This window comes from Struthio camelus, chromosome 15 (genome assembly GCF_040807025.1).
Source record: "Struthio camelus isolate bStrCam1 chromosome 15, bStrCam1.hap1, whole genome shotgun sequence".
In the NCBI taxonomy this organism is placed as follows: Eukaryota; Metazoa; Chordata; class Aves; order Struthioniformes; family Struthionidae; genus Struthio; species Struthio camelus.
Window position 1 is genome coordinate 19,645,994 of NC_090956.1, and position 263,290 is coordinate 19,909,283.

Consider the following 263,290-nt stretch of genomic DNA (forward strand, 5'->3'; position numbering starts at 1 on the left):
ACCATCTCCACAGGCAGCAGACACTGAGGACCCCAATTCCAGTCCTTTGTCAGTACCACATCACACAGAGACTACTAGCTGGTGAAGTACATGGGGTGTGGAGGCTGGGGTCACAGGCTATGGCTGTGACAATGATGATGTTACCCAGGAGGGCAGCCATGTAGATCCTGAGGAACAGCAAGAACTGCAAGAGCTGCAGCTCCCACGTGTGTGAATGCCAGGAGGAGGAACTCTGTGAAGGAACTGCCGCTGGACATCTGGGCACTGAGGATTGTCGAGGCACTGATAAATTAGGATAGGCATCACCAGGCAAAACCCATTCCATTTCTCATAGCCCCCCCCCCCATTTCCTCTCTTCATCTTAGGAGGCCATTTGTTCAGGTTGCTTGCTTGAAATCTGGTTTGTGCTCACCTGTGTGCCGTGAGGGACAGGACTCACTGCCCACAGGTTCCAGAAGAGGTTGTCCTGCTCTACAGTAATGGCTACAGGGAGGTGGCAAACAGTCCCGTGTAAGGGGGGAAAGGAGAAAGAGGTTCCTGAGGATAGGTGCCCTGAGTTGAGTGAAGGGGATTTGGTCTAGTGATTGTGACTAACCAATAAATCCCTACAATGGAAGAAGGCTCAAAGAGCGATGTGCCCGTGGAACTCAGGGAAGAATGTAGGGAGTGACTGACCATAGCTGTTGAAAAGAAAGCTTTATTTATTTCAGCACAAAGCAGACTGGAAGGTGACCTTTGTTTTAGATAGATAGACAGCTATATCAGTTGAGTGGATCAACTTGTATGAATGTTTTTCCCTGAGTTAACTGTAAGAGTATGACTGTCACTCTGAGCTAACCAGAGCAGCATGGGGAAAGGATATACATGGCTCAACCCAACAGAGTATAAAAACTGAGCAACTAACAAAAGAATTTTGAGGAGAGTGAGGGCTTGAGCTGGTTTCAATCCACATATTCTCAGCAACTGGGGATGCTCAGCATCATGATGGTGAGCATATTACAGACACTAGTAATGGGAATCACATCCGTATTGTGATCCAACTGTATATTGCAATAGCTATATAATGCTAAGCGCAACTTATACTTGTATTGTGATTTCTAAATATTGCTGTACCACTCCACTAAATCAAAATCCTGTGTAATATCACATATTTTCAAGTAAGTAAATTTGATATTAAACATTGCCCTCTCCGTGCACACAGAAGAACTGGTCAGAGGGTATTGGAAGCTGATAGTGATTCAGAGGGAATACTCTTCACTCATTACTTTCAGACCAATTAGCATCCATGCCAGTTGTATATGTAATACAGGATTTCCTGGAAGGATTCATCTCCATCAGATTTACCCTCTTCAGCAGAGCTGCTGGTGCCCTTATCAGGGCAGCCATATGACAGGTCATACCCTTATCAGCTCATACCCTTAGAAAAGAAATAGGTGTGCAAAGGCAGGGGTGACCTGACCCTTTCTTCAGGTCTTCATTCCAATGAGATAGACACTGCCTTCATATCAACTTAGCACCTGCACTATCTCTACAGTCACTGTACAGGGAACAAGGGATGACTGCCTCTGAGGCAGCATACTACCAGGAATGAAGTCCAGCCATAATGTCCAATCCCCCTGCCCAAAGAAGAGTCAGCTACAGCCGGTTGCCCAGGATCATGTCCAGTCAGATTTTGACTCTCTCCGAGGATGGAGACTCCGCTACCTCTGTGGGCAACCTGTTCCCATGTTACTGTAAAAAAGTGGAATTTTTTGGATTTCAGTTTCTGCCCATTGCTTCCAGTCTTTCCAGTGGGCATCACTGAGAAGAATCTGGCTCCACTTCTCTTGACCTTCTTGCCATATACTTATACACGTTGATACGATCCCCTCTGCACACACACACACAGGTCTTCTCTTCTTGATGCTGAACAGCTCCAGCTCTCTCCGCTTCACCTCATATGTGAAATGCTCCAACCTCTTAAACATGTGTCCTTGACTCTCTTGTGCTTGTACCAACACAGCCCAGGATGCTATTGGCTTTCTTTGCCACAAGGGTGCATTGCTGGCTCACGTGCCATGGCACATGTTGTTCACCAAGACTTACAGGTCCTCTTCCGCAAAGCTACTCTCCAGCTAGCAAGTCACCAGCCAGTACTGGTTGATGCATGGGGTTATTCCTCCCTAGATGCAGGACTTTGCACTTCTTTGTTGAACTTCATGAGGTTCCTCTCTGCCCATTTCTCCAGCCTGTCAAGGTCCCTCTGAATGGCAGCACAACCATCTGGTTTGTCAACCACTTCTCTCAATTGTGTATAATCTGCAAACTTGGTGAGGGTGCATCCTGTCCTATCATCTAGGTCACTAATGAAAACAGTAAACGTTAAACAGTATTGCCATAGTATCAGCCCCCGGGGTACATCATAGCCTCCAGTTGGACTTCATGCCACTGATCACAAACCTTTGAGCCTGGCAGTTCAGCCAATTTTCAGTCTACCTCACTGTCCATTTATCTAGCCTGTACTTCATCTGCTCGCTATGAGTATCTTATGGGAGATGTGTTGAAAGCCATGCTTAAGTCAAGATAAACAACATCCACTGCCCTCCTCTCATCCACTGCACCAGCCGTCTCATCATAGAAGGCTATCAGGTAGGTGAAACATCATTTCCCCTTTGTGAATCCATGCTGGCTACTCCCGATCACCTTCTTGTCCTTCATAGGTTTGGAAATTGTTTCCAGTGGGATTTGCTCCATTGCATTCCCAAGGATTGAGGCAAGGCTGACCAGTGTGTAGTTCCCCAGAGCCTCCTTCTTCCCTTTCTTGAAAATAAAGTCACATTTGTTTTCTTCCAGGCCTCAGGAGCCTTCCCTGATTGCCATGAACTTTCAAAGATTTATCAAGAGTGGCTTTGCAATGATACTAGCCAGCTTTCTCAGCACTCATGGGTGCATCTAAGAGGCCCCTTTCAAGCAGCAGTGGCAGTTAAAGTCCTTGTGTAGACCCAAGACAGTCTGTTGACAGTGACCAATCTGATACTCAGCAGTGAGGTGTTCTTGTCTCTCTCAGGTGATCACCAGCTGGCAACTTCAGCTGGCTCCCACACAGCTGACCTGCTCACAGTTTCACCAAGCTTTGCACAGAAGTGTATTTTTTTCAGTAAAGGAAGGCAAAAAGGGAAAAACAGCTCCCTCTAAAGCCTATGCTGTCAGCTTGGTGGGTTGTTTTTTCAGTTTTTTCTGTTTTTTTCCTGTTTTTTTGTTTGGTTGGTTTTTTCTCCCCCTCCTATTTTCTAATGGGAGCTGAGGAGGGTGTTAGACAAGCAGAAACAGAAGACTAGAGGAAGAGTCAAGAGGAAAAAGTTCAATACGATATTGACAACCTGGGGGCCAACAGGCAGGGAATTCAGTAAGGCATTGCCTGCAGCACCCCAAGCTGGGGTGACAGCTGCCCTAAGGGCAGGCACTGTTGCCTGGGCTCAGGTCAGGGCTGCAGAGAGTTTGGCTGCAGGGCAAGGAAGGAACTCTAATTCAACCTCCCTTGTTTGCTTCATTTGCAGAGGGATAGGCTGGAACAGCTGTCTTGGCCTTCTGAGCTGGTATAACTCAAGTAAACAGGCTCATGGCAGAGGCCCACAGTTTGACCTTCAATATGTTGCTATGTTGTTGTTAGGGATGCAGATTTTGTTAAATAAAGCATAACTGGGTGTTATGAGAAAAAAATCTGTAACTGGCAGAAAGAGCAAACCTAAACTTATACAAGAATATTTGTCCACCAACTCACTACACCAAACAACAAGCAATAGCTTGGAGCAGTCCACCAAAGATCAAACAATCTGGCAGATGCTCTCCACTTCATAAAACCCATCCACCTCAGCTCAAAGTAGGTGGCATGACTCTAGCTTTGGGTACCACTAAGCATGGAGGATGTCCAGGGATGCCTTGGCCCAAGCTCATATGGCTGGAACCAACATGCTCAGCACCCTACTCCTCCCAGCCACTGACAATCACAGCTCCTGTCAGCCAGGAGAGAGGAAGTAGAGATAAGCTTCCTTCCTTCAAGATTGGACTTGATCAATAGAGATTTTGCAAATGCTGAATAGGTCTGCTTCGAAAGTTGTTTCTGGGTTTAGGCATTCAAGTTCTCACTTCAGTCACAACTGAACAGCCAAGACCTAGCTTCAGAGTTCAAACTTACCATCCAGAAACCGTCCCAGGGCCTGAGCACTGTCTTGTGTCAGGGCCAGCTCCGCCATAAGGTTTAGGAAGCTGGAAACTGAGCATGGTAACACACTAGCAGTGCAGGGCCTTCATCATCTTGGGGCTCCGTGCGCAGTACCCAAGTGATAGGAGCAGCGCAGGTCCAGAGGTGGTAGCCATGTTCAACTAAGAGTCCAGATCATCAAGCAAATTTGTGGTCAGGAGGCAGGTCTGAGGGTAAGCCAGGAAGTCAATCCACAGGTCAGTCAGGATCAGGTCTAGTGGGAGTAATCGGTGTCAGAAGCAATCCACAATCTCCAGGCAGGTCAACGATGACAAGGCACATCTGAGGTCAAGCCAAGAAATCAGCCTGCAGGTCAGCATCCAGATCAAAGGGTCCACATGGCATGGGCATGGCTGAGCTAGGGACCAGCACTCCTACAGCACACTCAAAGAGAGACTGAAGGCCCATACCTGAGCTTAAATGGGGCTTGCAGGACCATGGGCAGGCTGTGTGGGTGGAGGCTCCAGGTGAGGGCTGGTCAGGGTCATTAAGGCCTGTTAGTGTCCTCAGGGCCCTGACAGTCTGTTCTGTGGAGGTCAGATACACAGATATCACATGGCATTTTGCCTGTAGCGAATTACCTACCAAGCACTACCCACTAGTAGTTCAGTTCAGTTCCCCTACTGAGGAGAAACACTGATTTCTAGCAAGTCAAGCCCTGCACTACACCTCAGGTGTCAGGAAGCTGATGAATACTGTGGGGCTGAGCAATACCACTGGACTGAGGGGAGATGCCCTGGAGTTTGTACCCAAGTTTACAGGAAGGAGCAAAACTAGAACTGATGATTTCTCTTGTGAAACCTGCAAAATAGTATCTGGAGGGATTGCAGCAGAAAAGAGGAATGAAAAAAAGAGGAGCCCCTATCATCTTCCAACTTGTAGCTCTCAGATATTCTCTGCATGTTGATGGTGGTATCTGAAATGAAGACAGAGAGAAGCTGACTGTGAGAAGTCACAGACTAGGAGGAGCTGGTAGTTATAGAGTATGCCTAATGCTGCCTGCCAGCCTTGCATCTGTCAGTCTCTCACTCAGCACTACACTGTTGGAGGTGCCCAATTGTCAAAGGAAAAGAGAGGATCCAGTGCCTGGAGACTCCTGTCATGAAATGTGGCTGAGTTTTGAGCCTCTTGATGGGAATGGAAAACATCTGATTTTCAGTATAGTAAGAGAGTGCAATTAAGCTTGAGCTAGGCAAGCAAGAGGTAAGTGATCAAATTGGGCCCGTTCAGGTTCTTGGAACTAAACTCAGTGAAGATGTGCTGGCTTCTGATAGCATGTGGGGCCAGATGTTCAACACAGTTGAATGTCCACGATCCCAAGGGCTCTCACGGGAGCTACCAGTGCTCCCTTCTGGCCATAGTTGCAAAACATCTTCTGATCCCTGCCTGCTTTGGCAGCTCTTGCAATTTGAGGTGGCCCTGAGCTAGTGCTGTCAGGAGTGGCTATGTCCAGCTGAAAACTGGGTCATGCACTGGGATGTCACTCCTGTGGCTGCTGTAAAAGCTGGCAGGGACACATTGCCTGAGGCTTTACTTGAAAGGCAGCTGAAGAAACCGGGGTGGGAGGAGATTCTGCAAGGAGGAAGAGAATGAGCTGGGAATCTCTGGTGGAGAAAGTTGCGATGCTGCAGTGGCTTGGCAGAGATTTGCTTTGTAGTCTTGACTGGCAACATCTGTGAAAGGATTCTTTTTTGCTTGGTTGGAGCTGTACAGAGTCCCTCCATCCAGACAGTGGGGGAAGGAGGAGAAGGGCCAAAGGACAGGGAAGAAAAATCCCATGTGCACGTGGACTATGCAGTGCGTCTCCCTAAGCCTTGGCCTGACATTTATAAACTCTTGGGAACCCTGCCCTGCTTTGCTCCTACCCTAAGTAGAGCCTTTTTAGATAGGAAGTTTTTAGGACAGGGCTGTCTCCCTCTTTCCCTGCCTGAGGACCCCTTTGCAGTTCCATCAGAGATGGGAAACCCAAGAATTTTGCCCTGTTCCTACACCAAACTTGCAGCCTTCACTGACTGCTATTCTGCTGCTGTTCTCAGTGTCTCCCCTTGCTCGTTTACCCCATGAGCTACTGTCACCTAGCTGACTACTGCATATATTTGTCCAGTGTCATCCTCCCTCAACAAAGAGACATATCCAGAAGAGGAGGTGTCATGGCTGACACCTTACATTCATTACACACTGTGCAGCTGAGGGACCCAAAGGCTTTGACCAGAGCCTGATTGGGGGGGGAAACACGGAGATAGGTTTGTGATATTTCAGTTCAAATGGTTTCTGTGGTCTTTGTTCAGCCCCCAGGCTTTAACCCATTCTTTCACAGCTCGCTGGGTTAAGGTGTGCACCCTGATGGCCAGTGCTTGCCCAAAGTTAAACTAGTGGGATCACAATGACAGAAACTGCCAGATATTGCAAGCAGTGGAAGTGGAAAAGCAGTTGGCCAGCTCCAACCTGGCACTAAACTAATAAGAGGGTAATGGGAGAAAGTATCAGCCAAAAGGTGTGAAAAGGGAATATTGGGAATCCCATAGGTGAAGAATGACAAAAGATGGTGAAAGTAGGCGGGGGGACTGGCATTCTGGGGTCACTGACACTGGATATAAAGTCAGCAGAACTGGGAGAAATGGGGAGATAAGTGACTGGGGGATTGTTTATCTATCTGGGAGGGGGGAAAGTAGGGGAAAGGAAATATAAGGTTGATGCAAGAAGTAACCCAATGAGAGCTGAAAGCAACTCAACCCCCAGGGTTTTCTGGAGCCACTTACTCTCTTCCAGTCTGCAGTCTTGGCAGCTTTTGCACAAGTTGCATGCAGTTCATTGTGATGGAAACAACTCTCTTCCGAGCCCTGAAGTTTCCTGACTGTTTCCACGTTTGTACCAGCTGCTTAGAGCACCAGTCTGTTAGCAATGGCAGTATTTCTTTGCAGGGGCAAACTGTTTCTTGTTACACCTAGTGTGGAGAAGTTATCAACTGGGGATGGAAACTATAGGATGTCTTTCAATTTATGCAACAGTACAGAATTGTGAAAAACCATCATACAATATATTTGCCTGTTCTTTCCTCCTCATCTTCAGCAGTTGTATCTTCAGTGTTACTAACAACTGTTCAGACTACTGAAAGCGCCAGAGTGGAGAAAAATCATCCTTGGTACACAAGCCCAAGTCTCCACCATTACGTAACTAGGCAGTGTTGTGGAGATACTGTCCTCTTAGACTGTTGCTGTCTGTGTTGCCGTATGGGCTGAGGTAACCTTTGTACCTCCTCGGGATGACTGAAGGGGAATGAGTGAGACCTGGCCAAGGATGGGGGGAAGGCAGTGAAGAGCAGAGAAGAGAAGTTGGCACATCCCAGGAAGGAAGTGCAGCCCCAGCCTGAGGGATAGGTGCTGAGAGTGCAGCCATCCCCAAGGAGAACGGTCTGGTGGCCCAGGACCTTCCTGCAGGGACTCAGCCTCACAGCCCAGGAACTATAAAAGGGCGGAGGCCTGGCACTGCCAACAGGAGCTGTCTTGCTGCACAAGTGGAGTCAGAGCTGCTAACCACCACCTGCTTCAGGGATCCTGCCTGCTTCGGGAACCCCAACTCTCCAGGGGCCTCTGTCCTGGCTAGCTGGGCATTGGCACACACAGGGCTGGTGTAAGCAGGATTGTGCGTGTGTGTGACACTGTCCATTGTGTCTGAGTGTTTTCCCCTAAATTCTGTACATTTTGCTCCCCTACTTTGATCAGCTACTTCTAGTAAAACTAAACTGAATATAGCTTTTATGAGGCTATTTACCCCTCAGAGTAACATCAGCAGGAAGATGTAATAGATCCAAGTCCTGACTGCTAGCAGCCAATGAAAATACTAGACTCTTTTGCTTGCTCTTTTGGGCTCACTACTGTCTCGGGATTTACTTTTTGCATAGTTAAAGATCAAAGCAATCTAAAGATTTTCTTTCTTCAGTAGTTGATGCCTGCCTTTGAGAACACGAGCATGGCACATAGACTGCAAGGAAAGAGCTTTTCAGAGAGCAATCCCACGTTTAGGATATTACAAAGGAAGTTAGATGCACTCAGGCCTGGGAAGGAGTTTCCCAGTGACGCTTGTAGCTTTGTAAGCCTCGTGCTTCTTAGAGGTGAGGGAACTGGGCCATTGCAGCCTCACTGCTCTCTAGCTAGAGCTACTCCAGTTCTCTGGGCCCTATTTGCCCTCTCTTCCCCTCCAGACCCAGAACGCGTATGAGCCTTCCTCCTCATGCTTGTCTGTGGTCTTGCCCTGACAACACAAGGCAAAATGTGCTAATTAAGTGAGTGCCCCAAATCATTTAAGTTAGAGAATGCCTCATTAAAATGAAAGACAAGTTAACATTAAAATCCCTCTCCATTTAAACCAAAGGGAAGTTCTCCCAGGGAGTTACAGTTGTATAGGTGTTAGCAAGCACAAGAATTAATATCAGTTCTGTAGACTGCCATGTTATGTATCTTTAGGGAGAAGAGAGTTTTTGCTCTCTGAGCAAGGCTATCCCAGTTAAAAGTGGATGAAGAGGGGGCCGAATTCCAAAAAGAGGAAGGCCACCACATTTCCTTGAGGAAGTCACACAGCGTGCCCAGTCATCACATTTTGCTTCCAGGTAAAACTGCTCCCTGGGGATAAACTTGCAGCGGTACAAAGCTTTGCTTCAGTGGCCTTTGGTAAGCTTTAGCAGTAGCCCAGAAGAGTTTAGGAGTAGGAGATGCTGATGACCGTCCAGGATTATGGCTGGCTCTGGGAGCAGGACAGCTGTGTCCAAGGTCAGTACATTGGGCCACCCACCAGTGAATCCTATTTCCAGGACAGGAATCACAGGAATTTGGCCAGGGAGAAGATATTGAAGGGGAAAGCAGAAGCAGCAGCATGCCTGTACCTTTCCATTCAGCCATACAGGCACCAAATTGAGCTAGCAAGTTGTGCTTTTTCATCTGCTGTGTTTAACAGCTGCTGGGAGCTGACTGTGAGCCTTTGTGGTTTCATTTGGTGAGCAATGACATTCCCCACTCTATGGACACGTCTGAACATGCTGCCGCTCTGAGCGGCCTTTTGGTACAACTGCCAGTGCAGACCTACCACCTTCAGATAGTCCTTCCTCTTCAGGCTGAGAGAGATGGGGATGACTGTATCAGGTATGCTGTGCTTAGGATGTGCACAGGGGAGGTGAAGCTGACAGTTCTCTTCTTGCAGGCACAATGCTGGGACTAAAGTGGAGAAGCAGAGAAAGGCAATGCACTTTCTTAAGGCAACACATCATGAGACACCAGCCTTTCCACGACTACAAAGACCAGCCTGCAATGCTACAGGTAGCACACTGAGAAGACTCTGAACCCTGTGTACATCTCAGGTAGCCCTGTAATGTATTGCTGTCATTCTGATTAACGGGCCATAAGCTTTGCACTGAATTTGCAAGTCCTCAGACCCATCAGCCTTGCTCTGTCTGTACTTTTCTCGATCTGTCTGTAGTATTGTTTTACTTGGTTTAGGTACAACAGCAATTTCTCCAACTGATCAGGTGGCTATGGCTAATTCGTTTTACTTTTGTTTATCTTTGTGTAGTACAATGACAGTTTTATGTAGATACCAGTAACAAACAGTTTTCTGTGTAGAATGAGATATTTATGACTAGCTCAATGATGTAGCTAGAGAAATATAGATCCAGTATAATAGCAGAGGCCTTGAAAAGTAGAGGCACAGGACGCTGTGTACAGGAGTACAGGCATGGGATGATGAGAGATGTGACTCATGCTTCACACTGGAAATCCCACAGCTATAAACAACTAAGAGGCAGTTTAAAAAAAAAGCAGACCTGGATAAAACTGGTTTCAAGGGTAACAAAAGAATGAAGAAATAGCATCTGACATGACTAAACAGCACTATATATAGTAAATTCAGATGTAACAGGAGCTGTAGACAAATAAAGAGAGAAAGGTGTGAATGCACGTTATGTTAGCAAACATAAAAATTAACCTGAGTAGATCCTGGGAGAGGAAGAAGAAATCATCCAAACTTACTCCTCCTGGTGAAGAACTTCACGGAGGCTGACAGCTTGCTGTACCACCCCTACCACCACCAGAATGAAACCACCAACCTTAGGACTGAGAGGAGCAGTGCAAAGATGAGCATAACATCCAGTAAAGGGATATACATGCACTTTTTAGTTTCTGACACTTTGAACTGTAATATTCTCTCTTTTCCTGTAACAATTAGATTTTGGCTAATAATGATTCAACTCTTAAGATTTTACTTATACTAACAATAAATTCTTGGCTTTACTTGTATACTAGGTCTTGCCCATAGACAAGATTTTGAGCATAATGTAAAAAACTGGTGAGCTGTGTCTGGTGATGGACAGTCATGAGGGAGGCAGGGTACGCATCAGGCCTGCAAGCATACCACCACTGGGCTGTGAGCCCCACTTTTGCCTCTCTGGAAAGCAGCTTCCTTTCCTGAGCAAAGCCCTGCTGGTTCCTTCCTGGTGCCAATTTGATGGGGAGTTTTCTTCTCCCTCTCACCACTTTTGCTTCCCTCCTATCATTCTTGCCCACTTTGGAATTAACCGAGAGTTGATAAACACTAGTTTTGTCAAATTTCTGTACTGGAGCAGTCCACAGGTACATGCTGGTACTTTTGGTCTTAATTCAGATCCAATTTTGTGCTAGAGGTCAGACAGAATTCATTAGGAGAAAGAAATGGAGGTGATCACTGCTGTGCTGATGTTTTTTGATTACAGAGGGTTGGTTTGGGGCTTTCGAAATGCACTGACAGCACCACTGACATACCTCTGCTTTTCCCTGTTCCCTGCTTGCATGCCTGAGAAAGATCACTGCTTACAAAAGGTGCTGAACTAGCCATTCTGGAAAGCAAAGCCTGGGGGTTCTGTTATATGTATTGGGAAAGCTTCGTCTTCTTCAGTGTCCTTCTTTGCTCTGCTGGCCTGAAGAGGTCTGACAAAAGATGTCAAATTGGACGGACCCATGGCTGCTAGAGGAGATGCAACCTTTTTACTTGTTACGGCTGTCTTCCCTAGAATTTTGGCTTTGCACTGAAAACTTGGTTCCCTACTTCCCTTTGGAAGAACCACAAAAACCCTCAAAAAACTCCAAAACACTGTTACTTCCCACCTGAATACTGTACACACAAACATCTTCATTTGTCATGGGGAGATTTGCCCTACTCAGCCCTACAACTGAAGCAGAAAGTACTTTCAGTATGGACTTATACCCATTTATCTGAGACTAATATAAACCGTGAAACATAAAAGATTACAATTCAGTTGTCACCCCTGTTATCCCTTTAAGTAAAGGAGGCCTGAAAATCAGTGTAATCTACCTTTCATTCTAGTGGGTGCAACGTTTTGGGAAAGCTTGGGAACTTTCACTCTCCTTCCTAATTGGATTCTTCATTTTGGGAATAGGCAATTTCAGGAAGACCACACTGTCAGCAGTGGGTCACATGTTGGGATGGAGGCAAGGGGTGTTCAGCAGGCTGCTGCCCAAGAGTTCCACTTCTACTACCCTCTATTGGCCAAGAAATGGAAGGTCATAGAAGTCTCTAAAACAGCTGGTAGAAAAGGGCCTTCTAGACTGTCTGGAAGAAGCTAGCTGGGGGAATGGGGGGTGAACGCACACGTGTATGGGCATGCACTCTGCTTTAGGCAGCTCCTGCAGGTAGACACGACACACTTCCCTTTGGGCAAACTATTTCATAATCCACGTGGCATTTAAACTGGCATTCCTGTTATTATAAGGCATATATTCCTGCTGTAGGATCTCATCAGGCTAGACGAAAAGATACAGAGCTGGGGGGGCAGGGAAGGGTGGTAGATCACCAGTGATTTGCCTACAATGAGTTTTACTGCTAACGAAACTCCCATATGAGTAGCAACAGGAACAAAATTAACTAGGTAGAAAGTAAACGAAGGAAGAGATGAAGCGATGCAGAATAAAGAGTCATTTATAGAACAGATAAAGTAGCTGCAGTTATCGCCTTGTTCGTTGAAGAAGGTAATCAGCATTTAACCATCAGTGGTGATCCTCAGGATCTTCTTTCAGGGGTGGAAAAATTTCTCCTGTCTCTAAAATTCTGTCCCCCTAGTGGAACCAAAGAGAGCATGGTGAGCATTTTCTCATACACCAAACGTATTCCTTTACGCAGTATATTCTTTCAATTAAGCTCTAACTATCCCCACTTTCAGACAAAAACTTACTTCAAGTTATTCAGAACACTCTTAGCACCCACTTTCATTCACTCAACATTTCTAAAGATGCTGAAATAACAGTCAAATTATGTGAAATCTGGACTTCCTTTATGCTTTTTTCCTTTCTTTTCAGCCACAGCATGGAAGACAAATGTTTTAAAGAGAATATTGCTTTAAGAAGAGGAATTTCAAGATTGCATAACCATATTCAGCAAGGTATGACTTTGTTTCAAAAACAGTCTCGAAACCCCAAATCCTGTGGTACCTGAAGAGCGACATAATCCCTCAAAATCAATCTGATGTCTGATTTCTGCTTGTTAAAGGTTCAGGCACTGTTTTGGCCTACTGAGCTGACATAAGCAGAGTAATTAGGCTGATGTCAGAGGCCCACAGTTTGACCTTCAGTATGTTGCTACGTAGTTGTTAAGGATGTAACTGTTGTTAGATTAAAGCACAATCAGACAGGTGTTACAGACAAAAAAAGTGTAACTGGTAGAAATAGCAGAACTAGGCTTATACAACAATATTTGTCCACCAACTCACTACACCAATCAATGAGAAACATCTCAGAGAGATCCATCAGCAATTATGATCAGACAACCTGGCAGATACTCTCCGCCTCGTAAAACTCATCCACCTCAGTGGTCAGTGGCATGACTCTAGTTGTGGAGATTGCTGAGCACGGAGGGCCTCCCGAGGATGCCTGGGACCAAGCTCACACAGTTGGAACCAACGCTCTTATCCTACTCCTCCTGACTACTGCCAACTGCTACTCAGCATGGAGAGGTAGAGATAGCCACTTTTCTGTAACTCTGTATTGTTTTATACATTAATAATCACGCTTCCACAGAGACTTTAAACATCCAAACTCCTTCACACAGATCCTATTATTGCACAGTAATTAATTCATGTATTTAGTCTGTCCTGACCTAAACCACAGCAGGCACACAAGCTGGGCTTGCCCCATTTCAGAGCTGAAGGATGCAGCCACGGGTTTCACCAGCGCTTCACAGCATTATAGCCACAGCACTTCAGCTCCCTATCGGGCACAAGCAGCAAACTGAGAACCAAATAGAAAGTTTCAGATTTCAATAAGCTCTTTAGCTAGTGTCCTCTGAATATACTTCTCCAGAGACAGAACCTTCTCCATGCACTATGGCAGATCCCATAAAGGAAGTGAATGTTTGTGTTCTCTGCCAGGATCGCCCTGTGCCATCAGCCAGGTCCTGGTTGAAAGTTAGTGCTTACAAAAGGAAGGTGCCACTGAAACAAGGATTGACTGTCTACTCCAAGGGGGAGATGAAGAGGGCTCGGAAGTCCTGTAATCATTATGTAGTGCTGTTTCAGGACAACCCGCCCACAGGATTGAACACATCCTTTTAGATATAATCCCTGTAAATCTACTGCACAAACCTGTGCTTTTTCTCCCCAAGTTACCCCCCTTTTCTGCCTGTATTTATGATGCTGGAAGATAAATATTAACAAACTTACTGGGAATATCCGTGGATTTGATTCAACAATACCATATGGTGTTTTCTGAAGGTGGCCGGCAGAAGGGAGGGAGGAAGATATAGGGAGGGAGGAAGAAAAAGGAACATTACTCAGATGATGTCTCCAAAACATGCAGCATGGCCCTTCTGAAATACAAGCTCTACAGAGTAAAGGTCGCATTAGGCCTGCTTCTTCCCACTGGATAAATAAATACCTAAGGCTAACCAAATCATAACTCTTAAGCAAGACATGACTATAGAAAGGGAAGGTCTCTCCCATCATCAATTTACTGTCCATTTCCCTTCCACCCATGAATATTGCAGTCTGGCTGTCGACAGGCTCACCATTTCTCCAGGAAAGGAACAACCACCACTAACAGCTCTCTGGCCCACCAGGAGGCAGTACAGTGAAAACCCATCAGAGATCACAAAATATTTCCATAGCACCCAAAAAAAGGACAAAGAAGTGATGAACAGACTGCGAGAAGTCAGCGTACCCAGCAGCAAACGCTTAACCGATCTGTCCATGAAACCCCCTGCGAGGTTTGAGACCTGCCTGCATGACCGCCCGGGCCGCACTCTGCGCGGCCGGACACCTCCTCCTGCCCGGGCCGGGCTCCTGGAGGTGAGGACGCCTCTTGGGCGCGAGCGGGCTGGTTTAGCAGCAGCAGGGGAGCCCAGCCCCGGGCCGACCCCGCCGCGCAGCCCGCACCTACCATAACGTGGTACTTGACATAGTAGAGGATGATCCAGGCAGGGACCAGGACCCGCGTCACGCCGAAGGCGGTGGCTTGGTACGCCCTGAAAACCTGCGGGCGACAGGGACACGCGTCCGCTCCGGCCCAGGCCCGGGCCCAGGCCCAGCCCCGCCTCGGGGCGCCGGGCCCGGGGAGCCCCCGGCGCTGCAGGCCGGCGCTCCCGCCGCTCACCTGGAGCCGCCACAGACCGCCGGGCTGCAGGAAGCGCTCCCAGAAGGCGGCCACGGGCCCGAGCTTCCGCTGCGGCAGGACGGGCTCCCGCTCGCTGAGCTCCTGGTCGCGCAGCCAGCGGCGCCGCAGGGCGCGAAGCTGCTGCAGCCGCAGCTTCTCGTCGGCGCTGAAGCCACCCATGGCGCCGACCGCCACCGGGCGCCGTGTCCTTGGCGACGTCGCGCGGCGATGACGCGCGAGGGAGGGGCGCCCGGGGAGGGGCGGGCGGCGGGCTGGCGCCAGAAGCGCCGCGAGGGGGCGCGGCGGGCCAGCTGGACGGGGTGCCCCGCCCCCTCCCTCCCGGCCCCGCCCCCAGGGCCCGCCGGGCGGGGGGAGGCGGGAGGCCGGCGGGGGGAGGCCCGAGTCCCTCCCTCCCTCCCCCCCCCGGAGTTCCTTCTCTCCAGGGACTGGCGGTGGCTAAAACTACCCCGTGCTCTGGGAGGACAAATAAGGGTGTTTTTTTTTTTGATCCCCCCTATCAACATACTGGTTCAGAAAACAGTCTCTTTGTTTGGGCTTGGTCTCCCGCCGGCGCTCGCCTGCCAAACGTTGGCTTTCCTTCCCTAGGAGGGGACGCTGGTGGGCGCAGGGCCTGTGTTCAGAGCGTAGCGCTGTTTCTTCTGGGATGTTATTAGACTACCCACTGTAACTGGTACGCTTTTTGTATGCTTTTTGCGAAGGGATGTTAGAGAGGTGGGCTCCGGGACCCCGAGGTTCCTCCTGCGCAGCCGCTGGAGCCCAGCTTGGTGCGCGCAGGGACCTGGAGGTCTCCTCGTGCCACCTCAGCGGGCACGGCTGCTGCTCTCCTGTTTGCAGGTTCAGCCAGCAGCGAGGCAAGACGTGTGTCCTAAAGACACGCACAGAGGACGCTGACACACCCACTTGTACAGACTGCCACAGACCAGCTGCTGCCTTTAACACCACCCACACACAACACTACCAGAACTCACATAAAATGTAAGTACAGAAAGCTGAGTCCCCTTCCTCCTCTCCAGCTAGTAAAGACTGACGTTTCACTCGTGAAGGCCCTCATGCGCTCACCGTCTAGTTCACAAACACGCACACATTCACAGATCCCTCAAATATCAGCATGGCCTCTCTGTCTGTCTGATATCCCTGCCCAGATCCTGAGTCCCCTTGTCCCCTGTACGGGGGTCCTACTCACCAGCTAGTCCAGCTTGATGTTCACTAGCAAACAGATGCATGCACACATTCATCTCGCAAGCACCCCCACACTCATAGATGCCTCCCCCAGCAGCTGGTGCCCAGGTGCACATGTGCTGTGACCCATGAACCAGCTCTAGCCACTGATGCAGAGACCCTCAGTCCGCTCACTCCAGCACCCCCCAGTACCTGGTACACAGGACACACCGTGGCTCCTGGTCCTACTCCAGTAGCAGATGCTGAGCCCCTCTTTTGCTCCAGCTGCTGGCACTGAGACTCCCACTCACTCCAGTTGCTGACACCACAGGCACGGGGGTCACTATTGCCTGAGGTCTGACTCCAGTTGCTGGCTCCAAATTCACTCATGCCAGTCCCCCCAGTAGCTGCCACTCCTGACACATGGCCCCTTAACCCTATGGTCCCAGCCACTACTGATGCTAGAACGTGGGTCCCTTCACCTAAGGTCTGACTCCATCTGCCAATTCAAATTCATTCACTCTTGTCTCTCTAGTTGCCAGCACCTAGTCCTTACAGCACTTACACACGGAACAGAGAATGAGAAAATGCAGAAAGAGAGTTAAGAAAGAGTTGAATAAGAAGAGAGGATAGACTGCTGTGATCAGGCAGTGATTGGTCAGACAAGTGTACTCACTGGCAGCTGCTTACACTGCTTCTAACCTTGGCCTCTTCAGCAACCTACTTGGAGGAATCTCATGGGGTAGGGCCCTAGAAGGAAGAGGGGTCCAAGAAAGCTGGTTAATATTCAAGCATCACCTCCTCCAGGCTCAAGAGCAGTGCATCCCTCTGAGGAAGAAGCCCAGCAAAGCGGGCAGGAGACCTGCATGGATGAGCAAGGAACTCCTGGCCAAACTCCAACAGAAGAAGGAAGTACACAGAATGTGGAAAAGGGGACAGGCCACTTGGGAGGAATACAGGGCTGTTGTCAGAGTGTGCAGGGAAGCGACAAGGAAGGCTAAGGCCCAGTTGGAATTAAATCTGGCAAGGGATGTCCAGGACAACAAGAAGGGCTTCTTCAAATACATCAATAGCAAAAGGAAGACTAGGGAAAATGTCGGCCCACTGCTGAACGGGGCGGGTGCCCTGCTGACGAAGGATACAGAGAAGGCAGAGTTATTGAATGCTGCCTTTGCTTCAGTCTTCGCTGCTAAGGCCAGTCCTCAGGAATTCCAGACCCTGGGGACAAGAGAGGAAGTCTGGAGAAAGGAAGACTCTCCCTTGGTGGAGGAGGATCAGGTTAGAGATCTTTTGTCCAAACTGGACATCCCTAAATCCATGGGCCCCGATGGGATGCACCCACGAGTGCTGAGGGAGCTGGCGGATGTTATCGCTAGGCCACCCTCCATCCTCTTGGAAAGGTCCTGGAGATCAGGAGAGGTGCCTGAGGACTGGAAGAAAGCCAATGTCACCCCAGTCTTCCAAAAGGGCAAGAAGGAGGAGCCAGGGAACTACAGGCCTGTCAGCCTCACCTCCATCCCTGGAAAGGTGATGGAACAGCTCCTCCTGAAGGTCATCACTAAGCATGTGGAAGACAAGAAGGTGATCAGGAGTAGTCAGCATGGCTTCACCAAAGGGAAATCATGCTTGACCAAGCTGATAGCCTTCTCTGATGGGATGACTGTCTGGGTAGCTGAGGGGAGAGCAGTGGGTGTTGTCTCCCTGGACTTCAGCCAGGCTTTGGACACTGTCTCCCATCACATCCTCCTAGGTAAACTCAGGAAGTGTGGGTTGGCTGAGTGGCCAGTGAGGTGGCTTGAGAACTGGCTAGATGGCAGAGTTCAGAGGGTTGTGGCCAGTAGTGCGGAGTCAAGTTGGAGGCCTATAGCTAGTGGTGTCCCCCAGGGGTCAGTGCTGGGTCCAGTCTTGTTCAATGTAGTCCTCAATGACGTGGAGGAAGGCACAGAGGTGCACCCTCAGCAAGTTTGCTGATGATACTAAACTGGGGGGAGTGGCTGACACACCAGAAGACTGTGCTGCCATTCAGAGGGACCTGGACAGGCTGGAGAGGTGGGCGGAGAGGAACCTCCTGAAGTTCAACAAAGGCAAGTGCAAGGTCCTGCACCTAGGCAGGAATAATCCCATGCACCAGTACAGGCTGGGGACTGACCTGTTGGAAAGTAGCTCTGCCGAGAAGGACCTGGGAGTGCTGGTGGACAACAAGTTAAACATGAGCCAGCAGTGTGCCCTTGTGGCCAAGAAGGCCAATGGGATCCTAGGGTGCATTAGGCAGAGTGTTGCCAGCAGGTCGAGGGAGGTGATCCTGCCCCTCTATTCAGCCCTGGTGAGGCCTCCCCTGGAGTACTGTGTCCAGTTCTGGGCTCCCCAGTACAAGAGAGACATGGCACTCCTGGAGAGAGTCCAGCGGAGGGCTACCAAGATGATTAGAGGGCTGGAGCATCTCTCCTAGGAAGAAAGACTGCAAGAGCTGGGCCTGTTCAGCCTGGAGAAGAGAAGATTGAGAGGGGATCTCATCAACGTGTACAAGTATCTGAAGGGGGAGTGTCAAGAGGATGAGGCCAGCCTCTTCTCCGTGGTGCCCAGCAACAGGACAAGAGGCAATGGGCAGAAACTGAACCACAGGAAGTTCCATCTGAACCTGAGAAAAAACTTCTTCACTGTGAGGGTGACAGAGCATTGGAACAGGTTGCCCAGAGGGGTGGTGGAGTCTCCTTCGCTGGAGATATTCAAAACCCGTCTGGATGTGATCCTGGGCAATATGCTCTAGGTGACCCTGCTTGAGCAGGGAGGTTGGACTAGATGATCTCCAGAGGTCCCTTCCAACCTAAACGATTCTGTGATTCTGTGATTCTGTGATTTACATTCTCCCACTTAAAGGTAACATTAGAAGGAGCTGCACCACTTCTTCTCTCTCCATAGAGCCTAAATAGTCCTCCTATGTCACCCCCGCCATGGGCTGCAAATGCTGGGGAAAGAGCCCGTCTCCGCTGGGTGTCTTCTGTGCGGAGGGCAAGGGGCTGCAATCTCACCTCTCATTGCTGCCAGACAACTATTACCCCTTTGAGGCAATACAACATCTGCATAGTGAGGTGCTTAAGATCAGCGATGCCTCTGTAACAGTATCAGACGTATAGACAAGTCCAGTTATTTGGCTTTGATAGCAGCATCTCACCCAGAAGAAGATCACAGGACATCAGTAGCAGGCTGGTCTTATTCCATAGGACTGAGTGATCCGCATCAGTGATCTATCAGGGATAGCTCGGTGTTGACTGCCGACTACATTAAGTTTATTTCTTAGTTACTTAGTTACTTGGAATTGACCTTATTTCAGTACTGTTTGTAATGTTAGTCCATATTGCATAGTTTTTTCACAAATCTTAGGGCACTTTTTTTTTTTGGCAGTACCCTTCCCATCAACCTTCATGTACAGTGAACCACGATTTAGTCCTTACTGTGACTATTTAGGTAAATGTTGTGTCTACCCCTCCCATAGATTTCCCAGTCTAACCCAAACACTCTTTCTCATTCGTACAGATGGATTGTAAACCAGACATTGGCATCCAAGGTGAGTACGTACAGCACGTACCTCCCAAATTGCCCATTGTATTACCTAATTTTATACACACTCTTCCCCCCTGTATATGAATGTAGGAGTCATGCATTTGTCCAACCTTCTTCCCCCAACCAGTCACTTACAATCACAAATAGCAGATTACACACTTACTGGAAAAAAGACAAAGCAGAGGAGAAAAAGTTACTGAAATTAACAATTCTCTCATTCAGTTCAGTTATTTCCCTTTAAGTTCCGGTTGTTCAGAGGATTACCATGTAAAACAGATCAAAAGGACCTAACAAGGCCATTAGTTATTATAGTCCCGATTACTAGATTTTTATACATGGTTACATGTTAATCCTCCCTCAGTATGAGGTTCCAAGGCTATTTGGAGAAGGTTAGTGTGGGCAGGGGTATCTGTTATTCTTGCTATAGTACCAAAGTCAAATTGCCTGCATTTTGCAGGGAGCTGAATAAATCTTTCTGGTCAGGTCTGCTGGAGGATGCTTTCTATCCCTGTTTCCCAAGCCAGCGTGCAGTGGTGCTTACCCTGGCTCTGACGTTGCAGAGAGGTTCTAGAGTTAACTGGTCTTGGATGTAATAAAGTTATTTACAAATAACTACTAAAACCAAACAGAAGCTGTCAAATCAAAGGTATTGTACTTCACAGAGAAGTAATAAAAACCCAGAAATCAGATGAATGTAAAGTTTTCAGTCTGTGATCTTTGGAAGTGTTTTCATGGAGCACTGGCAGCCCATCATCAATACCATCAGCCCTTCCTCTGGCCTATTCACTTATTTTCCACTTTGCAACTATTGTACTCTCCAGATGAGTGTAGTTTGTTATTACTGAGAGGTGGAAAATCATGATTTCCTTTGCAGGGTGAACACCCACAAGCCAAGGAAGTTACAAGAACATCTCAGAAGTAGACTCCTTGCATGAAAAGGAGGAAGGTTCTGAAGCTGGTGATCACAAAATTGTTTACAACAAACCGTATTCTTCACTGTGTTTGCATTCAAAATCTGCAGAGGAAGAAGAACCTCAGTCTGAATAGAGTAAAATACACGTGGTTGAGCCTACAGGATGAAACCGATGTCCTCTGATTCTGCTGCTGCGCTTTTTTAGATTTGGGCTCTGACAGGACCAATAAGGAGTTTGAATTAGTGTATTGCCTTAATTTTTCTTTTTAGAAAAATTGTTAAAAATCACTTTTGGAAACATGCCTATGCAGCAGTCCCTGGACACAAATGTCAGACACATAGGTCACGAGATCTCCACACTGCTATCTTTGTCCAACAGATAGGTGGCTGTTCGGGAGGCAGTGGGGGAAGTCTGACCACGTCATCAAAGCCAGAGGCCATCAGTGCTGAGACAAGGCCTCTTGGGTGGCAGCTCCTGTTGTGTATGGCCAAGAGCCAGTCCCACCTATGGATGCTCTGTCCTACACTCATGCTGTCTGTGGAAGTTGTACAGCAAAGTGGCGAGGGGAGGTTAGCTGAAAGTCACTTCCTGCTGAGTTATTTCTCACTTCATAGTTGCGCTAATGGTTGCCTTGACGCAAGAGAGGGGACAATACAGGCGTGGGAATGGGCAGGAGAGGACTGCTTGAACTGGCTGGCACAACACTCATACCAGAGACCTAATCACAGCTCTACTAGACAGCCCATCACAGTCCACAGTGGTGTCCTTACAGAAGGACAGAGCAGCAAAATTTGCCTGGCAGCCAAAGAGAGAGCTAAAGCAAAACAAAAAGGAAACAAGATAGTCATTATCTTTGGAGACTAAAAGTGGGTCTATGTGATTATCTACCTGAGAGGACTGGAAAATCCTAAGCAGCTGACTCTGGGGCAGGACCAAGTGGCCACACTGCCTGAACCGCCAGGCAAGGAGGAACGGACCGCACTTATCTTCCAGTTCTTTTGAAGCTATGGAGCAGAGGCAAAGGGTCTAAACCACAGCAAGTGGGAGTTAGGTTAGACTGCAAGAAAAATGGAGAGTGTAAGAAGAGCCAAGGGCTAGCCTCAGATAGGAAGAGGAGGAGCAGAATATCTGTCACTGAAGCCTGCAAATACAGGTTAGAGCAGCTTATGGCAAGGGGGATCAAATGCCGGGACACTGCATTCTTTCCAGCCCTATTTAATGACTTGGAGACCCTCAGAGCTGGAATCTGGGCTTCTCTGAGCATTTGGGAGAGCTGGATGCCACTGAAGACCTCCATGGTGCTGGAAAGCAGCCCAAATTATCCAGTTATAACCCAAATATCCAATTATAGCCCAAATTATCCCTTTACTGATCTCAGCCCATCCACATGGCAGCCCGGAGTGTCACATGCCACAGGGCCCTGCCTTTTGTCAAAGAGAAAACGGAAGCACTCAGGTTATCTCAACAAATGCCTGACCCAAGGCCTCACAATAAACATCTCTATCTCCATTTGGGTCACAAGTTGCCTCTAGCAGACAGCGATGGGTCAGGTGGAAGAGGAAACTCTCGCCTCTAACACTGAAGCTTAGAGTGTCGAGTGCTTGCCCCAACACTGGCAGATATATTCTGGGCTCTCCTCAGCCTGAGATGGGAGAAGAGAGTTAAATTCAGAAACTGCCTGTGCTCAAAGGGTGCCCACAGTCCTGGGAAGAGGGGAGGGATAGGGGATAGGATTCCCTCTACTTGTGCTGTAAAGCCAAGAATGCAAGACCAGTGGGCCAGGGACAGAAACTAAATGAGAGCTTCCAGTCTCTGGGAAACAGGAGAAGGGGGTTCAGTTCTCCAGAGGATCATCCTGAAATCCTGTTTCTTACCTCCTGGGCAGGTGTCTAACCACTACAGTGTTAGGTTATGTGAGTAAAAGTCTTACCTCCACAAACACAAAGGAGCACAGAGGAACACTGACAGGTGAGGGAACCCCAATAATCTAGTTAGAGACAATAGAGCACCCTGAGCTGGGCCTTCCCAGGGTGATCACAGGAGAGCCATCAGCCCCCTTGTCCTTGTGTGACAGCCATCGAAGGAGTCAACAAGAGAGGCTCTCCCTGGATCATCTTATTGATTGGGGGGTGAGATGGGCATTGGCCATGGGACTATGGGACACATTATGGAGTGCTAGGAAAAAGCATTTCGGGATTGTACAAGGCTTATAGTCGGGTGTTTAGGGAAAGGAACAAAGATGGGGAAAGAGAGAGATCAAAGTTGAACTGAGGAGGAACAAGTATGGGAAAACAGAGTGAAAAGGGAATAAAAGGGATCAGGTGTGTGTAAACAGGTGGCTGGTCAGCATGCTTTCCTAGCCATGCCTTGCACCTGATCACTGCAGCCAGTTCTGTCTCATTAAAATCTGTTTCTATTTTCCTGGGTGACGGACACTCTGTTATTACCCCAGATCAAATACCTGTATACATTCACATGACTTTTAACAGAGCTCTCTTCCCTGTGACCCCTAATCACTGCCAGAATGCAAAGTAAAAACAGTGGTAATAACTGCAAAGTGCTGTCACCCAAATAGAGCTGGAAGCCAGAAGAAACCAATAATTTGCAAAGAACCTGTGGAAGTAAGCAGCTTCTCATCACTTAGCACATGCTGTTTAAGGATTAAATAGCCAAAATCATATTCCTAATTTTTGCATTAAAGTACACCTCAGCAGAATATAAGAATAAGTGGAACTGGTACAGACGTAGAAGACCTTTGGCAAATGTGTATATATGTATATATGTATGTCTAAAACTACATGCATATTTAAATGGAAAGAATTTCAAATTTGAGAAAGAACATCAAATGATTTTTGGTTGCTGTCCTCTCTTCTTGGTCTTTGAGAAAAAGAGGAGTGCCTCAGGAGTCCCAGAGAATCCTGAAGATCTATGGCCAGTAAAATGTCTAGAGACTTTTGGCTGCTCTCACCATTGATGTCAGTCCTTCAAAAAGATGAGATCTCTCTTAGAGCTGCAGTGGAATGGGCCATCTTGTCTGTTAAATCAGCTGAGATATTGCTTGGTTTTGAAGGAGAGGCTCATGGCTGTAAAGCATCTGCAAGATTAACTCTCATCTGTAATAATAACATGGCTGACATGCTGAGGTTCTTACAGGTAGTACTACCTCTTTCAGAGCAGGAACGTTACACTGAAGGCTCTGCAGGATTCGTCTCAGCAGCCAATAACAAAGAGAACTACTTCTGGCTACCAGTCTTCAGAGAAGGTAAGGGGTGCCTCGTGAGGTGCTGTCTTTAGTGTCTGGTGAAAAGGTAGTTTTCTCTCGCTATCCTGTGCAATCCTACATTTTGCAGAAGATGATATTTGCCTGAAAAGTTCAACAACAGCCATCTTTGGTGAGTCTTCTCCCTTTTAGGGTAGAACTTCAGGAAATTTTGGAGGTAGTATTTCTGTGATCAGGCAGTATTTCTGTGAACTCTGGTAGATGAGTGATATGCTGCTTAATGGGTTTCTTGGTTAATTCTACTTTGCAGGTGATCATTCTGTGTTGAGGAGAAAACATTTGTCCATCCCTTCTGCTTTTGGCTTTTGAGGTTTAGAAGAACTCTTCAGATTTCCTTGCTTATATACCTTAGACCAGTCAATGTGTGATGATAGGCTTATGCCACTGTCGTTCAGTTTTTCAAAGCCAAACCTCATCTCAAGGAGTACTTTTGTTACAGGAACAGGTGTAAATTCAAGTTTATCCAAAAGTGATTTTTCATACTTACTCTTGTATAAGTATTTGCGTGAGTCCATTTTCCACAAGAAACTCAACAATCTCACGACTGCTTAAAAGCTTGCATCCTCCTGACTGTTCTTTCTTTGCCACTCATTGAGCAAGCAGGGTCCTTAGAGGGAAAGTCCCAACTCTCCATATTTCCTTTTGCCAAAAGACACTCAAGGGAAAAAAACAATTAAAAAGTACATATGTCACTATCATTTGGAGTGCACAAAGTAGCTAGTGTATTTTTCCAAACATGACGACTAAATCCTGTCTTTTTTCGTTGATGGTCATGGCTCCTGACTGTCATTTGTCAAAATCAGAATCTGGCTTGACTCTGGTCTTGTGTAGACCGTGTACACTAAGGGAGTGCTAAGGGAGTTAAATGGAATTTATTCTTTAGCAGTGGAAAAAGGCTCTGAACTGTGCATGTTTTGCAGAAGTTTCAGCATGGAGGGATTGCAGCCTTGATGACTAATATTTCCCTTTGATTTGCTTTTCAGTGTAAGAATGAGATTTGCAAAACTCTCAGATTACCGTTTATTTCAGTAGTAGTTAAGCTTGCATGTAATTCTCCAAATCCCAGTAAATATCAATGTGTCTTTGAAATCTCTATCCCTCTGTGACCTCCAGAAATGAGTTCCTGCTAATCAGACGGAAGAAAACATTGTTTCAAGGCACTGTCATTGGATAACAACAGTGGGGAACTTTCTCTTTTTATGGCAGTAGGCATTAGTTTTCAGTCAAGTTTGAATTTTTCCTAAAAGTAAATACTTTCACATAAATTTTTTGCTTAAAAATAAAAGAAATCAAGCTAATGATTACATAAAACAAAATTAATGGCAGAAACCTGCGTATGAGTCATCTATATTACCAATGTGAAAATCTTCAGTATTTATGCCCATCAGCTGCTCTAGCACCCTAAAGCAGGACCTGTTGTTTCAAACACAGATTCTTCACAGCAGTCAGAGGATTTTTAAAGGGAAATTTTGAATCTCTTGTTAGAAACCTGCCTAGAAAGTCCTCTAGGAAGCTGCTTCATGCTGTGGAACCTCAGCAGCACGGTCAGGCTACACTCTTCCCAGCTATATGGCTCCTTTGTGCCTTGTGCATGGCAGTGCTCTCCCAGCCACCTCCACACCTCTGCTTTTGCCCAGCCCTGGGAGCAGCACCGCAAGCGGGGCCCATCAAGAACACACTTGGCCAAATCAGGTGCCAGAGTAGGCCAGCAGCCCAGCTCATAGTACTTGCAGCAGATCTCCTTGGGACAGCCAAGAAGTGGCCTGGGCTCAGTCCCCCTCGCCATGGCCCTGCAGCCCCTTACAGCCTGGTGGGGACCTTCCATGGTCCCCCTGGACCTGTCTTGCACCACCCTGCTCACACTGGCGTGGTCTGTCCCCTGCCACAGCATCACTGGCACTTTCTCTCTGGGAGCAGCAGGTCCTGCCCAGCTTGCACCCTGTGGTGGCTCGGCCTCGTGCTGCTGCCTGGCTATGTCTGTGCCCAGCCTGGCTCCAGCTCTGCAGCCCCAGCAGCACCACCTAGCAACTCCTTGCAGGGCCCACCACCAATGCCAAGTCCCTGTGGGGACCAGAAACTTGGCACAGGCCCATCAGGGCCCATGTGGAAGTGCCCATTCCTGGAAGGATGGCATGCCATGAAAGGGCTGGCCAGGACCCCTCACTCCCAGGGGTACCCCATCCCGCACTGGGTGGGGGATCTGGCAGAATTTTCCCTCACACCCCAGCACCCTTTCCCAGGTAGGCCTGGTCCTGCCCAGCCCCTCTGCACTGCCCTGGATCCTCCTGCTGGTGCAACGTGTGGGCCTCGGGCATTAAACACAAATGCGTGCCCACACGCACACCCACATGCACACTGTATATCTGATCTGTATGCACAGATCACATGATCAGGACTTGGTCGATGGTCTCTGTCTTTCTCACTCTCCTCAGCCGTGCAGGGAGCGGCGTGGTCAGCTAGAACCCGCCAGCCCCATGCGCGAGGACACAGTGACTCACGGCCAGAGGAACAGTGTGGGAATTTGACCCATGTTGCTCTAAGCAAGGAGGTGAGTACTGCACCTCACACCAGGCTGCTCTTTTAGCCCCATACAGCCAACTTCATGGCCCCACCAGCCCGACCAGGGCTGTTGGAGCCTTGGAGCTGCAGTGCAGCGTCAGTGAAGGCTTGGCAGGGTGCCTCTGGGCTGGGGGAGGGTTGCTGGGGACACCATTGCCTTTGGAGTGGCCTGGCAGCATGCTGAGGCTACAGCTGGGGTCCCACAGGGGCCTGTGTGGGGCCTTGGGGTGTCTCATGGCTGTGTTCCTAGGCTGCACTCCGTGATGCCAGTGATGACTGGCTCTCACAGCCCCATATGTCCTCTGCAGCACACTGCAGGGTAACAGATCTCCTAAGGCAGGAAGGTGGCAAGATGCCTTTTCTATGGGCAGCACCCTGCGCTCACCTTGCTGGAGCGCAGGTGGTACGTGTACCTGTGTAAAAGGAGCAAATACTGGTTTGCTGCATGGGCTGAGGGTTTGCTCACTGTGGCAAGAGTGGAGACAAACCTGAGTAACCTGGTCTGACCTGCTAGCTGACCTCACTTTGAGTGGGAGGTTGGACATGAAACCTCCTGAATTATGAACTTGGACTAGCTTTAAAAAGAACAAATATACAGGAAGGGAGAAAAAGGAGCTTTTTTTGTTATGGTTCATGCAATTTATTCTCAGTGCTTACCCGTGGATGAGGTGAATTGTTCCCTGGAACTGGTTCTCTCTCTCTCCATGAGCTGTGAATTTAGATACTCAAATGAAAAGGTTTCCCTTTTGTTGGTAGGTATGGATCACATGAATCCTGCCTCTAATTTTGGATGAGATGGTATGACGTCTGTGACCATAAGAACAGAATTAACCTCTGCTGCTGCCCCTCTTTCTGCAGAGCAGAGGAAGATTCCACTTTTAATAATGGTGACTCAACAAAGTGTCTAACACTGATACATGCTTGCTGCATTTGGTACAATAGACAGCTGCCCACCGTCTTCTCATAAACTGTTCACATATCAGCAATGCTGGATTCTCACAGCAGTTGCTTCTTGCCCATCCAAAGGACGACACAGTGAATAGGCTCATTCAAACCTTCCCCTCTCTGGGCAGGTTCCACCTTTGGTGGCCAACAAACAGTAAAATATCACAGTCCTCAGGCCACTCAGTTTTATTATCAATATGATGTGCCGTTACCATCACTCAGTGTTCATGCTTGGAAGTCTCTGCAGCTCCTGAGGTCCTAGACCAGCACATCAGCAGAGTGCCCAAACCTTAACTACAAGATTGCCACAGAGAACAGGCAGTCCTCTCTTTTTCTCTCACGGGATGGTATGTATGCCTACCATCCTCTGGAACTGCATTTCTTGGCTGCCCTTTTCAGAGCTTCTTTCACCTCTGTGTTTCTCAAGCTGTATATAAAGGGGTTGGTCAGGGGCTCACAACAGTGTGGAAGAGGGATAACATTTTGTTATGGTGTCTGATGGAGCTTAGGTTTGGTGACAGATACACAAGGGGTACATACTCATAGAAAATTGTCACCGCAGTGAGGTGAGAGGAACAGGTGGAAAATGCCTTTTTCAGCTCTGTGGTAGAAGGGATTTTCAGGATGGTCACGATGACATGAATGAGGCCATCTCATAAACATATATAAGTATCTGAAGGGGGAGTGTCAAGAGGATGAGGCCAGCCTCTTCTCCGTGGTGCCCAGCAACAGGACAAGAGGCAATGGGCAGAAACTGAACCACAGGAAGTTCCACCTGAACCTGAGAAAAAACTTCTTCACTGTGAGGGTGACAGAGCATTGGAACAGGTTGCCCAGAGAGGTAGTGGAGTCTCCTTCCCTGGAGATATTCAAAACCCGTCTGGATGTGATCCTGGGCAATATGCTCTAGGTGACCCTGCTGGAGCAGGGAGGTTGGACTAGATGTTCTCCAGAGGTCCCTTCCAACCTAAACGATTCTGTGATTCTGTAATGTAGGATATCATAGTTAATGCAGTAGGAGGCAGCATCAATATAGCAGCCACAGAGCTGATGATTAACCCTAACCAGTAGTTTTTAAACCACAGAATAGGTTTGTTATCTATGATGATTCACAGAACAAGTGGTTGAATTCTTTGGAACGCTTTCAGAGAAACAAGGTGGAGGTCTAAATATAGGTCCCTAAACCCATACCAGACACCCTTGGGCATCCTTCCTGAACTCCAGCCTCAGCTCTACAAAAGCACAGGTCTCTTGTTTGTCCCATATCATAGCTGGCAGTCTCAAGTCAATGACTTCGATTCCTTAAGTGAATCTAAACTGGCATTAGGCACCTGACTCACTTCCTCACCCTTCAGCCTGATGTTAGTTGCAAGGTGATGGTAGAAGAAACCACGGCTTTAGTAAGAGATGTACAATCAAAAAAAAAAAAAGAAACACACAGAACAGAACACTAAGACTAATGCATTTTAGAGATGCTCATTTGTTCTGAAGGGAGACTGCAGTGACTGTGCATTTATATTATGGGCCTTCATTTAGTTAATCCTCATCAAGGTGCCATTTGCCACAGCCAGGAGATCCTCAGGGTGCTGGCAGATATACACACTCCTTCTGGCATCCAGGCAGAAGACAGTTTTTCCTCGAAAATGCTAGATGCCTATGTGTGAGCAACTAAATCCATCCAAAGTGCCTAAAAGAAAGGGTCATAAATCTCACCCAGATTGGTTCCACCACCTTTGGGAGCTGTCCTCAGGTTGAGTTCCCAAGGCTAGTGTCTCTGGCTTGCTATGTACAGTGCTGTATGGAGGAGTTGAATTCTGTGCTCTTCCCCCCCCCCCCCCAACAGTGAGAAAGGTAAGTCACTCCAGAAGACAGCCAAAGTAGGAGCTGACATCTACATGGTTGAACTATCAGGATGTATGGGATGGAGTGTGACCACGATCTGAAGAAGCCAATGCTGAAATAGCCAAAAGGCAAAGGAAATAGTAGGTTATTTCTTATTACGGAGGGAAAGCTCCCTGCAAGATGATCATGACTTTGAGGAGACAGAAATAACGTCTTCCTCATTTTCTGTGTTTCGTAGAACTGTCAACTGTTATTGGCTGATGTATCCTGTTAGCAGCAGTGGATATAAGATGAAAAGCCATGCTGAAAGAAGGAAGAACACCTTGGGAAAAACCTTGAAAAGGGAAATGTTTTCCAAGCAGCTTGACTTACTGTAATTCCTCCTGAGGATATTCAGAGAAATGGGAGAAAGAAGTGTTGCACTGACCTTCAAGGAAGGGATGAAAGGAACTGTGGTTCTATCAGCTTAATTTCAGGTCCTGAGGAGATGCTAGAAAAAAATCAGAGACAGAAGCAGCTAGCAAATACTGAGGAGGAATAATGTGATGAACCACAGCCAGCAAGGATTTGTCCTGTCAAAGCTCTTCCAGAGAGGAAAGCAAGTGTTGGAAAAATGGAGGAACAGAGATAGGCTTCCCTTCTCCTTATCTTTGACCTCAACAGTGTAGATGCCTACCTTCAATCATGTTGTTTCAACTCCCTTGATAGTCGGTAGTGAGAAACAGACGTAATTCATCTGTAAGGCATAATTCATCCTGCCTTGAAGCTGATATTTAGAAGAATAACACAGTCTGTCTTCAGTAAAATGAACTGTATTCAGGAAATCTCTCTTTTCACTCATTTGTGAAAATGGGAATGTACAGTACCAGCTGAGACATGGGCATCTGCAGTTTGGGAAAATGAATCCTGACTCATTAGTTGAAATAACTAACTTAAAAGGTGGATTTCAGTTGCAGCTCTGGGCATTGCATTTAGGGGATTGATTCTGTTCTGTAGCCCTGTACCCACAGTGCCTGCTGAGATGCCTCAGGGTACCTGAAAGCTCTGTACAAGCAGTGACTGGAGGCCAGGGAGGATTTGTGTAGGTGTTAGAAGTGGCTGTAGATGCTGATGTTTGTGTAAAAGATTTCTCTCTCCCTTCATTCAAATGGCTACCTCACTGGACTCCTGCACAGATCAGGGACTGCATTCCTTTATCCCCACATCTGCTCCTGGTGCCTCACAAGATGCCCTAGACAATCCTGCCTGGCCTCCAGCTGTCACTCCAAAGGACATAGGTTACCCACTGGCCCTGGGTCATATCTACCAGCCCACTGCAGATGGCTCAAGCCTGCAAATTAGCAATACTCACAGAAATGATTGTGTGTGTGTGTATGTATGTGCATGCATGTATGCCTTTATGTGTGAACATCAGTGATAAAATTCTCCATACACATCTCCTCAGCTAATCTAAATTGTTCCACAATATGACTCAGAAAATAAGGCAGCTTTAAAACTTTATGGTTTGGAATATGTTTCTACCTTCCAGAGAGATTCTCCAAAGTCCCTGCACAACCTTCCCTCATGCAGCTGTTTTCCTTTTAGGAATAGCCTGTCAGGCACTGTCCCTCCCACAGTACTAGGTAACTTGCAGTGACCACTGTAACTGGCACAAAATTATCTGCTTCCTGAAATATGCATTAGGTCATCTGGGGCCGAGCTCAGCTCTTTTACACTGCAGACATTACCTGCTATATCTGCTAATTGCCATATTCCAATACTGCTGATGCTGTCATCCGGGGGGTGGGGAAGAGTGTTTTGTTCTCTTTTCTTTCTTTCTGCTTACTTTATTGATTTTAGATATTTCTTCTTCCAGGATTCATCTCAGTGAGGTGGAGATGTTCCACAGCTGGGGACAAGTGTATGGCCCTATCAGAAGGGACAGATTAGTTCCCCAGCTAGTGTAAATATCACTTTTGATTCACAGGCACGAGGTCACTTTCATCAGTGGTGGAATCTACATGCTCTGAAAAAATGAGAACTTCTTCTCATTTCATTCCTCGTGCCTCCAATATAGGGAATGATACAAATCCCCAGCTGAGGGCCATGTTAGTGGTAATGTAATGGCAAGAGTAGGAAATTCTTTTTGGACAAAAATTCAATCTCTCTCCACTCCACCTTGCTTCAGCTGCCTGTATGCTTTTTGACTCTTTCTCCAAGAAGTCCTTTAGGAAGCCTCCTCCCCAGTTGCCCCTTTATTTAGCGGGTGAATTGAACCACTTGATTATCCCCTTGCCACGCTCCCCTCTCAGTGATCCTAGTGCAACCAAAGTTTCCATTTCTCTCCATGTGAGTGTTCTAGGGCAAAAACATTCCCCATCCACCTGCACCACAAATATCCCATGACACCCACATTACCGCCTTCCCCATCCTCTCCATCACCATGCACAATTAAAGACAAGTATGACCATATCATAAATGACACCAATTTTTCTGCACCTAGTAAAGGACCAGTATCATCACTTCCATCACCTTTAAGAAATCCTGTCCCAGTTTCTTTTCTTTTCTTTTTTCCCCAGAAGACACAGACCTCACCTTATCCTTGAATTGCTGTAGATGGGTAAATATTAAAGCACTTCTGTACTCAAGAGTTGGGGCACATCTGACTACATGACATTTCTCAGTCTGAGCTAGTCCCCCAGGACTCCTAGACTGTTCAGTGTTGAGTTAGGCCATACACTGAATCTTGTCTGGGGTATGAATCAGCTCATTCTAAGGTCAATACCTGAAACAGCTCAGATGCTCCCTAAAAGCAACTACATTTATTGAATATGAGGGGAACCAGCAATAGTTAGGTCAGATACAGAATTCCACTTTCATTTACCCATGTGTTAGCTGAGATGAATCCTATTTTGAGGTTCCCTGCATAAGAAGTGACAAATGAGAATAGTTTGAGGATGATGCTTACCTCTTCAGTAAAGAGGACTGGGCTCCTCAGCTGAAGACCCTGTCTCTCCTCTGTCTTCAGAAGCTGTTTTCTACATCTATACAGCTTTCTCTGGAGGAGAGAGAAAATAGAGCAAGCGATGGTTCTGCATGAATTACTGTTCTTCCTTTTTTGTTTTAGACAGCCCAAAGGGCTCTTCACTTCTGTAGCCTTCATTGTTCCCAGTTGCCTGAGTGTCCTCTCACCTAGAAATGAGCCTAGAGAGCGATTCCTGTGTTTGCTCTCAACACAGCATACAAACCTGGCCTCCTGCATGCAGACTGCTATCCCCAGAGGACATTTACCTCCTTTCATCCTCCAGATAAAGCATAATTGCTCTACCTGGCTCAGGTCTAATCCAGCTCTCCTTTAGGCTTTCCATGTGGAAACCTAGGCATCCTCTCTAAACTTAGTTCTTGACTCACCCTGCTGGTACAGATCTCAGAGACGAGATAAACTCCAGAGGGTGACCTGAGGGCCCCAGAGGGCACTAATTAGCCTTAATGATCCTAACCAAACTCACCCGGGAACTCTACCCACACCCTTTGCCCATGGCTCCGTTTAAGCTCATTTGGAGGGTGGGTCTTTAGTCCCAACCTGAGCTATATCACAGGAGTGATATATATATCACTGTATATCACTGTAGCTCAGGCACAGCTATGCCCATACCTGGCTATGGATCCCATTGATCTGGACCCTGATCCACACACTGACTTCCCAACTTGACCACAGACCTGCCTGGTGATCACTGGACTGGACCTCACCCTGGTTATAGTCATTGGGCCTGATTCTGACCTGCGAACTGGATTCTGTAACCTCAGACCTGCCTCATCACCATGAACTTGCTGGATGATCTGGACTCAGCTGAACCTGGCTACCATCTCCAGTCCTGCTTGCCTTGCTTGGGTACTGTGGGGCTAGAGACCCTGGCCAGCAAGGCCCTTACCCTGTCAGTTGTGTTATCGTGCTCAGGTTCCTGTCTCTTAGAGGGTAGCTGGTCCTCTTTACTCCTCTGACAATCTGCACTCCTCCACATATCTGCATTTTTATGTGGCCTTTCCATAAGGAGCTGTACCCTCCTCTTCCAATTCTTTTTCTCTAGGATACTTTTTGCTATGACCATACCATGCTATCTATCTAACCCTAAAGTTAAGTGTGGTTAGTGTACTCCCTTGCCCAAAGTCTTCCCTATAAATGACTTCTCTCAAGACATGCTCCAGGTAGGTTCAGACATGCTACTGGTAGGTTTAGAGATGAAATGTGCTTCTGGCCCAAGTGTTCACTCACAGCATCCAATAAGAGGTGCTTGCAGCCAAGTGCTCTTCGGCACCAACGCTGGCCCTGGCATGCGTATTCCAGACCCACAGCAATTGCACTTCCATCCTTCCTCTCTCTACTGAAATTAACACCATGCCTACTGGCATGATCGCTAATGAAACATGCTTTTGGATTGCCTGTTCATGCACCAGAACCACTAAAAAATGCTTACTTATAATCTCTGCTGGGATCCTATCTTGGTGCTGGCATGCCTATTCCAGCCCCACAGCACCTTCACCTCTGCACTTCCTCTTTCCACCCGAACTGACACCATGCCTACTAGTTGGTTCACAGGTGAAATACACTTCTGGGCCAAGCTTTCGCTCATGACAACCACTAACAAGTGCTCACAGCCAAGTTATCTTTTTTTCTTAGAAAATGGAACAGATCCAGACCAATGCAAAAATGCTGCAATTCAAACCCCAGAGAGGGAAGGTGGAGCAAAGGCATCCTTGCACAACCCCTGGACAGGCCGAGAAACCCTGCAAAAGGAGGGGACAGTGGAGCCCCAGGAGGGAGCACAGGGGTCAGAGTCACCCTTCAGCTGAGCTCGGCAACCCTGGATTAAGCACATCAGGCTCTGCCCTGAGCAGGGCTCTGAAGAGGAAGACCTTTAGGCAGGAGTCTCCCTTGCCCTGCCAGCCGTGGACAGAAACGCAGGAAACACGTGGGGCCAGAGCATGAGCAGGAGTGACAGGAAATCTCCACTCTCCCTCTGGCCCTTCCCTGTCCTCTGCCTTTGTGCCCAGCTCCCCTCCAACCCCCTCCCTTCCTGTGCTCATTCCAGGCTCAGAGAGAAGGTAGAGGAGGGACTTCAGACCCTGCATCCATCCCAGGGAGCCCAGCTGTTGGACAGCCCCCACCCCAGCTCTAGCCAGCACTGTCTTCACACCACCAGAAGAGCTCAGCTCCCCAGGGTCCCCCTCCATTGAAGTCCTGAAGTTCACTGGCAGTTTGCGCAGCCAGGCTCAGAAGAGGAGCACACTCGCACAGAGGACAGGTGGAAAGAGGATTTAAGAGGTATGCTGCACAGCATGTGGGGGATGAAGCTCAGGGCTCAGGCAGATGAGTGCTGACCAGCACCGTGTTCTCCTGTGACCAGCCCCTTTTGTCCCCGTTGGCCTCCAGCCACTCTCCTGGTGCCTGATGGCCTCCTCTTCACTGGCCCAGGCCTCGACCCTCTCCTGCTGGCTCTTGGTGATGGCCTGGGAGACCTTCTCGGCAGATGCAGGCCAGGCTGGGCACGTGCTGTCCCCCCAGGGCTTGGTGCAAGGGCACACGGGAGGCCTTCTCGACCTCTGGCTCCTGGCACAGGTTTTCCTTTGGCCGATGCCCGTAGCTCTGTCCCGCTGCCGATCTCCTGCTGGAGAAGCCAGACTCCAGCTTCTGCGTAACCTTCCTGCAGCTCCAGCCTGGTGCCTCAGCAGAGGCTGTCTGGGAAGAGCCACCGCTGGCCCCGGCCCGCTCCCTGCCTTGCTGGGCACCAGGGCTTTCTGGCTGGGAGCAGTCCCCAGGCAAGCTGCCCTCCGCCCTTTGCCAGGCACTGCTCTCTGGGATTGTGACACTAGGTCAGGAGAAGTGCCAAGCCGGACCTTGCAGTATTTTTTGACACATGCCAGCTGATCTGGTCCTGCGGGAAGGGGGTCTGCCTGTGGGTCCAAGAAGCACAGGTGGGCAGGGTGGATTCTGCAGGAGAAGCTGGATGTGGAGCTCTGCTTGATGCTTTTTGGGGGCTGATCGTGGTGCCTGGGGGGCAAACCAGCCCAGCAATTTTGCAAGCCCCACTTGTGCTGGAGCCTCTTTGCCCAGATGTGGAGCTCCAGGGCCTCCTGGACCTCCATGGGCAGCAACAGGGCCTCCGGCATTTAGATGTAAATGGTGACAATGCCAGAGTGCAGCAGCATGGGGGACATCAGCCAGCCAGCAGACACCACATGGGGTGTGCGCAGGCCCTGCAGGGATGCCAGGTACCAGTGCTCCATGGGCAGATCCTAATTGTGGAGATCGTCCAGCTGCTCAAAGGAGATAACGATGCTGTCCAGCTTTAGGACATCCTCCCCAGCTCCATGGAGTTAGGGAAACAATAGCTGGGAGAGGAGACGCAGCTTTTCCTCGAATCGCCCTACCAAGGTGGGGACGATTCCCAGCCTGGTCTCTATCTCTTTGCCAGGGCACTGATCTCAGTTGCCCCAGTAGCCAGGAGCAGGAGGAAGCTGGGGCTGAGGCAGAGGAGCCAGCTGCTGCCCCAGAGGAGGGAGAACCAGCTGTGCAGAGCCAGCCCAACAGCACCCAGTGCAGCAGGGAGATGGGGACCAAGGCTGAAGAGCAGATGGAGCCTGTAGGAGCTGCCCTTGTCTCCACACACAGCTCTTTGTGGCTGCTGTCCCCTCAGGCCTGGGGACAGTGCCAGGATGGGGACCATGAGGTCACTGCCATGTCAGCACTTTGAGGCCTTCCAGCGCAGCAGAAACACCCAGCAGAGGGGACAGCTGTGGGTGGGGGAGGCAGGTGAAGGGCACCCACCCAGGACATGCTAGAAAGCATCTGCTAGACCGATGGGAGTGGAGGATGGACAGGGGCTAAGGCTACCAAGAAGGACACTGCGGACAGGGGCACAACACCCCCAACACATCCCATGGGGCTCCAGAATAAGCAACTGTAGACCAGGCTGGGCTGGGCCTCCTTGAACTCGGCCCCATCTCCAGCTCCCCGCTTTACTGGCGGAGTAGCCAGCAGCGCCACCCGGGGCCGCAGCAGGGCCATGCCGTGCCCAGGGCTCCGCTCGCTGCTGGGACCCCTTGGAGGCAAGGAGGCTGCCCTGCAGCTGGTGGACAGCCCCACGGCGAGGGAAGAGCAAGGGAAGGGGCTGAGCTGCAGCGGGGAAATGCAAGGAGCCCCTTCCCCAGGGAGAGGGCCCGAGGGGGCGGGCAGGGAGTCGGGGCTGGCGGGGGGGCTTGGCAGCCTCACACTGATGCCTGGGCACTGCTGGTTTGCTGCAATTGCAGGAAATGTCCCCTCGGGTCCCTTCCTGGGTTCCCCGTGGGCCATCCAGTCCCCTCCCCTGTGCTCAAGGCCCCCCAGGGGCACCAGCTGCTGCTAGCAGCTCCCCAAGGACTCCCAGGGCCTTCCCCGGCACCCGCCGGGACCAGGGAGGCCAGTGCTGGGCAAGGGGGCGTTGGGAGTTGATGGGGTGGGAAGAAATTTGGGCAGTGGTGGGCGATGGAGAGGGGCTTGGGAAGGGGTGAGGGGGGTGCACAGGGATGGGTCGGAGGCGCGAAGCTCGGGCGCGAGGCGCAGCCGGACTGGTGCAGGGGGAGGTGTGCCCAAAGGCTCCCAAAGGGGAAGGGTGCGAGCACGTGAACCCCTGTGTGTGTCAGGGGCTGTCGGGGGGGGGGGGGGCAAGAGGGGTGCGTGTGTCAGTGTGCAAGGGGCTTGCGGACGCCAGCACGTCTGACTTGTGTTCTGTGGGGGGCTGCGAGGTGTGCGTGCGGCGATGTGCTCTGTGTGCCGGCGGGGTGCACACGTACTGCATGTGTTGGCAGGGGAGCGGGTGCCGGGAGATGCGCACGTATGGCTGGCGGGGGTGCGTGTGTGTGAGTGTGTGTGTGTGAGTGTGAGTGTGTGAGTGTGAGTGTGAGTGTGAGTGTCCCCGCCGGGACGGGGGCAGGGGCGGGGCGAGTGACGGGGCTGCCGGGGGCGGCGGGCTCTGCCCGAGCAGCAGCGGCAGCGGCGGCAGCGGCAGCGGCGGCAGCAGCGGCAGCGGCAGCGGCGGGGCGAGCGGCGGCGCGGACCGGGGCCAGGTAGGCTGCCGCCGGCAAGGGCAGGGCGCTGCCGCCCGGACGCCTGGGTCCCGCCGGTGCCGCGGCGCTCCCGCACCAGGGTGCCGGTGCCCGCGGGGGCGGGCGGCTGGCGAGGCGCGGCGCCAGGCTGAGCCGCTGCCTTGCTCGGCGAGGGCACGGCCGGGCGGCGAGGGGAGCCGGCGCCGGGCTGGCTGCGGGGGGCGGCAGCACCCCGGGGCGCGGGCGGCCGCGCCTGCTGCAGGACGGGGCGCCCGGGCTGACCGAGCCGCCGGGTGCCGGGGGGGGGCGGATCTGGGCGGGCTGGCGGGGCGCCGGCAGGGCGCAGGGTGCTGTCTCCGAGGCTGAGCCCCCGCATTTGCCAGGCAAAGGGGACTCGTGTTAGTAGCTCTTGCCCGACAGCAGAGCAAACGTGGCCTCGTGTTAGTAGCTCTGCTGTACAAATGGGGAAACTGAGGCAGTCAGTGCTGGGCACGGCAAAGGCGACCGCAGAGCGAGCCTGGGAGTCCTGCCTCCCAAGCCCTCTGAAAGAGGGAACTCGCACCACCTGCTCCGTGTTGCTTCTCTCCCTCCATCTGCTGTCCAGCCCGGCAGGATTTGGGCTCCTACCTCCCCATCCCTGCTGTTTCTGTCCCCTTCCCTGCCTTCTCCTGCCCTTCTTTCCCTTGGCACAGGAGCTGGTTGTGCTGATTCCCAGGCGTTCGTGGCACTGCAGAGAGCCGGACGGTGCCACCTGGCATGACCCACTGCCTGCCCCCACCGAGGGTCCATGCTGGTCGCTTCCTTACTCCCTTACTCCCACCGGGTGGGCGCTGGGGACTGTGCCCCTTGCTTTTTCTTTACTGAACCACTGGTAGAAAGGTTGGGTCTCTTGAGTTCCTGTTCCAGCTTTGCCACGCATCTGGTTCTCAGCCCTGGGAACGTTACCTCCCCATCACACCTCCTTTGCCCCTGCTGACCCTGCGTAGCAGATGCAGGAGAGGAATCCTGTTGCCCACAGTTTCCCTTTTCTCTGTTCATAGCTTCTGTCCACTCCCTTTCAGTGCTAGTCAGGGCTGTTCAGGACCAAGTGAGACTTAGGAGCATCTTCATAAACCTGTTCTCAAAATGGCAGGGCGTGAAATGCTTGTAAAATGCTTCCAAGGGACAGCAGAGTGGTGGATGGTAGGAGGCAGCTTCCTGAGCAGATGCTAAACCACAACTGGTAGACATTGCGCTCTGGCGACTCCTTGCAAGTCACTTAGCACCTCAGCACCCCAGTATAGGTGTCACGATTGGCATACGTCACTTAAGAGACCAGAAGGGGCAGCCCTGCTTTCACTCCATGCCTGTTACCATCCCTGCCCTGTCTCTGCAGGCAGCACTGTGGGACTGCAGGAAGCTGTGGATCTGGCCCAGAACTAACCCAGCAGAGAAAAAGATTTCTTTCTCTGCTGCATCAGTGAGCCACTTGATCTGACCAATTACAAACCCAGCCCTTCATGCCCTCTTTCTCAGTTCCTGTCTTTAAAGGGGACTGAAGGACTACTCAGCCTTCCTAAGCCATGGGCCACCAGGGAGAACCTCCCAGAAGAGCACACAGAGGTACAGCAGTGGCATGGCTACATGGCCAGGCACTTAACCAGCCTGCCACTGTGTCCTTCCTGGCATTGTGCTCCTGGGTACTGGTTGTGCATGGAAAGCACTCGCCAAACTCACTGAGTTCCCTGTCTTACCCACTTAAGAAATGAGCTTGGAGGGGAGGGTCAAATGATGATACTGTCGGCTCCCTGATAGCCAGAAACAGTTTTTCCAAAGTAAAGCATGAGGTGCTCACATGCACATCAAGGGATGTTAACTCTGGAGCGTAACCAGGACATGCGATGTGCCAGTACTTGGAAGTGATTTTACTGCTGGTTGCAGCAGGGAAGGGAGGCTTGCAGGGTTGCCTCCTTGGGGTGCGTGTTGATTTGCAGGAAGGATATAGAGGTATTCCCTGCCTTTTTCTTCTCTTTAGATCAGCCCTTGAGGAAGGCTGGCTTGTGGCTGGGCTGCCTTGCAAGGGAGGTAGGGAAGGAAGGGTGTTTGGTAATGAAAAGGAAGGGGATGAAGGGTGGGGACAGCCAGTTGTGCTGCCAGATGACGCAGGTACTGTCTGGGTGGACGGTAAGACAAAGTTGGTTTCTGGCTGAGCTGTCAGCTGTGCTCCAGCTTTGCTAGTACCTTTCTCAGACCTGTGGAAGGATCTCCGTGCCACAGCTGTGCACAGGGTATAATCCCGAGCACGGCCTAAACCAATGCAAGCAAATAGACCTAAGAATAAAACACCAGGAGCAACCTCAACTGCTCTCTCCTGCATACAGGGAAGCTCCCTGGTCCCAGGGGAGTCAGGCTGCATGAGAAGAGCCCCAGAATCTGGACCAGACTCTGGGTCCGGTTTCCAACAGGCCTCCATTAATCTGTTTCTCCCACTCTCGCCCAGGGCCACTGTGAGCTCCTCTACTTCTTGTATGCTTTCACGCTGCATGGGGCTGCTCTGGTCTTGCAGTGGCCATGGAAAGGCTTTCAGTTATACTGAGCGTTGACGCTGCTATTTTAATTGGCTTTGTTCATGCACTAAGACAGAGCTGAGATCACACCTAGCAAAAATAAATGGCCTCCACTTCAGTGCTGGCCCTCCCAGCTTTCCAAGGGAGTCTCCTCATCGCTTTGCCACCCAGCACGTGAGCCATTTCATATTCATGGAGTTCGAGGTTTCCCTAAAGCAGTAGAGTCTGAGCTGGACGTAAAGGTTCTGCACTGCACCTGCCACAAGGCAAATCCACATTCAGAGTGACTTTGAGGCTCTCTCTGCGAAATACCCTTTGCTTTCCCTACTTTGGGATCACTAAGTGCCTACGGGAGCAATCTAAATGTCAGTGAATGAAGTGCAGGTGCCTTCTAGGTCCCAGAGAGCTGAGTCCAGCTCCCAGATAACAGCACAAGCTCTCCACTGCCTGGACAGGGGCGAGACTGCTGTACCAAGCAGGGTATTTGACTGGAACCAACCACTGGATAGTGCATGACAGATCAACCAAAAGACTTTATGTGGATGCCTCTGCAGATGCTTGCAGAGGTACAGGCACAGTCTTAGAGCAGCATGAGCTGTGGTAGTGTTGAACAGGGCTTGCTGTGGTTGCAGGCAGCTCTGCACACATCCCCATATCTGCATGGATACCAAGAATGCCTGCAGCCAGGGACCCATGCGAACATGCCCCTTGGCACTGCTTCTGATTCAGGCACTCATGCTGCCAGTGCTCCCTAGGGAGCACTTGCTAATTCCCAGCCTGAAGGAGAAGACACAAGCTAGAGCTTGTTTCTTGTAGAGGTTTTTTTTCCATCTCCATACGCCTGGTGGGCCAGCCATGGAACGCGCTTTGATAAGCACAGCACGTCCATACAAACACTGCGGAGAGGAATGAACCCAAGTCATGTGTTTAGCAAAGGGAAGCTGCTCCTTTAGATATCTGTGATTTCCCCCCAGCTCCAGAAGTGAAAAAAACATGCAGACAGATTTCTGTGCCTGTGGCAGAGAAACTATGTTACATCCATAAATACATGCATAGCATGAGCTTATGTACAACTCAAAGTGGCTTCTCCCATGAGCTCTCAGGGCTCATCATGCAAACCTAGCCACGGTGCCAAAGGTCTCCCGTCTACAGGCAAAAGTCTTGTCCGCTACGCTGGTCTGTCTATGCAGAGAAATGCTGTGTGTTTGGCATTCACCCTTCTTGTTGGTTCTGGGGCAAAAGGAGTTTCTCTGCCCTGTGAATGTAGCTTTCCAATGAGCAGCTGGAGTCTGCACCTAGGACCTGAGGCATGAACTGCCTGAACAGAGGTCTCCAAGTGAGCCAGTCCCTTGGATTAGGTGGACGTCTTGCTAACTGCTTTGCTGCCTGTCCTTCAAGCTTGCCTAGCATCCCCTTCCCTCCTCCACACACCCTTAGTCAGATCTCTCTCTTCCTCCCTCACCCCTCATCTGAGAGCTACTATTTCCACACACAGAGGCACCTTCTACTTTCAGTTCAAGTGCTTATTCTGGGGGAAGGGGAATGATACGAAAAGCCTGAGCCCTGGGGCAGGCTGCCCCATGAGACAGAGAGGGAATATGTGTCTCCCTTGTCATCTGGATTACTCTGAAACCAAAGCAGGAACTGTCCTGTTGGGGCTGCCCTCCTTGGGAAGTCCCAGACTAGGCACAACATGGAGTTGTATAGTGGCTGCTACTGCCAGAGGCATTTCCAGCCCTGCATCTAGTGTGCTGTGTTTATTCTAGGAGCAGGTAATGAGAGGGCTGGGAGCAGGTGAGGGTTACAACCCTGTGTATCTGTATGAGGGAAGCCAATGTCTCAACTTGTCCAGCTGGTTGGTTTAGGGCTAGAGCCCACTGCTGAGAAGGAACCTCACCCTCCCTGTCCCCACCACCAGCTGGACCAGCTGGGAGACCCTGGCTCCTTCTCCACAAAGGCAAGCTCTGCTCCCGCCATGAGGATAGACACCAGCCTCTCCTCTCCCCCAAACTTCAACTTGCAGCACGGTCGGTCCAAGAAGGCACCCAGACCTGGGCTGCAGAATCGTTCCACAGCCAGAAGAGGGGAGCAGGGGATCCCTAACCCCCAAGCTAACTCTACCCTATGTCTCCTACAGGCCAGCAGCATTAGCAGGAACTTGCTGAAAAGTGCATGGGTTACAGAGCTGAAAGCAGGGCTCTGGCTGTCTACAGTCAGCTGATGAGCATATCAGCCAGTCTAATAGGCTGAGCAGTGTTTCTACAGTCTCTCACATCTTTGCCTGTATTGCCCCAGGCTCCATCTCACCACGGCCACACAGCGCAGAATGACAGAGCACGAGGACTTCGCCAGCTTGGCTGGATACTGGAACTCCTCCAACAGTTACCAGTTCAGCCCTGCCAGCGTCATCGTCCCTGTGGTCTTCTCCCTCATCTTCCTCTTGGGCACAGTGGGCAATAGCCTGGTGCTAGCAGTGCTGCTGCGCAATGGGCAAATGGGCCACAACACTACCAACCTCTTCATCCTCAACCTCAGTCTGGCTGACTTCTTCTTCATTGTCTTCTGCGTGCCCTTCCAGGCCACCATCTACTCCCTCGAGGGCTGGGTCTTTGGCTCCTTCATCTGCAAGGCTGTCCACTTCTTCATCTACCTCACCATGTATGCCAGCAGCTTCACACTGGCTGCCGTCTCGGTGGACAGGTAACAGTCTAAAGACACCCTGAGGCTGGGGATGGAGGGAAGGCATTTAGTCTGAGGACCTGGTTGGAAGGAGAGCGTGGGAAGATGGTGGCCCATCACCATTAGGCAGATGGTTCAAACCCCAACGGTGTGGTCCAAGCCAAAGGCAGTCTAGGGACCAGTCGTGTTTCCCTTTCCCTAACAACGCCACCGAGCAGCACTTCCAGCTCTCCTGAGCGCAAAGCACATGCTGATCCTGCCTGTACTTTCCCCAGGGAAGACCCGACTGGTGGTAAAGGTGCCTCAGACCTGACTTCAGGTCCCCACTATGCCACAGAGTCCCAATGGGAGAGCCACCTAGCTCTGTGTTAGAGATAGCACAGAGAGGATAATAGTTATCCTCAAGCCACTGTTGTGGAGAAGCATCATGTGATGGCAGCATGGCAAACATAGTACTGTAAGAAAAGCCACATGAATATCCAAAAGAAACTCATGCCTGCAGCAAACAAAGTTCTCATTTCTCTGGGGCTGCTGGCCCAGGACACAACCTATCCTCTGACAACCCCTCTTCAGGCCCCAGCTCTCCTCAGCCCTACAGCACCCTATGCAGAACAATGTCCATGCTCAGCCTGCAGCTCCTGGTATTTCCCTGAGCAGCTTTCACCTTAGTGTGGTCATGGGGGCCAAGCCTAGCCCTGCCACAATTTAAGCAGTGACCCTGATTCCAGTCACAGGAACATGCAGCAGAGAAATACATTTCTGAAAGGTTTAGGCCAACCACACTTTACTACCAGAATTTGCACCCTGTCTTTACTGCAATCCTGCTTCAGGTTCAGACTTGACTAGCATGTGCCTTCACTTATACCACATGCTGGCTCAAAAGCTGGGTTCAGGCAGCCTAGTAGCCAAAAATTTGGCCACCAGATTTGCAGGGACAGGCCCTTGGGGGATCATGTTGTCCACCCTGGTCCCAAGGCATGACCAGTGCCTTCATTCCCAAGGACAATCATTCCCAAGGACACTGCCTTGTTCTACATTAGTATAATACTAATGTGTCAACCGCTCTGCTCCTGTAGTAACGGTGCAGGACAAGGAAGAGCTCTGCGCTGGGGTAAATGCCCAGCCTTACCTACCATACATGGGAACATCTCCTGGCCTATCCTGCTTGTTGCAGTTGCTTCCAAGGGTACCAAGACAAGGCAGGGCCAAACAGCCCTCTGGGATGAGGTAGTTCACGGTGCTGCCAGCCCCTACCAGCAGAAAGAAGCTTTAGTATCAGTACTTCCCAGTCCCGGTAAGGGGAAAAGTTTGGGCTGGGTTAAACCTCCACCCTGCAGGAAGCATGGTGCTCTTCTCCCAGCACCCTTCCATTTCATCCTGCTCCCAGGTGCCACCTGCAAAAACAGGCACCTGTTGTCAAACAACAATCTGATACCCCAGCAGTTCACCCACTCTGAGATGCTAGCACCCTGGGGGGGAGGGGTGAAGCCCCCAAAATCTCCCAATCTACTCACCTGCTGGTGGGAACACAACCTGGCTGTCAGCACAAGGACGACCTGAGATTTCCCATGCTCCCTGAAAGCTGGCCTCCCTGCCCCTGCCACCTTGTCTGTTCCTTCACCATGCTGGTCTCTCCTCAGTCAATCTAGAGACAAGCCCTGGCAGACTCTTGACCGAGCGGCTGGCTCAGACTGCTACTGAAGACTCTGAGGTGTAAGCCTCTTGCTTCCCTGCACCCAGCTGGCATGAGCACAGCGTCTCAAAAGCACTCCCCAAAGGAAATCTTGGCATGGCATTAGTGCCTATGTTCTTTTCCTTTCTGGTGGCACATGTGCGCTGTACTGCAGTGCTCCACCCAAGAGGTGGCTGCATTTTAGTGCAACATGAAATGATTCTCACAGAGCCGCTGGGAGCTTTTAGGAGCAAACAACACAATTTTGTCACACGCATGACCCTTTACACCAGCTGCCTGTCTTATCCACCTGCTCTGTGTGCCTTACAGTGCATAAAATCAGCATAATTCTGTGGATGCTGGCAGGCTGCGACTGCAGCAGAGACAGACTCCTGTCTGGGCTGACAGCTCCTCTCCATCCCCTACCCACAAGCACCAAACCTTCTTCTATCCTTGCTGTCATGCACTCCACAGCTCCTGCAGGAACGTCAAGACAAATACAGGAATTCACATCTGCTGCTTGTCCCTTCTGCCTGATGTGTGTGACAGAGTGGAACACGAGAGCAGTTCTACCAGCTTTGTCCCACAGCGTTGCCTGGAGGTGTGGGAGCAGGGCTGGCCAAAACGCCATTTCTGACCGCTGTTGCTGGGGGAGAGCAGACAGGCTGCTGTGGGCTGGTCTGAGAAACTTTGTCAAAAGGCAAGGACCCGCCTGGCCCCTCCGGTGCCCAGGTTGGGGCTGCCACCATCCCAGCTCCCATGAGCTAATCCCCTCCATGCCAGCCTGATCTGAAACCTGGGGAAGGCTGGTGACGTGCCCTCAGAGTACAGGAGTCTTCACTATGCCCATCACCCCATGAGACTTCCCCAGGCCTTGAAACCTCTGTTCAGACCTTCTTCTACTGGATAAGTTGGGCTGTAGCCCAAGTGACAGTGATCTGCATGGTCTACACAGCCTCATCTCTCTGGCTCTAGCTTAGGGTCATAACCCACCCTGTCATATATGGAGGAGTCAGCCAGTCTGGGGCTGGGGAGAGGAGAAGCATCCTCACTAGAAAAACTGGTTTACCCAGGACTGTATCTCAAAGAGGGCCTCACACCCTCAAAGAGGGTGTGAGATAACATGCAGGGCCATTGCTCAGGGACCTTCATGAAAATGAAGGAAACCCTCGGGCCACAGAAAAGCAGGAGTCCCTAGTGTTTGTGTGGCCACACAGAGCCTGGCCGCAATTTCAGTGCTGGTTGCATTGATCTCCCCTCCAGGTACCTGGCTATCCGCTATCCGCTGCGCTCCCGGGAGCTGCGGACCCCCTACAATGCAGTGGCAGCCATGGCTGTGATCTGGGGCCTCTCCGTGGTCTTTGCTGGGCCCTACCTAAGCTATTATGACCTGATTGAGTGGGAGTCCAGCTACATCTGCATGCCTGGCTGGGAGGAATGGAGACGCAAGGTCATGGACACCAGCACATTTGTCTTCGGCTATGTCATCCCAGTAATGGTCATCAGCCTCTCCTACACCAGGACCATCAAGTACCTGTGGACAGCAGTGGACCCTCTGGAGGACATGTCAGAGTCTAAGAAGGCCAAGCGGAAGGTAACCAAGATGATTATCATAGTAACCATCCTTTTCTGCCTGTGCTGGCTGCCCTACCACGTGGTCATCCTTCGCTACCTCTATGGAGACTTCCCCTTCAACCAGGCCACCTATGCCTTCCGCCTGCTTTCCCACTGCATGGCCTATGCCAACTCCTGCTTAAACCCCATTGTCTATGCCCTGGTCTCCAAGCACTTCCGCAAGGGCTTCAAAAAAGTCTTCAGCTGCCTCCTGAGGAAGAAACCCCGCAACAAGGTCCATGTGGTGCATGCTGCCAACATTGTGCCGTGTTTTGAGGCAGGTTCCACTGAAGTGTCCCAGATGCACGAAGAGAACAACAGGTGCGAGCTGAACCCAGCCTCCCTGGCACTCCCCTCCAGTTCCTCCAAGCCCCTTCACATTTCTTAATAGCCAAGCTCCACGCTACCTGCTAGCTGGGCTGTGTCACCAGCCTCAGGCTACCCTTTCACACAAGAGGATGCTGGGAAAGACAAGCCAGAAGGCCTGGCATATCCTGCTCTTGGCCTTGCTATTTCTTCTTATTTCACAGACCAATCATTCTCCTAAGCCATCTCCCCACAGTATGCTGCATGCAAGGGCAGGGATGGACCCAGACTTGCTTCTGCTCCTCAGCCTACCTGGACTTCAAGGACTAAAGCTCCTTGGGACCCCACTGACTTAGCTCCTCTCTTGGCTGCCATCCCGCCAACTCCTTTGCTCAGTGTCCCCTGTTGGACCCACCACTCTGGACACATTGGTTTGCTGTCACACAGTGCCTCCCACTGCCTCAACTCACCAGCCTGGCCCCCACAGCAGGAGTGGCAAAGGAGGCAGGCAGCGCAGGCCTGACAGGTGAAGGTGGTGCTGAAAGTGGCTGGCACAACCTGCAGATGCTTACAGTGACGGCTTTGGCACAGGCTGCACCGCTGTCCCAACAGCAGGTTCCTCCCCTGGGGTGTGGGGTAGTCTGTGGGCTATCTGCATGCATGGGATGGTGCTGTACATACCAAAGAGGTATCTTTCTAACCCAGAGCAAATAAACACGCTTCCCTAACCCAGGCAATAGTGGTGCCTACAGTGGTCATCTGGGGTGGTGGATGGGCTGCACCATACTTCAATGGGGCCTTTTTCCTAGCTGGTGTAATCAGCAGAGCATCATGAAAATCAGCAAGAAGTCAAGTCTTCAGAGGCAAATGCTGACTGGTGTCACCGCTCCCTTTCAGCGGCCACATTCAATGATTGATATGATCACTAGGTCCCTTCACCAAGTCTCAGGCCAGGCTCAGGCAGGGGGAGGTTCAGAGGAAGGATCATTGGATGGGGCCGCTCCACTGTGTGTGAGAGGACAATATCGCCCAGGGCTCCTGTCTGCAACAACATGGTAGCACCCTCACCCTGGGGAACCATATGCACAAAGAGGGCTGTCTGCCAGTGCCTAGAGATGCACAGGCCTTCCATCACCCCACTTGCATGCCTGTCCATGCCAGATCAGTCACTCCAATGCACAGCTGCTGATTTTCTCCCAAGATAAATGACCTTGACGCTCCACAATTAGGAACCTACTGCCAACACAGGCGAAGGAGCTTTACCTGACCATCACTCTCTGGAGGTACCACAGGCAGGCAAGGAGCTAGTGGGTGGGGTAAGGGGGGGAAGGGTAGTTTGGTTGTGGTTCCCCCAGCCTGCATGGCAGAGGATGCAGAAAGCTCGCTCTCTCTGCAGTGAAGCAGATGTTCTCCGGGGCATGCTGAAGCACAACACACTCCAGTACCAGGGTCTTGCACACAGGCAGATGTAACTGAGAGTAACTCACCACTCCTTCCCTGCTATGCTCAAAACTAGTCCAACACATTCTACTGCTAATTCAAGGGCTCAATGTCATGGAGCTGGGCAGCCACTGGGGTAATATATACCTTCCTCCCAGCCCTCGCCTTAGGACTGGGGCCTGTATGGAGCAAAACATGACAGGGCTAGTCATGCTAAATTCTCTGCACACCTGTCCAGACCCATTGGCTCAGCTCTGTCCCTTGTCCAGCATTGCTACCAGCTTCATCACAGGACAGCTTGGAAGTCCCAGGTATGGTTTCTCGCCCCACTCAGGCACAGTGCTGTAGGAACCCAGAAGAGAGACAGTCCTTGTCCCAAAGAGCCTACAGTCCAGCCAGAACTGGGCAGCAAGCACCAAGGGGAGCCACACCACAGGGCTGCAGTTGCTGGCTGGCAGACCAGGGTACACAGGCCAGTGGCTTGCCTGGCAAGAGTAGGCTGGGACAGTGCAGAGCACTTCCAGCAGAAGAGTTCCCCTTAGACTGCTCTGGCCCATCCCCATCCTGACTCTCAGGAGGTTTCCCAGACATATATCCTAGATCTCCTACACCCAATTCAAGTTCTTACCTTCCTCTGTCCTCTGTGACCAACATCTTCTTCTTCCACTCTTCCCCCCTTCTCCACATCAGGGGAGCCTTTTAAGGCCTCTCTAGTAAGACAACGAGTGCAACCAGGAGATGCACAGTGACTTACTCCCCTTCTTTCATTAGAGTTGCTAGTGGATTAATAATCTGGAGAACAAATTTCCAAACTGTTTCAAGCTGTCTAGATATGGGACCCTCAGGATTTGCTCATGGCTGCTGTAATAAATTCACCTAATGGCCAGTACCATAAACAAACTACATTTTCGTTTGGTTCCTACTAGGGAAGAAATCTCCAGTCACCTCCGCCAGGCTTTGCTTAATAACAAACAGCTCCCTCTGGCCCAGAAATACTTGGACAGTACTCATAACACAGGAGAAAATCAGTAGCCACTCAGGGGGTTACATCTACCTCAGCAGTCACACCAGCCCTGGTCCGTGAACAACAAATTCAGCTCAGGAGCAAACTGGGCAGAGGAAACCTTGGGCTCACGTGAAGGGGAACCACACACTGCAGAAGACTCGTTTTTTCACTTCCTCTGCGCTCTGGCTAATAAAACAGAATCTGCCCTTTCCATTTTGGGCAGCTGTCTCCTTTTGGTGTGAGCAATTGTAAAGGCCCTTGGCAGATGATGGGGGCTCTTCGGGGCTCCTGATAGGCTTTTTATGCAATCCCACCTTGTGTTTCTTGCACTGGATAGCAGCCTAACTCACCCACAGCGGGCAACTTCTCATTTGGCTGATCACCAGGGACTGTCATCTCTAGTTCAGACCCTGCAGTCGTGAACATGTATGAGTTTTCCAGGAGAGAACCCAAGAGCAGTCCCTCTGCATCCCATCCTTCATTAGTGTTAGTGAAGTCCCTTCTGCTCATTTCTGCAGCTAATCATGAAGCTTTCCGCTGCTCTGTCTCATCAGGAACCACCCTCTCTGCCTTACCTCCATCATTAAGGAATTAGGTTTGATTTTTCTCTGCTGGAATCAGGTTTATAGCTATGGCCTTTAGCAATGTTACTGCTAGAGCTTTCTCACCGGAACTCTTCCCTTTGGCAGAGGTGAATCTACTGACCAAAAGCCACCAGCCAAGAACTTATCAAACTGGAGTGCATCTATCAGTGCTTATTAGCCCTGTTTGTGAACTCCAGGCATAGGCAATGGGACAGGAAAGCCAGGTGATAACTGGTGGCTGCATTTGACACTTCTCATGCTCCTAGGTATGGAAAATGACTTTAGTTTTGCCCTTTCACATTATTTCCCTTTGAACATGGACAGATGTCAGTTCTGGGATCTGGTTCAGGAGAGAGGACACAGTCTGAGCAATGGCTGTATCATTCCCACGGTAGAAGGGTTTTCTGGGAGAAGATGACTGTACAGCTCTTCCAAAAAGTCCATCTGGGCTCATTCTCCTGTGGGATTCATTCCCCTATTTTTGCTATCCTCGCTCCGCCTCACACATTGCCCCTGGAGAAAATCAGCTGCTTTAGCTCCTCTACCCTGTGCTGAGCAGCAACAGCTGCTTTTCCTCTGGACTAAATCCTATCTGCATTTATCTTTCCCCAACACTCCTTCCCAGGCACGGTCTATCACTGGAGCATCTATTAAGGCAAACTCAATGAAGTGCTTTATCCATCTAAAAAAAAGCTGTAGCTGTACATTGTAGAAGCTCCTTTTTTCTCTCAGGGCTCTGGGGGAATGTCCTGAAGGATGCTCTCATGGTTGGTACATCTTCTGGAGGAGCAGATTCAAGACACCTAACACAGCTCCAAGCACAGGGAGTCCCAGCAGGAGTTGAATACAGTGCTGAGCTCTAAATGCTGTGGTCAGACAGTGCCTCTTGGTGTCCATGGCACCAACCACCCAGCACCCATTGCTGCCCTTGACTAGATCTGAGCTTACAACCTTTGACTCAAGGAACTTAGACCTGGGCTTCCAGCTCCAGGACCAAATCCCCAAGCGCACCCCAGCTCTTCTCAGACCACAGCACGCAGCGAGCCTGGGCTCAAGCTCCCTGTCATGGGCCTATCAGGGTGCACTGGGTGGCAGGGGAAGGACACTTGAATGGGAGCCTTGGCCCAGCAGAGCCAAAGAGGGGCAACGTGTCAACTCCCCGTCAGCAGGATGGGTGCCGCTGCTACACCAGCACCCGCCTTCTGCCTACTTTACGCAGCACCAATGAATTCAGTGCCTGTTCTCAGAGCAACTGCAGCAAGGCGAGCCCTGTAATTACCAGACTGCTTAGGGGGGCACTTATTTATTGGCTCAGCAATTACAGCCAAATCAGATGCTGACCTAGAAAGAAGAAATTAATGTTTTCTTCATTGCTTGCCTCACCCTGAGTTTCTTGCTACACAGGCTATTTGTGAAAACAAGAGCCCAGGTAGGGAGCGTGGACAGGGTGGGCAAGCAGGGTGCTGCCTCACAGGACAGCATTGCCCAGGCTGGCAGCACCAGCAAGGACATCAGCCCAAGGGTTTTACCTCCACCGTACCAGGAACAGGGGGTAAAGAGAGCTGCAAGACCAGAGATGGCAGGAGTGGCAGAGAACCTCTCCTAAACTGCTGGTTTTAACCTGGGGAAAGGTAACCCCCACAGCAGATATTACCTAGTGCCACTTTCTCTAAACCTTTTTACTGAAGACAGCCAAGATGGGATCAGATGCATAGGGGATTACAGCTGGCTGGGCAAGGCTGGCTCACTGCCCTCCCTTCCCATCCCAGCAGCGGCAAGGACACAACCTCCACCCAGAGCCAGAGGTGAAGCCTCAGAGTGAGTCAGGGTAAACTTTACAAGGATTTAATCCCTGCCAGACCCTGCCATGGCCCAAAATACTTTCCTCTCTCCAGAACACCATGCAAACTGTTCTCTGCACGAGCAAGGGGCCTATTCCAAGTCTGTGCATGCAAAATTGCTAGTGAGCTTCACGTGGGGCTGGCCAGCAAGTAGGTCAAGATGTCTGGGTGCCCACTACTGTGGAGAAACCATGGGGCTGCAGGGCCCAGGGAGCTGGGTGCTGGCTACTACAGAGACCTGTGTTGTGTGCATATGTGAATCACTAGCAAGTCTCAAATCGGACTAGCCAGCAAGTAGGAGAGGGGAGAGCTATAAAAGCTCGATCCTTCCCCGATCACCAAGCTGTAGAATCAGAATCAGGCTATTTGTGTTGTGTGCTTGTGAGGGTACTGGCAGAGATGTCACCTTCCTGCCTGTACTAGTCTGTGGCCAGGTGTCTGAAAAGTGCTTGCATGACTGCACAATGTCTGTGCATGTTTGTGCTCATTCCTGTGCATATTGCTCTTGTTTTACCCACTATGAAGTTATTTTCTACTTGTTTTCTGGCCAGTGTTTTTAAGGAATGGAACACGTGCAGGAGCTATGGAAGGTCTCAGGGACTTTACTCTTGCTTGCAGAGAGGTTTTGCCCCTAGAATAAAATCCCTTCTCAAGTCTCTCAGCTGCCTCTGTGGCACAGCTAGTGGACAGAAGCACAGAAGATTAGCAGTTTTAATTTGCTGAGAAATAGTTTCTCAGCTCTGCAAAATCTGTTCAGCGCAGCCACCACCACCTCCAGTTAGGGAACCTCAGCCAAGGGCAGCTTCTGCTATCTGCAGTACCTACATTAGCTTTTCCAGCAGAGCTGCAGAGAGAAGGTCCCAGGCACCTTTCCCAGTTTCCACCCTGCTCCTGAACAAAATATGTTGCATTTGTAGCTGGCAGCTTCCCTACTGCAGGTATTTAGGGCTACTTTCTACCCAAGGACTTTCTGCAGTTCACGTCCCTGCTTGCAAGTCGCTTCAGCAGATTTGACAGCTCCCCCACACTCGTTACTGCTGTTGGTTCTCCTCGGACTGCAGGACAAGGTAGGTATTTTAACAGCTTCTTCCTTCACACCTTCCCTTCCCTTTGGAGGAAGGAGCAAACCAAATTCACCTGCTTGCTCTTCCCCACAGCTGTGCCTGCAAGGAACCAGCATGGGTTAGCCCACCTTCTCTGTAACACTACCTGTACCTTTGCACAGGTAGGTAACTCACAGAGGTGTGCAGGCTACCCTCCATGTCCAGCTACCCCTGTCAGCAGGTCCCAGACTTCACTGGATCTCAGCTCTTGGAGCTGAGCCTCCTGCTCTGACCCTGGTGCCTCAGCTAGGAGAGAGATCACTGGCTTTCAGCAGGTTTTGGACCATGGCCTATCATTTTGTTTGATTGTCCTGCATCATTCCCACTTTAGCACAGGGAGAGTTACATCTCTGGCACACAAGTAGTCTGATAGGATTTGCCCTCCCAAAGAAGCGTACTACTTCACTTTGTTCAGAATCCCAGTTCTATTCCCAGCAGAAAAGGACACACAGAAAGGTAGCCATATCAATATATGCAGAAATCAGGTGGGTGCTGGTGATTTCCTACTGCTGGTCTTGCAGCAATAACTCAATGCATACTGCTTCTTGAACTGCAGCAACAAGATCAGCAGCACCTTCAGATGGAGAAATAAATGGAAGAACATATTAATAGCCATTAGAGACAAAAAGGAACAGAAATTGGTCAGAAAGGAGATTAAATCAGGAGAGCAACAAGCTTTTCAGGATCTGAAGAGGATGTTCCTAATGGTGGAGAACATTTTGTACAGTCAATGAGTCATTTTACACTTGGCTGTTTGGTCTGACTGGTTTTCATTTATTTTTATTTTTATTTTTATTTCTGAAGATGATGGAGAGCAAGATCAGGCAGAACAGGTGAAGTGAACAGAACGCAAAGAAGCGCCTCTATTTTGGGACTCCTGATACAATTCAAACCAGACACCCTCCCAAAGCTGTGGAAAAGTGTTAGTGAAGGTCTGGAACACAGTGCAGCCCCTGGGCATGGTGTCCTGGAGAAAAACATGGGAGAACACAAGGAGCCCAACACCTCGCACCAATGTAAGGACACCTTGTCAGATTGTCAAATGGCAATAGCAACAAGAGTCAAAACCTGTTCAGTAGAAAACAAATTAACTATAACTGAGCTTGTCTGGCTTCCTCATTAGCTAGCATAGTGCAGAGCTGTATGTAGAGTCACAGAAAAAAGGCTGCAGAGAGGTCCCACAGTCCATGCCCAGGCCACAGACGGCTATTCCTAAAACCTTCTCACACGGAGCTCCTCCAGCTTCTTCATAAAAATTTTTCTTACTGTCTAATCTTTCCCTCAATAAATTGAAACTATGGACTCCCTCTCACTGACTGAAGATGGAGAAAAGGTATTGCATTGACTTTGCAGCAGTGACTGCCCTATATGAAGTCCTTGGCTTCAAGGGACGAGAGATGGAGAGAATCACAGAACCACAGAATCGTTTAGGTTGGAAGGGACCTCTGGAGATCATCTAGTCCAACCTCCCTGCTCAAGCAGGGACCTCTAGAGCATATAGAAGCAGAAGAAGCATGGTTCAATCAATCTTCCCTCATAAATCACATTTTCTAGGCCTCTGCTTGTTCTACCCATCCCTGCCTTGACATGAGGTTTTACTGATACCCAAAGAGGTATCTCACATGCTTTGCCTATAATTCCCTTCTTTCTGTGTCTCAGGGAAGCATCTGCCTTTTCACATATGGGTGACTTCCTTAGCTCATGTGTTCAGCCAACATCTTCCACAAAATTTTCCACATCTCATCCAAACATCATCACATGAGGTCATCTGATCCATGATCTCATGCGCATGGAGGTCTCAAATCCACAGCACAAGTATGTCACCCACTTCCAAATGCATACAATAAACCAGGGACAAAACAGCTTCCATCACTGACATTTCAGATCTCCTGTACTCTGTGCTAGGGTGAATATGACAGCCTTCATAAACAGTGCAGTCGGGGTGACACACACCATGCCTGGGCAGTTTGGTGACAAGTTACCTGGCTTGGATTAAGACAACCCTCAGCTCAGAGGATAGCACGGTCCAGTTGTTCCTCTGTAAAGAACATGCTGCCCCTTTTGAAAGGGGCACCTTTCACCTCCTGGTGATCTTCTTCTGATGCTACTGACTTCAGGCTTATCATTCTTGCAGGTCAGCAGCTACTTCAGCTAACAGACAAAAGCACCAAGGCAGGGGGGAGCTGCAGGAATTGCCTGAGGCCCATCAAGAATCAAGGCTACACCTTGATCTGCTTGGCAGCCTGGCTAGCTCTCCCCCTCTGTGGCAGACATCTAGAGCGAATCGGGAGTTAGAGTTTGGCAAGGTCTTTTAAGGTTAAAAAAAATAAAAAATAAAATAAAATATAATATAATATAATATAATATAATATAATATAATATTGAAAGAAAATAAATGCAACTGGGGGAAAAAGCAACTGCATTTTATACAGACACATTCAATTAAAAGTAAAAAAGAAAAAACAACCACATTAATAGCACACTACTCCCAGCAGAAACCTTCAGGTAACACAGAGTTCAACAGACAAAGCTAGGCCACAGCCACTCAGTCTCACGGCAGCAGGCGACTGAGGCAAGTCCCTCCGCACAACAGTGTGTTCCAGTAAGGCTATGGCAAAGAAAGTCCACACACACACACACTTTCAGTTCAGGTGACAAGGTCACACAGACAGTCGTGCATAACTCAGTGTGGCTGAATTGCTACCACCACCAAAGCAAGCCACAGCTAAAGGTGGGACTCCCCACAGCAGAGTGACTCTTTCAAGTACCAGATACATCTGCAGCTGACCCAAGGCCACATCGACAAAGAACCCCTTGCGGTAGAGGCAGTAGAAAAGAGTACCCGCGCTTCATCCCCTTTCAGTCCCAGAGTATGTCTGCCAATTGATATGGAGGTTAAAATGTAATTAAGAAGCAGATTGTGTTTCTTCCCTCCCAGCCCAGAGGGGAGGAGCGCAGCAGGGCTCAGTGGGTTCGGGATGGTATGCTATTAACACAAACAAGCAGGGAGCCCCTGAAGAAGAGTACCGGCACTATTCAGCACATCAGTCATTTCTGGGAGATCTTTGCTCCCCGCAGTGAGTTTTACAGGTCTCCAAGGGAACCGAGGCTTGCTCTCAGGCCAAGGAGGGATGCCAGTAGCAGGGGAAAAGGCTGGATGTGGATCAGGAAGCATTTACACATCCTGCCCTAAGAGCCATGAGCCCTTCACTGCAAGCCATGCAGGGAGTTTTCAGGCTCAAGGCCAACAGACCCAATTCCCAGCTACTTCATTATGTGAGCAAGGGCTAGTGCCCATTCAGAGGCTCAAGACCGGTGTCATGATCGGCACGAGCCACTGAGAGCCCTGCTGTCCGAGACCCAGTGGGAGCAGAAGGGAAGGAACGCCTGGCCCCATGAGTCATCTGGAAGTCATCTGTCTCAGAGCACCAAGTTCACAGTGCAGTAGATCAGTCCTCCAACCCTGTGCCTCAGTTAAGTCCTAACCTTTGGGTGGGTGCCCTCCTCAGTGGCAGTGTGATGCTGCAGAAAAGGTCCCTGGCCGTGTCTGGCACAGTTATTATCTGGGGCAGGATATTCCATGGGCTCCTGACAGGCTCCGAGGCATGCAGCTTCCTGGAAGGCAGCAGTAGCAGCTATAAGAGCTAGGAAAGAGATTGCATTTGTCAAATTTTTACAGATGTCTTAAAACTGTAAATAACTTGATAAACCTAATTTCTGCCTGACCTGCAGAGAGAGTGAACAATTTTCTTGGGCTTCTTTGTCACCTGAATTTATGCTGCTGGACAGAACAAATTCATCTCCATCCAATAGCATGTACTACAGTAATGCCTAGACATTTGGTGAGACAGATGAACACAGACAGATGAGCACAGCACCTGTTTCATGCCCAGCTTCAGCAATGAGCAGTGGCAGAGCCAGGAGTCGCCCTGCTCTGCGAGGGGAGTGAAAGGAGCTCTCTCCCGCTTGCCCCAGGCCAGGTGCAGAAGTCGTGCACTAGTGAACATGCTCAGGCATTCATGCTCATGGCCTCCCTCTGGCTATAACAGATCAGCACATGGTGCACCAGGAGTTTGGAGAAGGGCCTTGAACCCGGTGCCCACCACACAAGGGAGGGCACAGCAGTGGGCACAGACACCCCAACTGACCAGGCCCCAGTGAAGGCAGGCAGGATGGAAGAGCAGGGGAGACATGTAGCCAAAGCCTCAGCATCCACGTAGTGAGTTGGGAACAAGCAGGGTACAGCAAGCCCAGCTCCTGCCCAAGGCAACCTGCTCTACCAGCAGGAGCTCCTGTGCCTGGAGGTGGTGAGATGGTGAGATCTCAGATGGCCCTGGCCCTGGGCTTGGCCCTGGCTGGACGTACCCAGAAAAGCACCCACATCAAAGGCAGAGGAACAAGTTTTAGTTGTCCTGGGGACACAATCAGCACAGCACTGTCTCCAGGGGTTTCTTCCTGGGAATTGGTTGCCCTCTGGGCCACAGCGGGCTGGCAGGAAATCTCCACTTTTGCTCTGCATTGTGATGGTTTGAGCAGACTAACACATTGTATTTTTCTCTTATATGAAAGACAGTTTGCTCTCCCTGCCTGGTACTGAATTGCTCATAATTACCTTAATTATACCTCTCTCTCTCCTAACATCAGACAAAGACCAGTACTAATTCAAGCATATTGGCATAGACATGAACCATTATTTAGCTGGGTGGCAAGTCCTTGTGCAGGGATCTGGTAGCACTCTTAATAAATGCAAAAGTGTCACAGTAAAGAAGGAGATGCAAATCTGAGCAAATTCAGCTGGGGTCAAGAGACACACGAGCAGGCAAACATCTCCACTGAGCATGGAGCATGTCTTCTGCAGGGGCTGGGATGCGTTCATGGGGGCTCCATCTCCCATACTTGCTTCTTCATCCTCCCAATATACCGGCTACACAAAGGTCATGATTAGGCAGCCTGCAGCATAAACTGGCATTAATATACTCCAATCTATGCTTTAGAACAGGAGTCACTACACTTCCAGATGCCTTCAGAGTAGTGAGTACCAATCCAGGCAGAAATAAGTGGCTCCATCTGCTCTTACACCAAGTCCATCCCTCCCTGCTGACCGAGGTCATTCAACTTTCAGAGGGCAGTAACTGCAGTTGGATGAATAAGGCATCAGTCAATGGGAAAAGAAGTTCTGCTGGGAGGTTACCAGGTTGTCATTCTGTTTGAGACATCTCTGGATAGACATGCAATTTCTTTACAAAACTATACTCAGTGGATGAGTTGAGTTTAGCTTCAGGGCTCACATGACTGCCATGCAGTCCTGTGTTAAAGTCATATCTTTTCTTCCCACGTAGACAGAAAGGGTCAGTGGAAATAGACTGTTCCCAGATCACCAAGTCATGAACCAAGGCGAAGGAACACAACACCAGGCTTAGAGGGGACCTGTGAACAGATGCAAAAATCCACTCAAGAGAGTCTGCTACCAGCTTCCCTCTTGGATGGATGGACAGAGGGGCTGCAGTGGCTGCAAAGCAGGAATTACTGCCCCATGGGCGCACTGAGATAGCAGCAGTCTCTGAGGCGTCTGTGGCATAGCACAAGACAGGCATTAAAGGCTAGAGAACAGTGGAAAAGAGCTAATATTCTCCTCAGCAGAGGAAAATTCTTCAAGTCAAAAAAGAAGCGAAAGGCTCTGGAAGAATCACTGTTCATTAAATGTCTGTAACAACTGTGCAGCCAAGCACATCGAGGAACTGCCTAGGTTTAGCAGGAAACCATGCTCTGGCAGAGCTGATTTTACGTTACTTGCAAACTGACTCCCACCTCCCAGCCTATTTGAGGACCAGTTTGTCCTCTCCCCAATTCCCACGCCTGCTATCCAGGCCTCCAGAGAGGGGGAGAACCCCACTTTCCAGGGGCTGGCCTCCTCCAGAGAGGGGTCTGGAGTGGGAGATCTGCTGGGTGCAGTGCCTAGGGGCTGCTTGCACCTGGAGGCAACAGCCAGGACCCTTGCTCTGCTGCTGGGGAGCTGGCCCTGCCACACACCAATGGGGAGGATAGGACTCTGCTTCTTGTCATTGGACCTTGCCACTGTTACAAAGGGAGGCACTTCACAACTGCAATTATTCTGTTTTATAAACCAGACTGGGGCAGCACCAGGCACATGGGAAAAGGGAAGGCTCCCTGCATCAGTGTTTGCAGATAAATGCCCCTGGCCCATTGGCATCCCAGGGTCCTGGCATCCCTCCTTACATGTTCCTTTTCCTATCTCCCAGGAGGCCCATAAGCACACATGGGTGACTGTGGCATGACGTTACTGCCAGAAGAACTGCAGCCAGCAGCTCCCTGAGCCAGTCCAAAGGCATTGGAGCAAGCCAAGTCCTGGCACTGAGAGATTAGGAGGCTGAGAGACCAACATGAGGATTCACGGCTCCCAGGGCAGCCAGCTGCAGGGGAGAGAACTGCAGACTCCTGCCAGAGCTGGAGTCGCAAATCTTTGTCCCTGATGCACCTTGCTCAGCCCAGCCTCCTCTCTCCCTCCCCATGGTCAGCACCCCTGCCATGGCTCCTGCATTGCCAGTGCACTACAACACCTGCTTCCCAGTTCCTTGCCTGCAGGACAACCTGCTTGGTGCCCTGCTCTGCAGCTCACTGAAATCTTCAGTCACTGGTTTTAACTTTGTCTCCAGTAACATCAAGACAATCTTGTGAGGGCTGGGTCTCATCTTTCCCATTTCTTCTGCCACTGCCTGGGATTCTGCGCAGAAGGAGCCAAGAGCCTCAAAGGGTGAACGTCATCAACCCACACACACTCTTCTTCCCCACGGTAGCCACAGCTTAATGTGGGATGTGCCACTTCTTGGGAAATCGGCAATGGTTAAGCTCAGGGCTCATCCTGGGGCCTGCAGTCACAACTATCCCTGCAAGGCTGAGTCCAAACAGCTTTCTCAGCCCTACAACCCTGATATCCATTTTTTCGGGACTGCGGCTACCTGAAAGTTCAGATCAGCTTGTGCTACTGCATCAATAAAAGGATCCAGGTGAAGTCCATGACATAGTTTCCATTTTGCTGTGCTGGATTCTGGATCAGACCCTCCCAGAGGAAGGTGCATGTTTCAAGGGACATTTAAATGCGAATTGTTTAGTGCCATCTGACAGACTGATGCATTATAATCAATTTACGCCAAGAGCTTTGATACACGTGAAATACTTTCCATTAGGGAGTATTCTTCTTTAATAAAATTACTTCATCCTGTGCTTAAGCCACATTTTCTCATCAATTGCTCTTGTCCAAAAACCAGAAATGGAAGACACTTGACAATGATGGAGAGACCTCATAGATTAGAGCAGCAGAATCTGAGGAGAATATGCAGCACAGGAATACATAAGCACAAACCCCTGCCCTCAGAGCAGACTGGGCTGAAGACTCTCCCACTGCATCTCCTGCAGCTCATCATTGCCTGTCAGTGCTTTGACCTTTCTGCAAACTGCAGAAGGGTATCCAGGTTTGAGGGCCCAGGCTGACCTTAAATGGAGAACCTGAGCACTGGGCCTGTAGGAGGCCTAGGTGAGGCTGGCCAGGGCAACCACAGCCCATTAATGCACCCAGGACCTGGCAGCTGGTGCTTGCTGAGAGCCTCGTAGGAATCTAGGATGAGGACATGGGTGGACACCCGGTGCTGGTGTGCCAGCTTGGGAACAAGCAAACCAACATGCAGGGAGGGCTTCTGCAAGCAAGACTGGAAAGAGACTGCTCAGCATCTGGTCCTCACCCAGTCCCAGGGACAATGAACGCTAAAAACACCCAGGAGCAGCTCTCAGGGCAATCACTTATCCCAGGAGAAAACAGGGGTGATGTTGCAGCTCTCCAGCATCTCATCTCCACTTGCATGGGAGGGACTTTGCTGGCAGAAGCATGTCTTCTGAGATGTCTTTTCCTCAGATTAACTCAAAGCAGAGTGAACAGAAGAGTCTTGAGTAGTTTTTAATAAATGCAACTAGAAATCTCCCCATCTTGCCAACACACAAAACAGCTGCTGCATCACAGGAAATTTCTACCCGGAGAGGTGACACTAACGTGCTCTTCCTGCCAGCAGTCAAACGTCCCTGAATTTTCTAAGAGCCAGTAAAGACAGTTTCCTAACTTGAAGCACTGGATGCACCATGAGAAAACTATATATCGCACTTCAGCTTGACAGATCAAGAGTCGTAGAATATCTGGCAATTGTGCTGGCTGATGGACCCGTGAGCTGAGGATATTTTTTTTACAATCCAGCAGGAAAAAAGTTAAATGTAGTTAGAGATATAAAAACAAGTCATGCATAGGAGCAAAAATGAAAGCAGTTAAGAAAGAACCTCTTCCCAACCAATATATAATAAATAACAAAAGGAAAAAGTAAAGGCAATGAATATAACTTACAAGCTAGACGCTAGGAAGCACAGAAAATTACTGGTAAGGGAAGGAAGGAGATTTCTATAACCAGCAGAAGTACCTCAGGGAGCTGCAATGCAAGTGTAGACAGGACAGAAGAGTTAATGAATACTTCTGTTCCCTCTTGGCAACTGCAAGTACTGTGTTCATATCCCAGTGTACTGAAATACTCTCCAGCAGTAATGAAAGATGGCAATAAATAGAAACCCCAGAAACAGACAGATTTAAATCAGCAGACCCAGAAATCTTGCATCAAAGTTACCAAGGCACTCCCAGGCCAGCTAATACTGGCTTTCAGTAACCCCTCAAGTTCTTGGGAAGCTCTAAAGACTGGCATAGAGATTCGCAAAAGGAAACAGGACAACACAGGTAACTAACTATACAGCTGTCAATTTGAAGTCACCTCAGGAAAATAATGGGAAAGCTGAAGTAGAGTTCATTAATTAATATGTCACATGATGGCAGGACAGAGCTTTTACAGATGTCTTCTTGCATCAAATATCCAGTTGCATTGAAAAATATCAAGTGACTTTGATGAGAGCTATTTTCTATAACATCACTTGATTGGCACTGTCTACCAGACCATCCCTGAATGCTTGATTAACACACCAGAACAATATACAATCAGAATAATGCACACTAAGTGGGTCAAAACTCTGTTAAAATGACTGTGCCACAGACGGTAGCTAGAAATGGAGGATCATTGCTGAGTGAGTACTGCTAGTGAGGTGAGAGCCTTCATCAACCAGCTTGCTTGGTAGGCTGGGAAAAGGCAAGCCTTTGGCATTTCAGCCTTGCTGAATATCACCTCATTATGCTAGGCAGAGAAGCCCCATTTCCAGCCTGGGGTCTCAGACCCATCTAGAAATGGACTAGTTGGAACACACTGGACACACTCAGACCAGAGCCGAGGAGTGCATGTCTTTTACCAGGCAGGATTCTAGTCATAAGAATTGATTGGCAGCAAATCTTCTACTCCAACAGAGGAAATGTTCACACTCAGGTCAAAGGCTAAGAGAAAAGCTCAAGGTCAGCCCCAGTGATGGGACCTGCAGGAGCTGGTGTAATGCAGTCTGCAGAAGAGCAGGGCCCACTGTCTGACCACCCAGGGTCTCTGGAGCTTAGGGCTAGAAACACCCTCTGCCTGGCAGATCCCCTGAGAGTGAGTGGCTCCCCTGGCCTCTCATCCACGGTTGTGAGTGAGACTTCCCCCAGGCCTTCTCAAAGCCAGCACACTGCTCACATTCCCTCCCTGTCTCCTTCTCCTGTGGCCTGCCTCCCTATGTGGGATCAGAGCCCCAGATCTCTGAATCCAGCACAGGGCTCATCATGCTGATAAGCTGAGCTGCATCACCGAGTGCACAGAGCCTGGGGAACTAATTAAGAAAGGAGAAATTGCTCTCACTTGTCTTGCACTTCATTATGCCCAGCAATCACAGCTACTGAAAATACAGCCCACTCTCCTGGGAGTGCCCAGCAAGACAAAGTCCCTTTCCCAAAGTTTAACAGGGAAGAAGGATGACACAAGGGTGATGCGAGGAGACTGGCTAGCAGCAGGTCGGCAGCAAGGGGAGAGAAAAATGAGCATCGTCCTCCCAGTCAGCTTGGAGGCTCATCTTGCCCACACAGCTCTGCTCACGAGAGGAGCAGGAGGAACCACGCAGGATGTCAGTGCCTCCAGAGTTGTGCCTGAGGTTTGCAGGACCTGCGGGATCCCACCATAGCCAGGCTCCATCATGCCAGGCTTGCAGGGGATGCATGCATAGCATGGCTCTCCCACAACCCCCATTTGTCCTCTCGTGCTGCAGATGTGCCTAGCAGGGCCATCAGCTTCCCTGCTCTCACCACAGCCTTGGTGAGATCCAACGGGGAGATCCAGCAAGATGTTGAGTGATCTTGGTGTCCGAAAGCCATGGAGCACCTCCCACTCTGGGCCCAGTGTTTTGCAGTTCATGTTTCCTCTTGAATTACAAATCATTTTAGCAGCCAGGTGTATGTGAGCCACAATCCTTCCATTTTTACCAGCTGCTTAACCTAGTTCTTGCTTACGTCCATTTGCACCTATCTAGCCACTCAGCAAATAATTACATCATTTTGCCTCTCATCCAGTCAAGCTTTCAACCTTCCCATCTATCTCTCCCTCTGCTTGTCAACCCACTCAGCCCTCCGGCCAGCTATGTAGATTAATTTATCTAGCCACCATCTCTTCTGCTGCTGCTGCCCCTCATCCCAGCTCTTACAAACAGCAGCCCGACAAGGAGACACAAATGTGTTCCCGTCACTGGCAGTGAATCAGCACACAGGAATATGTTCCAGGTGAATTACAGACCCTGCTGATAAGAAGCTGAGAGATAAAACACTCATTTGCCTGAGCTGACTGTAAAAACACTTCTCTTCTGACACCGTGATTGGAACGGTGGTGGAATTTGGCTGTAATTACACTGTAGGAGAGAGAAGCAGGGACACATTGTACGTCCTGCGGTTCACAACACTCAGGACAAGCAATTCTACCTTCTGGAAAGATTAACAGCAAACAGAGCCCAGTCTGTCTCCCAACTCAAATATGCTGCATGGGCATCTATGTTCTCCTATGCACCTATGTAGTCCTAGGGTGAGGCACATATGTAATGAATGGCTGAAGCACACAGTCCATATGCACCTGTACACATCTTGGACAGAGAAAGGGAACTTCTCACAACTATGCAACACACACTTATCCATGAGAGCTTGTGTGAAATGGTTGCTCTGTGCAGCAAGAGCTTTATTGACGCGGCAGACGTTTTCCTTGTCCCAGATAGGACAAAATTTCCTCGCAAATCTTACCCCAGACATGAAGCACCAACTTCAGCTGGACCCCCCATCCTCCCTCCTTCAGCCATAGTGACGGTGTGCTCAGCAGCCCAGCCCCAGCCTGCAGTAAGGACAGGGGTCTCTGCAACCCCAGGGACATGCAGCAAAGTTCCCTCCAGCAAGAGCAGCACAGGCAAAGCCTCTTGCTTGTGCCAATAATTTCCCAGGGGAAAAGATCTCTCCAGAGCAAATGGGAGGCAGGGGGAGGCCAAGCAAACTCCATTCTCACTATGCAGCCAAGGCCAACCAGCAGGTTATTCCCTCCTGTTGTACAAATCTGGGGAGCAAGTGGATGTCTCTAGGTGATGATGGCCCATCACATTTCGGGAACAGTGCAGTTGAGGGACCTGCAGCAGAGGCCATGGCTGCCACAGTGAGTGTCCATCTGGGAGTACATTGCCAGGACCAACCAACGAGGCACACTGAGTGAGCCCCTCACTCAGGAAAGGTGCTGGGCATCTGGGTTTGAAGCATTCCTATCCCCATGTCCTCACCACAGGCCTTGGCTGAGGGAAAGGAGTATTTGTCCATGGCTACTTGTGGGCTGGTGCATCTCCCTCTTTTTCAACCCCCTCCAGACACAGGAAGACCCTAGAAGACTGCCAAAGCTTTTGAGGACTCAGCACGATATCTGCCCCCTGCCAAATGCCAGTAACTCCCTCATGACTATGCCACAGATCGAGGATGCAGCGCAGCACTGGGCTCAGCACTATCCAGGCTGAGCTCCTACCAATTTCTGTATAGTGCCAGGATTAAGTGTTTAGAGGAACAAAACCAATGCACATGTCAGCCCCACACCGCCCTCCTTCCGATTTCAACAGGACCTCAACATAGGACCACTGCCGATGCTCTCTGAGAGGACTGTGTACTGGCCCCTTCCCAGCTTCCGTTCCCAGGAACCCACCTGCATCTTTGTTCACAGCCCTACCACAATGCCTCCATCCACTGACCGCTCTACAAGCAACAGTCAGGGATGATCTCCTGGAAATAAGCATCACACCAAGGTTTACCTGTCTATCACTTCATCCCAGGAATGAGACTTGGGGCTCTGAAAATAGGGGACACTAAAAGGAATAGCAGGGCAGCTCTGCTACAGCAAACACCTTGATACCCGGAATAGAAGCTGCCAAGTCACCTTCAGAAGCAGGAGGTTCTCTGTAGCCCAGCACATCTGTGCAGGGACATCTGTGCCATCTCTTCCCTCCTGCTGATCAGGATCAGGAAGATAGGATCAGATAGGCATGAAACACCACTCAGTTGTGACCCCACGGAGCAAAAACCTGACTGTCACATCAGCTCATCTGCTGTCACATCAAATAACGCAAGTGTTGTCATGCCTGGGGCATATGAGAAAAACCCTATCTCACCCCACAAGCAACAGGGCTTTCCATGAGGATAGGGCAGACTCTGTCCCAGGCACTTTGGGAGAAGGTCCCCCGCCAGCAGGACTGCCAGCACTCTGCTCTGTGGCAAGTAGGGAGAGAACCAGTATGCCTCTTCTCCTCCACACCAGACTGGCCCACGTTGCCTCCAGACAGGGAGGCATTGTCCTGCTCGCACCTCCACGGAGCTGTTGGCAGGGCTGTTCTGAGCCCAAACTCAGCTTCTGATCCCATGCTGCCTTCCTGAGACAGCAGCACATCTGACAACCTGAGCTGAAAGCCTTTTTGACTCCGTTAACTAAGGGTATGACAGTCGCCACTAGCCCTTGTGAACTGGAGTCAAATCTTCAGCAGAACTTGCAAGATCTGAGGACTGCTGAACTTGGATCTAAACCCACATCTTTGAGTCATGCGACTTGTCCAGCCCCATCCCTGCTCCATCTGAATAGCTCGCCCTGGCAAAAAAATTTGCTGCATCGTTTTTTGTTGCGCAAAATGAAAAGCGCTTCTCGGTATTAGATTTTCCTGTCTGTGAGCAGCATCCCCTCAGGACTACTGTACTTGTCAGTAACATGCACAAGATCTTTACAAGGAATATATTTTTATAGCCTCAGGGCAGTTAAGCTCCATAGTCTGAATTTCAAACTTGGTTTTGCACCTTTTAATGAGAAATGGCATGGAGTAAAGGCAGCAAACATTGTCAAGAGAGGAGAAAATAAATTATAACAGTTCCCGTGGGTGCTGCTCTCTTGACCCACAGGGGAACGGACAAGGGACTGAGCAGGCTGACCAGCTGAAGCAGGGCCTCTAACATGAACCCACCAGGCAAGGCTGGGCTGACTAGCCATGTTATGCCTCTCATAATCGAAACATGCACTAGACACGGCCTTTCCATGGGAGCTGCTTTAGGACTGCTAGGAAAGCAGAGGGCCAGGGCCCAGAGAAGATCTCTGCATGGGTACCTCACCCCTGGTGTGGTGGAGACCCCAGAAACGGAAAACCTGTTAGCAACACAGGGCAAACATCACCCCCATGGCAAGGTGGGGTTCAAAAGTCACTGCATTTGGTAGAGGCAGGTGGAGAAAGCAGCAGAGAGCGACCCCACGCCTCTGCACGCCTTTGGGATGGCTGGGCTTGTCGCACGGAAGGAGGTGGTACCAGCCAGGCCCCTGCTCACACCAGCTCACAGAGAAAAACGTGACCTCCTGATGCACCAGCATCACCTGGTTGCTCCCCACCAGGCTCCCTACCCGCTAGCCCCCATTGGCCCCCATGCCAACCCCATCCTCGTGGGCAGCACCAACAAGCCCGCCCGGACGACGGCACCTGGAGCTGTGGACAGAGGGTGAGGAGTCCTCCCCCCGCCAACCTGCTCTCAGAGACCAAGGTCTACAGCCCCTGCGCCAGCTAAGCAAGGCTGGGACGGAAAGCGGCTGTCAGCAGGGCTTGTTGGAGCTGCAATCGCTTTCCCTCAAGGTGTGAAGAGACGGCGCAGTCTCTGCAGCCCAGCTCAGAGCTCTCCCCCTGCTCGTGTGCCCAGGCTGATGAATATTTCCTCTTATGACGCTGCTAATTGCAATCCATTCTTGTGCTGCCGGATATGTCGCACCGGTCCCTGCTGTGCTGGGCTCGAGGATTACAGAGGTGAAGTGTGGCAGCAATCATTCACTCTGCACCCGTGAGCTGCAGGGAGCAAGTCCTGACCTGCTGCCTTTTTTTGCCTGTCCCCAGCTCCCCCTGCTCAGCGCTCTCAGGGACTGCTCTTGGGCACTTAGGCTCTGAAGGGGCATTTTTGAAGTCACAGAGCACACCGCGGCCAAGGTTTCAAGCAAAGGGGCTATGAGCAGGTCCCAGCCAGGTGACTTCGGGCACCACAGAGGGGATGACGAGAGCAGTAATGGCATGTGCAAGGACACTCAAACCTCCACACTGGGTTGACCCTTCTCAACATGTTTTCTTACTGCTCCCCATCCGCCTCATCACTTTCTGGTTTGGGAAACAGGAGGGGTCTCTCAGGCAACAAGGTAAGCTAAATAGCTTCCTCCTTTAGCAGCCCAAATCCTCCACGGTCTCTCTAGAGTGGGCTCGTCAGGGAGCCGAGCGCCCTGGGGCCAGCGGGTAGCCAGTGCCCCAACACCAGGAGAAGGGCCACCTGCAACCTTTGGTGGCAGTGCTGTGCCACCCACACACCACCTCCACTCTCTCCTTCCCCAGGCCCTGACCCAGACCCATGAGGCTTCCCCAGGTGGTCCCAGGGGCCATCCCATCCACATCCCTGCCACGAATGCAGACCCAGGAATGCCTACCCACTCGTGCTAGGTGGTTGTGAGAGGCCCCTGTCCCCCCCCACCCCAACCTGCGCCAATAAATCCTTGCCAGCTTGCAGATAAAGGGCACTCCAAAAGGCAGATTTCCTGGGGAGCCTGGCTGCGAGGGGGAGCTGGCACCTTGCATGCCAGGCTGGGGAAAAGGAGAGCTCTGCGGCCAGTGCCCCTTCCCTCAGCTGGCTCCCAGGGCTGGAGGCCCTTGCACAGGGCTCAGACCCAGGACAAGGTTACGTAGACCCCACAGTTGTCAAGAGGAGGAGGATGTGTGGCTAAAGGACATTTTTGTCATCATAACAGCAAGGCACGCTCATCTGAAACACCAAACTCAGCAGCGAACAGAAGAGAGGAAAGCAATTTCAGCTGGATTTGTCATAGCTCAGCCCCTTCCTGCCAACAGAAGACGACTTGGATGTAACCCAGGAGAACATAAGTGCAGCTATGGCCCCCTTATGTAGGGGTGACACTTGACAAGAAAAGGGGAAAACAAATAGGATGCAAACAGAGAAAGGGAAATTGAGTGAGACCAGTGCTGAGATGTCCTCAGTACCTCCACGGGCAGGCTGTTTGGCAGCCAGCAAGACAAGGAGCATGTGCTTGCACCCCTGCCCTACAGACTGCTTTCTGCTTTGCTCTGTGGACATTGTAGGTCTGTTGCATCTCAGCTCTTCCAATCCTGCAGTCTGAGCAGGGGAAACTGAGGCAGGAACAGCTGGCAGCCAGGCAGAGCCAAAGGGGCCAGATCCCAGCTCAGCCAGAGTGGACTGGGACTGCTCCCACACCCGGGGAGCAGGCTGGTGGCCTCTCCTGGTCACATCAACTTCCCAACCTTTCCCACTTTCTGCCAGGGCAGAAACAATCCCAGATCATCACAAGACCCTGCAGTCAGTGGTGTTAAAATCTTCTGGCAGCCTGGGTTCAGGCCCTGGGGCCACCCGCAGCTGCTGTCTGGGCCACAACTCCACAGGCCTGGCATGGCCCCAAAGCTTGCTTGTTCCTCACACTGAGGCACCAAAGGGGACCGCAGCCACATGGCAAAGGCACGTGCCACGTGGCCACTCTGTTTCCATCATCCCCTCACTGGGCCCTGAGCTCACCCACAGGCAGCTCCCGCCTGTGCCACAGTGGCAGGGTCGGAGGGGTCAGGCACAGGTGCCCACTGTGGTGCCACCACAGGCCTGAGCCAGGAGGCCTCCATCACAAGCTAGGCTGGGCCATCAGGCCCTGCAGCCTTTGCTCATCCCAGGAGAGGGTGGGAGGGTTGAGGATCCACCTCTGCACAGGGCTGGCACTAGCACACTGGGAAGCAGAGCCCCAAGAGCCACCAGCACCCTGGGAGACGCTCAGCTGCAGAAGCCCTCAGAGGAAGGCTTTCTTCCCCGCACCAAGAAAGCCCTGTGGTTCAGAGAGCAGTCTAGCTTCCCAGCCCAGTGCTATGTGCTGTTCGGGGCCAAGGCAGGGGCCAGGATGCCCCAGGGAACTAGCTCTGCCCTGGGCGCAGGGATTGTGCTCCTGCTGCTGCTGCGACTGTGACTCCCCAAACCAACGCAAGGTGATAAAATCCAACCTGCTCACCGCTACATTCCCTCCCACCCTATCATCCTGGGCCAGCAGCATCAATGCCTTGGAGCAGAGTGCAGAGCTGTGTATGCCCCAAAGCCCCTCTGCCCTCAGGGACTTGGAATATATATTAGGTGTCCACAGCCACAACCGCACCATCTTTCCTGGTCTCAAGAGCAAAGCAGGCCTGGGCATGCCTGTGGGGTAGGTTGGAAAATACTCTACTGAGTCTGAATGGCAGCATGCTCAAAACACAGCAAAGTACAAAAAGGACCAGGCTGTGCCACTGCCCTGCTACCTGCAGGCCATCCCTCGTTACCCAAGAATGGGTGGAGCTCCCAAGTTGAGGGCCACTCTGCAGTAGCTGCATTGCCCGATTGCCTGCCCATGGAAGGACTTGGGCGGGGGGGGGGGGGAGCCCTGGCTCGATTCTGCTCTCCCTTGTGGAAAGGGCCACTCCTGCCCCAGGAGAAACATGACCCAGCCCTCAAGAGGGTATACTCACACAGGGAAAGTGATGGGGAAGGGTCTGGAAGTGCCTCAGCAGGTACAAACATGCCCAGGCCCTTGGCACTGTTCTGGGGAAGGGAAGGGGTACTTCAGCTTGAGTGTGGACAGAGCGCAGAGACGATTTTTACCCGTGTGTTCACCCCTGTGCAAAATCCTTCCCCTCCTCTTTACAATGGCACATCCCTTTTCAAAACCACCAGGTTCCCAGAAGGAAAGTGGGCATAGACAACCTGGTAATGGAGTCCTAAACCCACCTCTGCCTCATGGCTGGACAGAGCCCAGGGTCAGCAGACAGAATGACGCTTCCTACTAGCCTCCCTCTGCTGTGCCTCCAAATCAGACTCTACCTTCACCTTGAGTGCCAAGAGCTGTCCATCTGCCTCCAGATCTCCTCTGCAACTTCAGCAGTTGCTCTTCCTCTTCTCTGCATGAAGACAAATGTGAACCTCCCTGCACAGAACACACAATGCCAGCCCAAACTAATAGGTTCACTTGGGTCAAGCCACTCCATAACCCCCACAAGAAACAATACACTAAGGCAGACTTTTCTGCTACAAACCACAGATCATCCTCAGCCACCCCACCCAGAGCAGAGCCTTTTCCAGGCTCGCACCCACAGATAACTAAAACATGTTGTGGGGCATCCTCATGTTAAGAACTCTTCCAGGATGGAAGAACGAGAGGCCAAGGTATGTTGCTTTTCAGGGTCTTTTGATCCAGTCCTTCCATTACAGGTTTAATTTCCAGCAGGACTAAACGCAAAGTGTAACACTGTCCCTGGCTGTGAACATCCAATAAAGGAATAAAGTATAACCACAGCTTCTAGGAACTTGTAGTTCCTGTAGAGATATTTGGAGCGTGTCAGGGAGCCAGTTTCCCTTATCTGCTGCACCAACTTTAGAAACAGGTTTGCCTCACCCTGCCCAGGGGACACATAAGTCTGCGGAGATGAAACTGCTCTGCGCCAGGGAACAGCAGCACCCTCTTCCCTCTGGTCTTTGCAGAGGATGCCTAGAGCACCAAAGAGAAAGCTTGCTCTTTATCCCGAAGATTAGCAATGCCTCCCACTTGAAAAGCATCGCCCCCCTACCCAGCCTCCTTACAGTCCTGGGTGGAGCCAGATTCAAACTGGTGTAGTCCCTGCTTTAGGGTTATACTCTGCACCCCCTTTGGGGTAGGGTATGTACAGAGCAAGAAAGGCCCACTTCTGTCCCGAGAGCCTTGATTCCAGCAGAAGGCACTCAGAAACACAGCCAGGTACCTACTTGTGAGTGAGAGCCACGGTACATGCCCTTCCTTGTCAGCTGCCCCTTACAATAGTCTTCTGTAATGTCAAACCATGTTTTCACCATAGCTGGAAGACAGGATGAGGTGATGGGTGTTAGGTACCATTCCAAGCAAGTCCTGGCAGTGGTAACACCTGAGTAGTTCGGCCTCAGCACACACAAATACTTTCAAGTTTCATCCCCAACTCCAGTAGAAAAAGGATTATATCTTAAAGCATTTAGCCTTAGTTGAGCTCGGCAAGGAGACATTCCTGTCTGCTCTGTGCTGATGTTGGGACAACTATCCCTGCATGCACTCATAGAAGGGATAGCATGGGATTCTGCTCGCTCTCTGTCAGGATCCGTGGACAATGCAGGAATAGCTGCTCAGACTGAGATAGGCTAGAGGCACTCATAAAATAAACTTTCTTATTGCTCTTAGTCCATGGTTCTGCTCCGTCATTAGCTTGCTGCAGTGCGCACGTGCAAGCTGCCCAACAGAAGTGTAAACCATCTTAGTTCAATCAAATCTAGTTTATTTTTCCGAGACTATGTAGAAGTTGACCACCAGAGGCCTACGGGTCAGTGTCTTCTGTGGTTCCAGCACTAGCAGCATCCCGGCAGCAGAAACAAGCGCTAGATTCCTCATAAAGGCAGGTAGCCAAAGGATCCAGCAGCAGATTTCTACCCGCTTCAGAAAAACTGAGGATGAGCCAGAGGTTCCCTGGGCAAGAAGGAGAACTAAGGGTGCCACGAGAAGTTTTGCTCGTGAAAGCTATAGCTTCCCAAGAGGGAGCTACATAGAAAAGAGTAAGAGCCCAGCCCAGGACAAGGCAGATGGTCTGGAAGACAGTGAAGATAGCCTAGCCTTCACTCACATACCTCTTGTGTTGCTAAACACTTGCCAAAGTTCGTGGCCCAGAGCGCATTTGAGTCAAAATTTATGAAGGGAGGGGTGAGCTGCCAGTACCCACTCACTGGTGCCAACAACGCTATTGCATTAGCCCATCCAGGCCTCTCTACCTTTCACCTTTCATTGCTAACACATTTCTGAGTCAGCCTGATATTCACTTGTAGGAACTGTTACTGCCTGCAACCTGCGATATAAGCAATACTCTGGCCCCAGTACTAACCCCACTGGGCTCGGAAAGTAAAGAACTCCTAGGACCTTGTGACCTTTTCCTCTGCCCTCAGAGGCTAAGTGGGAAGAAGAGAGCCTGTTATATCTTTTAATCAGGGAACAGTTGTTTTACCTTTCAAATCACTGGGTACCAGCCAGGGCTAAGTGCCTCTTCTTCTTCTAGGTCAAATCCTACCTACCCTGCGTTATCCTGTTCTTCTATCACATTAGCCAAGGCAACGTCATGTAGCAGCTCTCATTGCCACAGAACAGTTCTCACAACACAGCCATTGTACATCAGTCAGAGCAGGAATCAGGACAGCTGTTCCATCTTGCACACTCCTGCCCTCCAGAACTGAAGGAAACTATTTTCATCAGAAGGAAACGACACACACTAGGTTGCACGTTACGTCCTTGACAGCAGGAAGATGGGTTGGAGAGGATGTAGCAATACCGATTAGATACACTAGTGTGAATTCAAAGAGGAGCCTCCACCCACACACAAGCAGGGTTAAAAAGAAGCTCAGACAGCTCCAGAACACAGCAGAGAGGTGATTAACTATCCAAATACTCTAATCTGAGAAGTTGTTAATGGTGAACAGTTCCATACATGTCTAATTGCTCTCCAAGCAGAGAAAGGTCAGGAACAGAGCAGGGGCTGCTAAATGCATATACAAGGTCACGACCACAGCCAGTTACAGGGCTAATTGGCCAGACTCATTACCAAGTCTGCTATTGCATTAGCCCATCCAGGCCTCTCTACCTTTCACTACTAACGAACGCATTTATTGATCAGCTTGATATTCATTTGTAGGAACTGTTACTGCCTGCAACCTGCAACACAAGCATGCCTTGGACTAAGCATAGCACCAGCTGTCAAGTCCACAGACAAGGAGGCTGCAACAGTAACAAGGCTGGCACTACCCCAGTCAGGACCTCAGGGGCCTCACAAAAAGGCAGAAAGGGAGATCACTGGCAAGATAGGTCATGTGTGTCCAGAGCAGAGATCTATGCAGCAAAATCAAAGCAACATATCTACCTCTCTGTTTTGAGCAAAGAGCCTTGGATAGTACTTTGAACATACCAGGAGCCTGCATGCAGTCAAGACAGGCTCTGAAGGCCCCAACGTCTTGTAGGGGCCTACAAACTATATGCTCAGGCTGCACAAACCAACCCCGTCCTTTGAAGAGTTGCAAAGCTCTGCCCTCAGAGACCATTAGTCCCTTCTCTTCTCTTCACCCTACCCAAGCAGTAATCCAGCATGCCCAAAATCAGACCTAAGCACAGCCATTCACTTGTAAAAGACCACAGAGTCTTTGACACTCTTTATTCTCAGCACTGACACCTCACAGGAGCATGGCAGGTCTGAGGATCTTTATTTCACAGCTATCACTGGCTAGAGGGATGAGTTACATACTGTAGCATCCACAGATAGGCAGCAAATCATAGGAACAACTTGGTACTCACTTTAGGTTTAATGACAGGATGTGAGAGTGTGAACCCCAGCTCTGCTCAAGGTACTGGGGCAGCTCCACACGCTGACAGTGAAAACAAGATATTAAACCTGGAAAAAAAACAAGTGGCCCAACTAGGGCTTAGGAAAAAAATATTAACATAGATGATCACATTGTTGCCAGGGAAAAAAAGAGTTCAAACAGCAGCAAGTAAGAATAACCCCAAAGGGGAATCAATAACCTGGGCAGGGACAGAACAGACAGGAAAGGGAGAAGCTTAGGCCTAGTCAAAACTTCAGCTGGACCAAGTCACAACAACATATCTCACTACATGGAGCAGCATGCCCTGCACATTTTATGAAGGTTGAAATTAGTCTGTCTTCATCCCTTCCCAGCCAGCTCATAGCCCAGCAGTTAGTTACTGCACTATGTACAAATACAGTTAGTGAGTGGTCCACAGCCCTACGTCATCCCTCTCAACAGAATAATGTAGATCATCAGGGGCTTGCAAAGCACTGACCACAACTCCCATGTGTGAAGACAGACAGGCAGAAGCTCTTGCCAACCACACAGCACTGCTTGGTGTTCTGCTCATGCAGCAGTCTCAAACAAGGCCACTGAAGGTGTGTCTCCAGAAACACTGGACCTACCCTATGGTGGGACATAGGGCAGTGAACCACAGCACTCCTCCGGCTGACCTGGACTTCGCTGACACACGGGAAACAGATAGGGAGACAGTGGTAGTGCTGAAAGGGCTTGGGGCCCTCCACAGAGAACTAGTACGGTCTGTAGTTCCAGTAACTGGAGAAAACTGAGATCTGGAAAGCAAGAGGAGAAACAGTTAAGTTCCTGGATCCTCCAGACCATAGAAGAAAGAGCATATAACGAGCATGCTAAGATTGAGCTTTACAGCATTTCCCAGCACTGCATTTCAGAAGGGCAGATTTGCTGCTGTCATCCCTGGAGCTTGGAGCACAGTTACTTGCTCAAGGTGGCAACCCGGTCAGCTGCAAAGCTGGAACTGAACTTTGGTCTACCGCAACTTGATTTACTAAACAGGTCTCTATGCCTCTCCTCCAGGACCCTGGCATTTCCTAACATCCAGGTAATGACTGAGAACACAAAAGCTTCTACATGCTCCTCTCCATCTAGTCACTAGGTCGGCAAACACATCTGCCATGCTACTACATCTATCCCAGAGGGCTGTCTGCTGGCCAGTGCCAACCAGCTGCTTGGCTCCAGAGTACTGGAATGTATTCATCACTTGTTTTCTGTGCAATTTATGTATATACACTGAATAAAAATCTGATGTGGTGTTAGGAGCTCTGAAGTCCTCTTAACACCTGGAGTCCTTTAAAAACAAAACCTCTTCTCTAAGGCCATTACCTTGTCCTTTAGCTGCTGGCAAAGCTGCAGTGAAACTGTGAAGAAGACAAGGGCATCATTCAACCACGGGACAACACATTCCACTTTATGAACGTGGCTGACTTCATACCTCTGGCTGCCAAACTCACTGTGGAGAAATAAGAGCACAGCTTCACACACAACAACTTAACTCTCCTCTTTCGTCATGAGATCACCATGACTTCTACTACATTTAAAACAACACCTGGCAAAGTTACAGAATGAAAACTCTCAGTCTACTTTTGATCAGACTCAGAGTTGAGCAAAAATTGAACAAACTTCAGGTAGGAACATTACCGCTTTCCAGGGAGGAACAACGCAGGAAACGCAGGTGGCAATGACAACAGGTTAATGCTCTTTTTGGCTGACAAGTTCAGTCTCTTGCCAACCTCACCGCAGTCTGTGCGCGGCCTGTATCCTGAAAAACTGTATCTCTGGGCCTCTCTGGTCGAGTCATTAAAGAAATGATGTTATGGGTACACATGCATTCACAGACACATCCACAGCAAGTAGCTCAGTCCTGCTTTTCCACTTAACAGATGCTCTCTTTGGGCCCTATCAAAGCTGCTCTCAGCCATTTCAATCTTATCCTCAGCATCCTCCTATGCATGTTACGCAGCCCTTGTAGCGACAGTACTTACAACATGGCTCCAGGATTGTGCAGAACAGACCCTCCAGCAGGCTTGAAGTTCTAAAGGAGAAGGCAAAGGTCATTAGGAGTTTGACATAGTCAATAAACTACTTAGAAAGAGAACAGTTACATTACAGTTACATTAGTCTGACATCAGGAAACACCTGTATTATGCCTGCCTGCGTAAGACTAATTAACACATGGAATCTATGACATCTGACTCCTTGCTTCTTCAGAAAGAAAATTCTACACAGTGGCCGGGTCTAACTTAGCTCTAAATTTTAGCACTACAGAAGTAAATTCACACTGATCTGAAGATCCAAAAGAAAAACAGAAGATGGATTTTAGGAGAAACATCCTTAAGGAGGGATTGTATTTCATAAACCTTAAAGAGTTTGACATCCCTTATAAACAGAATTAAACTGACCCATTATGTAACATGCTTGATGTACAAACGTGAAGCAGAAGAGTAAATATCAAAACTCCATTGACAGACTCCAAGACGCTACTTTGATTGAAATTGGATTAATACAACTACATCCTTCCAAAATTATGAGAAATCATCAATATATATTGCAAGATAAAGCATTACTTGGCAAAAAAAAATATAGTTACTGGCTTTCTCCAGAGTACTGACACTTCCTACTTGACTAAGCGGCCATGCACCAAACTAGATTTAGATACAGCGTTTCAGCTGCAGTAGATCTAAATATAGGCACTTAAGAGCAGCCACAGTCATTTCTGCATTAACTTATGCTTATAAGCAGTATACTATCTAACAGTGCAATCTCTTCCTCAGGGAGGAGGGGAGGGAAAGGTGAATAAAGGAGGCTGAAGAGATAGTAGGCATCACCTTGGTTGTGCTGGGCTGCAGCACATGGAGTTGGTAGACAGTCAGGCACAGCTTATTCAGGTTAATATAGAAATTCACAAGGATATCTGGAGGCAGAGCAGGGCTGAACATTTTCTGGAGAGAAGGTAAGTTTCTTTATCAGTGAGAGGACCATTATTTCTAAAGCTAGGAAATCATTACCTTTTTCTAAGTGATACTGAAGTTACCCCATAGTGAGAGAGACATTAGGAAAGCAAAGAGACCAAGCAGGGAGATTAGCATGCATGTAATGGCTGTTCCTTTTGCTGCACCTGATCAGACGGTGCAGGTATGAGCGCTGGTGACAGAAGAGGATGGAGCAACACTCATTGATTTCTCTCATCAGCACTCACAAGGACAAATGAGCCCAGGCAAGCTTTCTGGGCAGAGACCAGAACCTCTCTCAGAACTGAAGTCCTTATGCCCAAGTCATCTGCTCTCCCATAGGGAGATATAAAGCAGCCAAAAAAGCCACTGAGCTCAGGGTTTTCACCTACTGCTTTCTCTCTTTTGGCCTCACTAAAGGGGCACTTCTAAACCCCAATCCCACTGGAACGCAGCACAATATCCCGGCAATTGGGTGCTGCCAGGTTGTATGCAGAACTAGACCACCACATACTTACTGTGAGACCACTGGAGGCAATCTCTGGGAGAGTCAGAGTGGCTGGAGTGGTCAGCCGATTCCGGGCTCTCGTGAGCTGTAACATCACAGCATCCATAAGCTATAAGATAACGTAAAGCACACTACTGAGCGGTGATCCCTACATAGGCATGCTGCAGAGTGCTACCGCCTTTTACAGACATTAAAACCAGAACAAGCCAAGTGAAGGAGGATCCATATAAATACTGAGCCACTGCAGACCAAAGATCTCTTCACCCATGGTTTGGCTGGACCTGCAATCTGCTTGACCAGTGCATGTAAGCTAGGGGCACGTCCTACTAGTTGTAATTCCTTATCTCCTCATCAAAAACATATCCATTACACTGACATCTCTTGGAGGTTCTCTCTCTCTCCCAGAAGTTCCTCTGTGGCAACAAGTCACCGGAAGTGCAGACACCACCCCTCAGGAGCTCCTGGCTGCTCCTACAGTGTGCCAGCATGGAGTCTGTCATATTCTATCATTCTGAATCCCAACCAAAGTTTGTTTTACTTCAAATTTTTCCTCAGAGAGAGGGTATTTGCATTCAAGAGAGTTCTATATCACAGTAGAGCAAAGTCTTTGTGTCTACACATCCTTTGCACAAGGAACCAGATGGGCAGGGAGTGAGACCTCTTGTTTCAAAAAGAAGAACTCCTAAGTGCAGTTAAACTGTTACCACCACCAGAGACGTTTGCGAGAAAGGCCAGGACTGTTCAATACCAGTGAATATAGAGGTAATAGTCATTCATTACATGAATGAGCAGAGAGGATGAAAGCAGTTAACGACATCATAGAAGCACTGACAAATACATCAAATGATCTTCTGAACAGCAGGCATTGAAGAAAGAACAACTTGCAATCTAGTTCTCCGCCTCCCCACATCACAGAGGAAATGACTATAGAATGGGCCCTCATATTCATAACCACCTATGAGCTAGGGTACTGGAGAAAAGAACCAGCTTATCGTGGGCCCAATCCTGCCAAAAACACGACAGTCCAAAGACTCTAGTCAGGCAAAATTCCTTTTCCAGAAAGCAGTGGGAAGCAACACATGTCTGTTACAGAGCTCATGACTGCTAAGATGAAGGCATTTTGTGTTAAGATCAACTTCTCCCTCCTCCCTTCCACCCAAAGTAAAAAGGAAATAGTTTTACTTACATATCTCCTTCTTGTTGACAGCCTTTGCCTGTGTGGAAACTAAATACGCTTAGCTTTCTTACGTTCAATACTGTGGCGAGTTCTAATAAATGAATCCAAACTCTGTGAGCATTTCCAAGCAGAGGGCTGGGCTCTCTGCCACACAGCAGCTGGTCTGCACCAGACAGCATCACCATTACTGGCAAGTGAGAAGGCACTTTCAAATCATCAGCAAATCATAAACAGTAACCATAATCTCTTGTTTGCTGATGAGTGCCTCATTTCTTCTGTTCCCAAATGCACTGACTAACTGGCAAGAGCATGACTTATATAACAGTTTCATCTAGGAAAGATCAGAGGAAATGCTCTCAGAACACCACCATTGTGCAACAGGCCACTAACTGCTCAGCTAGTCACTCAGTGATTTACAGCCATGTTTCTGATGCCATACTGGTATGGTTTCATATCAAATATGAAGCAACTTGGATACTCCTTGACAAAGGTACATATGCCTAGGCTGGCAGTTACATTTCCAATGGAGACTCAAGATAGTAACATGCACTCGCAGTGTTTTTAAAAAAAAAAAAAAAAGAGGAAGAAAATAGGCATGTTCCTTCCCAACTTGAGGGCACTTTCTTCTCACCTTGAGGACCTCTGAGCCCGTTTTGAACTGGTAGTTTACGTCTCTATTCATAAGCAGGTAAATTGCTTGGTTAACATGGTTTCTAGCATCCTGGATCTGCAAAAGTACAAAACACAGACCTATTAAAGAAGCGCTCACTACAATATATACTAGAAAGTAGAGGTTGCCCTGACCATCTCCTTAACCCAAAGGAAATGGTGACTACTCAAATGATGTTAAGGCTATCTTCTTCTGAATACCAGACGCTTGCTGTTCAGATTCATTATTGCTCTCTTTGCTGAAGGACTGAAGATAAACACTCATACCTACAACCTGGATTATCCATAAAAATAGCACTGCTACCCTGAAGGAACAGAGATGCCAAGCACTCCCATCCTGAGAGCGCTCCAATTGTGACTGTTCGGTTACGGATTCTCACTGCTGACAGCATATGGCAGTCAGGTCTAGCAATATGAATAAGGATCTCTTCCTTCGGTTTGAGCTCTGGTAGTTCTTATGACATATGTTATATTAATAGCAGCAAAGACTAAAAAACATTAATTTCTATCATAGTGTCTCTGGCAGCATTTCAGAGCCTCTTCAAAATATAACTGTAGGGGTTGAGAACTACCACAAGCCCTGAGAAGCTGCCATTGCACAGCTTGCGTAGAATTTGACCAGACTCGGGACACAGCTAGCAGGAGTCCCTCTCAATCAGGAGAGCCTGAAGCTAGGAGTCCATTACCAATGCAAGATTTATGGGTGCATCCCAATGCTTTTGTGGGAACCAGAGGAAGAACGAAACGGCCCTGGGAGAAGGTGACTTATGTTACCCAGCTCCAGGGAAGAGCAACAAAACTGGAGGGGGGGGGGGAAAAAAGGCATAAAGAGGTAAGACACAGGGAGCAATAAATGGAAAGAGCAGCAGGCAAGTCTATACGAGAGTGCCTCCTAGGAGATGGATAACACCGCTTGGGATATTTGCGGTTTGATACATTTATACTCCTCCTAACCAATGCCAGTTCCCAGCTCAACCTTGTAGAGGCCTCGCTGGCACGGATCGGAGCGCTAGTTCTTTCTCACTCTGAGCTCAGGAATCACAGAAGAGCCCTACCCTTAGAGGGCACAGGAGGCTACAGAAAGGAAAGAGATGACAAAATCCACTGACAGGCTGCACAGAAACTCTGCAGGTACTCACAGTATGGCATCTCTCAACACCATCATCTCCAGTCTTTGCACCTCCCAAATGCTTTTGGGCAAACTATATAGAACCTGGCAATGATACCAAACTCAGCAATGCCAATCTTGTCATTGCAAGGACTCGCTTCTTCATTTCTATTCCTCCTTGATTTTGCTCTGTTTTCTAATCTAGTTCCTCAAAATTTTCCCCACCTGCACTACAATTTCTTATCTATGACTTTAACTTTCTTTGCACAGAAACTCAAGACTCCTCTAACTGGCATCGCTCACTAAAGCGAGACTTGCAATGCTTCATTTTGAAAGGCTCCTTCTTACCCAGACAAGACAAAGTAAATGCTGCTACACAGAGGTCTTTAGGCATGCACATTCCACATGTAAACGACATTAAAATACAAAATGCTTCCAAGTAAATAAAGGAAGATACTTTGCACAAAAGCTGATAGAAGGCCATCCACAGAGCAGGAGTACAAAACAGGATTCACTGCTGAGCATTATCACAAAATCTCCCTTGCCTTGCTGCAAGGCATAAACAAACTCAATTCAGCTCTGCTCTTAACTGGTTGAAAGTCAAAAACAAGGCACAGTTCAATTTGATGTTAGCATCTAGAGTAGATAATTCTCTAGTTTTCCCACATGCTTACCAGGTAAGAGCTTTCACTCTGCTGCTAATAGAGCCATTGCAAATTGCACTCAAAAACCAAGTGCTCTGATGACCTGCACTGGAAAAATCCAAGCTATGGCATAGTGAAGTACATAAAATACATCTTTCTCCAACCTGCCCAGCTATGGCAGAGTAACCACGAGAAACTAGGCCTTCAAGTTCAGGCACTGGATGCCCTGAAATCAGGCATCTCCCAGCAAAGAGATGGGAAGAGAGTCATTGTTCTGGCTAGTCACATTCTTTTCACTCCTTAACAGAAGGAATTCAGCTAAGCTACAGGAGCACAAGGCAGTGAGATTTGCTCTCAGCAATAAGAAATGCTTCTATAAGAGAATGAAAGCAAGTTACTGAGCCAGCTCAAAGCCCCAGAGCTACTCTTTGCCCTGCTAGCCTTGGTTTTACAACCAGTCACAAAGGCCAGTACTGTGCAGGCACCTAGGCATTCCTCCTAAAGTATTATGACTACTGCAAAGAAAGCCTTCAGCTTGCCAATGCCTCTCTACTAGCACCATAACTCCAATTTACTTTCATCTGTTTTCTCCCTCACTTTTCACCACTGGAGCTAGATAATGTGGGAGGGAGAGCACCTTCCCCCTCTGACAGTAAGGGGCTACACATGCAAGCACAGACTCTGCACAAGGACGGTCACCTAAAGCTAACAGTACCTGCTGCAGTTTCCACTGTTTGTCCTCCCGAAATGCAAAGTGTACGAGCTGATTATTTCTGGGCATTTTCAAATTAATGTCCTTGAAGAAAGAAACAAACGTGAGAGCAAGCCACCCCAAACACAGAACACGGGATCTGCCATTCCCACCCCATTCTGTCTCACAGATTGCCTTCGCAAGCTACTGAAAGCAGTCCTGGCACAGCCAGAGCCTCAGTCCTTTTCCAGCAAGAGGTTAATACAGAGGACAAGTGAAAAGGCATTTAGTGAACTGGGACCCAGGTACAACGCACCAGCTCAACTCAGAAGGCCCCAAAGGAAATCTGACATTGCACAATATAGGCAATATAGGCAAAGAATCCCTGTAAAAGTTCACTTCCTCCCCCACCATAGAGATTTTAGAATTATTAGCACTAGCAGTCATCATCATATCAACATACAGCAGTCAGAGACAGTTCTTTCTTGCAGGCAAAGAGGTAAAATTTTTGCAAATTGAGCAAGTCGATGGGGTTTACACAGGGTGGACTATGGACTGTGACTTATCTAGCTCTTGCTCCCTAACTAGGAAAGGCAATGTCCCAGCAGAGCAGCACGCACAGGGAAAGACAGAAACCAGCTCTGCAACGAAATTTTACCAGGTCCAGAATTCAGCCACTGCAATCCTAAATCTAGGCAGCATGGCAGCAGCTCACAGACTGCCCTCATCCAAACAACTCAAGCTGGGGGCATCTCACATCAAGTGCACAGGTCAGCCAGTACCACAGCTATCGTAAAAGCATCCATGGCATTGGCGCAGCTTAGGGAGCAGTAGCCAAGATAAGCTAATCACCATCAGAAAGGCGGACTCAAGCTGTTGGATCTTGACAAGTTCCAACAGTTGCTGAAACGTTAAATATTTAAGGCCTACCTTAAATAATAAGGATAAGCATAATAAGGAAGAGCACTCCCTCATCCCTCGATGCTAGTACAAAGCAAGAGACATGGCAAGTACTCACTGCTTGACACAAGGCATCTCCCTGCAGCGTTAACACACCTTTCACCTGGTCTGTGCTGGAATGACAAGAAAGATCTGGGCAACAGAGGTCACAGGAGGCAAGAGGCACCGACAGAAACTGTCAACACAACACCACCCCTCCCCACCCCGTGCAGCCAGCCAAGTTCCCAGGTTAAAACACTGGAGCAGAAGAAAAACCATCCCCATTACTGGGCAGGAGTTTGGTTGGGGGATGCAGATGAACTCTCCAGAGAGGGTCTCAGGTTCCGTCACAGAACACGCTTTCTCTGCACACACTTTCAAATCCCCAGTTCTTGGCTTCTTTTTACAGCTGCTGTCATATTCTTTATGAGCCACCTAACCGCCCTGCCTACAACATTAAGCTCTGTTCTGAGCCCAGCTTATTGCATGTATCACCTATCAACAATTTGGTTGCTGTTAAAAACAGCTCCAACAGGAGCAAACACAAGATACGGATTGATTACTGACACAGGAGTGCTTCGTGCTTCATATATAAGTGGAAAGAATCAGTGCCCCCTGCTTAAGTGCTCCCCATGCTGTTTCCAAGGACTAAGTTCCCCTATTTGGCAGCAAGCCTACGAACTCTGCCAGAGTGCACCTCTTCAGACAGAGACCTATACTGAAGGTCAGAAAAATGAACAGCTACTTTGGATGCAACTTCAGAAGAACTGCACTTCAGCAGCACCTTTTGCACAGGTGTTAGTTTGCTCTATAACAAGTAGATTAATCATTGCAGTTTAAGCAGATTAAGACAAAGGTTAAGGTTTGTCGAAGGTCAGAGTCAGAAACTGAGCCAAGGCCAGAATTCAGGTCTTTTAACTCAATCCAGCAGCCCGGGGAATTAGTCCGATTCCCCTTGGCAAGAACTGCACTGACAGTGGTGCCTCGATGCAACACATGAGCATATGGTCAGGAAATAATGACTGCATCATAGATTTCAGTAGGAAACTGCACAGGTCTGCCGAAGGCAGCCCCTGGAACACAGCAATAACCTGTAAGTTAATCTTCCATGAGAGTTTGGATCTTTTGTTTTTGGAGGAGTTTTTCCTCTTTGTTTTTTAAAGGTCAAATCTTGTATTGAAGAAAACCCCTCTGCTCTGGAAAAGCCATAGAGACCTTCAGTGAAGATGCTCAAGTAATAGTTTTCTTTGGTATAACAGGAAGTTTCCAGGGCAGTCACAGGCATTTTGTGGAGTAGAGGATAGCAGAACCAGCTTTCTAGCGCTCCCTCATCTCGTCAGTGGCTCACCTCTGGCAAGAAAAGCCAAACACGGCCCCCCCCTCCCCCCCCACCCAAGAGCGCTGGCAGACCAGAAGCAACCCACTGACAGGGGCAACCACTTACCCCAAAGTGCTCAGCACAAAGTTCTCCTGCTTGATCGTTCCTTCCGAGCCACTCACCGGCAGCGCAAACCTGTGAGAAGCCTCCTGCCCGACAGAGAGGACATAGTAAGTGCTGGAGTTTCCAGACCCGGGACAAAGACCACACAGGATCAGAAGAAAAAAGGCTAGTGAGCAGTCTAAGACAGCACAGTCATCTCTGCAAGTCTCCGGAGATCTGCCCAGCAAAAGGAGAGCAGGACAAAGACCTCCCCTCCTTCTCATCTGGGGCAAGCTTAGCACAGTAGGAGGCTCCGTTTGCTTCCTCACAAACATGTAGGGAAGCAGCAGGAAATTCACTGTTGCAGCTCAGGCCCCTACAACCAGACAACGATGTTAGCGATTCCTCCGGCTTGCGTGTGGGCACTGAACTTTGCACAGCAGGAAATTCCCTTTACACAGCCCAGTCCGTACGTGGCCTTCAGGCTGCCGGTGCCCTGCCCCGCTCGCAGTGCAACAACTGGCCTGGAACTACAGCGCAAAAGCAATTGGTCTTGTATACACGAGATAACCAGCCAGGGGGTCTGATTTTCTATACTAGCTGGCAACTATCCTCTTAATCACGTTTCATCTCGAGAACTGACCAATTCTTCAAAACAGATACTACAGATTAGCCTCACCTACTACTGAGCCACATTCTGAATCAGAGCTACTGCACTCCTACATTCTTTGGTACCCACCCCTCATCTTACACGTTTGTGTGCCTGCTTTTGAATCACCTGCTAACTCCCACTGTAACTTCCCAGGGTTAGGGGTACAGGACTGTTGAAAACTACTCTAACAGGAGAACGCACCTTATTCTCATGCATGTTATTCTTTGACCACTACATATGGCTGCATGGTTGCCAGTGCCAGCACAGAGAGAGCAGGACCTGACAGCCTACACCTGGGCTGGCTACAGATGCCTCAGGCCCATATCACAGTTCACTGTGCATTTCATTACTCTGAAAGGGGCAGGTACTCGCAGAGAAGTGGATATATTAAGGAAAAGATGGCTCTGAATGAAGAGGGCACATGCTGCTAACCACTGTACAAGTGCTGCCCGGTCAGCTAAAGGTTATCAGGCTCCTTTCTACCATCACACAACAGGGGTTTAGGAAGCTCCCGATTCTCTCTTCCAGAGATGTTCACACCTCAGGCAAACACGTGGCAGACGTGTCTGGCAGCCTCCACATGCCTTTCCAAAGCAGCTCTCTCACCAAAGAGGGCCAAGAACAGAGCAATCTAGGAGAAATCTACTTTATAACCGAGTCCCGAGAACCAGAGGGCAAGCAAACAGCGAGGACTGCACTGGACATGCACAATGACCTGCTGCCCCTTCTGTGCTCTCTCAACCAAGAATTTTTGCTCCAGTCTACCACCATTCCTCACGTACAAGAGCAAAGACAAACAAACTCACGAGACAAAAATAAATCAAGCAAATTACCCTTACCTTCAAAATATCCTGCAACTGTTTCAAGACAGCGTGAACCTCTTCTTGTAAAAGCCACTTAAATTCTTCTTCCTACATTATGAAAAGATAGTAATAGAAGCATTTGAAGTCCAGAGACTCAAGTGTTTGGAGATTTGAAGTCCAAACACTCAAACTAAGCATACTGCTAGGCACAAGTGGTTTACATCATTTGCTAAAAGGAAAAGAAAGCTTTTCTTCCATCTGATTTGCCTTGCTCTCCACTTTTCATCCACAGCTAAGTGAATTGCCCTTATTCCTCTTTCGACTTTGTTCAGTGAAACAGCATTCATACAAAGCATTGTATCAACAACTAGAGCGTTAAGAGGTAATAAACGGCACAGGATGAAAGTTTCATACCAAAGCCCAGATCCTGCCTTGTCAAAAGCTGGGACACCTTTTTAAGCTGCCCTCATATTTCTGCACTTTACCAAACAACAACAGTCTAAAAATAAAGAAAGTTAAATTAAAAAGGGAGGAACAAAAAAAAAAAAAAAAGCTGAGGATTCCCAATCGTTTGAGTAAACTCTGTAACAAACAAGTTCAGATCTGATGACAACACCTCAGACCTCAGCCAGTTGTCTGCTACAGAAAAGCCTGTATAAAGCAGATCCTCAGTACACAGCTAACCATTACTGTTAAAACCACAAGACCCCGGTCAGAATATCCCACGAGAAGTGGGGAAAGTAGTAAGGAAGGGACAACGAAGAGATTGAGACTTGCTGCCTTGTGAGAGATGAGGAATTTCCCATATGGAAACTACCGGAAAAGAATGCATTGCACATCCAGTGCACAGACAAATCAGAAAGGTTTTGGTCAATTCAGAAATTTAAGCCAGGTTAATGAAATCCCAGGCCCTTTGTTTCTCTGCTAGACAGTTCCTGTTTACCATGAAAAACAATAAATTACTATAGACTGATGTAGCAACAGCTGTTTATGCAAGAAGTGCTATCTGAACAAAGAGTAGGACAAGAGTAGATCTGTTTCAACACGTGTTCCTCCAGAAGAATTACATGCACACAATGAACCTGGGTTGGGTTCTGCTTTCTTTTGTACCAGTGTGGGTGCAGGACAACTCATATTCACCATTTATTCCCCTTTGAGGCTTCTGGGCATCACAGTGACATATTGAACTCCTTTTTCTTGTTCTCTGTAATATTCCACGGTGGCACTCACTCTCCTTGATGTTCCCAAAGGGATAGAAATCATGTGTTTAGAGAGTAGGCCTTTAGCACCTCCACCACCATACCGTGGCCACACAGGATGCTTTAGGTTGCGTTATCCTACTTCAAATTGTCACTGGCGCCTTTCATTCCCTCTAGTGAGGGCAAAAGATTTTCCCTAAGTATTCACTCCACAGTAAGTGAGTTCATTCATCACTCACTTCTGAGGACTACACGTGACGAATGCTAGTCATACCATTCCAGAACACTTCGGTTTTATAAAGATCTGGTTTTCTGTTTTTTTACATATTGCTTTCTGCCTAGTCTACATGCATACCTGAACATTTCCCTCTCCGGTTATGGAATTTTTACTACTTCCTCCAACTCACCTCCGTGGCTATGTCTGCAACGTCAGCTGATCAGTGTTTTGTTTACGGCTCATCAAAAAACCAAAGTTGCTTTGCCACATCTGCCATTAGCTATGCCTGACGCGCCATGAAGCGGCGCGCTGAACTGACTAGAGCAAGATTGAGGTCCTACAAACACATTTCATTATTTACCCACATGCACTTTGACCATCCGCAGTGCTGACCTTGCCCAGGACTCGCTCAACGACTGCGCAAGGAACAGCAAGCAGGAGGAGAGCCCACCCTCACGGAGTCACAGAGCGGCTGAGGTTAGACGGCATCTTTAGTCCAACCCCCCCTGCCTAGGCACCTAGTCCAACCCCTCTGCCCAAGCAGGGTCTCCTAAAGGAGGCTGCCCAGGATGCTGTCCAGGCAGCTTTTGAATACCTCCAAGGATGAGGACTCCACAACTTCTCAGTGCTCAGTCACCCACAGAGCAAAGGATTTTTTCCTCAGGTTCAGACACAGCTCCCCGCGTCTCAGTTTGTGCCTACTGCCTCTCGTCCTGTCTCTGGGGAATCACCCTCGTGATTCTTGGGGAGAGAATACCAGAACTGGGGCCAGGGAGGGTCAGCAAATGGTTAAAACGGAAAACACGCTATTGCTGGAATCCGGAGGAGAAACAAGGTGCCTTAGGTGGCCTCGGGAAGCAGCAGCAGTTGCAGCCAGGCTCGGCTGCGACGCGGGGCCACCGGAGGGAACATGAAACCCCTCAGAGCCCACACCAAACAAACGGCCAAACAGCGGAAAACGCGCGAGGGTGAAGCCTCCCAGCCCTCAGCCCCGCTCCCGCTCGGAGCGGCAGGGAGCAAACGCCGAGACGTGCAAAAAGAAGACAGCGGCGGCTGCCCAGGGCTGAGGCCGCCACCGCCGGCACCGCCTCCCCGGTGGGCTGCGGGGCCAGGCAGCCGCCGGCCCGCCCCAGCCGGCAGGGACGGGCACCGCCGCGGCCAGCCGAGCCAGGGCCCCCCCTGGGCCGCCCCCCCGCCGCGGCGCGGCGCGGTCCCCCGGCGGCGGGCGGGGAGCGGCGCCGCAGCCCCCGCCGGGGCCGGCACTCACCAGCACCGCCCGCTCCGCCGCGCTCGCCATCGCCGCAGCCCCAACCGCCATCGCCGCAGCCCCCGCCGCTATTGGCTACCGGCGCGGCCCGCGCTCCGCCTGGCTGCGCCGCAAGCGGAGCGACTGATTGGCTGAGGCTGTGGCACCGCCCCGCCCCCGCCGAGGAGGAGGCGGCCGCAAAGATGGCGTCAATACAGGCGGCGCCACCTCACCGGGGCGGCGAGGAGGTGGAGGAGGGCTCGCCGCGGGGCGGCGGCTGCCACGGCCGGGCCGCGGGTTCGGCCCTTCCGGGCTCGCAGCCTGAGAGCAGCGGCATGGCTAGAGGCTGGGGAGCAGAGCCCGGATCAGCTACTCAGTTTAAAAAACAAAAAAAAGTTCCCCTCACCAAATATTAAAAAAAACCCCAAACGCCATCCCGAGTGTGTTCAGCACGGCCGCCCCCTCCAGCTCCGGTGCAGCGCAGGGAAGGCCCCGGGGCCTGGGGTGCCGTCGGCGCTCTGGCCCCCCGCTCCACCCCTGCCCCAGCCCTGGCTCTAAGCACACGGCGCGGCTGCGAGCAAAGCCCGCCCGCGTTTGGGCTGAAGGGCTTCCTACTCGCCAGCTCAGCTGAGGAAAAGCATCTGCTAGAAGGAAAGGAAAGGGAAAGAGAAGTCAGGTTGGTTCTAGAGGTTTGGAAGTGATTTTCCAGGCCACAAATAGCCTCGGCAATTGCAAATGTGTTCAAGAACGCAGTTTAACAGCGTGGGCTGCACCACAGGTACTAGCTCTTTTCACGGGGTGGGGGCACGATGTGGTGGGAAACTTCGCTTTTGGATTATGCTGGGGCCTCACCCCTTGCCGCACCTGCGACAGAGGCGCACGCGGGGGTCTTGCTTCGCGCGGGCGCGAGCCCAGCTCCCGCCTTTCGAGCAGCACACCAAGCTCTCCACTGCCAAATTTCAATTCCTGGAAGGTGTTTCTTAGCTTTTTTTCCAACATTGTCTGCTCAAATAACTAAAGCCAGCCCAGCCATGGAAAGAATAGCTAGCGCACCTGAGCAACCAGGGAATCTTGGTGCTTGGCCCTGCTGAGTTCGCGGTTTGGGGTGAGGGAGGGAGTCTTAGGGAGCTGATACAGCTTCCACAGAGAGAAATTTTAAAAGATTGCTGTAGGCTAGCGCTGGAAGAGCACGGTGGGCCAGGGAAATGGAAGTGACAGGGGGAGCCTTGGTGACTGGAGGGGGAGAAAATGTCACCTCTTTTGAGAGTTTTAAAAAGCAGATGAAAACAACCAGTTCAGGTAACTAAGAGCATCTCAGAGAACTAGGGAGGGGAAAGGTTGTTGATTTTCACAGTCAGCCTTTTACAGTCTTTACTTCCACAGAAACCCTGTTAAATTCCATTTCATTTAACTGCCAGCTATTTTCTGGTATAACGTTTAATTTTAAGCAGTGCAGGAAACCATCTGTTTTAAAAGGAAATGATGGCATTGGAGAGCTTGCTTCCCACCCCCCGCCTTGGCCCAACAGCTATGACAGCCCAGTGCTTTGCCAAAGATAACTTGTTTACTAGTCTTACCAAGTCAAAGCAAGCACTGACCTGCCGCCATTGGAATACTTAACAGTTCATTGCCGCTGCTAACAGTACTAGCTAATCTTTGCACTGCAGATGCAAAGATTATTGTAATTTTTTTCTTTGATTTGCACTAGTCAAACCCATAGCTGACTGCACACGGGTTAAGATGCGCTCGAACTACACATACGAATCCTCAAGAATGGTTAAAGACTTTGAAGTCTAATCAGTTGCTTCTTCTCAAAGATTTTAAACTTGAAATGAACACCCTCACAGAAGTCTTGTCTTTTTGCTAGGCGGTGACGAGTTCTATGGCATCATACGTTTCTCTTCCCACCACCCCAGCAATACTACATTGTCTAAAATAAGTGAAAAAGTCAGTACCTGAGGAGCGTCAGACTCGCAGCTTCACTGAGGGCACTCCTGGGAGATGTTTCTTCTCTGCTCGGTAGCGCCGGCCTTCATGATCATCACTTGGCATAGCGCCAGCCGCTCCATGCCCCATCACTAAGTGCTCTGCGTTTGCATGTTACCGTTTCTCCCAAGATTGGCTGCACCTTTGCTCTGAAGTTCAACACAATCAAGTATCAGGGACAGAAGAGCCGTAAAAAGTCTATGAAATCCACGAAGCTGGGGGGTCCCTTTTCACATTAGATTTACTAAGCTAACAGTACTGTCTTCTTTACCATGTCAGCAAGGTGGGTCCTTGAAGTGAATGCATTACTCATTCACAGAGCAGGTGAAGCAGGAGCTTTCCACATTGCCAGCCTCTGCCGTGAACTGAAGCACAGCTCAGCCTCAGTGGCCTCGGTCCATCTCTTTCAGCGTTGCTTTTAGTCACAGTGTTAAAATGTATTTTCTTTCTTTACCTGTCATTCATTTTAACTAAGCATACCATTACTCAACAGCTCTCAGCACTAGCCCCTTACATGAAAGTTTCAGTATATTTAAGTTACCATGAACCATCTACTGCTATTTGACAGCAAATATTGCCTGGATCTTCAAAAAGCAGTATTCTAGGGCTTGCAAACTCTTCAGTTAAGGGCTCTCGTCTTCACCATGTTGGAAAACCCCACTCACTTCTGAGTCTGTATAAGGGTTGGTGCTCAAAAAATCCGTACGCTAGAAGAAAGGGTAGTCCACAGAGGGTAACTGGTCGGCCAGGCTCCCGACAGTTAGACAATGAAGCAGGTCGTATTTCTAATCGCTAGAAAGTTCATGAACCAATGCATCTCAGCCTTCTTCACTTTAAAACTAAGCTTCTGTCCTCCCCTCGGTCTGAATGCAGACGGCCCTCTGTGCCTGGAAGCTGGAGTTTATCCAAACTAATCCTTTGCCTCACTTGTAAGATCAGGCTTCTTCTACCACCAAGATGTTCTGTGAGGTGTTCTGCTGTTTTTCAACTCTCGTTTTTGAACGTGTGAGCCATGCACGTATTTTTTCAACGCTACAACACAGGTTGGAGGGGCTTTAGGAACTGCCACAAGAACATTGTGTTACCAAGAAAGGTTTTATTTTTTCTTGCCAGTAGCTTTGTTAATTGCACAAAAATCTTTTTGTTTTGCCATTTAAACATTTTCACACATCCTATTCTGAATGACAAACGTTAATTAAAAACAAGGCAAAAAAATAAAAATTCACAACCTTAATTAACTATAGGATCTATCATTGAGGAAAAAAGAAACTGCTTTTCTTACAAGCTTTTCACAAGTGTCACATTTTCTCTTTAAAAAGGAGGGAGTCAAAAAAAAGCAAATTGCTAAAACAGAAATCCTCATAAAAAGGAACTTTACAGAATTGTCAACAATATTAAGACAACATTGACTAGCCAGTTTTATTAGAGCATCTCTCAATCCACAGCTTTCCCCCCTTCCCTCCCCCAGATCTCAGGCCTAGGAACAGAATAAGATCCATGTTCAGAGGCTACAGAAATAAATACAAGAATCCAAGTGAGACTGACACTTCAGTCAATCTCCATCTGAAACGGTCCAGTTTTCACCATTTCCACCCCTCCTCCTCTCTTTGGATCCACTGCAGAGCTCTCAGTCTCCTTTTGCTCCCTGGTGTATCTTTAACTGTACAGTCCGCCAGGCAGCACCACACCCTCCAGCCGATCTACACCCACCTACCTAGCCAGAAAGCTGCAGCCAGACTTTTACAGGATAAATTACAGTGTTTAACTAGTCTGCGCCTGCCCCTCCCACATACACAATGGTCTCCATTTTGAGAACTACGGTGTTTCTGGAAAACAAAACCTGCAGTGGCAAGATGACTGCGGAGTGGTTCTGCCCCTCACAAATATGATTCTTTGAATTCACTACAAAATATGTCATGAGACTTGAGAGCTCCTCTTTTACACCTATCGTTGTCAGAGGCACCACAGAGTATAACAGAGGGAGACCCTTGATTAGACTGGCTCAGACCCATTCACCTTCAATCTATCCCAAGTGGCCTCTGCAGGGACAGTTCAGGGACTGCTGACGCAGCACAGTTCCACTCCTTCAACTGGATCTGAGACAGTATTTCCCTCCCCCCAGCCCCCACTTTCCTCCTCAAATACATCTTACACTATAAAACCTGTGTCCCTAAATGCACAGTTTCCCCCAGATGCCCTCACTGCGCAATCGCAATCACAATCACGTTAAGTGATTTCTTAACTGCAGTGTATTTAACCAAGGATTTCTGAAGCTAATTGCTGAGTTCTGCTGGATGGGGGAAGCGTAAGTATGTCAAAAGCAGGCTAATGGCTGGTTATCCTGGGTAGTTACATGTGCCTTTAATATGAATATCTACATGCAGAATGACAGTTGTACTGCCAAAGAAACATGTCTGTATAACTAATATTGTTCACATATACCACTGACAAACAGGCAAAGTGATGTGCAACAGATCTATTACTAGATGTTCACCACAGGACATAATGCATAATACAATATTAGCCCACAAATAATAGTGATCAGCGGAGGTGAAATATTCAACACAAAGTAACATTTACAGCATTAGGAATTAGATGTCATGTTCCATAACGAGTATCTGATACTTTCTCTGCTTCTTAGTGAGGTGCCCCTGAGCCATAACCTCATGTTGCCCAAAGCAGGATTGGCAAGAAATCCTGAGCCACAGGAAAGTTTCCCTAAACAGCCATTAAGTGCCTAGAAACATAAAACGGCAGGAGGGGCAGACCTCAAGGATTTAAAGGAACATGGTCTACTTGGAATTTGCCTTCTTTTCGTTCAGAATCCCAACCCACGGGAGGAGATTGTGTCACTAAGAAGTGATTTTGGCCAAGAAAGCTTCTTAGTGGCGTTTTACTAACTCTCAAATCTAAAATGCAAGAACCTTCCTAAAAGGCTAATACTGAGAAAATTAAAAACCCCGTGCTGTATGCATTTTTAGAGAGACAGGCATCCTTTGGACTCTGGGTCACTCTGTCAACACTGACAGCTTCTCTGCTCTTAAGCATTGGCATCTGCAGCTCAATTCCCACATTCCTTGGCTAGAGCTCAGCAGAAGTCTTAGGCTCCCATTTTCTTTACTAGTCTTTCTACGAGTTGGTATCTGGCCACAAGCAGAGTCAGAAGTACAGGGAAAACTCTCATGTTGCGCTAGTGTTGCAGCCAGAGTAGTAGCACTACAGACACGTATGGATAATCTGACATGTACAAAGATCACCAATCAGTACACAAAATACCCCTCTGAGGTAGGTAACTATCACCCACCTTTAAAGATGGGGAAACAGGCTAAGAGTTAAAATGACCATGCAAAGGCCAGAGAGATAGCCTGGAATGGAGCTCGAGACCCTCAAACTCTTGGCTCTACAGTCATTCCCCTCACCCCTTTCAGACTCATCACTCTGCTTGTGACACTGCTACAGTCCAAGAAGCCTTTGTAAATAGTAACTGCTAGGGTATATTAAAAAGAAAAAAAGAAAAAAAAAGCAAGACATAAATCAACATAAACTAAGGCCAAGAGCAACCCTAAGGTTTGTTCCTTCACCAAGCAAAATACCTCTGGCCCAGTTTTAAGCTGTACGCTTTTCTTACAGTTTTCTAGGCAAACGTTAATCTCCAATACTGTTTGTGGGATGGGTAGCCGTGATTAACCCGTTAGGAGGCTACATTTACACTGGCGTTCTCTCATTTCCACTAAGGTCTGTGTTCCCTAAGCTAAAGTTGTCTGTACAGGGGGAGGCATGGATGCAATCGGTTCTTTCTAACAGTATGAGGAATTTCTCCAACAAGGTGCCAGGAAGGTGGAGGTTTAAAAATGAAACAGAATCAAGACAGCGTTGCATGCAACCCCATTACCTTCTGGAACTGCCCTTCTCCTCCATGGGAGGTGCTTTGTTCTCTAACAGTGGGTGATGAACAGGAATGCTCCTCACCTTAATTGGGACCAAGGCCTTTACTAATATTCACAGGTAGATGGGACATATGTCACCTGTCCCCTTGATGCAGAGAGTCCAACACACACATTATTTCACAGCAAAGGAGAAAAGGGATCATTAGAAACAGCATCTTGGACAAGCATACAAAGAGGAAAACAAAAGCAGCCAAGCAGCAGATTTCTGGCAGAGTTGCCTCAGAGCTTCTGAACGAGCCGCCACTGTCCTGTTCCATGACTGTCAGTGCATGGCATGGATTTTCTAATCAGACTGCAACAATCCGAGCCCCCTCCTCCCCCACTTTGCCTCCAGGGGAAGGCTCACTGCAGCAGCTGCCTTCGCGGCAGATCTCAAAGTCTGTGTATAAAAGGAAATGGAGAGACAGAGATGGACTGGTCCAGAGTTAAAACCCAGTATCATAATAATATTAATCAATAATCATAGTATTAACAGTAAGAATGGTGCAGCCTAGTGGATGTAGGCCCTGTACACTGCAGACATATCGTTGTCCGATTGGTCCAATGCTTTTGCTCGTTTATAGACCTAGAGAAGACAAATTGGAAAAGGATCAGTGACTAGTGCTCTGAGTAATCAGAACAGCACAGATCAGAACATGCTGGGTCTTGTTTAGGCCACCTGTGTTTACCGAAGGTGACGTTAAGGGCTTACACAGTCACATCAAATCCACTTCCCTCCTACCCAAAATGTATTTCAGTCCCTATTCCCATGTCTCAGAGACCATGCTGCTCTTAAATTTTGTCTCTTGTTGGAAAACGGCTCTAACTCTGCCTCTTGAAGAAATACTGAATAACATACACCTCAACACTGAGCAACTCTCACCTCGTTGGCTGCAGCTGCCATGGGAGTTGGGTGGTTGACAGAATCGCCCAACGCAATAGCTAATCTAAGATCCTTCTGGATGTATTTCAGGTAGAAATCAGGTTTAAAGTTTCCTTGCAAGATATCTGTTAGAGAGAAGGGAGTGCAAAAAATAAGCATGATGAAAGTAAATCAAGCCTAACACACAGGCAAAACACCACTAAACTTCCCTTTCCCGTGCTGATCACCAGGAACACTGCTTTCAGTTCTTCTGTTTCTCTGCTGTCTATCTTCATCCAGCCACAGTAGATAATGTGACCATCACCCATGGGCAAAGTGAGCTCAGATTTCTAAGGAGCTTGCTCTCCATTTCCCTTATGCCTCCCTGCATCTATTCCCAAATTGCTTCCCTGCCCCACTGAAGTTGGCACTGTGAACTCACGTCCTCAGCTCACTGCAGGCAATGCAGAGCTCGGGGTGTTATTCTCAGAAGCCCTGGCTGTAAAGGGGGAGGAAGGGAACTCAGCAATTTGTTTCCAGAATGCTTAAAATACCCAGAATCCCAGGCTGATGAAAATGGGATGGTTACCTTCTCCCTTCTACCATTAACTGAACTGCTCCTAGGTTGTGGCAAATGTGTCCTACAATAAAACAATGTAAGAGAACTTTACTTTGGCACTTCTGGTCCAGGAAGATGCTGGCAAGTTGTCCCTGATTGAGGATATCCAGAAGGGTCTGTTGGGACTGACCAGTCACTTGAGCCAGAGTCAGTCCTTCTGCTATCGTAGCCATGAAACTGCCTTGGACCATGTTCACAATAAGCATCATCTTCGCAGCATTGCCTACTTCACCTGGGAGCGAAACATACCATTGGGCATTTCTCCAGAAGAAATACAGCAGCCTTGCTCCCCCCATCCCACACAGGATTACCGCTACTAGACTCTGCATATTGCTCCCAAGCACTTGGCAGCTCTCCCTTCGCCCAAAAGACTTCAGAAACCTTAACTCATTTTCCAAGCACTTAAACGAAGGGAGAAACCACAACAAAATATGATTCAGAATAAAAAGCTTCATGAGCCGAAAAGCTTCAATGAGCCAATATTTTAAAAAGAAAACATGGGCTGGAGGCTCTGAGGTTGGCCAAACTCCAGAAGTGCAGGTCAGTTTACCATACTGCCTATGAAGACAGGAGACAGCCAGCCTCTCCTACCAGTGGCCTACAAGGGTGATATGTGCACCTCTCAAACTCCTTTCTGGAGATCCCGGTCCTTGTACTGACTAAGAAACTGCTATCAGGCCCCTGGTGTTTCAATTACCTAGAAAAAAAGAGGTCTTCCCCATTGCTTGGAAACAGCTACTGCAGTCCTCATATAAACCCCTGTCACCAGCTGCCAGGATCACAAGCATCCCATCGTTAGACAACTGCTGATTTCCTGAGACTGGTGCTTCCAAAAAGCGACCACCCCGGGACACTATCACCTGGAAAAAGAATATCTCCATTTAGTGTGCATAAACAGCAAGCACGCATGCTAAGCAGGCAGCACAGCAAGCAAGAACATTGCTTAGGGCATTCCTAACCCTAGGGACAGAATTTTAAAGCAGAGCAAATAGTTTAGATGTACAAACAGGAGAGCGAAGCACTGTAAAATACCTAATACATGATGCACTGCATCCAGACCAAAAGCTGCTCTCACTCTCAGGAACACTAGTACTTCTCTGCCCCCATCATTACTGTGCGTATTTTCAGCAGCTGAGCCTACACGCTTTTGCCATTGCACCCTGTAATAGCCCAGGAACAACGCTAAAGGTGTACGTGAAGCACACGAATCTCAGATTTACTTTTGTGTTTCCTTGATCCTCTTCTCCAAAGATAAAAGGCCTTTGACACATCTCCTCAGCCAGAGGTTTACTAACAGGCATGACTCTGCACTCTCCAAATTCTTAAGTTATATGCCTCTGCATCACCAAGCTGTCTGCTTAAGGCTTCACCAAAATTAACAGCCCTCCTTGCTCCCCCACAACACATATTGCTTTTAGGGCAGAGAAAAGCAATCAAGATGTCAAAGAAGAAATCAAAGATCCCCCCTCTCAGAAGTACTCAAAGCACTTCTCTTTTACAGAAATCTTCTCTATGGAGAAATCTTCTTTTATAAAAATACTTCTACAGAATGAAACAGGAACACACTCTCTTTTCCCACACCTAGAAGATTTGAAATAAACTGATAAAATGCATATTCTGTTTAAGACAGTTACTCATCCCCACGGTACTTCCTCCTCTAATTTGCTACAGAGTACTAATATGGCTATATACTTCTTAAGGGAATAAAGTTTCACTGGCTGCTTGCATTAGTGCCAGATAATAGCAGCTCTGACAAGTCTACAGGCTTTGGTGTTATCACCAGAATATATATCATCCAATTTTGTTCACTGGACAAGATTTGACAATTTCTTTTGTCCCGTTTGCCCAGGACTTGAGTCCCCCCCCTAAAAGAAGCTTGAACATCTTACGAGACATCTGTATTAATCAACAGATAATTGTCCAGAACAATAAGAACTGCAACACTGCTGTTGAATCACAAATGTTAGAAGTTTGGTCCAATATTATTACCTGGGCCAACTCTGTGACTGTATCTGCATCCACGGTGGACATATCCACGTAACACTTCCCTGGACGAATCCCCTGCAACACTCCACTCGGACCAAGTACCAGCTGTGGGGAACAGAAGAGCGGTAAAGCAATAGGGTGTCTGCAAAGAAACTCCAATCCTGCAGGACAGCAGTTCAAGCAAGCCTGAGACTGCAGTAGTAGACTCCTAGAGGGATATCAAAACTGACCCCTCAAGTATTATTTCAAATGAGTAAGATATTTTCGGGGGGGGGGAAACAGGGGGGGATTTACTTTTACATCACTGCACTGCTCAGCATCCAGGATGACTCAGGCTACCATGGTCAGCAGGAATAAGAATTGGCATTCAGTAACTGTGTGTTGCAGTCTATCTAGTGGAGGAAAAATAAGAGCTAATCCTTACATCCTTTGCTGCCTTTGGATCTGATACACAGGCAAAGGTGATGTCACAGGTGGAGACAACTTCAGCAGGGGTTCTTCCCAGCCGTGCCCCCTCCTGGATGAACAAATCACACTGCAAAATTCATAAATTCAAACGTAAGGAAAACGAAGTACAGAGCAAATGGGTTTTCTAGTGTTTTGCTAGACTTTTGAAGATACCTACAAAACCCTTCTCATGCTGGTCTCATCGTGACCCAGGACGTTTTGAAATGAACTTTTTAACTACTGCAACGTGAACAGCACAATGCATGGCTTGGTGAAGCTGTGGCCAAACAGCACATCTCACCAACTCACTCCTGGAATCAGCTCCTCAAAGCCTGGCCTTTTTGTCATACTCCACGGCATGATGACTTGGCTATTTACATTAGCAGTTTTCCTACGGACGCTATACACTGTACTCAACAAAGACATACGGTTGTAACTTTTCTGACAGCTCTCTGATCTCATACAAAAGGGAAACAAAATGGGGGCTGTTCTCCTAAGAGTGACCTTTTTAGGACAGACTACAGATCCAGGCAGTCAACCGTGGCCATCAACAAACACTTAGGAAAGAATATTAGGACAAGGCAAGCCTCGTTTTTGCCTTGTGAACAAGGTAATACCTGTGTTTCCCCAGTATCCTCTCCCAGGCACCAGTGAATGGTGACTCGGGGCCTTCCTGAGCTAGAGGTGGTGTCTACGTGTTTATAAAGGTATGGTCTGACCATAGCTAAAGCGCATGCTTACCTTCTCAGCAGTCCGGTTCCAGACAGTGACAGTGTGACCCATTTTCAGTAAGTTGGAGACAATGCCACTTCCCATCAGGCCAAGTCCCAGAAATCCTATCCTGAGGGGAAGAGATAAGCATCAGTGCAAGAAAGGGAACATGCAACAGAAAGCAGTTGATGTTCGCCTCTCACGGTCCTGAAACAATGAAGAGCAAATCCTGGAACTTCACAAGCAAAAAAATATGTTCTACTGCAGCCATAGCTAGAATAAGAGAACTTTTAAGCCACTTATTTCAAATGGGTGGATACCAGGCTTTAAGAGCAAGCTGGTATTTATTTTGCCTATGAAACATCCATAAAAATTTCCTGAAGAAAGTGTTCTAGTCTGCTTTAGAAGACTAGAGATTGAAGGGGGTTTTTTTCTAAATTAAAATTGCTGCTTTTGTGCTTTCTTTTGTCAGCCGTTGTATTATTGAAGAGAAAAAGGGAACATTTGGAGATCAGCAGATGCTTCTCAAATTTATCTTCTGATTTTTATACTGAGTCATGGTACAATGATCGTCTATACTGTTGAATGATACATTACTATTTTTATTTTAGTAAAGCCCAGCAAAGACGACTGGGCTAAGCACCACGCACAGACCAAAGACCTAGTCCCTGCACCAGAGACTTCATTTTGGACAGATGCAGCAATAAAGGAAATAATAGGCCAGTACAGGTCAGCATGAGCAACAATAATCTCAGATATCAGCTGCTCAACAGTTGGCAAAGGTTTTGTGTTGTTGTTGTTGTTGTTTTTTAAAAAAAACAAAAAGACAGCACACTAACAAGTTCCTTCCCTATAATTACCCTGCAAGAGGAATTGCTTTGCAGTCATGGCTGCAGGGATCCTTTTATACATCATACAACTTCACAGCAAAAAAAAAAAAAAAAAAAAAAAAGATTCTAGCAGGAAATGCTAAAGTGCTCAGTTACACACCCAAGTTCACAATGAAAGTTGCCTTGCAATCTCTCATAGTTAATTCTTCAGAATTACCCACGCTACAGATGCACTGTGGCTTTAGCAAGCCACCTGAACTCCAACTTGCAGCTAGTTATGCTCTATTTTGTTAAAGCAAACTAGACAGGTCAGAGCAAGTCACTATAGCTCCTCAAACAAGGTCCTCCTATTTTCAAGTCTCTCCAACAGAAGAGATGTTCTTTCTACCCCAACCCACCTCTGAAACACACTTTTCTGAGAGACTGTTTTACCTGAATAGCTTCATTGCTATTTTGGTTCCCCTTGAGTACAGCTGAGAACTTGCATGCCGAGAGAACGACCCTAACGGCAAACAGCAGGCTATGGCCTGAGCTGAATTTGAACAGAGCGGAAGTTACAGAGTGAAACAGGAAGCTTAACTGAGGCTTCTCTCACTCTAGAAAGGAGAAGGGGGACGTTAGAAGAAACCAGAAGGCTCACATGCTACGTAGCAAAGCTCCTGTGCTGGGAGAACACGCCTCCCTCTTCCTCTTGTCTTCTACATGCTCAAGATAGCAATTAAACAACCCCAGTCAACTGCCAGACACCAGTGGAGAAAGATACCCTCCTTTATCTCTCTGCTTCATATGGCACTCAGAAATACTGCTTCTTTATGTTCTGCAACATGCCCTACAGGAACAGGGCAGCTGCAGGAAAGCCCTGAACTGCAAATGCATCCAGGCCAGACTTCATGCTGAATTTTTCTACAGTACAGCACCTGCTTGTTTCTATCTGCCTCCCTCCCCCCGATCCAAATAGGAGTTTCACACAAGGACATAGGAGATCAGCAGTTAGAGAGAAACATTAGGTTTATTTATTCGCAGTGACAAGCTGGATAATGGCTGCATGTGTGAGATGGGAAGGAGGAAAAGGAAGGAAAATGGCTGAAGTGCGTTGGAGATCTTACTTTTTGTCTGTAGGCGTGATACTGCCATTGACTGCTGTGCTGTCTGCTGCCTGGATGGAGGTGGATCCTGTTTCCTGAAAAAAACAATCATATAGTTCTGGAGGAACTGCAAGTCCTTACAACAATAATAAAAATCCATCAAAGCCAAGATTTGCCTTACCTCTTCGCAAACCTTCAGCTTCTTTGTGATAGCTTGATAGCAGACAGCTGGCTGTACGGAGAGGAGAAAACATTCAGGGGAAGGATGGCGCTGACTTGCTCGGCTGAGCAAACAGACCATACCCTTGCTACATAGGAAATGGGCAGCTCACCCACATACCACCATCTGCAAAGCAGGAAAACTCTCAGGCTTTCCTCAATGGGTGAAAATAAAATCAAAATCCTATTGCAAGGTACCAAGCTCTTCCCTTCCCACCCCAGCACTTCAGCCTGTCTTTTGATGCAGCTACTACAAACTCCTCTCTGCAGCTCATATAGCAGAATACTCTAGAGGCAAGGAGCCAGGGCATCCCTAGTCTCACGTCTGGCCCAAAGAAAATAGAAAACTCTAAAGCCTACCACAGAGCACTTTGCCTCATACCTATGCTCAGTATGTCAATGCAGTTGTGAAAGCTAAGCCTTTTTGTTAGAATGAGAAGGCACAGGGCTTTCAACAACAGGTATGATAAAGGCTGCTCCTCCCCTGTGTTTCTTGCTGTGAGCTCATTTAGATTAAGATTGGCAGCCCCATCAGAATTTACAGTTAGCTGCTCTTTCTGGCTTTGCCCAGATCCCCTGCTAGATACAAATCCTATTTCACTTATTTTCATCTCTTTTCCTCCTCATCTTCACTGGCTGAAGCTAAAATCCTACAAGTTTACTGACTCTTGTGATATACATTGACTATCTTTTACATGGAACTTTTCTGGCCCTGTGAAATTCTCCCACCAGATTCAATTGATTAACAAGTTCATCCAGAGGAGAAACTGGAAGGACAACTGCCCAAGACAACCAGAACAACAGGATTTTTAAATATGAAAGTATCTTTTCTTACCTCTCATGTTTAATCTATGGAATTCACTACAACAGGTCTGTCAAATCCTGGTGCTAGATAATCTTTAATGACTTAAACTATTTATTGTCCTCAATGCTAAATTATTCCAAACCTCAAGGTTAGGAGCTAAACGAACTACAAGACTGCATGTGAGAGAATGTCTTTGCCTCTAGCCCCAGGAGCACAGAATTGCTCAACTGGTTACGCATACTCCTTGTACGGTCGTAGTTCTTAGCCCCAGCGAAGGGAAGGGTGCCAGGCTAGACAGACCAGCAGTATGATCCTGTCTGCCAAATCCTCACCTTCTCTGTCTGGCTCAGCAGGAAGTGATGGAAGTGTGGATCATTGTCCTTTACGGGCTACAAAGAGAAAAGTACAGGCTCAGAAACATTCCCAGAGAATCACAGACCATCCACAGCCCAATTCCTTTGCTCTCACAAGCATTTAAGCTGGAAATATTTAGTATATGACAGCTACATAAAGTAGCCTGTTTCAACTAAGCAGTTTACATTGTGTTTTGTTCTCAAAATCAAAGTCGTTCAAGTCAAATCCCCCATTTTCAGGCATCTACAGGAAAACCAAAGACTATGAGCAAGATTAAGAAGGGGAGGAAGAGATGTGTCTCCCTCTCATCAAGCTGTGCACTGGTTCAGCCACTCAACTGCATCACTGGAATCTCATATCCTACTTTCTCCTTCTCCCAAGGGAAGGAAAACACTTCATTTTCCAGCATCCAAGGAATTCTGGGAGTTGGCTGGAGGTTAATCCTAATACCGTCAGATGTCGGGCAAACCCACATTCACAGCAACAAAGGACTAGAGTCCAGGTACCTCATCTCTCAGATGAGTATCCCAAGCATTAGCCTGGAGTCACACTACTCTGACTTATTGATTAATGTTTCTTTTTATATACAAAAGGAATGGTTTCCAACAGCTAGTTACGAAGAAAATCAAACTAAACCTCCCAGCACCACACCGTCCAGCAACTGAGAGACCGTTGCCGTCCTCTCCTCCAATTTTGGGAAGCTAGTCCCAAAAATACTTTTCAAACAAACAAAAAAAATGCAAAAACAAGTGCAGAAAGTTAGAGGTGAATCTACAAATAGTTCCACAATGACTGAAATCTCACTTCCAAGCATACTTGCTAGTTGCCCAGGATATTGTCCTTGTTACAGTACAAAATCACATAGCATCTTATTTTATTCCTAAAGGGGGAAGAGAAGCTCCACCATTTTAGAGCCCAGACGTAAGGTTCTAAGCAAGCTATCCCAGATGATATCTGTTTCTACACCATTCCTAGTTCCCAGATCACCTCTGCTCTAAAGCCAACCTAGAGTTTCTCACCTCACTGACACTTGGCGGCCATTTAAACCCAGCCACTGTTCCAGTCATCACTCTCTTCACTGTACTTGACTCTGGAATTGTGAGGTCCTGAGGAGAGACAGGGAGGATCAGAAAGAGCTTATAATCTGGCTCAGTGGTTGGCCACAACACGTTGATCGTAACAGCACACATACAGAGTTTTGAGAAGCACTACAAATGCCTTCCACTTCACACGCCATTCCATGAAGAGGTCATATTTAAGCACACAGTGCATTATCAGCACAGGTGAGGTGAAGAAAACATGAACCTGCAACAAAGGAATTCAACCATAGGCATGGCTTCTGGAAAATCCATTCTTCACGTGCAAGAGGAATCACTACATTTGTGTAATCATGCAATGAGCAGAGAAGCAAATGAACATGCTTGATCCAGCATTTCCCTCTGGTGGCTACAAAAAGCTAAACCAAGGGGTCAAGAACATCACCACAATCAGACAGATGTCTCAACTTTACTAATCCTCCACCGTCATTAGAGATATATATATATGCATATATGAAATAGTGACCTGTTAGAGGGAAAACCTTCAAAGCATGAATCCGATACAGTCACATCTGCTCAAGTTAGCAGAATGCATGAAATAGGGACTGAGATGAGGACTGCCCCCCATTCACTCAAAAGAGATACTTTGTAACTCCATGATGATATGATACTTAATGAATCATTATTTTATTGTTGAGCAGATTAGAATTTATTTCCCCAAGATACACAAGTTGAAACATAGGTCTTTACCACTATCTGAAGGGACTGTGCAGGATTTTTACATAGTAGGTGTTATCTTCCTGAAGTGAGGGTTCAGAAATGGAAGCACGTTCTCTCCCCTCCAAAATTACTTCCTGCAAATGCACAATATACCGCTGCGTCCACACAAAGCCACACGAGAAGAGCACTATTTGCCAAAAAGGTAAGAGTGCGACTGTTGAAAGTGACCCAGATTGATGCCACTGTTTCATCTGTTGACAGAGCAATCTAGACATCAGTCTCCAACCTTAAAATGCTATTTCAGTCTAGGGGAAAGCTTGCATGCTAGAATTCGCTCTGTAGAGCCCATGATGCTGTTTGAACGGGGAAAACGTGGATGAAATCTGCTCTGATATATACAAAGTCACACTGGTCCTTGGAATATATTCACGTAAGCTTAAAAATGAGGTATCTGAATGATCCTGTATGCCTGCCATGCATTTCTAGATTTGGCACAGCTCAGCAACAACTGGATCCTTGACTTCTGTGCATCCTTATTACTCAGAAAGCCAGAACTTAGATTGTGATGGAAAAAAACATCAGCACCCGACACTGTAGTAACTTAGGACAAGGACATTAAAGTTTTCTACCCTTAGGGCTAAGAATTTGAGTAAATTGTGAGAATCAGGCAAGCAGAAGAAAAGATTTTAAAAATATTTTCACAGGCCGAGTGATAATATCATGGTAGTACTACCATAATTTCATGACAATTTCTTTAATTGTCAGTATATTACCCTTCCAGAAGCTGTAAGATTATCTTCATACATTAGCCTGCTTATTTTCACAGTCTGTGGTCAGACTTTTATCACCTAGCTCACGCTCACCACCTCTTTACGATAAGCTGTTCGAATCCACTCCACTTGCAATTTGCCAGTAAAATAATTTCTACTGCCACAATTAGCTCACTCCAACCTCTCTGATGCTGCAAGGTAGCTAATGCAGTAAAACTAAGCATTTTAGCACCATCGGAATTCTCCCAGCCATTAGTTTTGATCAATTTCAGAATGAAGTTAGCTCAAAGACACAAAAGCATCTTGCATCAGAAAAAAGGCCCAGTGGCTTATTGTAACAGATAGATTCGATAGTACAACATACTTAACAGCAGCACACTTGGAAAGGGGAAAATAAGTTGCTAGGAAAGTGTTTTCCTGCATCAGTCAAGTCACAAGGCTCAAAATTATCAGTAAGAATCCACAAGTAGGCATCCATTCCTCCCCTCCCCCCAACAGGAGAAACTGATGGGCTCTGCTGCATGGCCTGATTTAATAGAAGCTGGTTGTAAAAAAATAAAAAGAAGCAGATGAGACAGAAACCTCAGAATTAGTACCCCATTGCTAAACATCTTCTGCCAGCAGTTCCTTCATATCTAATATCTGGGACGATTAGCTTCCTTTTACTACCAAGGCATCAAGAAAAAGGTTGCTGTTCAACCAGTTAAGGCCAATCCATTCATGATTTTGGAGATCAAAGACTACCATCTTGAGTTGCATCCTGAAGTGCACTGAAAGCAAAGATTGTGAAGCATACACATAATGTGATCCCCTCGAAGCACTGCTGAGCAAGCAAGCTGCCACATCGTGTATCAGCTGAAGTCTCCCAACGGTCTTCAGACGTAGTCTCTGATGGAGCACGTGCATTGTAATAATCCACTGAAATAATGATCCATTCAGAAAAGAAAGATCTGGACCACTGCAGTGAGGGCCATAATCAAAATAAAATGCTGGAATTCTAGATGAGGGTAGACAAAGTATTGCTGGCTGCTGTTGCTGCCAAGACATCCAGAAATAACGGGAATAAAATTATAACGCTCAGATGCTAGACTTTTAACATGGATGATGAAAATATAACCAATAGCACAGAAGCTGAAATAAATACAGTTAATTCTTCTGGTGGATTACCCAGGCTACAAGAATTTCTTCTTTTAGCCTCAGCCCTTAAGAACACTCCACCCTCAGTAAGTATTGAGGGTGAAGTTAAACGAATGTAAATCACTTAACCAAACAAAGCAGATGAGATGAGATGGGAGAAGTCAGGAATCAGATGAAGGCCCACATCTCCTCACTAATCCTTCCCACACAAACTTAACTTGAGGGATGGCAAGATGGAAGGTGGAGTCTCATGAGACAGCTCTCAAAGCTCTTTCAAAGATACAAACAGAGCTACTCAGAACGACTAGCTTAAAAATCCACAGGAAGAATCAACAATATGCTTGGCAAAGGTATCTGACAGCCAACACGTCTAGAAGAAACAACATGGAACAGCTTAAAAAAAATGGATACTGAACTGCACTCTTCCTGCTGGCCTGTTAGCCAAGGTGCCAGTTATCCCTAGAGTCCATCTGTAAAGTCCACAGGGCACTGGCGGACATGCACAACACAAACCTTCTCATCCTTGGGTGGACGCCCCCGCTTTCGGGGGCTCTGATCCTGGGCTCTTTTCAAAGGTGATTTTGATCCTCTCTCTGACGATACAGAAGAGACCCTCTTTTTTCCTTCCCCTGTGCCCTTCTTCAACTTCCCTTCAGACAAACTGGCTTTTCGCTTCTCTTCACCAGCAGTTTGCTTGCCTCTTTCTTCACTGGAATTACGCCGATTCTTCTCTTCATTGGAGTTATGGGAAGACGCCTGAGAGATTACAGAACAGAAGATGGTAAGGAAGGAAGAGAAGAGCCTGAATGATTTTCATGCAAAACCAAGGATGCGAAGAAGCCTGTGCTGATTACTATCAGGCAAACCAACAGCACAGTAACATGAAAACGACAGATATCTGTTAGCCCTTTGAAGTCGGTGAATGAAGTTCCTGGTTAGCTCTCCTGCAAAAACACATCAGTTTAAGTAACTGATTAACAGAACAGGCCACTTGAAGACTCACTAGGAGCGTGCACACTTGCATGCACTTCCAGTATACTAAAGATAAGATTAGGAGATACCAAATTCTAGCCCAAGACTTAAGACTGATTTATCAAATCATCATAAGCAGATCAATTAGCCGCTTCAGTTTCTCCATGAATATAACAACAATTTTTTTTTCTACCGAACAAGACTGAACGGGGAGGAAGGAGAGGATAGGAAAAAAAAACAGAATAAAAATCAAACCCCACCCCCCACCCCGAACTTGCCAGAAACAATCAACTCATTTCAGATAAAAATATGTTTGACTGTTATTCATGCCAAGACTTGTTTTGATGCACACAGTAAAGAAGAACCCGCTCACCTGGTCCTTGCCTTTGGTTTTTCTAAGAAACTCCTCTACAGCATCCACAGCTTGCTGGAAGCGCTTACCCTTGTTAATCTTTATCATTTCCTCTTTGTGAAGGTGATAAGGCTTCAGCTGCTCCACTTTGATCCAAGCACTAGAAACCAGAAAAAAGTTAAGTTATATTCTCTAAACAGCAATTTCCTCAATCATCCATTTCTACAAATACAGAGATGATACAGTTTTTTCCCCAGAGCAACAGATAATAGCAGCCCAAACTCACTTGCTTTCTATAACCTGAAGGGCTGTGATATCTGCATTCACTGAGAACTTTCTTCTGGCACTTTCACTTGGCTTCTCCCATAACTTTCATACCCTCTTGCATTAGCATTGCTCCTCTCTAAGCATTATTCATATGATCTGTCAGCAAGCCAGCTTTTGGATGTGATCACAGGCACTTGTTCAGAGCAAAGGCACCAGAATGACTGCTTTTGTATCATCAGGAAGAACACCCACCATCAAATGCCTCCACATAAAGCGGCTACCAATGTGAATCTGTTCCTAAGGTTGTTGCAAGGAGAGGTCACTTAATACTAACCAATCAACCCCTCGTTCAAGCACATTCTGTATACACAAGTATCTGCAAAAACAGGAAGAACGGATACAAAATTAGATACCTCACAATACAGCTGGCCACAAACAAAGGGAGCGCAAACACCATACCTCACTGCAGAGTATGCTTCTGATGTACCTTGATATTTGGGATGAAAGCAACAGTTTCGCTTTTGAGGAAAAGAACATTTTTCTTCATTGTTGATACTTGATTTAAGATAAACTGGTAACACTGTATTTCATGATTTAGCAGTAGCAGAGAATTCACTTGAGTCATATGAGGAAACTCAAATGACCTCACTGTTTCCACTGCTGCTTCATAGGACTTCTCGACTTTTACTAAATACATAAGCTCACAAGTACAGGGTGACAACTTCACTTTCTGTCAGGTTGGTAAGCTCTTCTACCACTCTTTCACTGCGGCTCAGGGGAATGCCTTTGCTTTTACAATTCCCTGTGGCTCTCACAGAGTTTAGACTACCTTCATCTCTTACCAAATTCAAGCCCAGACTTATCTGTCACACTGTTAAAAAGCTATTTCCACCCTACTATTGAAAACAGTCCTGTATAAGCTTTAAAAGAGATTTTCTGAGCTAGAACGGCCAACAGTGCTTCTTAGCATAGAGCAGCACAGAACACAGCATAAACCAGTTGAACTGTTTTTCTCTGACCCCAAAACATCCCTATTTTACAAACACAGAATGGCCATGATTATGCATTTTGAAGATTTTCCAGTGCTGTCTAGCTCCTGCAAGCAGGTAAAGTGGTTTCGTAGCTGCCTTTTCAGGCTTCTGTTTGTAAGAATCACACCATAACAACTAAACTAAACATAAAAGTGAAGATAAAAAACAATCAACACCTTTTCTGGATCTTGGTTGCCTCTCTTCACAAAGTAACAAAGCTCAGTAAACCCTTTAAAATTCCACCGAGTAGTTTCTCTTTACTGGCATTAGCCGTTGCTGGCAGTCAAAAATCAGTTTGGTGAAGAAAGACCGACACTTTTTCAAGTCCCTTACAGATAGACAAGACCTCCTGCTAGTACAGCCTCTGGCAATACCGGCACCCCTTTCCATACTGCCAGTATAATCTACTCCACAATTCAACTATACCCTAAAGCAGAATCCAGTACTCTTTCGTTCAGTTTACATCTTCTTCATGCTAACTGACTTAGCATTTCTACAATGATTCAAACTGGTACTTCTCAGACTACAACTTACAGTCCACTAGCTATGCAGAGACTCTCTTCTAGCTGCCCAGAGATTATAATGATACATATTTTAAAATCCACTTAGACTGCAAAGCCCAGCTGCGTGGCACTCAATGACAAAGCATGCTGAGCTGCTAGACAACATCAGCTCACAAAAAGCCTTTCCATTTTATATATATATATATATAATGTGTGTATATATATATATATACACACACATATACAGGAAACAAGATTTTGGGTACATTATAAAAAAAAAAAAGCACATTAAATGTATTTCTGAGGCTTGTATTTCTAAATAAAAATAACATTCTTTCTACCAAGGCATTCTCTTAGGTTTTTCTCAGCCTGCACGTCCTATCCCTCCTCACTGCACATGTCTGTTAGTTCCCTTTCCCATTACTTTTCCTTTAGGATAGTGAAAGGCTGAAGCACAAAGCTTTCTTGCTCCTGACTTCTAAGGTGCATTTTGGCACTTAGGATCACTAAGGAAAAAGAGTTAACAGATCTCAGAGACAAAATAACAAGTGAAAACAGACCCTCAAACGCTGCCTCAGAAAAGATAAATAAATATATATATGCATGAATGCATGCATCCCTCAGCCTTCTCCTTTCCAATTTATCCTTTGCAGGTCGTCTACTTGAACGACTTTCTGCAGGACAGAAACATGTCTTTTGACACGAGATGTCCATAAAACATTTTCATGTAATGTTTCAAGCACCAGAAAATTGAAGAACATCTCAAAGTCATTCATGTTCATACTGAAGATCTCTCTGTTAAGTAATAATCTCATAGCCAAAGGCCAATGTTTAGATAAGAGGTCTCAAGGATGTAACATACAAACAGGAACTACTATTTCTCTCCTGACTGAGCAATGAATTAATGCCCTAGAAAAGCACTGGTGATATTACGTTACTGAAGAGGTTGTATTTAAGATGAAATTGTATCAATATTGCTGCACACCATCATCTAATATCCATAAAGAAGGGGTGAAATGAAAAGTGAAAAGATAAAAAGCACTATAAAAAGGATATGTTTTAGTAATGGTTTTGTTTGTTCATTTCCCCTTACCCTCTTTTCTTCTCTCCAAAATGACAGCCTTATAAAACCACTGTAAAATCTCACTGTAAAATCCATGTTCTATTCATGAACAATAAAGACTCAGAGAAGAAATGCAACTAGAGATGTCAGGTTCAAATCCATGACACGAGCTTAGCATAGGTAAGATGACCCCAACAAATACTTTCTAGTCACTCTTTCACTCTAAAGATACCAATTCCTAATGATAAATTGGAGGAACAAAAGTGACAGAACCTCCACATAAACTCTTTTTTTGCAAGCTTTACAGTTAGGGCTGCAAAATGATGGCACTGTATCTCCAAATTTCTCTGAGCTACTAAACTCCAGAAAAGTTTTCATAACGTTTACGTTGTACCATTCCGGATGTCAACGCTAAAGGCTAACACAAACCAATTTTGAAAGTCAAAAACAAACAGCTTAGCTATTTACAAGCTCAGAACGTATGAGCACACAGCATAGAAAACAACTGCAGAAAGCTAGGTGAGCTTCCTGACAAGGTGATCAGTGGCGTAAAGTCTAGCTGAAGGCCTGTAGCTAGCAGCGTACCCCATGGGTCAATACTGGGTCCAGTCTTGTTCAACTTATTCATCAGTGACATGGATGAAGGCACAAAGTGCACCCTCAGCAAGTTTGCTGATGATACAAAACTGGGAGGAGCGGCTGGTTCACCAGAGGGCTGTGCTGCCATTCAGAGGGACCTCAACAGGCTGCAGAGATGGGCAGAGGGGAACCTCCTCAAGTTCAACAAAAGGCAAGTGCAGGCTCCTGCACCTGGGGACGAATAACCCCAGGCACTAGGACAACCCGGGGGCTGACCTGCTGGAAAGCAGCTCTGCGGAGAAGGACCTGGGGGGTCCTGGTGGACAACCAGTTGACCATGAGCCAGCAGTGGGCCCTTGGGGCAAAGAAGGCCAGCAGTATCCTGGGCTGCATTAGGCAGAGCATTGCCAGGAGGTTGAAGGAAGTGATCCTTCCCCTCTGCTTGGCCCTGGTGAGGCCACACCTGGAGTGCTGTGTCGAGGTCTGGGCTCTACAGTACGAGACACAAAGCTACCGGAGTGAGTCTGGCAAAGGGCTACTGAGGCTATTAAGGGACCAGAGCATCTCATATGAGGAAAGGCAGAGAAAGCTGGGACTGTTCATCTTGGAGAAGACTGAGGAGAATCTTATCAATGTGTATAAATATCTGGAGGGAGGGTGTAAAGAATATGGAGCCAGACTTTTCTCAGTGGTGCCCAGGGACAGGACGAAAGGCAACGGGCACAAACTGAAATACAGGAAGTTCCATCTGAATATAAGGAAAAACTCTTCTGTGAGGGTGACTGAGCGCTGGAATAAGTTGCTCAGAGAGGTTGTGGAGTCTCCATCCTCGGAGCTATTCAAAAGCTGTCTGGACAGGGTCCTGGGCAACGTGCTCTAGGAAACCCTGCTTGAGCAGGAGGGCTGAACTAGATGATCTTTAAATACATCCCTTCCAACCTCAACCGTTCTGTGATTCTGCTATGAAAAGGGACACAAATTTTCATCAGTAGAACAACTCAAATGGCTGAATTCTGGAACTCGCTATGTAAATGTCTTAATGAAAAAGAGCACAAAAACCATTACAGTACATTAGAGTAACAGTCTGCGCAGCTGAGAGGAGAAGGTACTTAGCAAAAGAAAATAAGCAGCAGGGAAACACTGACAGAAGTATTAGATTTTTCAAATTTAGGCAGTAAGAAATTTTATAGGGTACTTACACTTCCAGAGATAACAGCAAGGGGTGAAAAAGCGCTGACTATAGGAATTTTTAGCTATGGCACTGTTCCTACAGAGTTATAGCAACGTTCTAGTTAGCTGTAATATACAACAGCCTACCTTAGCAACATGGAGTTCTACATGGGACAATTTGCCCAACAGAGAAATGCCAGCAACATAAGCTAACACTCTCTGTCTGCTTAGCTTATACCCTCTGGCTCCTCAGACTGTCAGAGTATCATATCCAAAGCCTGGCAAACTAAGTGTTTTATGATCTTAGGATCTCAAAGAACGTGCTATAAGGACTACACATGGAAGTTTCTCTCTCTTGTAAGCCAGGGAGAACAGTGGCAGAAAAAGAGGGGAGGTGTTAGCATTCCAACAGGATATGGAGGATCAGAAAGCAAGACTGCTGCACTAAAAATCACTGTCTGATGGAAATAGGCTGCAGATGATTATTCTTATCTTGAATTGCAAACTTCCTCTGATTTTTCCTTAATATATCAAGTCAGGAAGTGACCCCTGACCTCACTGCATTTAGTGGGACTATTTAGTTTTGTACTGATGTGGAAAAAAGGTACTATGAGCAAGAATTGGCTGCTCCAGCTTGCTATTAAGACTTTGATACCTACAACTTGCACGACCATTTGGCTGTTATAGTATATCTAATGAGTTAAGTGAATACAGTGAACATGTATGTGTGCATATGTACATGCATGCACATATACATATCAAATTCAGCCCTGCTGACTGTAGAACTCTAATATGTCACTGAAACAAAGTAGAGCAATGACACATTCATAACACAATACTATAATTTATTAGTTTTGACAATGCCATAACAAACTCCCAAATGAGCAATGAAATGTTAGAATATTGGATGAAGCATACTAAGAATTTCTGTAAGACTTGTAGGCCATGGGCTTGCCAGTCTAGCAATTCTAATTACCAAGAGTAATGAATTTCTCCCAGAACCACAGAACAGCTGGGGTTGGAAGGGACCTCTGGAGATCATCTGGTCCAACCCCTCTGCTGAAGCAGGTTCAGCTAAAGTAGGTTGCCCAGGACCACGGATATAAATGGATAAATGTAAATAATGTAGTGGGACAGTTAGTTTTTACATTGCTGCACTTTGCTATTGGAAAGATGTACAAAAATTTCCCACAAGACTGTAATCACAGAATCACAGAACGGTTGAGGTTGGAAAGGACCTCTGGAGATCATCTAGTCCAACCCCCCTGCTCAAGAAGGGTCCTCTAGAACATATTTCCCAGGATCGCGTCCAGACGGGTTTTGAATATCTCCAGCGAAGGAGACTCCACAACCTCTCTGGGCAACCTGTTGCAGCGCTCAGTCACCCTATCAGGAAAGGAGCAATGTTGGAAACAAATCTAAAAAGCAATCTCAAAAAGTGCATTTAGAAAGACTGAGAAGAGATCAAAGTTCCTCTGCTATTCAGAAAGACTAAATCAAAACTGTTGTTTATATGCCAGTAACTGATGTTGTTACATGCTCGCTAGCTCCGTGGGCAGGATGCATCAACTTTTCTTGATTTTGGATGAAGAATCACTTTAACACGATTTTCTCTGAGAACAGCCACAGAACTCACAAGAACACCTAAACCAACTAGAAAAATCTCTTTGCAGAATAAGTTAGTAACAGAATGCATTATATGAGCGTATTATCACAATCTGGGAAATCACTTAGAAAAGGATATGGATAGTGTATCACTACTATGATAATCAAGGCACTTTCACTATGGTAAAATGCAGTATTCCACGGTGAAAAGACAAAAACCTTTTTCCACGTATACAAAATAGTTATCTTCCAGAAAAAACTATTACTTTAAAAGCGGTAGAAGCAAATAACTCTACCAACAAGATAAATATAAGGAGTATAGGGCTCAGCAGAAACTTTGCCAAGAGCCAAGTCTTACAGCATGGTCTGAATGCTCTCATAATCTCACATTTACATCTTTGGCCAAAGCTACTTACATTAACTGGAAGGTTTTATTCCTTAGTCACTGCAGCATCACGCTGGGCCAGTAAGTAGTACTACTCAATTCACACACAAGGTCACTGGTGAGGAAAAATGAGCATTCTCTTTTGAGCTGTATCCTAAGCCATTCAGGATTTCAAAAATAATAACCAGAGCCTACCTACATATTATGCCACCTACACATGCCAAAAAACACTGCCACCCTCCCTCACTAGTGTATTTTCAGTCATCCATCCACTCTGCTCAGGTGCATGAAGTCGCATTGCACACCAGTTTACACTTCTAAGAAGCTTCCCCCTTAATCTTTGTTGTGGCACACTGGAGCCACGTAAATCAGGAAGAAACATCTTTTAACTAGCTTGAAATAGTGGCCTTTCTGATTAAAGCTGTCATCTAGGACTTTTCAGGGAAAAAAAAAAGAAAAGAAAGAAAAAGAAAAAAAAAAAGCCTGTCAAGAGCCTGCGATTGCTTTCCCACTGACAAATTAGCTGGCAAACATTCACTGAAGTTTATTAGAAGGCTTCTACCTGCCGACCATCGTTGCCTTAATCTTATACAGGCTGGACAGTAGCCAAATGGCTCACGTCCAGATTGTTGCCTGTTAAACTTTGACAGAGTAAGACAATAACAGAAGAGCTACAAAAAAAGGATCAGTGGTATAGTAATGTCATCCTACAATGTGAGAGAGGCAGAAAGAGGGAAGTACAAGTAAACAGGAGTGGCTTGCACTAAAAGTCCAGTATGAGTCAGTGTACTCATCACACCACAGATTACATTCAGTGATCAGAGCTTAGCATCCTCCTGTTTATTTTGTTCATTTTATAGAGTAGGGATAGTTGGTGATTAGGTATTTCCACTTACTGCTTATAAACACCTAAAACAAAAGTTTTTGTAAAACCTATTAGCTTATTTGCACAAAATAAATAAAAGGATTTTCCCTTCAGGCTCAGATTTGAAATGAAATACTTTAAGTTTGTCCTGACGTGGTTCTCTGACGATGAACAAAGACAAGGATTTTCTCTAGCAGCTCTAACGAGCACACTCCTAAGGGTTCAAGTCAGGATAGAACACATGTAGGATTCTCTCTCTTCCATCTATAAATACTGTTCTGTAAAAAGACCAAAGGGGACAATTTTTTATTTCTATTCAATTTTCAGGTAGGATATGCCAGTCAAAACAACCGGATTTCTAAATCATGTGATTATCCAATAGGAAATGATTAATTAAATTTCACAAGCTGAAAGGGGGGATTTTGGCTATGATAGTCTGCCAGTTGATTGGATTTTCCCTAGCCTGAGCTCTAGAATCATGTAATAAACCACCAATTATTCTGCAGCACTGACCTCTTCACCTGTAATCAGGCTGCTAATCTCAGCTAGAGCACCCTAGACATATAACCACTATTTCCAAGCTTGTCTTAATACAACTTACCACAAACATCTTTATATATATGCTCCAAAAAATATGAAATATAAGATGAAGAAGAGTCAGGAGAGGAATAGTCAGTCTTCTCAAGTTCTAGGACCTGATTAGCTCCCAAATGACTATGGATAATAAAAAAAAGCCATCTCCCTTCCCCCCCCCCCCCAAAAAAAAAAAAAACCACAACAATCTTCACCCGCCTTACACTACTAGAAACCCAGCAAACCTTTCTACCAGTATGCAGTATCCTCTCCCTCTCAAACAAGTTTAGATCTCAGTTCTGAATGGAAAATTGAATGTTAAATATGAAACAAAAATAGCCTGTCAGTTGAAAAAAATTCCTGAGGAAACATCCATTAAATAGTATCGATTCGTGTTAGTTTCTTTCAAAAAGAGAATTTTTCTAATCTCTTGCAAATGTTTATAATTTTCCCCCTCATTACATGACCAAATACAAAATAGCAGCAAATAAATAGAAAAACTGAAAAGCCAGCAAAATAACTTTCAGTTTCACAAAATACCTATGTTTTCTGGGTTTTTTTTTCTTCAGTTTGCAAATATCTGAGTCTAAAACAAATACGATTTTGCATGCGTGTTTGTAATCAATAAATTTTCCGTTGCAAAAAGGTAGCCTGCAATAGTTTTGGCTCTCCTATGCTGCAAAGTCCTCCCAAAGCACCACAAGAATGTTTTCAGTCATCAGGCATGACAATATGTTCTTATTATGAATGACAAGTATAAAGCTGTTTTATCCTTACAGCAGAAAAACAAGTGGATGCTCTTAGTGTACCTTTCTCAAACATAGTTACATGCTAAATCTAACCCAGTCACATCACACCTACTCCCATAAAAATGGCAAGCTACCAAGAACTTTCCTTCATGGCAGCAGCTAAAATCCTAACATGCTTGACTACGTAAGTCTTTGCAGTCTTCACACACCCACATGAGCGGCTATAACACGCAATAATAGTCACATTCTTTTTGCACGTAGATCAAAGACCATCTTTCGCAAAGCTAAACTCTGTGATGGCAAAAAATTCTTCCATGAAAGTTCCACGTTATATGGGCCAATATTTTCACCAGATGAAAACAAGCAGGTACATACTGATCTTCTGTTCCAAAAAACTTCACAAAGAAGCACTTTTTTCCACGAGGTTTCTTCAGATCTTTAGGTGGATTAACGATCTGAAGGTGATTAAGAGAGAAAGTTACAAAGTGACTGTTTCAAACACACAAAATTTATACTTTGTGATTTTCTTACTATATGTTTCACAGCTCTTGTAGGCTGGTGGGTTTTTTTTTTTTTTTTGTAAGCTTGACTAGGAAGAGAACTTGAACTCGTGACAAGTCTTCCAAGTACAAAATTACCCAAACACCACTGATACATCACTATCTTCTTAGTGAGGTTTTTGCCTCCCTATCCCCAATAGGTAAAAGAGCAATCTTTTTGAATTTAGAAAGCCAAATGGTATTTGTTAAAGTTTGTTCCACTTCAGTTATTTTAAAATTTACACTTAAGGCTTTGTCTTTACCCCCAAAATAGACTTGTTTTGTATAAAGCTTAAAATATTAGTTAAGAGAAAAGCAGTCATTCTGTTACTCAGGGGACAGCTGAGAGACTGCAGGGGAGCTCGAATTTAACTTGACCCGATAACCCATGTGAAACCAAATATTTATGGTTGTCAGTCCCATGGACAACACTTTCCCCTGTAGCATGCTGATATCTCAGCAGGCACAGTTCTCATACCTACACCAAAAATAAAAACGCAGTACTTTCAGGGAAGGAGAAATGATACAAATGGTATATATAATTTAACCCTTAAAAAAGAAAAAACAAAACAAAAACACCCAAAAAACACTTTTTTGGCCTTTCATCAGAGGAAAAAAAACAAACCAAAACAGAAGAGAACATTTAACTGCTCTTCTGCCTCCCCTCCTGAATTATTGCTCAAAAAAAATTAGCTCTAAAACAGTATTTCTAGATACCAGACTCTCCATTTCTAATATTTAAAAATATGTATAACCAATTTATTATAGGAAGAGAGAAACCTGTCTTGCAGAAAGTGACAGAGATTAAATTGCTAAATCTGGGGATCACAATCCGTTCTGGAGCTGTATAAATTGCTGGTCTCTGTTGCTTTTCAGTTCATCTGAACTAAAAGCTGTTAGTAACAGGCTGAACTTCTAGATCAAATAAAGCCCTTCATGAATTGCTTGGTTCATAGTTTAATCTGTGGGTTTTGTATTAAAAAAACTACCCATATTCATTTTCAACTGAAATTCATTTGGTGAAACTTTCTGGGGGGGGGGAAATTGGGGAACACTCACCTTTCCTGGCCATGGAGGATACCGACCCAGCTTCCCCCTATGAAAGAATGAAAAGATTAGGCGCTAGAACCCGGGAAAAAACAACTACCCCATGTCTACCTTTTACCATTACAACATTTTCCATATTAAGAGAGCACAATTTACAGTCAAAACCTACCGTGAAAGACAAGACAAGCACTTGACACACACCAGTATTACTGCTGAATACCTGCACCTAAACTAAGCCTCTATGTAATCTGTATAAACTCACTGGATTATCAGAATTTAAGCCAAAGAAACATCAGCAGCATAGCTACTGCCTGGAAGACTTAGTGCTATAGCTCTTACTGCTCTTGTAAGATTGAATATTCCCTCACAAGGAACTGAGCTAAAGTACTGATGCAGGCAATCAAACCAAAGTTTAAGTCGGTAACTTAGATCCTTCAGAACAGTCTAGTAAGCAGAGCAGCCACTGATGTCCAGCTCAGGCAGATGAGATTCTTAGAAGTTCTTACAGGAAAGCATTTAGGGCAGAACCCACTGAATTATCATTAGTTTTATTGTTACTTTCTTCAGATGCTCACCACCACAATGAGATGTACTAAAGACAGAAAATCACCATAAGAAAGATAGAAACATTTATTTCCTACACTTGCAGATGTTTCCATTATAAAAAAAAACTACACAAAACTTTTCCTTTACAGGAGAGGAAAAAAACAATTAGTTTCAGCCCAAAGCATGGTGGCTTTATCATTATCTTATCCTTGTCATTTACAGAGGCTGCAGTACTCTCACAAAAGCCTATCAGTTATTGCCTTACAAGAGACTGGCAGAGAATCTCTGGAGCCTGTCAGCTACTGAACTAAAAATTCTCAGCAAGCAGCATTTCAGCCACTCCCGAGATTACAACTGTACACAGTAGATTCAGTGGTGATAGGCAGGAACACTGCCAAGAGCTTTAACCATGACCATAGCTTATACCCGACACTTCTATTCTTGTACTGAACAGGACTTTCAGAGCCTTTCATCTGTTGCTGTCTTACTGTTATAGTTCTTCTAAGATGGGTCTAGGGATAGTACCTGTCTAGGTTGTCACGTGCAAAACTAAAGCAGGATAATCTGCATTCCAACACTGAGAGCCGTGCACTCCCCAAATGCTCAATTGAAACAAATTTTGCTAAAAGGAACCAACCTTTACTTACTTTTCTATATAAATTAGACAACTTCACATCACTGTCAATTTTTCGGATGAGAAACTGCAGTTGTCACAGCCTGGAGCACGTACTTCTTTTTATCTGGGATATAAATATAAATGCATACACTTGCGTGTTGGGGATTAGCTATTTGTTGCAAATCCCAGCAGGATACCCTAGCCTATCAAGTACAGTAGAGCCTGTGCACTCAAGAATCAGTGTCTACAGGCCTCGTCAGAATCCCCTCAGTTCTCCTGATCTGGAAATTGGGGGGGGGGGGGGGGGGGGGGAAATTCACAGCTTTCTGATTACTTGAGGGTAAAACTGGAGAGACATGGGGAAGTGGCGGTTTCTGTGAGCTTCAACGGGAACATCCTAACCTGTAAAAAAGTCACTTTCCCACATTGTTGTGTTGCTTCATTAAAGCATTCCCAAAGAACATCACCAGTGCTCTCACTAACCACCTATTTGCTTGCTTCCCTTTTCGCCTCCCTTGGGAGAGGACCGTATTTCCAGCCAAGCCCCGAGCGATCACTCCTCTGTCCCGCTCCCCGCACCCTCTTCCGTCTTCCTCCCCTCCCCCGTCAGCCTTCGGTGCCGATCCGCCCAAGAGCCGAGCCTTTCTCCCGCGGCCCGCTCCAGCCCAGCCCGGGGACCCCCCGCTCCCCTCCCGCCGCCGCCCACCCCGGGCCGCCCTGCTCGCCCCCGGGGCACGGCGGCGGCGAGATCCCCCTCCCCGGGCCGCCGCCCGCCCTGCTCAGCCCAGCCCCTCTTTCCCCGCAGCTGCACCTCGGAGCCCGCCCCGAGGCGGGGACAGCGGGCGCCCCGCGGCTGAGGGGTGACAGCGCTGCCCCCGGACTGCCTCAGCTCCCGCTGCGCCGCGCTCCGCCGGGCCGGGCCGGGCACAGCCCCGTCGCCACCGCCACCGCCCCCTCCGCCCGGCTGCGCTCCGCCGCCACGGGCGGAGCCTCAGCCGCACTGCCCCGCGCGCTGCGAGAGGTGCCTGCCCCTCCGTGCCCCGCCGCCGCCGCCCGCTCCCCGCGCCCTGCCCTGCCCGGCCCCGCCGCCGCCCGGCCTGCTCCGCCACTCACCACACCAAGTCTCCGAGCCTCAGACTCACGGCCGCCATCTTACCGACACAGCCACCAGCCGCACCGCGCAAAGCCTGCCGGGACAGGACGGCACCCTCCGCCGAGGCCAGCGAGGCGGGGCGGGGCGAGCCGGCCGGGATAGGGCAGTCCTCGTCACGTGGGCCGGGCGGGCTGTCAGCGGGCCGCTCCCCCCAGGTGTGACTGCGGCTGCGGCGCTGATTGGGTGCGGGGCGCGCGGCGTGGGGATGCGGCCCGGCTTCGGCCCCTGCACGTGATGCGGGAGCGCGGAGCGGTTCCGCCCTGGAGTCGCCGGCCGCGGGGGGGGCGGGGCCTCCCCGCCCGCCGGCCGCCCGGCCGCAGCCCTCGGCCTGGCCGGGTGCCCTCGGCGCAGCCGCCCCTCGCCCCTCTCCCCCCCGTCCGCCTCGTTCCTCTACATGCGGTATCGGACGGGCATGTTTTGAAACAACTGTTACAGTGTGCGAGATGAAACGCGGTTAGGAGGACAGTCGCCCGCCAGTGTAACCAGCCAGGAGGGCCGGTTTTCCTTTGGGAGTTAGCGCGTGTATACAAGACCGATTGCTTTTGCGCTGTAGTTCCAGGCCAGTTGTTGCACTGCGAGCGGGGCAGGGCACCGGCAGCCTGAAGGCCACGTACGGACTGGGCTGTGTAAAGGGAATTTCCTGCTGTGCAGGAAAGTTGAGCGATCCCTCCGGCTCGCGTGTGGGCACTAACATCGTTGTCTGGTTGTAGGGGCCTGAGCTGCAACAGTGAATTTCCTGCTGCTTCCCTACACGTTTGTGAGGAAGCAAACGGAGCCTCCTACTGTGCTAAGCTTGCCCCAGATGAGAAGGAGGGGAGGTCTTTGTCCTGCTCTCCTTTTGCTGGGCAGATCTCCGGAGACTTGCAGAGATGACTGTGCTGTCTTAGACTGCTCACTAGCCTTTTTTCTTCTGATCCTGTGTGGTCTTTGTTCCGGGTCTGGAAACTCCAGCACTTACTATGTCCTCTCTGTCGGGCAGGAGGCTTCTCACAGGTTTGCGCTGCCGGTGAGTGGCCCGGAAGGAACGATCAAGCAGGAGAACTTTGTGCTGAGCACTTTGGGGTAAGTGGTTGCCCCTGTCAGTGGGTTGCTTCTGGTCTGCCAGCGCTCTTGGGTGGGTGGGGGGGGGGGGGCGTGTTTGGCTTTTCTTGCCAGAGGTGAGCCACTGACGAGATGAGGGAGCGCTAGAAAGCTGGTTCTGCTATCCTCTACTCCACAAAATGCCTGTGACTGCCCTGGAAACTTCCTGTTGTACCAAAGAAAACTATTGCTACCAGAGACAACTTACTGCCATGATGCCCGGACTCTTCTCTTCAGTGTCTGTGGATACTGGAAGTCATTTGTCAACTGTGCTTGTATCTGCAGTGACCCGTGTGGCTGACTAGCAGAACTGGGAGGTGATGGATTTCAGAACATGTTTTGCACTCTCTGCTGCTGAAGGAGTCAGGAGATGCTGTCTCTAGCTGCCTGTTTTAAAGTATTGCCTTAGCTTTTCCTGATGACTTGACGTCTTTTGCTGTTATCCTTCCTTTCTGTTCTCCTAACTAAGCTCATTTCACAATTTTTCAACTGTCTATAGGTCCTCTTCTTCTCCGTGCCCCCACAGAAACCTGCAAACAGGTGCTTGAAAGGCTAGAGTTTGGGACTTCCTCAGTGTCCCTGTGCTTCACAGCCATGCATGAGTTACCTGCTCTGTGCCCTGTAGTAGCTGCTTTACCTTCTCTGCTGTGTCTCCCACAGCGGGGCAGACTGAAGGAAGTATCTCATTCTAAACCAGTGTTATCAGCTTACTTAATCAGATCTGTCCTCCATATTACCCCTCTCTCCTTTTCGAGTTGCACTATATTAAGAGAAAACTCCATGTTTTAAGAGAAGTAACAGCCTCTTAAAACTTGGGTGTGTGACTTGATTTGTTTTGTCATCTAACCCCCCACCAACCTCTTTTTCTCCCAAACACTGATTGTGGTTGACAGCGGACAGAAGCTAGTTTCTATGCCCGAACGTCTTTAATAGAGGCCTCTAAGGCATTAGCAGAATGGAGCAGTTTCTTTCTGTACAAGATATGGCATTTAGAAAAAAAGCTCTTGACACGATGGGTTTAATTTACCAGTCTGTGGCCATAATCCAGGGGCAGCTTTAGCCAGACCTGTGCAGTTTCCTACTGAAATTTGTAATGCAGTCACTGATTCTTGACCATACACTCATGTGTTGCATCATGGCACTGCTGTCAGAGCCGTTCTTGCCAGGGAAGTTTGTCTGGTTCTGGTGGATGGAGTTAAAAGACCTGAATTCGAGGCTTGGTTCAGTTTCTGACTCTGACCTTGGGCAAATCTTAACCTTTGTCTTACTCTCCCTGCATCAGCTATGATGAATCTACTTGAGTGATTACTCCATGTTTTTGAAAGTTTCTTTCTTCACGGTTTAAAGAAGGGCTTGAAATTGATGAATCTCGTTTTCAGCAATTAAAATCTATCTTGACAGCCATGACATGCTGATCGAGACTGTCTAATGTATTAAAATGTAACGGCACTGCTAAAAAGTGTCTTTGAAGGCCCTGGCGTTTCGGGCCTTGACTCATGCCCACAATGACCTGTGAGAGGTCTTGCAGGACCTTTGAAAGGTTTTTACCTTTGCGCTTCTGAATGGAGCGCGTGGCGCTCCCGGGTCAGTAATCCATCCGGACCTCACGTTTGTTCCTGCCGGCGCTGTTCTGAACAGCAACCGAAGCGTTGGCGGGTAATACATGAAATAAGCCGGGTTCAGAACAAAACTTAATGTTGTAGGCAGGGCAGGTAGTGAGGTGGCTCATGACGAATATGACAGCAGCTGGAAAGAGGGTAAGAACTGGGGATTTGAAAGGGGGCGCAGAGAAAGCGTGCCCTGCGTGGAGGAGCCGAGCCCCGCTCCGGAGGGTCCAGGACTGCCGCCGAGAGCGATTCAGGGAGCCAGGAGGCCCAGGGTGCTGCCCAGGTGAAAACTCAGCTGCCCACATCAAGCGACCAACTTGAAAAACGAGCCTGGGCCTCCGCTACCTGTGGAGCTGCGAGGGGCTGCCCGGCGCCCCCCCCCCCCCCGCCCCCAGCGGGGCAGCGGCGAGGCCCCCCCCGGCGCCCCTCTCCCCCCGCCCCGGGCCTCGCAGCCGGCTCGGCGCCCCGGCCGCCGAAGGCCCCCCGGCTCCGTCGGCCGCGGCGCGGGAGCCGCCGGGCCTCCGCCTTTCCGGGCGGGCGGCCCCGGAAGCGGCGGGGCGCTGAGGCGGCGCGAGGCGGAGCGGCGCGGCCGAGAGCCGTCGGCGGGGCGGGCGGCTGCCAGGCGGAGCGGCAGGCGCCATGGCCCGCAAGAAGCTGCACCGGCCCATCGCCGCCATGGCGAAGAAGATCCGCGAGTACCGGGCGCTGAAGAACCGGCCGCGGGACTCGCAGCGCTTCGCCCTGGATTACGAGACCATGCGGCGGCCGCTGACGCAGAAGCGGCTGCCGGTGCTGGCCTGGGAGGACGTGCGCAACGAGAAGCGGCTCTTCGCGCTGCTCTGCCGCCTGCCGCTCTTCGGCGTGGGCCGCCTGGTCACCCGCAAGTCCTGGCTGTGGCAGCACGACGAGCCCTGCTACTGGCTCATCACCAAGGTCAGGGTGGACCACACGGCCGAGGTAAGGGGCGGCCGCGGGCGGCGGGTCCCGGCAGAGCAGGCGCGGCCCCAGCCGAGCCGCTTCCCGCTGTGAGGAGCGCCGGCTTTGCCCCCAACCCAGTCTGGTTTTCTTTGCAGAACATGGATCATGGGAGAGCTTGGGGGTATCTGACCTTCAGAGGTAAAAACCAGCTTGCTTGCTTTCACGGGGGAAAAAAAAAAAAGCTTAGGAAAAAACATTGCTAAGGGTGGCGAGAGAATAAAGTGGGGGGTATGGAGAGCTGCAGGAGAACCACGACCCTCCCCTTTGGGGAGTTCGGGGGGTTTGACTCTCTTAATGAGAAGAGAAGTCCTGGTTTCTGGCGGTGGGGTCTGGCGCTCCCAGCATACACTCCCAAGGACACCCTGAGCGCCAGTGTAGACTGGCTGGGGGAAGGACGCTGCACCCACCGACAGAGGATTAGATGACGTGGGGGAATCTGCCTCTTTCATAGCTGCTTAATATTAGGGGTATGAACGTTTTTATTAGACTTTCTGAAACACTTTTCATTCAAAGCTTTCAAAGTCTTTTTTTTGAAAGTTTGTATATCGGTACATGTGTATATACATATAAAGCATTAAACTTCCCAGAGAACTTTCATTACTGTAGGGAGAAATTATTCTTCTTCAACCATGGAAACTAAATCAGTGTGAGATTAACTGGCTTTTAATTTAAAAAGAGGAAGGCAACCATAGAATTGGAACAACTTGCTTGTAGTCCTTTCAGTTTGTTTCTGTTTTAATTTCCATGGGCAGAAGTGGGATCTTGCAGTATAGCAGTGAAAAAACTGTGTGATCCTTTCAAAACCTCCTTTGCTTTTGCCAGTTATAGCAACAGCTAGACTGGAGAGCCTACACTTGCTGCATTTCCTGGAGTGAGTTTGTTGATAGTGTTTTCTGCCGGTGTTCATCTCTTTCTCAGGCAAAACCGAAGAAGAAGTGAGAGAGATTGACAAAGTCATGTACCATGACTGGCGAATGGTGCCCAAGCACGAGGAGGAAGCCTTCAAGAAATTCACCCCAGTGCCAGAAGAGACCATTCGGTACCTTCCATACCCACCTCTGCTCCGAGCCATGATTCTTGCTCAGTGGCAGAAAGAGGGAAAACCAATCACAGAGGAGCCGATGATTGATCTAGAGAAGGTCATGGCCTCTCGCCTTAAGGTCGCGAAGAAAAAAGCTACAGGGACACCAGTATAAAGACTTATTGTGTGACTTGAGCTTCCCACACACTCTTGCTGTGTGTTAGAAGCACGTCACCTTCTTACAGAAGGTACGTCTGCCCACTGTGGTATGGTGCATCCAGGTTTTTTCACTTCATTTTCTCCCCAGGACCGTACAGTGACCTCATCCAAAAGGAAAGATGCAGAAACATGCAGATTTTTTTCATAACTTCAGTCCCTCACCAGAGGGACCTTCTTGGTTCTCTATATAGTCTCGGAACGCAGAGCTCAGTGTAGCTCATTCAGCTACAATTCTTTGGAGCACAGTTCCCTTTAGAGTCAAAAAAAAAAAAAACCCACATACCTCTTTTTTTTTTTTTTTGTTTAGGACACTTGCCTGTTAATTTAGGTCCTAATTAAATCGCAGAAAGCGAATATAAGGATATCACCTTATTTCACAGAGCTGTGTGCAAACCTAGCAGAATGAGTTCTTACATCTGTAGCATACTTCTAAGAAATTAGCTTGATCATCATGATGGTTGGTTGAGGTTCGAGTGCAGAGCTGTTATCTTATCAGATCCCTCCTAACCAGTGCAGATTCGTCTGGGTTACATATGATGGCAGTGAACAAAATGGAAGGAACACAACTTGACTTTAGTTAGTAAGCTTCGTTCCCAGAGATGGCCGTCAGGAGAGGAGAGAAACTGATTCTAGTGATGTGAGGTAGGTAGGATTATTATTTGAAGCCGATAGCAAACTACTACTGTTTTAGTGGAATATGTTGTGGTGAAAGTTACAAGAATGTAACTCCTTAGTGCAGCCCCTAGAGTTGCCCTTGGGTTAGTCACTTTGATACTTGTTTTTATTACACCATGCCACTGGGGGAGATTTCTGCAAGGCGTCTCCCTGGACCTTAGCCAGAGTAAGCAAATTGCATAGCTGGAAAACAGAGACATTTGATTGTAAAAGAAAGGCTTGAGTTCTGTATACATGATAACAGAGACACAGGAAATGTAAAATCACCAATGAACAAAATAGGATTTTTCCTATCTGCCAAAAAAATGAAGGAACGAGGAAAGAATGCACTGCCTTAGCACTCACTGATGTGACCCTGTGCTTGAGACGGGCTTTTCACCTTAGCTACACTGAACTGAGAATATATTTTTGATACTGCTACACCCAGTTGCTTTAATGGAAGCAGTTCTGGATGGGGTTTTCCCTATGTTACTGTACCATGCAGTGGCTTTGCAGGGGAACCCCAAACATCCTGACGGAGAACATGATGTGCTTCTATTAAATCATAGAGGTACAAATAGCACAGGGTTACAGATGGGAGACCTGGAGGCAAAGGCACATTTGGGCTTCACAGCTAAGTCACTGAGGGGCTTAGCTGATACAGCTCTGCTAAGGGCATGCTTTCTGTGGAGTGAAAAAATGAATGTAAAGCAACAGTGCCAATAAAACCCCTTTCTCCTCTTGTGCTGTTTGTGTGTGTGAGGTTCCTGAAGTTAGAGCTGGGGTGAGGGGGACTGGCTGTGGCACCCTGTGCACTGATCCTGCTCTAGTCCAGCCTGGCCCCAGTTATTTCACTGTCAGAGGTGCTGTGGCATGCTGGAAGTGGGTGTCAGGCCAGGAAGGAGAGCCTGGGGCTGTATTCCTGCTAGCGAAGCTAAAAGGAGGCTCTCTGGGGCTGCTGCTGTGTCCTCTCGTGCACGTGTGGCCCAGTATAAACCAAGCCCTGTAAGAAGGAGCTCAGCTGCCTCTTGGTGCTGGTTTCTGCTGGCAGCTGGTGAATCCATGGGATGTTAACTGCCTCCCTTTCTGATCGCGCACATTGCTGCAGTGACTTGGGAGCCTACTGCTTGCAGGCCAGTGGGATGTTGACACCCATGTTGTCCGCTGCTTGTGGAAGTGTGCCTCCCTTTGCCGGGAGCATGCTTGTCATGCACTGCCTCCATGCTCCTGGGACTTCCAGCCTGCCCAACGTGAGCACACAAGTTATGCCTGGAGCACTTGGCGATTGCTCCCCTCTTTGTATCAAGTTTCAACAAGGTAAAGCCATTTTGATCATGGAAGTGAGCATCTATAACTAGAGTTTAGCTGCCTGTAACATTCCGTTTTTCAGGTTGTCTTGAACATATAAGCTTAGTGCTCAAGCCTGAGAGGACCTTCTGAAGGAGCACTGTATTGTGTTCAGCACAGAGGCACCGACTTGCTGGAGGACACAGCTGAGCGCTGGGTCTGTGCGTGGCAAGAGCAGCCCAAGGGAGGTACGTCTCGCTGATGATCAGGCACCACGCTATCGCAGTGTCTCTCATGGTGGCTGTGGATTCTGCAGGAGTGTCAGGAGCTGTTTGAGGTTTCTGTTTTGTGTGTAGGTAAAGGGGTCACAGGAGCTATTCTGGGTTTGTAACCCTGCAGGTCAGCTCCCTGCAGTGGTAGCTATTTGGTTTTTTGGCTGCTGTAAGAAGTTGTCAGCCTTGCTGCTTCATTTGCTGCAGCATCCTAAAAAATCTCAAGCAGCCCAAGGTGATTTACTGGGGGAAAGCAAAAACTGGGCCCTGGGCCCTTCCCAGTGCGCAGGGCAGGCTTCACAGCACAGTGGAACATGTGGCCAAGCCACCAGGAAAGAGGCTGTCATCATCAGACACCAAGTGCTGGTAGATGCACAAACAGACTTGGGCCCTGAGCTCCCTGGTTGCAACTGCTGCATGTGGGAAGCAGCTTGTCTGGGTCTGTTTCGTTTTTTCCATAGGCCTCCACCGCTGGGCTCTGGGCTGAGCCAGAGCCATTGGTCTTGTACTCATGGTGATTGAGGAGCTACTAAGACAGCACCGTCTGGCAAACCACGAGAGTGGAAGGGGGGAAGCAAATGATTTGGTAGATTTGGTTTCAGAATGGACTCGTGCACCGGGTGAGGCTACCCGAGGAGCAAGGGCCGGCTGCTTCGGAAGGGCAGATGAGCCAGGAGCCAAGGGTGACTCCAGCGCCAGCAGCACCCTCCCCAACAGGGTGCTGTCCCATGGGGTGGGACCACAGCAGGCAGAGCCAGGTGCTGGTAACAGGGTCCACTGAGAGCCCTAGACAAGGTAAGCAATGAACCAGGCCCAGGGGCCACCCAGGAGCTAGAGCGAGGGCTACACCATAAATTCAAGGGGTTTGCTGAGGAGCAGCTGGAGACAAGCACACCTACAACACAGCTTAGGCAGGGGCCTGTACTTATATGGGGCTCCTGGGCCATGGGAAGGAGGGGTAGGTGGGGCTGGTTAGGACAATCACAGCCTGTTGATGCCATCTGGGCCCTGACACCTGTGGGCTCTTACCACCAAGCCCTGGGAGGTCCTGAGAGACCTTTGGTCGTGGAGGTTCCCTTTTGGGAGACGCTTCTGTAAAGCCACACAGCCCCAGTTTGTAATGTATTGGATCCACAGCCCAAAACACGTGTGAGCTCTTACTGGATACTCAAATTTGTGTGTTACCCTCCTGGATCTTTTAACAGCATGTAAGTTTTCTCTTGTTTTCCCTGGCCCAGCACAGCCATGCAGGGAGACAGTGGTTGCCCCACCTCAGCCGAGCTGTGACCCATCAGCTTGCTCCAGTGGCTTTTGCTTCTCATGCAGGCCCTGCGTTGGCACAGCCATGTCAATGCAAACTGCAGCTGCCACCCATTGCTTTAGGAGCAAGGAAAAACCCAAGTCCCAGGGTCTTGGCTTCCAAACCTCATCAGGTCAGCTTAGCTGCCCCCGCCCCCCCCCCCAACAGCTTCATGTGTCCCCTGTGCAGGGCAGAAGTGGCCCCCTGGGGGAATATGCTGGTGGGAATATAACCCTTGGGTGCTTCAGCCCTGGGTCCCATCACTGCCGACTGCCCCATCAGCTTTTCAGGCCACTGACCGGTCTCTAGAGCTGTGCCCGGTCCCAGCCCCAGGCAGCCTCACCAGCCCTGCGGGGCAGGGACAGCCCCGCTGCAGTCCACCACGGAGCGAGGCCAGAGAGAATAAATTCAACCGCTGTTTCCAGCATGGTGGAGCTGAGCAGGGAAACACTGATTGGAGCCTAAGCACAAGCACTGCCCGGGGCAGGGACAGAGGGGCCTCCTCTAGCGAGCACGGTTTTCTCAGCTGCCTGGTTAAAGCACGCAGTGTCTCTGCAACCCGACAGCCTGCCCTCAGGGCCAAAAGCTTGTTTACAGCTCCAAATACATTACCGAGTCAGTTTGGTCCTGTAACGCTTAGCCATTTGCCCCCCCCCCCTTTTTTTTTTTTTTTTTACTAATAAACATTGGCCTCTTCCGCTGGTTATTCTCCACAGGGATCGGGAGGGTGGAGGGGACGCGGCTGGTTTGGGCCAGCGCTGGCCGAGTGCGGCGGAGTGCCGCGTTGAGAGGGAGGTGAGCTGAGCGCTCTGTTCTCAAAGCTGCTGCACTGAATGACGTCTTTTATTGATACTGCAATGTGCTGCTAGTTGCAATTTTCCTTGAGTGCCCTAGCGATGCACAGGCAAGGCAGCTAATGAGGAAGCAGCCGCGGCTTGTCAAGACATTAAAATCATTTAGGAAGCTAATGGCAAGGGAATCTGCTTGCTGCAACTCATCTTAAATACTGACAATTGGCAATGTTGCTATTTATAGCCTTATTCACAGTGATTTTCACTACTTTCCTGTTCCGTTGCCCCTTACCTATTATTGTTAGGTACATTCCTTGAGTTAATTAACTTCTACAGAATAGAGATGAACTTGCCTAAATGCTACTGGGACTAAGAGGAACAGACAAGCGGATGAACTCAGCGCGCTGAAGGCAGGATTGCTGCACGTCATTGATTCCTATGAGCCTTGTCAAGCACCACCCTGTAGTGAGATGGGCACGTTGGCAACCTGAGCTCTGAAAGCTGAGGCTTATGTGTTAACCCTGGTGTCTTATCTGAAGGGGACCCACCCCCCCCCCAGGACAGCTGTAGAGAGCCAGTAGCTAAATAGTGAACATCTGAGCTGTCTGCCACTCCAACCCTTTTCAAAGCTTCACTACAGACTGAGCAGAAAGCCCAGTGCCCGAAACACGACACACTGGCACTTGCTGATGTTAACACATTTATTACATACAGAACAGATATGGTTCCTTGTTTGATAGCATAGGGGACGAAGCATGGGAACGTATTCATACAGCAGTCTCTTTACAGAATGCCATCTTCTGACCAAACAGCGGAGTTTACAGGCCTTAAGACACTTTTTAAAATCCTTTTGTAACATACAAGATACTTTACATACATCACAGTGGAGATATGACAGGGAAGTGTGTTGAAGCCAGTCAGCTCTTCACCTTGCTGCCCAGTAGCCACCAAGTGCTGACAGGAGTGTGACAGCAGAGGCTGGTTTTACTTAGCTGTAGCTGCCCCCTTTTAAATATGTGCTTCTCTTGGAGGAAAACATGCATCCAACTGGAAAGGAACCTGTTGGTAGAGGCCTCAGACCTATTTCCTTAAGTTGCCAGGGACTGGTGGGTAACAGGTGACGGAGCAGTGTCACTGTGACTGCAAAAAACCAGATACAGAACAGACAGGACGAGGTAACACAGTGTTGCACGTCTGTATTTTCATATAGAAAGTTCTGTGGAGCTAAGGAATGGGGCCTACTAGGACTTTTTTTCTCCTTAAATTAGTCCAAATTATGAAATTTACTTGGCGCTAACTAACTGTTAGATGTTTGTAGAATCGGCTGTCTAAATGTCTACCTTTTTGTTAACCTTTATGCACTCTGTGTCGCAACCCAAAGAGCCCATGCTAGCAGCAAGCATTTCAGGAAAGTGGTGGCAGCAGAACAAGCCTGGCACAGTCAGCGGTGCCCAGTGAAGCGTCCCCGGAGGTCCCCTCTGCATACAAGTGGGCTGCTCAAAAAAAAATACCTCGGCCAAATGGCAGCCACAGAGCCTGGCATGCTGGTGGCTGGAGGACGCCCATCCGGCTGGTTTCCTGCCTCACTCTACAGAGAGAGGTGTGAGCGCACACGTAAGCCAGCACTGCTCACAGGCAGCGCAAGGCAACGTTCCCCCCCACAAATTTGGTGGCCGAGGCCTCTGTTCTCTGGATATCTACCCTTGCCAGGGAAGAAACAAGACCACCAGTATCCCCAAATCCACTGCTAACAACTGCTGCTCGCTCTAGTCCTGCACAGCCAGAAGGGAGCACTCCAGGGAAGCAGGACTCACCCTTCTGGAGACAGGACTGTTTCCACTGTCAGAAAGGAAGTGAAGTGCATGGTGGACAAACCACTACCCGGAGGTATGCTATCTGGAGCTAGCACTGTAGCCTAAAACTGCTCTTGCTGGCCCCGCTTCTTGCTGCTTCTCCTGCAAGCAGGACACACGCCTGCAATCCCACAGCACTGCTTACACAAGCAGGGCAGTCAGCATTTCTCTTGGGTCATCATTCTTTTCAGGAGCCAGGCATTTCCAGCTTTTTGACCTATTCACTAGCAAGGCCAGTCATGTTAGGTAAAGAGGTCAGGAGATCTGGCCTCGTTCCTTGTTGTGCGACCTCAGGCAAGACACAGCCTTTCTATACCTTGACAGCATCTACACGGTCCTCCTTAACCTCACAGCTATGGGGTGAAGGAAAACAGCCACCTCTGCCCTGCTGAACACCAGCAGTTCCCAGAAGGGGACACATCCTGAAGAGTCAAGGTAACTTCACTGTGTTAACACAGAATTGCAGCACATCAATGTATTCTGCCCTCGTCTGTATTTTAAAAGCCAACGGCGCTAGCTTTGTCGTGGATCTTTTCAGGCTCATAAAAAGAATGAACTCAAGAGTCTTTTCCTACCGGGCTTTTTTGTAAGGGGGAGTTAAAAGTATTGCTGACTTTTCTGTTTTCTAACTAACAAGGTTCCAGTACCCTTTTGCTACTGCAGATTCCAAAGTCCCTGTGGCCTCCACCACAAAACACCCGTCTTCCATCTGACCCAACCGAACAGCCCTCCCTGGGCACACAGTCACCCAGAACACTACTGCTAAGACAACAGCAGCAGTAGAGGAGGGAGACTTTCCATTTGCATGTACAGAAAACGTGTTCCTCACAGTAACCGTTCGTGACACTGCTACCCTCTCCAGCCAAACAGCGGAAGTAATTCCGAAACCTTGACACTCCTTTTGGTTGAAGGTTCCAGGCTTGGGCTTGGTCCTGGCTGCTCTCAGTCCGTGGGATATTATTCTGTGCTTAGGTTTACCCTATGCAGAGTGGGTAAGGTGGATATTCCACTTGTGAACTAGAAAGGATTTCTTCTGGGGTGCTGGAGAGTTGTGATTCACTGTTGCTGCTTTGGTGGGGGATGCCGGGGTGACGTACTGCTTCTCATGCAGGTGGAAGTGAGGCAACCTGCTGGAGAACCTGCGCCACCTATCCAGCTCCCAGCTCCTGGGCCCTGGGCAAAGGGTTTGCATGGTTCTGGCTCCAAGCTTCACTTCATCAATGAGCTGCCATTTCTCTCCTTGTAGACGCCAGCTCCAGAGCAAGAACAATAATCTAACCACGCAGAAAGCGCACAGGCCCAAGATGAAAGCTGCAAGTTCAGAGGTTAGAAGGGGGGGTCACAGTCCAAGGCAGGAGCCATTGCAGTTGGCTGGGGTCGGTTTCCAGCAGTAGGTATAATGCAGGAGTTCTGTATGTACATCTTGGCATTCAGGTGGGAGGAGGGAGACTTACATTGGTAGGAAAGGAAAAATTCTCACTCAGGGATATATGACACTTGCCACACGATGATGTGGCTCCTTTCAGCCTTGGAAAGTACTGGCTTCACCTGGGTGGCATCTCCTGCATTTTCCTCTGTCTCATCATCTTCTCCATCCCCTGAAGAGAGAAAACAGAGAGTAGAGAAGGCGGGAAAGAAAACCTAAAGTTACACTGCCTTGGAATCCTTCACAAGAGGCTAACATCCCTGCTACATGATCTCTGCAGTCTGATCACAAACAGCACAAGCTGAAACCTCCCTTGATGCCTGGAGGACATTTATAACTATAGGGTGTTTTTCTGAAACAAGCCTGTATAAATGGAACAAACTATCTCCAGGAGTCTGGGGAAGCCAATGTTTACGACACAGAAAGCCCTAGAGTGGCATAAGCAGCCACAGCGGGACAACAGCGATTGGAGCTGTTGGTAGAGCGTTTTATTCTTTTCAGAGCTATTACTGCAGCCTGTGTGGCAGCAGAGTCACAGACAGGGGCAGAGTTTGGCAGCCTTATGTTATGCAAGGAAAAGCCTGCTATCTATCTGGCCCAGCAGCAGGAGGCAAGAGAAGCAAGCGGTCTCGCTTTTCAGATTTCTCTCCCCACAGCAGTGTCGCCTCTCTCCAATGCCGTGGCCCTGCACCTTGTCCTGTCCCAGATGCCTCCCACCACAAGCACTCACCAATCCGGAAATCGATGTACCCTTCTCCTCCGCTCAGCACCAACACGTTCTTCAGTTTCTGCCCCTCAGTCTCGGTGGCCGCTGTGCTGGGGTTCTCCGAGGGGCTATCCAACACGCTCCCGTTCAGGGTCGCTAGAACATTGCCTGGAACGGGAGGGAGGTGCTCTCAGTACCTTTGCTCAACCCTCACGCACTTCGTACAATTACACAAACACCGCGAAGCAGGTCAGTCCCTTCCACTGGTGAAATCTGGAAGACATTACAGTCTAAACTACCAGTCTCTGAGCCACGGTAATCTACAGGTGATAGACAGAAATGATGCTGACAGCCTCCTGCTGCCAAGCAGCTCCAGCTCCTGCCACTGAAGAGACTGTGGTACAAGGCGCTGCACAAGGAAGGGATGTTCTCATCCTTACCAGGCACGGAGACGAAGAACTTGACAGCATCACGGTGGCCATGGAAACAGAGCTGTGCCTGAGCCATGGAGCAATAGGGAATGAAACTGCTGGCAGATTTGTCACTGTTGTCATCGCCATACACATGGATGACTCCGCCAGAGCGGCTGCCCTCTCCGGAGGTGGGTGAGGTTTTGTTGGCTGAGGACAGGGAGGAGGAACATTGTAAGTGACAGCTTTGGTCCCATTTACAGAAGGGACTCGATCAAAGAGAACAGTCATGAGACATGAAGGAAAACCTTTAAAGGTGCAGGTCTCTAAAGGTCTTGTGTAAGGGATGTGATACAGGAGACGACACTAGGCTATACAGTCCCTCCCTCTTCCTGTTGGGTTGGGAACACCCACTCAGGACAACAAACTACATTTATCATCAAATCTAGTCTTTGGCTACTAATGAGGTACAAATCCCTGGAGGTGGTGGGCAACAATGACCCTAGAGCACACCAAACACAAGGTCTCTAGGTTGTCCCAGTAAAGGCCTTTTCTGGCAGCAATTCTGTCCAACCTTCAGAAATTACTTACTGTCCTAGGGATCAACCTTGGTCTTTCATACTCAGCGGGGTAACCAAAGGTGTTCACTGCCCCCATGACACATTAAGAGCTTTTGTCCTCCATACACTTGGAGACTTACTGCTATTTTCTGGATCAGTAAAGTTCTCAGTTTCCAAGTCAAGTCCTTTGCTAATGCCAAACTATCGGCATGCAGGCTTCTGAAAGCCGTCTCTGTGGCTGGGGAAGGCCTCAAATCCAAGTAACCAAGTTACTGTCACAGCAGTGGATGGAGCAGTGGTCCTTCCTTAGTTCTTGATTTAGCCCTGATACCAGAAGATGAGCTACTCAAGCAATGAACACCTCTTGAAAGATGTCCACCATCCACAACTGCCAAGGATTTCAGTTTGAACTCAGGGGCCTGCACCTTTCAGGTCCAGGCACTGAGAACATGAACGCTTCCACTCACCAGGGAACAGAGACAAGTGTTCAGGCTCAGAATAGGAGATGCTTTCCTTTCACATGCACCCACATCAGTAAAAGAGAAATACTATTAAAACTGTAAGGCTTTCACTTTTTGTTTATTTCTAGAGAGAACTAAATTGCTTGCTTAATTGATAGTAATTCGGTATTTTGACATGGATTTCAGTTACTAAGCGCCTCAGAAACAAAGACGACTTACCTAGCAGGCTCAAGCCAGGATGCTGAGATAACGTACAAACATTTGGATGGAAGCACGAGAGTCAATGTGTGCAAAGGGAGGATCCTCAAAACAAAAGCTTTCTGCACCTTTGTGCTTTGGCTTGCTGCGAGCAGCTAGACTTGGATGTTCTCATCTGACTGAGACAGTGCTGATACCTGCAGTTCAGTCTTCTAGCTCAGTATCTTGCTTCTAATAGTGACCAGCATTAGATGCTTTAAAAGGAGACACATGCTGACAATGCTCCTGGACAGCTACAGGAATGTCTTCCAGTGAGAAAAAACACCTGACCCTGGAGAGGCTCGGGTAAGCCTAAGCATAAATTTGAACAGTGAACTCAGACCCTGCCTTAATAGGCACAAAAGGAAGCAATTCTCAATATTTCTCAAAGAAGTTCCTCTTGTTAAAAGTCTTGGCTAATTATCTGCTGCTGTGAGGTGCCACAGCAGCTACTGTCATTGGCCTGGAAACTAATGGGAGAAGCACCCTTGGAAGACCCAGTGATGAGTCTACTCCTACTTCCTGGAAACAGCTGACTGAAGAAAACTTTACAGCTTAGACAGAGCTAGTCCCCATCCAAAACCTGGCCTATCAGAATAAGGGAACTACTGAGGAAGGGTAAAGTACTCCAGTTACACAAAATAGACAGGAAGGCTGATGAGAAGGATGCAAGTGTTTTTAGCCATGGGAAAGGAGGATATTTACATTATTGCATCTGGTCTCTTTTCTCAGATGACTGCAACTTAAAATGAGAGAGTGACAAGGAAAATGGATGGAGAGAACTGAATGGCAGGATGGAAGGGTGGGAAAGTGACTGCAAAGGTCAATGGGTGTAAAAGGAGTGAGAGTTGAAGGAAGGAGGCAATGGACTTACCCCGGAGCCCAAGGAGTTGGCCTCGGTGGAGGACTACAGCTAGGCACAGGCAAGGAGTGGGAACACAGAGGGGCAGGGGAAGAGACAGGCAGGATGGGAGAGAAGAAAAAGGTGATTACTGGGAGAAAACTCAGGGAGCAACAGAAATGTATAAACCTAGCAAAACCATAACAGGAGCTATAGGCTCAGGATCAATTTATACCAACACTACTCTTGCTCATCTTTCTCCTATCTTACAAGGACAGATGCAGTATCTGAGAGAGGAGAGGGTCCATGGTCACAAAGATCCATTGCTAAAATTCCTAGTAAAAGCTTACTGCATCCCGAACCACATTTTTACAGAAGCCCCAAAGGATAATGCAACTGGTTTACAGCAGGGAATAAGCATAACTCAGAATTATGACAACAGCCTCAAGAAAGATTGGGCTTTAAAACAGGGATTCAGAAGTGAGATACTGAGATTACAATGCACAGAGAGGACTGTGCCACTGACTTCCTGGTGTCAGCCCTGGTGATATCCAGCTCCACCCGCGGGAGAGGAGACAATTTCAGCGCCCGCTTCCACGAGGATTGTAACAATCCTCTTGCTCCCCTTACACAGCACTCATTTGCTTCTCGGCCTTCCTGTCAGCAGTGCTGGAAAAATGGAAATTTGGCTGCTTTCTGGTGAAAGCAACTGCAGTCAGATAGCCTCAAATCATACTCCCTTCATTAAACTCTGAAGCAAACCTTCTGCAAAGGAAAACTAGATACTGACCGGCAGGTACAGAACAAGATTACTGAGAGCTTCAATTAACCTTCCTGTTGTAGAGACTTGCCTGTTAACTACCACTGCTAGATCTCCTCACCAGGTTAGATTTAGCGCGATACCGATTTCTACCTGACTGGTAAAAATTGAGCCCTAATTTGACTAAATGGAGCTTTCCTAAGTTCAGTGCCCGGAAAATACTGCCATGGAAACGTTTAGATGTCTATGCCAACACAAAATTCCCCTAGAAATCTTCCTGGTGATTTCTCATCCCACAGTCTCCTTTCGGAGACTTGCTACTATTCCCAAAGCTTTATTTCTCCTGTTTCCCAGTAGCTGTAGAATCAGTTTACATCTGTTTGCCCTGCCAAAGTCACACTCAAGAGAAAACTTTAGAGGTGTCATTGGTCCCCTGAGGAGGAAATAGTTTCAACTGAACTGAAAGGGACAGTAACAATTATCTATTTGGTTTTAAGCAGGTTGAATCCATTCAACTCAATGTTTAATCTCATAATTAAGGAAGTGTTAAACCAAGTTTGGGGTTGCTCATAGTGAGGGCTCTTCTCACCAGATTCTGCTATGATCAAAATATCACAGGTTCAGAGCAAAAGTGTCTGGAAAGCATTAGCCTGCCAGAGCCATCCGCCATACTGCATAAAAAAACAAGCAAAAGCACTGTTATTTGGGGGGGATCACAGAAAAATCTCTGATAAATGTCACTTACTCTCCGTCAACGGGATGGAGATGACGACACCGTTCCCTGTCCCTACCCAGAGGCGGTTGCCAGCAATGAGCAGAGCTGTAATCCGTACAAATGAGAAGCCCAGCTTTCCAGTGCCTAGTAAGCATGCATGAGAATTGGAGAGTCAGTTAAAAGCACACGACTTGGGGTAATGCCTGCTAATGAATACTGATTTCTCTCTGGTCACAGTAAGCAACAGACCATTTACTGACAGTCGCTACTGCCTCACCTAGCATCTTGCTGACGTAAGGCTCAATGTCGACATCCTGCAGATGTTGATGGCTGTGGGCATGGTAAAGCCTCAGAGTGGAGTCCAGGCGGATAGAAACCCATACTCCATCTCCAATCCATGCCAGCTGTCGCACCTGGCTCTCCCGTCGAGGGTGAGCATCAAAGGATTTCTGAAACGCCAAACACATGAACCAACATGAGTTCATGAAGGGTCTGCAATTATTTGGACATATACTTTATTTTGCTCAGCTGAGGTCACTTGTTTAGGTTTCAAACTTCTTGGAGCAAATGTATTAATTCCTGGCTGACCTCAGAAGTTCTCTATAGTATGAAGGAAATCCCTTGCTTGAAGTGATGTGTTGCACAGCTGCTCCATAGAAAGAACTATTACGGTCTTTGCAGACCACTTCAGAAAGAAGGAAATTTAGGAATCAAGAGCTTACAAGGTGAATTGGTAGAAAAGGAAAACACACAGCTCGAGTATAAAGTCTGGAGATCAGCCAACTGCCTTGGCATTTTGATGTGAACTTCACGTTCAGCATTTCTTCTCCCTTTGATTAGTTACTCAAAGCACTGTTACCCGGCTTTGTACCAACACCATGGTACTGAATAAATATTTCAACAAAAAGGCTCTAAACTTCCTTTTCCCTCAGGCAAGTGGGATCACTGGGGCTTGCTAAGTGTACTCTTCCTGTTGTGCCACAGTGCCTACAGATGTAGAGCACAGATGAACATTTGTACAGGACACGGACTTATAGCCTCACTAGTAATGGTACAGGAAGTGCTCAGTTCAGACTGATCTAAGGATTTAAGCTCTGCAAAGGAAGGAAGGAACAAGTGCCCCTCTGGCAGATTGGCTCATGAGATGGTCCAGACTGACCATGCTGGTCCTACAGTCAGCGATGACAAGGCAGAGGTTCTGCATTTCCATACGTTGCTGAAGAAAACAGCTAGAAGTAAATACAACATTATGTATGTGCGTGCATGCACACACAGTTGTTCTCTTACCTCAATCTGCATTGTCTTAGGTTGGATGACATGGATTTTGTTCTTGTAGCCACACCAGACTCTGTCGTACACAACAGCCATGCAGCGGATGGAATGGTGAGTGTGACCGAGGTCCATTAGGTGGTAATTGCTGAGATCCCACTGACCATCTAAGGCGAAAAACGAGTTGGAGAAAGATGCATTGGATCCTTCGTGAGATGTCAGTATACAACAGAATCATTTATCTTCCCATTTATACTGAGTTATATAATACTCAAGCTTATTTTGTTTATATTTGTGAACTTCCCATGAATCCATAAAACTACCTGGGGCAAAGCCTTCTACTTACCTAACACATGACAATAAAGCTTAGTTTGGTGGGCTGAAAGCTCTCCAAATCAGGCTAATTTAAACATCTTTTTATTGTAATGAAATGAACAGGTTTCCCTAACAAGTATGACAAAATCAACAGGGGAAGAAAAAAGATAGCCTAAGAAGAAACTTATAAGGAAATGTTTCCACTTATGTGGAAACTTATAAGGAAATGAACTTTGCAATCCTTACTGTGAGGTTTCCTCATAATACAGGCAAACAACATCATTTCCCCAAAGTGATGGAACCAGGATGAGGGATCATATCTCCCTTCTCTTGCTCTTACTTTCTAACTACCAGACAGATGCTGTGTCTCTGCAGACAAGTAGCTTCTACGTCATGAACTTTATCATATTTCTGATGGGAATCTTCTGTCCATGTGAGTGGTTAGGCTTGAATTCAATGACAAAAGCTGAATCCAAAAAAAAGATTTCACAAAACCAGAAATCTCTGTATTCCAGTCTGCTGCAAAAACTGCTATTCTGAGTATACTTAGAGATGTCAATGAATGACTGAGAAATCAGTTCTTAATGTGCAAATACTAGTCACAGTTAGCAACTTCCCACAAGCTCCAGGGTACGAATACAGCTTGTAACTGCTGAGGTTATAAGGAAAGAAAATATTTACTAGTGAAGTAGATAAGAAATACAGAATTCAAAATTATATTGAAATTAAAAGATTAAGGCAGGACAGAATACTCAGACATCTCTTTTTCACAGCAAGACATCTTGGTGTGAAAAACCAACAAGAGCAATGTGAGGGTTCTGTCTATTTGTCTGGGATTTCCAGACTTCCTGAAATCCTAGCTACGTCTGCTGCATATACACAGATCGACTCCACCACTAATACAGACTCCAGCTTCTCTGGGAAGGTGCAGGCCTATTTCATTTGCACTGCGCAGATGATCTGCTTGGGTACCATATATCTGAGTTGTTTGGAGCTTCCTGTACACGCACTGTACAGTTGATCTGTGAATGCATAGCAGCATCAACGGAGCCCAAATGCGTCAAACTTACCAGACATGCCCCAAACAACTGTACAGCATATGTGCTTTGAGACAAACACTTCCTAGAAGTGTTGTATTCACTCTGCATAAGCTACAAAGCACATATTCACATATTTTCGTCCAGGAAATGCCATGAAATGGTGTAAAAATATACCTATAGTGTTTAGGGTAAGGTTTATGTGTATAATAGCTACTAATTTTAAGCAAGTATTTGTATTTGGGCAAGCCGGCACCTTTCCTCCTTGACTCAGTATAGCATTTAAACCTTCGTCACATTTTCTGCCAGCTTGGTTTTTCTCTCATTGAGTTGATTCTTACCCTCTCCTCGGTGGAATATGGCTAATGTTCCATCTGCCAGAGCAACAAGGACCCTTCCTTTCACATGCCTGAAATCACAGAAAAGTAAATACTTAGAAAAGTCCGTGGAACTAAGGGACTTACTTAGCAAATCCTTTCTGAAATCCATGCAAATCACCTTTATGTTCTCACTACAATTCCTGTTCAGTTTAGCACTTGAAGGAACATCCTGTAAGGGTCTAAGGGTTATACCTTTTTTATCTTCTGTGTAATAAAAACATAGTCCATCAATTTCTTGTTAAACTTAATTTTTCCTTCACACAACAAACTCCAACAACGTCAACAAATTCCACCTAATTTACACCCTTGTGAAATTTTGCCTTTTTTCTTCCCACTTATTTTCTCCCAGAACTGCTCATCTCATTTAGTACCTTACTCACTGAACTAGGTCAGGTCTGCAACTGAGAGAGAAAGTGGTTCAGTATGAACCTCGGGAAACCTTTTCTCATAAACCAGTGCCTGAGAAGGGCAAGAAAAAAGATGACTGACACAGAAGTGCCACCCTCACCAAAGAAGTGATCACACAGGCACTGAACCTCATCCTTCAGTGTCCCTCAGTGTGCACACTTACACTAGGCTAAGTACAGAATCCTTCAGCTTTATCGAGTGCAGACACTTCTTCCAATTGGATACAGCAGAGTGCACATAAAGCCTGCAAGAAAGGACAAATCAGGGAGAATTAGCAGCAAGGGCTCACGCCTTCTGCCTGACAGAGTTTGAGCCTTTTTTTTCTGATAAGAAAGGAATGCGCAAGGTGAGATTAAGTCATGGTGCCTAAGATGTGCTGAGGGCTCAGAACAATGACGAGTGATGAGTGACACTTACCTACTCCAAAAACATAAAATGAACTAGAGGTGTGAGGACTTTGAAAGTGGATCCTAGAGGACATCCAAGGTGACAGAGAGTTCTGCCAGCTCCCAAGGAACCTACCAGCCATTCTGTGCTCCCAGCCACATGGTGGGGGCAGCACTAGTGCAAGTCCCAGCAGCATCCCCATTCAATTCCTGATCTGTCAACGCTGTGCTTGACTCTGTCTTCTGCTGCCCGTTCTCACTGAGGAGAGAAAAGAACATTTTTAGACACTTTTATTAATAGCGGTGCACAGAATTCCCATTTATGCTCACAGTCTGGCACTGCTCAAGCAGATACAAACACTTGTATACACAGATAGTGTTTTTCAATTGTTTGACTTCTGAATCTGCATTTTGCACAATTTTCTTTTTCTCTCCAAAACAATTAGAAAGTGCTTTCTAGTTACATAACTAAACTTAGTGTTTGGCAGTACCATTATATTAACAGTATATGTTTACCCTTTTCATTTTCAACCTCAAAGAATATTGGGCTAATGTACAGCACTTGCTTTTCTAAAAGCAATTTCTATCCAAGATTTCCACCTTGCTTGCTTGGTGCTCCCAGCTCCCCAGCCTATCATTTCAATCTCATTTGTCTAAGAATTTTTGGTGGAGAATATCTTGTTATCTTTACAACACATTAGAGGCACTACTAGAATAAATTTATGCATGAATCAGTAAGCTCCTCCTCTGGTAAGGAGGTTAAATGCAATGTACTTTGCAAGATCTGTCTCAATAGCAGGTCTAAATTCACATTGAGAGATCAAACATTTGCTCTTAAAAAGTTGCAACATAGTCTGCTGCAGGCTGAACCATGTTTATTTTCATTTTATTTCTTCCTTTCCCTGTCATCCCATCTGTAATATTCTGTGGGCACAAACCTGAAAAGAGTTGGACACCTTGTCAGAAAATCAGGTTGGTTCTCTTAACCAACAGCTCATGCAAACAGAGCAGATGAATAACTACACCGGCACATGGGCAGCCTACCTGTTCTGCCTAAGAGGTGCCTGAGGAGGGACTGGATCTGTAAACACGTGCTCTGTGAGCGGCCCAGGCCGGATCTGAGCAGATTCTGTCTCACTTGTACCATTTTCTGGTACCTCGGTAGCTTCTGTTGCCTCCTCAGTAGACTGGGACTGGTTGATCTTCCCATTGCAGACGGCAGCCACTTCGCCTAAAAAAGAAGAAACATAGCAAGATGTACAACAAGCTAGGGACTGAGACGGAAGTTAGCTATACAGAAACCTGGCTTTCCATTTTTAACTTATCCTTCCTTGCCCAATACAATCGAGCTCTGAGCCTGCATCTCAGACAGCAGTTTATTCAGAGTCTTTTCTGCTCTGGGGAAAACAAAGGCTATTTTAAAGTTAGGCACAATCTATGACTAGCAAGGCATCACAAGTTCACCAAAGTTGTCCACTGCAGTAGGGAATCAGCAAGAGCATTATTTATTTTCTTCGTGTAGGCTTAACTCACTTAACAACAAGACATGGTTCAGAGAAGAAAGCAACGAAAGCACAAGCAAATGTAGCAGGGCAAGTACATATCACCTGTCCAAAATACTCTGCTCTACCAGCCCCACAACCTAGCTGCAGGATCCAGACCACTCACAGAGGAAGGAAGGGCTCTAAAGGGAAAAATATCAAAGGGGCTTTGGTGTTCTTGTACTGAGAAACTTCTTGAGGTCTACGAAGTTGTTAAGCCAGCATCAGGAGGATGCAGCTGTAAGATCATAAGCTCATACGGGACGAGCTATAATTGGACTACTGTTAAGTTTTATGTCCAGAGACTCACTCTGTCCCTTGTCCAGCACAGGTGTGTCACCACGTGAGGAGCAGTTGCTTCGTGGCACGTTGCAACGGGTCGCACAGCCCACCAGAGTGATTCCTGCCAAGACACCATCTGTTCCAGACGACTCTTCAGGATTAACATCTCCCTCCAGAAAGATCTCGCCTGGAGGATAATCACTCTCACTGGCCGCTGAAGGGCAAAGAACAGATTCTCCCATAAATCTAGCAGTCACTGCTAATTTAAATGTAGCAGTACTCCTGAGGTAGCCATAGGGATGGAAGATGCTGATCCTTGGAGCTCACTTGCCCCAGGGAGGCACCGCAGCATCAATCACACCATGGCGAGCCCCCTCATCCCTAGCCACCAACATCCAGGCCAGGTACAGAGCCCTCCCAAACCTGGGCAAGGCCTGCTCCCAAGAGCCATCCTGCATGTGCCGAAGGAACCACTCACTAAACGCTCAGCAGTGAAAGATCTCCGCAGAATAGTCCTACGAGAAGGCAAGATCTGAGTTATGGTCTTGAGGAACATTATTGAACCGAGCAGCTTCCAAGGGTTACTTCTGAAGTGAGGATGCTATGTTTGTGACTCCTGAGTGGAGTGGGTGACCCTGTGCAGACTGGAGCCAGTGCCTAGGCCCCACTTACCAGGGATGCTGGAGATGCAGAGCACATGGGCATTGCAGACAGTGAACTGGTCCACCACTGTACCAGGCTGATTGGCATCAATGATTACAACTTTACTTGTTGACAGGGTACTGGTGAGGATCCAGACACGACTGGATGTGGCATCCATTTCATGGAGCTCCTTTGCCTTCAGGAGAGCAAACACACAGAAGAATCAGTGCTCCTCTCAGATCAGACTGAGCCAATTAATGCTTGGCAACATTTGTGTATACAAAGACCACACTGCCAGCTCCGGAGAGTCAAAGTCTCCTCCTAGCTGAGGAAAATAAACAATAAGAGCAATGCAAATTTCCCTCACATTGCCACACTTGTATCTGGAACCCCAGCCAGGGCAGTTCAGTCATCAGTTTCTCTTCTCAGCTGTCTCACTGATGTCACTGAGCAGCTATTTCAGATTGAATACCATGGATCTAGGATGCACAAACTACCAATCTAAGCAAGCTAATCACAGAAACACTATAGGGCAGCAGAATTATACAGCTGTGAAAAAAAATCCCCAAACTGGAAAGGACAGAAAGTTATATTATCATCTTCAAATTACAGCTTGGTTCTTAAAAAGAACTTAAGACTATCTTAAAATACAGAGCTGGAAAGGATCTCAAGAGATTCACCTCCTGAACCAAATGGATTATACTATATCTTAACAAAGCTTTGCCTGACTTTTTTTTTTTTTTTTTTTTTTAATTCCCAGAGATGAGGACTCCGTAAGCTTCCTAGCAACTTCACCAAGTGTTTAACTGCCCTTATTATTAGGAAGTTTTTCAAAACTCCAAAAGTGTTTCAAGAGCAGAAGCTGGGAGATTTTACTTGAGATGACTTATCCCAGATCACATGGAGAGTTACTGACAGCCAGAATACCACAAACCCTCCCCACAGCACAATGCCTCAGAAATACTGAAACAGTCTTAACACTAGGAAAGACTTTACTGAGTCAGTGCATCGTACTTCATAGCATAAAGCTATCATGACAGGAGGCATAAAAGGGATGGAATGAAAAAAACAGTGGAGAAAAAAATCAGTTTTCTTTTCCGACCTTTTTCTTTTCAGGAGATGTATGGTTACTCTTGTTGTTCTCGCCTTCCACTTCCCGGTCACAAGTGAGAGGATCACGTCCAGGATCCAGTTTCTGTCCATTCCCAGACTCCTGCTCAAAAGGTCTCCATCCTGTGAGATTAACTCCAGCTGCACACCACAGCTAAGCAAAGAAACAGAAATTTCAAAGTAAGAATTCTGGAGGCTCCAGGTTCTCATGAAATTCTGAGAGCTTTGCAAAGAACTGTGTACACCCACACAAAATTCAGGTGGAAACAATAGGTCTTGTTGATTTCCACTAGAAGAATAGTTGGTTTTGATAGAGGGAAGAAAAAGGAGCTCCACTGAGTAAGTGTTAAATCCATGTCTTATCTGTCAGTCTTTAACAAGTCATAAATTGGATGTACAAGACAGAGAGTTCCAAGAGAAGAAAAGAGGGGTCATTCTCTAGGGGTCTGACCAACATTTCCCCTCTCAGCAAAACATACTTAGTACAGCTTGGAAACAAACACCCTAATAGCTGTTTCTTTCCCTGCAGTGTTACAGCCTAGTTGAGGATGAACCCAGAAAGGTCCGACACTCCTGTTTCCTAATCCACACTCCCCCTTTGCCTAGATTTGTCAGATCCTAGAGAGCGATTCAAGGAGCTAAGCCAGCAAAAACTAAGCTCCTCCTCCAAAAAGAAAGCTGTTTGTTCAGCTCCCTGCATAATAAACGTGGAATGAATTGATCAGAAGCACACTAGATATCTTCTGACAAATAAATTTAGCCAGTCTCCTATGAGCTACTTTCAGGTAGCTTTTCAGGAGAATGCTGGGAACAGGACTACATAATCACATATTGGATCTGTCCAAAATCATAAGGGGAATTACTGAACAGAGTATTATCCAAAGATTACACCAATCTTCTAGAAACAACTAACAACATAAGAATATTTTTTATGACTTAAACATTAGAAGGGAGTCTAAAAATCAACTCTGAATCTTAGCAAAATTAATGACAGACTATATATTTGAAAACAATTAATTATAGAAGATAAATCTGCAGAGAGATGAGCATCTATTCTCAAGTGCAATTCTGTTGAAAATACCAGCTTTAGCTCTACTACTGATAGACATAGCTACCCAAAAATCTATTGACTTCTGCTCTAGATAATTCTTTCTGTTATTGGTGATTCCTGGTCAACAGTGAAATCCAAAAGAAGGGCAATGAAGCATGTTTAGCTTTCATCTTCTCCTTTTCACCAGTTTTCATATTGTTTGGTACTATACTTTAAGGATTCTTAACAAGCTGTATAAGCCTAAGCTGTTGCTGATGTTATACAAAAGAAGCCTCAAAAAAGCAAAAGATCTAAGAACAGAAGCAGAGGATGTGGCAACCAGAATCAGCTGAAAATTACGTTCTTACAGAGTGAGGTACTTTTCCCTACATACACTTGAAACAACCATTCCAAAAAAAAAGGAAGAGGAAGACGGGATTTGAAATATATCATGTAAAAAATGTAGTTATAAAATTGTACATTTAGTGATGACAAAAAAAAAATTGTACATTTAGTGATTTAGGGAGCGCTTTTTCCACGCTCCCTTTCTGGACTGGAATGGTATGCAGAGACAACAAACCTTCATGGTTGGGTCCTTCTCTACTAGTGGGCGACAATATACAGGCACAGGGACGTTTTTCATCCGAGTGTCTTCCTGGCCACCATTGGGACTCAGCTGTGGGGGAAGAGAAGAAGGAAAAGACAGTACAAGTATACACCAGGCTACAGCAACAGAGATGGCAAAATCAAACTTCTCAGCCTCAGAGACGGGGTGCCAATGGCAGCTGATCCTTCATCCGACATCTTGTGTGAAACAGAGTGCGTAAAGAGATGGGACCAGCCTACCTGAGAGACTGTCTCTTTCACCATAATAGGTTGCCCCAATTATGGTTAACACAGGCTATATCCTGCATTGCTAAAAGGAAAGTGTGGCTAAGGGATGTCCCCTGCATGGAATACAGAACACTGGCATTCCCTTCCATCACAACCTGAAATCGCCTGGGGACTTCTTCACTTTCAAGCCACAATGAAAAACTCATTCCTTTCAGGTGATCTTTGACCAGAGGTAAATGAGCCATAGGCCAACAAATGAGGCTGATGACATTTGATTTTGTGCGCTGCTGGGGAGAACGGGGAGCAAATGCCACACAGTTTGTTTTTTATAATACTAAATGATTGGAAAAGTTCTCATAATACAAATAAAATATCTACTGTGCAACCTCAGGTATAAAAACAAAGGAAATAAAAACAAGTACTGGGCTCTGAATGAAGAAGGTTAATTCCTTTTATTTTAGGCTAGGTTCTTTCAGTGCTTTTCATGCAAAAGAATGTCCCCTTTGTAGACTTAGCTGGAGATAAAAAAAGATAAATTTAATCTATGCCTACAATTATCATAAAGATAAATATGCACATTATACCTCTAACTGGAATATTTAACAACTAAGGCTACAGAATTAGATCTTCACTGGTATCACTGTGAATGGGATGACATGTTCTCATGGAGAACATGATGACATGTTCACATGGAAAGCGGTCCCTACCTGCTTGTACTTGGCAGGGAGACTCCAGCCACAGGCTTGCAATCGCCCATCATCATTCCTCACGTGCTCCCGGACCTGGCGGTACTGCTCCCGCTTCTGTTCACGACGTGCTGATGATGTACAGTCACTGAGGAGAGAAGAAACAGTGTTACTTCTCAATCTATGGTTAGAAATAGAGGTAGACGGTCAAGGTAGAAGGTGCATTGCCATAGCAGGGAGAAGAAAAAACAGACAAGAAATCAAAGGATACAAAGCAAAACAAATCCATCTTCACACAAGCGGAAAAGGAGATGCAGGAAATCAGACAGAAAAACTACCTAGGCAACCCTAATGTCTAATTCCCTGTCACCTGGACAATGGTCATCTCCACTTCGGTATTCCAAGAGCCCTTCAGAAACAGGGAATCAACCTTCAAGACGACAACCATCTGTGAGATCATACCACTTTTTGCTTAGCTGTTTCAGTTTACTGATCTAATGCCTCCATCAGAAAGGCATTCTGAGTTCTTCCACTTTTCATTACAGTCAACTGCTTATTTTTCCGTCCATTTTAAATTTTTCTCTGCTGAGAAGGAACATATGCACTAACTGTACTGGTTTCCACAGAATGACTCCAGCTTTGCACCGGCAAAGGTAAGAAGAAAATCAATTTGTGAGCTCTTAGGATATGTTTTACTATAAACAAAGGCTGTTTGAACGTTAGTTCCAGCTCTAAACAGGTTTTTAAAATATCATTCCAAGGTACAAACAACATCAGCAAAAAATCCAAACTAAACAAAAACCCCTCCACAAATATATATATATTTTTATATATATATATAAAAAATGACATACTTAAAACAAAATCAAACCCCCACTAAAACAAAATGGTCCCTTGTACATGCTTCCTCTCCTGGGGAGAGGATAAGAACAAACAGCTTCTGACCGTGGTTAGTCACATTATTTAATGCACTACTGGAAAGCACTCAGACACCACATGATAATTGTGATATTGTAACTAGAGTTGAACTGAACAGAATAAAAGCAGTGGGTATCTATAAAATTCAAATTCACTCTCCAAAGAAAACCTCTCCACTCAGTCCAGTGCCTTTCCAACCAACTTTACTACCACATTCTCCAAAGTCCTTATACAAAAACAGATCACAAACTAAACAGTAAAACCTCGCAATGGTGCAATGCACGCAATTTAAAGTTGAATAAAGCAGAAAATAGTTTTTTCTCTTTTATCAGAGGCATAAAAGAAAGAGAGAGGACGCTGCAGTAGCAATATTTAGAAGCTCTTTTTCTGTGTAGTTAGGATTAAAGCCAAATGTTATAACCTAAACACGCTGTTGAGAAAACCTTTGTCTCCACCTAAATTCTTTGTCAACAGAGTTGGGCAAAGATACTTCCTCCTGCTTTCCCAATGCTGCCATCATGCTCTACCACAAAAGCCCTTCTTCATTCTCACACAGCCTCCAAACACAAATGCAAAACTTTGGGTTGAGGCCAACTCTGAAGCCTACAGTGGACCCTGCTGAGATGACTCATCATGGCCTAGAAAGCCCGAGAAAGCAATCGCTGAGCCCATCCGTGTGGTAACTGATGAGTGAAAGATCAAGTGGATAAACACAAGAGACAGAAACTTATTAATGCCACTTGGACTTTTTTCAGTGGAAAACAGCTTATTTAAAAAAAAGCCGGCTTTTATTTGGCAGAGTTGCTGGGGGATCTGGCTTTGCACATAGCACACGACTCACTCTTCAGGGAAGAATTCAAGAGTGCGGCTGCCGGAGGAGATCTGGCACATGGTGTGACTGCGACGTTGGCTGAACCCTGCTGTTGTCGGAGACTTGTAGTGGATGTTCACCGATGGGTAGGTCCTCTTTGCTGGTGGGGGACTTGAGGATGAGCTGAACAGACGGCTGAAGCTAGGAAAAGCCAGCAAATAAGAGAAAAGCAGCTTGGGGAGATAATCTAACATAGCAGAGGAAGCAAGAGGTACAAAATTAGGGGCTTTAAGCCCTTCATGAGAATAGCCTTACTTTATTTGTTATGAGTGCATGTATTTTTCCATTTCAGGTATTTGCTCTTAGGCACTTGTAATCTTTTCGAGCTTGTAAAACCAAACTGGTAAGAATGTTCAGAGCTGATTTTATTTTAACTAAAGACAAAGGAAGCCCATGTAGTCAAACAGTTCAGCTAAGAACACTTTTAGTTGATCTTTCATTAACACCAGAGTAAGAGTCTATTAAGTTGATGTTTAAGGTAGAAATGGAGACACTTCCCCTTTTCTTAATCTTAAACAAACCACCAACGGACTTACAACTGCCAGATAGTGGACTTCTTCTTCTCCTGGACGGATGGGTGCTCACGGGAAGCTCTAAGGATAAACACAGCAGATGCAAGTTCATTTCAGTATCTTTTACCCAAGTTTATGCCAAGCAGCAGGCCATTTCCATCAAGGAAGCTATGTGAAAACCCAAAATTCATTGTAACGACGTTTCGAAACAAAACAGAGCAAGTGACATACAGTCGTCTTCAATGGGAGCACACCTAGCAGGTTTATGTTTCAATGTTCATATGAAGTGCAAATAAGTTTGTCAAATTCAAAGTTTTATCTCAACGCCCCTCAACCTTACCAGTGACAGAGTCACACCCTGGTAATTACAAACCGTGATACTATTTCCATTTATAGCTACAGTCAAAGGAATTCATTAATTAAAAGCAACCCTCTCCCCTACATCTCCCCTAGCCTAATTAGCACACACAAAAAAAGCAAGACAGACAACTGCTCAGTGTCTCCAAGTAACTGTGGCAACTCTAGTCTTGATTTGCAGTCCAGATACAGGAATAAGAAAGAACTAGGCATTACAAGTGAAGCATCTACAGTTTGGAAAACTTTTAGCACTTCTCAACTCAGTATCTTCATAAAGGCTCCACTGAGCACAAGGCCAAACACGGCCAGGTTCTGTCCTAAATGAAATTGTTCACCAGCACCCAGCCTCACCTGATCATCTCCGTCCACCTTACAGCCTCCTGGAGCTCCATCAACCTCTCTTTGTATTGATTGCGTTCCATTAGAACTCGGGCCATTTCCACACGTGTAAAGCGGCGACGCTGAGCTATGGGAATGTTGTCCTGCAGAGGGGAGGAGCACTGCTTCAGCCAACAAAAAACGGAAGGGGATTGATGTTAGTACCGGGAAAGTCAGTAGACAGAAAGACATACTTGTTAGTTCTCTTCCTGTTCTGTTTAATTACCCCCTGCCTTCCCCACGTGAGGTTCTAGTTCTAGACCAGTGATCTCCAAACTATGTCCCATGGACCTCTTGGTGTTCCATAAACCCATATAAAATAGAGTAACATCCACCACCGAATTGTAAATCCTGTCCAGAGAGTATTATCAATAAGATGCTTTGGTGGTCTACAAGGAATTTGGAGAGCTGACAGTGGTCCATTGGTCCAGGAAGTTTGGGAACCAAAGTCTTAGTGGAACAGGTTTCATAGCAAATCTAATCACAAGCAGCAGGGAGCACGTAATGCTGTCCGTCCCCTCCACAGGATTAGGAAGGAGGCATTCTGTTAGTACGCACTACGCAGATAAAGGTGTAGGGCACAGGAAACTAAAGAAAGACCTTTTCCTCTTTACCTGGCATGACACAACTCACCTGCTCATTCTCAGAATATGGCTGAGGGCTGTTTCCCCCTGCTAACCACTGTGCAGCATGGATAAAAGCACATGTTTCAAATTCCCAGGTTCAGTTATTTCCCTAGCTAACTGGTGCTACAGCCCTGAACGTTCACATAGACAGGGGAAGTGTCCTGGTTTAAAGATGGTGCTTGATTATCAGTAATAGTTTTGGAAAACCATTTCTAAGGACAAGGTGGAACACTTTACAGTTCATTAGGTCCAGAACACTCAGACTGCTCACTCAGAGTTCAGAGAATTTAGGCTTTAGTTAGTGTGACATATGCACAAAGCTTTTTAAAATTCAGCCCTGAAAATCTACAATTCCAATGTTTTGTGTGATCATTTGCAAGCCTAGAAACAATGACTCTCTGGAATTGCAAGACTCATACAAAATTAGTACTCAGGAACCCTTCTGCATCCAAAAGATCACCAAGGGACTCCAAATATCTCTTTCTCATATGGGGAGTCTTCATGTAAGATGTCCTGAAGGTTACCAAGAAAGGACATGCCCCAGCTAGTTTCTCTCTCCAAACTCCTTGCAATCTTGCTGTTCTCAAGGTCATTCCTGCACTACTGCCTCGCACCCCTACATCCCTAGATCCCCTGGGATGGTGACAATCTGGCCTTCTAATGAAGACACACGGCTTTGGGTTAGGAGGCAACAGGAATGGGATTCTGTATTCATCTTTTGAGGAGAGAAATGAGAGCAACTTGGATAAGCTGGGGAAAATACCTGCCCAAAAAGAAATCATAAGGATTTTGGAAACTCACTACTAGGAAGTATCACTGGGTTCTGTCTAGACTGTGGCAACTCCCAAACTCAGCCTGCCTGACGCAGTACTGCAGAGAGCTGGAATAGCACAAACTAGCCAACCCCCCTCTTCGGCCTCCTGGACTTAGAATAAACCTATATGACCCACCAAAATAGGAAGTATGCACATGAAAACGAATTTAAGACTATCCTTTTCATATTTTAAACACAGACCTCCTGTCAGCTCAGCTCAAAAGGAATCCAGTCCTCTTCAGCAGTCCACAAGAACAACTTGAACATCTTCCTATCTACTTAGATTCTCAATAGACTAAGTTCCCCCTGGTATAACCCCACTTAAGTCAAGACCATTATGCTAGAAATGAAACTGGCCCCATATCTTTCACGAAGTAGGAACACAGTACTATTGAAAAGAAGAGGATCTAATTCCCTGCCTTAGCAGAGGTGATATTTACAGGGGATATCTCTGTTATCCTCTGTTTGCTTCTTTTTTGGCTACAGTTGGACTTTGTAGAAAAGCCTCTACTTCAGCCAAAGCACTCTGAAGAGCTGTCACTGGGGGAGAGTCCATCAGTCTTTTCTACCTGTACCCTGTAAGAGGCAGTACTGGCTTATGCAGAAGAAATTAACAAGAAAAACAATGTCACAAAACTGGAGATTGTAAAGCTATTAAAATGAAGGCATCTATTACTGTAAAGCTGCCTGCAGTAACCCAAGTTTCACTGCATTAAGTCCTCACAGCTTACAGCTTCACGGCCAACATGAGACAAGCTCTTCTTGAGAAGCCTAACTATCACAAGACCCTGAGTGAAATCAGATTCCACATTAGATTATCTGTAACTCAAAAGTGGGGAAAACCAGATAAAATGGGAAGGTGCTGGGCAGGTCACTGGTCTAGCACCACTCTGTAGAAACCTCTTGCGTTGTGTCCTTACTGTGTCACACACTCGTCTTTGCCAAACCATGGTTTGAAAGACGTATGCCACGGTAATCTCATGGCATCTGGCTACTGCCAAATATCAAGATAACCTGCAGCTGACCAGCTTTGCCTTCATCGTTAACAAAAGCAGAACAGTCTGCATCTGAGGACTCATATATGCAAAGTAATATAGAATAAGTATATAAACCCCCTTTCCCCGCAGGCATTTTAGTAATGTAATATACCAATTCTGTACAGAGATAGCTGCTTACATCCTCCACCTCCTCTTTGGGTTCTCGTCGGGCAACAATCGCTTCAGATTTCACTCTAGGAAACAGGAAGAAATGCATCAAACCAGCAAGTGATGTGGTGACTGCTACTGCTGGGCTGACCATGAGATGTTTTGGGGAGAGAATCATCTACAGAAACGTCAAGATGCGTTGCAGGGCAACATTTTCAAAACGGGAGTTGTACCTCCAAACAATGAGAAACTTCTCTGATATTTTTTTCTCACATTAGCACCATGTTACTTTATGGATAGCTTCACCTACATCAGCCCATTTCTTTGGAATATCTGATGTAAGAACTGGGCCCCAAAATACTGGTCACTGGAATGGACCAGCCAATTTCTATTTCAGAGTCACCATCTATGTTCAGACAGATCTTAACGGAAAAAAAAACCAAAAAACCAAAAAAACACCGAACCATGCTCAGCAATCAAAATGCTGACTTAATTTCTTCTTCCAGACTGTTTTCATTGTTTTCAACGCAGTGAAAAAGACCCAAATGTGAAGGACATTTTGCTATAATGGTGAGAAAGGGAACACCAAATACATGTTAATAAAATATTTACAGTATTTTTCTGAGTGCCTTTAATTTCTTTAAAAACCCATACTCAGCTTCATTCCCATTTGAATTACAAGTATTTTTGTTGACAGCAAAGACACCGCGGAAAAAAACTGCTGTTTGTCTCTTAAAAAGGTACACCAGCCAGTTAAAAGCCTATGTCCCTACTGCATTATTACATTATGAGATGCTCAAAACGACATTTCAAGAAATCGGATCTATTCCACTGCCTGTGAGACTATTTTCATTTCAGACATTTTGAACAATGAAGACAGACCAGTCTGTGTCATTCTTAGAGATGCTGTGTTCAAATTAGAAAATAACAGGGGAATCCTGCCAGACTCCAGCTGCAGAATAAACATTGCTCTCTGAATTGAGATTTCACAGCGGAACATACAGCTAGTCAAAATGTAATTATGTAGCTCTGAGCCCTACTGGCAATTTTAGCTTTATGGATGTGATATGACCAGGCTTTGCTAGGCATTCAGGCTTAAATTTCTCTAGATTGAGTGGAAAATAAGAAGTGGGATCCCTCCGAATGCTACCCACATAGGACTAAAATCTCTTCTGCCTTTCCTTCTCACTCTTACCATGAACAAAGGAATAATTAACAATACTGACATTTAAATATTGTTTTTGGGAATCTGTATTAGCTCTTTCATTAAACGAATGCGCATTCATCCTTCTCAGAACTATCTTGGCTGCTGCCAGGATCAAACTCTTGACAGTTTCCTTCAGAACTACTCTTTTAGAAATTTCCCCCCTATTACAGTTTGATTTTCTGAAAGGTTCACTCCAGCCAGCCTGGATTTGCAATTACTGCTAAGGAATACTAATGAATGGGGGGGGGGGGGGGGGCAGGAAGTTCTGCAAGTTTTTTAAGGTTCAATAACCCATTTCAAACAAATAAAGACAATCTTAAAAAAAACCTCAGCCACCTACCATCTGCCTTTGAAACTCTCTGTGAGATACCTTTGAATTCCAATACTAAACTCTGAGGGAAAAGGAATTAAACTAACAGAGGAGCCAGGTTTATCATCCAAGTTCTCCCAACTCCCTGGAGCAGTGTGTGAATCTCTCACCTTTTCAGCTCTTCCTCCAGCTCCTTGACTCTTATTTCCATTTTGGCTTTGGCCTGTTTTGTTGCCTCCAGTTCTCCCTTCAGCACTTCTTGCTCTCCTGACAACTGGTCCACTTTGGCAATCAAATCATTCTTCACAACGTTCAAAGCATTTCTGAAAGGTGTGAAAGGAACAATAAGTAACAATGCCTATAACCAGCAGCTGTCCATAACAGAGATCTGAAACTAAGGTCACAGGCACTACAAGAAGATTTGCAATGAGTTAATTAAAATAATTCAGTCTAGCTAGAACTCATGCAAAAGCTGATTTTGTCAAGAAGGAGCTCCGGAATGACTTAGAAATCACTACAATGGGTCAGGATGAGGTTTGTCCAGTCCTGTATCCTGATGGTCTACCAACATCAGATACTCCATAGAAGATAGCAGGATACCGCAAAAAGTAGGTATAGGTAAACCTATCACCTGCCTGAAGTTTATTCCTATTTTTAATAGAGACTAAATTAAGATCTGAGACACACCTTTCAAATGTTCTTTTATCTGTACTTACTGATAATTGTGGATGATGGTGATATAACATACATATATACATATATATATATGCATTTCCAATCAGTTCTGAAATATCTTAAGAGTCTTTAAAACCAGCAGCTTCCTATAATAATAAGTTCTTCAACTCTGACCCCTGGGAGTACTTCGCCTCCCTCTCCATGGCTACTTAGCTCTTTTACTATCTACCTGGTTTGCTAGCCTTCCTCAAAGGATATGCCAATTACATTGTCTAGCTCTCCTTTATCAACTATTACATCTTTGAAAAGTCTTTGACTGTGTAAATTGAGAGATAATTTTCTTTCCAAAGAGCAAACCTTGCAGATAAAAGCTTCTAAACTGCAATATCCTCATGGTCACTTAGGCCCACACCTAGACTCCCACTGAAGTTAATGAAAAGCTTGCCATTGACTTCAGGTGGGATCAGACCCTATCAGCACGTGTGGAGACTTCACCCAAGTGCCTGCAGAAAAGAAACAGTTAAGAAAGTCACTCAGAAGAGGAATTCCTCTTCTACAATTCAAAGAACAAGCACTATTCAAGAGAAGCTGTTAGATAAACAAGCAAGCCTCAGTGAGGCAGGAGTTTTGGCCAAGACTGAATTCAAGATAACAGCTCATTTATAACTACACAGGAAATTCAGAGCATGCAGCAGTTTCTTACTTGGTCTCCAGTAGTTGTGAGTTCTCCAACAGCAGATTCCCCACTTCTTTGCCCATTCCTGAAAAGAAAGGCCAGGCAGTTTTCATCTGCTCTCCTAGAAATATGGAGCTTGTGTGACACTGATTGACTCGCACTTGAGGAAGAGAAATCACTTTGTCAGGCTTCCCTACACTTCTGTGTTCTGCTGCAGAGAGCGGCATGCCTGCTGCTGTAAGACCATGCAGCACAAGCAAAGACACCCATGTGTTCTTTCTGTAAAGAGCACAAATGCAGACCTAGCTGCTTCCCTAAACTTTCACAGACTCCTTTCAGAGGGATAAAGGAGAGCACTTCACTAATGCTGGTGGGGGAAGTTAAGTCAATGTCTCCTGGTTCAGCCATGAGCTATTACAACCATTTTCTATCATTACTCATACAGGAAGAAGCTAGCAGTTCATGGGTTCTTCACAGAGCACCGCAGAACACTGTCCAAACTGCTGGCCGTATTTGCACATCCATGTTTTATTTCCTTTCTTAGTATAAACCAAATTTCCTGTTTCTCAGTACAGATTTCTGATCATGGTTGCTGCAGCCAGTTTTGCACACACGAAAGGCTATCCACTATCAGCCTTCCATCACTGCAATTTTACCAGGACTTCAGATTGTGCATCTCTACTATTTACCTTCAACAGCTTTCTCACAGGTGTTTAAATGAATCTGAAGTCTCAGTCCACCCTCAAAAAAATGTCTACATCGGATGCATTGCACTTCCCCTTGCGCTTGAACATATGACAACCGCATATGCACGTCAGGGTTGCAAACCCTTTGAAAAATCTGGGTGTTTAAGTGTGAAGGCTGAATTTCTTAAAACCAGACTGAAAAAAATTTGGGGACCAAAAGCACATCTGGACTCTTTCCTGCTGGCAGGGATCTGCTGCATCCCAGAATCAGCTTCTGCTTTACAATAGGGAACAGAGGCCACCTGAGAACTAAAGGCAAAGAGCCCTCTCCCTTTTAGGGGACGGTACTGAAGGTTGCAGCTCATTCCTCACCGCAGGTCCCAGAGCACAAAGAAGTCTCACAACCGTCACAGTTTGTGCTTAAGTTCCTCTTGTCCTACCCTCCTCAACTACCTCTTCCTTTACAGCAAAGACATCAGTATTTTTCACCATCAATTATTTGCTGATTAATTTTTACAGTAAAATAAAAACAACACAAACTTGAAGTAAATGAAAGTTAGAGAAACATGGTAGCATACAAGAAGTGAGAACACATCACAACACTCCAACATACAGATCCTCGTCCCACAGTTAGATGGGATGAATTTATGATGGCAAAAGCGAATTCCCAGCAAGGATGAATAAGAAGCAGCGTTTTCAAATAACATTTAAAAAAATCAGTAGAGAGATAATTAATCACTTTGATGTTTCAGGAAATGTGTTCTTTGATGCTGTGTCAAAGAATTCTGCAAATAGCAAAAAAGCGGGAGACAATAACAGCTGTGTAAACTAAAAGTGTATTTGTGGTGTGGGAAGGTGAATGAGCTACAGTCCTTTCATTCATTTTATCGGCTGTGGCATATAATATGTTGTTTGAACCAAGAGGTCACAGGATACAGACATCTGCTCATTAAACAATATTCTTATTCCCTTTTACTGATGATCAAACAAGTATTTATCCACTAAAACGCTAAGATAGCATAAATAAGTTCCAGGTGCTGAGGGGCATACGGAGGAAGTGTTCTTCTCTCGTTTTTTTTGGACTAATTCTTTTTCCATTCCCGTTCTCAAGTTAGCTATCACTCTCTGGGTTTATCTCTGGGAGAGAAAGGAACTCTGGTGAGGCGGGTGAGCTATCAGCCTAGGCGTAAAAGCCACGCAGTTTCCAAACTATCAGCATCCCCACAACAACTTCTATCTCATTGGCGTGTAACACAGTCATGGCCAGATGCTTTAATCAGTGAGCAGTACGAAGAGGTCTTGCAATAAAGAAATGGATTGAGCCATCCCAGAGCAGCACGGCAAATACTATGAGATAACCTCATGTAGGCTGTAATGGGAAAGCCCTACCTGTGGGAAGGAAACACTGTGGAGTGACTAGAAGAACTCTTCACCTCTTTGTAGTTCGGAGCAAAGAGAAGGGAGGTCTGGACAGAGCCATGTCTTACAGAGCCATGCTACATTGTGCACCTCCCATATCCAGATAGTTTGAAGCATCAAAGTGGATAATCAACTACATCAAGAAATTAAGAAAATCCCCAAACTAGTGGCATGGATCAGCTGCCTCCTGCTTCTTGGAGAGGTGACACCATCATCACAAAAAAAACAAACCAAGGTAACGCAACACATATGGAGAGATGTGGGGTGAACAGAAGAAACTTAGGAAAAAAAAAAATGGATGTTTAAAAAAAAGATGGCCTTCGCCTTACCAAAGAAATCATCCCGTACTATGAGAGCCATCCCATACGAGAAAGGGAACAGAAAGAGATGGGGACAAAGGGGGAGAAAGGAAGAGAAAAAAGCAGCCATTAAGTACTGATCTGTAAATAGCAAACAGTGCAGCTCGTCAGCATGTGTAAGCATGTGTGTGTGTGGTGCCAGCATATGCTGTGATGCTCAGTAGGAACTAACCTACACCCTGTTTTGTTTCAACCCAGCCTTGCAGGGATTTACACCTAAGATTTCAGAACAAGCTCAACTTGAGCTCCTATTTTTCTTCCATCTTCATCATTTTGCCTGGACTAACCACCTTTGGGCTCACCACCCCCACAACAAAGGCAACTGAACAGACATTATGAACAGGGTGAGAGAAAGACAAGGGGGAGAGAAAAATAACAGGGTGAGGGGAAAAATAACAAAGCTCGTATTTGGCCTTTTTGCACAGGCTCAAATCCATTTTCTTACTCAGAGAAATTCCAACTAAACTTCAGTGGCAGGTTTTCTGAGAGAGGACCAGGATAAGGTAGCTTAGAGTAAAAAAGTTTGAGCTAAGAGAAAGGATGATATCATCCCTTTCTTTTTTAACCTCACAGACCCAGCACCAAGAGGTGGTGAGCCCTCCCCAGTTTGTAGGCAGAGGCACATGACAGAGTTAATCGCTGCATAATATTATGCTGTGCCTTTCAACATCCTATATCTGTGCAAGTCACCTGCCTTTATTATAGAGAAGACCTAATCCAGCTTGCACTGAAATCAAGAGAGAGCCCCTTGACTTCATCTGAAATTGTACCAGGGCCCAAGTGCGTTTTATGGAAATGTGAAAATTCTGCAAGTGCAGGACCTTGATGGCAGAGCGTGGCCCTAACGTAGTCAGCCTCTTTCACAAAAATAAAAGATGACAGAGATATCACTTCAAACTTCTGCCCGAAAGACAAAGCTCCAGCAAAAGGCAGAGGCTCTGCCATTCACTGATCCATCGAGAAAGAAATGAACTGTCTTTAATTTTACTACAGCGACTCCAGAAAAGGGCCAGTATGCACTAACTGACCTGTAACGGGCATCATGCAAGCAGAGGGATTCCTCAAAGCTTTGTTTACTTGGAGGAAAATGGAAAACCTAACTTTGATTTCCATGCCCACCTGAGATCTACTCAAAATACAGCTCCCGTCCTGACAAAAAGAAACTTTCCACCCCACAGAAAGAAAAAGGCACAGCAGGGTTTTCCCAAGACCCCGAGTGACAGGTCAGTGTAATATAGTGGAGCAAACTGGCAGAAAGCCACAAAAAAAGCTTATCAAAATGTAGCAGCACGTGAGCACAAAGCAGCGATGTCCTACTGTCTGGGGACCCACCAGTGCAAGGCAACCAAGCAAGGCAAAGGCGGGACAAAGTCCGCAAAGCCAACCGTGAGTGGACAAGAGCAGGGGAGTATCACATGTGTATACCACGTCATTCAATCTCGACAAGGAAAAAAGAAACAATGGAGGAAACTGAACGGAGGAGAGATACACACCTGAGAACTCCCCTACGGGCCATGTCCAGCGAAGCACAGAGAGACAAGGGAAAAAAAGGAAGTGAAAAAAGGATCAATCAGTGACCGAAACCAACAAAATAAAAATTTTGTTTTAAAAAAAATTAACAATGATTCAGCCATTTCAATGTCAAAAGGCATGAAATAGTAAGGACAGGACCTGCCATGACCGCAGATGGCATGATTCTACATACAGGACGTAAAAAAATCAAGGAAAGGTAACCCGCAGTACAACTGGAAGCACATGCCTTAGCTGCCCCCAGTTTTTCAGACACCAATTTGAGGAGATCACATCTTCCTGGACTGGATAAACCTTTATTTTCTCAATCATATCATTAAATGCAGGACAATGGCTAATTTCCACTACCTCCTCATTTCCCCTCCCCTCCTGAGCAAAAGACAAATCCTTGTTTAGCAACCAAATTTTCTCAGAATCAATACGTACTTCAAGGATACCTCAGTCTGCAAAAGGCAATCAGTTGTTTAAAACAGTTTTTTATAATGCATGATGTTAGGACTGGGTTTGGTAATCTCATTTCAACTTCTGTATAAAAAAAACTATATATAAACTTACCGCTAATACGGCTGAATTTCTGTCTTCACCACAAAACCCCTGTTTATTTGAAGGGAGGTTTTAGTCTCCAAAGCAAATACAGTCAGGTATCCTAAAACTGAAAGGAAGCACCTCCCACAGCCCACAACCAAACGGCTAGTTGGCCTTCACGTCCAGATTCTCATGGGACAGTGAAGAACAGGAAAGGGGGAGATGAGAGAAGGGGGAACGTACTCAGGATCAGTACTGCAATAACCTGCGATTAACACGTGAATACGCAGGAAAACAGGCCAAATAGATACTAGGACCGTTCATAAGGCTGTAGTGAGAAAGAAGGGAAATCAGTGAACAATTATGACGAGTACATAGTTGTTCTCATTCCACATTTTTCTCCAAACTACATCCTATATGAACTCATGTATGTAAAGAGGTATTAGAATAGTGATAAAAACAGACTTTAGTTGTAATTTGTATAATCCAAAACTGCACTAGAGAGGGCCAATTTTGTACCAAGAGATGTTGGTAGCTTTGCAGATATCCACAAGGCAAGAGTGAGATTTTCCATTCAGGAAACAGACACGTCTTCCAGGTACTGCTCAAGAGTAATTTCTGTAAGCTCCTTTTATTTCAAAGTCCTCTTTAATGACAGTTCTCTGTCTTTACGAAACTGAGTCCAAAAGGAAATAATACCTCTCTAACACTGATTTAGAGAGAACTCTTTCAGCATGTGAGTCTTGTTGCTTACTTTGCAGCCATATAGCACAATTTCCTCTGTGACTCTTCAGATTCAAAGATATGGAAGGAAGAGAGAGAACAACCTATCCAACAAAAAAAGACAAAATGGTGAATAATGTTGACAGATCTGTCAGTACTGAGATCTAGCCTCCAGCTTTAGCAGAGATTCTTAGTGTTTTCCATTGCGCATAGCCAAGAAACGTACAAATTTAGTTTCTAAGATCTCTGCCTGCCTTCCTCCCTTAATACAGTCTTGGCCACATGTGTGTTAATTTTAAGGAACACTTAAGATGTCTGAGGACTGTGCAGGCAGCCAGAAATCAACAAAAGGATTAATTAGATTAACATTTCTGTCAGGACACTCATAGAACTAACTGATGTCACCCCATTTCATCTCCCAGACTTGCAAAGGGATCGGGAGAAGCCTTCCTGTTCTGCTGGTCCAGCATGCGATAATCTGCAAGAGTTCTGCTGCTCTGCTCAAAATCAGAAAATTGTCCCAGGGAGCAGCATGGAAAAGCTGGTAAGTGACGTATCACATCATATCTCTTTAGAAGATGGCAACAAAGGGTTCGCTTCAATGTATTTTTCGGTAGCTTTGTGCGAGCGAACTTGGAACACATGAAGAACACAGAAACTTTTAGAGAGTTTTAAAATTCGGTGTTAGCCTGGAGAAAAAGGTTGGCTTTTATGCTTAATGGAGAGGGATCAACATATATTTTTTTCTAAGTAAAAGAAAGGTAAAGGTTAAACAGTCTCCCTTCCTTTCCATGTATTTGGCAAGGACAAACTATCTCTACATATGGAAGCAATTTTATACTTAATGTAAAAATTAGGCCTGTGGATATTAGAGCAGGTGGTGGTTTAGATGGTAGATAGAAAGGAATTTGATCTTAATAAGCTGATCTTACAGGGGCACTGTTCAGCAAAGTCACCGTATATTTTTATTAGAAGTGGTAGCTCCCAAACAATGGATGTCTCAAGACTCAAGACACGTCATCGATCTTTAGCAGCTTTACCTAAGAGATGAAGCACCTTCGACTTTAACTGAAGTTGTAGTGATCAACCTTGCAAGGTCTCCAACTGGACAACTGAAAGCTTTGGCCCTTTGAAAACAACAGCTCCCATTTCTCATTGATCATTGTGCCAGACTACAGGAATCTCGATGTAATCCAACCGGTGAGCCGATTCCAGGAAGGCAGGCTTTCAGGAAGTGGGAAATAAACTGTTTCAAGCAGTTCAGATACTAAGCAAGTAATTTTTCTGAATAACACCTTCCAGAAGCTGACATTCCCTGATGCCCCAGCCGTTTTGGGGAGCGTGAAGAAAGCAGCAGCTGGCACAGAAGATGTATATGATCAGTGGCAGGTTGCCATATAATAGACCACACACTCTTAATAACAGAGCACCTGAAAACCAAGAACAAACATAGCTGGGCAATGGCAAGATTCTCAGTGGCTGTAATGCTTTGATTCTGCTATGAAGAGAGTTGTCAATGATGTATGGGGGCTGGCTAACCAAAGTTCATACCACACAGGGCAGAAGAAGCTTTAACGTTCACATGTAGTTAACTCTTACTGTCAGCTTCACTCTGAGCAGTACTCCTAGCCCTTCTGTAATGACTGCTAACACCCAGGTTCCTCTCAAAACTGGAACTCCAGCTTTTCCTTAAGAACTTCTAAATTCAAATTTTGAGAGTAACTGCACACGTTGGCTCCAGTCATAGGCAGAGAAAGCCTGTGCTTTCACCTGGAGACTTCTATCGATTTTTTTCCTCCACCAATCTTGATTTTGGGTCAAACAATAAATGTCTGAAGACTATAGGCAATGGCCATCAGGTCATCACTCCTTTGATTTGACTTGTACACAGCAGCTGTCTTGCAGAGCTAACACCATGCTTCTAAAAAAGTAAAAATCTACCTATATCAAATAGCTATTGCAGGAGTCCTGGTGATAATCTGTATCTTGTTCTTACATCTCAAAGTTACAAAATTGTCTATAAAAATACCAATTTCAGAGATTCTGTACTAGATGAAGCACACAGCACTGGACTAGCCTACTTTTCAGCCTTCAGTCCCCTCCTTCACAGTCAAGTCATCAGTGAATAGGCTAAAAATCTTCTCTGCAGCAATACACCCCTTCAGAGAGTCTTCGTGCAGGATCATGCTCAAAGGTGATGTAAATATCTTCGCAATTTTAAGTCTTGCAAAGATGAGCTGCAGCAATTCTTTGATGTGATTCAGCTGATCCTGTTCTGGATTTATATCCAAAAGCTCTTCAGTAAAAACTGTCTTTCCAGAACCAATTATGAGATAATCCATAAGCAGCTCTTATGTCAGTAATCACCAGAAAGGAAATGTATGCTTTCAAATCAGATCTCTTGCTACTCACTGCATGAAAGATACTTTGTCCTCATGTCTCCTAAGGCTCCTTAAATAGAGCAGCAAACCTGAAAGTGAGCTACACAGTTTTGAACTTTATCAGCTGCCTGCACTGTCTGAGCATTCAAACCTCACTCATAGCGTCCTGATTCAGGAAAACATTCGACAGGACAAAGAGCACGCTTAAATTCTGCCACGAATTACAGTCTAGAAGTCAGAGACCAACATCAAAAGGTATGGCAAGGGCTCAGACTGCAACTGAAAACGAAGTTGCTTCTCTGACTGCTTCAAAGTCCTAGTCAGGAATGCGGAATATAACCAGTCTTTGGATATTACAAACTCCTTTCAAGATCAGCCTAGGAAGCGATTACATTCTCAGACCGACTATAAAAGGATAAAAGGCACAATACAGACCATAATATCTCCATATGAAAACAAAGAAATGTTGTTTGTTAGAACTTCAAAAAGTTAACAAAAGGAGTTACTTTATTGCAGACTTCAAACAAAAGCTTTATTCTAAGGGAAGTTGCTACTGTGCAGGATTATTGGGGAGAAAATTTGGGTGAGGAAGGGGAAGGAGCAAGCTTTGTCGTTGAAGCATTTGTGCAGGAGAATCCCATACAAAAATAACCTATTTACATAAAGACAACCCAAATTAAAGCTACCCAACCATTTAAATTAATTTCTAAGTACATATTACTGTATTGCTGGTACATATTTCAGTCACAGTATGCCCCAAATTTCACGTCATTGTTAAAGGGCACAGATCCAAAGTTCTGAAAAAAAGAGATTTTAAATACTTCTAAAAGCCTTGCATAGTTTTCACTATACCAGAGAGAACAGAAGAGTTCTAGCAGGTTTTTACCTAGCAGATCTGCTCCTTCATCAACATCCCCAATAACCTCGGACCCTGCCGTGGAAAGTTCATGATACAGAGAGTCTGTGTTGATGCCGAATGCCTTGTTCACAATCCCCTGTGTCGGGCTGTTGTTGGAAGAAAAAAAAGCAAGGACTCTTGTTACTTGGCAGCATTTAAGCTAGCACATTCCTCTCTGAAATGCTGAGCATCGCAGACCGTTGCATTTAAAACACTGAAAGCTTTATACCTCTGCACCATGGGCCGACTCAGTGAATGTATTAAGAAAGGAAAAAACACATTTCATTCCTCATATCAAGCTACTTGGCAGTACTTATCATGCACAACCTCAGCAAAGCTGGCCTAGCTGATTCCTTTCCAGATCATAATTTATGACTATTAAGTATTTGATGGAAAACTTTTAACTCACAGAAGCTCTCAAGTCTGACTTTTAAGACTGTGCAATGGTTCCCACGTGCCTATCAATCTAGATAGCACCTTTTATAGCACTAAGATCAGATAAGGAGTCAAATGTTGCAAACAACAATCATTTTCTCTGTTCTTTCCCAACTAGTAATTGAAAGCACCCTGAATGGTTAGTTTCTTCTTTGGGTCAGTTCATATGCATGAATGCTTATTCACATGTTAGTAAAATGTTATTTCAGTAAAAGCAAATCAAAGAGAAGAACTTTGGAATTTGCAGATCTAATGCTATCTAATCATATCATACAGGAGCACATTCCCACATCTTAAGTCTCTTTTCTACCTTCAAAAATCTTGTATTTCTTGACAGTCCTATGGCTCACACAGAAAAGAGCTGTTGTGGGAGGTTACCATAACAGAGGGGGAAGCCACCTCTGGGATTATCGGTGCATATGCCAAGAATGGGCATTAAGGTGGGTATAAAGATTTTTAAATGCCCCGCATTGTTTGGGGGGAATCAGCCAGCAGGAAGAGACGCTGAGCAAAGTTTCCAGCAGTCTAACAGAAATATTAGTACCACTGGAGGTTAGCTCCAGTTGTGTGGCTTTCTTCTCACATAAATCAAGTCTCAGTGATCAAGCCTGGAAGTTACAAATGTGTTGTGATAGCTGTCTCTGATACCTCACGAGTACAATGTGCTACAGAAAAAGGAGGAAAAGGAGTTTTTTTAACTACAGAGAGCAGCCTGAGAGCACTGAGGAATTACAAATGGGTGCCGTGACTGCATCAGAATTAATTAGTTCACACACTGCCTAATGGACAGCCACACATGACAAGAAGCAACCAAGCTCTAATTTGAAGACATAATCCAGCTTGACCATCTTTAGCAATTAGCTTTCAGAAGCTGTATGTCTCTTGAAAGCATTCTGGTCTGAAAGCAGCAAGCACACTGTTCAGCACACTGTTCAGCAGCTCCACAGTTAGCTTGTGTCTCTTTCCTGTGGCTTTTCAGTCTCTCTACCTGGATCACAGACTACTCTGCCTAAACAACTCCTAGTGGAGCAATGTTCTCCATTCCTTTCTCCTCAGGTTCAGACTGATCATTAGTCTTATCCCATCGGCCACTTTCATCTTCCTCTCGCAGAGCTGGCTCAGCTACCTGGATTCTTCCTGCTGCTGACTCTAAAAGTTGCCCATATATCCTATATATTCTGAGGGGAGCTTAATTGCAAATACAGTCTAGTCCAAACTATGACCACTATATACCGATACGCAACTGAGAAATGCATCTTTTATCTCTGTTCACATACACCTCTAGATGAGGGTGCTCAACAGGTGGGAATCCAGTCCAGATTTAGACTGTGAGAAAATCTCGCCTTGACTTTGTCAGGGTAATCTCATGCATAACCTGTAAGAGTTTGGGGCTTGGTTTCACTGGTGCACTGCTGAATTAAGACCTAGAGCAGGGTAAAGTTAATGAAACCCTGTAAAACTACCCACCAGACCTTGGTAAAAATCAATCAGTGAACTTAGACTGATAATTCTAGAATAAGAGCTGCCTCATAGAAATGTGGTGCCAAAATTAACATCCTTTAAGGAGCCTCCTATCCAACACAAAATGGGTTATAGACAGGAACCACAGCAATATCTGACTAGCCTCACCTGGGACCACCCACACACCTTCTGCCCATTGGTCCAAGGGCTCCATATAAGCTCAGGCCTGGGCCTTTAATTCTTATCTGAGCTATGCTATATCTGTCTTTAGTCCTGTCTCCTGCTGCTCCTGGATAGTCCCTGGCCCTAACGCATTCCCTCATCTTCCTTGGGGTTGCTGATGCAGACAGTTATTAGCATCCTGCTCAGATCCTGCAGGACTGCACCTGTGTCAGTGAGGGCACTGCCTGTGCTGGGGTCAACCCCACCCCCTGCTCTTGCTGCTCCCTGACACTTACAGCAAGTAAAATTGAAAAAATGTTGAGTTTTAAAACTGAATTCAGAACTGATCTCCTATTAGACAAATGCATCTTTTTCCTCTCCTTGAAGACTTAAGCCTCTGTCCCCTTTTCCCATCTTCAAACCTCTGATGCTATGTTTCCCCGTCCTCCCTGATCCAGCAAGGCAAACTATCCTGTCTCAAATGAATCCAATTCTGGGTCAGCTGGACAGCTTTTTACCAGACATCTAGCTGACATTTTCCTTCTCTCGAGGACCTGAACCCCTCATACTTCCACCAAGGAGAATGTATGGGATTAAGCAAAGAGCTGCATCTTGAACTCAGTGCGAGCCACAGCATCCATTCTTCACCCCTCACAAAGCCAGACTAAACAGTGGAAAATCACAATCAATACCTGTTACCGGTGCGTTCCAGGCGGGGATCTTGACACATATCCAGCTCTGGAGTAGAGTCTATGATGTCCTGAACATCAGACCACTCATCACTGCTTCCCATCCCTAGATAAGACAACACATGCAATCTAGAGGATCAGTACTCTCAAAGGATAGCGTTCCCGGAAGGGACTTCTGGGGCTTTGAATATTAAGACTTCAAAACTTCATGGTGTCATGTGCAAAATCTTGAAATAGGAACAGAAGGGGGATGATCATCTGGAGTCACAAAGGCACGAGTTCTGGGAAGGTGGCCTTCATAATTCCAGAGCAGGAAGAGACATAACCGTAAGTGGCCCCCCATCCCCTGCCATACCTGGGTGCCACCAAGCTCATTGAGATGGATCTCCAGTACAATGTGATCATCAGAAACATTCCACCTATTTAAATAACTTCAAAATGACCTTTCTATCTCTCAATAAAAACCCTTCACTTACAATGCAGCTTTGGCAAAGATCTGAGAACACAGAGTCATCTTCTGTTCTCTTCACAGAGATTACTTAAGTTATGAATCGATACTGAGGATTTTAGCAAAATAATTGGTCAATACAAATTCTCAAACTTACAACTGGCTTAGATAGCCATTACAGTGAAATTTCACTTAGAAGTTGCGTTATGCTATATATGAAATCTAGACCGTCTTTGTATAAGCTATTGCTTGGAGCCAATATTCAAAGAAAATAAGGAATTTCCCACTGTTGTCAAGTTCTATGTACTACAAACCAAACTGTTCAAAAGCTCAGACTTACACCTATCCCAAAGAAGTAGTATGAACACAGGGTCTGTTCAAATATGAAATTCTTGAAGGATTAAAGACTCATCTGTAAACTACATTAGCCCCTTAGCTGTGTCAGATGTGAAATTTTTGACCTTTCCAAACAGCTTTAGCAGCCAACTATATAAAGAAAGCCCCTGACAACTTGAGTGTTATTTTATTGTTTTAGGCTGGCATTGTGCACCAGTTGGCAACAAATGCCGTGTCTGAAGACAAAGCCTGATGTGTATCTATTGCCAAACTAGGCATCTACACCCCAGCGGTTTCCAGGCTCACAGTAACAGAGCATTCCTTCTCTTTATTTTTCCAAGCTGAGAAGCTTTTCTGCAAATGCCTTTGAGTACCTTTTCTGTAGGTTCTGCTCTAAGGCATTTGCATCACTGACAGACAATTATTTATGTATAAAATATATAATTAAAATTCAAGTATCTGAGTTTCTCCACAGCATGCAACGCTTAGGAAAGATGCAACTATCAGCTTTTAGCAGATTCCACAATACAGCACTTCCATCAAGAAAATACAAGCTTTCACACGCACAAGGACTTCACAGTTGCACTCATATACAAAAGAGCAGATTTTGGCCCAAGAATGCTATTGATGGTAAACTAGCTCATAAAGTAGCAACCGTAAAAGTCACTGTAAGGACAATTATTTAGAGGGCATTAGAACTATAGCTCTCTGAACCCCATGGAGAAATACTGTCAGGCAAACTTACCTTTGAAGCAAATCCAGCACTATCACTGGAACTACTATAGCAATTTTTCCTTTCCTGCGTGTCTAGTTCTAGCTTATTCCTGTTACATACAATTCCTGGTTTCTCCCACCAAAGACATTCATGTTCAGTTTATCCAGTACTAATGCTTATACTGACCTGCCTTGGCCAAGATCACAAAATAGGTAACGATTTAACAGTTGGCCATGCAGAAGCCATATGCTTTTATAAAGAACTACACTGACGTGTCTGGTAGACTGACCTCTATGACCTGGGAGCCCCTCAGCTGCTAATATAAATACAGAATGGGACTCAAATCATAGCAATTCTCAGCCAAAAGCTACAACAAAAGATGTTATATATTGGTTGACGGTTTTAATTTGCTAGAAGCCCAATTGTGAATGTTAGCAGAGGAACCTCCTCTGCATTACTAGGATTAAAAGGATGATCCTCTGCTTCAGATGCTAACCTTGGAGACCCAGGCTCATTCATGTATTCCTGCACAGACCTTCTTTATGATCTTCAGCTAGTTTTACAGTCCTTTCGTATGTAAGTTCGTGACCTGCGAAACAGATCTTTTCTCATTTCCAAGGGCTGCTGCAAATCTAAATACAACACAGGCTGGGGGTTGCTTAGATGCTGCATTGGTAGAGCTATATTAAACACCACGGAAACTGGCTTTCATCATGTTATTCCACCATTTATTTATTTAAATAGCCTGGTGCTTAGGTGATGGTTTTCCTCACTAGAGATCATGAATTCAAATCCATATAGGACTCCAGCGAGTGGAGAAAAAACAATTGTAGCTTTTAAAGGTTTGAGGAGTTTCTTATATTGGAAACAGACTAAAAGAAATCAGCTTATTTAGCTTAGAAAAACAAAACTGAACAGGGATATAATTGCTACTTATAAATACATCAGGGCGTGGATAACCACACAGAAGGGAAAACAACTATTTAATCCAACTCACAATTTTGCCAGGTGAACAATGAGGTTTAAAATACTTACGAATAAATTCAGACAAGTAATTAAATGGAAGTTTTAAACTATCAGATTAATGAGGTCCAGAAACAGCTCTCCAAAAGCCCAGTTAGACGAAGATGGGACTTGACCTTTCATGAAAGGGGTTCTATGACACAGGGGAGTGCAACTGCAGGGAACTGAACTCAATATTCCTATCCTGAATATTCATGAAACTATCCACATCATTACTGAAATTTTTACAATTTTCTATGCAGAAAAAAGCTGACATCCCGTTAGCGTTTGATGCACATAGATCTTTCCAAGGAACCCTACCTCAAATTCTGTACTTACGAAGCTGATTAGCCCTCATGCTCCCAGTCTCTTCCTGTAACAGGCAGACACAAGCACTGTGAAGTCAATTATTTTAATGATTAAATCCAGTTTCCATACCTATGCTGACATTCCTCATCTCCTGTGTGACCTGGACTTCCATGTTCCGGCTGTTCCGCTTTTCTCGTGCCCTCTTATTGCTCTTGGCCGTGCCATTGTATTCACTGATGGGCTGGACGCTCTCATTCAGGGGGGTGACAGCAGCAGAGGGAACAGATGACGTGGGAGTGTTCGACTTGGTCCCAGTGGTACTCGGTGTGGCAGCTGCCGAGGACTGTCCAGATTCGGACATTTCATCTTGGGGGCACTATGACAATTCCAGGGTGGGAGAAAAACAGAAAGGGAAAAGCACAGCTATACATTTCTATTTATCTCCCATGTGTTGGTTATGGCTGCCCTAAAGCATTATGAAAAATTGCGTCTCGTTCATCACACGAACTAACTGTCCAGAGCTCACTGGTCACGCTTGGCACTGCAACCACAATGAAGCAGTGAGTTCTCGTGCTGAACTCAGCAAGCAAATCCTACCTATTTAAGGACTGATCTCCTTCTTCCTTTACTGCTTAGCACTGGTCTTCAGAAGACACATCAACATGTGATCTTCATCGTGCATCTCAAGGAAGATGGCCTCATCAAAGGCGAAACGCACCCGCAACTCCCACAGACTACAGTGGAAGCTGAAGGGTTTTAGCACTTGTAGTAAGCCAGGCCAACTTTTTCCAAGACCGAAAGGCAACATGGATACTGCCGGGACAGGATCTGAATTGGCCTTTTAGAGGTTCTGGATGCTGTCATTATAGTAAGTCATTACAACAACTCGGATGCTAGCACTTTGAGAGAACAGAGAAGGATTTTTAACACTAAACTGCGGAAGCAAAGCGGATACCAAGCTGGGATGGTCTGAGTTCGTTAGCGCAGAGACCTATGTCCGCCTATCACTTTATGCAGAAGCTAGCCAGGCATGGGTCCTGCTTGACAACAGAGTAGAAACAGGTATGATCTGCCCACTTCCAAATGACAGAAGACAAGACCCAAGAATTAAAAAACCAATTTACAAATTAACATATGAGATGGATTTCCAGTGTGAAACGTGCACAAATGGGTCTCAGTTTTGCAGACATTACAGCCCCACTTCTTGCAACACCACCTCCTGAAAAACAGGGGAGGCTTTCAAGACTTGGCCAGCATTTTACACTGTGACCCTTGTTTGTCAATTAAAACAGCGCTGCTTCACGATCAGGCAATTAACTTCCTAACCAATGGAGTAATCACTCCCAGACCCAAATGGGATCACCCTGTTCTTCATAGCAGCCCACTCCAATTACTGCCTGCAGGGAAATGACAAAATAAATTTTCAGTTATATGTGATAATGAGTTGCAATTGGGTGCGATGACATACAGTATCTGCACGTGCAGACCCAGCTACAACCTTTTCTACTTGCCTCTCCTCTCCTGTGCAATTGATAGAAAGCTTCTGATTCTGCTCAGAGGCTTCTTCACGCCTCCCAGCCCTGGAGCTGTGATGCTGTTTCACTTCACTGATTTGGAAGTTTCATTCTGTTGTTCTAATAACAACTTCATAACATGACAAAAAGAATTCAAAATGGGATGAGTGAGAGGACTAAAAAATGGTGACTAAACCCTTTGCAGCCATTTCTTTTTTAAATCTGGACTCTTATTAACATACTGCTTTAATTAGACTGTCCTCTGTGTGCTTGATCTTAAAATATCCTGCTGTACATTGCACTGTGGAAGTCAAAAGTTTTACACTGCATCTGTGCCTTTTATACTGGAAATAATATATTTTTTAAACTACATTACCATTAAATACGATCCACATTTTTTGTATATTGTTTTTGGATCGTCAGTCCAAACAACACCCACATTCCCATATGGACTTTCAAATCATCTCCCTGCACATTTGCTGATTTTCAGCATCAAAACTGAGATGAGGACATTTCACTTAGGCTGCTACATGTGAAAACCACACTTCCCACATCTACTTCATATTCCTGCTCCAGGAGAAATTTTTCTAATGTGTCAAGAAAAAAAAAGATCAAACCAGAACAAATATGACCCAGTAAGTTTTGCGCTACTTCAACTGCAATCTGCCGGCTGTGCTTTCTAATTTACAAAGGGACAAAGAATACCTAGTGTAAAGTACAATTGTAAAACCTCCTTCCCATAAACAAAACTTCTCTTGTACGGAATTCAGAGATGTTCTTGTACCCCCTATATGACTACAGCATAACCACAGTCTGTGAGGAACTTCACACTGTAAAACAGACACCCAGATGGATCCAGTGTCACTCCTTATTTTTAGGAACTAGACATCATTCAGAAATGCTGTATCATCAGTGTCCAGAGGACAATCCTTAGACCAGAAACATACCCTGTAATCTCTTACTTACTGACATACTCTTCCCCTCAGTCAAATCACATCAGTGACATAATCACTCCGATCTACGCTTGCCCTTGGGTTATACAACTGAATTTTACATTTACCTATAAAATGTCCTTCACATACCTACCAGCCTGCTTTGGAGAAATCCACTCTCAGACTGTAAATACTACCAAGGTACTCCTCTTAACAATTCAGAAGCTCTACTAGACTTTGCTGAATCTTCTTTCTATTTTCCTGAGTGCTATATTAATACTAAATATTCCACTAAGGCCACAGCTCTCCTCTACAGCCTGGGAGGCATTCTCCATAACCCATAGCTCACCCAAAGAATACTCTCCATAACCACCACTTACCTACAGCCATACCTGTCAACCTCCTAAACATCAAATGTGTAGTAGTGACCTCCAAAATGCATTGCAAAGGCCCAACATTCATAGCAGTCATATGTCACCATGAGTAGCCACAATTGTATGGTTATAACACTGAAAGCATAGTACATAAAAACAAAAACGTTAAGGACTATCATCTCTAAAACATTATATAAAATAAACGTACAACTGAACGTAAAAATAAAATAATATAATGACAGAAACCAAAACAGAAAATAGTAATAATAAGTATATAAGGACACTTAAGATATAACTAACGTATCACCCCTGGAGAAGGAAAACTAGTCAGAAGATTCAGGATACACACTTTGGGAAGGAGAGTTATGTGTATGCAGTGGATGTCAGCGAAATATCAGAGCTACCGAAGAAGAGAAGAGGAGCACATCAGCAGTAATGCTGAGATTTCAGTCATGCAAAATACTTAAGAAATAGCAATTCAGTCAGAGAGTGCATAAGAAGTTTGCAGGAGGAAAATCTCCATTCCAAATTGCAAATCTAGTTAAGTCAGTCAATCTCCCCCTTTAATTGTTCATATGTTTGCTCCATACTCTTAGGAAAGCCACCACAACACGCTATCCATCTGGGTTTTCCATAGCCTTAGCACTCCCAACTGCATCTATTAGCTAGCCTCCTTAAACCCAGTGTCCTGTTCCCAAATTTCCCTAACAAGCACCAACACCAAGCCCAGCACTACCTGTCAGATATACCCAGAGCAGCACACTACTACCTCTGCACAGTGTTCTCCTGTAACCAGAAATGGATTTTCGGCCTGACACCACCACCAACAGATTACAAAGAGATCCACTCAATAACCCATTATCTAAACTTTGAGAGCACAACTTCTAATTTTTCTGAATTCCTGTGATAGTCTCCTGCAACGCAGACACTGAATTACTGTTGAGTTTTACTCAACTCTCACTAAAAAGCTTTTAGAAGCTCTATAAATCGTGCAGCTGAAAGAATTAAGCCTTAACAAGTCTGCGGAAGATGAAGCTAACCCCAGCTTCCTCCCAGCTCTCTTCTAAAAGCTAACTGCTGCCACGCACACCTGATCAACAGAGAGCTCTAGGGTGTGTTTACACCACACAGTATCGCACCATCTGGAGATCCCAAGAAATAAAACTAACTCCAGAACTGGAAGCAGTATGGTCTCTGTAACTTTTGGTTGCTGTTTGTGTCCTTGTAGCAGTGCTGTGCTGGCATAGCACTAGCTTGTTTGAAGAAAAATGTTCATGGTATATCTTCATTTCCTCCTCGATTACATCATTGCACTGTGGCATTGCTATTCCCTAATTCCAGGCACTGCACCCCAGAAATTACTGTAGAACCTGGCGGGTATTTCGTGAGATGCTATATTTCCCAAACCAGCGTGCCTCTAACACTAAAGCAATGTTTGGGTTGCAAGAACAGTCTCCATCTTATCCAAGGATCTTGTTTATGCCTGCGTTATGCCTTTAGATTTTCAACTTTTGCAACAGCAGAGAGCTGATGCAGTGCTAAGGGCTGTGCTGTGCTGGGCCTGGTTGCTTTCCAAAGGTAGAGTTAAAAAAGAAAAGTTGCTGCTTCGTGTTCGGCATACCTTTTTGAATTTGTCTGCATTTCTTGTCTTGTGTCTTCTGCAGACTGCCTCAGGCCAAAGTGTCATTAGTATAGTCTGGAGACATGCAGAATGGCTGTAATAACATGGTTCTTTTTCTCTTCCTCTTTACTATCTTAATGGATTTTACAGGATTACTGACTTGTAACTTTTCAAGAAGACAGTCTCCTCTTAGCTTGCTTTAGTACAGGACACGTGAAACACCTGATGTTCTACAAATTCCAGTGAAGGGGATAGACTATCAGACACTTTCAAAGTAGACTTGGAAGCAGTTCCAGGCTCTGCAGGATATTGGTGGATATATCAAAAGCAGAACTGGGTACATGCGCTATTGGCTGTCAGGCCTGTCACAAGGGATTTGTGGAACATCATTTAAAGAGAGAAATTCAGTGGGACTCTGAGCTGGTGCAATATTAGTCACCATGTGTAGTCTAAAATGTGAATAAATGCACAGAACTGTCAACTCAAGAGTGCAACTTCTGGGTCTTCAGGCTCAGCACAGTCTCTGAAAGGTAGAGCAGAGCATCACAAGCAACAGGCAGGACAATCCAGCTGCTTCAGCGCAGTTGCAATGCTGTGAGGCTTTTGGCAAGATGCAGTGCAGAAGGCAGTGTATTGACAGTGACACAATGCAAGTTTAGAGTAAGAAACTAAGTGGGTGAGGAAATGAAATACCTGAAGTGCAGCGTAAGGCTTGGGTATCCAGATAGGATTAGGACCCCTTTTTACTGAAGATGGGAAGGCCAAAACAGTGATCAGTCAGAAAGGACAAACACTGGAGAGCAAACGCAACCCAATGCCTGGTCCCAGCTGAGGTGCACAAGTATTGCTCCTAGAAAGGGGTGAGGGGGCAGACAGGTTCCACCATTTCCTCTCCCAAATAAGCTATAAAAAGCAATGCATTTATCTTCCCGAAATGCCTAACTGCCTCCCCACACTCTCCTGTCCACTTGGGCCCAGCCAAGCAAAAGAGACTGACATCGAAACAAGAAGGTGACAAGAAGCATGAGGAGCTGTCAAATCCCTCTCCTACCATGACAGGTCTGCAAAACGCTATCCTCCCCACGACAGCACAGCTACTAGAAAGAGCAGGCGCAGAGGAGGGAGAGGCTGCAAAGGGTTATGGACACAGACTGGTCTCTGTCTTAATGAGAACATAAGATGCTATTGACAGTGGTAGAGTGGGAAACCCTTGCTCCGTGACGGTCTATAAAACCTTGTAGCTGGAGTTGGACTGCAGCTGGCCGAGGTCACTCAGGTGCCAGTGGTCCAGTGTTGGGACGATCTTGGCCCCTATCTGCCCACGTACCATTCCATCCGCAAGGGGGAAGACGTTCAGAGAGTTAGGACGTTCCTTCCTGCTAAACAGAGAAACAGAGAGAGAGGGAAAAGCAATCGGTTAGCCACTCACAAGGTTCTTATAGAAAAGAAACCTCACATGAGCTCACATGAAATATTAATCACCAGAAATTGAACTGTACTCCTGCCCCTCACTCTATAGCTGTATGGACTCCCAACACCCACACTTCCATGATCTTGTCTATTCAGCCCCATGGTGTCTATTGCTGGAGCTCTACGTCTCCCTGGGGAACTCTATAGAAAGGGGAAGAGATTAGGAGACCACAGCAGACACAACTGACTTCATTAACTGTATGGAAGATTTTGGGAGAATGAAAAAATGCAAGGGACTGTGAGTCAATTTAAGTCAACATATCCTCTGAGGAACAGAAAGCACTGTAGAAAACTAAGCCAAAGCAAACAACTCTCTTCTGTGAATACCATGAAGCTGACACCTCAGAGCTCCCACAGATCCTAGAGATCTCATCACTGAGTCACGAAAGAGGCTTAAGTGAGCGTTACCTACATGGCACTTCTATATATCCCAAATCTGGTTTGCTCCAACAGCAGAAATTAAACTTCTTTTGGAACGCTTCAGGTATTAAGGAAGAAAAGTAACAATTGCACTCCGTGATCACCGCTCCATATCCATGGTGTAATCCATTCAAAATTCAGGATATAAATGAACAGATAAATGAACGTATCAGCCACATGGCCAGATGTTTGTAATGATGTTTTCTTCATCTCTCATTTCTTCTGGTAATTGTAGGTGACTAGCTAGCTTTGGGTTTGATTGTGAATATATCAGCTGGCACAGATTTTGAGACTAAGTTCCAGCAGGAGAAAATCTAGAGCAAGTAGTGGAGGTGGAAAAGGCTGTAGCAGCAGGCCAAAGCCAGCAACTGATTTTGAGCCAGAGAAGCAGGCCTGCAGGGACTGGAGCAGACATCCGCTTAGCAGATCTCCTCAGCAGCCTCCACTAGCTGGGTTCCAGTGGCCCTCCAGAAACAAACCAAGCTGATCCTCTGTGCAACACGCACCCACAAAGGAGTTCAATAATGATACTTCACCAGCTCCTCTATGGGCCTACTCCCCCTTTGCTCAAGTTTCTCACTTACTGGTACAGGAAAAGGTAAAATCTATCTGTCTGTACATGAGAATTAGTAACGCTAGACCTTCACGTGTCTTTCTTTAATGATCATCAGCAGTGGTCTAATTGCTATGCAAAAAAAAGTTTGGCTATGCAAAAGGTGAACAGATTTGCCTAACAAATCAATATTTAGACTTCAAAATCAAACTAAGCAGATGGGCTTGTCAGATTTAATGCCCAGGAACAGGGCAGCAGTAAAGAGTCTCCTCTTAAACGCAGATGCATCCCCCTTCTCAGCCTGGCTCCATGTTTACGCTGTGGGATGCTGCTCCCGGACAGGGAGATCATTTCTCCTGAGATCTAGCCAAGTGACAGATACAACTGCTCCACTTGTGACCTTGGATGAAAATGACTGCAACAGAATCTATGGCCCCTGAGACTTGTGCAAATGCACTAACACAGATGCCGATGCAAGGGTCAGCTCATTTATGGAGAAAGAGGTGGAGTGTGAATAGAAGAAACAATGTTTGTGCAGAAAAATCAGAATGTCCAGCTGTTCCCTCCTCATTGTCTCATTGACCTAGGGCACTGTGCTGGCATGCCAGTGTCACTCATGGTGAGGAATAACTGCTTGCTGTGACCCATCTGTGATAGATAGAAAGGGCAGAAAGAAAGGTGTTTCTCAAGTAGCTCAGCGAGGAAAGTTGGGATGCAGTTTTCCTAAGAATTTGCATTAGAATCTCCTGAAGATCCTAAGGATTCAAACATACACGGTTCATAGAAAATGGACAAATCCTCTGACAAAGGCAGCACATGGCTCTGGTTTTTAAAGGATCACTGATCACAGACACAACCTGAATAAGCTTAGTTTGGTTTACAGAGTAGACACAATCACCTTTCAACAGATTCAAAAACAGATTCATGTATAATAGGGATTATAAATTTCCTTTTAGCCTTTCCACTCAAAAGGAATCTCTATAAGGTGCTTGTTACTTTTTGAAATTAGCAGCCACTGTAGAGTTATACAAAATATTCCACTGCTTAAATACTGATTTTGCTTAAATGCTGATTAATTATCTCTATCCTGACATTTATACCTGCTCCTAATATTTCATGACGATTTGTAACAAACTACATCTATTAGGTCTTCCTACATTTACTACTAACCTACCTCTCCTGATCCTACTGCTATCATTCCAAGACCCTGAAGACTTGCAAATGTGTTTTATTTTCTAAATAACTTGCTAGGGAAACTTTTTTCCCCTAAGATGAAATCTTCACCCCTATCACCATACTGATCTAAAACCCACATTAAGCTATAGTCAGTTAGGTGCAAGAGACCATGAAAAGATTCAAAACTAGAAATTGAAACTTTATGCCACGAAGAGGGAAGATTCCTAGCTTTATGCTCAGAGATACAATGGCCCAGAAACCCCAAAGATCCTGTTTTAAAGGAATCACTCTGCTCAGGAAGAAAAATATGTACTTTAAGCCAGTTTTAGAGCAGCTTTAAATGTTAGTTTCATATCTTTCCTCTTTTTCAGCTTAGAATGATGGCCCTAAGGGAGTCACGCTTCACAGGTGGAGAAACAGGTAGGTAGGGAAAAGCTCCTGTAACTCTCTAAAACATTCCTGAAAGGAGTTTATTTTCTGAAAAATAAGTGGTGCATAGAGAATATCTAACAGTTTGCTATAAATATTTTTTTGATGCTATGCTGGGATGGCTTAACATTAAGTCACTGGCTGCATTGCCACTTCTTAAAAATTTAGCCATCTCATACACGTGCTGACAGAGTCATTAAACCATACTTCCTCTTTACGTAATATCTGCCAGGTTTCCTTGGAGATTCCACAGCTTATTTTTACATTCCTATGTAAACACATACGTATTTAAGATGGAAGGGGATGCAATACTCTACTCAGCATACAGTGAACGTATGAACTCTATGCTCCACATTAAACAAAGCACAGAGGTGCACAGTCTCAGTAGTGTCAGAATCTGTAGCATCTTCAGGAAAGCATTTTAATGTAATGTAGATTGTTACGAAAACTGCTTTCAAAATTTCCTTCCTGAGTTGCTTTGGAAACACTTTCCCACCCCTCCTCTATCTCCTGGGGAAGGGGGAAGGACACAAACTGCAGAAGAGCTAGCTGTAGCTTTCCAGTCCAGGGGCTGACTTTACCAACTGGGTCTTTAAAAAAAAGTTTAGAGCATCCTCAAGGCTGGTCTAACTTTAGAGTGCTCACTACAGCCCTTTAGAGCAACCTTCATAAACCAAATTCTTTCCCATATAGAGGGACTCTCTTAATAATGATTAATTCTGCCTTGTGTTTATATGATAAATGTCAAACTCCTCAAAAATGGTTTTCAGTAGCGAAAACCTGGGATCAGGATGCTTTTTAATCCTAAAGCTTATAAAATATAACAAAACTGTTTGTTTGCCAATATTTGAAGATGAGAATTGTTCTCTTTGTAGGCTCAGGGCAGAGGACTCATTGTTCAGGCCAAAGTCAGAAGTGCATTCTGAGAATCACCAACAAGAGCATGCATCTCTGTCCTGCTTGGAAAACATGGATGCTTTGTACTGTATGGCAAACTAAGGGAAAAAAGACCTTTAAAATACTCAGGGATGGGAAATGTAAACATCCGATTCTACAGGACTGATGTGGTTTTGGGACCGAACTTCAGCATCTTCTGCTTCTGGGCACACACAAGCTTCTTCCTGATGTATGAACACAGCAGCTTGCAGGTTCCCCTTGCGTCAGCCCAAGAAACTGTCACTTGTATGAGCAAGTCTAACGTGGAATACCAGTAGGCAGAGACAGCAAACAGGCCAGTACAGTACATCCCCAGCATCACACCACTGCCACTCAACAGCAACCTCCAAAACTAAGATTAATAAAGTTAAGATGCAGCAATAGAATTTACCTTTTCCTCCATGACTGGCGATGACTGCAGTGACAAACATAACAGCCAAAACAGAGCAGCAATCGCACAAAAAGCGAGACAGAAAAACAACCATTAGAGAGCAAAGGTCATGCAAACGTGCAGCCCTCCAACAGACACAGTCTATCCATGCCCCCTACTCACACAGCACAGAAGTGCACACCCCACTCATCACCCCTCTCCGATGGTGAGAAACATCCAGGTAGCCCTACAGTTCTTGCACAAACATTTCTCAAAGTGATAGGCAAACATACTTGGAGCACTCATGGGCTTAGGCAAATACGCACTTATGTAGTATACCACACAGAACACACCCAAGCACATCCATGGATGAAAATGAACAAACGCGTTCACATAAACACCTAGGAAGGCTGTGAGCAACGTAGGCCCATATCTCCCCTCAGCACACATCAGTGCACCAGGATGCACAAATGTGCAAATCCATATACAGCTGTGTAGCGACACACAAACATACATCCAGCAGAAATGCTTGTGCTAATACAAATACGGAGCTACACACACACAGGAACAGTGCAAAGCTTGAAATGAAGGAAAAAGCCCTGTTTCCCACTGGTTGTTCGTACAAATTCAGGTCAAAGCCCTGTCAAGGGCTTTGACAGACATACAATGTACAGCCTTCCTCTTTCTTTTTTTCTCTCCCAAGAGACTAGTGACATGCCACGCTTAAAACCTCAAAAAACTGCAATTTCTCTAGCACAGAGAGGCAACTCCTGAAGAAAGTTTTGCTCTTCACCCCAGGAGAATGGTGGTCTTCCAGACACTACCAGTAATGCTTTTCACTGTGCTTCTCTTTCACTGAATGATGGCATGAAGCCACAATTAATTTGATCTTATTTGAACTTATTTGAAACTTAGGAAAGGGAAATCTCACTAAAATCAATTTCCACCATGCAGTCCAAACTTGGCAGATACATATCAGAGCCACCATTTAAAACAGGGAGGCCCTGAGCGCACTCTCGCCTATATTACTTCTACATTTCATGGTGGAAGAACTTTCACAGATATATTCTTATTTACAGAAGGATACGTGGGAAGAGAAACAAGCCTAACATCCTTATCCCATTAATGTTGTGACACAAGGATCAGCCTGGGTTCTGAGAACATGCTAAACTCCCAGACCACCAGAGGGAGAGGAGAAAGAAGAATAGTCAGACACAAAGAAGATGTTACGAATGACACCTGTACTTCTATTCAGAAGAACATCTACAAACTATCAGTTCCTTTTTATACCATGTCTTATCTTGCATTCTGCACCCATCAGGCCTGTCCCATTTGCCTAGAAATGCTACCATCTATCTTTTCTTTTGCCAATGGATTTTTATATTTTAGATAATCCATTTGGATACTGAGTTCAGCATAATCTTCAGTCAGGAAATGGTCAGAGCAATTGGCAGACACCAAACACTGTATTCTGTAACTATTTTTATTCTTCTAAAACCCTGTCTGTTGTGAGATTAATTTACAGTTTTGCAGAAAATACAACACCAGTGTAACTCAGTATAGCCCATTAAATATCCATCACATCCTTTAGCAACTCCTCTCTAGAAGGAATACTATAAAATAGTCTATATATATTCTGGAATATTTGACTGGCAGAAGAGGAAGGGTAAATACTTGATTAGGGAGGGTCAAGCAATTTTAGCCAGTGCTCGGGAAGGGCTTGTGTAAGAGCCAGGTCCAGAACACAGCCCGGACATGTAGCAGTTTGCAAAGGAGGAGTCTTCATCTCAGTTCAGACCAGCATACACATCCTGAGGTGTGGTTCTGATGTACCACAGCGCACGTTCCCCAGCGGCTGTGGGAGCAGCTGTCCTTGCCATGTCAGAGGCTTTGACCCAGACAGAGCTTCCAATGGAGGGTGCAGCTCTGCAAGTCTCAGGCTTCAGGAAGTCATGGGGCCTCTCCATGAGGCTGGGGCAGATGGTCTTCTTTCCTGCAGGATGTGTGGAGCTGTTGAAGAGCTGTGTCACCAACTGGAGGAGTTAGAGGAGGAGGTCAGCAGGCTGCAAAGTATCAGAGAGGATGACAGAGAGATGGACAGGATCCTCTTAGAGACTCCACAGCTTCAAGAGCCCCAACTGCACTGGTGACACAGTTGGAGTCCATGCCTAGCAGGATAGTAAGTGGAAACTCCAAGGAAGGAGAAGGTTGGAAGCTGGTGACACCTTGTACCAGAAGTCCATGGGTCCTCATGGGATGCATGCATGGGTGCTAAAGGAGCTGGCTGATGTAATTGCAAGGCCCCTCTCAGTAATCTTTTGAGAGAGTCATGGTCATCAGGAGAGGTGCCTGAGGACTTGGAGAAAGTAAAAATGTCACTCCAGTCTTCAAAAAGGGCAAGAAGGAGGACCCAGGGAACTACAAGCCAGTCAGGCTCACTACAGTCCCTGGAAAGCTGATGGAAGAACTAATTAATACTGGATGCCATTTCCAGGCACATGAAGGACAAGGTGATTGGGAGTAGTCTGCGTGGCTTCGCAAAGGGGAAATCATGCTTAACCAACCAGACAGTCTTCAATGATGGAATGACTGGCTAGTTAGATGAGGGGAGAGCAGTGGATGTTGTCTACCTTGACTTCAGTAAGGCTTGACTTAAGTAAAACAGTGTCAGCACTGTCTCCCATAACATGCTCATAAGGTAAGCTGATGAAGTACGAGCTAGGTGAGAAGACAGTGAAGTGGACTGAAAACTGGCTGAATGGCAGAGCTCAGGGGGTTGTGATCAGTGGCGCAAAGTCTAGTTGGAGGCCTGTAGCTAGCCATTTACTCCAGGGGTCAATACTGAGTCCAGTCCTGTTTAATGTCATCATCAATGATGAGGCAGAGTACGCCCTCAGCAAGTTTGCTGATGATACAAAACTGGGAGGAGCGGCTGGTTCACCAGAGGGCTGTGCTGCCATTCAGAGGGACCTCAACAGGCTGCAGAGATGGGCAGAGGGGAACCTCCTCAAGTTCAACAAAAGGCTCCTGCACCTGGGGACGAATAACCCCAGGCACCAGGACAACCCGGGGGCTGACCTGCTGGAAAGCAGCTCTGCGGAGAAGGACCTGGGGGTCCTGGTGGACAACCAGTTGACCATGAGCCAGCAGTGGGCCCTTGGGGCAAAGGCGACCAGCAGTATCCTGGGCTGCATTAGGCAGAGCATTGCCAGCAGGTGGAGGGAGGTGATCCTGCCCCTCTGCTCAGCCCTGACGAGGCCACACCTGGAGCGCTGTGTCCAGGTCTGGCTCCCCGGTATGAGAGAGACCTGGAGCTGCTGGAGCAGATGCAGCAAAGGGCTACTGAGATGAAGAAGGGACTGGAGCATCTCTCCTAGGAGGAAAGGCGGAGAGAGCAGGGCCTGTTCAGCCTGGAGAAGAGAAGGCTCAGGGAGATCTTATCAATGTGAATAAACACCTGAAGGGAGGGCGTCAAGAGGAACAGGGCCCGACTCTTCTCCGTGGTGCCCAGTGACAGGGCGAGAGGCAACGGGCACAAACTGAAGTACAGGACCGTCCATCTGAATCTAAGAACGAACTTTGTTCCTGACAGCGTGTCTGAGCACTGGCACAGGTTGCCCAGAGAGGTTGTGGAGCCTCCATGCTTGGAGTATTCAAAAGCCGTCTGGACAGAATCCTGGGCCAACGCGCTCTAGGCAACCCTGCTTGAGCAGGGCGACTAGGTGGTCTCCAGAGGTCCCTTCCAAACCTCTACCATTCTGTGAGTCCATGATACAGTCTCCCTTGATCTACACGTAACTGTGGCTTTCTGTCCTTTCTGTACGTTGCGTAAAAAGACTCTGGTAGCCTTACAAATGAGACTGTAACAATCATATGAAACAATCATGCTTCAGAAAAAAAGGAGGGCTCTTTCTCTGAGATACCGGTATCTTCCAGCCGCAAGTTATTCTTGTAGTCAAAGCTACAACACTATCTAATTACTACAGGTGGTGATGAAATAGAAAATAGACACTCCTTCAAAAGATTAAAACCTGTATTTTTTCCTGGCAGAGCTGGAAGAGAGGGAGCATGGATCATGCAGCAGTTATTTCAGTTTTATGCAAAACTGTTCATTTTTGAAAAAGTTATGCAGAGGAGGCATGTGCAGAAGATCAGTTCTAGAACTCTGAAATCCTGGGACAAGTGGCTAAAAAAGGAGCTTATCCAGACCTATTCCGAAGCCTCCAGAACCAATTCCTTATAGGTGTGATTAAGAAATTGCACTGTACAGTGGAGAGATCATGTGGGAGAAAAACTAGATGAGTCAGTCTGCCTCTGAGTTGAGGGGAAAACTGTTTAAAATCGTGATCTTTCTGCCCTTGTGATGTTGCTAAACCTGACTGTCTATTGATCGGCAGTGGAACTGAGGTTCTCTCTGTAGAACTAAAGAAATGGGAGAATGAACTGGCATTTTACTTCAAGCCATGATGTGTCATGTCTGCTCTGAAGCTCACCGCTCCCCCAGCCCCTAAGTGAGATACAGAAATAGCAGCAAGATATAAATACAGATATCAGCATGGCTATTCTTCTTCCTGTAAAACAACCACATCTTTCAACCTAACTGGCACTTCCCATCCACCTGAAAAGATCTAGTCTATCCTGGTCACCCTCTACCATGGAGCAGCTAAGAACTCATGCAAAAGCACAGTAGAGCAGTAGAGGCACACAGCACTGGAGTAGCTTCAAGCGTGGATTTTCTTCTAGTTAGTGAGCACAAGTATGCCATCAGTACCAAACTACAGACTGACTCTTTCCTAATCTAGTAGGATCTCTTGCCTTCCATTTAAATCATGGTCCTCTGGCAGAAAAAAAAATGTGCTAGTCAGAGAGGGAATAACAAGGCTGCAGGGGATCTGGCAGGAGTCTCAGGCTATTTACCAAAGTTTCTGAAGACACATGCCTTGTACTGCTCCCTTCCTCCCCACCCTCCCCAAGCCTCTTTCACAGGGGGTCGCTTTTTTCTCTCCCTTTCTCTTTCTCATTTACAATACACAGTCAAAACTTTGGCAAGCTGGGTTCAGCTTGTTCCAGGGCAGTCCAATCCAGTAAAAGGAAGCCATAGCAGACAGAAGGATTTAGTTTTTGGGGTTTTTTTAATGTCAGGACCTGAAAATTCCTTTCAATTACATTACCTCAAAGGCAACTGACATTCTGGTATTTAAATGTCACAGACCTAAATACAAGGTACTATAATATCCTCACTTATTCATCCTTTATTCTTAATATCTTCTTTTATTCTTAATTTCAAGTAATTTTACTCCTTCTTCATCTCCAAACTCTGCTCGATGCTCTTTTGTATTTCATCACTTCTGTCAGATAATACTGCTTCCCCTTCAAAAACCTTCATGGTTTTCTGCTTACCTAATTTTTCCATTATTTTCAACTCTACGTCTCTTCTCATGCTGCCCCTGCGTATACTCTGACATGCCAGCCGTACTCCTTTTCTTAGCCTAATGCTCCAGATTTATTTTTGATGAAGTTCACAGATATTAACTAAGTGAAGTTCAGAGATATTAATCAAGATCACTCAGATGTATTTTATGAGACCAGAGAGAACGTAGTTAGCTGGCCATCTCTTCTGAGTATTCCTGTGCTACTGGTACTGTCTCTTGTCTATTTTCAGACCAACAGCTGCCATGGCTTGTGGTCAATATGTGTGCAACACCTTTTGATATTGCTCAAGGCCAAAAGAAGTTAAAAAGTTAAAAAAGAACAAGCAAGGAGAACAAAAAGAATTTCCTCTGGCGCATCACTTGGTCAATATTGTTCCCCTAGGGACTACTGTTTTAGTTTAAAAACCCTTTCTGGGTTAGAGAGTGTCACTATAGTGTTAATCATATCGTTAGCATGTAATGATTAACACAAACAGTAATTTGACATGCATAAGAATTCCCACAGAGAACACCTTTCTTATGGCTGAGTCACTTAACAGATCGTGCTTGATCTGAGTAGATTAATAATATAGATTAATATTATATGTTATGTGATCTATTACTTCTCTAACCAATATTTCTGAAACTTCTTTGTTATTTCTCATCCCATGGGCATTATCATTGGTATATAAACTCATCACAGAGCAAGCATCTGGTTTCTTCACACACTAGTTAAAATCACAAGTATCTGTACTGAAATCAATGCAACTGCAGCTTTTCTGCTTTAAATTTGATCTAAGGGCTGTAAGGGCTGATGATTTTACACAATGAACTTCTTTCCTACTGCTGTCATTCTTTAACCAAAGGCTGATTCCTAATGGTGCTACGAAAATGGGAAAATCACCTTTTTGGGCAGAAGGAGACTTATCTGATCTCCTGATGACTGACTCTACAGAAATCTGCCCTTGAAGAAACAGGAGAAATCAAATACGACGCATTTAATTGCTACATTTTTGTTGCCTTCTATCACGCAAACACACAAAGACACACACACACACACACACAGTTGTATACTCTCTGCCATCCCCATTCATTTTATAAACTTTTTACGTGCCACCTGAAAATAAAAACTTTTTTTTCGAGGCCCATAACAATAGTAGCATGGCAAAGCCTAAGCTTTGTTAGAGAACATGTAACAAAGCTCCTCTTCACCAAGCCTTAGAAAACTTACCTACAACTTACCCACAACCCATTACAAATAAGCTTTCTACTATAATCCATGCCTCCAGGGAAAGATCCCTGTTCTGGTTTCTTTCTCTTTCCAATACGTGCACTCAGCTTATAAGTTCCTGGAGGGCATACATTATATGGAGAGGTTATGGCCCTACCTTCTCCCAGGTAGACTTCCCTCAGTTTGATTATTTCCCCCAACTTGCTGCATCTTGGATCGCTCAATGTGTTCCACATAGGTCTGGATCATCTGTGAACAGGGAAAAATCCATGAGCCAAACAGAAAAGCAGAAAAGACTCCAATTCTGCTTTTGCTTGGTCTTCTCCAGCATCTACTTCTAATGTCCTTTCTTTTTTGCATATATCCTTGTCTTTGCTATTCTTTTAAGCTGATAATATAAGTGAATGGACTAATCTGACAGAAGATCTGACAGAAAATAGGGTCAAAAAATTACTTAAGCTTAATATCGTAACAGAAGGTCCACAAACGAGTGTATCCAAAAATAATGAAGAATGTCTCCTGGAGGCTAGTTGGCAGTGGGAGATGAGGTAGTAGGGCAGTGCTCCGAAAGTTCAGAAGCCATAGTTATCACTAGTGTCGTAAAGCTCAATTCTTTGACATGATTTTACATATAGGCTAAGAGTTTATTTTTCTAAAAAAAAGGAGATGACAACTTACCTCTGTGTGACGTTGATGTAGAGCATTATATTCTTTCTTCATTTCTGATTCACGTTCCTCCAGTCGTGAAACTACCAAGAAAAGATTCCAGCCATCAGCTAACATACACATTAGGCTCCCCAAAGAAACTAGAGGGTTCTCAAAGCTTATATTACAAAATAGACATACTGCATTAGAAATGAATTCATACCTACTGAGCCAAACAGAAACAGAATTATGCACGTTATGGAATCTGGTCTTCACTGGAAATTCATTTCATGGCTACCATTATGTTTCCAAGATGAGCAGACCAGATAGTGCAATGAAAGTTTAGAAGCAGTGTTCTTCAGCAGTAGACTGGTGTCCTACAAATGTGCTAGTTTGACGACAGTTCAAATTATGCTTTTGGTGGGCTCCTCTGGCTATTTGAGGAGCAGGAATACCAGACAAAACACCAATTACTTCTGGTGGGAACCTCAGCCAGCAAAACACAGCCGCACATGTGAGGGAAGTAGCTTTAAAAGAATAAAATGTGATAGATTATACAAAAAAAAGAGAGGTTCTTTTCAGAGACAAAGAAACTGGAAACTAGGTTCTGAAGCTTCAGCAATGGCCCAAATATTGCAGCTGGAGAGACTGAGCATGCTCCATGCAAAAGAAACAGTGAGGCCTCTACCACATCAGTGCTACGTACAGCTGATCCTTTAGAGAGCTCAGAAGTTCATGCCAAAGTAAGAGAGAGCTGCAGAGTCCAGGCTTTGCATATATTACTTTAGAATCCAAACAAACAAACAAAAAATATTTCAAAGTAGAAGTATTCGTTCATGAAAGGCCAACTACATAATCATATCTGTTGCACAACTGGGCTTACTCTGATCTGCATAGTTTTTGGTCTTCAGCTCCAGCTGTCGAGTCTGAAATTCAAGGTGTTCCACTTGGATTTGTAGTTCTTTCTTCTCCTGCTCCAAGGCATCTTCAAACTCTATGAACTTCTGAATAGGGAAGAAGCAGAGAGAAAGTCAAGGATAAGGAATAAATGTTAAATGCATTTTCCCTATAAGATTTTTCTTCTCCTCTCCCCCTTCACAAAAATGAAAAAATTGAGGGAATAAATTACAAAACAGGAAATATGATTTCTTTAAAGTAGTGGCAGTAGCTCAATAGCATTTAATCAAGGTGAGCAGAATGTTTTCTAAGAGAAAATATTAACTGTATTTAGTGTATAATAATATATAAACTATGGTCCAATACAAGTTACATAAGCCAGTGCAATTCTGTCATCTTCAGTAATATTGCTCTTTCTCATACCAGGCTGATTTTTGATTCCTGTTAATTTAAGGTTGAAGATGATAATTTCTGTGTCATAATCATATATTTATAACTACGTATGTCAGAAAACTCCTTCAGATTGATTCTTCTATTAGAGCAGCTTTAGAAAGCTTCAACTATAGTTTAGTTTCTGTAATTGTAGGCATAATTCACGTTTTGGGTAAGCTTTGTGGAAAACTTGACCACAACTGTCAGATTTCACGGTCACCTGTACAATCCACTTCCCAGAGCTCGGACCAGATGGTTAGAAAGGTTAGAAAAAATGCAAATAAGGGCTAGACAACCGATAAAGTTAAAATAACAGAAACGACAGTAATTTGGAATGAGAGGATACTATAGGGATTGTATATAACTTTAACCATTGAATTATCAGGAAATTCTGAAAAGTCTTACTTATTCGCTTTCACAGGTTGAGTTAGAGCCTGAGTCAGTATGGAAAGGGAGAAGGAAAGGGAAGAAAAAATGGGCTGGGTCTGCAGCTGTGGGGAAGTAAAACTTCCCTATCTAACGAAAACTCTCCTCTCCTAGGGAGACTCCCCTCGGCCAGAAAGCATTTACTGCAGCCAACTTGATTCTCAAGTCTGTTCTCCAGGCAGGGAGCCCAGAGGGACCTCAGCTCCTGGAGATGGTGAACTGCCCCAGCCATAAACTTGAGAAAGACTCTGAAATACAGGAGCCAAAAGGGTGAGAAGGAAAACAGGCAGAGATTGTCAGAGCAGGCAGTTTCACAAATGTGTATGTAGGAAGAAAAGGCCTGTCTGGCTCCTTTTAGCAAAGAAGGGAGGAAAAGGATCATTCTGCTGCTAACTATTAGTAACAACCAAGCGGCAATTGTACACACAGTAATTTGGATTACTGCACAGGATACAGGGCTGAATAAAAGATTTTTACCTTATGTACTCATTTCTGAAAACATACAGAGGTGATGAAAACACTGCAGAAAAATACCTAATTTCAGGTTATGGTTTCTGTCAAATGCCACTTGGGGCTTGGGAGTTTTAGTAATTCTCTACATTGGTTACTATCGTACAGAGCAAAAAGAAACAGAGGGAAGAGTAAAACATACGAAACATTCAATTTAGCTCCACTGTAGTGGATGCACGCTGGTATTATTTACACATAACTGTTGATAAACCGTAGTTGCAGTTGCCCTCGTGAAACTTTTAAACCAAACAATGGGATGCCTGGAAAGTGAATATCACCTTCAAATCTCTGAGTATGTTTAAGCAAACCTAGTTTTTGTGCTATATATGGACATGGGTGGTGGGGGGGGGGGGGGGTGCACAAAAGACTACCCAGCTGCAATAATGACGCACAATCCATACTACTGGACTCAGAACAGCGCTCCCTAAGACAACTCATGAAAAAACACATGGGATTTGTTTCATTAATCAGAAACATCCTCCCTAGAGTAAACCAAGTCTAAAATCCAGCATAACCATGCTTACAATGCAGTAGAATACTACAACTATCCTACTAGTTTTACAATAAATCCTGGCTTGACCTTAAAAAATCCCAAAAGTCCACGTGCCGAGCCTCGTTATGTTATTCCTAAACAGCTAAATCTAAGGAAACTAAAACCACCGCAACAGCTCTCCCCCTAGAGATTACACATGCATATAATCACACCATATGTTCTTCTTGCTCATTTTAGGTATTCTGTTTAGAAAAAAAACTTACAACCCAGCCTAGTATTCTTTCAAACACAAGTCAGTTATAAAACAACAGGCTCCGAGTCGTCTGCACTAACTAGTCCAGTAATTAAAGCATAAATCTGTCCCACCGAGCAGCGAGAACAAGACTCTGCACTCGAGCAGCTGTGAAATTCTACAACAGAAACATCACTGCACGTCGTGCCAACTGCAGAGCCCATCGGAATAACTTTCCAGCCTCCCAATAGTCTTTTGCCTGTTTTGGAAAATGAGTTAGTTATGCACTAACGGTCTGTCAAACTTCATTAGGGAATTCTAGGTCCAGATTCAGAGCTGCAAAGCAAGAAAGAGAGGAGGAAATAAGGTGAAGATGGCTTTAATCTTCCTTTAAGATGTTTTATAGAACAAGAGGAGGCCTCAGGAAGTAAGTCAGACTACAAAGAGCAGCCGACATCTCAGCGGTGTGCTTTCCTCCCAGCCATATCTTGGCTTCTTCTTGGTCTAGTCGCAAAACGCCCCTTACATTGGGTCCTGACAGGCTCAGCAGCACATAAACATCTGGCTGCTGCAATCTCCTGTTTTTAAAACAGTGAAAGTTGAGGGAAAAGAGACGCCTGCAGTCTGCAACAGTGGAAAGCGGGGCCCCTACAAACAACGCCACTCCGCAGAGCGGAGGACTGCTCTAGCTTTAGCAGTAAAGCCAATGATCCCTCTCTTTGAAGGCTGTAGTGCAAGGGAGTCTCAGTAATTTTAATCTGACAAACAAAGTAAAACCCCACCGTATTTTAGAAGAGACAGATTCTGGGGAAAACAAGATAAGATCTTGTCTTTTTAGACAAGATTTCCAGAGAAAGAGATGCAACTAAGTGCACAGTAATATAACTATCATCTCTTTGATTTGTTAAAGTTCTGCACGCAAAACAGCACAGGCAGTATTCTGCTGTATTCTCAGGACGAGACAAGCACCTTTCCTCTTACTTTTAGTGGAAATAGCAATAACACAAGAGCCATCATTACGCGTGTGAGCTTCACCTTCTCCCTGTAAATAACTGAAGGGCTACATCACTTGTTATTCCTGCCCGCTTTCGTTACTGCTCAGTAAATTCCTCTGAACAATGAGTCAGTTCTCATTCCCCCAGGTCTGTATTTATGTAAAGGTATAAGCACACTCTAGCCGTGGCTGATTCGCTGCGCTCAGTGTTCTGCAGCATCTTTAATCTTCATCTGTTACTGGGCTTTTAACTTTCTTTTCCCTCCTGTCCAGATTTATTACAATAAGGGTTTTTTCCCCTATGGTTGTTCTTCTAGCAATATTTTCTACAATTATCAGGAATGCCAATACTCTTCTTCCACAACATTATTTAAGGACTTGCTGGATATTGCAGAGGCTATAGATTTACTTTTTTCATTAAATTCTAAGAGCGTACAAGGTTTTAGATTTTTAATTAAGCATTTTTTTCTCTCTGAAGTGCCAATTAAACATTCAAATAGTCACTAATAAATGTCCAACAATCTGCTTTATGGATTTTGAGAAGGCCAGACTTACTTTTCAAACATGGTGCACAATAACTATGTCATTTCAGAATGAGTAAAGAGAAGAAAGAAAAAAAAAAAAATTCCTAACCAATACGACTGCCCTCTGCAACAGCCCTGGAGAAGAAGCAGTTCAACTTGCTCGGAGGACTGGTTTAAGCTACACCAACAGAAAAGCTATTTCCCTGGTATAATCTCCATCTCCTCTCAGGGGTTTGCTGGAACCGCTCCGCACTAAAGCTCTGTTGACAAACCCTTTTAATTATAGCCATGGCCTAAATCCCTGTCACATCTCACTCGCTCAGCTTTCACTCTCTTGGCTTTTGAAATGCCCTCATTTTGCTAGTTCCCCATCCAGGAGCATCACGTCAAAGCCAGGTAGGAATTACATTTTCAGGGACAATAAAAAATGGACATTAAAAAATATTTCACAGATTTCTGGACAGTAAATTACGAAGCAAAGAGGATATAAGCCCAATTTTATTCCCACTATGTAGGTCACCTTTAATAGGATTCCTGAATTTCCTACTGTTGTACTGTTGTTTTGGTTTAATTTACAGAAACTGAGCAAAAGATTAAGTCTTTTACAGCTTCTTATTCAGTCCTGTCTATTTTGCAATCTCAAAGTAATCAAAGAAACAGGAAACTAGAAATCAGCTAACCCGTTCAGGTTTTCTTAACATACACAACTACATGCTACATTTGGAGAAGAAAGAACAGAGACAACAGTATTAAAAATTCTTATTATCCGAAGTATTTGCAGGGAAGAAAAGCGTTTCAGGTAAATGTGTTGCAGTATATCCTGTTCTCTGTCTCGTTGAAGAGATCGAATAGCAACATTTGGGCACAGGGACCCAACGGCTCTTTCTCCTGCCCCGTTCTGACGCGGCTTGCCGTGTCAGACCTGCCTAAGACCTGCCGTCTCCCCGGGCGTCGGGAAGGGCGCGGGGCTGAGAGCAAGGGAAACCGCAGGTCCACGGAGGTGGGCTGTAAAACACAACCTGCCGCTCCAGCAGGCTTGGGGAGGAGAGGTTTCACTGCGGGAGCACTTCTCAGGAAAGCACGCTCCTCGGTGAGGAGGTGGCTTAGCACGCACTGTCACTGCCTCTCATTTTTCATGGGATGAGTGAGATCTCTTCAGGGCATCCAGGCAGGCCCAATTTTTTTCAAGAAGCCAGCAGCAGACATTTCATATAGCATCCACGGAAAGGCAGAACTAGCCACTAAATGCAACGCAGATTGAAACGACCTTGTTCAGCAATACAAGCGAATCCACAAGCACAACTAAGTGATGCCAGGTGTTTGGGAAGAACAAGCGCTCCAGGCATATTTGTATTACTCTTTTGTGAAAAGCATCCTCTAGAGATGGCTTCAGTAAAAGCAATATTTCATCTAATGCATGCAGTACAGCCTGGGGTTCACGGACTGCAGACCATCCAGCTACGCAGCACCATCTCCGCTGTTCATGATGGCTCTCCTGCCATGACTCAACTTGCACGGTGCTCTGTGTACCAGCCCCTGCTTTTGTATGTTGTTGGAAACTAATATACCAGGGTAAAAAAAAAAAATAGAAAACACAAATTTAAAAAAATCATTTTTTTCTTATTAACCAGACTTGCAGAGGCAGTTATGTTTTAAAAACCAAGCACATATTACTGAGTGAAATGCAACTTGGTGAATAAACACCTGTAATCATTTCACATTTTCCTTCCCCCCCCCCCCCCCCCCCCCATAAATGGAGAGGGTAAAATTCTGATTCTATTGAAACTGAGGAAATGTTCTCAGTAGGTCAAACAAGACCAGGATTTTACCCTGACCTTTTAAACATCCTGAAAATAAAAAAGCTGGGGGGACACTGACTTGAATGTTTTCCATCCGTAATATTTTCAAAGAGCACCAAAAGCAGTTCTCACAGAAGAAGAACGCCTGTTTTACTCTTTCTTCGTTTGTGTTTTTCCTCAAAGTTTGTGCACAACCAATCCTACCTAGATGCTGCAGTCAGATGCACAAAGACGAAGCTCCACATCTCTGTGGGAGCTAACTAAAATCAGCATGGGGCTTCGTAAGCAAAAAGAAACTACTTGCATGAATCAAATTCATACTTGTGGCCTTAGAAACGGAACAAACTCCAATGGTTTACTGAAAGCAGATATTACAGATACTACTCATGCTTCATTATAAGCTTAAACATGAAAGAGCAGAAAACAGTGGGCAAATGAAAGAACTCAACACAGCCTTGCAGTCTCTTTAAAGACATCTTAAAATAACTGAGATATAGCATTTAAAAAGAAATCTGTCCATAATTAAAATGGCCAGTGTATTAAATTTAAAAACTGAAAAGCAAATTTGCTGACTGCATTCTTTCACTTTAGTGCTGCTAAGAAAAAAAAACGGCTCTGGCTAGGCAACCTGGGCATGACTTGCTGCCATGAGCTGCCCTTAGTTTTGAAGGCGCTTCTCATGTGCAGAGTCAAGTGCTGTGATTGATTTCTCCCACTGGTTCACTGTAAGGAGCTCAGTTCAGACACACACCTCAGCAAGTTCACAACTCCCAGCTGCATTTCTACAGAGATGGAGTAAAGACATTTACAGAATGGAAACAAAAAGCACCAGATAAGTCCACTGATAGTTAAGAAAAAGTACTCATTTTTTATTTTATCCCATTATGACAAAGCAGATGGATGCACTTGAAGAAGAAACAAACCACTCCCCAAAGTTCTAGACAGCAAGACTTTCTATAGTGTAACATTTTTTTCCAGAACGCTTACACTTGCTTTCGAAGAATAATTTGTGGGCTGACACTGTGGCCTCGAAAAAAATTCCTAAGCTTGTTTTAATCATACTACAAACAGTATTGCCAAGCACTGTCTAATGTTTTCCTTCCGGTATGACTTTTTTTTGCAATTACTTCATATCCCCTTTAGAACTTGAGTAAATTGTCCCTCCCACTTCAGCCCTCCTTATAAAAAACATTTAATTCTAATATTTGTTCTTCTAATGACTCTGAAACTAACACAGCTTGCTTGTTTACTTCCTCTTCTAAACACCAACATCCCTGAAGTCAGCAAAAAGAAACACCAGCGAACACAATGTTGCTAGATGTATTAATATTTCAAAACAGATCCCCATATAAAATAGCACATAAAAAAGCAAAGAGTACAATTTATCTAAAAATGCCAAACAATACTCACGAAGAGTCATGACTTTTTCAGCTGCACTCATGAAATCTTGGGTAGTGTTAAAATTTTTGCAGCAAAGAAAATGTATTAAAGAGGTCGTCTCATACCGGAGTGCAGAAGGTCATATTCAAAGTTCAGACTACCATGATTCTTCACTTTACACACATATGAGCAGTTAGAGAAACCAGATTTTATTAATACTGTTAATCGCCTCAGTGATCTAAGAACATTAGAGTAAGAGATCGCTATATATAAAAATTAATGACGTGGATTTCTTTCTACTAAATTCTATCCCCAGATTTAAATTCAGGATAACTGGTCTGTAATAATCCAGGATTAGATTATGACAACCAACAATGACTCACACACTAAAAGGAAAATATTTGGCATAAAACCATCTTAAGGAGAATGAATGACTCTTCCTCTGAAAAGCAGTGGTACAACGTAGACCACTTAGCTTCCTGCTTTACTGGCTCTTGCAAAGGAAGAAAATGACGAAACAAATGATCTGATTACATATGTAATCAGATATCATCATATCACATCAATGATAAATCAAGCAGAGAGCTAGAGAAGTACATATATGCATAAAACTTATTACACGGCCTTAAACTGACTGGCTGGTAGCGTGTGCAACAGCATTCTTCACCAAAGGGAATATTAGAGGCTCAGTCTCAAACCCTGTCACTCTGCTCTTCTGCTGGTAGAAGGTGGCAGTTTTGAGGGTGCAAAAGCAGCACTTCATGAAAAAGTGAGGAATACTAGTGACCTGCTAGGCTATTTCATCACCACCTGTAGTAATTAGATAGTGTTGTAGCTTTGACTACAAGAATAACTTGCGGCTGGAAGATACCGGTATCTCAGAGAAAGAGCCCTCCTTTTTTTCTGAAGCATGATTGTTTCATATGATTGTTACAGTCTCATTTGTAAGGCTACCAGAGTCTTTTTACGCAACGTACAGAAAGGACAGAAAGCCACAGTTACGTGTAGATCAAGGGAGACTGTATCATGGACTCACAGAATGGTAGAGGTTTGGAAGGGACCTCTGGAGACCACCTAGTCGCCCTGCTCAAGCAGGGTTGCCTAGAGCGCGTTGGCCCAGGATTCTGTCCAGACGGCTTTTGAATACTCCAAGCATGGAGGCTCCACAACCTCTCTGGGCAACCTGTGCCAGTGCTCAGACACGCTGTCAGGAACAAAGTTCGTTCTTAGATTCAGATGGACGGTCCTGTACTTCAGTTTGTGCCCGTTGCCTCTCGCCCTGTCACTGGGCACCACGGAGAAGAGTCGGGCCCTGTTCCTCTTGACGCCCTCCCTTCAGGTGTTTATTCACATTGATAAGATCTCCCTGAGCCTTCTCTTCTCCAGGCTGAACAGGCCCTGCTCTCTCCGCCTTTCCTCCTAGGAGAGATGCTCCAGTCCCTTCTTCATCTCAGTAGCCCTTTGCTGCATCTGCTCCAGCAGCTCCAGGTCTCTCTCATACCGGGGAGCCAGACCTGGACACAGCGCTCCAGGTGTGGCCTCGTCAGGGCTGAGCAGAGGGGCAGGATCACCTCCCTCCACCTGCTGGTAATGCTCTGCCTAATGCAGCCCAGGATACTGCTGGTCGCCTTTGCCCCAAGGGCCCACTGCTGGCTCATGGTCAACTGGTTGTCCACCAGGACCCCCAGGTCCTTCTCCGCAGAGCTGCTTTCCAGCAGGTCAGCCCCCGGGTTGTCCTGGTGCCTGGGGTTATTCGTCCCCAGGTGCAGGAGCCTGCACTTGCCTTTTGTTGAACTTGAGGAGGTTCCCCTCTGCCCATCTCTGCAGCCTGTTGAGGTCCCTCTGAATGGCAGCACAGCCCTCTGGTGAACCAGCCGCTCCTCCCAGTTTTGTATCATCAGCAAACTTGCTGAGGGCGTACTCTGCCTCATCATCCAGGTCACTGATGATGACATTAAACAGGACTGGACTCAGTATTGACCCCTGGAGTAAATGGCTAGCTACAGGCCTCCAACTAGACTTTGCACCACTGATCATAACCCTAAAAAGGTCTGTTTGTAAACAGGAGAAGAACTCATGCTCAATGTGACTTTTCAAGGGAGGTCAGTTCAATTGGAAGCCTACTAATTACCGATGCTTTGAAGAGGCAATATTTTACTGAAATGCTGGTTGTATAGCACACCTCACAATTCTTGGCAGTGCCAAATTAGTCTGGCAATGTAGGAAGTGGTGTCAATAGTATTTTCTCTAAGAAGGCCAGCTCTGATCTGTTAAAAACTAATTACCCAGTCCCATAACCAGGCCCACAGCTGGTGAGATTTACATGCTATTCAAGGTGAAGACCTTGTTCTGCTCTCTGAACAGGAGGCTCTGTCATTTCACTCAACATTAACTTCAAAAAGAGATTACTTTCTCACCAAGAGGATTCCTACCACATAGTATTTGACATTCAAATCAGCAGGTTACAGTATAACTCCTGTCCAGGCAATTGTAGCAGCTACATACCAGCAATTGCAGAGCTTCAGGAAAGGAATGTTAATTTTTTCTCTCTAACAATCAGGAAAAGGACCCTTAAATTAAGCCACTTTTCGGATTTATGGTGGTCATCAGCAAAAGCCTTACTCAGGAAATAACTTCCATTTCAGTTGCTATTAAGAAGAAACAAGGAACATAAAGAAACTGAGATGCACCTCCTTCAACAGCGACTATTCTCTTGGCACTCCAGTACAAAATCAGCAAAAAGCCCTTCACAAGCTACAAAATGCATGGGGCAAAATCTCTCCCCAGATTACACAACCCTCACTCTGCAGAAGGCTCTTAGCTCAGGTAAAGCGCCCAGGTACCTAGTGCCCAGGTAGACTGTAGCCACGGCACTAAAGGCGCTTGAATCCAGGATCCCTGTGGAGCATGCTTTCTCCCCCAAGGGTATCAGCGTTGGGAGCAATTTGTGAAGCTCTGATACCTTTTTAATCCATATAAAGAGACCTCAAACAGAAAATAGGCCAGAAGGTAATGTGCAATGAATAAGTATAAATACTGATAATAGTCCATTCTATCTCCATCTCAGAGGGCTTTTAGTTGCCACAGACAACAAGATGCTATCTTGAATAAGCATTAACTTTATAAGATATAGTTCAAAAGAACAAACTAAAACACTCGTATGGGTTTACTAACTGAAACAGTACACAATTAGCAAGACTCAGTCATAAATAACTGGCTGAAAAGTTCAGTTACAACTTTGCCATGAAGCTGAATCAACAATTTTAAACCCCTGACTACACCCCATTTTTTATAACTCGCAGACAATTACTATGTCAAATTTCATGCTTGTACAAAAACTGATCCTGTACTTCTCCCAAAACTTAGCAAACCACAATAACCATTGTTCTCTGTGTGGGCCTCAAAGAAAGAAATCTGTTCTGTGCTTTTGGTGTATTCTGCAATTAGGCAATGATAGTCATGATATAAGAAATCTCACACATTTTCATGGCAGAGCTTTGCCTAAGCTCAAAGCATTTTCAGAATAAAATTAACGGTACACATCAGCCTAGGAACCAGGAAATCTTTTTCACTTACGAAAGTAGGATTATATGAATACTTCTGCAGTGAGTATTTAAGATACGTAACACTGATTCACAGGAGGGAGCTTACATATGAATATGTATTTAACATGGAAAAACAAACATATTTCATTCACATGTATTTCCTTCCTCGGAGTGGTGAAATAATTTTAATTAAATAACATAATCATGTTATTATTAACTTTATTAATAGTACATACTTTTAAATAGCTATAATTAATTTCCATCTTAGTTCAAAAGCAGGATGGGGATCAGTTAATGTCAGTCTCTGACCTCCAATAAAATGGACATTGAACAAGGTCATTTATTAGTAAAATGATCAAAACATCACAGGAGAACCGAGAACAACCTCTTCCTCCTCCTCCTCTTTTTTTTCCTGACACGTTGTAAAGACATTTTAACCATATTTTTAACCAAATCTTTAGGACTTATTAGCCAAGGACACACAGCGCACACACACAGTCTCATGATGGAAAGATGCTCTGAGCTAAGCCCAATACCTGAATCTTTGCTACCCTCATCAAAGACAAACAGGCTCTTGAAGGACTGTGGCCATCTGCGTAAAAGCGTGCAACTCCAGTAAAAGTAAAATCTCCTTTACATCTGCAAAGACTCAAGATCAGATGTTTGTTCCTACTGATAACTTTAAGAACACATTAAGACAACTGTTACTTCATTTCGATACTCTGCGGTTACAGGTTAGTGTTTGAATACCTTCTGTGAAATAAATTTCCTTTCTGTCAATATATGCAAAGATTACAATCTCCTACATTTCTGTTCTAAAGGATCTGAGCCTTTTTTCAAAAGGCAGGTAACTTTTCACTTATGATGCTTTCCTTGTAGCAGGTCTGGTGCTACACTTACTGTGTAGGAGAGGCAGAGGGACCCTTCCATGCCCTTAACCCTGTTCCAGTTCCGTTCGAGACACTGAGGTTGCACTTCACGTACCCCTACAGCAACCCAGTGGTAATAATGATGCTTATATTAATTATATTAATAATGATTTGGAACAAAAGATGCTGTGGAGTGAAGGGGGGTACACAAAGAAGGGATGGATTGTTAGTGGAATTCTTTGCAAGAGTCTTGTGAACAATCTCAGATTTTCATTGGTAAACATGGCTAAAAAAAGTAGGGGATGTGACTGTGAAGTCTTGCAGATCACCCACAACTGGGACTTGCTGTCAGTACCACAGAGAATAAAAATACCATATAGGAAGAAGCGGATGATGTTGTGATCAGAGTGACAGCAGAATACAAATGCAAGGTCACGCACGTAGGGACAAAATATTCTGCTGTAATGACAAGGCGTGAGAGGAAGGAGCTGATTACAGAATGATTACTCAATCAAACCTCAAGACGATATGCTCAGGGCCACACACAACTGCAGCATGGGGAAGGCAGAGAGGAGATGGATGCGCGGCCGCTCTCCTGCCAGCTGACATACCACCCAGGCTACACACTGCACTGGGTACTGCTAATAAAGGGCAACAGCCCTCAGATAAATCTTATCGCAATGACTTTGAAATAGGCAACTCGACACTGGGATACTCCCAGGAGACAGAAAAGCATTCATGCCACTATAGAAAGCGCTGGCAAAACGTATCTGGAAAACGGCGTGCTATTCCAGTCACACACACAGAAACGATCAGTCCAAACACCAGCTGTGGCAAAGGGTTACTCAAATAATACGGGGATGGGAGAACCTGTAATATGAGGCATGGCTGAAGTATGTCATCCGCTGTGTTCACAGATACACAGACACCTATGGACTTCTAAGCCCACTTCTAAGCCCACTAAGGCGAGCTGCGGCAGCGCAGAGTTCAGCACAGGCCAATTCACCCTCCTTCCTTAGGCAAGGAAGCTAAGAGAGCTTGGTTGGTATCCCTTAACAAGCGAAGACTGAGAAAGGACAGCACGGCTTTCTATTAATACACCAAAGACGCAAATACTTGATAAAGGGAGAAGCTACTGAGTTAAGGGCCGTGCTGGCACAAGAACAAACCAGTACAAACAGGCCACGAATAAAAAGAAACTGGAATTTAGAAGAAGGTTACTTTCAGAAGCAAGATATTTAACTAGCTTTACAACAAAGCCTGATAGATTATATAATACAGTTGCCAGCAATTCAAAAGGACTGGACATGCTGACTCAGGAAGTCCCCTTCAGCATTATGTTCCTAGGTTTTTAATTAAGAGTGGGCGTCTATCTAAGAATGCTGGAGGCAAAACAGTTACAGAGGCGGTGCAAAAGGACCACAGGAGATCCTATGCAGTAAGAAGTCAGTAGGGATCAAGTCTAGAGTTAAATCAAGTTAAATCAAGTTAAATCAAAATGATTCCTGGTGCTGTAAAACAGTATCATGGTATATAGACATATATATTTAATATTTACAGTATTGTGTGAGTGTATAAACAGATAAAATACAGTAGTCAGTATTAAAAAACAATAGGCTCAATGAATGTTTGAAAGCTAATTGCATTGTGATACTAACAGACCTCTTGCTTTGTATGCTGTTTCCACAAACAGGACAGTGTGCCATGTAACACATACCGTTTCACGAGCTTCAAGTTTGGACAGAGGCATTCTCACTCACTGACACGGTAAATACCAGTTTCTTAAAATTTCTTTCCTTACTTCCAGAGTGTAGGTGCTCACTTTCTCTCAAATCATATAAATTATTCCAATACAAATGCAATAAATGGAGAGTACCCAACAAGTGTTATCCAAAACTTTGCCTCCTTGGTATTCTTTCAGTCTACATTTTTTTCATCTATAACACCGTATTACTGAAGTTATGTTTTTCCACTTCCACTCAGGGAGATATGAGATACAGATGCACTGTTTTTTTTAAATGTGGAACAAAACCAGAACATCAATAACAATGAATAATAGAATCAATATTCATGGAACAAATATATTTTTTTAAATAAATAAATCAAAATTATGTATGGCTAATAATACACACTTTTCTTCATTTGTGAGGATTAAAAGTCAGCTCTGTAAACATGCGCTTATACGTCTTTTTGTATCTGCAGCTACAGTGCAAATGATGTAGCAATTTCCATTTAACTCAGACTACACACTATGAAAGCCATCTAGCTGAAGGAATAGAAAGGGAACAAACCCTGGAGATGGGATTAGGTGAGGCCTGGTAAAACGTATGCGGTGTCCACTACAAATAACTGAAATTACAAGGATGCTACAGTTGCATCTAACGCTGCTAAAAAAGGCGGTTAGGATGCAAAATTGAATTAAACCACATAACTAACCTAGGAGGTACTTAAATCATTATTTTACAGATTAAAAAAACATAATAAAGTGAGATGTATATTTTCCAAAGATCACACTGGAAGTTAGCAGTGGAACAGACATCGAGGCTTTGGCAAAGTGGGCAGCAGGCTGGTGGGAATGGCAAAACAGGCATGGTCCTGCTGCCTGCTTGCCTGTGCTAGCACCCTGCACAGCGACTACGGCACCTGCTGAGGCTGCTGCCCCTGCGGAAGGAAGGAAGCTGACAACTGTCTTCAGAGGGACAGCCCAACACCACGGCAAAGATCAGCGGGGAAGTCAATGGCATCCATAATATGCCTGAAGTTAAACGCGTGCTAGGTGTTTGGTTGGATCAGGACCTACTGAGAGAGGATAATAACAGAGAGCCAGACACGGCGTGAACAAGTGCATGGCAGACTCCCCCACACTGAATAACCACCATCAGCAGCTCGCTGCTCTGTCCTGCGCTTGAATGTGCTGCAGCGCTTTGCCACTGCCCCTCATTCCAAAGCCCTTTCAGAGCAAAGGTTTCTCATTAGGCTAATGAGCAGAAGAGTTTTCTAGAGTCAGAAGGCACCTAGTTTAGGCTATATACAAATCAATGGATAAAAATAACAACATTTTAGCTTAAATTGAACATGCTTTTAAAAATCAAATGCTCAGAGATTGAATGTGAAAGTATGATACCATCCGTTAAAGCTTAAATATTACTATGTTCAAATCACAAGTAAAAAAAAAGCATTATTCCTCTAACAAAAGTCATTCACCATTTTCTCATAAAATAAAAATACAGTAAGTACATAACTAATATAATTTCTTTAGAGCATATGCATAAATATCCTATTCCCTTATATTGCAATACATAGGGCTAAACTGCACAGAACCAATGTGAAGCAACCTTTCCTTAAGAGACTACGGAAAAACCCAAATGATAAACAGAATAAAATAGGTAACTTAGAGTGGTAGACCTCTATTTAAATAATTAAAATCAGTTACTAGTACTAATGATCAAACTGACTCCAAGCTCAAACTAATACACCCAAGAGAACTTAAAAATGAAGCTTCCTATGCTGAAAAGCTACTGAGCTACATATTTTTTATGTCGCTGTAACACTGGAGAAGAGAATTGACTTGTGCAAGAAGAGCCTATTAAGCATTACAGGAACCTGAAGAAGCTGCCACAGCCATCCTTTGCCATCTATTTCTCTTAACACTTTTTTCATCTCTATTCAATGAACCTCTCATTGTTCCCAAAGGATGTTTCTAGCAGAAGAAATACGTGTGTCATATTGTACTTCACATTTTAAAGTCTAAATATACACATTTATTTATTTATTTATTTAACCTGTAACTGCTCAGATCTTTGCGAGGTGTCTCAGAGCTGCACTTTGACCAATCTAGTAATACTTCTCTTCTGAAAGAGGTACCTAAAAACAGGTGTAGCAGATATACCTATCCACTTCTGCTGTAATATCTAGACATAACATAATATTTCAGCTTCCACAGTAGGGGTTTAAGATCAGAATGTAATTAGAGATATGACTACCTTTTTTCCTAGTGGAACATCAGATGAGTATTAGAACTAGGCTACATAAGCTCAAATCTAGACCATTTAGAAGGACAAGAGAAATACTCCACAATATCTAATATGTATTATAGGATATTTCTCTAACAAAAAATCCAATCCATGGGATTCTAGGAAGAATATTAAAGCTTAGTAAAAATTAGTGCAGTGAAATGGGAAGACAGACCCAAACCTAGAGAGTGGCAGTCAATCATCACCATGAAATATAAAACTCCTTAAGATTTGGTAAGAAAAATGGTATTTAATTTCTCAGTTCTTTCAAAACACGCCTTAGCTCTGAAACTACTCACTCTGCGTGACTTTCGCTCTGATGCTCTGAAACACAGTCTGCACGGTCTCCTAAGTAACGCTGGAGGAGAACATGTGCTGTGAGAGAACCAAATGAAATGCTGAGAGCACCAGATTCTTCTTTATTTTACCACCACAGGCAGTTCTACAATGAACAGCACAAACTCTTCAAATCCACTCCTCATCCTATTGAGGTTTCTCCTGAAAATAGACAGCTGTCTTCGTAACTTCTCAAAAGCAAAAGGGGAACATCCAGAACCCACTCTACAAGATGCGCCAAGCTAGTGACCAGCCATTTTCACTGTCTTCTGGTCCTCCTCTCTGTAACTGTGCACACAGACACGCATGTCGGCACATTTTTTGGCTTTGGCTGAGATACACTGAATTTAGATTGCATATTCTTTAAACACGTGTGTCCTAGTGTCCTATTTTCTGCAAGATACAACACATCTTACAATGATTAATAAATGAGCAACAAAAATAGAGGATTTGTTTTTAGCTCAACCAAAATATACATTTTTTTTTCCAGAGCTATGATTGATTGTTGGAAGAAAACTCTAAAATATGCTGAAATTACACCTCTCTCTGTAGTGGAAAGGGAAGGGATTTATTCACAACCAAGGTCTAAATATATTGTACATAAGCTAGAGCCCTTTCAGTCCTTTTTTATTAAGACAGAATCCCAGAAGTAAAAATTTCAGAAAGATTCTGAGAAAGAGAGCAAGAAGTTAATGTGCACCTGATAACACACCTTGAAAAAATGCGATCACTGAGAGGTAACTTTTTTTTCCATTTCCAGAATTTGTCCATACGTAGATTGCCACTGAACAAGATCCCAGGACGTTCTGCACCGTAAGGGTCAGCTGGAACCACCCACCTCTGCCTCCGCAAAGGCACCAGGACTGATAAAAGCACAGCTAGAGCTCTAGATGGTGACTTGACAACTATCCTAAGTGGGGACAATCCTCAGCAAGGCAACTTTAACTCTGGTGGAGTCAGCTACCTCCAGAGGCACCAGCTTCCCCCGGCAGTCTTGTAACAGGGCTTTCTATCATCCACTATCCAATTTGACTGTCTTTATGTGTTTGACCCCTTTGTTTTTGTTATGGTTGCCCCCACTCAGGACACCTAACAGACCTGGAAGACTTTAAAAAAAACACCAAAACCCCTCTTAATATGCACCTCTGCGTGGCTTCACTGAACATGCTGAAAAATAGCTGATTAGCTGTCATTTTTCCCACCATCAATGCGCAATCTCAAACTGACTGGTATGTCCATCTGAAAGGCTGGGCTCCCTGGCCTAGAACTGAAGTCACTGTCAATTGACAAGCAGGCAGATGAAATGGTAGCACTGCACATATCTGTTCGTTCTCGCGTAGCAGTAAGGAAGAGCTGCAAAGGAGAGCACAGGTTAAAATCTAACCTACAAGGCTCACAGGTGCATTGTGACAAAAAGTCATTTCAATACACACGGTGCAGTCACTTAGAAATGCCAAACAGGTTCCCTCTGTGGTAGTCAGGAGAGGATCCAGCTGGCTGCTCAGACTTCACTTCAATCCTGAGCAGGCACCATCTGAGCAGTACTGCCCCAGTGAACTCTGGGACCATGCAGGAGTTAGCAGCATCAAATAGCAAAGGAGAAATGGAACAGGAATAGAACAGGCCCTCTTGCCTAGGACATCCATTGGTTTCTTGTCAGCGTCCCAAAAGGATCTAGGCTGTTGAGTCTTGTCAGAGGCAGCCATGACAATCTACAATGACGGAGCAGGATGACAGTCTAAAAACTCCATTCCAGAGCATCCATGCAATAGCTCTTACCTCTCCTTCCGAGGTGAGAAAACAGGAAGTAGGAATTTGCCAGAGTGCCTCTCCTAGATGAACCTATTCTCAGAAAAGTGCTACCTTTGCTGCTGTGGCTTAGTGCAGATCAGCTAGTGAATTTTTTTCAAACTTCACTTGTCAATGTTATTTAAATTCATTTGCAATGGCAGTATGGTGAAAAGTCTGAATCTTCTCAGACCTTGGCTTTTCTCTCTTCTGATTCTACTTCCTGAAGTTCAAACACTAAGCTCTGCCTTTATATATGTAGCATGCCCCTAAAACACCTTTGAAAAATCCACTTGCTGGGACATGAACTGAAAATGACCATGAGGCAGACTGCTTAAGTTCATCAAGAGAAAAAAACATCTCATCAAAGTATACTTGGGGATTACAGTTTGGCCTATGTAGGTAAGCCTGTTGTGGGGAAACCTGACCATTGCCTCAGGTAACTAACATCTGGAAAATTATTTTGAATTGCTCTTTAAATAAAATAATAGATCATATTGTTTGCTCAGATTAATTTTACTTTCAAGGTATTTTTTAATAACACACTGATATTTCTGAATATTAGTAACTGCCATAAGCATGAGTGACATAAAGAGGATTTGTATGAAGGATCTACGTTTGGATACAGATTCTTCCTCCAAAAATAGTGAGAATAATATAAGATTACCAGAGGGTAACGTCCTCGGATTGATGGGCATGACATTTTGAAAGCCTGACTGCTCCTAAAGAAGCAGTTCAGAAATACACATCATATGGTCAGGTTCTATTGCTTGTCCCAAACCTATTTTGTTTATTAAGTTAATAAACTGGTAAACTTAAAGAGTCTTCTAAGTTATTTCACTTAATCAGTGCAGACTTCTCATAATTTATTAGAAAAATTCAGAAAATTTAAATAGGTGGTTTTGGCCAGTGGCTTTCCCACAACTCTTTGTCAAACACCAGCATCTCTAATATGCTAAAAAGAAAAATCTACACTGGTTTTGTATAGACAAAACATCTGCACACAAACTTTTCATGAGGAGATGATCAAAAGAGTAGCGGGAAGGAAACCCTTGTTCTACGTCTATAAGAGCATTTTTAGCTCTACCTAACTCCCAAGCATTATATCTTGTGTTTTAACTTGTAGTCTGAATTTGATCTGCTTAACATTTATAAAGCTCACCCAATATAATATTGGAACAATCACCCACAAACTTAAGAACAGGCTTTCTCTGTTTTTTTCTCCCCCTCCCCCCCTCCTCAGGCTGTAGAATAAATAATTTGATTCATAGTGACATTTTATTTGCTCATATGTCTCTGTTGGTAAACTTATTCTTAAATCCTCTGGTACCCCTATGTCCGGCCAGCTTGGTTCCTCACTAGCAGGAGGACACATCTCTTCTACATCTTCCTGCATCACAAAACCAGAGCTGACTAGTATGTCACTGAGAAAGATTCAGCAGGAGATCAGGTCCCAGGAACAGACCCGCACAGTCTGTATTTTCCAAGACGCCGTGTTGCTGTCAAGCTGGTTTTAATTCACCATGTTGTTTCAGATACACACCCTATCAAGTGTCTACTCATTTTATAATTTCTGATAATGTGGTGCACAAACAAGGATATAAATAAAAAAGGCCAGACTGTCTTTCTTAATATTAAAATCATCCTGTGGGAGAGGAAGAAAGTGACTTCTGCTCTTAAACCTTTGCAGATGATCTTTTCCCTCATGCTACATTGACAGAAAAGAGGAGCAGAAAAGGAAGCAATTAAAGCTACAGCAAATAGTTCTTGAAGAAGCAGTTCTCATCCCTACCATGTGACTAGAGAAAAGACATCACTTACTTATTTCCCAGTGAATGACCCTACTTCATCTTATTATCATTTGCATTAACATTGAGCCTAGTCCTGGACCTGGATACAAACAATGAAAAGTTGCTTTACAGTCTTAATTACTTTTATTGGTGCAATTTTCTGTACAGAATAGTACAGAAAGTATAGTCAAAATATTACCATCTTTAACACAGTGGACAAGCTGATTATGGGCCAAAGAAGTGACTAGTTTGTCAGCGTTGGAAAGGATGGCTACTATGTTTAACTTACCATTTAAGAAAGAAGGAAGTAAATGAGAACTGTTATAATCAGTGCTTGCCTACTTAGGCATGAATTTGAAACATGGGCTTCTCCAGAAACATTTTTTGTTACGGTTTACTTTTTTAAAAATATGGAGTTAATTTTTATCATCTTCAGTGTTGTGTTTTCATCATAATTTGCAGTATTGTTATCAATTCTGAATCATATTCAAGTGATATCCCTGACAAAAGACATAGCAGAAAATGGGAAAAGATGATTAATACTCCAGTGACTTAAGGTTTTTCTCTCCCAGAAGACGTGTGATCATTTTGCAGACACATGTTGTTTTTAATGTTGCTTTTAAACTTCCAAACTTCCAAAAACTTTTCTTCCAAACTTTTTCTTCCAAAACTTCCAAAGGGATATATTTTGGAACTTTATAGCAAGTAAGGAGGAAAGTGTCATAAATGAGAAATCTAACAGTTGCACACGCAGTAGAAAAAATAATCATCAGAAATATCACAGTATTTTCCAAGAAAGTGAGGAATCTAATTTTTTCAGGATCAATAGCTCTTGTAAATCAAGACTATTACAAAAAAGAAAAAAGATTGAAAGTAAGTTGGAAGACCCTTTAATAATTACCCAGATTGTGTTGCTCATTCTGTTTATGAAATATGATGCTGCCTATGGACCTCAGGAAAGGCAGAACAGAGGTCTGAAGAATATACAGACAAATCTTGTACACAGACAGTTGTTAAGTAAGTCTGCATTTGCATGACGGCCAGTTAACTCTTAAACAGACACAGTGGAAAAGATCCACGTGAAAGGCAAAGCCTTTCTTTATCTGGTATCTGCTATTCCTGCATGTTTTTCTCCTTTGATGGTATGAGATCACCATCAAGCTGCAGAAATTCCCATCAATCAGCTATTTGTGAGGTCAGATTTCAGGGTGGAGAAAGAGAAAGCGCCTTCCCAGACTGCTAGGTTCATTTCAGAGAGACAGAAAAGACAAAGCAAACAAGGAAAAAATGTGCACAGTGGAGAAGAGCAGACATTTGAGCACATAACATCATTTAGATAGCCTTTCCTCACCATCTCATTAAAGGGTACTAGTGTAAGAGGGAAGGACAATATCTAAAGTGTCCGTTAACAAACCGGGGAGGCCAGATTTTTAAAGGTCTTTATGTTGTTTAAGATGCAGATAGGAGATAGTCAACTTGCAATATTGCCAACCTGCTTAAGTTTTCTTTAGGTACCTTAAACCACATGGTAATTTGTAACAACTGCAGTCCTACCATCTCACAAAAGGATCGTTTCTTCCCGAAGCGTTGCCCACAGATCTTCCATTAAACACTGGAGGCAAATTGTTTTAATTGCAAAACAGGAATGGGAATAGCAAGTCATAAAGGGGAAGTGATGGCCACAGCAATATGCTTTCAGAATTTGGAGATGTTGCTGTTTTGTGGCACTGGGAAAGGATGGCACTCATGTACCTAGAGAAAACGAGCTCCACAGTGGCAATGCCAGCAAAGGTGCATCCTTTTCAGAAAAGTAACCAGAGCACAGATACGTACGCAGAGAAACCTAGAAGACAAACTCTCAAAGACAGCCTACCGGGAACTTCACTGTACTGCAGCAAAAACCACATCACTGTGCTACCAGAGAAGTACATGTCACATCAGTGGCCAACTTGGAGCAGTTCACTGTCCCAACTCTCAAGCCAGTTCTGACAAGGCTTTGGAGAGTGATCGATACTCGTAGCTTGGAAGACTGTGTTACAGGGCAACACACCAGCACCTCAATTCTCCGCAGGGATTTAAACCTTGTGCCTATAGCTGAACAGGCCCAAACTAACTTTGATGCAGGTAGTGTAAACAAAACCTTCCTGCTCCTCAGGCTTGAAAATGGATCAACTACCACAGACAGAACAGTCATTATTTAGAAGTAATAGCCACATTTACTGAGACAGAGGTTTCTTTAGCCGTTTTCCAACTGAGGTTGCTTCTAGGCGTTAGATTGTCTCAGTGCAGAAGGCTAAGTACAAAAGCCTTTTATTAGGAAGTCGGACGTACTAATCAGTATAAGGAACTTGATTTTATGCCTCCTGTATATGTATGTTAAATGTACGTATATGAATGCTCAGTGAGCAGTTTAAAAAGTCTAAGGAGCAACTTGCAACTAATGTTGCAAGTCATCGATCAATTGTAGATTTTACCTCGCTATTAATGCACTTTTGCTTCTCTGGACAGTCACTACCTTTCCCTTGTGATAATTAAATTTCACTCTAAGTGGTTTCATATTACAAGAGGCCAGAGGGCCAGCTCCACACCTGGAGATCTGCATTGCTCTTCCGGCAATTCTAATGTAAACCAAGTGATCCTGTGCTTCGGTTTTCATAGTCAGCAAAAGCTTTTATATACATTTACACTTGCACACTAATCTTAGAAATAGGGCCCAAATGTGACTGACACTCTCTTCAGAAACCAGTAGTTAAAGCCCATAGGTGTCCAAATTTAGTAGGGGTGGTTTTATTCAAGAGAAGAAAAAGAATCCGGAAGATTAGAAAAGCAGCCTACATAAAAACAAGTTGTTAACAGTAACAGTGGGCCAAACAAAGCTTGGTTTTTTTCCCCCTAGAGATTTCTGCTTTGTGTTCCCTAGCCCCTTTCTTGTCCCTGTTACAACAACTCTACACCTCTCCCATGCTCCTTCTGAGTAGCTGAGAGGACTTCGGGAGGACTACCTAACAGAGCAATCACATAAGCTTCATTTCCTTAAGGAATCAAGCTAAAAACAACAAATAAATATCATGCATTACCATATAATACTGCAAATACCATACCACAACATGAAATAATTACCATACATTCCTACATAATACGAAACAAATGGAAGAAAACAAAAACACTGAAAATTTGCTGTAATCCCACATCCCCAATAGCTTGGAGGTCTCGGAAGAGCAAAACATTGTGTACTAAGTCCCCAAATCACAGGACGTGACAGCACTGCCTCATTTCAATTAATTTCTATTTTCAATTTATTTGTCTAGGTGTTTCTTCTGTCTTATTTTAGGACAAGTGGAAAATATTGAGTCACTGCAGCCAAAGCATTCAGAAAATAAAGTGCTATTTAGCTTTTCACAAACATCATCTTAAAAGATAACCTACACATCCTCTTAAAGAAAGAGACAATAACATACCGAGAAGGGAAACCTTCCCTTTAGAGCATTTAATTAAGAATTATTAATAGTAGCCCTATACCTAGAGGGTCCCATTTGGGCACAAACAATTTCTCCATAAACACATCACAGCAAGGTTTGTTGCTTCTGCAGTAGTGATTAACAAGAGAATACAATGCACCTTTTAATGCCACAGAACAATGCTCACTTGTGGTTTTACTTAATTTCAAATTAATAAACTAATATAAAGTAATTAGGACTTGGGGTCTTTTGATGATATTATACAGAAAAGACCAATTTTTCATCTTCAACTCCCAACATCTCTGTGTCACTGCGATTCTCATAATTAGGAGTAATATACACAGAGAAATCATGACTAGGATTAAATCCAGTTCCCAGAAGAGGATCCTCCCATTTAAAGGGACAGGGCAGAGACCTGGGCGAAGGCACAGCACACAAAGCTGAACACTGCATGAGAAAGCGGGACGGATTTTCCCTGGTTACTATGGGCACTGCTACATAACAGCAATGCACAGTCTGGTGTGAAAACTGTTTCTTTTATTTTTGATTGGTTTACAATTAATTCATGGAAAACAGACTTCTCTGTAAGAGATGCAGATTTTCACCTCCATAACCCATAATGTAGTTTACCACACAGTAAGCAGCTTATGGCAAACAGGTGCAGAGAAATGATGTATTTTTTGTTACAGGTACAGGAAAATAACAGCCACGTATTCCACATATGACCTTTCAATAGGGGCTGTGTGGAAGAAGAATATTCATTCACTCCCAAAAAAAGCATGTTTCTATCTCTGCAAATACTGCACTTGTAAAAAAAATTTTTTTTAACTGCAAAATATCAGCTCTACGCAAGGTTTAATAAATAACGTCTCATGTACTCAGGATCATCATATGCATTCATAAGAATTTTAAACAACTAGTTATTAGTCCATTAATAAATAATTAAAACTTAGGATTAAAAATTTAATTGACTGGCTCTAGCTTTCAGTATTAGTAATAGACCATGAGTATCCTCCTCATCATTAAGTTAAGAATATGACTACTGTATATGACTATTAAGAAACAAGAACACTGGTAAAATATTTTACAGTGCTCTACCTTCTTCTTGAATTCAAAAGCTATTTTATTAATTACTGCTCATCACATCAGAATCTGAACCTCAGAAAGACTACGTAAGTCTGGAAGTAGACAATTTTAAAGCAATTGTGTAAAGAAAAGAGAATGATGTGTTGGGTAACAAACTTTTTCCACTACCAGTCCTTAATCCCAGTTCACAGACTATTACTTCAGAAGGCTGCAGAGCAAACCTTGTGCTTCACAGACCTCATTTATAGCTGAAAGAACGCTCTTGATTTCAGCAGGGACAGAAGCAAATGTACCAAGAAGAGAGACAGGAAGTTACCTCCCCTCTCTCTTTTGGCTATTGCCATGTCTTGGTAACCCAAGTATTTTGCTTTCCTTCCATCAGAAGGAACTGTTTTGTCTTATGATCCACTTTCAAATTCCCCCCTTCACCTGAGCAGCAGTGCTCTCCGGCACGGCTTCCATGAATGCAGATTTGTACACCCAGTGCAGTAGAAACTGCAGGCTCTAACTTGAGAAATTACGTTATTAAGATTCAAGTTGCAGGCTTGGTAAAAGTAAGTTTCAAAAATCAGATGTCCAACTCTACAAAGAGCATTTTTTGCCTCAAATGAACAGCTTACTGTTGAGATTTTAAAAACTCTCCTGCTGCACTACATCGCTACAATGAAAGTGGCCACCGCCACCACCACCAAGCCAGGATAAGTGCACGGCAGAAAGTAAATAAAAATTTTAAAGCATGTTTTTTAACCACAAATTAGCACAAATTTCAAGTCATCTGTGTTTCTGGTTGGTATTCTAAGCTAAATTCTACACATTCACAGAATCACAGCTATTTTTGTTCATTTTTCTCTTTCCTCCTTTCAAATGGGCAAAAACAGTGGCAGCGGTATCTGCCTACTTGGCTTTACGCATACGATGATGCGGGAGAAACAGATCCTGCGTGTACATGTGAGAAAGTACAAGCCCGGGGAGCAAGCGAGATAGCCATTTTCTCATGGATCTTCACCCAGCGAGAAAAAGGGAACGTCACCAGGATACGTTTGCAGGGAAGAACCGGTAACATCACAGCTACCAAAACATAAAGAGGATATGTTGCTAGCTGTGTGGAAAAAGGCCACGGGGAGCGCAGCGTGCCCCATCCGAGAGGCCAGGCCTGCGCTGCGCCGCGCAGCAGGCGGCGAGGGCGGGCAGCGCGCCCGCCGCAGGGCGGCCAGGTGCTCTTCCCGAAGGATATGTGGGGTCCGCTTCTCCCCCGGGCTCCCTGCACGCCGCCCGGGCAAACGCCAGGCCTGCGGGCAGCCCCAGGCCTGCTCCCGCTGCCTGCTGCTGCTGCGGAGGAGAAGAGGCACCGCCAGGGACCGGAGCGGAGAGACGCGGTCGGTAACACCTGACCGAGCGCAGGAAAGCCCGAGCCGGCAGGCAGGCGGCCCCGCGCCGGCCCGCCCGGGCAGCGCTTCCTCGTCCGCTGCGCCAGCACGGACGGGAGATGCCCGGGCGGCAGCGGGGCCGGCGCCCCGCGCCAGGCCGGAGCCGCAGGCCCTGCCCGCTTGGCCGGGCCCGGCAGCGCGGGCCGTGGCGCAGGCGCCGGTGCCCCCGCGAGGCGCCGGTGCCCGCCGGGCGGGCGCACAAGATGGTCGCCGGCGGCGAGGCGCCGCGCCGGGGCACGGGGCAGGGAGGCATAACGGCGCGATGGCCCCGGGCGGCGGGGCCCGGCCCCGGCTCACCTCCTCGGCCTGCTTGCGCAGCGCCTTCTCCCGCTCGTACTGCGTGAGCAGCTGCTCGTTGTCCTCCCGCAGCAGCTCCAGCTCCACCTCGTGCTCCTGGTTGTCGGTGAGCACCGAGTCCAGGTTCTCCAGCACCGTCACCACCAGCGGCATCAGCTCCTTCACCACCTCCTCGTCGTAGCAGTGGATGAGCCGCTCGAACTCGCGGTAGATGCTGTTGGCCAGGCCCGACACCCGCTCCGACATGACGGAGCCCGAGCAGTAATCGTCGCCCGGGTACCCCCCCACGCCGCCATCGTCCAGCTGGATCTCCAGCATCGTGCCGGCCTGCCAGGGGACAGCTCCGCCGCACCACCCGCGCCGCCGCCGCCGCCGCCTCGCAGCCTGCCGCCGGGCCCCGCCCCTCCGCCGCCGCCGCCGCCGCGCGCCAATGGGCGCCGCGGCGCCGCCCCCGCCCGCCGTGTCACGCGGCGCGGGGACCGGCCCGCGGCGGAGCGGCCCCGCCCCCCCCCTCCCCCCCGCCGCCGCCGCCGCCGCCGTCGCCGCCGCCGCCCGCAGCGGCGCCCCGGCTGCGCCCCCGGCCGCGGCCCGCGAAGGCTCCGGCGCGGGGGGGCCGCGCGGTCCCTGCCAGCTCGGGCAGCACCGCCGCGGGGGCCGGGGGGCCCGCTCGCCTCCCAGCGCGGGGCCGGGTCGCCCATCCATCCGCAAACCGTATCCGCACGGCCGCGCCGTCCCCCGCGCGTCTGCACGGACACCTGGGGTGGGGGAAAGGGCGGGGGGAATTTTAAGATCAAGCCCATCCGCAACTAGTTTCTTGCCTCAAGGCCTACGGCCGAACAAAGGACCGCCCCGAAGGGTCGGCTGCACCTAAGGACAGCGTGCAAACTACGCGCCAGAGTCGCGTCCGACCGCTCAGCGCTGCGGAGCGACCGCTGTACAGCAGAGCCACGGACAAAATACAGCATCTTCACGGAAGCTGCAAAGTCATACTGCATGCTGCAAAGCCAACTTTTCCCTCAGACCTGTACCTCGGGGTTAAGAATCAGCAAATCTAGCTGATTCCCACATCTTGGCTCATTTAGTTCTTCCTGACTGAAACCCGAACTCATGCGCATCGCGATCTGGCCAAAAAAGCAAACTGCTTCAGGGCAAATAGTTGTCCCAGGGCTGGATATGTTAAGCTACAAACTAGAGAGGCCTTCAGTGTAAATAGCGCAAAGGTCACCATTACTCAGCTCTCACCCGTTTAAACTTTTAAGTTCTCCATCATCTGACCAAAACCAAAGAAGCATTACCTAAATTGGATGTTGTTCACTCAGAGGCCTGATCTGGAAAGAACTTTTTTTTGGCAGAGGGGGTCAACTTCCAGCCAGAAGTGTTAGAATCTAATTTTGCCACCCAATTATGAATGTAAAACCTCCAAACACCTGCAGACCTGCAAGTTTCTTCTTAGGATCTACGAAAATCAGGGCACTCCTTTGCGTCCATACAATAGTTGTTTCAAGTTAGATATGTAATTATATTTCCAAGATCAAGGTAGCTACAGGGAAAGAAGAGAAAGACCTATTCAGACAGGAACAAGTGAACAGACAAAAACAGAGGTCAAAAGTCGCCATTTTAAGTCCTAAAAAAGAATCCAGCGCCTGAGCTTTTGAGAGCAGCAGCACAATCAGAGAGATTAATCAATAGATCACTCTAAGCAGCAGCGCGCTCTGAAAAGCAACACGCTGCCAGAAATTGGAGGCAGCCTCCAGCATTCACAGCAAATACTATAAGAGGCAAATTGAGATTCATACGATACTCATTCATTTCATGCAATACCTTCGTAGAGATTCTAACGAGGGGGTTGACATGGGAAGCAATGCTCCAAAATGCATATGTTATTGGCATTCTCCAGGTCTCGCTGTCGTGCCTAGAAAATTTCATTACGTGATTATTCCTCTTGATGCCCTTTTGTGAAATATCCTTGTGAACAACCTTCCTGTGAAGGACACCGCTTTTCATATTCTTAGCTGAGGGAGCGGAAGGATTCTGAAATATCAAGGACATACTTTACAATTCCTGACAAAGAAAAGGCAAATAAGTGAGTTAAATTCTTTACATACATCTGAAATTCAGACATTTTTCATTTAGGTGTTCTCTCATAAGAGGCAAATCTGAATTGGTCAGTAGGAAGAGAAATGGTTTACAAGCTAGGTAAGTGATTTCCATCATTGGAAGAAATGAACATAGTAGCTGACGGAGGGGTATTTCTTAATCAGCCCAGCTACTACTGTCTTCATAACTCAATGCCTTAACCAGATTTTATTATATGCAGAAGTCACTGTTCAATCACCTGATGACCAGAAATATTCAAATTAAGTATCTCTAACATTCCTTGAAGGATTCTCTCTAGTTGCAAGGGTTTGCCAACTAACTGAGATTTAAGTCTAAAAACTGATGTAGGTTTACAGTTATAGTTGCCTTTTCTAATTTTTAAACAACATAAAATACTTCAAGATTATGGAGCAAAGTTCTGTGCAAAAAAATATAAACAAAAGTTAAACTTTGCCTTTGCAGCACCCCAAATTTGTCCAAAACCTAGATCTGCTTGACAATGGAGTTTCCAGTGCTATTAATTCACAAAAACACCACAGGTTTCATAGTTTTCACTGCTGGAGCATCCACTATCACATTACTGCAACCTGACTATCCTCAGTAGGAGATTTGATTTATGTTTGTGAAAATAGAGTCATATTCTCTGCCGCTACTCTGGTAGTTAATCGCCTTTCAGTAGTGCTTACTTGGTGATATTGTCTCTTCTGAGCGCGCAAAACAGACCCGTACACCCCATCACACAGGAAGAATGGCCAAACTGGTATCTCAGGCTTTATTTCAGTAAAATGGCAGCTATTAGGGATGCCTTTTTTCATTACTGTGGCAACACTTCAGCCTGCGACTAATGAGCTGACACAGGACTTCATGCTAATTGTGCTCATTTCTGTTAGCTGCATAAATATTAACACTCAGGAAGCTACGGTGTGGCTATATTCCAGGTGCCGTTCATCCAAGTCCAGTCTTCTTACTTTTTCTTCCTTAGATTTCTACATGTCAAGAATAGACAGCTAAAACCACAATGAATGGACAACTGAGGTGTCTGGATTCTTGAAACGGATACCTTTTACTGTTGCTTTATAGATAAAAGAGCTTTTCCTGAGAAATGAATTAGCATTTCAGGCAAAGATTAAAAAAAAAAAAAACCTTACAAAAAAACCAGGCAAAGAGAGAGCCAAGAGAACTGTACAGCCCATTCGCTATAAACAAACACTTTCAGTCTGGGTGGTAAAAGAGGGAGACTAGACAAACAACTGCTTAAATTAACAGCTTAAAATCAAGGATAGGTTTTCAAACGTGGCATTGTTGTTAAAGGCTTAAATGTTGAAAAACTTGGATAGACAAGACATTTGTATTTTACAACACTATTTAAATCTGCATTTTGTGGTACAGCTGGTTTAGTCTAAAACATAGTAATTCAACAGGTCCGTTTTTACAGGCAAACAATACTTCACAGTACCTCTCCCTTAAAAGTTATTAATAATCGTTATCTGTATCTTGCTAACTGCCTTTCCTTTAGTTAGCCCTTTCGATAGTTTATGTCACTGGAATCCCAAATACTGGATTTTATTAGGCAAACTGAACAAGCCAAAGTATACAGTCTTTCTGAAGTTCAACTGGGCAATGCTACATATGGTGCAAACACTACAACAAAAAAGAGGGATATCCCACAAAGTTATACATGAGTGTATTGTTCATAGCAAAACTCAATGGCCCGTTCACCTAGAAAATAACCCCTAACATTACAGGTTATTTAGTAGACATGGAAATAGATTTTGCGTGATAGAAGAAAACTTGAAACATTTTATTCCCAGAAGAACTGAGATGCCCACTTACATTTCTATGGATCTATTATAATACAAGTCTTACTATCCCACTATAGCAAATAAGCATACCTAATGTAACCTTCTGATCCTAGTGACCCTTATATTGTCCTCAGAAATGGGAAAATGATAAATGTTTAATCTGAATGTCCAACTTATCAAATATCCAGAAAAGAAATATCCACTAAACTAGTACTAGTAAACTATTTTGTAATTATTAGTAAGCTTTTACTAAACTACTACTTACATATAGCTATTTTCCCTGCATACATGAAAAAAGCACTCAAACAGATAAATCCAACTGTTTTTTTCAGACACTGTGTCTAGAATACCCCACATGTAGGGAAGAAACAGGATATGTACTACTTTCAAGCATGTCCTCAATTGAAAAGATATAATATCAGCTCTATAAAAGATATAATAGGGTAATTCAGGCCTCAAACTCTTTTTTTTGAAAGATTTATAAAAATTTAAAGGAATAACAGTATCCTCATGGTTTTTGTAAACAATCCAAGATAAATAGTGTTTTACTTGGATTTAAATGTTCCTTTCATCAGAATTTATAGATCAATCTCTTAAGCTAGCATTTGGGAGAAAATGTGAAACAGAAGATGAAACTGAATAGTTTATTTTCACAGAGGAGGACCAATATCATCCTGGTTATATATAATCAAAGAATTGCATACAATACCCACCGGAAAACCTTTCTGTAGTCCATGCAAATTAAACAGCGTTTAAGGTAGAGGAAATTCTCATAGTCTAAACAGGGTCGTTTTCTACCATGTGTATTTGTACTGCAGTAGCATCTAAAACTCCAAGTATGAACCACAACAGCAGCATACTAAACACTGCACAAAGGCAGTAAGATCAAAAGTGGTCCTATCCAGAAAAATCTTGTGATCTAGGGGGGGGGAAAAAAGGAAAAAAAAGTCTCGCAAAAACACAGGCAACTGGGAATTTTTCCACACAACAAAATGAAAATTAACTACTAAATACCAAATATAGCGAGTTGTACATAATAACATACTCTGCAAACAGAAGTAGTAAAGAACTGTGTGGGATTATAGATACATGCATATTAATGATTTTTTAAGAAATATCTATTTCCAATGTGTATAAAACCAAAGATTAACAGCAAGATACTCAGTTAACTCCCATTTTAGAGATGCTAATCTGCTCTTAGAAATTCTTGTGAATATTATCTCTGTTTTATAGATCCAAGAAACCAAGGCAGAAGTACTAAGTGGACCACAAAGACCACATAGGGGAGGAGTGCTGGAGCTCCGATTAGAACAAAGGAGCTCGAGGGCTAAATGCAGATCCAGAGTCTGCATTTGATCTCAGTCTTTTCATCTTTTTACAGCAATGTGAAGCACCTGTGTGCCAGACAGTCTGCCTTCAGTGCACTGGCCCTTCCTGAATATAATAGAGCTGTCAATGTAAGGGACATGCCAAAATGGGTGTACTTGGATAGGTCCCAGCTATTCTCCTTTGCAGAACAGCTATAGAAAACCACTGCAGGCAAACCTCCCAGTACTCTGCCAGGTCTTAGACTCAGCTGATCTTAGACTGTGCAACGTTGAGTATGAAGGCAGCAGAAAGGCACCTCCCATGTCCAGTTCCAATTCCCATACCGAGACTAGAGAACTCAGCTCTCCTTTTGCCAAAAGGTTCCTGACATACATTTGATTTAGAGCTCTTGAAGAAGTCATTATTATCAATGATCCTAAAAGCTTCAAGTCATACAAAGAGAAAGGAGTTTATACCTACCCGAAGAGCATAATTGCAAAGGGAATATCACATCTCTTCTGTAATTAACAACCTTAAGTCTTGTTACTATTCCATCCCATGTTATTATACCTAACTATATTGCTAGTATACTACATACTACGATGACACCTTTTGGAGAAAGCTATATTTATGGCAAAAAAGCTGTTTGTCTCCCAAAAAGGAAGAACTGACAGAGATACAATAATTTTGTCTGATCTGTAATTTATTATAGGATAGATCACCAAAAAATCAAATCTCTCCTGAGACATCTGGATGTACTGGTCAGATTTTAAAATATCTGCAGCAGAGTGCAGTGGATGCAACGGGTATATACACATAAACAACAAACGTGAAGGCAAAAAATCCCTCTGAAAACCTAAAATTCAGGAAGCTGACCAGCATGTTTGGCCTTGACTCCCACCGTCTTTCACGTGAAACTCTTCAGCTAAAAAACGGTACTGATATCCAAAACAAAAATAGCATACTACCAAACTTGATTGCTACTTCAGGTGTGTTTAAAGCTAATATGAATAAACATTTACAATATCAGGCAAAAAAGGAAAAAAAAACAGGCAGGTAAAGGGTGAGAAACAGCTCATGCTTTGGTGTATTTTGGTTCATTCTTCATTATATGCAAGTATTATGTTTTAATTTCATTTAATCTAGAGGGTATATACAAGACATTTATAAAGTTTTTGCACGTTTTGCCCATGCACATAATAAACTATAATAATGAGAGCAGCACTGATTAAAACGCGTTAAAGTGCATAGCTTGATGAGTTCATGGTATTACTTACACTCCCTGCCTGTAATCTCAAAAGGTGCAGCAGGCATCCTTGAGGTGAGGTGATCTGAGGTTAATTACGTTCCCCTTTCTCCAAAAGACAGCTTGCTTGAGTTCAATGGAGTTGTTAAACCTCCTATTGAAAAAGACAGGTGGTTGTCCAAAGTTTAATTAAAAATACATTTCTGTATTTATAAACGCATAAATAATTTAACGTCTACTGATGAGTCAAGAAACTGAAGAAACACTAGATGCTGCTACATGCGAGAAAGTTAAAATTACAGTTACCACTTCCACATGAAGAGTTGGTAAGGAAAAATGTTTGCTTACGTTATCCCTCTTGTTTTTATATTGCATCTATCATAGGAACTTATATATCATCATTTTGTCATTTGTTTAGCACCAACAGGATGCTAAAAATGGATTATTTGATGGATGTGACTACAAGATCCCTGCCCTAAACAGTTTCCTATCCAAGTAGACAATACAAAGAGACAACACACAAGTAGTGATAATCACAGAATCACAGAATCACAGAATCGTTTAGGTTGGAAGGGACCTCTGGAGATCATCTAGTCCAACCCCCCTGCTCCAGCAGGGTCACCTAGAGCATATTGCCCAGGATCACGTCCAGACGGGTTTTGAATATCTCCAGGGAAGGAGACTCCACTACCTCTCTGGGCAACCTGTTCCAATGCTCTGTCACCCTCACAGTCAAGAAGTTTTTTCTCAGGTTCAGGTGGAACTTCCTGTGGTTCAGTTTCTGCCCGTTGCCTCTTGTCCTGTTGCTGGGCACCACGGAGAAGAGGCTGGCCTCATCCTCTTGACACTCCCCCTTCAGATACTTGTACACATTGATGAGATCCCTTCTCAATCTTCTCTTCTCCAGGCTGAACAGGCCCGGCTCTTGCAGTCTTTCTTCATAGGAGAGGTGCTCCAGCCCTCTAATCATCTTTGTAGCCCTCCGATGGACTCTCTCCAGGAGTGCCATGTCTCTCTTGGACTGGGGAGCCCAGAACTGGACACAGTACCGCAGGGGAGGCCTCCCCAGGGCTGAGGAGAGGGGCAGGATCACCTCCCTCCACCTGCTGGCAACACTGCCTAATGCACCCCAGGAGACCGTTGGCCTTCTTGGCCACAAGGGCACACTGCTGCCTCATGTTTAACTTGTTGTCCACCAGGACTCCCAGGTCCTTCTCGGCAGAGCTACTTTCCAGCAGGTCAGCCTGTACTGCTGCATGGGATTATTCCTGCCTAGGTGCAGGACCCTGCTCTTGCCTTTGTTGAACTTCAGGAGGTTCCTCTCGGCCCATCTCTCCAGCCTGTCCAGGTCCCTCTGAATGGCAGCACAGTCTTCTGGGGTATCAGCCACTCCCCCCAGTTTAGTATCCTCAGCAAACTTGCTGAGGGTGCACTCTGTCCCTTCCTCCAGGTCATTGAGGACTACATTGAACAAGACTGGACCCAGCACTGACCCCTGGGGGACACCACTAGCCACAGGCCTCCAACTTGACTCTGCGCCATTCACCACAACCCTCTGAGCTCGGCCATCCAGCCAGTCCTCAATCCACCTCACTGTCCACTCGTCTAGGCCACACTTCCTGAGCTTACCTAGGAGGATGTGATGGGAGACAGTGTCCAAAGCCTGGCTGAAGTCCAGGGAGACAACATCCACTGCTCTCCCCTCATCTACCCAGCCAATAAACTGAGACTAAGCAAGTAAAATGTGGATTATTTTTTAATAAACATGTGTTCTCCATTTAGCTTTTTTCTTTCTTTCTTTCTTTTTCGGACAGTTGGAACTTTTCTGTATGAAGGAATAAACACTTTTAGCATTTATTTTGATAACACCTGGCCAAGGTCTTTTTGTTTTTCATTGCTAGAAATTCCTTTTAAATGAAATTCAGCCAAAGTCCAAGGTTGTTTCTGCAGAAAATTATGGCATTACATACCAATATTACAGTTGTGGCTGAAGCAGAATTTCTGTAAACCAAACTTTCTTTTCAAGTGATTGTTCTCATTTAAAAATACCCATTCAACAGAAATTGCTTGTGCTTCCTTTGTAGAAAGTAGTATCTGGGGAGTCGACTGGCAAAATTTAGCTGCAGGAGTGGTATATGCATATTAGCACTTTTTGGATGAGATTTACCTTGTCTAGCATTGGAATTGTTTACTGGCATTCCTTTTAAGTTTAAAAGGTAGCATCAAATAATTTAATGAAACTCCTGAAGCATTTTAAAGACAGTACTTACGGAAGACCTTGTAAAATCCTATGGCAACACTAACCAACGCACATAAAGCCACAGAAGCTTCTTCCATATTTGTTAAGGTTAGGAAAAACATTCTGGAAATTTTATATAACTTCATTCATCTAGTCATTTCTGAACTGTGGTAGTGACTTGTGGTTTGACTAGAGCATGTATTTTACAAGGATACTCAGCCTCAAATTTTTAATTAGACAAGCTACCATATCCCTTGGAAATCCTGTGCTGTATTTCATTTTGAAATTTTTTATCTTTGGTTTCCAGCTACTAGATCTTAATACTTATCTTCTGCAGGACTCAGGAGCTGTCTGGAATCAAACATCATCCCTTAGTTGGTACTTACAGATCACACAGATCCTGATATTTCATTCTCCTTGAACACCCTTTCTGAGTTTGTCCAATTCTCTTCTGAGTTAAGAAAGCTGCACATAGCTTCCTAATTTATTATATGGAGTTTCTACCAATTAAATGGACTGTTAAAAAAAAAAAGCAGGCAACAATACATACTGAATACCTTCACGACCATGAAATAGCGTTCAGATTAGCTGTGTATATCTACCCACCCTACTGAGCGCACCATCAGTTTTGCAAATAGTACTGTCACTTAGTCAAAAATTAATTAACTGCTTTCATGTACTGCTTCACTCTTTTCAACCAAGGGAGAAAGAGAGTTTATCCTCTCCAGTCTCCTACATTTCTTCAGTAGTGTAAATGGCAGTAGTAGAAATATACAGGACAAACGACAAAAAGCATTTTCAATCAAGGAGCAAGACTGTGCCAATACCAAACAAGATCATCTCAGACACATCTGTTGGGAAGTGGAAAAAATCAGAGCGCTGTCAGGGGCCGTGTAATGTAATCCATGCCCTATCCAATCCTAATGATTAATCAATGAGGTATTTTGAAGGTTCTGGCAGAACTGTAACAAGAGCCTTAGGCTTCAGAGGGTGGTGGAAAAAAAAAAAAAGAGGAGGAAGTTAGGCCTTGTAGGAAAGCACGGGAGAGATTTGTTTAGTGTTCCTAAAACATCAGTGAAAGCAACTCTTGTTCTGGATGAAGTCTCTGAGATCTGCAGACATGGATTTCTAAATCCCTGAAGGCAATTCCCCTTCTTTTTTGTAATCTATTTTGAGTCCTTTACAGAATATAAGAAAGTAGAGGTGTGTCTTGAATTCAGGATTAGGACTCTGACTCTGTCTTTGAAATGCTGCAAGTAATTGTATTTGTGACAACACTATTTTGATTAAAACATAGACTTACAAACATTTCTGACATCATTTTCTTCCCATGTGCTGCTTGCAACGTTTTTAAATTGCGCTACTCGTTGCTGCGATGATGGGATTTAGCAATTCAAAAATTTCTCTTTCTCCTCTGTATCTCTTCAATGAATTTCAGAAACGTTTTCTGGACAGAGTTCTAAAAAAGGCATCTTTACTTAAAGCAAATGTCTTTTGGACATTATTCTCCAAAGTTAGCATACACTCAGTTATTATGTATATATGTATCTTCTGGCCTGTCACAGCAAACTTAAGCATGCTGCTCAGATACCCTTGAATGACATGGAAACTGTCTTTGTGAACGCACCAGTTCTGTACATAGGTAGTTCAAACTCTCCATCCTGCCCACATTAGCCATAAACGGAGTGGGGTGTTGACTTATTTTTTTGTTGTGCTTTTCATGATGGCAGATCACATAAGAGATGTATTTGTTCTCTTCCATAAAGGCTCCTGCTAACCTCAGTCGACATCAGTTCTGATAAACACATTTGTCTAAATCTGAACCATTACTGTAATGTATATCTACTGTTCATTATGATTTTTTCAATCTTCATCTGATTTTCACTTTTAAAGCTTGGGGGATGGCTTTGGCTTTCATTTATTGAATCGTGCACTCATCAACCCGTGCACTAAACAACTTGTGCTCAGTACTTGCAGCATAAGTTCCCTTGAGAGCTCTGCAATACAAGACCGAGCATTATGCAAATGGTATAGGATTTCTTTAAGATGGTATTGTGCTAATTACCAATCAGTGATTGCAGTGGTGATCTGCTCTAAGGCTTTGTAGAGTCAGAGAACCATCTGCTATCTCCGTATTTTATTAATTCTCATCACTGTTTTATTGATATCCAAGGGAACTTTTCAGGGCAAATAGTAATTATATTCATTGTGAATATTAACTCCAAAAATCCATGCAAAATATAAGTTCAGGGTATTTTTTTGACTAATTTTCATGCGGATTTTTTTTTTAATTGAATATTAAATTGATGAGTAGGTCTTGAACTGCAGGCAAAAAGATTTCCTAAATGAGGCCAAGATGTCCACGCCTTTTCATCACATCCAAATAACTAACTTTGGCCCCTTTACTCCCTGTACTGTAAAATATAGGGGGGGGGGGGAACCACCAGAAAGCCACGTTATATGAAAAATGTGGGGAAGTATAGATGCATAGGATACTTACTTTGAATACTCACTTTCCATTTTACCCCTCCCTACAAAAGCTGTGCCAAAGACAAGGAAGGGTATCTCATGGCACACTAAGAAACTCATCACCTAGAAGAGAAAAAGTGCAGTAAAATGTGCAGAAGTTTATGATGTTTTCAGAAACACTGACTGCTCTTTAATGTTTCCTAGCAGCCCTTCTGGGCCCTATACCCTTCCATGCTAGTGAGAAACACAGACAGAACTGTGAAACAAGTAAGATGGAGGATTTCAAATGTCAAATTTGATATATATATTCTATACTTAGATTCTGCTTTTTTCCTGTGTCGCACACCTTGAGCCCAACCCTGTTTTTCCTCCTCTATTCTCAGTTGACAAACTGCAGGTGGCAGGGACATGCCTGACTAGGGGCAATCTTTTTAACTGAAAAGGAGCAGCTGCATTTACCTTAGCGCCTGGAAGCTTTATATTAACTCCCCCATTTCTTTCCATTGGCTTTGTATAAAGGAGGAGAGAGACTCCTGCGGACTTCACTTGCAGAGCTTCTAGAAACCTAAACCACCTTTAAAAGAGATCTTCAGTACAAACTTAAGGTGACAGATAAGTGCTCAGATACGGCAATAATGGAAGCAATACAAATACCTAGAGTCAGCTTGCCATTATTAGAAGTTCGGCAAATGCGGAAAATTCTGCTTCTGTGACACGGGCAAAGAATACAACTAAATGACAAGACTCCCTAGTTTAGTGCCACATTAAATCCATCATTGATTTTAAGGACTGTCCTGAACCTGAGGGAGGGACAGCTTTGAAGCTAGCTGAAATGAGCATTAGCAAATGGAGCAGTAATGTAAGAGAAGGTTTACATTATTAATTATATTAAAGAGTTCCCTCATGAACAGTGAGGAGAAAGGAACAATAGCTCACCCCTCAGACACCACAGTAAACAAACATACAGAAGTGTAGGTTTTCCTGAGAAAGACTGCATTTGTAAACCCTCCTCCTTCCAGCTGCGTACGCTGTGCACGAGGGATTTTCCTCCCTACCAGCCATTCAGCCTCTGAGATGAACTGCAGGGATCATCTGACAACAGAGCCTCTGGCAGCATCAGCAGCAGAAAGACATTTCTGAGCGCGGCAGTAAAACAGCCTCACTGGGGACTCGGCAGGTCTCTGAGTGAAGACATTTGCTGATCAGTAAGAAAAATATGCAGTCATAACAATAACAACATGGCAAAATATGTTAAATGGTTGAATATTAATGCTCCTGGTTCTTCTGTTTTTAGAATAAATAAATAATTCATTGCATAAAGAAGTATAGCATACGTATTACACTAAGACTGTCAAGCTAAAATCACTCTTCTGCTTGAAAATGTTGTATTTACTACAGCTAGACCTTCACCAGACAGCTCATGACTGAAGAGACAATAACAAAAAATACAATCTCTTTTCTTTTCAAAAAAATACGACAAAACTTGTCACAAAACCAATTTCACAGTTTTCGTTCATGCAATTTCTTTCCTTCTTTCATTTCTTTCTTTCAATCCCTTCAAATAGAGAATGTAAATAACGGCATGCTTTAATAAGTTATGCAGTAAATTCAAAGGACTGTTCACAATACTTGAAGAATTCATGGGACTCAGGCCTTGGTGATGAAAAATCCAGACAGACAAGAGGAAACATACACCAGAAGAGACTCCTGGTATTAAGTTAAAAAGATCTGAAGGTATAAAAGCAGAAAAACTGGCCCAAGAGCTTCAAGGGCAGGAAAAGGATTTGATACGACTTCCAAAAGGCTTTCTGTAAAACTGAGTTAGAATCATCTATGTAGGTTTTTACGGCAGGGCTACCACCAGGGCTTCAGGAAACAACAACAGGTGTAAAATTTTGGAGTATATTTACAGTCGAGACAAAAAATGTTATGACCATACATTTATGGATATACACAGGTAGAAATCAGGTAACAATTAGAAAAAATTAGAATGACTGAACACCTGCACATTCAAAGTTAAGACAAACGAAATTTGACAGAAGAGAGAGACCTAATTGCCAGGAGACAATATAAAAATCATAGACATGCTTACAAGCCAGAACTTAAGGCAAACCTTATGAATTACTCAGCTACCCACAGCTGTGTGCCAGAACTGCAAACCCAGCACATATCCTCTAGATTGAAAGTCGTCTTCAAGGATGGAATCCACAGGTTATATTCAGAAGCTCCATCTTACTTGCCAACTTCCAGCTAGTTGATGTTTCTTCTCAAACATTAGTTCTTTTCCTTGAAGCACTAATGGATAAAGAGCGCTCTTCCTTCTCTGGTCCCTCTGAATGGTTCTGCTTCTTCCCCTTAAGTGTTACGACCAGAGGAGATTCCTGATACGCTGCTACTTCTTCAGTTTTCAATGTTCTCAGTCTTTCTCGTCCATTTGTGACTTAAGTCACACCTCTTCTGCTGCATAAAGCCTGCTCATTGGATGGAAGATAGAAATAACCACAGGTTTCAGGGTCAGTATTCCCCAATGATTTATGGGTAATAGGTTTCTATTGGTCATATTCATTCCAATTTGCTTCAGGGAAGCTCTGGGCAACAGCAGAGTTACCAGAGCTCCTTCCTTACAGATTCAGCAGGAAAGTATTTCAGTAGGCCATATTCAGAAAGTTATCTTTAACTGACAAGAGACTTGAAGTAGTTTTTGTGCCTGTCCCTCTTCTCACTAAATACATAAACACGTTGCAAAATAATATTTCTTATTAGCTCCCGGGAAACCAGCTTGAACATCAGTAATTTGCTCAGTTTGTGAAGTACGTCAGCAGTGTTTCCAGCTTCTTCGTACAGCAATGGTTTTGCCACTTTCTAGACTAGCCCAGTTGATAACTGCTCAGCTAAAAAGACTACAGTCTCTGACAACATATACTTCATAGACTATTCTAGACATGCAGTAAACCTACATTTGACAAACGATTCAAGCTTCCATCACGAATCCCTCACAAGTATTTGACTTTACCATCATTAGTCCCATATTCTAACTAAGGGCTGGTGAATAAAGCACGCTTCTAATTTCTCCTCCTGATCATTCACGAGCCGGAGCTAAAAGAGGAAAAAATAATATTCAAAAGGTGAATTAAATCTAATGCATCAAAGTCACATAGCGCGTTAGCTGAAGATTGAAGAGAGAGAGGGAAGAAATATTTGCAACATATATATTAAAAAAACTTCTGAAGGAGAAAATTGGAAGTGTGTGTCCACATTGGACTCATTATGCAAAGCAAATCAGTATCTTCAGTCCATTACATATGTATAATAGGATGCTGGTACATATTTTTCATTTCCATCCCTTTGATAACACGGCAAACTGTGTCCAGCATATTAGTATTTTTCATGAGCCAAGTGATTAAAACACAGGTTCCTGAACTGTGATACAAATACTACTAGTGGTACAAACACTCCGTACAAGGGCTACAAAGTCTGGTACAGAGCAGGAAGCTGCTGCTGCTCCTGGTAACATTGATACACACTCCCACCACTACTAGTAATGGTTATAGCCTGAGGAGAAGTCTGAGAATCTGTCGGCTAAACTATACTGTTTGTATATATTATTTACAAGTCTGACATTTCCGATTCATTCTCCGAATTTAAGAACCAGTGCTATATATTGATAGCTAAGTGGTCTCTCTCAGATGCCATTTTAAAGATATTTCCCAGCAAAGTGTTCTTCATGAAGATACAAATCATAAATGAAATGAAAGGTACCACTGGTAAAAAGGACTGGACTCAGGAGCATCTCGTAGCTTTAGTGAGGAGATGGCTAGAATAAAAGCTCCGTTAGTTTCCCTAAAACCTGCAAATCATTAGGAAAGCCCCAACCCTAGTCTTCAAACCAATCCCACGCACACGCACACACACACACACGTACCTATCTATATATGTATGCATACATGCCTACATATATACAAATACACATACCTGCGTGTATGAACAAGTGTTACTGTTTTCTGCTGGATGCCTTTTTTTTTTTTTTTTTTGCTTAATATCGCTACCAAAAACCCTTTTACTTGGCCAAAAGAGTTCTTTTCACAAGCTAGTTCTTAAGTTAAGTAACAAGGACATGGGTCAGAAATGGGAAGTCTTCTGTGCAAAAAGGCAAAGATGCTGTTCCAACCTTTTCCACACCTGCAGCTCAAGGAAGTGAGAAATAGTTAGGAAATGAGAAATAGTTAGGATAAAATCAAAAGCTTCTACGTGGCAGCATCCAGAGATCCACAGTAGGGCAATACCTTGTCTAAAATGACAGGATTTATAAAAATTGACTTTAATATATTTTGTAATCTGACTCCGTTCACAAGCCACATGCTCCCCAAAATCATTACCGTGACTAAACTATTTTCAGTGCACACCACTGTTGAAAAGCTGTTGTTTAATGTTGTACTTGCTATCTGAATAAAGTTATTCTCACTGAAAGGATAACATCAGCACAGAGAACATTTTGCTACCTTTAACCAAATCGTTTAACTTTTATTTTTTTAATGTTTTACCCTTTTCATGCTGCATACGTCTAAACTAGTGACACAGGAGTGTGAAGAAACTTTTGGATGATCAAATCCTGCTGCCTGGTATGAAGGACAACCATACCACGTAATCTTATTCATATATTTGGCAAGCTCTACCTTAAAATCAGTTAAGTCACTTGTCCTCACTGCTGCTATGGCAAGGCTTGCCTTACTTGATTCCTGTATGTGCCTTGTTCGGGTAGAAAATATTCTCCAGACAACAGAAGAAGGAAAAGAAATATACTTATCTCTTTCAAGCACACAGGTTTATTTTTCTCTTGTCATTACCAGGACCCTGCTCTTGTGTTAGCTAGAAACCTCTAATTTATTCTTGGCTAATTTGTACCTATTTGTTCTTGTGCACTATTGTCTGCTAGCTTAAATAACTACTTTCTTTCCCCATTTCTTACGTGTCAGACTTCTATCACTATATCCTAAAATGAGATGTGCCTTTTTTTTTTTTTTTTTTGCAAAAACACATTTTTGACTTGCATTCAGTTTATGATCCATTACAAACCGCGGTTTCCTTTTGTCCTGTCCTGTTGCCTGGTCAGCTATTCTCCATCTTGTGTTTATGCATTTGACTCCTTCCTTCTAAATGTATTAGTTTTAATTCTATCTACTAAATTTCCTCTTTAGCATAAGTCTTCCAGTTTATCACGCTGCTTTGGAAATCCAGCCCTTTCCCCTCGGATTCCTTTCAATCCCTCCCAGCATTGCGTCATCCAGAAACTTTACAACCCTATTGCATCATCCCAATCATTACATTTCTGCATCGAGTGAGAGGCACAAAGCCCCAGAACCCCACTTTGGATGTTTTGGCTTTTAGAGAGAGCAATTAGCAACCATCTATTTGGCAGCTTGCTTCCTTTTACAGCGACTTCCTCTGCGGCGTCACGGTTTATGGGAACGAACGGCGGAGGAGCGCGAGGCCCCGGAGCGCCGAGCGGCTCCTGCGCCGCGGCCCCGTTCACGCAACCTCGCTAACACCCTTCTGCCTTCCCTCCCGTGGGGACGCGCCTCTCCTCCCCGCTCTCTGCCACGCGTGCTCGGCCCTCCCGCAGGCAGCGGAGCGGCCATCTCCCCCTGCAGAGAGGCCCAGGGCCCGGCTCCGGGCCGCTCTGAGGAGGCCGCCGGCGGCGCAGCCGCGGGACGGGAAGGCCCTGCAGGGGGGCGGGGGGCGGCTCCGCGCAGCGCGAGGCGCCGGCAGAGGGCACCAGGGCGAGGCCCCGGCACCTCAGGGGGGCGCTGCGCCGCAGCGCGGCCTCGCGCGTGACGGGGCGGGGCCAGCCGCGGGGCGGGGAGGGGGCCGAGCCCGGGGCCGAGGCGCAGCCGGCGGCATGGCGGGGGCGGCGGAGAGCGGTGAGCGCCGAGGCGGCGCCCCGGGCGCTGCCGCCGGCTGTGGGCGCCCCGCCCCCGCCCCCGCGCGTGCCGGAGGGCCGGCGGGACGCGACGCGCCGCGGCGGGGCCGGGCCGCGTCATGGCGGCGGGGGCTGCGGGAGGCGGCGGGCGCCCCAGCTGCGGCCGCGAGGGCGGTGGCGGGCGGCGGCCCCTGGCCTGACCGCGCCGAGCGGCGCCGCGGCGGCCCCGGGCAGCGTTTAAAGGGCCCTCGCGGGACGGAGCCTGCGGCGCCGGCGTCGGGGAGACCCGGGGCGGCGGCCGCGACCTGCGGGGGACCCTCGGCTCGCGGGTACGGCGAGGCCGGCATCGCCCTGGCGTTGGCCGTGCTTAAAGCGCCCCCAGGCAGACGGGGAAGCGGCCTGAGGCAAGCTGATGGCCGTCCGCAGGGTGGAGCAGTGATCGGGTGGGTTTTCTTTGCTCTGCAGCCTACTACAGGTTCTTGGTGCTTTTCTTCAACTGCCTCCTGACCTTCGGCTCTTACTTCTGTTTCGACATCCCCAGTGTCCTGCAGGATCAGTTTCAAGGGGTGAGTGCTGCGGGTTTGCAGGCAGCGAGGTCGCCCTTGCGAGGGCGGCGTGGTCGCCGAGGAACGGTCAAAGCAGCAAAGCAGAGGCTGGGAGCTACCTGACCTACTAAAGAGGTTGTGCTGTGTTGGAGGTGCATTTACAGCCCTCCGCAAACAGAAGATGCCAGGAATTGAGCGTTATTGCCTAAACTGGACTGAAAGCCTGGGGGTGTTGGAGGTGCGAGACTAGAAAAGACTTTTTGGGTCTCCAAATCCAAACTTCCCGATACGGCAGGTATCACAACTAACGTGTGTTTGCTGGGTGAGAGGCAGAGCAGTGCCGTGAGATCACGTGCAGGCTGTAAGGACGCTGTAAGGTAAAGATGAACAGTATCCACAGATCCTGGAAAATTTTGTTCTTCAGGGTTCAAACTGATATCCCAGTTAATTTCTTTTACAGTCCATCCCGAAATAACAGACTCCAGAAAATCTTACCTGAATTCCTGAATACCTAAAAATCTTACCTGGAGGAAATTCTTACCTGAAGTTCATTTGTCTGTCATTATTGCAAGTTGTTTAATGTCTTTGAGAGAGGTGATTTTCCTCATGTGTGCAGTCTGCTGGCAGGCTAGTACGTCAGGCTAAGATTCACTGCCCTGTTCTTTGCCTTCTTCAACACCAAGGGCAGCATTAAATTTAGCTTGCATGTAACTTTTTTTTTTTAACAGGTAGTTAATCTGTTAAACTGTTCAGACAGTGAATTTCAGGCTAAATTGAATGCAGTCTGTTATTGCTTTACAAGGAGAGTGCTGACGTAAAAAGAAAAAAATAGGTCCGTGTTTATTCCTTGTTCCTCCACAACTTCTATAGGTCTGTGGGAGAATGGTTCATTACTTATTTACGGAGTAAAGGAGAGGTTATATATATGTATATATATTTAGGTATAAAGTATTAGGTAACTTTTGGGGCAGTGAAACCAAACCATTTTTTTTTCTGTTTTAGGCGCTATGCAAACAATGTTTTGGTCTGGTAACGCTCTCATTATATTTCTTACTCCAGGGAATTTAGCCCATACTAGCCTTACGTGAGTGGTACAACGGTAGTGTGAACACCTAAGGCCAGTGCTTGCAATGAAAACAGTTTATTCTAGAGAACTGTTGCCTGCAGCCTTGGAAATTTCTACTGCAGCAGCTCTAAACAGCTTGTAATACTGACGGCTATTAAAAATCATGCAATACTAGTCATAATGTTACAATAACTAAGAGGCTGTGTGCCTTCCTTACACTTCCTCAAAGCGCTACACTTGTGCGTACTGCTGTGGAAGGCCTAGCGTTTATTTCCTAAGAGGGGTAGATCTTTAGCAGCTGGAAAATCTAGTTCTTCCTTTCCCCATCATATCATGTAGTGTTGAGGAAATGTTGCTTTTCAGTAGCAGAAAGAACCTTATTAAATCATGCTAGGGCTACCCGTTTCCAGCTGTTCAGCAAAAGCTTTATGGCTGTGAACTAAAATGGAATACTGTTAAATTTTATGTTTACACGCTGGTTAAAACCTCATAGTATGTTATGAGGAATCAGAACAAGCTAAACTAGAGCCAAGAGAATAATGGAGCAAATAAATCTCGTAGTGTAGTCTTGGCCTTTGTTTTGGACGGAAACATGTATAGAAGTGCTGAGCCCCTGCAGGTACTCCACAGTAAAAGGAAAGGGAAGATGTACTGATAGTCAGGCCTTTCTGGGCTGTTAAGGGTTGGCTCCCTGGGAGAAGACACAAGCCCTCTAATTCCTGGTCACGGAAGTAGGAACTGAGTAGGAGAAACAAGGATCGAGCAGGAAAGAACTTAACTTCCTTCATCTTTACAGGGGACCTGGGAATGCTTGAGTTTTTCTCTGTAGCTCCTATCTGCTTTCTAACACAGATTCTTGGGCTTGTTATGCAGAACTTGACCTGCCCCAATGGAACCCATCATAACAGCACGGGGCATAATAGCACGTTGGATTGCGTTGAAGGCTTGGGAATGACACCTGCACAATACAATTTGCTCTATGCCATCTACGCTTGGACGTAAGTCACTTTTCTCCTACTTTGTGGGGATGGGGTAGTTGGTTAGTTGTTTCCTAGGACCAAACCCCAAAGATTTCGTTTCTTGTTTTCTCTTAGAAACGCAGTAGTGGTGATTCTGGCTGGATTTCTGATCGATAAACTAGGAAATCGCTGTAAGTTCTGAGGACTGATTAACTTATTCTTGTACTGAAGTGATATTTCAAGCTGTCCTTTCAGGGCAAAGGACGGATCAAAGATTCCATTTCAGTAAGATCTTACAGGGGTGGGAGAGGAGGAACGGCTTTGTGTGACGGGGCCCAGGATTTTAGTAGATTTGCTGCGTGAATTCAACTGAGACCTTTTCATCCTTTGACCACTGGCTTATCTGAATTTACACAGCAGTGCAGTAAACATGCTTTCCTCTAACACAGATATAACAGGGAATAAATAGCGTTACCTGTTTTTGATAGGACAAACTGATAGTGTTCTGTTCCCTGCTCTGACACTGTTCTGGTATGTGGTATAATGTAAGGCCTAGCAATCCTAACAAATGCAGTTATGTTCTGCCTCTGTGTCGCACAGGTAAGCGTCTTATAGATGAGGAGATAGAGGCATAGGGACAGAAATGATTTGCTATAAGCCATAGACCATAGTGGAGCACAAGGTAGGAACTGCCGCTTTAGAGTGCTCCTGACTCTTCTACCTCTCTAAGCTTCCACCTGAGTAATATCTTAGTCATTTTGATGACTTAGTCAAAGTAATATCTTAGTCATTTATTCCCACAAATTCTTTACAGAATTAATAAGTAAACTGATAGAAGCTCACAGGTTTACCTCCCGTTTTGAGGTTGATCTTTTTTAACAAAGAATGCTTTTGTCCTGATGTCAGCATGTCTGTTGAGGTTTGTGGTTTTTTTTTTTTTTTTTTTTCCTCTTCTGTTTCTCCCTAGTTGGTGTCTTTGTTTTCTCCCTTCTGACTGTGCTGGGATCATCGATCTTTGCTCTAGGCTCTCATTTCAAGGGGTCACCCTATCTCCTGCCACTGATGCTGACAGGAAGACTGCTCTTTGGCTCTGGAAATGGATCACTGACCAGTAAGGAATTCACATTTTATTTAGGCCTTACCAGAGAGTCACGACAAGTCTATATTTTGCCTCCTAGACGCTTGTCCCAGCAGTCAGCTTCACCTGCTCTGCACCAGGAACCTATGTGGGTAACAGAAGAACGCTGCTCCTGGAAGGGTTACATAACACTTCGTGTGCCCTGAAACGTTTAAGTCTTTCACTCTAGTTTGTCCTCCTCCCAAGAATAGGAGCTGTCGTACCAATGCTATGCCTTTGGGGGCATTATTTTTGCCTTTCCTTATTTGAGGGGCAAGTTCTCCTCCCATGTCCCAGCATGCTTAAGTAATCTTAAAAATAACCTGCCCAGCTGACAAGCAGTACCTCCACTTGTGGCGCTCAGAGGTCTCTTCCACCAGCTCCAGTGGTGGAAGCTTCTCAAGTTCTAGCTTGAGAAGCTATGTTCATTGCTCCTGTGTAATGCTCTTGACCAGGTCTATCTGCTCAAGAGAGAATTTCTTTTCTTCTCCAAGTTGTGCAGAATCGTATCACAGCCTTCTGGTTCAAAGGGAAGGAACTGGCACTGGCATTTGGACTGACCCTCTCTTTCTCCCGTCTTGGAAGTGTCCTCAACTTCTTCTTCACCCAGCAGTTTGAGACGCGCTTTGGAATACAGTGGACGCTCTGGGGTGGTGAGTTTCTTTGGGTCTTTGGCTTTCTGTCCTCTAGGCCCGAGTCTAGACTGTTTAGTCCAGTTAGTCCAGAACATGAAAGAGACAATGAAGACAGCAGAAGGAGGCATGTTGTTTTCCAGCCACTTTTCCCTGCTGCTTTCCGTTACTGGTTTGAGTGTGCAGTGGAAAGGTGCTTTCTCCATTGCTGCCAGAAAATCCTCTCTAAAGCTGTAGGGTTTGCCTTACAGCTTTGTTTGCAGCACATTCCCATGATATTTTAACATCTGCAGTCATGAATAACCAATACTTAGTGTACATTTACTTCCACTGAGTGAATAGAAACACAAGAGTGAAACGAGAGGAATCTAACACTTTTTTTCTTTTGTTTTTTGGCCAGCAAAATACCACTGTTCTGAATATTGGTCTCAGCATAACTTGTCTTGCATATGAATAGATCTAAGATGTAGGTTTAAGTTACTGTGAGAAGCAGAATCCGCATTACATGTTTCTTAGTGTGAGTCTGTTCTAGGGCCCTTATCTTCTGAAGATTTGGGTTTCTGTCCTCTCTTCTGTGCAGTGAGATAGAATCTATCTTTAGTGGAAGGGATGATCTGGGGTCAGAGTACAGTTAAGTAGCAGCACTTAGGTACTCTGGTATTTTAGAAATGCCTGGCAGTGGTGGTATTAGGGAGACCTGCCTTGTGACATCCCTTGTATACAGTCAGAGACTTAGTGATTATAGGAGAGAGTTATTTCTCAAATAACAAAACAGTATGGGCCCTCACCAATGGAGAAGAGGATACATGTGTGAGAGAAACCTACTGCAGGATTTAAAAGCCCTGTTGTTCTCCTCTGCTTATTTCAGCTCCCAGGGAGAAACTCAGTCAGGCATGGCCTGCGCATCCCATCTGACATGGCAAATACCGCCTGAACACAAAATTTAACAAAGATAGAGCAGCAACTTCAGTAGCCCGTGAAAGCATAAATACACCACTCAAAGTGCATGTGCACCACGGATTGTTTTGGCTCTCTGGAAAACAAAACAGAGCTCTTATAAAAAGAGATTTCATCTGCAGCAGATAGCTTTTGCCGAACTCACTTCTGGCACATCCAGCATAATCTGACTCACTTCTCTGGAGCTGGGCTTGCTTGATGGCCAGGTTGCTGTAGTAACTGCAGTTGGTTAAATAAAAGGCTTCCAATGCTAGCCCATGGGTGATAACCTCTCCTGCTCGTGGAGCCATCGAAGTCTCTTAAGTTACTTTTGGTTATTTTAACCTTGGGTTTGTTGTGCACAGACTTTCTGCTATGTAGAAAGAAGGCATTCTGGCCATAGTCCAACAGAGAGACTTCCTTGGAGATGGATGCGGCTCTAGTTTCACAACCCCCAGGCAGTTTACTCCTGCAGTTCAGCATATGGTCTGCCATGTTTGGAACAAAGATGAGCTTGCATCAGCCTGGGTTCGTAAGCGTGGAAACCCTTGCACTCCAGGGCAAGTCTTGCATGCTTCATTTTTTTAAGCAATTGAAGCCACAAAGTGGAATAAGTAAACACCTTTAAGGCGGGATAATGGTGACTGATGGAGGGCCATAGAAATTTAGTGGACACATTGCTTGAGGACTGTGTCTGACAGTTGTTAAGAGGTAAATGGTTCCACTAGATGTCTGCAGTAGGGAAGGATGTTAACATTAAGAGAAGCCAGGAATATGAGTCATAGAGAATTCTGCACCTTACATGCAGTTGGTTCTGCCATTCATCTCTCTCCAGTCTGAGGAATTTCTACAATCTGTTCTGTGTTTTCCAGGTACTCTGCTCTGTGTGCTTGGTTTTGTTTCAGCCATCACAGTCAGTGTGCTAGATAAAGTGGGCATGAAGCAGCTTGGCTTGGATGGGGTTATCCAGCAAGAATCCAAAAAAGTGGTATGTAGTGCACAGACAGCTTTTTCCCTCTCAATCTTTGGAGGGATGAGGTGGGTGTCTATCAAGTGCATAGTAAGAGCTGTTTATGGCTGGAAGAGGGTATTAATGGCACTTTGTAAAATCTTGCATAGTTGTTCTTCAGGTAAGCCTGAGGATATTGCATGTGCGAGCCACCAGACAAATAGAAATTATTTTTGTTTAGAGCATATGTATTTCTGGCTTTCCAGAGAGCTGACTTAGCACTTACGTGATGTTACTTTTTTGAGCCAGCTGCTGCTTGACTGTAGGTGGCTCAAGGGAGGATTTGTTTGTGGATAAAACTAGATACTAGCCTCTCTCTGGAACTGCTTGCTGGTTCATGACACAAAATAGCTAACCTGGTCGGTAATGGACCATCTTCAGCCAGCTCTTATCTTCCATTCCTCTTTGTGTTCTTCAGTCTAGGAGTAAGCATTACAAGCAGCAGGTTGCAATGTTTATGGCACTTAAATCTATTACACAGCTCCCTTCTCATGACAGAATTACTGATTTTTGTATCCCCAGTATTGTGTCTTCAGTTATGCTGTGTCTTTTCTCTGTATTTCACATAGGAGTTTGCAATAGGTTCTGAATAGAGCCTGCTCAGAATAGTCTCTTGCAGCCATAACCTTTAAAAAATAAGAAGAAAGAGGTTTGTTTTGTCTTGTTTTGTTTTATTTTACGGTGTGGTTGAAGAAGGGATGCTCTGGAGTCACAGCACATGCCGAATTTCCTCTTAGAGGTGCACGAGCAGCCTTTTAATCCCCTTCTACGGGCTGTTCCTTCTTAAACCTTTTGTGACCTTGGATAGCTTTTAGAAGGGGACATCTGTTTGAAGTTGAGGACTATTTCCTGTTGAGTGAGGGCACGTCTTTTCTTCGCAGCGGATTCAGGACATCCGACGTCTTCCCCTTCGCTACTGGCTCCTGGTCCTCACCATCATGTTCTTCTACAATGGAGTCTTCCCCTTTGTGGCGGATGCCAGGTACCAGCCCTATGGCCGTAGTCCCACTGTCTGATAGAAGCCCATGAGTCTTGCAGCTCTTGGTTTTTAGTCGGATGGGAAACCTCGCTCCTTCTGCTCAAGAAACACAGGGAAGCATATCTTTAATGCTTGTTTAAAGAATATGAGAGTTCTTTGACCTTTCTTTCCCTTCAAAGACAATCTGAGATGAACGAGGCTTCTGAAACAAAGTAAAAGTAACTTAGAAGGAAAAGCTGCATCCAATATTTAAGGCTGGGAACACTGCTAAAGGAGAAACAGAGATTTGGGAGAATGGGAATAATTTTATTTTATTTTTTTTATAAATAGCCTATAGACATTTCACTTTTGCAATAATCCAGTGAAGTGGCTGTCTTTAGAGATGGTGGGGCTGTAGCTTCCCAGGCCCCATGCAGTTCTGTCTTGGTGTTCCTGGCTATGGTCTGCTGTGTTTGGAACAAAGCTAAGCTTGCATCAGCCTCGATTCCTAAGTGAGGAAACCCTTGCACCCCAATGCAAGTCTTGCAGACTTCATTTTTTCAGTTTCATTTGCTTAAAACAAAGAAGCAACCTGCCTGACTGAATTGGGACTCCTGCTTCTGTCCTTGGCTCTGCCACAAGCTGTCGTTTTGCTGCCTCCTTTGTGTTTGTAAAACGTGGATAATGCAGCTTCTAGCACATAATGATTGTGAACTTTAACGCTAGCAAAAGCCCTGGAGTGAAAATATGAACATTTATTTTGTTAGCATTTCATTAGTGATAGTAAGCTACCCAGAAGTCTGGAGTGAAGAATTGTTGTAACAAGCACACAATTAGGCTCTTAACAGTAAAATAAAGACATTAAAGATGGCAAGGATTGTCAAGGCCTTGATGAGATGGGCTTTCCATGAATTGCCTTTTCCTTTCAGCTGGAAATAGTCCCTGTCAGTCACACAAAATCCTGATTCCTGCAATTCTGCCTACATCATTCTGTTGGGGAGCAAAAATCCAGGCACCAAGAACTGTGTTTCAAACATTTTTTTTCTGGCAAATAATGCCATGCTGCTTTCCAGTAGGAAAAATTATGGTCCCGAGGCCTCTGATGTTTGGTGAATTCTTTTGCAGTAAATCTTCAGGGGACGTGGTCTCGTTTCCTACTCTGATGACAGCACAGACTCTAAAGGCTAATTATTGCTAATATAGTTAGTAACCAAATTAGGTTTAAGTAGGTACGAGATTTCTAAATAGACTAGTGTCTCAAAGCTGTTGAGTTGTGACTGTAAATTCTGTAAAGAATTTGAGAAAGCTTTTATGCCGTTTTTGTATATCTCCAACAAAGGTGAAAGGCTGACATCCTCACAATGAAAACAAAACTTAGTTTATGTTCCCTGCTTTAAATAGGTCTCCTAATAGATGCCAAAGAGCAAAAGGGGGATTTCCTGTAATTTTAACATATAGTTGTTTAATTTCAAGGCTGATCTTCCCTGATGGGTTGTTTAAATGAATTTGACTTTTAAATGTTTTCCTGCCCCTCAGCATTCTCGTTCCACTATTGAGAAAGCTTTCTGCCTCTTCAAAGAGAAATGTAAGAAAAATCAGTTTGTATGTTTTGGGCAGGTGATTGCAAATTTCTGCTTGTGAGCTGTGCTGATGTAATTGCGCATATGCGCTATTTTAACCTGCAGTTTTACTCTGAACTTGCAAAAGAGTCTTGAAAGTGGTGATTTAAACCAAAAACTTCTCTATGATGTGCATCAATTTAAAAAAAAAAAAAAAAAGGAAAACAAACGATTGGACCAGACTGAGCTTGCTTGCAAGTCCTCTCATTAAAACCTCTCCCTCTCTATATGTTTGTGCTCAGACTTACTTTCTGCCAAAATAACCAGATCAAGAATCCTAATTATGTAACTTTTTTCTCCTTCATTTTATTTTTAGCAAGTTTATCCAGGATAAATATTCTGGTTACAGTCAGCAGGCAGCCGCTTATATTGCTGGGGCAGTGTACGACAGCTCCCTTGTTCTCTCTGCAGCGGTGGGCATACTAATTGTGAGTATCCAGAAACAGAAGTGCAAGAGCTCACTTGTTGGAAAAAAAATTGTGTTCAAAAAATTGTGTTCAAGCTTTCTTTTATTTTAATTTTCTGAAACATCTTTGTTACAAACCCCACACCCAGAATTTAGCCTGTTGTTGCCAAACAAGCAGGTTTGTAATTCCTTGCAAGATGCATTTCTGTCTGAATTAAATTACAAGAAATAAAGTTAACCTGTTTTTCCCTTCTGTTCCCTAATTCTGCTATGGTTGCAAACCATACGGTCCCAAACGTTGGGAAGTGGCTGCATGTTGTCAGAAGCCTGAGATGGGAATAGAAAGAGCTGTTATGGATCAGGATAAGCTTTGCAAGTAGATGGGAAATGACAACTTGCACCTAATCAGTCCGTTTTGTCCAACTCTTCATCTCCTTATTTCCATAATTGCCAGGATACAATAGTATCTTTTTCTCTCACTCTTTGATAAAGCCTGGAATTTCACGTGAATGTTGGACACTGATTCTCTGACAAGTGTTTCAGTCTCAGTTCATGAGTATGGAAGAGGAACTAGGAATAGTTCATCTGCCACGTTATCAACTGCTAGGAAATGACATGTTACTGTCACTTACGCTAGCCCACTTTGGTCAGCTGCTCATGTCAAGGAGAGTGCTAGGATCTGTGGGAAGCAAGGGATCCCTTGTAATAGGTCTTCTGTTTGTTTCCTTTACAGGACTATGTTGGACTGAGAGGCATCTTTGCTGTTGGCTGTGCTGCATTTACTCTGCCAGTCTTCGCTCTCCTGGCATTTACGTTTGTCCCTCCACTAGTTTCTACTATCTGGTTGGGGATTACTTACTCCTTTGCTGCTGTAAGTTCACAAACCCCATTGCTTTAGTTGTTTCATGGCTGTGCCCTTTCTACAGCCTATCCAGTCCTGTTTAGCAGGTGTAACAGTTGCAGTTTGAAGTCTTTGGCTCCCCAAACTTGAAGAATTGATTAGTAACAAATACCCTCGAAGAATCAATATGGAGTAAAACACAAAACAGCGTATGGAACCATTCAATACAGCGTGAAGCATTAAACTGTTTTTCATTTTCCTGGAGTTTTTTCACCTGGAATGTAAAACCTGAATATCCTTCCAGTCCTGTGAGCTATGTCATCAGCTGTAACTCCACTTTAGACATCTGGAGACATTCCAGTTTGAAACCGCATGCCTTGTCTACGCTACCTCAAGCGGCTAGAAAAGGATTTGGAAGGGGCTAGAGCCTGCTGATAGGCTGAGAAGGATAAATGGCAGGCTTTTTTAGGAGAGAGTGTAGATGTTTATTTAGTGGGAATAATTCTTTTTCAAGCAGATGGCTATCTGATGTCTTTAGATAAGGCTTGAGTTAATTCTTCCCTTTACATTACTCTTACCAGGCTAGCATGTGGCCATCCATACCTCTTGTGGTTCCCCAAGCAACTTTGGGGACTGCCATGGGGCTTGCAACTTCTGTGCAGATGATTGGAATTGGCCTTTCAAATCTGATTGTCGGACACATTCTAGGAACAAAGTCCAGGTGAGAATGCTTTTTTTTTTCCTTCTTTTTGTCTAAGGTGAGACCATTAACAGTGCTTCAGTGGAGTGGTGTGAACTGTAAACAGTCTCTTTGAAACCTGATGCTGCAAGTGATGCCTTAAGTGTCATGAAGTGACTAATTGTTCTATCCCTTTTTGGCTTTTTATTTAGTGAATTAAAGATCCCACTGTGGCGCTGGCAACAGATGATGATCTTTATGTTGGCAAACACTATTGCATGTATTGTTGCTTCTGTTAGTCTCAATGTGGTGGACAAGAAACAGGTAAGTATGATAAAAGTTGAAGAACAGCCTTATAGCATGAAGTCTTCTAGACTTGATTTGATTGTTGTAATATATGTTAGATGTGTTTATAATTAATCCCCCCCAACACAAAAAAAGGATTGCATAAAAATAGGATTACATAACAAAAGGAAGCACACAGAATGTGGAAAAGGGGGCAGGCCACTTGGTGGGAGGAATACAGGGCTGTTGTCAGAGTGTGCAGGGATGCAACAAGGAAGACTAAGGCCCAGTTGGAATTAAATCTGGCAAGGGATGTCAAGGACAACAAGAAGGGCTTCTTCAAATACATCAATAGCAAAAGGAAGACTAGGGAAAACGTGGGCCCACTGCTGAACGGGGTGGGTGCCCTGGTGACGAAGGATACAGAGAAGGCAGAGTTGCTGAATGCCGCCTTTGCTTCAGTCTTCACTGCTAAGGCCATTCCTCAGGAATTCCAGACCCTGGGGACAAGAGAGGAAGGCTGGAGAAAAGGAGACTCTCCCTTGGTGGAGGAGGATCAGGTTAGAGATCTTTTGTCCAAACTGGACATCCCTAAATCCATGGGCCCGATGGGATGCACCCACGAGTGCTGAGGGAGCTGGCGGATGTTATGGCTAGGCCACCCTCCATCCTCTTGGAAAGGTCCTGGAGATCAGGAGAGGTGCCTGAGGACTGGAAGAAAGCCAGTGTCACCCCAGCCTTCAAAAAGGGCAAGAAGGAGGAGCCAGGGAAGTACAGGCCTGTCAGCCTCACCTCCATCCCCGGAAAGGTGATGGAGCAGCTCCTCCTGGAGGTCCTCACTAAGCATGTGGAGGACAAGAAGGTGATCAGGAGCAGTCAGCATGGCTTCACCAAAGGGAAATCATGCTTGACCAAGCTGATGGGATGACTGGCTGGGTAGCTGAGGGGAGAGCAGTGGATGTTGTCTCCCTGGACTTCAGCCAGGCTTTGGACACTGTCTCCCATCACATCCTCCTAGGGAAGCTCAGGAAGTGTGGGCTAGACGAGTGGCCAGTGAGGTGGCTTGAGAACTGGCTAGATGGCAGAGTTCAGAAGGTTGTGGCCAGTGGTGCGGAGTCAAGTTGGAGGCCTGTGGCTAGTGGTGTCCCCCAGGGGTCAGTGCTGGGTCCAGTCTTGTTCAATGTAGTCCTCAATGACCTGGAGAAAGGCACAGAGTGCACCCTCAGCAAGTTTGCTGAGGATACTAAACTGGGGGGAGAGGCTGACACCAGAAGACTGTGCTGCCATTCAGAGGGACCTGGACAGGCTGGAGAGGTGGGCGGAGAGGAACCTCCTGAAGTTCAACAAAGGCAAGAGCAGGGTCCTGCACCTGGGGAGGAATAACCCCAGGCAGCAGTACAGGCTGGGGGCTGACCTGCTGGAAGGCAGCTCTGCAGAGAAGGGCCTGGGAGTCCTGGTGGACAACAAGTTGACCATGAGGCAGCAGTGTGCCCTTGTGGCCAAGAAGGCCAAGGGTCTCCTGGGGTGCATTAGGCAGAATGTTGCCAGCAGGTGGAGGGAGGTGATCCTGCCCCTCTCCTCAGCCCTGGGGAGGCCTCCCCTGGAGGACTGTGTCCAGTTCTGGGCTCCCCAGTACAAGAGAGACATGGCACTCCTGGAGAGAGTCCAGCGGAGGGCTACAAAGATGATGAGGGGACTGGAGCACCTCTCCTATGAAGAAAGACTGCAAGAGCTGGGCCTGTTCAGCCTGGAGAAGAGAAGACTGAGAGGGGATCTCATCAACGTGTACAAGTATCTCAAGGGGGGAAGAGGACGAGGCCAGTCTCTCCTTCATGGTGCCAAGTGACAGGACAAGAGGCAACAGGCAGAAACTGAACCACAGGAAGTTCCATCTAAACCTGAGAAAAAACTTCTTGACTGTGAGGGTGACAGAGCACTGGAACAGGTTGCCCAGAGCGGTAGTGGAGTCTCCTTCCCTGGAGATATTCAAAACCCGTCTGGACGTGATCCTGGGCAACATGCTCTAGGTGACCCTGCTGGAGCAGGGGGGGTTGGACTAGATGATCTCCAGAGATCCTTTCCAACCTCAACCGTTCTGTGATCTGCTAAAATACTGATGCAGTATGCACTAGGCTCTCCTAGTATCAAGCTACTGGCAGCTTTCTTCTCTTTGCAAGAAGATGAGGGGAAGGGCTAGGACACAGGTGTAGTGATGTATGTATACTTGAGGAAAGGTGTCCTTTTAATCACTGACTGCTTCTCTACACTTCTAGGGAGGGACACTGAACAGAACTAGAAAGGGATTGCCTGTGGAGCAGGAGGACAGACATCCAGCAGATACAGCACCACTCCTTGATGATGAAACAGGAAACAAAGACTCTGTCAGCTGAACCTTTGCAGTGTGAGAACAGTGATGGCTGCCGGACACAGTATTGATTATTTCTACTTGAAAGTGAATTTTTAGCCATGTATTTTAAACATCTTTCTTTAAAGAGAAATCTCATTTAGTCATCCATTAGGAACTGCCTACACAAAGAGAATGTTTGCAGTTCTTTGTGCCTGGAACACAAGTGGAACACGTCTGCTACATGGTTCTTGGGCTTTCTCTGGCCCATACAGAAACTTGCATGGAACACTTTTTAAGAACTATACTACAGTAAGTAAAATTAGTCCAGCTGGAGCTTGTTCATAAGCCGTTAGATAGTCTCTTTAGTTACTTTTCAATCTTGCATTAAAATTCCCGACATGAGGTGCATCTGGCTGGACTGCTCTTCCTCAGCCTCAAGAATCCTGCGCAGCAGCACTTCTTGTTCCACATACCTCGACAGACCTTCTGTTTTAGTAATTGTTCTGGATGAGCATATTCCTTTTCCAAATTAGATTTGCATGTAAGTAACACCATCATTATCCTTCAGGCAGGAGGTGGGAGATTGAGTTACTCAAATTACTAGCTTTTACACATGCAAGCATAGCTTAATTGCTAGTTACCTTACTAGAAATGCTTCCATAAGCCACATCTTCATTTGCCCTCAAAAGCATGTGCAGTTTTGATCTGAAATTGTCCTTTTAACCAGGTTACTCTTAGTCATGAATGCTAAGGCTTGTTTTACTGAGATAACTGCCCTTCTTGCTACGCAAAGCATACAAAAAGCATAAAGGATGCTTTAAGAATGAGGTAAACTTTAACATAGCCAAGTACAAGGAGTGCTAAAGTGAATGACTGAGTAAATTATCACAAATTCTAAAGAGAAAGAGAAGGTCTGTTCAAGATATGTTTAACATAAACACTAGTAAATTGAAAGCAATTTAGGCACTGACAGCATCCAATAAAGTGACATCTTAAGTGATTATGACAGAAGACAAATCCTCCCTTATAGAGGAGGATTTTGCTTTAAAATTATTAAGACAACTTGCTCATATAACGAGGTCTTTTTGAGAGTGAAATTCCACCGTGAATTCATTTCAGAGTAGAGACAATTAAAGGATTTTCCTTAAGGAGTCTGATGTAGCTGAAACTTGGGGTGAGGTGAGAAGTCAAAAAAGTAGCTGCAACGCACTCACTCCTCTTATGTAAAAAAAAGGGGTTTTTTCAGCTATCCTTGCCTCAAAAGCGTAGGCCTCATATAGCTGTTTATCCACTGATTAAGCAGTACTAGATAAGTACTTGTCCTTTTACTGTGATATAACTAGAGAAACCTGCTATTGTTTAAAACCTTTCTGCAAGCTTGTATCATTTCTACCTGCTATCCAACTGTGGTGTTTTCACAAGGCTGGTAAATCAGGCTCCCCCTGAACTGTGGCTTTGGCACGTCTCTGAGCCACCAGTCCCTGTGCTGTTCTTCCGTGCTGGAGTCCTGCTGGGTTTTTTTTCTAGTGCAAAAATCCTAGGCTGAACTTCCAAATGTGATTGTGGAAGACTGTCTGCAGTGGAAAGCATGCATTCAAAAGGGCTGCTTTTGTGTGCTGCTGCCAACATCTGGCTTAAAAGCAATGCCTACCAGTGCAGTCAGTCTGGTTGGCAGGCAGTCATCGGCTTTGTGGGATTGTATGCCACATCTTGCTACAGCTGTGCTCAATGGGGTTGTTCCTGTATTTGGTGCTGCAATAGCCTCTAGGAGTCCTGCATTGTGTGCTTTGTGGAGAAACCCAAAACCTTGCCATTCCTCAGTTGCTATCCCACGATCTACGTCCCAATTACAACAGAAGAAACTTCACTCGTCTGTTGTGAAGAAGAGTTGGGATATACTTCCCTTACAACCTGCCACTAGTTCACAGGGCTCCTGAAACTGTAGCACTAGATGCCGCCCAGCCTACTCAGCTTCACTGTGAAGCATTCGTGTATGTGTGTTCATCACAGTCTATAAACGGACAAAACTTATTTTGACTACAGAAGTTTTTGCAGATACCAGTGTACAAAGATCCAGGCATGTGCTTTACAAGCCCTTTCACATATTCTAAAGATGGGGAAAATTCGAGTAGTCCTCAAGTCTGTTGCTCTAAGACCATTTTTGGGTTAGGTGGATTAAAGGAATTGTGCTAGAGCCTCTTACAGAGAAGCATTCTTACAAGGCTGCTCATGTCTTTATGCTCAGACTAGTAGCGCTTGAAGCTGACATAACTACAATGAGGAGGCAGGGAATAAGTAAGTTTTCCTGAAACAGTACCTATTAATCTCTAGTAAGGTGTATCAAGGACTTCCTGATAGTCCCGTTTAACTACCTTTTTTATTAATTACTTCACTGACGACAAGAAAGCCATCTTCACTTTTCCTGTCTTACTGCTAGAGCTCACTTTTGAGATGTTTCTAGAAAGCAATTGCACGGTTTTCTGCTTTGAGCTTGCCAGAAAAATTTAAGAGTGGCATTCACAAAGGTCAAAATGCTGTAAGAAATGGAAAGTACCAATCAGTTAGTCACTGTTTAATTTCCGTGGTGCCACACTGATAATTTATACGGGTAATTGAAAGCCACCTCCCCCCCCCCCCCCCCCCCAAAATCCTCTCTCCCTAGCCTTGGGCAGCTCTGGAAGCCCTAAGCTCTTTGCTGCCACAAGCTTTGGCAGAACTGTCTGCTGCATAAGGCACAGTGGATTGCAACTCAAAATATAAACTGTGTGAGGCTGAAAGGGAATTTAGGTTCAGACAATTTGCATTAAGGTGGTTTTTTTGTTTTGTTTTTTTTTTTTTTTGGCTAGACCTGCTCTGGAGCATGCTCCCAGAAAACAGTGTGTTAAGAATTTTTTACACAGTAGTTTGTGGGCAGTAGTGGTGGAAGAAAAGCCATCATCTTTATGAAGAAGCAGCCACAATATTAAGAAGTTCTTAGTCACTTCAGCTAGCCCACTATGCCTGTGATAAAGCATGTGGTTTTGGTTTAAGTGGCATATAGCACGTGCCCAGCAGTAGGATGGGAAAGATGCTCAAGAAGCCAAATGCAGCAGAGCTACCTAACACATCTGTATTGGGCGGAGGAAAGTGATAGGGTATGAAGCTGGAATTGGGAGGCTGCTGGAGCGAGAGAGGCTGACAGGTAAATCACTGCATTCCTGTTGCTAATGCTCAGCATTTTTAGCTGCTTAAGGAGGAAGAGATACTGTTAACAATATGAGGAGCTGCATCTTGAAAGAAAGGGACATTGGAAACAAGAAAAAAAATCAGGCCTGTAAACTTAACAGTATATTTAAAAACTGCTCATTGACTGTGTTTTCAGAGAAAGGAGGCACAAGCAGCAGCTGGCTCAGCTTAATCCGTTGGCTTTTGGGTTTCTGTGCATCAGTTTTGGGTAGAGTGCATGTCATCTTGCAAGAAATCATTACACTTTGGGTCTATTTCTTGCACATAGTGGATACAAGTGATGACATAAGTGATTGTTGTCATCATGTACCAAAGTCTTGCCCTAAGCCTGTCCGCTGCTATGAGCACCTGTGCTCATGGAGGTCCATTACCTTTTGCTTTCCATAATCTAGTATAGCAAAGGATCCTGGTTGTGACTTTTCTTCATTGCTCAAGAAAAATAAATAAATAAAGACAAGACCCTAGGCTCCAGGACTTTCTGAACCATCACCTTTTCCAGAAGGAAAAAAGGTGCAGCATTTTGTTAGAGCTTCCAGCAGAAATTCAGTAGGAGGCACGTCAAAGGAAAAACATGATGGATGGCCAGCTGGCTCCCAGGCTATGAAGCTGCAAGTAACAACTGAGTACACCCCATACCTTCAGAGGGCAATACCAGAGTTGAATTGTCCTCTATGACATGAGACATCAGACAGATAGCCAGGATACCTAGACTTCTGTGCACCTCGCGGTCATATTATATACAAGCAACTGCAAGAATTATTTAATCATCTTGGAATTAGCAGGAAATGCACCATAACGGTTATTTAGCTCTTAAAGAATTGTGTCCATACAGCACTATTTTTAGATAAGGTTCTCCCATTCGACAAACTCCAAGAACATACTTTAGATATTCCAAGTCTGATTAACTTCTATAAATAATTAAACAAAATGCAACTTTGTACTGCTTACTGAAAACACAGATAGAGGGGGCATTAACCTTCCTCATTAAGGATGCAAAGTTCTATTGTTTCTCATAGGTTATGCAGTGATATAACAAGAACTGTATCAGATAACACTTGCTTGAGAGAAAGGTATTACGTAGGACTGCCACTCTTAACAGTGGGAAACATGCACTGATTTGGCATAAACAGGTTTATAGGGGATCAGGACCGATGACAACACATTGCAGCTGGTCTGTTCATTAGAACAGTATGGCCTTGTCCTGGATGGGCATGGTGACGTATTCAGGGACTAGGCAGCTATGCCTAGAATTGTTTTCTCTTGTACATATGATTTATGAAAGCATGCAAGTCCCCCTTTAGTCACTGTCCAACTTAATTATCTTCATTTTTCTTCTGAGGTTGAAGTATTAACATGAATAACATTGTACCTTAAGCGGCAAATCCTCAACTTAAGGAGAAGCAAGGAGTAGATGTATAGAGTTGCAAGGTGAAACCGTATCGCTGTCTACTAAATTGTTGGCAGCAGTTCAAGGGTACTACAATCTCATGTTGCTAAAACACAGGCTGGGGGCTGACCTGCTGGAAAGCAGCTCTGTCAAGAAGGACCCGGGAGTCCTGGTGGACAACAAGTTAACCATGAGCCAGCAGCAATATGCCCTTATGGCCAAGAAGGCCAATGGTATCCTGGGCTGCATTAGGAAGAGCGTTGCCAGCAGGTCGAGGGAGGTGATCCTGCCCCTCTTCTCAGCCCTGGTGAGGCCTCACCTGTAATACTGTGTCCAGTTCTGGGCTTCCCAGTACAAGAGAGACATGGAGGTACTGGAGCAAATCCACTGAAGGGCTACAAAGATGATGAGGGGACTGGAGCCTCTGTCATAGGAGGAAAGGCTGAGGGAGCTGGGACTGTTCAGCCTGGAGAAGACAGAGGAGAATCTAATCAATGTGTACAAGTATCTGAAGGGGGGGGGTGTCAAGAGGACGAGGCCAGACTCTTCTCCGTGGTGCCCAGCGACAGGACAAGAGGCAACAGGCAGAAACTGAACCACAGGAAGTTCCATCTGAACCTGAGAAAAAACTTCTTGACTGTGAGGGTGACAGAGCATTGGAACAGGTTGCCCAGAGGGGTAGTGGAGTCTCCTTCCCCAGAGATATTCAAAACCCTCTGGTCACAACCCTGTGCAACATGCTCTAGAGGACCCTGCTGGAGCAGGGGGGTTGGACCAGATGATCTCTAGAGGCCCCTTCCAACCTCAACCATTCTGTGATTGTTTTCCATCAAGGATATTCAGATTCCCAAAATACGTAGATCCTACCCAAAGCATTCCGCATGCCCCAGGAGGGGTTCTGAACCATGACTCTCGCTGCAGAACACCAGAAGTAACTCTAGAAACAAAGGCTAGTTGAAGGGCTCGGTAGGGCATCACCATCAGTAACTTAAGACATGAACTCAGCAGACCTTAAAACATCCTGGCTGAGACACCACCATGTCCAGCTCAACTGGAACTGGCATTTCTGTAGTTGTGGTTATCCCTGTTCTGTTCTGTTGACCCTATCCCTGTTCTGTTGACCAAGGTGGTTTGGCACATGAGAAGCATATGCCCTTACTAGAAGCGTAGCGAAGAAGTAGACTTCTCCACATTAGGAGGATCTCCTGTTTAAGGAGACTTTAAATAAAGTATTTGAATACTTAAGTCTGTTTACAAGACTACTAGAGAGCATAACAGCATTCCTGGACTGTACAAAGCAATACAGAATGTTACCCACAAAAAGGCAATTGGAGCGTTGACCTGCCCCCAGCTGAACAGCCTGCCCTTGCTACCGTCCCTTCACACTCCCCAGGGATAAGAGGCACTTGCCTCTTGAGCCACCCACCTCAAGGAGGATGTCCCACCTCTAACGCACACTTCCCACGACAGAAAGTCTTCCCACTACTGCAGAATTTTTCCAATTTCAGATAACAAAATTCACCAGTGTATCTATGTTCAGCTAGGATACAGATCAATTAATAAAGAGCAGACATATACAGCACACAATGGAGTAACAAAATACAGAGGTTTATTGACAAGTTCATGATTTATCAGCTGATTTCCAATCCCCTTCTGCCCCTGTTTTGGAAAAAAGAAGTGTTCTTATCAAACTCGCTCCATGAGCTGAAAACATGATTTTGATTGCAAAGAAGGAAATACAAGAAAATGAACACAGTTTAACTAATTTAAGGCCTAGTTGGAAGTTGCTGTTTAAAAGACAGGCACTGTAGCCAATGCACATCAGTATTTCTACCTAATGTTAAGGTACTAAACGATGCCAAGTCTAAACTGAGCATTACAGACAGCATCAATTACAGCCAGACTCTTCAATGAGCATGCTCTCGACTTGTCTATCTGGTTACCTCTTAAAACCCTGTCAGTACTGAAACAGAGCTGAAACAGTCAGAAACCTCCCAGACTCAGCCAGGTGTGAGACTCAAGAATAGCTGGTAGGAAATACATGTTAGGAAGTAACATAACTTCAGTATAGGGTTGCAATTAGGATCACTGTATGTTCTCCCAGGGGGCCACATAACAGGGAGCTCCACATCTATCTGAAAGGTACAAAGGCATTGAAATTCCTACTTTCCAGGGTTATTCCTACCATTACCACTGCCCCCAAATACTTCACTTCAACAAATTGAAAAGGCAGCTAGGTCTTTAAGCAGTCATCCACCACTTCTGACGTGAGCTGAACAGAGCAGTCTAACAAGCCCTACGATCAGAGGGTGATCAGCACCTGGCCCAGGGACAGTCCCCTCTAAATACTAGTAGTTTCAGGGAACTTGGGCTAGAACAGCAGTGAATACATGCAGATAAGGCCACTTGTTCTTTGGTGTACCTGAACAACTCCCATTTTGATATGTGAGATTCAAAAAGTCACTGTTAAACACATTGAGCAGTCTAAGCAGCTAATGTTAACATTCAAGTATCAAAGCTCTCAATATGATCAGAAAGTCCATTCAGAGAATGAATGGTGGAGCGACCCTCCCCAACACATAGTTTGTGAAAAACTATATGCACATCTTCCAAACATGATTTAAGATAGCCAGCTCACCCAGAAGGTTTGTATTGCTAATTCTTTGTCCAGTTAGGATAGTCTACAGAGTGTCCCCAAACAGCTTCAGCTGTGGCTTGGGGATAACCCAAGTTGCTCTCACCCCTACCAACGAAAGTCTGAGGCAGTCAAAGGCAAACGTAAGGCTGACTAAAGACACAAGAATTCACTAACGGAGTCAGCACAGACAAACAAACAAAAAAAATTGCACTGTGGTGAAGACAGTAGAACAATCCTGGTTTCTGCAGGGCAAAGGAAAAACCTCTGCAGAAGCTAAGGCATTCCTATTCAGGTTGGGTCAAAGCTAGCTAACTAGGCATCTCGGTTTGTTCTCTATGGTAACTGTATACTTAAAGTTGCTTCTCTTCAAAGACAACCGTAAAGCTACTGTTTGTACCCAAATCCTTACCAGAAAAAATCTGCAAGCACTCAACCAGGATACTTCAAATAAAAGTCTTCTAGAAGCACCTATATGAAATGGTACGTTAGGCTGATCTTACCATTTGTCAAGAGCTACTAGCAATCAGCAGATTACTGAAGGCAGCAGAAAGGCCCAAATACTCCGAGGAGGGGAACACCAAAACGTTTATTAACCCATGATGGCTTATGAGAGTATAAAATGAAATTTCAGAATGTTTTGTCCTTGTATCAGCAATGATGTGTTGTGAAAGAGGAAGGAAGGAGAAAAAGAACCGAGACTAAAGATGTTCAAGAATACAACAGCACTAATTGCCCCAATAGAACGTATGTACATTAAAGTGACTGCAAATCAACTCACACCGTGAAGCTGTATTATATTGCCTGGAAAAGAGCATGGCCTACTGCTGTGCTTAAGACTATTCTAGACCTGGCCTCCAGGTCCCTACCCACTCACACTGTTTTACACATTGAACTTACGGAAAAGCCTGACTCCACAAGAGCGTCCTGAGCCACTAGCTAGCTAAGAACCTAAGTCTGATGAACTCACGACAAAAGCAGCATTTTTTCCCCCATAACATTACACTAACGTCCCTCTCTACCACCCACCCAGGCAGTCTGATAGTCAAGAGTCTTCCACATGGCACCCTTTCCCTCCCCAGCCCTCCCTCCCCGAAATCTCAGGTTATCCTTTCTACACACTTTGGCATAACCCTCATACATCTGCCTTAAGAAGAATCTGTCCACAAACAATAGTCTATAAACTGACCTCACAACCACAGAGAAGAGTTTCTGTGCAGACTCAGTTAGTGAAAGTGAACAGATGTCCCTAATAGAACGCAATGCTGGATTTTCCACCAGGGGGATTGAGAACTTTGTTGTGTGAGCGAGGCCTTGGCCCTAATCTGGGCTCATGATTGTCTATCTTGGGTTCTGGCTCCTTGAGTCTCTCCTCTTTGCCCACATCTTTTTTCTCGCGTCCATCTTCCAGTTGTGATTTGTTGACTTCTGTAGCTGAAAAAAAAATTAGAGAAACCTGTTACTACACAGTGTAACAGGTCTCCCATCCAAAGCACTCTAGTTTCTCAACATGTGTTCACTTTTCCTGAAGTGACAGGTACTGAGGAAGAATCTCACTTATCTTGTTATCTTAACAGTTTTCCTTTCTTCAGCAATCTATACCTTCAGAATCATTTTGGCAGTTTCTGACAATTGAGAGATGCAACATAGCAGTTACTGCTTTCATATTAGCTTGAAAGCAGTGCTCCCATCTTTCTTTAACAATAACAAGTAGAGCAGTATGCATTCTGTTAAAGTCAGCTATTCGGTATTTACAGCTACTGAAGGCCGAAATTACACATTTGAAGGAGATGGCAAGGGAGGAAGGAGCAATTTCATAGGATGCTTTTCTGTATATACAGATTCCATACATCCATCTATCAATATTATTAACAGTTATGTCTGTGTTCTCCTCAATAACAGAGCCATTTCCCAAAACTCAAATTGTAAGTTTTGCTCTTAGTCAGAAATTCACTCAGTTGCATTAACCTAAACATCAGCCTTAGTCTTGTATTTTTAAGAGGAAGCACAAGGAAGAAGAAAAAAATATATATATATTTCTTAGAGAGTATCTTCTCAAAAAACAGCAGAGAAAGGAGTTTCTCTTGCTGACCTTCTAGCTTCTTTGGCGTTTCATCTTCTTTCAAGACAATATGATCCTGCAATGAAACCAAAAGCTATCTTAGTACATCACAATTCTCAAAAAGCCACTCTGTCACAAGATCCTTTAGAAAGTCTTGTTTTGTTTCTGATTTAATGGCTTATAACATTTATTGCAGTAAGAGCCAACAACACTGCTGCTGTTACTGTGTGCAGCCCTTCCTCTTCTCTACCCCTACATAAGCCTCTAAGCACTGATGGAGGGAATTAAGCTCTAGAAGAAGTTAAATCCATGTAGAGATGCTCACCTCAGATACAATTCATTCAAGCATCCAATTAACTAATGTAGCGTCTTAATCTGCGTTTCAAACTTTGGCCTGTGATCAGCAGTTCAGTATAGAGGTCTGAATTACCATTCTTTACAAGTATCCCTACCACCCAAGAGAAGCAAGTATTAACACCTAGAACACAAGCAGCCCTTCAGCACCCTATTTCAGGTTCAGCAATTACTGGAGTGGATATCCACTGGAGTCTTCAGTGGATATAAATAGCGACCTGAACAATCAGATAATTAACAAAGCCTTTTATAACCTTTTTTCTAGCCATCCTAATTAATTGTCAGAAATACATGGCAGTACCTCAGAAAAGCTTGCAAGTTTTCCTACCCTTGAAATTCAGCTTGCAGTAGTCATTGCAAGTACGTAGTCTCCCTTCCATCTCCATATTTATGATTATTCCACTGCTCTAGCTAAATGCATTGGAATTTCCAAAGCACTGTCCTGTGTCTAGCCATGAATTCCCAGGAACTAAGATGTTGCATAAAAAATAAAAATAAAAAAGAGAGAGAGAGAGAGAGAGAGAGAGAGAGAGAGAGAGAGAGAGACACACGCACCAAACTAAAAATAACCAGAGATCAGCCTTATAAAGAAATAAAGAGGAACAAAGTAAAACCCTTCCCCTACTCCAACAGCACTACTCCCACCTAGCTCCCAGAGTCTTTTGTTTTTCTTACGACTCAAATCCCCCAAAATATAGTCTAGAATCTGCACTAGAACAAGTAGGCAAAAGAACACTATCAGCACCTTCAAATACAGAGGAAAAGGGGAGAGAAAAGGAGTCAAATTGAACTCTCTTCTCCCAGGAGAAGAGAGGCTGCTACAAATTCTCTCTTTTTTAAAAAAAATGAAGTCTGTTGAAAGAGTCCGCTGTGTGGAGGTGTTCATTGAACATTAACTTCCGAAAGCACTTGACTTGTCAGGAACATTATCAACATGGTAGCTACTCACTTAATAGTATGTATTTAGTGTAAGGCGGCAGCTCACAAGTTCAAATACAGGACATTTAAATAGAGAAATAAAGTAATTGGCAATGTTTCCTTCCTTAAAAAAAAAGGGGGGGGGGGGGGGGAGAGGGAGAGAGACGTTGATTATGGCAATAGCTACACTCCCTCCAAGTTTTATACATCCCATCTTTAAGACTGACAAACAAAACTGATAATGACAAAAGTTTGTGTCCAACATCACAAAAAAATTAAGAACGTGCTGGACCTGAAACTCGAGGCTGATCTTTAACTTTTTCACTGCTGATCATTTTAGTTTAATCTCCTGCTAATGTGCTTTCATGCTGAATGCAGATGCATATATTAGACATATGAAGATGATGGCTAGTTCACATGAATATTTGTGATTGCAATTCATCGATGTTCACTGACTTACTGAAGCAGGTGTCAAGTTCACCTCTGCTGAATTGCAAAACTAAGAAATACCTTCTCCCTACTAAGGCTGACTATCTTGGCTGTGTGCCAAGAGCTACAGCTGTACTTTACCAGTTCCTAAAGCCTTTGGCCTTCATTATTATTAGACATCCACAGCGTAATTAATGGTTTTGTTGCAAACGACAAAGCATATTGACAGCTGATATACAAAAAGTAACAGGCTAGCAAAAAGAGGCCTCAGGAGTAACGCTGTCTAATTTGAAGTCACCACATGCATAATTTAAGCCTGTTATCCTAATAGGAATACTGGCATTGCATTGCTGACAAGTCTGTATGATGATTCACTTAACTGCTAGCTTGGTTTGACAGTGGAAAAAAGTACGAATACCTTAGGCTTGTTTGGATGTGCTCGCACAACACTGGTAGATACTGGAGACCCAAAGATATCGCTTGTCTTCCCACCAGGTGGATTTAAGCGTGGACGAGGCTGAGCCGAACTAAGATCCTCAAAAATGCCACTTTCCTTTCCCCCTGCGAGGTAGTAGTTAAAGTTTTGTTCCAGATGACTTAGTTTTACCACACTACATTAAAAAAAGTCAAGTTATGAGCATTTGAAGACTTCCAGTACCCTACTGCCTAGAGACTTACTTTTGCTTGTCTGAAGATACAGCCTGAAATCCTGTGTTATAAGAATTCACTAGAGGACCATAAATTCACAGCTGTACTCATTGCAGCTAACTGATGACAGGACTCTAGAATGGAAGCAATTTCCTTTCATCACTTCCTAGATTTCAATACTAGGAAAAAACTGGACTAGAATGAAGCACTAAAAAGTCTGTGAACATGCACATCACTCGCACATTTGCGTCTTCAGAAGTGTGAATAGGCTTAGTGCTCAAGCACACTCAGTTTGCAAAATGTAATTTAGAAAAGACAGATCATAATATTCCACTGAAGGAACACAAAACCTGCATTGTTCTGCAATTCAGAGCCCAGCCACGCTGAGAAAGGTGGCTGCTCTTACCTGGAGGGTTTGTTCGTTTTGGAACGTTCTGCGGTTCTTCAGATGCTCCAAAGATATTAGATGCCATCCGGTGTGGCCTGCTGGAAGAAGAAACTTCTTCTGCGTTCCCAAAGAGATTACTAGAACCGCCTCCAGGGGGCTTTAATACCCTACATTGTAAGATGAGAGAAGCAAGAGATGAAAATATATTTGAAGTTTACAGCATCCAACATATCTGTCATGTCCCTTTCTGTTCCCTCTTGTACGTTACAATTAAATATTCTGATTTGAACATACCTAAGGCAATTTTAAATCTATGGCGTATGTACTTTTCAAAAGATTCCTAGCTCAATGTTTTCAAGTTTAGCACAAGTATTGCCGGCTTCCTAGTCAGTCAACTTGATCATTATGTTATCTAGGATTACTTGAAACAGTTATAACAAAAGCCCCAGAACAAATGGCTATTAATGGAGATTAAAATAAGACATATGACTCACATTAGTATTTCAAAAATAATCATTACAGCATCAGACCTTTTGCTAAACCTCCCATACTGGCTTAGCATCTGTGATGCAATTCAAACCCATCACCTTTTAAATAAAAGCAAACAATGCAGCCCAAAGTTCCCAAACACTAAAAATCTGCTAATTTCAATCACCAGTTAACATCTTATTAGTTGCTGTAGAGTTTACAATGGAAAGGTGGAACCCTCAAGAAGCCAAATCTTTAGCCGTCAAGATGCAACTGCATTAAGACAACAGCTCTTCAACAGATGAATATCAAATGGTTCCTAATAAAAATGGAAGTTATAGTAGAAATGGACCAACTTCTTGGAAAACCTATTAAGTTAGGCTTGCCCATGAGTAATAAGTCTACAGCTACTACCTATGCCTGGCTCAGCAGCCTTCAGGTCCTGTCCCAAAAGGGAACTGAACCATTACCCGGGAGTAACATCAGTAATATGAAATTCAGAGCAGTGGAATTAATTGGAGAATTAACAGGAAGGGTATGGGGAAGAGATTAATACCTAGGTATCAAAAACATGTCTTCAAAAGACATGTCTACTTCTTGATCAACTACCTGCGATCTTAACTGAGCGGAATTATGCCTCTAACCCGAGCATCTAATCTGGGACCTAAACTAACCTTTACTTTTATCCAAAGAGAACACTTATAAACTGCATGATCTTATCCTGCTTTAGACGAACAGAATTCAGACGTCAGTGTAACTGAATTACTACAACACGTCTTCTCCGCAGACCCGTGGCAGAAGCCAGCTGTTTCAGGTTAGGCGTCTGCTGGGCCTAGAGAGGTTCCTATTCAAATTTAATTTAGAAGAAGATCATGGCTAAGGTTTAACTTCACAAAGGCAGAGTTATTTGGCTGCCCTGTCAGAGAACAAGTTTTGTCAGCAGTTCAGATCTCAGGACGAGAACAGCTCTTTGGGAGATGAGAGGAAAGACGTTCCTCTTTTGGTCTGGGAGCGGTTTATATAGTCAAAACAAGCTCCAGAGAGACTGCTGTTTTTAATGGGCAATTTTTTTTTTTTTGTTTAAAAACTCTTTGCATGACTGCAGATGCTAATTTCATGAACTCCTTTAGTTTGAGGGAATAACTAACTAGTCAGTAAGCAAGAAAACTGTCTTGCCTATTGCATAGGTAAGAGCAAATCTGAGGAGAAAATTTATTCACAATTTAGTGTTCAGCAGTCTCCAGATGGAACTATGCTATAGGCTTTCTTTGTATTTTAGAAAACCTAAAGTAGCTATTAAGGCAAACATCACATAGCCAAAGCATGTATTTTGATCATTCAGAATGGTCCAGAAAAGTCAGAGTATTTAAATTTGGGAGCTGGAAGGAAGGGAAAAGGAGACAGCAGAAACTAGAGGTGTTTGAAAAGGGGCTGTTAAGAAAGTAGCTCTGTTAGTGTCCTCATATCCTTTAAGCGATTTCTGACTTCACTCATTCTTTTCAATTTGTTATGCTTTTACTCTTTGTTGAGTTAATCTAAGAATACTACCAAAGTGACTGAAAAGAAGAAAACCATGTAGTTTATACAGATGGAATTTCTCACAGCACAGATTCCTCACAGTTACCATCCCTACTTCTTTACACGTGACTACAAACATAGGAGGAAACAGTAGAGGAACTAAACTTGTGTTTCTCGGTTTAAGAAAAACAGTCATAGCAACCGAATTGCTTCTGGTTTCTGCAACTAGATTTCTGGATTTAAGACCTCTTAAAAAAAATCTAGAGAAGTTCCATTTTAAGATTAAAAACCTTGATTACTCAGTTAACAAGCTTCAATATCAAAATAAATGCAACACTAATGGTTACTCTTTTGAGGTCCTCACATTTTCAGCTCAGTATCAATACTAAAAAAATCCCATGGCTGCAAGGAAAAAGTCAGACAAAACTTGAGATGTCTAGGAGGCACTCTGAAAGCAGCATGACAGAAGACCATTTTTGCAAGCATTACCCAAAGAACGCCTGGAATCCACGCACACATTAAGTGGATTTGCCGCCTCAACTTCTGAGGCTTCCAGTCGCTAGGAACCTCCCAAACAATTCTCACACACACACACACAAAATCACGCTCTTTCAAGTAACAACACTAGGTCCATAAAGTTCTAACTAACATAAAAGCCAGGCAATTAAGTCATTCATGAGAACTACAAAAAATAATCAGGAAGTATAGCAATAAACTCTTCCCCTTATGACAGCAAAGGCAACAGGGTCGTGTGCTCCTTCTTTTCAGCTAGGCACAAGGGAATACAAGCTATCTTTCTCACTGTGTAGCCTCTACAGTGCTGCTGAGCTCTTCATGCAGCCCTAGATTGGAGTGAGATTTGCAGGTCTACCACACCTTAAAAACAAGGTATACTCTGAATCCTAGCAATGGAAAACAGCATGCTAAACTACATAAGCCAACATGAGCTGCTTCAACAGAGCACAAGGACATTTCATACATACTTTAAAGTCATTTAACTTTGTATTGGTGTTACATGAGTTTACATACAGAGGGGTTTTGTCTCTCCTACCTAGAAAGGCTGGATCCTCCTTTGGTTTTGGTGGGGGAGGATCCTCTGATCCTCCTTAACTCTGTCTTGTTCTGTCTCCTACTCCTCCCTCTCCTCCCCCCCCCATCTCCCCTGCTTGACCCCACTCTCCCCCTTTCCCTCTCCTCCATCTCTCTGCCTCTCTCCCCTGCACTCCCACTCCCTTTTCCCCACCCACTCTCCCCCTCCTGCTTCTTATTCCCTCCCCTCCTTCCTCCCCCCCACTACTTCACCCTCTCTCCCTTACTCCCTGTCCCTCCTGCTCCCTCACTGCCTCTCCCCCCCTCCCCATCCCTTGCTCCTGCTCCCTCTCCCCCGCCCCTCCCTCCTTCCCCTTCACCCATGCTCCCTCTTTGTTTAAAGCAAAATAAAACTAAGCAGTTAATCTAATCCAACAAAGTATGCGTTTGTTATATCACTATACACATTAACTGGATGACTAAAGATTCACCTCACTGGAGGATTAAGTGGTAGCTTTCATTTAAAATATTTTAACATCATAATGCAGGGATATTACTGTTAAAAATAAATGAAGATATAAGAAGGTAAAGCATTTGTTTATTACTTCATTTAAAAGTTTTTCGGGGATTACAGAGGTTCTATATTAGTAATATTTTTCCCCCTTACTTCCACAGCTCGTGGTTGCTGGGGATTTTGATTTAGGCTCACTTTTTAATTCAAGGGACTTTTAAACATCAAGAACTGCAAAGGGATTTGCACTATCAACAAATAAGTTTTGTTTGGAGACAGAGTAGAAGCTTTGGTCAAAAGGAAATCCTTATAACCAGTACTTTTTGCTTTTGATGACATAGTGACCATGTTGATGTATGGTCTATCTCAGAGACCTCCCTGCAAAAAGGCAAAAGAAAAAAAAAAATCTAGTGATGTAATGCACTGCAGTGCTGTAACATGCATGCCTGCTATGCCAAGTCTGGTCGTATGTAAAACGATACAAAAAACTACTACAGATGAAAAAGAGTTTCTTCTCCGGCGTGACGTAAACGCTGTGCCACAAGGCAGGAACAAGCCCTAACCACACCGTCTCTGCCTGCTGTTAACTGAAGAGCTGCAGCCTGCATGCCAGATTCGACCCAGCAACCCAATTTATGAGTTAAACACAGTTTCTAAGTCACGGCAGAACGAGAGCAGAAGCTTCTCAGAGACCACGCTCAGGGGAGAGTTTCCTCCCAAGTCTCTCAAAACCCGGTCCTAGCTTGAAACGACTGCAGCAGGGGGCAAACGTAAGCACCCTCTCAGCACTTCCCTCCTTCCCCTCCAAACGCGCAGCTCCAACTTATTAGGGTCCAAGCGCGGCGCTAGCTTTGAACTTCACAACGGGACAGCGAGCCGACACCTACTCGAGCAGGCCCCTGGGCCAGACCGCGCCCGAGCGCCAGGGCGCAGAAGCGGGTCCTCCCCCCCGCCCGAGGGGACACACGGCCCCACAGAAGGGGGCCTGCCCGCCCGCGGGGTCCCCTCCGCCCGCCCCGGGCAGCGCCCCCGCCGCGGACCCCGCCAAGGCTCCCGCCGGGCCGGGCCGGGCCGGGCCCCGAGCGCGGCGGGCGGGTGGCCCGGCCCCTCCCCCGCCGCCTGCCTCGCGCGTGGCCCGCGCGCAAGGCGGCACGAGCCGCCCCCTCCCCCCCGCGGCGCGGCAGGCGAACGCCGCGCGGCCAGGGCCGCCGCCCCACGCCCGTACCGGCCCCTCCCCCAGAGGCCCCCGCCCACCCGCGGCCGCCCCACGGCGGCGGCGCTGCTCCTGCTCCCGCCCCTCAGCGGGACCCCGCCATCCCCCCCTCCCCCCGCCCGCCCTCCAGCCCCTCAGCGCGCCGGAGCCCGCGCCCCTCCCGCCTCTCCCCGGCCGCGGGCCCCGAACAAAGCCCCACCGCGGGCCCGGCGCCGCCGCACAGCCCTTCCCCACCCCCCTTCCGCCCCCAACCGCGCCGAGCCGCCCCGCTGCGGCACCTGGAGCTGGGCTTGGCCGAGTCGGTCTCGGGGCCTTGGAACATGGTGGCGGGCGGGAGGCGGCAGGCTCGGCTCTGCAGCCCCGCTCGCAGCGCTCCTCCTCGGCTGCCTAGACAGCAGGTAGCGCGCCAGCGGGCCCGCCCTGCCCTGCTGTTGGCTGAGCCGCGTGCCCATCACGTCGAGCAACCTATTGAAAGCACCCCGCCACCTCGGGATCCCGCCTGCCCAGCCCGAAACGACCCGCGCCGGCGCTCATCCTGGCCGCCTTCCCATTGGAAGAGCCGCCTGTCCGTTAGGGGGAACTGCGGGGCCATTGGCTGAGAGCTTGGGCGGGGCGGGCGGGGGGAGGGCATTGCGAGGGCCAGGTAGCGCGGCCTGGGGTGGCCGTTCCGTGGGGGTGGGGGGCGGCGCCGCCCGCTGCCGACAGCGATGGGGCGGCGCGGAGGGAGCCGAGCCGAGCCGAGCCGAGCCGAGCCGAGCCGAGCCGAGCCCTGGCAGCCCCCCTCGGCGGTCACGGCCGCAGCCGGCCGTACCAGAGCGCCGCCCCGGGGCTAGGAGCCTGCGGCCGGCAGCCCCCCAGGCGGCCCTTCCCCACCGGCGCTCACCCTGCCCTGGCCCCAGGACCAAAACGCTTACGTTTCGGCAAACGGCTGCGACAGGTCGGAGATGGGTCAGCTTTGGTCTGTGCTTCAGGGGTGCAGCGTCTGGTTTTTATATAGACGCTTCACCCGAAAACATCCATTTATTAACAAAGAAGCGCCATCAAGAACAGGGAGGGGAAAACAAAAAGGAATAAAGAGCATCATCAGAAGTAACCCCACAGGTGATTTTAAGCATTTCCGAAGAGGAGGGGGTCGCACCTTCATCCCAGAAAGCGCAGGGAGCGGTTGACTCTCCTCTCCGGGAGAAACACGGCGCACGCCCGCACTGGTCGGCCCAGGCGGTAACGCGTCCAGCTGCAGGAAACGCGTCCTCTCTAGGCTGCCTCTTTCCCTGCCTCAGAAAACGGTGTCAGCCAACTGCTCTGGCAGAAGCAGGTTTCTGCAACTGCCTTTCAAAACCGGTTAGTTCTCAGGAGATCTTGACTCTGGGCGCTGGTAAGCTGACGCAGATGCAGCGAAGGAGCCAGTGACCTGTATGGCTCTTTTTAACCAAACGCAGCTGATCGATAATTGCATTACAGCACTTAGCATTTTTAGCTGAAGGTTTTGTTTAATGGTTCCACGGCTTTCTGTACGCTAAGAAGTAAATTTAGAGGCAGCCTTACTGCTGATTTTATCTTGAAGGATTAAAAAAAAGTCACTCTTACTGCAGCATCTTGCATTATTTCATTTCTTACCCTACCACAATAGGTCTTAGTTCTGACTAATACTGTTCATCCTACTTACACAGTGTTAAATTTTGGACATTAAGGGCAAAATTTAGGTAACCTGTGAGAAAAGAAAGTGTTAGGATACAGTGCTAGCATTGATAAAAGGTGGAGACGAGTCAAAGATCTCTCTTAGGTGTGAGCCTGTGTCACAAGCCGGCAGAGGTGCAGAAGTTGAACAGAAAGAGCTCAAACTTGGCCACGTACTCTGGTTTTCCCTGTGTACAGGGGTAGGGGGAACCTCTGCTCTTTGGATGGAAAGGAAGCATTAAATGCTACTAGTGATAATCTCCCTCCCCCCCCCCTTTTTTTTTAATTCTAGTTTTGTCAACCTCATTCTCTAAGCCTCCTTCTGCCCACAAAACAAATGCAGACTATTTCTTCATTTGGAAGAAATAAAAAACTACACCGCTCTAAGTCATTCACCTGAAACTGTTTTTAAGAGCATAAGGACCTAGGATGGCAAACATTAAAACCAACTTATTGATGTTTGCATAAGGTTATTTTTAGGCCCATGAAGGTCAAGAAGGTGACTGGGAGTAGTCCACACGGGTTCACAAAGGGGAAGTCATGCTTAACCAACCTAATGGCCTTCTGTGATGGAATGACTGGCTGGGTAGATGAGGGGAGAACAGCGGATGTTGTCTACCTGGACTTCAGCAAGGTTTCTGATACTCCCTCCTGTAACGTCCTCACAGGCAAGCTGATGAAGTAGGGGCGAGATGAGCAGGCTGTGAGGTGGACTGAAAAGGGGCTGAATGGCAGAGCTCAGGGGGTTGTGATCAGTGGCGCAAACTCTAGTTGGAGGCCTGTAGCTAGTGACCTATTACCCCAGGGGTCAATACTGAGTCCAATCCTGTCCAGCTTGTTCCTCAGTGACATGGATGAAGGCACAGAGTGCACCCTCAGCAAGTTTGCTGATGATACTAAACTGGGAGGAGCGGCTGGTTCACCAGAGGGCTGTGCTGCCGTTCAGAGGGACCTCAACAGGCTGCAGAGATGGGCAGAGGGGAACCTCCTCAAGTTCAACAAAAGGCAAGTGCAGGCTCCTGCACCTGGGGACGAATAACCCCAGGCACCAGTAGAGGCTGGGAGGCTGACCTGCTGGAAAGCAGCTCTGCGGAGGAAGACCTGGGGGTCCTGGTGGATAAACTGACTGTGAGCCAGCAGTGGGCCCTTGGGGCAAAGGCGACCAGCAGTATCCTGGGCTGCATTAGGCAGAGCGTTGCCAGGAGGTGGAGGGAGGTGATCCTGCCCCTCTGCTCAGCCCTGACGAGGCCACACCTGGAGCACTGTATCCAGGTTTGGGCTGCCCAGTACCAGAGACATATGGAGCTGCTGGAGCAAGTCCAGTGAAGGGCTACTGAAATAATTTGAGAGACTGGAGCCTCTGTCATAGAAGGAAACATGGAGAGAGCCGGGACTGTTCAGCCTGGAGAAGACTGAGGGAGGATCTTATCAATGTGTATAAATACCTCAAGGGAGGATGTGAAGAGGAACAGGGCTGGACTCTTCTCAGTTGGTGCCCAGCAATAGGAGGAGAGGCAACAGGCACAAACTAGAATACAGGAAGGTCTATCTGAATCTAAGAAAACTTTTTTCCTGTGAAGGTGTCTGAGCACTGGCACAGGTTGCCCAGGGAGGTTGTGGAGTCTCTCCATGCTTGGAGCTATTCAAAAGCTGTCTAGACAGGGTCCTGGGCAACCTGCTGTAGGTGACCCTGCATGATGATCTGCTAGATGATCTCCAGAAGTTCCTTCCAACTTCATCCATTCTCTGATTCTCCTTTTAATTTTTTCATTACACAGACCACAAAACAGCTCATCTTCCCAAGAACAAATTACTCATTTGGATTTAAATGGCAGTAATCCCAAATGAGAAAGAATGTTCTCATTCAGAATCAAAATATTTTTACTTTGATTTGGTTTATTTCAGGAGGCATATCAAATTATGGTAATCTAAATTCAACAGGAGAGTGTCCGAAAGAGGGATTTTGTGTGGCTTAGCTAACAAACTTTAAATTCACATTTTTAGTTAACTCTGTATTAACTTTTTAAGTATTCCCTATAGACACATCTGTAATCTCAGTTTAATGATATTTCCACTCATGACTAAATATCCTCCTATTCTTTCATTTATTACTGCTTAGCATAGAATGGTACTATATTGCTTTTAGGAGAAAAGCAGCAGCACAAAATAAGCCTCAGTTATCTTTACTGTGATGAAGGAGAAAAAAATACATGATGTACCAATTCTTTGCTGTCTCTGGTAGTCTGCTATCAAACCTCTGGTTTAAGAACAAACTTGCACTTTCCCAGTACTTTAATTAAACTAGAGCTGCCTTTGGATGTTGCAGAGGCCAAAGGCCTAGATGTGTATGTACACTAAATAAATAAATTGATTAATTAATAATATAGATCACAAGATAGTTCAGGTTGGAAGGAACCTCCGGAGGTCTCTAGTCCAACCTCCTGCTCAAAGCAGTGTCAGCTATAAGGTCAGATCACGTTACTCAGGGCTTTATCCATTCTGGTCTTGAAACCTTTGAAAATGAGACTGCACAACCTCTCTGGAAAATCTACCTGACTGTCCTCATGGTGAAAGTTTTTCCAGTGGTGGCTATCTAAACACAGTGGCCTGGATGCAACTTCTACCTCTAACTAAACTCCT

At 45.7% G+C, this 263,290-nt stretch overlaps 8 protein-coding genes and 1 long non-coding RNA gene across 73 annotated transcripts; 3 read left to right on the forward strand and 6 right to left on the reverse strand.

Moving 5' to 3' along the window:
- Positions 1–12,181: 12,181 nt before the first annotated feature.
- On the reverse strand, positions 12,182–15,203 carry NDUFB6 (NADH:ubiquinone oxidoreductase subunit B6). Its single transcript, XM_068908642.1, has 4 exons — positions 14,863–15,203; positions 14,650–14,742; positions 13,935–13,979; positions 12,182–12,336 (listed from the first exon to the last, which is right to left on the reverse strand). The coding sequence occupies exons 1-4, from the start codon at positions 15,040–15,042 to the stop codon at positions 12,268–12,270; spliced, it is 387 nt and encodes a 128-aa protein (XP_068764743.1). The 5' UTR covers positions 15,043–15,203; the 3' UTR covers positions 12,182–12,267.
- An 18,995-nt stretch (positions 15,204–34,198) lies between these two features.
- LOC104142262 (galanin receptor 2b-like) lies at positions 34,199–46,755 on the forward strand. Of its 2 annotated transcripts, none has more exons than XM_068908644.1 (3): positions 34,199–34,444; positions 42,045–42,449; positions 45,364–46,755. In XM_068908644.1, the coding sequence occupies exons 2-3, from the start codon at positions 42,076–42,078 to the stop codon at positions 46,100–46,102; spliced, it is 1,113 nt and encodes a 370-aa protein (XP_068764745.1). In that variant the 5' UTR covers positions 34,199–34,444; positions 42,045–42,075; the 3' UTR covers positions 46,103–46,755. The 2 variants fall into 2 exon arrangements, with proteins under 2 accessions (XP_068764745.1, XP_068764744.1); XM_068908643.1 differs by lacking the exon at positions 34,199–34,444 and adding an exon at positions 37,150–37,224.
- Positions 46,756–72,736: 25,981 nt separating this feature from the next.
- On the reverse strand, positions 72,737–87,316 carry ROGDI (rogdi atypical leucine zipper). 2 transcript variants are annotated; one of them, XR_011134719.1, is made up of 12 exons: positions 87,181–87,294; positions 84,534–84,605; positions 83,067–83,149; positions 81,702–81,756; positions 80,708–80,788; positions 78,203–78,298; positions 76,405–76,503; positions 75,764–75,877; positions 74,921–74,970; positions 74,262–74,388; positions 73,526–73,693; positions 72,737–72,985 (listed from the first exon to the last, which is right to left on the reverse strand). XR_011134719.1 is itself a non-coding variant. In XM_068908645.1 (11 exons), the coding sequence occupies exons 1-11, from the start codon at positions 87,229–87,231 to the stop codon at positions 73,652–73,654; spliced, it is 870 nt and encodes a 289-aa protein (XP_068764746.1). In that variant the 5' UTR covers positions 87,232–87,316; the 3' UTR covers positions 72,737–73,651. The 2 variants fall into 2 exon arrangements, 1 of the variants encoding a protein (XP_068764746.1); XM_068908645.1 differs by having other exon boundaries at positions 72,737–73,693; positions 87,181–87,316.
- Positions 87,317–90,221: 2,905 nt separating this feature from the next.
- Positions 90,222–118,758, reverse strand: GLYR1 (glyoxylate reductase 1 homolog). 13 transcript variants are annotated; one of them, XM_068908655.1, is made up of 18 exons: positions 118,629–118,740; positions 117,547–117,639; positions 116,366–116,402; positions 115,143–115,222; positions 106,579–106,620; positions 105,999–106,137; positions 105,167–105,409; positions 102,009–102,095; positions 100,968–101,024; positions 99,793–99,843; positions 99,633–99,706; positions 97,727–97,826; positions 96,963–97,055; positions 96,542–96,643; positions 95,250–95,412; positions 94,605–94,784; positions 93,955–94,079; positions 90,222–93,657 (listed from the first exon to the last, which is right to left on the reverse strand). In XM_068908655.1, the coding sequence occupies exons 6-18, from the start codon at positions 106,083–106,085 to the stop codon at positions 93,583–93,585; spliced, it is 1,437 nt and encodes a 478-aa protein (XP_068764756.1). In that variant the 5' UTR covers positions 106,086–106,137; positions 106,579–106,620; positions 115,143–115,222; positions 116,366–116,402; positions 117,547–117,639; positions 118,629–118,740; the 3' UTR covers positions 90,222–93,582. The 13 variants fall into 13 exon arrangements, with proteins under 13 accessions (XP_068764756.1, XP_068764754.1, XP_068764760.1 ...); XM_068908653.1 differs by having other exon boundaries at positions 96,963–97,073; XM_068908659.1 differs by lacking the exon at positions 117,547–117,639 and having other exon boundaries at positions 96,963–97,073; positions 118,629–118,758.
- A 3,136-nt stretch (positions 118,759–121,894) lies between these two features.
- Positions 121,895–124,971, forward strand: MRPS34 (mitochondrial ribosomal protein S34). The gene is made up of 3 exons (XM_068908003.1): positions 121,895–122,312; positions 122,429–122,471; positions 123,252–124,971. The coding sequence occupies exons 1-3, from the start codon at positions 121,995–121,997 to the stop codon at positions 123,527–123,529; spliced, it is 639 nt and encodes a 212-aa protein (XP_068764104.1). The 5' UTR covers positions 121,895–121,994; the 3' UTR covers positions 123,530–124,971.
- A 3,593-nt stretch (positions 124,972–128,564) lies between these two features.
- On the reverse strand, positions 128,565–212,109 carry MAPK8IP3 (mitogen-activated protein kinase 8 interacting protein 3). 50 transcript variants are annotated; one of them, XM_068907967.1, is made up of 33 exons: positions 211,712–212,107; positions 186,299–186,419; positions 185,449–185,519; positions 184,928–185,019; positions 178,150–178,173; positions 174,102–174,150; positions 168,463–168,709; positions 165,527–165,629; positions 162,765–162,883; positions 158,213–158,224; positions 156,690–156,707; positions 154,283–154,340; positions 153,075–153,227; positions 151,392–151,473; positions 148,776–148,927; positions 148,092–148,148; positions 147,526–147,696; positions 145,788–145,914; positions 144,827–144,922; positions 143,209–143,370; positions 142,137–142,302; positions 141,493–141,678; positions 140,686–140,872; positions 139,778–139,900; positions 139,419–139,499; positions 138,809–138,876; positions 137,134–137,282; positions 136,124–136,295; positions 135,877–135,990; positions 134,405–134,443; positions 132,303–132,482; positions 131,887–132,030; positions 128,565–131,328 (listed from the first exon to the last, which is right to left on the reverse strand). In XM_068907967.1, the coding sequence occupies exons 1-33, from the start codon at positions 212,027–212,029 to the stop codon at positions 131,207–131,209; spliced, it is 3,963 nt and encodes a 1,320-aa protein (XP_068764068.1). In that variant the 5' UTR covers positions 212,030–212,107; the 3' UTR covers positions 128,565–131,206. The 50 variants fall into 50 exon arrangements, with proteins under 50 accessions (XP_068764068.1, XP_068764049.1, XP_068764071.1 ...); XM_068907948.1 differs by having other exon boundaries at positions 174,009–174,150; XM_068907970.1 differs by having other exon boundaries at positions 148,776–148,906; positions 174,102–174,153.
- Positions 212,110–224,242: 12,133 nt separating this feature from the next.
- Positions 224,243–228,593, reverse strand: LOC138061107 (uncharacterized). Its single transcript, XR_011134758.1, has 3 exons — positions 228,294–228,593; positions 226,845–227,051; positions 224,243–225,968 (listed from the first exon to the last, which is right to left on the reverse strand). It is a non-coding gene; the product is annotated as an uncharacterized lncRNA (long non-coding RNA).
- Positions 228,594–228,728: 135 nt separating this feature from the next.
- Positions 228,729–243,569, forward strand: LOC104142275 (lysosomal dipeptide transporter MFSD1-like). Of its 2 annotated transcripts, none has more exons than XM_068908939.1 (13): positions 228,729–228,790; positions 229,255–229,355; positions 231,274–231,398; positions 231,495–231,550; positions 232,327–232,470; positions 232,971–233,129; positions 234,917–235,032; positions 235,935–236,035; positions 237,947–238,058; positions 238,770–238,907; positions 239,459–239,598; positions 239,769–239,880; positions 242,115–243,569. In XM_068908939.1, exons 1-13 carry the CDS (start codon positions 228,769–228,771, stop codon positions 242,229–242,231), a joined length of 1,443 nt encoding a protein of 480 aa, XP_068765040.1. In that variant the 5' UTR covers positions 228,729–228,768; the 3' UTR covers positions 242,232–243,569. The 2 variants fall into 2 exon arrangements, with proteins under 2 accessions (XP_068765040.1, XP_068765041.1); XM_068908940.1 differs by lacking the exon at positions 228,729–228,790 and adding an exon at positions 228,909–229,118.
- A 4,818-nt stretch (positions 243,570–248,387) lies between these two features.
- On the reverse strand, positions 248,388–259,522 carry JPT2 (Jupiter microtubule associated homolog 2). The gene is made up of 5 exons (XM_068908941.1): positions 259,252–259,522; positions 254,253–254,401; positions 253,617–253,759; positions 251,528–251,573; positions 248,388–250,869 (listed from the first exon to the last, which is right to left on the reverse strand). Exons 1-5 carry the CDS (start codon positions 259,293–259,295, stop codon positions 250,685–250,687), a joined length of 567 nt encoding a protein of 188 aa, XP_068765042.1. The 5' UTR covers positions 259,296–259,522; the 3' UTR covers positions 248,388–250,684.
- Positions 259,523–263,290: the final 3,768 nt, after the last annotated feature.

Bases quoted from the DNA above. Each gene is read 5' to 3' on its own strand.
- LOC104142275 (XM_068908939.1), top strand. From the start codon at position 228,769: ATGGCGGGGGCGGCGGAGAGCG. The intron at 229,356-231,273 runs GTGAGTGCTGCG...CTTGTTATGCAG, and splicing joins TGCAGGATCAGTTTCAAGGG to AACTTGACCTGCCCCAATGG. The intron at 239,599-239,768 runs GTGAGAATGCTT...CTTTTTATTTAG, and splicing joins ATTCTAGGAACAAAGTCCAG to TGAATTAAAGATCCCACTGT.
- LOC104142262 (XM_068908644.1), top strand. From the start codon at position 42,076: ATGACAGAGCACGAGGACTTCGCCAGCTTGGCTGGATACTGGAACTCC. The intron at 42,450-45,363 runs GTAACAGTCTAA...TCTCCCCTCCAG, and splicing joins GCTGCCGTCTCGGTGGACAG to GTACCTGGCTATCCGCTATC.
- JPT2 (XM_068908941.1), bottom strand. From the start codon at position 259,295: ATGTTCCAAGGCCCCGAGACCGACTCGGCCAAGCCCAGCTCCAG. The intron at 253,760-254,252 runs GTAAGAGCAGCC...ACTACCTCGCAG, and splicing joins AAAACGAACAAACCCTCCAG to GGGGAAAGGAAAGTGGCATT. The intron at 250,870-251,527 runs GTCAGCAAGAGA...TTTTTTTTTCAG, and splicing joins AACGCCAAAGAAGCTAGAAG to CTACAGAAGTCAACAAATCA.
- GLYR1 (XM_068908659.1), bottom strand. From the start codon at position 118,666: ATGGCGGCCGTGAGTCTGAGGCTCGGAGACTTGGTGTG. The intron at 116,403-118,628 runs GTGAGTGGCGGA...ATTCTTTCATAG, and splicing joins AGGCTCGGAGACTTGGTGTG to GGGGAAGCTGGGTCGGTATC. The intron at 115,223-116,365 runs GTGAGTGTTCCC...AATCACCTTCAG, and splicing joins ATCCTCCATGGCCAGGAAAG to ATCGTTAATCCACCTAAAGA.
- MAPK8IP3 (XM_068907947.1), bottom strand. From the start codon at position 212,029: ATGCTGGAGATCCAGCTGGACGATGGCGGCGTGGGGGGGTACCCGGGC. The intron at 165,630-168,462 runs GTATGGAAACTG...TGTCTTATCTAG, and splicing joins GATGAGGAATGTCAGCATAG to GGATGGGAAGCAGTGATGAG. The intron at 145,915-147,525 runs GTGAGTCGTGTG...TTCTCTCCTCAG, and splicing joins CTTGAATTCTTCCCTGAAGA to TGACTGTACATCATCAGCAC.
- ROGDI (XM_068908645.1), bottom strand. From the start codon at position 87,231: ATGGCGGTTGGGGCTGCGGCGATGGCGAGCGCGGCGGAGCGGGCGGTG. The intron at 76,504-78,202 runs GTGAGAAGAAAG...GTTATCTTATAG, and splicing joins CGGGCTCAGAGGTCCTCAAG to CTTATGGATGCTGTGATGTT. The intron at 74,389-74,920 runs GTAAGTACTGTC...ATTTCTCCACAG, and splicing joins CACAATCCTGGAGCCATGTT to TGAGTTTGGCAGCCAGAGGT.
- MRPS34 (XM_068908003.1), top strand. From the start codon at position 121,995: ATGGCCCGCAAGAAGCTGCACCGGCCCATCGCCGCCATGGCGAAGAAG. The intron at 122,313-122,428 runs GTAAGGGGCGGC...TTTTCTTTGCAG, and splicing joins GGGTGGACCACACGGCCGAG to AACATGGATCATGGGAGAGC. The intron at 122,472-123,251 runs GTAAAAACCAGC...TCTCTTTCTCAG, and splicing joins GGGGTATCTGACCTTCAGAG to GCAAAACCGAAGAAGAAGTG.
- NDUFB6 (XM_068908642.1), bottom strand. From the start codon at position 15,042: ATGGGTGGCTTCAGCGCCGACGAGAAGCTGCGGCTGCAGCAGCTTCGC. The intron at 14,743-14,862 runs GTGAGCGGCGGG...TGTCGCCCGCAG, and splicing joins GCGGTCTGTGGCGGCTCCAG to GTTTTCAGGGCGTACCAAGC. The intron at 13,980-14,649 runs GTAGGTGCGGGC...GGCCACCTTCAG, and splicing joins ATGTCAAGTACCACGTTATG to AAAACACCATATGGTATTGT.